Here is a 288,358-nt window from a genome sequence, read left to right as displayed (position 1 = left end):
CTCTGCCGACGCTGCGGATTGGAGGGACATAAGGCACAATGCTGCACGTACCCTTCCAATTGTTCGATTTGTTTCAGCAAAGTTGTGAACAGCAAGCACCTCATGGGGGTGTTCGTTGTGCCCGGCGTTTTAGCGTGCTGTAAAATCACATTCCAGGTAACGAGTGTTTGGTGTGCGAGGCTTAGAGGAAACGGCGGAACACGTGTTGTTCGTGTGCCCACGTTTTCGCGCAATGCGTAACCACATGCTTGCCACATGTGGTCTGGACACTACCCCGGACAACCTAGTTCGGAGGATGTGTAAAGATGAAGTTGGCTGGAACGCCGTTTTATCGGCTATCGCCCAAATCGTCTCAGAGCTACACAGAAGGTGGCGCGTGGACTAAATGATGGCTAGTTCAGGCGCAAATAAGAGGTGGTTTAAGGGATCGGAGTCGGCTTCACGGGTCATACCAGTGGTCATGCTCTGTGGTCGAACTCGATCCTTTTATCGAACAAGTGGCCGCGCGAAGAACAACATGGTATCGTCGCTTTCGCGGCGTCGGTCAACCGGGCGTCAGTCAACCGCGAAGTCGACTCTTCCCACATTCCGAGGACATAGGGCGTGGTAAGGCCACCTGGAAAGCCAGCAATGCGCTGGCACGATACCATGGTGTTCTTCTAAAAAAGCGAGTCACGATGTTCGGTGCTGAAAGGACCTTAAGCTAACCTCGAGGGTGCGTTGTGCACTGACCCCCCTTTGAAGCATTACTTTCTGGTTGTACCGAAGGAACTATGGGCTTGGCGGCAATGGAAACGGTTTAGCGGGTCGGGGATGTAGTCCTGCCTCCCTCGTTTGCTGTTGCAGGTGGTCCCTAAACCCGCACTTCCTGGACAACCAAGGATGTCTGTTGAGCAGATTCCCCCTCCATTGCTTAGGAAGAAAAAAAAAGATGAATAAGCATATTTATGGCATTGTGCTGTGAAAAACGATATCATTTGATCATTGTTATGAAAAGTTGTTCAAATTTTGCGTGGCCAATATAAAAATCTTTAGGAAGATCAAAACATACAAACCGCCCTGCAGAATAAATAAGGTTTTCAAAATAACTCACCACGTAAGAGTCATTTGTCTAGAGGATCTATACTAAAAAACTACTTTAGTTCTCGATAAAACAGTCTCGTTCTTAAGAATGTTTTGTTTATCGAGCACTTTCCACGACTGAAGCGGGAATCGAACTCTCAACTCATAGTACACATCATATAAGTACAAAATATGCCCAGACGACAGACGCCGCACAGCCTCGAGGTCTATATTGTAAGTCTATTCTTATTTCAAATATATTTAAAAAAAACCCAATGATTTCAGGGAAGTTGTTTCTTTGAATTGGGAGATTAGCATAATACTGGATGTTGTAGGTTGTTAGGAGGAAAATCTCATTGACGATTTGATATGCTTTCAAAATATATAATGCACAAGGTATTGGCCTAAGAAAAATCTGGTCACTTTACTAGTCCTAAATATTTATCTTCGCTAGATCAATTCGGCCTCGTTTGCCCTCTCTTTAAGAAAGGGCGCAGACTGGAGCGCGCTAATTACCGAGGAATAACCCTCCTTAATTCGGCGTACAAAATTATGCCCCGGATTCTGTTCAACAGATTGAGACCGCTTGAAGAGTCCTTCGTCGGCGAATACCAAGCAGGTTTTCGTGAGGGCCGATCAACAACGGATCAAATGTTTACCCTAGACAAATCCTTGATAAATTCTAGGAGTACAACTTGCAGACACATCATCTGTTTATTAATTTCAAGGCAGCGTACGATTATGGCAAATTATGCTTCAACATGGTTTTCCGGCGAAACTGATACGGCTGATTCGTATAACGTTGGACGGATCGAAATCAAGTGTAAGGGTTGCGGATGAAATATCGACGTCATTTGTTACCTTAGATGGATTAAAGCATCACCCTGCACTCTCGAATCTACTGTTCAATATAGCGCTCGAGGGAGCGATTAGGAGTGCTGGTGTGGAAAGAAGCGGTACCATCGATATTATCGGGAGTAATCGCCGTGCCGTGGAAGAGGCTTTAGCGCCTTTTAAAAGGAAGACAGCGAGGATTGGACTCACGATCAATAGCAGCAAAACGAAGTACATGGTCGCTGGCAATCAACGTGGGTTCATTAGTGGTGGTGGTAGTGAAATGGTGTTGGATGGTGAAAATTTTGAAGTGGTGGAAGAATTTGTGTATCTTGGAACATTAGTGACGTGCGATAAAGATATGACCCGCGAGGTGAAAAGGCGTATTGCAGCTGCAAATAGGGCTTATTACAGACTTCGTAACCAGATTAAGTCCCGTAGTCTGCAAACGAAAACAAAACTGGCGCTGTATACTACTCTGATTCTTCCGGTGGCTTTATACGGCCATGAAACATGGACGTTAAAGGAGGCTGATCGGAGAGCTTTCGGAGTGTTTGAGCGTAAGGTGCTGCGGACAATACTCGGCGGTAAACAAGAGAACGGTATCTGGCGGCGTCGCATGAATCACGAATTGTACCAGGTATATAAAGGGCTGGATATTATTAAGCTTATACAACACGGCAGACTATGGTGGGCTGATCACGTTGTTCGTATGCCAGAAGAACGTCAAGCGAAGATAATATTTAGTAGAGAACCCAGAAGAGGCCGCAGGCTTCGTGGAAGGCCGCGTACACGATGGCTTTTTGCAGTTGAAGAGGACCTGAGGGCGCTCAATGTTCAGGGCGACTGGAAGCGATTGGCCCAGGATCGAGTCCAGTGGAGAAGGATACTCCATTCGGCGTAGGTTTATCGAAGAGCTGTAGCCCATCAAGTATCAAGTAAGTAAGATCAATTAATTTGAACCCCATTCATAGTGTCTGCTAGAAGGTTTCAAATAAGAAGCTCACGGCTTATGTGGGGAAATTATAAGCTGAGTTTTAGAAGCATTCGGGGAAATTTTCCATTTTCGCAAGTAAGTGGAGAAAATGTCCAAAATGTCCAGAAGTAAAAATGTTATACAATATGGGCTCTGGGCTCTATACAATATACTGCCTTGAGGAACACCACCTCTTACAGGTAATCTATCAGATTTAGAATTCTGATGATTAGAATCCTGCAGTGAGCGATCTGATAAATAAATAATTTTGGATCAGTTTAATAATATACAGAGGAAAATAAAAATTCATCAATTTTGCAATCAAACCTTTGTGCCAAATACTGTCAAATGCTTTCTCTATTCGCGACTACGAAGGTAAATGCTTCACGCACAGTTTGTTGGGAATTTGAAGGAATCTGAAAAATAAAAACTATGTTAAACTTAATTCGGCAAATAGTAATGCCGCCAGAGATTTTTGTTTCCAAGTACCAACATTCCAATTTCAACAGAAAAATGTCTATTATAGTTGGCTATTGAATTTTATGTGCGAGTATTAATAATTACCAACTATCGACCATTGCACATAAAATTCATCAGCAGGTCCAGTGGCAAACGTCAAATGATCCTGGCAAAACGCTTGATCCCCTGAAGGCTACTCAAAATCTCATTCCGAAAGCCATGAAAACTCGGTAACAGTATATGTCTTCTTCTTCTTCTTATTGTTGTTCTTGTTGGCCTTACATCCCCCACTGGGACATTGCCGCCTCGCAGCTTAGTGTTCATTCAGCTCTTCCACAGTTATTAACTTCGAGGTTTCTAAGCTATGGTACCATTTTTGCATTCGTAAGTATATCATGAGGAAAACACGTTGAAACTGGACTGGACTTCATTTTCGAACGACCCCTTACCTCTATTACAATTAGCAATTAAAACAGGTCACGTTTGGAATAATTTCATAGGCTTTATTAGTAATCACTTTCTTCGAGTATTCACAATCCGTCGGTAAAGGTTGAAAAAATAGTTGCTGCAGTAGGCACCGATTCCGTAGCTACCGTGGGGGCAGTTGGAATGACGACACACATTTTAAGCTTGTTGTTCCATCGCTGGCCCTCGTTGACATCGCAGACAAGCCTCATCAGTAGTCCATGCAGATGTTCAAAATGCGGTTTGTCGCCAGTCTCAACGTCGTCTTCCGCCTGAACAACGGTCTGAACAGCTTGAATGAACACGAAGGTTGCTAGTATTAGCAGGAGTACAGATAATCTTGCCATTATTTTGGTCAGCACGTGTAGTTTTTGCTGTCAGTATGAAAACGAATGAGCATTTTGAACCTTGACAGGTCTGGTTTTAGCTATCTAAATAGGAGCGGAAGCAAGATTGATATCAGTAATTTATTGTAACTTAAATAACAGCCCAATAAACACAGCATGGTCAATAATCGGGGAATATCTCAGTGCTAGGCTTTTTCTTTTTAAGTCGTAAACACAGATTACACCCGCGATGATGATACATCATGCCGATTTTGAAACATGCTAGAGTAATGATTACACATAACTAAGCAAACCAGGAAAACTACATATTGCCTTAAATCAGCGGTTCTCAACCTTTTTCATTGGAGGTACCCCTTCGAACTTTTGCATTAATTGAGGTACCCCCAATTTTTTGGTGTGAATGAAAATAAGCGTAAGGGGCTGTCCACAAACCACGTAGACCGAAATTTCACCTTTTCAAACCCCCCGTCCCACCTAGTAGACTTTCGTAGACTTTTCTGAAACCCCTCCCCCTCCCCTTGAAGTCTACGTAGACTTTCCAAATTTTACAAAACATCATATGTGATTGGAAAAATATGGAAATAAACCACATTTCAAGTAATTCAGCTATTCAGATCCATTTCCATGTGAACATTACAATAAAACTCGAATTTCAAACAAAACTAAATCAAACTGAAAAAAATCCAACAAAACAAAAATCATTTTGAAAGGAAATCAAATTTAATCCTCTGTCCATAGCTCCGGAAATCAAATTTCAAAGCCAAGTAATTTAATTTCTGTTGCATTCGATTTCTCCTAGAAGTGTGCGCCACCATCGCCGACACTTTTGCATCGGCGCGCCACTGCTTAAAATCTGTCACGCATCTGTCCTATAATTTTGAACGCTGGTTCAAATTTGTAAAAACCGAAGAATTTTCAGAATTTCGAGAAATTTAGAGTTGAAATTCCGAGAATGTCAAATTTACATTCCAATAATTTTTGCGTGGAAATTTCGTAAAAGTTTCCCAATTGCTAACCTTGAAAGCTTCCAGGTAATACTCCAAATAGCTCTCCGTGATAATTCCGATGCTTTTCTTGAAAATTTCATGCAATATTCCGCTGAATAATCGTCTGTTGAAATCCCAAGAATATTCTTCTAAATTTCAAAAGTTTCCCCGTTAAAAAACCGAGTATTTCTCCGTCAAATTGTAGAATTATTTCCCGAAGTAATTTTAAGTTTAAACGGACATTCCGATATATTTCCTGTTGAAATTTAGGAATTGTTTTCCTACTCTATTTTTTAAATTCATCTCGCAATTTTTTTCTTGCAAAGAATTTTCTGAATAATATTCGGTGGAAATTATGGAGAATTTTTAGTTAAAATTTTTGCTAATTTCTCGTAAAAAATCGAATAAATTTTCATGAAAATTACAAAGTTTTTTTTACAAAAACTGCAAACAATTTTTAGTTGTGGAAACTCAAACAGATTTTGGTGGGGAATTCAAATAATTTCTCGTGGAAGTTTTCAACAATTTATTTAGAAATTCCGGAGATTTTCCACCGATAATTCCAAAGAATTTGCATTAGAACTGCCGAAAAAATTTACGAAGTATTATCCATGGGAATTTCGAAGAATTTCCAAAATTAAGAAAAATTTCCGGGGACTTCCCAGAAAATCTCCAGTGGATATGTTAAAGGTTTTCTCACGGGAATTTCGGAGAATCCCCTTTACAAGTTCTAAAGAATATCTTTTGGGTATTCCAAAGACTTTTTCTTGGATGTTCCAAAATGTTTTTTTTTTGTAAATTCAAAAAAAATCCGTTGAAGTACGACATAATTTAATTTCCATTGTTTCCAAAGAAGTGTCTGCCGACAATAAGAAAAATCTAGTAGAATCTTTGGAGAATTTTCCTGCTCAATACAGAAGAATTTCCTGGTGAAATCCATGACTTTTACTTCAGTGAAATTAATTACATTTTTATGGAGAAAAAAAAAACTGAAAATCCTAAACAAAATCAAACGAGTGAACTTCGCACAAAGCTGCTGTATAATTTGTTTAAAAAAATAAAAAGTCTACGTAGACTTTTAGTAAACCCCCCCGTCCCCCTTCGTAGACTATCGTAGACTTTTTCAGAACCCCTCCCCCCCTCAAGAGTCTACGAGGTTTATGGACAGCCCCTAACTGAAAATGGACCTGAAAACTAACGGCATATATCCCATAGTTCACTAACGGCATATATCCCTAATGGCTCTCCATAAAGTTGTAATTTTTATTATTCCGTGCAACTTTCCAATTCACATTAAGTTATATCATCAAGCTTCCTACAGAACTATTGGAGACTTCTGAGTCCCGAACCACTTGAAAGTAGGCTTCCGAGCCTCTTGAAATGAGGCTTCCGATCCATTTAAAAAAATGTTTCCGAGTCCTTGAAAGGAAGTTTCTGAGCCTCTTAAAAGGACCTTCCGGAGCCTCTTGAAAAGAGCCTTTTGAGCTTTTTGTAAGAAGGTTTTCGACCTCTTAAACCAACCTCCAACCGACCAAGCCTTTTGAAAAAAGGCGGCCAGGCCACTTAAAATGAGGTTTCTGGGCCTTTTGAAAGTAGGTTTTCTGGCCTCTTGAAAGGAGGCCTCCATGCCTCTTGAAAGAAGACCTCTTGAAAGGAGGCTTTCAAGCCTCTTGATAGGAGGCTTCCAAGTCTTGTGATAGGAGGCGTCCGGGCCCCTTAAAACGAGGCTTCCGGGCCTTTTGAAAGGAGGCTTTCGGGCTTCTTGAAAGGAAGCATCCGGACCCCTTAAAACCAGGCTACTGGGTCTCTTGAAAGGAGGCTTTCGGGCTTCTTAAAAGGAAAATTTCGGGCTTCTTAAAAGGAAACTTTCGAGCCTCTTGAGAGGAGGCTTTCGGGCCTCTTGAAAGGAGGCTCTCAGAAGTAGGCTCACGAGCCTCTAAAGGGAGCCCTTCTAGAAAGGAACCCTTTGAAAGGAACCTTCCGAGGCTCTTGAAATGAGGCCCCCAGGCCTCTTAAAACGATGCTTCCAGACCTCTTGAAAGGAGTCCTCTAGACATCTTGAAAGGAGCCGTCCAAGCCTCTTGAAAGGCGGCCTTCGAGTAGCTTGGAAGAACGCTTCCGAGAGCGTAGAAAGATGCTGCTAATCCTCTTGCAGTGAAAAAAACCTTCATGCCCCTCAAACAAAGGCTTAAATTCCCTTTAATTCTAGATTTTAGTTAAGAAGCATATTCTTAAAATATTCTACAACATTTAGTTTCGATTTCGAAGTAGACTGCATAGAAGATTTTTTTTTAATTTGTGCATTCGTTCAAGCTTTTGTAACCGTAGCCCTTGGTTATGGAGGTCAGGATTCAATCGGCTTCGCTATGCATATTATGTACAAGACAAAGTTTTGAAATAAAAAAATACACAATGAGGGACCAACTGTTTACTTCGATGACATTTACTTCCAGGGTGCAGCAGTCGTAAAAAGTGTAGACAACAACCTTTCGTGCACCATGTTTACGGTACTCGTCACTGAGTAGCGATATCGGCGTTTCTATCTGTGTTGTTAAGCCTGCTTCTCTATGTTCTGAGATTTTCACAATTTTCACCATGAGCTCATGGAAGAATGGTAGTTGGAAATCGATAAAATGTATGGGAAAATCAAGTATTTTGCAAATTTATGGAAAATGGTGGTGTTTTAGAAGAAAGTAGTGGTAAGGAATGAAGTACGAGGTGGAAAGATTATCTCCTGCACTTAGTTTGCACTGTTTAGTAGTCTAATAGTGATGAAATTTCGATTTTACTACCATTGAAAAAACGCCATCTCTTGCATTAATCGTTTTGACTGGTACCTTATTATCAGAACATTATCAATATTTTTGATTGGAATTGTACTAAGTCCGCCATTACGCATTTTTGTCCGAGGTACCCCCTGGGGCTAGCAAAGGTACCCCCAGGGGTACATGTACCCCAGGTTGAGAACCGCTGCCTTAAATAGATTATGTTCTTATAGCATTTTCATACTTTCCGGTAAATTTTACTAGGGTGTGATTCTGTAAGTTAACTCCTATAAATGTTTATTGGAAGCTTCCACCGTCTCTTAACATAATAAAACCATAGACATGTTTTACATGTTTGACAAAATCTGCAAACCGTTAACTGCACTAGGAGAAGGAGAGGAGGAGGGGTAAGCCCTGCCTCTGAAGCATTTGGTTCATTTAAACAAGGTCAAATTTATGCCACCTGCCTAAAGAATCTTTCTTTAGCTCCACCCAACCAGTGGATGTCAGATTTTCTTACAATTCTGTTCAAGAATCTGCCAAAATCAGTATAAAGACTGGGCATATGTGGGCAATTGTTAGATTCTTATACAAAACCATTAACTGAATAATTTTTGGGGCAGTGAAGTAAAAGTACACAGGAACGGGTGCGGCAGGAGTACGCATGGGAACCTTCTAGTTCTGATGTCAAACCCGCATCTCCAGCCGAAATAAGACTAATTTCGAAGCGCAAAGATCTACAATAAAGAAAAAAGGGTCTTAAATCGAAAATTATCACGAATTCTCCTTTTAAGTCCTTTGGTGTGTAACTGCCGGTTGCTCAGCGGGGAGCCTTCCTGAAACTCCCTGACTACAATATACCTCAGGGTCGGCATGCTTAACGGGAAGATTCGAGATACAAGGAATGACCGCACGGGAGCACAGAAAAACTCACATTTATGGTATTGCTGACAAGATTTATTCGGACTTTTCCGACTCACTTCCACACCGTCCCACCTTCTTAGCCTAGTAGTTAGTAATCGCTTCTTTCCCGCCAAGCAGCGGTTGGCTTTCCTCCACGCTACGGCTTGGTGTGACTTCGGTGCAATGATGGTGGGGCTTTCTTCCCGCATATTTGCGGTTGACACTTCTTCCCGTAACGACTTGGTGATGGGATGCAATGGCGTCCTCTGCAGACTCATACACCATCCTGGAGACTCCCTGTGGGTCGTGGGCCTGTATCTCCGGAACTCTCCCCAAGTGAAAGGGTTGGGGTGGGGGGTTCATCGACTTGGTTTTGTACCACCGAATGGCGACGCACTCTACAGTTCCGGAATTTACTATTTCGTTCGGTAGATTAAGGAGGACGATCTTCTACCTTTCGCCATCACCGTGTTACTCTTTTTTCTTCTCTTCTCCCATTTCCCCACCTGCCAAGCGTGGATAATCATGGCGTATTCCTTGCCATCCTTTTGCTACCAATATGGAGTCCTTAGCGAACTCTGGTGGTGGGATTTTAAAACCCATAAGGGTCTGTTCTTCTATCTCCATTTTTCGTGGTATTTATTGGCCCAGGATCGAGTCCAGTGGAGAAGGATAATCCATTCGGGCGGCGTAGGTTCATCGAAGAGCTGTAGCCCATCAAGTATCAAGTAAGTAAGTAGGTAACGAAGGCTGCGTACTACACAGTGGGTGGACAAAATACCAAAATACGGAGAAAACTGTACTACATATGCGGACACTACTTGTTCGGCTTAGACATTTCACGACGTAAAGTTCACAAAGTATCAAAAACACTCAACACTGAACTACGAACACTTACAGGTGTTAGAAAGATCGTAAAACAATTAGCCAGGTTGTAATAACAATCTTTCATCATGTAGTGTGGTGCTAAATCTTGCAGCATAACGATCGTTATTTGTGGAAGTGCGGAGTACTGCAATAAACGATTCCATGCAGCATGTATCGGAGTTCAACGACATCGGGGGAACACATCACTGCGTTTGTGGCTCCTTTATGTGCGGACTGTCAGGAAATTCTACGGAAAGAGGCCGAGGAACGCATAATGCTACATCAACAGGAAAAGCTTATAAAGGCAATTCGTACCCAGACGGACGCGGTCCATCGTATTATTGCCGAACTAAAAAACTGTTCTTCAGTATCATTGCTGTTTGAAAACATTGAGCACCTGCTCAATGGACTCCACCCCAGTACCCCGAATCCCAGTACCCCGAATGTCATTGTCCCGAAGGCCACTACCCCGAATGGGACAGTACCCCGAAAGTCATTACCCCGAATGGGACACTACCCCGAAATCCATTACCCCGAAAGGCCATTACCCCGAATACATTCCGAATCTGTAGTTTTTTCCAGCATTAGTTTTAACACCCACAGATACTGATGAATCGTAAAATGACAATTTTTGAAAACAATAAAAGTATATATGTACTAATTAGAGTTACCTCGAGAAAGGCAATAAAGGTTCTATTTAACCAACATTTTACTTCAACTATCATTCTACGCCATTATTGTGAGAAGATGAGGAGTGAGGAGTGAGGATATAACGCCTTCTTTCAATTAACATAAGGCGAACAGTGAAAATAGTGCCTTCGTTAAATGAACGTGTTTGCCTGATATAAAGCAGAAAAAAAGAGATTTGACTGCTTAACATGAACGTGCTTGCTCATTTTGAGGCGAACAGAGAAGATGATGCCTTTAAATGAATGTTTTTGCCCGGTATAAGGCGAACATAGGAAATAAAGCCTTTTTTCAATGAACGCATTTGCCCAGCTGAAATAGGACAGAGTAGATAATGCATTCTTCAAGGCGATCAGGGTTGATGATGCTTTCTTTGGATAAACGAATTTGTCCGGGATAAGGCGAACAGAGAAGATAATCCCTTTTTTTAAATTAACGCATTTGCGTAATACGATGCGAACATAGGAGATAATGCCTTCTTTTAATGAACGCGTTTACCCGGTTTAAGGCGAACATAGCTGATAATGCCCTTTAATGAACGCATCTCCCCGGGATAAGGTGAACAGAGTAGATGAGTAGATGATTATTTTAATGAATGCAACTGACCGGTTCTTTAAATGAACGCATTTGACCGGTATAAGGCGAACCGAGTTAAAAACGCATTCTTTAAAGGAACGCATTTGCCCGGTATATAGTGAAGAGAGTAGATGATGCCTTCTTTAAATGAATGCATTTGCCTGCCGTGCCGAGTTGATAACACGTTCTTAAAATCAAAAAATTTTCCCGGTTTAAGGCAAACTCAGGAGATGTTGCCTTCTATAAATAAACGCGTTAGTCCGGTTTGAGGGGAACAGAGTTGATAATGCCTTCTTTTAATGAACGAATTTGCCCGGTATAAGGCGAACAGTGGAAATAATGCCTGCTTTAAGTGAACGCGATTGCCCGGTATAAAGCAGGAATAAGAGATAATGCCTTCTAAAAATGAACGCGTTCGCCAGGTTCAACGCATCACCTACTCGGTTTCTTCGTGCCGCATGCCTACCACGAAGATGGTCGTGCAACCAAAAGTCATGATGATTTCCGTAATCACTTCTTCACATATTTGATTGCAAGTCACTATGGATAGACTAGATCAAACGAGAATAGCTTCTCAAATAAACAAATAGTAGGAACTCGGGTAACATGAAGGTATCAAAAACCCCTTTATATGTTAGTTCAAATTGATTAATAAAAAGGTTTTAAAACACTTTCCGAGTGGCAGCTGCTGCTTGAAGAACAATAGTATGAAGTCTTCGTTCTTTGGTGTCGTCATGCCGATTTGGTTGCCGGAAAGTTATTGTCGTGTGCGTCAATGACGACGATGCAACGAGTAACAGAGGCGATACTACAACTCGTCGCTACTGTGACATTTCGGGCTGCGATGATGACTATTATCAGACCTGCATTTATTACAGGATAATAAATTAATGATTTCGTGTGTGTTAATTCTACGTGAAGTTAAACGATTTACAATGATATGGAAATGCTAATATCATCTTCCAAACTTGGACGTACATGTTCATGATAGCATTAGAGGCGAAAGTATAGAATTGATAGTTCCGTTAGGATACGGCAGGCGACTTCTATAAAAACATTCTTCATGCCTGCCGTATCCTAACGGAACTATCAATTCTATACTTTCGCCTCTAATGCTATCATGAACATGTACGTCCAAGTTTGGAAGATGATATTAGCATTTCCATATCATTACAGGATAATAGTTTCAAGCGGACAATAGATTCAAATAGTATCAGTTCAATGAAACGAATCGCACCGTTGAGTACCGAGTCTGACACGGTGAACCTTGTCAAAGGTATGGAAATGCTTATATCATCTTCTAAACTTAGACGTACATGTTCATGGTAGAATTCGCATTTCCATATCATTGTAAATCGTTTATCTTCACGTAGAAATAATATACTCATATCATTAATAGTGTGCTTGTCAAAGAACTATCGGCTCGAAAAATAAGTACGGATATACGATCAAAATCCTCGTGAAAAATAGGTAATTTGCTCGACTGAAGTTGCTTTACTGTTGTATAATTCGTAAAACAAGTAATTGTTATTCACTATAAACTTGAAATCATGACTGATTCGGGGAACTGGCTTATTCGGGGTAGTATCCCATTCGGGGTGATGGCATTCGGGGTAGTGACACATTATGGGTAATGGGGTTCGGGGTAGTGGCCTTCGGGGTTACAGCATTATGGGTAATGGAATTATGGGTAGTGTCGTAGAGTCGCTCAATGATGTAAAAGACTCTACGACACTACCCATAATTCCATTACCCCGAAGGCCACTACCCCGAATGCCACAACCCCGAATGCCACAACCCCGAATGAGTCACTACCCCGAATGCCATTACCCCTAATGGGACACTACCCCGAATGAGCCAGTACCCCGAATTAGTCATTATTTCAAGTTAATACTTCATTTCAATGAAAAAAATGTTACTCAATAAAAGTTTATTCAAATTTCATAAGAATGAACAATAATTAGAACTTATACTGTTTTTATGCAGTTTGGAACTTCGTATGGCACTCTTCAAGATTCCTGAATGGCAGGGGGAGATTATGCAGCACGTTTTCATGCACAATGCAGAGAGTTGGACGCAATTGCGGTCCACGTCAGCATGGCTACTAGGGCAACAAGGTAGAAGTTGTTCCTTGGTCACTTTAGTAAAAGCAATGGATTCTGGATGAAGCGTGGTCTAAATCTCAATATCGACGAGGGGTGAATGGGTGAGTAAGAGTGAGTGAGTAAGAGTGAGTGTGTGAGTGAGCGAGTAAGAGTTAGTGAGTGAGCGAGTAAGAGTAAACGAGTAAGAGTGAGTGAGTAAGAGTGAGCGAGAAAGAGAAAACGAATGATTGAAAGTAAATGAATGAGTAAAAGTGGATGAGTGAGTAAGAGTGGTTAAGTGAGTAAAAGTGGGTGAATGAATGAGAGTGGGTGAATGAGTAATAATTAGTGAGACAGAGGAAGTGAGTGAGTGAGAGTTTGTGTATGAGAGTGAGAGAGAGAGAGAGATCTTGTTCGTCTTCGGGAAGTTGCGTTGGCTTAAAGAAGGCATCATCTCGTTTCCCCTTCTATCGAGCAGACGTTCCTTTTAAAAAGACAGTATTTCCTCTGTGTGCCTTATCGAGGTATAAGCACGTTCATTAAAAGGTGGTACCATCTCCTCTGTCTGCCTTATACCGGGCAAACACGTCCATTTAAAGAAGGCATCATCTCCTCTGTCTGCCTTATACCAGGCAAGCGCGTCTATTTAAAGAAGGCATCATCTCTTCTGTCTGCCTTATGCCGGGCAAACGTGTTCATTTAAACATGCCATTATTTCCTCGGTGTGCCTTATACCGGGCAAACGCGTCCATTTAAAGAAGGCATCATCTCCTCTGTCTGCCTTATACCGGGCAAACGCTTTCATTTAAACGAGGAATACTTTCCTCTGTATGCCTTATACCGAGCAAACCCGTCCATTTAAAGAAGGCGTCATCTCCTCTGTCTGTCTTATACCAGGATAACGCGTTCATTTATACAAGGAATTATTTCCTCGGTGTGCCTTATACCGGGCAAACCCGTCCATTTAATGAAGGCATCATCTCCCCTCTCTGCCTTATACCGGGCAAACGCGTTTATTAAAACAAAAAAAGATCCTATTTATCCTGTATGCCTTATACCGGGCAAACTCGTTCATTAAAACAAGGCATCATCTCCTCTGTTCCCCTTATACCGGGAAAACGCGTTCTGTTGGAAAAAAGGATCTTTTACTCCATTTCGTAGAACAGTACTTTTCCATGTCATGATGACAGGAATGACAGTTAAAGCCAATAAGAAGAAAAATCAAAACCGTTGGTTAAACTGGTAGGTTAAAAACTTTGCGATTCATCGATATCTGTTGGTGTTAAACATAATAATAGAATACTATAGATTCTAAATGTTTTCGGGGTAATTGCCTTTCGGGGTAATGGATTTCGGGGTAGTGTCCCATTCGGGGTAATGACTTTCGGGGCACTGTCCCATTCGGGGTAGTGGCCTTCGGGGTAATGGCATTCGGGGTACTGGAATTCGGGGTACTGGGGTGGAGCCGATGTAAAAACGTGCTGGCGACGACCAACAGAAATAATGAAAGCTTATGCATTTCGCTAAATGAATATGGGAAGTCTTGTGACTCACGTGCGACCTCGACAATTGCCGACCTCGTTGCCGACATCTGCAAATCGAATACGGTATTGTCGCAAAAAAATATCAACTTTTTGACGAGAGGCTGATTTGCCTACAAAATGACGTGGTTCTTTTAACAAAAAGTAACGAAACACTGGCATCTTCGAGCCAAGGAGACGACGAAATCAAATTTGTTTCTGCGAATATATCCACTCCAAAATTAAATGCAGCGGGAACCGGTCAGTCGAAATCTCTGGAGGAAGAATTATCCGAAAATAGTAGTAGATATACATGAGAAGCGTCAGCAAAAGCAGAAACAATGTCCAAATATTCAATTGCTTTACCACCCCGCTTCAACAGCCCCTACAACAGCGCTGCAACCAGACTCCCGCGTAATGTCGTTGCTGAACATTTTGCTGAGCGTCGTGCAAAAAGGCTAAGTGCCGATGCTCAAGTCAAAGGAACTTGCTTTACGCATATCAACGAACCCGGCTGGAAATGCTTTCCTGGTGGGGAAATGAAATGTAGGTGGAGTCCAGACTGGAAAAAATTGGACCAAGAACGGAGTCAGCAGAAACAAACAAAACAAAACAAACGTCTCATCAACACCACTAATGCCAATGCCAACAATATCAAAAACAACATCACTAGCAAGACGAATCTCAAACGACGCAGTAAAAGCAACAACAAACCTAATGACAAACAACTGCTGCTTATGGCAAAAAGTCAATTTTCCGGTCCTCCAATAACAATCGAACACCCAATTGCAGCTCTTTCAGCTCCTGCTGCAAAATCTTTCATCAACTTTAAGAAGGGTGAAACCATCAATCCAACTAAAAAATCACAAATGGAATTACAACCGCCTAACGCTAATACTGAGCAGAATCAACAGCAACGGCAGCCGCAACAACAACAGCACCAGCTGCAGCCGCAGCAGCAGCAGCAGCAACTACAGCAACAAGAACAACCACCAAATCCTGACGGCCAATTCGAACTAGACCCAATAATACCATCCATCGTTCGTCTGACGCAGCAATCTACGGAAGGTGATTAGCGCGGTACAGTTGCTCCGTCTCTTCACGGTCTCGATCTTCCTGCTGGCGATTTTTCCTCCGAAAAATCAAGTTTTGTCTGTTCCGCACCCGTTTGTATCGTGCCTCGTTCACCCTCGTGCAATCTCGCTCATGCTGCATTCTCAACTCTTCAGCTAACTGCTCACATTCGCCGTCATACCAGTAGTTTCTCTGATCCGGGTGCACTGTGCCTAGTGCAGCGGTTGCGGTGCTTCCAATGGCGGATCGAATATCTCTCCAGCCATCTTCAAGAGACGTTGCGCCTAGCTGCTCTTCCGTTGGGAGTGCCACTTCCAGCTGCTGCGTGTATCCTTGGGCTAGTCTACCGCCCAATCGCACGTTGGCGCATCGTGCCCAGTACTATGAAGCCGATTCCCAGCTCGTTGGTGGTGCGGTGCCACGCCTTTGGTAGAAGGGAACCTCCTGAGCAGATTTCCTGCAGCGCTACGACGCACGCTATGTTTAAAGGCAACTATTATGCAAAGTGAATACACCTCGGATGTTAAGCCGTTAGATCATAGTTTTTGACGTCTAGCTTAAGGATCTGCATCGATTAAAATATTTCATCGGTGAAATTTTGACTTTTTTACTATTTAAGGTAATATTTTTAACCTACAAAACTTTTCCGATTTTTTAAATTTTTTTGAAACAAGTTATATAAAATCCAAACGCTACTTTTTTTCCTGATGCTTAAGGCAACATTTTCATATAACAACCTTCTTCATATGATGAAAATAGTAGAAGTTGTATTAAAATTACTGCAAGTCTTAAATGTTCTTACGGTATATTATGAATAGATCTGTAGCCTTCCTTAGCCCTGCGGTGAGATGCACTGCAACACTGCAAGACCATGCTAAAAGTGGCTGGGTTCGATTCCTGGCCTTGTCTAGGAAATATTCTCACCTTCCCTGGGCATAAAGTATCATCGTAGGCGTAGCCTCATGATATACGAATGCGAAAATGGTAGCTTGTACTAGAAATTTCGCAGTTAATAACTATGGAAGTGCTAAATGAACACTAAGCTCCGAGGCGGCATATGTCAGAGTGGTTGATGTAATGCCAATAAGAAGAAGTATTATTAAATTTAAGAACATAATATCACTCTTTAACATTTCAAATCAACAAAAAATTCAAACTACGAACTAGTTCAAAGTAGTATTTATGTTTGTCCTGTATTTAAAACTTGATTGAACCTCAATGGACGCCTGCATTATGTGACCACTGTTATATGCTCCCACCGTGGATAATAATTTGCTTGCATACTGTTCGTGGTTATCTGGCATTTTGTAGTTTTGGTAGATAGTATAGAAATTTCTGTGGATGGCTTCCGTTGTTTGCTCCGTATACTTTGTAAGGCCTCCCTGTGATGCGCTCTATTCAAGAACATGGAATTTCAAAATAAGAAATTTTTCGGTGATTGGTAGCCCGGCTGCTATCCAACTGTAAAAAAAAGCTCGAACGCCGTCTGAATAGAAGTCCAACAATGTTATTGTACTAAAACAGCAATCAACTACCTGTGGTAGACTCTCCAATACATTGTAATAACCATTGCATTATTTTCCTTTCAAAACACCCCGTTTAACTAAAATACTTCGACAACAGCAGTAATGCCCAGTGAAACCAAGTTGAGCGTGATGAATTGCGTTGACCTCTGATGTCCAGAAAATGATTATGAACACAATTGAAATATAATTCCTTGACCTGTCCAGCGTTAAATTATGTTTATATGGTAACAAGTGGTGCAGGGTTGCTGTTTTTTTAATAAACACGTATGAGATATGCAGTTACACAAGAATTCGCTATCAAAAAATGAAACATATGTTCGGTGTCAACAGTATTTTTAGTATAACTTCTGCTACTTTCATCATATGAAAATTGTTTTTATATGAAAATTTTACTTGAAATGAAAAAAAATGTGGTGCCTGTATTTTATGTAACTTGCTTCAAACAATTTTAAAGAATCAGAATATATTTTTAGGTTAAAAATATCCCCTTAAATGGTAAAAAAGTCAAATTTTCACCGATGATATATTTCAATCGACACGGATCCTTAAACTAGAGGTCAAAAACTATGACCTAACGACTTAACATCCGAGGTGCATTCACTTTGCATAATAGTTGCCTTTAAACATAGCGTGTGACGTCGAAGTTGCGGGGATGTAATTCATCGTAGATCATCCTGTCGCAACCTGCGAAGCCTAGCGACTTGCAGTTCCATGTTCCAAGCTTCCAATCGTGATCCTTTATTCGTCGCCTTGGTCGTTGGCAATTGTATCGAGTCTTATTATCTTCTGTGTCGTTCCTAATGGTTGTTTTTATATGCGACTTTTTGTTCCTGCGCAAACCTCCTGTCTCGTCGGAGGGCCGTCGTGCCAGGTTTGTTTAGCGTCCCACCTAACACCAGGACTTGGGCTTGTGCGCTTTGAGCGGAACACGGTCGCTTTGGCGGAGCCTACTTGCGGATACATGCAGCTTTTTATAGAAGTTTACCAGGGCCCACTGTCAAACCCCACCACATCCTAGGCAGGCACCACAACTCGCAGATGGCCTGGGAAGGGATCGTCAAGCCCTTGGACATAGCCCCTGCTGCCCTTAAATGGAACGAATATAATTTGCTTTTAGATGACCCAACTTTTGCACCTTTTGGATGGAGTCAATGGGGTAAATTATAAAAACGTAACTCAATCTTGGGCTGGCTGGTTTCTAAGCCGACGCTGATTAATTAGGAAAGAAGCGGATACGAATTTGGTGGATCTGCTGAACCCTCTGACTGATTAGAGCTCTGTGTAAAGGTGAGATTCCGAAATGCCAAACGCAATGAAATCAGATCTCTGTACAAAAACGAACTCATAATAAGAAGAAAAATATGTTTGAAATTCAGTACCGATGCAAAGTCCCACTTATTGTTAATGCCGAAACTGATTGAGGGGCACGCCTTTGAGAGTTGGTATAATCCACTTTTCGCAGGTTATAAATAGAAGTACATACCTCAATCTAAAAAGGCCTAACATTAAGTTTAAGAAATATCTGAATAAAAAACGACTACTTCATTTCTTTTCAATAGAAATGGAGCAAAAAGACATGCACTAAACAAATGACACGAGTATAGTACAAAAGTTCAATGAAATGGACGCAGTGGTTTAAGAAAGAACCCAGATTAATCGACATAGCGTTGGTGGTGCCTTTCTCGCGCATTACAAAAATGAGGAAAATATATGAGAGGTGTAATTTACACTTCAGTGGGATGGATTTGACTTTTATGTCTATTTGCGGTCACTTGAGTGCATTGCAGTGGCTTCCGTAAAAAAATTCGATTTTGATTTTTTTCCAAGGGGGGACCCTTGGCAAAAAACAATGTTTTTTGAATAACTCTAGAACGCAATGGCCGATCGAGCTAATTTTCAATAGGAAACAACTAGACCGCAATCCGCGTCGATTGCAAGCAATTTGCGAGCAAATCGGATAATGCTAAATTCCAAAACGTGTGTCTCACATTTTTGTACACATACACACACATACAGACATCACCTCAATTCGTCGAGCTGAGTCGATTGGTATATAACACTATGGGTCTCCGAGCCTTCTATCAAAAGTTCGGTTTTGGAGTGATTCTATAGCCTTTACGTATACTTAATATTCGCGAAAGGCAAAAAAGGGGGATTAATGCTACTTTTTAGAGGATTAATACAAAAAAATGTAAGATTGGGAGGAGGGGCGATGAAATGGACAAATTTCGCATTACGTTATTATTGAACTTACTTAAACGAAATTCCTTCGTTTACGCCAAGCGAATTCAGATATATTTTTACCTCTGCAGTTATGAAAAAAAAAACTATGTTCACATTGATTGTATGAAAGTTCAATGTCTACGATTCGTATACTCTTCCTTTATGGTTATCAGCGGAATAATATTGAAATTATTGAAATTCGTTCTAGTAGAACCCTTATTGCAAGACACCTGAAAAACGCAATCTTACCCCACCGGTGGGGTAAGAGCGCGTCGGGAGAAGCTTGTTTCATAAGGGCTACATGTTCGATTGAAAACTAAGTGCGTACTCTTGCCCCTATCGTACTCTCTGTAGCTCAAGAAGATTCGAATGGTATTTTATGTACTAGGCGCATTTCGATGATAAAGTTGAATCGCATGCAATAAATTCTGCACGAGAACGCTTTTCATGACATCGGATCACAGGAGAACATTACATTCATATTGAGTATGTCAATGAGAACTGAACTAGATTGTAGCTTGTTGTGACGAATATTGATACAGATAGACTCGTATCTTTACGGGATGATGATAAGATATTGGATTAATGCTATAAAAGTGGTTCTAAAGTTCAATAGCGAGCAGTCAAATTGTGCTATACTGAATCAAGAAGTGGACACGGAGTTGCGTGCATAAAAAATGAAGAGTGTCATATTGTTATTAGCAAGTGCTATTGCTATCGTCAGTGCATCCAATCCAATATGGGTTCCGGAGAGATGTCCAACAAATGAAAATCCGAATTTCCCCACCCACCTTGCACATGAAACCGATTGTTGTTTATTCTATAAATGCAACGTGGGCTGGGCTTTTCTGATGTCATGCCCGGTCAATCAGCATTTCTCCGCGTCGCTTCAGCGTTGTGATTTTCCCGGATTTGCTCAATGTACTTTGCCTGTGTCGTCCTGTACAGCGAGTGCTGCAACTTCAACCACATCTACAACCACAACTACAACCACAACTACAACTCCAGCTACAACCACACCGGTTGCAACTACACTGGCACCAACTTCGGAGCTAACAACTACTCCGACAACGGTCGTAACTGCAGCACCGACTCCATCAACTACCGTGATAATTCCAGAGGCACCAACTCCTTCACCCAGCATTCCTACAGCACCAACTCCAGGTTCGACATCGACAACAGCAGCAACCACCGTAACAGTGCCCAGCATTCCAACAGCGGAAACAGTGGGGCCGCCAACGGCTGCAACCGTAGCATATTGATCTGTAGCGATGGACACAGAATTATTCCAACCTGGTATACTGAATCAATAGAGGTAGCAACTATCACTATTATTGGGACGATATATTGATTTGCACTCGGTACATGCAAACAAAAATTCTAAATTGATTCTTTCAGTTAGGTCACTTGAGTCAGTTCATAGCAATGGCGCATATTGATAGCTCAAATAAACCCACAATACCATAAATAGTACAATGGGCATCCTGCAATCAATTGGTATTGCCAATTACACCGATAAGATAGTAGATATAAGTTATCAACTTAATTTATTGCCTCTCAATTTCAGCGTTAAATTTACTAAGTCAATGTATACATACGTAGGATCAATAAAGCATTGAAAGAATATTTATGTGGTTCGTCAATTCTCAGAAACAGCAATAGTGGTAGTAAGAGTCAGATATGTTATCACAACCCATCAATTCGCTTTTAATTCTTCGTTCCCCAAACTGTTCGGAACTCTAAACCCTCGTTTTTGAAGGCACTCCATTCAGTTGATCATCAATCAACGAACTGGATATTTCTATTTCGTGCCTATAGCTTATTTTGTTTAGTTGGTGCCTCCAAAAACGCTAAATGTTTATCGGCCTCGATTTATTTGGGCTTTTGGTAATAAATTCTAACAATGAGAACTTGGAGCACTCGGAACTAATAAGAACCAAACTTATTGTGCGCAAATTCGACGTTAGTCTTTATTGGGAAATATGAATGGTAGTTTGTGCTCTTTCAGTATCTGTTCTAGCACGTCGTAGCCTTCTATTAGCTCTAAGACATGTTCAACGGAGATCTGCGATCGTGTTCGACCACCAGTACGCTGGCTGCCGATTTCCGGAAAGTTTGGTCTTTCTTGGGATCGTAATATCGCAGGCACGTGTTAATTCATCGCCGCTTAGTCCTGTTGTCCGACTTACCCATCGTAGTGCCTTCTCTAACAGTTCCGGGTTAAACTGTGAGGTGCACCATCCTGGATCAGTAACACCGACCCGCCTTGTGATTCCTTTGGAGGTATAACCGATCATAAAACGTCACTAGAAGTATGCCCCTCATGAATCTTCCAGTATGGCTCCACCGACCATCCCGCGTTGCAGAAGGTCACATCGATACACTATCGAATCACCACTAAACGTTCTTTAAACGTTGGCACTTGGACTTCGTTCAGCAGCACTACGTTTAATACCGTTAGAGACTCTAGCAGGATATGACCTCTAGCGTTAGTGACCCAGGAACCCCAGTCCACTGCCCACGCATTGAAAACACCTGCTACCACTACTGGGTTTAAACCAGTCTCGCCGCAAGAATATCGACTACCCTAGTGTACTGCTCTATACTCAATCTAGGAGGACAGTAGCAGCTACAAAAGTTAACTCCGTTTACCTTTGCTGCGACAAAACCCTCATCGTCAGGAGATGATATTATCTCCTGGATGGGGTATCGCCCACAACTCCAGATTCCCACCATAGCGGACTTGTTCGCTATTCATCTGCTGTTTCCAGCTGTGATGCGGTATGGGTCGGACAGCAAAACAACATCAGCTTTGCCCTAAATAACCGACTGTTGTATCAGCAGTTGAGCTGATTTGCAGTGGCTTAAGTTTAGATGTGTTACTTGCATGTATGGACCCTTCTAGAGGCCGGACAGGGGGGGGACAAATCAGATATCTTGGTGCAGCCTGACAGGTGCGAGCTTTGTGGTTTTCAGCTCCACACCTACATCATAGCTCACTGCGGTCAGGCCCCTTGCAGTCATATGATTTATGACCGTGGCCAAGGCACTTGTAGCAGGCCTGAATTGGTTGGTTTGTGCTCAACGAGCATACCGACCAGCCCGCTTTCAGTTTTGCCTTATCCAGCACCTTCTTGGACTCAGCCACAGGTATTCGGAAGAAGGTCTTTGCGTAACCGAATCGTGGATTCCTGGATCTCAACATCAGTTCGTCTACCAGGTCTCCGGGCCTTGCACTGGATGTTCTAAACTGGGCATAGGGTTCTAACTCAAACCTAATTTTCCAGGACCTCCTCTGTCAACTTTTTATACTTAGATCTCTTCTGAGCAGCATCCCACTTCAAGACGAGAATCATCTCGCCTTTCCGCGTTCGACGGATGCAGTTAACATCTCCTCCTAAACTAGAAAGCTTTTCGTTGCATCTCATAGTCTTCAAAACGTCGGCGCAGCTTTTATCATCACATCAGTCTTGACGATAATCGCCTGGCCTCTGTCTTTTCGCTTGCCACTGCCATTAGAAGGCGAACCTTTTTTTCTCACGGGCCCTACCCTCCTCTCACTAAGGAGATGCGTCTCCGATTCGGCCTTCTTCCTGGCTTTCACCGCCTGGCTCACCGCCGACTCCTTTTCCTCAGTAGGAATGCGGATCATGTGCTCCGCCTTCGTACTGGCCTCTAGCAAAGTCTTCCACTCCGACTTCGCATCCACCCCAGCCAACACAAAATCGCATATGCTAGCGAATAAGTGTACAAGGTGGAGGCGATATAGGCGCATTCCTGCATTTGACTGCGTGCAAAATGCACGTATATGGCCTCCACTTTATACACTTATTCGATATGATATACGATCTTGTGTTTGCTGGGCACGACTAGAACGCAGGTCAGTATGGCCTGTTCAGCCTGTGGGGTGACCGATTAAGGCCACTTCACCTAGCGAAAGGGTCCTCTTTACCGCCAGACACCGCACCTTCGTCTACTTTTTTGAATTAGTTGAAAGAATCATTGCTGTTGGGTCCCCCTTGCGGTTGCTTGTGAATTCTGCTGGCGTAGTCGCCTTATTGATCCCATTGTAAACTATGCATACCTTGCGCCATGCAGGGAGGCCATGCGAGGGTTGACACTCTCGTGTTCAGAGCACTAGTCAGGAAAGAGCAGTTCCTGCAAAGGTTCGGGTTCGCTGATTTTGCGGAATGCCTGGAATGTGTAGGTGAGGTAGAATCGGCAATGCATGTGGTGTTTGCATGCATGCGATTTGATGTTGAACGCAATGCCATTCTGCTCGTCAGTCTTGAACAAAACCAGCAGCTGCAGTAATGACTACTGTGATGCAGTGAACACCATGCTCACTCCGACAACAAAACCGCGGCGGGTGGGCTGCGGTGATCTCCGTATGTAGATATAGAGGTCATTGCGGACCGAGGGATACGGACTGGCGAAAGGGTTTTGGTTTTAATGGGTCGGGTGAACCCATCCCCACACTACCTGAGTCAACCTCCTCAGGTGTCTGTTTGCAGACTTCCGTTTACCCTTGCTCAAGAAAAAAAAATGCTCGAATTCGTCGGGCTCAGTCGATTGGTATATTACACTATGAGCCTCCGAGCATTTTATAAACAGTATGTTTACGGAGTGATCATATAGCATATTTGTATACCTTGTATACTGCCGTCATACGCATATCTGTCCCATGTTTGCTGGTATTCCCTATATAAATGGGACAGTTATGCGTATAACGGCAGTGTACGATTAAGGCAAAAATGTATCTTGGCCATAACTTCTTATCCAATAGTCCGATCTGGGCAATTTGCAATAGAAAGCAATGGGACAGGATTATCTGTCGAATGCAACTTGTTGCTAACAAGTTGGTTAACGATAAGGGCCTAAAAGTTGGTGAGACCTTTTTACGCGTTTTTGGTATAAAATAAAAGTATTTTAGTCATTGCTTCTGATCCCATTGTCTGATTTTGCCAATTTCTAATAGGAAACAATGGGATAGGATTCCTCGCCAAACGCAACTTATTGCGAGCAATCCGGTTAATTGTAAGTAGCTGAAAAGTTGGCGAGACTTGCTCGCACATATACATACACACTTACATTTGAGACTGCAGGGACTATGTCCAAGGGCATTACGAACCCTTCCCACGACCTCTGCGAGTTAGGGGGCCTACCCAGGATGTGGTGGGGTTTGGCAGTGGGCTTTGTTAAACCTCTACAAAATGCTCCATGTGTCCGCAAGCACGCCTTATCAAAGCGACCGTGTGCCGCTGAATGCGCACAGGAGCCCATGGAGGGCCAATTGGCATGGAGAGTGTCCCCACTTGGGTAGGGTTGTGCGTGTGCTGCTTCAGCAGAGATCGAGTGCGACGTTGCGTCACCATTACTGGTTGTTTCTCAGTGAGTAACAACAACCGTGGTATGTCTTACTACTACTACTACTTACTACTATTTGGAACTCGTTTGTGATACAAAAATTGCAAGTGGTGGCGGCGGCGCTCTTTGGAAACCTTGAAGAAATTTTTTTTGAATCTCAGCAGGAATATCGTCGGAATTCACATGAGAAGTTCTTCAGAATTATCACGAGAGATTGTTCATAATTTCTACATGATAACGTTCGGAATATCCACGGAAAGTTCCTGTTGAATATTTTTTTTAAATACATACAAACAATTCTTCTTAGTTGTAGAAGAATACGGCTGGTAAAATATGTATTTTAAAGTTAGCTTTCTCAGTCTAGAATAAAAAGGTCGACTAGTTTATCATGGCAATCGTTGAAACAGGAAATTCTTCAGAATATCTGCGGCAGACTCTGAGAAGTTTTCAAGGGAAAAATAAGAGAAATTCTCTGGAATTTCAACGTAAAGTTCTTAAGAATTTTCGCGGAAGAGTGTTCAAAATGTAGATTTCAATAAAAAATATCTTTGGATTGCAACGCAAAATTGGTGATTTGGCCGAAAAAGTCTTTTTTTAACAGTTCGTTTGACCGAAATGGTCGTTTGGCCGGAAAGGTCATCAGTCAAAAAAGGTCGTTTGGCCGAAATGGTCGTTTGACAGAATTGGTCATTTGTCCGAAAATGTTGTTTGGCCCAACGGGTCATACAGCCAAATGTCAATTACTGAACACGGATACTATGGTCAAAAATGTCCATCCGTTTGGCCAAATGACATTTATGGCGAATGGCTTTTTTTTACGAAAGTTCGTAACCTCTCTACTTTACTGGCCTCTACGATACTGGCCTTTGAACCAAAAGTCATCTAACTAGATCCAATTAAGCCGAATTGAACGTACATCCGGAACTGTTATCAGGTCGAAAACAGTTTGACTAGAAAAGGTAGTTTGGCCGAAAGTGACATAGAGCTAAAAGAGACATTCGGCCGAAAAAATCGTTAGACCGAATAGATCATTTGATCGAAAATCACGTTCTGACGCCCCAATTAGCGAGCCCCCAACTAAAAAGCGCCCCAACTGCAAAAAACCCAATTAGCAATCGCTCACTGTAATGGTCATTTGGCAGAAAGAGCCTTTTGGCCCAAAAATGGCGTTTCTGCAAAACATCCCTCTTGGCCAAATGGCATTTTCTACCAACCTATTCTGCCAAATAACCTATTCAAATAAACGAGTTTCTGACAAAATGATCAATTCAGCCGCACGACTCTTTTCGCAAAAAATGCCATTTGGCCGAAACGGCTGTGTTGTATTATGGACGAGAACAGCTTCCCTGGGAAGCTTACCAGACTGATCAAAGCAACGGTGGATGGTGTGCAAAACTGTGTGAAGATTTCGGGTGAACACTCCAGTTCGTTCGAATCACGCCGGGGACTAAGACAAGGTGATAGACTTTCGTGCCTGTTGGTCAACATTGCGCTAGAAGGTGTCATGCGGAGAGCCGGGTGTAACAGCCGGGGTACGATTTTCAACAGATCCAGTCAATTTTTTTGTTTCGCGGATGACATGGACATTGTCGGCTGAACATTTGTAAAGGTGGCAGAACTGTACACCCGCCTGAAGCGTGAAGCAACAAAAATTGGACTGGTGGTGAATGCGTCAAAGGCAAAGCACATGCTTGTGGGCGGAACCAAGCGTACCAGGGCCCGCATGGGAAGCAGTGTTACGATAGACGGGGATACCTTCGAGGTGGTCGAGGAATTAGTCTACCTCGGATCCTTGCTAACAGCTGAAAACAATGGTAGTCGTGAAATACGAAGGCGCATCATCTGTGGAAGTCGGGCCTACTACGGGCTCCAGAAGAAACTGTGGTCAAAAAAGATTCGCCACCGCACCAAATGTGTCATGTACAAGACGTTAATAAGACCGGTAGTCCTCTACGGACATGAAACATGGCAATGCTCGAGGAGGACTTGCAAGCACTCGGAGTATTCGAGAGACGGGTGCTTAGGACCATCTTTGGCGGTGTGCAAGAAGACGGTTTGTGGCGGCGAAGAATGAACCACGAGCTCGCCCAACTCTACGGTGAACCCAGTATCGAGAAGGTAGCTAAAGCCGGAAGGGTACGATAGGCAGGACATATTGCAAGAATGCCGGACAGCAACCCTGCAAAGATGGTGTTCGCTTCCGATCCGGCAGGTAAGAGACGACGTGGAGCGCAGCGAGGATGGAGAGACGCGGCCACGAACCGTGTATTGTGGCGTCAAATTTTTGATTCAGTGTTATCTGTTTAGATGTATGTAGACTAAATAAATGAAATGAAATGGCTTTCTCTGCCAAATAACCATCCTTACCAAATTGCATTTTTGGTCAAATGATCTATTCGGTCAAACGACTTTTTCAGCTGAACGACATTTTCAGTCAAACGACCTGTTGGGGCAAACAACTGTTTCGGTCAAATTACCAGTTCGACCGAATGTTTCTTTCGGCCAAACTACATTTGCGGTCAAACCATTATCGACCTGATAATACTTTCAGATAAACGTTCAGTTTGGCTCGACTTAATGGAGTTTGGCTAGATGAATTATGGTTTGAAGACCAGTATCAGCCTAAAAAGTAGAGAGGTTACGGAATTTTGTTCAATGGCCATTTGATAAAAAGGCCATTTCGCCAAACGGATGACCAGTTTTGACCATGTTATCCGGACTAAAAATAAAACTTCCACTGAAAATTTTTAAATTTTTCAAAAAAATAGGAGACTGTCAATGAAGAAATCAGGATATGAACAATAAAAAAATACAATTTTTTCCTGAATAATGCAAAATTACCATAAAATATTGAGAATTTTTCACAAAACATAATTAAATTAGCACTTCTTTAAAAGCGTTTAATGCTTATTGAAAATTTTATCAGTTGTATTGCTTTTTTGTTTTTTAATGGAAATTTTCATTATTTTTGTTTTCTATCGGAACTTGATATATTGATAATATTGATTTATTAATGGAAATGTTTTCTCAATACAATATTATGATCTCTTTTTAAAAAATTCTTCTTTTATAATTGCAATTTTTGCTTTAAAAGTGTTAATATATTTGTGTTTTGTGGAAAATTCTTAATTGTTCATGTCAATTTTGCATTATTTATGGAAATTTTATTTTGCTGCTTATCATCCGTTCAGTATTTGACATTTCTCGCGTGATTTTTGAAATTGTAAGTCCAAAAGAGAGGCTCGCTTTGTTTACTTTCTCTTTCGATTATTACGAAGTCATACTAACATTTATATCGAATTTTTTTACAGAGATCTGAAGAAAATAGCTTTGTCTAGCGTGTTCAGGTGTAAATATTGCAATAAATGCAAAACTAGTTTCTATATTAGTGAAAGAGAGCGTAACGAATGAAAGTCTTTCATTTGGACATACGACGTTTTCAAAAATCATGCTAGATTTGACCGTATGGCAAATGAACTTTTAGGCCAAATGGCCAAACGGCATTTTTGGTCTGAAATGACTTCTTCGGACGAACGATCGTTTCGGCCAGACGACCTGTTAGGGCAAAAGGCTTTTATGACCCGTTTTAAATGATTTAATCTTATAGCTTATAGCTTCATAGTTTTCTGAAAGGATATCGAATATCCATTCTTCATTTTTGGAAGCAATTAATCTAGATTGAGAAAATCAAAGTTGAAGCATCAATGCTCAACAGATACTGAACAGGAACATTGATCGAATATTCCGAATATTTTTCTGTAGAAATTTGGAACAACTTCCTGTGAAAATTTTGAAGAGATTCTCATGTAAAATCCGACGAATATTCCGCTGAAATTCAAAACAACTGGGAAATCCAAATCCTCTGGGTAATTCCAAAGAATTATCGAAACTTCAAAGTAGTTCTAGTGGAAAATCTGAAAATAATTTTCAAATGAATATACTCTAGAAAAGCTTAGAATTATCTGTGGAAGTTGGTCAGACTTTTCAAGCGAAATTCGAAAGATTTTTTCCGTTGATGTCATAAAAATATTCCAAATGACCGATTCTACCGAACGACACTTTCGGCTGAATATCCATTTAGGGCAAATGGCGCTTTTTGAAAACGACCGTTTCGGCCAAAGGGCATATTCGGCCAATTGAGCTATTTGGTCAACCGTTCTTTTTAGCCAAAGCAACTGTTCGACCAAATGACATTTACGGCCAAATAACTTTAGGCTACATTTTTGGTCTTCTATCATATGGTTTGTTCGGTTTATCGACATATTCGGTCAAACAACTTTTAGCCTTGTGGTTTTTGACGGAATAGTTTCCTGCAGAACGACTTTTTTCCGTTCAAAAATTTCATTTCAACGAAAAATTCTCTGAATTTCAACGAGATATTCTTCGCAATTCCCACAGGATTATTTTTCTTATGGTTCATTCAAAGGTAATTGCCTATGTGTGAGCTTGACGACCGACTGGCAAATGCTTACACAACCTCACTTGATCAGTACAGTTGCTGATGAAGAATGTGTACAGCCGCCAGACATTCTAAATACTCACGCTCCTCTAATGTGAACGTGTACTATACACATGTGGTAGTGTTGGCTTGAGAAATGGATTGCGAGTGATTTGACTATGCGTCCAATTTGGGAATCTCGAGCTCGTTCAGTAGCCGCTAGGTTGCGAAGGCCGACGGAGGTCCTTCGTAGCTTAGTTGGTTAAAAGCACCAGTCTAGCGTACTGTAGGGTCATGGGTTCGAGTCCCATCGAAGGGAAAGTGGTTACCTCCAATACATTTTTCAAATCAATATCTTCCACATAACGTACATATTCACATATGAGTTTCCATATTTTTCTTAGTTTTTACGGAGAGTTTTTTTTTCGAAATTTCAACAAGAAATTGCTTGGAATTTTCATGAAAAATGAGTTGCAACGTAATGTTGTAGGGATCAATCAGAAAATTCTACGGAAATTCCACCGAGTCTTTGGAATTTCCACTGAAAATTCTGCGGACTTCTTTGAATCGGCGCACATAGGAGTACGTAGTGTAAAAGCGTGGCCAAAACTATGTCAATCATTTGTCCTCTTTAAATGCATACAATAAGCAGTGAAGCGTATTACTTTTGTCTTTGTGCTTGATGTAGCAGTGATATATGACCACTGACGGGGTCAGTTGTTGTTATTTGATAGAGCACCACACAGACCGCATCGTGCTTTCGTGCTGTGCGGTTCTTTCTCTCTTTGCGGAAGGAAGTTTTTAATACTACCCGAAGCTATTTTAATTTCAACGGTGCTTCTTAGCGCTATTTGTACCCACTGATCCCGTTACGATCTTTGCAAGGACCCGTGCCTTCGTTTTACGTTGGACCCGTTTGCGGAAGTAAAATTCCGACAAGCGGTGGTAATCCTGCAGGGACACCGTTCTGGGAAAAAACCTCTTAGAAGGTCACGTCTCCACGCTCAGCAATGAGTATTAACAAAAACAAGAGGAAGGGGGAGTCTCTGAATTCTCCACTTCCTTCAAAGAAACAAGGTTTCAAGACCGTCCTGCCCAAGCGCGGAAAAATAGAAGGAAGCTGGAGAATTCAGATATTCCTTCTAACTCTAATATCGGAAATAATTCTTCTCCAATCGAACTGAGCAATCAGTTCGATTTGATTAATGATGAAATTGAGCAAATCGAATCTACCTCTAGCCCAGGTGATTCGATTCATGCGAAAAAGCAAAGGATTCCGCCAATTGTGGTATCTGTTGCCGAGTTTTCTGGCTTCCGGAATGAGATTTTGAGTAACCTTCAGGGGATCAAGGTTTCATTTCAGATTGCTAGGAAGGGTGACTGCCGCGTTTTGCCGGGATCCTTTGACGATCGCAAACGTCTTCTTCACTATTTAACTGAGAAGCGCCATAAATTCTTCACATACGACGACAAAACTGAGCGATTGTTCAAAGTCGTCTTGAAAGGTCTCCCCAGTGATGACAAATCACTGGATGAGATTAAAATTGAAATTTCTCAATTACTTGGATTTTCACCAGTCCAAGTAATTAAGATGAAAAAGAAATCCCATTCTGGTACTTCCCAGAGGGCATTTCTCAAGAATTTTATTTAGTTCATTTTAACAAAGAGAACTAAATAATATGAAAAGTTGGAAAAGGCCTGTATTATGTCTCATGTCCGTGTTACATGGGAACATTTCCGCAGGCCTGGGGAAACTTCCAAAACCCCACCCAGTGCCGTAAGTGCCAAAAGTGGGGTCATGGAACCAAACATTGTCACATGGATGCTAAATGCATGATTTGTGGTGGAACCTCTCACGCCAAGGACGCATGTCCTGTGAGAGAAGATTCCAATAAATTTAAATGTGCAAATTGTGGGGCAATCATAAATCCAATTTCTGGGAATGCCCTTCACGCAAAAAGTTTTGAATTCCCGTGCAAAATTGATGACGGAAATTCCAATCGGATCCCAGATTCGACGGGTAGAAATTTTTCAAACGCTCAAATTTCGAAACCGGTTACCGGTCGAGCAATTCATACCCACCACAATTCACAAACAAATTTTGCCGCTCGTCAACGGGTAGCAAGCACTTCAGTAAATTCCAATTTTTCCAATGTACCTACGTATGCAAACATCGCTGCTGGTAGACCAAATTTCTCTTCTCAAAATGAGGTTTATACCCATGTCCCAACGGAAAATAACGGTCATGTTGCCGATTCAGGTAGCATGACTGCTTCCGATTTCGATTTTTTAACTGAACAATTGCATCACATGATTGATGCAATGTTCAAAGCAAATACCATTCCTGAAGCTGTTCAGGTTGGTATAAAGTACACACAAAAAATTGTTATCGGACTCCGTTTCAATGGATCCAAATAATTGTGTGAAAGTTCTAAATTGGAATGCCCGCTCTCTAAAGGGTAAGGAAGATGAATTATTCAACTTCCTTTCAGTTCATAATGTGCATATTGCCATTATAACTGAAACGTATTTAAAACCAGGACTCTCCATTAAAAGAGATCCAAACTATTTTATCTACAGAAATGATCGTCTTGACAGCGCCTGTGGTGGGGTCGCCATTGTCATTAATAGACGTATCAAACATAAATTATTTTCTTCGTTTGAAACCAAAGTTTTTGAAACCTTGGGAGTTTCTGTTGAAACAAATTTTGGACAATTTTCCTTCATTGCAGCCTACTTGCCTTTTCAATGCAATGGGCAGCAAAAGAATTTGTTGAAAGCTGATCTTCAAATTCTGACTCGCAACAAATCAAAATTCTTCGTAATTGGTGACTTCAATGCCAAACACCGTTCATGGAATAATGCTCAAAGCAATTCCAATGGTAAAATTTTATTTGAAGATTGTTCTGCGGGATATTATACTATTCAATATCCCAATGGACCAACTTGTTTTTCTTCCAGTCGAAATCCTTCTACAATTGATTTAGTTTTAACGGATTCAAGTCAGCTGTGTGGCCAATTGGTAACTCATGCTGACTTTGACTCTGATCATCTTCGTGTGACATTTGAAATCTCACAAGAAGCCATTTATAATCCAATCAGCTCTTCTTTTAATTATCATAGAGCTGATTGGGATTTATATAAAACGTATATCGATAGGAATTTTGATGTTGATATTCCTCTCGATACCAAAAGTGATATTGATAATGCTCTCGTATCTTTGACAAATTTAATTGTCGAAGCCAGAGGCATTGCAATTCCGAAATGTGAAGTTAAATTTAACTCCATTATTATTGACGACGATCTTCAGCTACTGATCCGTCTTAAAAATGTGAGAAGAAGGCAATACCAAAGAACTCGCGATCCCGCGTTGAAAGTTATTTGGCGAGATTTGCAAAATGAAATTAAAAAACGTTTCGCTATTCTGAGAAATACCAACTTTGAGAATAATGTCTCGAAGTTGGATCCCAGTTCGAAACCCTTTTGGAAATTAACAAAAATTCTTAAAAACCTCAAAAGCCAATTCCAGCGCTTAAAGAGGGAAATAAAATTTTATTAACAAATGGCGAAAAGGCTCAAAAACTTGCTCAGCAGTTCGAGAGTGCCCATAATTTTAGTCTAGGTCTCACTAGTCCAATTGAGGATCAGGTTACACGGAGCTTCGAAGACATTCTCAATCAAGAGAATGTTTTTGACCCTTCGTTGGGAACCAATTTGGATGAAGTGAGATCTATTACTAGAAAATTTAAAAATATGAAAGCCCCGGTGATGATGGTATTTTCTACATACTTATCAAAAAACTTCCTGAGAGCTCTTTATCCTTTTTGGTTAATTTATTTAACAAATGTTTTCAATTGGCATACTTTCCAGATAAATGGAAAAACGCCAAAGTTGTTCCAATTTTGAAGCCGGACAAAAATCCAGCTGAGACTTCTAGTTATCGCCCAATCAGTTTGCTTTCTTCAATAAGCAAACTGTTTGAAAAGATTATTTTAAATAGAATGATGGTTCATATTAATGACAATTCTATTTTTGCTGATGAGCAATTTGGTTTTCGCCATGGGCATTCAACCACTCATCAGTTATTAAGAGTTACGAACTTAATTCGGCTCAACAAATCTGAAGGATATTCGACTGGAGTTGCTCTTCTTGATATAGAGAAAGCATTTGACAGTGTTTGGCATGAAGGTTTGATTGTAAAATTGATGAATTTTAATTTTCCTCTGTACATCATTAAACTGATCCAAAATTATTTATCAGATCGCTCGCTGCAGGTAAACTATCAGAATACTAAATCTGATAGATTACCTGTAAGGGCTGGTGTCCCCAAGGCAGCATACTGGGGCCCATATTGTATAACATTTTACTTCTGACTTACCTGATTTACCACCAGGGTGTCAAAAATCTTTGTTTGCAGATGACACGGGCCTTTCAGCCAAAGGGCGAAGCCTTCGTGTCATTTGTAGTAGATTGCAAAAAGTTTGGATATTTTCTCCACTTACTTGCAAAAATGGAAAATTTCCCCGAATGCTTCCAAAACTCAGCTTATAATTTTCCCACATAAGCCGAGAGCTTCTTATTTGAAACCTTCTAGCAGACATATTGTCACTATGAATGGGGTTCCAATTAATTGGTCTAGCGAAGCTAAATATTTAGGACTTCTGCTAGATCAAAAATTAACTTTTAAAAATCACATTGAAGGCCTTCAAGCCAAATGTAACAAATATATTAAGTGCCTATATCCACTTATAAACAGAAAATCAAAACTTTGTCTTAAGAACAAACTTTTGATTTACAAACAAATTTTAGACCTGCCATGTTGTATGCTGTGCCAATATGGACTAGTTGCTGCAATACCAGAAAGAAGGCACTCCAGAGGATTCAAAATAAAATTTTGAAAATGATTCTGAAGTTGCCTCCGTGGTATAGTACCAATGAACTTCATAGAATTTCTTATATTGAGACATTGCAACAAATGTCCAACAAAATAATTTCAATTTTAGACAAAAATCGTTGCAATCTTCTATTGCAACGATTAACTCCTTGTACCCTTAGTATAAAATAGGTTAAGTTTAGTTTAAGTTGAAAACATTGTAATTCCTACATGGTTCAATTCAACCAGAGGAAAAAATTCTAACTGCCAGAGGCAATTGAAATGTATTAATAATAACTAAAAGCGTAACATAGCAAATAAGGATGATAGTGTTAAGAAAACACGGAACACCTAGTCTAAGAGATGAATGCATGTATTAGATAATTAGCAAATAAAAAAAAAAAAAAAAAAAAAAAAGATAGAGCACCACTTGGCACAAGTACGCTGCCTTTGAGAACTACAGCGTGCTTGCGACGAGTGGTGCCTACCTCTGAGTATGTTTTTTTTATGATAATCTTCATTCTTCATTTATTACTTACTAAATTTTCCGAAAAGATGTACTTTGTTTATTCACTTCGACTATGTAAATTTATTATCGGATAATGTTAAAGTCCCTGGATAATGCATCGATATTACACTGGAGTAGATCAAATAAATTTTAGGTGCAAATCAACCGCTTAATAACCTTTTACATCCGAAAAATGCGTATACTTTTTATTGATCGTTCATCAAAGTCTAACTCTTCTGGAAGCAATCATTTATGTGAACTTAGTCGCTCAAAATCATAAATACTTAAATTAAATATTTAGAAAAATCTAACTTTTTCTAGCAAGTTTCACTAAATTCAAATCAAAACACGATTGCTGAGGATGCGTGAAATGTTTTTCGTGGAGCTTATTAAAAACTTCAACCTTTCCGACGCCGACAATTTTGTTGCTTGATCAGGTTTGGAACCCAATCAAAAGTTTCATTTTGTAAATCATATTTTTGTAAAAAAAGTAGAAAAAAGCTACCAATTAATATCATCATTAAGGATCACCTGAAAACAATTTCAGATCGAATCATGCTTGAAAACGTTTTACATACCCTCATTATTAGTACCTATATTGATTTTCGTCTTGAAAATCATTAAAAATCCAGAAAAACACGATAAAACGTGAACATTTTTTATGGACAATTGCGATTAAACTGGCATGTAAATTATGGTGAAGTTTTGGCAGCCAGCATTGCTTACAATTAACCAAGATTGTTCCAAAGTTCCCATGGCAAGTTAGTATTACTATTTGAGAGACAAAAAATAAAAATAATATGGGAATATCTAAAAAAATGTTTTTGACTTTTGGCCAGGATTTGGGCTGAAATACTCCTCAGTGCGGCGTGGAAAATTATAGATCAGCGGCGTGACCGTACTGTCACGCTCCGTATCATTCAACCTTTACGAAAGGGTGGAGCAAATCCTGCAAGCAAACGCTGAATTGGAATCCAGCGGGACATCGCAGCAGAGGTAGACTCAGAAACTCGTGGCGACGAAGCCTCATAAATAAATAAAAGAAAGTCGAAAGGCTCGGATCAAGACCAAAAAGAACAGCCGCCCAGGAGTTCATGTTCGATGGGAATTTCATCAGTGTTACGTCTGGTCTGTGATTTACATACATATGTTTTTCGGATTTTGGTTCTATATGATGACTAAGTTTAACTAAATACATATCTGAATATTTCGGATAATATCATACCATACTATTAAAAACAGTTCAGCAATAGAATAGAATATTAAACACTATTATAATTTATTCACGATTCAATGATTTGATGGATAAAAAATAAAGCTGTTTGCGATGCCCTTCCGTTTTATTACTAATTAGTATACTGCACATAAATACAAACACCACACCTTAAACATCTCGGTACCGTCAGTGTAAGCCATTTGGCTTCTCACTCTACGGACGAATTGTGCACTTGGCTACCTTTGGATAATCGCAGCGATCGTATCGCACGCTCCAATGTTGCCCCAAGGGACACTGAATCAGAAACGCACGACCATCGTAGCACTTGTAGAACTTTCCGCAATCTTTCGGATGAGTCAGATGAATAGGATTGGTCTCGTCATCAGTTGATGGACAGCGACTATCAAGTACGCCCACGATCATCTCCCGCTGCTCATCTGTCCACTCCGATGATTCCATTGGAAATTCTTCATCGCTGTAATAATAGTAGTCATCGTCGAATGCCGCTGCCTTGCTGAGCCTCTTTGCCAGATTTTTACGCTTCGGTAGTGAGCACTGTGCGTATTGGGGATAATCGCAACGATTTATCTTCGCTCCAAACTCTTGACCAGAGGGACAGCTCAAAACATAAGCTCGACCATCAAAGCATTTCTGGAATTTTCCGCACTCAGTTGCGTGTGGCAAATGAATCGGTCGGAAGGGATCATCTGTCCTTGGGCAACGAATGTCTGGGATGCCAGAATTATAGACGAATTCAGCCTTCATTGGGATCGCCACAAAATCTGATTCTGGCTGAACATCTTCCTCCAAGTTATTTTGAGTTTCTTCGATATCGTCAATGATTTCAGTGTCCTTGACTTCCTCAACTTCATCTACTTTAAAAGTGGCAGTACCTATATTGCACTTAGCGATGGAAGGGAAATCGCAGCGATTAAGGTGGGCTGCCCATTGTTGACCAGGGGGACAATCTAGCTCAAACCTCAATCCGCTAAAGCATTTCAAAAACTTTTGGCAGCTCGTCGGGTGTGGCAAATGCAAAGGATTCATGGGGTCATCATTTTGAGAACATCTAACATCACTGACACCATCTTCAAAACGAAAATTTGCTGGTTCAGGTTGAGCGAGCACTGAGCGACACTGGGCATATTGGGGATAGTCACAACGTTGGATCTGTGGACCAAACTCCTGACCTGCAGGACAATCGATCGTGAACGCACGACCGCTAAAGCATTTAAGAAATTTTCCACAATCTCGAGCGTGCGGCAAATGGACTGGATTCATCGGATTGTCGTATGCTGGGCATCTCGAATCAAGGACCCCATCGTCGAATCGGAAGGCGTTTACGAGCGACCCAACTGACATCAACAAAGAAATGATGGCTATGAAAACTGGGAAAACTTATTAATTCATTTGTAGATGCTTTTCAGAACATCAAATTACCCTTCATTTTGAATTCAATTCAGTTATAATTCGAAAATGAACTGCTCACTAGTATTATTCGTTTCGTTCGTGGCGCTTATTTCAACACTGACTTCCTAACCCGGTCGACACAACACTTTTATATGTTTGACAAGGATATCAAATACCGCGCCGGAGATCAAAAACTTACCCCGACAAAACCGATGGCATCATTTCAGCGCAATTCATAAGGGTGACTAATGGTAAATTTCGAGATGATGGTCGCTTTTCAGCCACACGAACTCGTGCCAGATCATTCACAGAAGGTACTTCCTGTGTCCAACAACTAGCGTCGCTGATTATGATGAACAATAAAGAACCATGCTATTGAATATAGTACATCGAATCATCATTAAAATTGAAGATGATCAGCATCGATATAGAACCGTTTTATTAGAGAACCATGTTAAACAACTTGTAGGCAGCCAAATATGCAACAGTACATCATAGAACGTATAAGTAGTACACATGGTACTTGGAGCTCACTTGACTCAGCCACTGGAATTCCAGAAACAAAATCGGTATAGTGAAACATGGAACGTAGCTTATTAATACCAATTTTCAGTGGAAAAGATATGACGTGATATGAAGCTCAACTCAGAAAGGAGTCCTATACCTACTAATCATGGAGGGTGGAGAATTTGCCATTTCCTAACGATCCATATAGGCTAGATGTTCCAGTTGTGGCTATAGCACCAGTTGTCGCACTAGTGATGTATATGCCAAATGGCCAATCAAATCACCGCAAACCAAGTTCATATCGATAAAGCATATTCATATGATACGATAAAACCTTTGATCTCCTCCAAAACAAGCAAAGCATAATTGTAAAAATTGATTTTGCTTAATTTTTGACGTTCTTTGCACCAGTTGTCGCACTAGTGGTCCCTATTTGGCCAGTCCCATAAGAAAACAATGGGATTTGCCAAATAAGGAATCAAAATTAAGAATAGTGCCAAAACTGGTGCATGCGTTCCTATTATAGATTAATCAATTTAGATGATTATAACAAATTTTATTGTGGTTTTCACAGCTGTTCTAAGGAGCAGGAAGTAAAACCTTTTGCTTTATATATAAAGTCCACCCACACGCCTTTTACTTATTTAAAAAAAAAAAGTTGTTCTTATGTATGGCGACAATTGGTACACCCACCCTAGATAAAAGATTACACAGGATTTTGTTTTTACACGATTATTTTTCGCTCGTGTTTTTGATCGTGTGACTTCAATTGAACACCAAACTCTTCGCAACATGTTTCAAAAAATCCAGGATAAATCCAAGAAAAATCACATGATAATTGATATGCGGTAAACATTTAGGATGAGTGCAAAATTGAGAAAATATAAATCGTGTAAAAACAAAGTCCAGTGTATTTGTTTGAGAATAATCCTGCATCAACAATCTATTACATAAGTAATTTACTGCCTCTAAATCTAAGCAATTTATTCTGAATCTCAAGATGTAGCTACGAAGTCAATGTAAATTGTGGCGAATAACATGAATAAAGGCTCCCCCAGACCTAAGCGATTTCATCGCCGCGACGGCGACAACTAGTCGCCGCGATCCTATCGTTGGGTCGCTGCAGGCAATGTTCTATTTACGCTTCCATACCAACGGCGACAAAATCGCAGTCGCCAAGCGATAGAATCGCGACGCGACTGTCGCGTCGCGTGTGTTTGGGGGAACCTTAAAAGCTCTCCCAAACTTAAGCGATTTCATCGCCGCGACTCTATTGCTGAGTCGCTGCATTTACGTTTCCATATACCAACGCTTGGCTACACTATTTAAACACTCACTCAAGCGAATTGAGCAAAATGTGGTCATGTAGTACTGTTCTAATGTTGGTTTTCCTTCATAGCACGCATATGAGTGCTATGATAGATTTTTTGCCATTCCTGATCTTAATACCTGTTTTACAGTTCGTGAGTTTGAGTGATAAAACGGCCTACTTTCCATACCAATGGAAACGGGTGTTTAAATGATCATTATGCAACTGAAATGGGTTGCATAAAATTCTATAATTCAATAAAAAAACAACATCATAACCGCAGTTACATGACTAGATTGATATTGTATTCTCTGCGGTATATGTGGCCCACTGATAAGCATTAGATGTCACGAAAAGCTTTTCATCGTGTCCAGTTTTTTGTTATACTCAGGGAATCTGTCAACATCACATCATTACGATGTTTAAGCATCATCATGATTAAAGTACACAGGACAAGTTGAAACGGTTTTATCAATTAAACTTCATTCAACTGCTGTAAAAAATCACCCTCTGACAAATGTTGAAACCGTTTGCTGTGTTCGGGCCAACAATTACCCATAAAAATAAGAAACCTTACCAAAATAATGTTTATATATTTTTGCCTTTCTCGTACAACAAAGTTGTACCGAAAGGCTATCATTTCACTCCGAAAACGAACTTTTTATAGAAGCCTCGGAGACCCATAGTGTTATATACCAATCGACTCAGCTCGAGCAAATGTCTGTCTGTCCGTGTGTATGTGTGTGTGTGTGCACACGAAAACCGAAAAACATTAGCCAACTTTTCGTATAGTAATTTTTAACCGATTTCCTTGCAACAAGTTGCATTCGACGGACGACAAACTCTAGTTGATCACTATTGAATTTCATAACGATCGACCGTTGCGCTTAAAAGTTATAAAGAAAATGGTACATCGTCCCATATTAGCACCATATAAGGTTGGTGTCTCGGCTAAATGCGAGAAAGGCAGTATCACTTCTCGGTGAATTAAGTTGGGTTTTTTTCTATGCACCAGTTTGCTCCTCATATTGGGGCAAGTTGAAACACTGTCTCTGTCTCTATGTTCCGTAGATCTCCGTTACACAGGCCATCCGGTAGACGCTCCCAGTCTCCCAGTCTCTGTCTCTATGTTCCGTAGATCTCCGTTACACAGGCGCTCCGGTAGACGCTTCGCTGGCCCTAGGGGGTACCTCGGACAAAAATGCGTAATGGCGGACGTATTACAATTCCAATCAAAACTCATTGATATAGTTTTAATAATTGTGTATTTTTATTTTAAAAATTTATATTGTACATAATATGCAATGCGATCAATAAATCCCAATTGAATTCTGCCTTCCACAACCAGCACAATGTATAAAGGGCTGCGGAACAAAAGATCGAACGAGCAAAACGTCGAATGAACAAAATGATTTTTTTTTCACTAATGCTCGGTTGCTTCGTTGCAAGAGGATGAGAAGCATCCTTCTACGCATCTCGGAAGCCTTCTTCCAAGCAGCTTGAAGGCCTTCTTACAAGATGCTCGGAAGCCTCCTGGGCACTTCAGAAGCCTCCTTTCAAGTAATTAGGTTGCCTCCTTTCAAGAGGCTCGTAAGCCTTCTTTTAAGAGGCTCGGAAGCCTTCTTTTAAGAGGCATGGAAACCTCCTTTCAAGAGATGTAGTAGCCTCTTTTAAGGAAGCTCGGAAGTCTTTTTCAAAAGGCTCCGAAGCCTCCTTTCAAGTGGCTGAAAAGCATCTTTCCAAGAAGTTCGGAAGCCTATTTTCAAGAGGATCGGAAGCTTCCTTTCAATAGGCTCAAAAATCTCTTTTAAGAGGCCCAAAAGCCTCCTTTCAAGAGGCTCGGAATCCTCCTTTTCAAGAAGCTCAAGAGACTTCTTTTCTAGAGGCTTAAAAGCCTCCTTTTCTAGAGGTTCAAAAGCCTCCTTTTCTAGAGGCTCAAAAGCCTCCTTTCAATATCTTTTCAAGAGGCTTGGAAGCCTCCTTTCAATATCTTTTCAAGAGGCTCGGAAGTCTCTTTTGAAGAGGCTCAGAAGCCTACTTTCAAGAGGCTCAGAAGTCTTCTTTCAAGAGGCTCAAAAACCTCCTTCCAGACTAAGAACCTCCTTCCAAGAGGCTCGGAAGGCTCCTTTCAAGAGGCTCGGAAGCCTCAATTCAAGAGGCTCAAATCCTTTCAAGAGGCATCCTTTCAAGAGGCTCAAAAGCCTCCTTCTAAGAGGCTCGGAAGCGTCATTTCAAGAGGCTCGGAAGACTCCTTTCAAGAGGCTCGGAAGCCTTCTTTCAAGAGGCTCGGAAGCCTTACAAGAGGCTCGGAAATCTCCTTTCAAGAGGCTCAAAATCCCCTTTTTCTAGAGGCTCGGAAGCCTCCTTTCAAGAGGCTCAAAAATCCCTTTCGGGAGACTCAAAACCATCCTTTCAAGAGGCTCAAAAGCCTCCCTCTAAAAGGCTCTGAAGTGTTCTTTCAAGAGGGTCAAAATCCTCTTTTCAAGAGGCTCTTATCAAGAGGCTCGGAAAACTCCTTTAAACATCCTTTTAAGAGGCTGTGAAGCCTTCTTCCAAAAGGCTCGGAATCCTTCCTCCAAAAGCCTCGGAAGCGTTCCTCCAAAAGGCTTGAAGCCTTTTTCTAAAAGGCTCGGAAGCCTTCTTTCAAAGGCTCAAGCCTTCTTTCAAAGGCTCAGAAGCCTTCTTTCAAAGGCTCTCAAGCCTTCTTTCAAAAGGCTCGGAAGCCTTCTTTCAAAAGGCTCAAGCCTTCTTTCAAAAGGCCTGGAAGCCTTCTTTCAAAAGGCTCAGAAGCCTTCTTTCAAGAGGCTCAGAAGCCTCTTTTCAAGAGGTTTGAAGTCTCCTTTCAAGATCCTTTCAAGAGGCTCAAAACCTCCTTCCAGGCTCAGAAGCCTCATTTCAATAGGCTCAAAAGCCTCCTTACAAAAGGCCTGGAGGGCTTTTTCAAGAGGGTAGGAAGCCACATTTCAAGAGGCTTAAAGCATCCTTTCAAGAGGCTCAAAAGCCTCCTTCTTTCAAAGGCCTGGAAGCCTTCTTTCAAAGGCTCAGAAGCCTTCTTTCAAAGGCTCAGAAGCCTTCTTTCAAAAGGCTCAGAAGCCTTCTTTCAAAAGGCTCAAGCCTTCTTTCAAAGGCTCTCAAGCCTTCTTTCAAAGGCTCAAGCCTTCTTTCAAAAGGCTCGGAAGCCTTCTTTCAAAAGGCTCGGAAGCCTTCTTTCAAGAGGCTCGGAAGCCTCTTTTCAAGAGGTTTGGAAGTCTCCTTTCAAGATCCTTTCAAGAGGCTCAAAAACCTCCTTCCAGGCTCATAAGCCTCATTTCAATAGGCTCAAAAGCCTCCTTACAAAAGGCTCGGAGGGCTTTTTTCGAGAGGGTAGGAAGCCACATTTCAAGAGGCTTAAAAGCATCCTTTCAAGAGGCTCAAAAGCCTCCTTCTTTCAAAAGGCTCGGAAGCCTTCTTTCAAAAGGCTCGGAAGCCTTCTTTCAAAAGGCTCGGAAGCCTTCTTTCAAAAGGCTCGGAAGCCTTCTTTCAAAAGGCTCGGAAGCCTTCTTTCAAAAGGCTCGGAAGCCTTCTTTCAAAAGGCTCGGAAGCCTTCTTTAAAAAGGCTCGGAAGCCTCCTTTCAAGAGGCTCGGAAGCCTTCTTTCAAAAGGCTCGGAAGCCTTCTTTCAAAAGGCTCGGAAGCCTTCTTTCAAAAGGCTCGGAAGCCTTCTTTCAAGAGGCTCGGAAGCCTCTTTTCAAGAGGTTTGGAAGTCTCCTTTCAAGATCCTTTCAAGAGGCTCAAAAACCTCCTTCCAGGCTCAGAAGCCTCATTTCAATAGGCTCAAAAGCCTCTTTACAAAAGGCTCGGAGGGCTTTTTTCAAGAGGGTAGGAAGCCACATTTCAAGAGGCTTAAAAGCATCCTTTCAAGAGGCTCAAAAGCCTCCTTCTAAGAGGCTCAGAAGCCTCCTCCTTTCAAGAGGCTGGGAAGGCTCCTTTCGAGAGGCACGGAAGCATTTTTTCAAGAGGCACGGAAGCCCCCATTCAAGAGGCTCAGAATCCTTCTTTCAAAAGGCTCGGAAGCCTTCTTTCAAAAGGCTCGGAAGCCTTCTTTCAAAAGGCTCGGAAGCCTTCTTTCAAAAGGCTCGGAAGCCTTCTTTCAAAAGGCTCGGAAGCCTCTTTTCAAGAGGTTTAGAAGTCTCCTTTCAAGATCCTTTCAAAAGGCTCAAAAACCTCCTTCCAGGCTCAGAAGCCTCATTTCAATAGGTTAAAAAGCCTCCTTACAAAAGGCTCGGAAGGCTTTTTTCAAGAGGGTAGGAAGCCACATTTCAAGAGACTTAAAAGCATCCTTTCACGAGGCTCAAAAGCCTCCTTCTAAGAGGCTCAGAAGCCTCCTCCTTTCAAGAGGCTGGGAAGGCACCTTTCGAGAGGTTCGAAAACCTTCTTTCAAGAGGCTTGGAAGCGTCGTTTCAAGCTGCAAAGGAAGCCTCCTTTTCAGTGGCTCAAAAACCGCCTTCAAGAGGCTCGGAAGCCTCTCTACAAGAGGCTCAGAAGCCTCTAATGAAGAGGCGAGGAAATCTACTTCAAAGGGATTCAAAAGCTTAAAGGAGCTTCCCTTCAAAGGGCTCGGTATTATTTTTTCAAAGGGATTGGAAGCCTAATTTGGAGAGGGGGTACCTCAATTAATGCAAAAGTTCCAAGGGGTACCTCTCAAGAAAAAGGTTGAGAACCGCTGCTCTAGCACGATGGCACGCCCCATCGTCCCTTACGCCAAATGCCCGGATGAGCAGCCGAAATTCCCTGATCCCGAATCCTAAGCCCTGTCCATCCTTAAATAAGGCCGATACAAATATTAAAATTTATTTTACGTCCGACAGCTCTTGGAATGTACGAGGGGGGGGGGGATGTATAAAAAAACCAAAATGCAATTATTCCATGGATTTTTTTTAAATTTTAACGGAAAATGATAACAAAGAATGTTTAGAAAAAGCTAATAATATGAATATTTGTAAAATATTTATCCAGTAGTGAATCTAGCAAAAAACTTTATGTAATTAAAAAAAATACTTGACCTTATTTTTGAAGAAATCTCCGGTACTTATTTTTTAATTACTTTTAATTTCTGTTTTTCTTTTTGGAAAAGGGCTGGTTTTGCTGATGAACTCTAAGTAAACTTTTGAATCCATAACACCACAATTTTCCATAATCCATAACACCAAAGTACTGCTAGAATTATGTATAAGCTTTTGTTTAGGTCAAATATGAAACTCAAACTGGTTGAATCAATAGGGGCAATGGTCGGATGTACTTCTGAAATCACAGATGTGTTGCCCCTGCTGCGATGTCCTGTCGTCTGCTCTCTTACGTGGTGTATGGCAGGTAGAGGTGTGCGCCGGTCCGAAATTTGGCGGCGGCAGCGTTTGTCAAAATTTTGGTCGGCGGCGGCGGCGTGAATCGGCGTGGCGATTTTTTAAAACTACGTTTCTTTAAGTTTTTCATTTGCTTTTTTTAGATGTGTAGCTGGCACTGGCGATCTTATGTAAATGTGCGGCTTAAGCGCCACTCCAATAAAGGAGACCGCACACCAAGTTTGTTTGCCCGGATGAGACTCAATCAAGGCGAGTCCAAGTACAATCTTCAAAGAAGAAAGAGATCGATCCAGTGCGACTACTTTCCCAAAATGGGACAGGTAGAAACCCCTATTGACGCATCAGCATAACTCTCGCAACATCAATCAAATCTCAAAAATCAACGGTAAGAGGTCACGCATACTTATGACGACGCAACAAGACGTCATTTCATCATCATCGGGAGTTTACGCTATCCTCCACCAGAGTCGCGATGGTAGCTAAAGGGTCGCGCAACATAAATTCAAATTCAAGACAAAATAAATTAAACTACAAACGAATCCGAAGCAACGTAGAAACACTCAAAACATGTATTCAATAAATAGGATAGTATAAATAACAATAATCACATCATTGGGTTTATTCGACATTTAATATTAAGATTTTATTTCATTAAGCATGCTTATAATGGTGTCGAGTTCTTTCCTCTTTCTCTCCTCTTTACTCTATCCTACTTGTGTGCGTATTCAAATTCTACTATCTGTGCTATTGTGTGTTGTTTCTTCATCACTAACGATGCGACGACGATGCAGCAACGTAAAGGCTATTGCTGTTGCACCCGGGTGTCTAATCTGATTGGGTTGGGTGGGCGGCCATAAATTACGGTACGTGCGCACGTTTTAGTTTCTCGCCGACACCCAACCTCAATTCATCCAAAGTTCGAACTTTTTAGCAAGTCATGCTCTTCAACTTACGGTTGGCACAGAAAACTTCTCCGTGGCGTCCTCAGCGGACGCCACACTTCACTCAGAATAATTGGTCCGGACTCACCAGATGGTTACTGCTGCTGTATCCTGCGCTGCTGTTACCGCCGCTGGCGGTTGACGATTGAGGGCCACCACGTGGGCCAATGAATGGCGGTTGGCGACTTCCACGTGTCTCGAATGGCGGCTTGGTCGATGGTGGCAATGGACAACCACACTCCCCACTGAAGCGATATAGGGACGAATCGCTTCCCACCGGACAAGATGACGGTTGCCGGGGTCTTTCGTCCGGGGGATTCCGCTGACCTGGCGCGTGGAAGGAAATATAGCCGTCGGCTATTCGAAACAATTACAACAATGCACATATTTCTACACATAGCACAAATTAACCAATTACCTGGCCTAGATCGATTTTAAGCACACAAATCTAGCCTACGACGCACACTATATTGACTTGCACAATTCAACTAGAACTAAACGAGGAGAATATAATTAAATACAAGTAATTAAGTTTAACCACGTTACTTTCAAAGCTTACAAATTGAAAAACGACACACGAACAAAGCAAGACACTTCCACTGTTATCTGCGGTTCGGACGAAAGTGAGCGAAACCGTGATCCTCAGATTAAGGAACGTGACCTCGCCGAATTCAATTCGGATTTCCCGCGAATCTTTTCGACCGATTGGACAATTGCGAGATATTAATTTGACCGCTGGCTCTTCGTGCAATTTCGGGTGCAGCCACGACTCTCTCTTTCCCAATCTTCCCGAAAACTTCCTTGGACCCGACCTTGATCTCGCGAAATCGAACGCGGCGGAAATCGCGACCTATCGTTTTATGGTAATCGATCAGTGTCGTTTCACTTTTGCTGGCCTACCATTTGGCGTACGTGAAACAAATTAGCGTATGGAGAAAGCTATGTGTTATAATTATGTTCTATCCTAATCCTCTATCCTATTTTCGCAGATTGTAGCAAACGCTACAGATGTTCTCAAGACATTCACGGAAGAATCTTTAGAATTTCGCTTGAAAATCTGATGAACTTCTCGAAAAAATTCTTCAAGTTTTCCAAATTATTCTGATTTTTCACGAGACCTTTACTTTGATGTTACCAGGAAATTCGTCGAAATTTACATGAGAAATTCTTCAGAATTTCCACGAGAAATTTTCCACGAAACAATCCACGGAAGTTCCTGTTAAGTATGTTGCACTTATCTAACGACTAGAGGGTGTCAGGCCATTAGGTCGAAGGTCATTTGGCCGAAGGTCGTTAGGCCGAATGGCCATTAGGCCGAATAAGAAAAAAGAGGCAAAAAATGAGAAATCAGCAGTTCTTCCTTCATTTCAACATTTCCTCCTTCTCTCTTGTTGCTTCCATCTGCTTTTTTTCTCTCTTCTTCCTTCTTTCTTCTTGTCCTTTCTGTCTTTCTTCTTCCTTTTTCCTGCTTTTTTCTCCCTTCTTCTTCCTTTTTTCTTCTTCTTTCTTCCTTCTTCCTCATTCTTTCTTATTTCTTCCTGTTTCTTTTTTATTTTCTTCTTTTTTCCTCCTTACTGCGTTCTTCTTGCTTTTTCCTTCTTTTTTGTTATTCCTTTTTCCTTCCTCCTGCTTCGTTTTTCCGTCCTTCTTTCTTTCTCCTTTTCCCTTTTCCTTCTGCCGTCCTCCTTTTTCCTTATTATCCTTTCTTCTTTCTTATTTCTTTTTCCTTCTTCCTTCTTTTTTCTTCTTCCTACTTCCTTATTCGTTCTTTTTTCTACGTGCTTCCTCCTTCCTTCTTTCTTCTTTCTTTCTTTTTCTTCTTCTTTTTTTTTTCTTTTTTCCTGATTCTATATTTCTTCTTTATATTTTTTATCTTCTTCTTTTTTTTCTTTTTCCTCGTTCCTTATTTTTTTCTTCTTTCTACTCCCTTCTTCCTTCTCCCTTCTTCCTTTTTCTTTCTTTCTTTTTTCTTTCTTCTTTCTTTCTTCTTCCTTAATTCTTCTTTCTCCTTACTTCTTCCTTAATTCTTCTTTCTTCTTCCTTCATTATTGTTTCTTCTTCATTTTTAATTCCTTCTTCTTCATTCTTCGTACTTGCTTATTGGTTCTTCCTTTTTCCTTCTTCCTTCTTCCTTCTTTCGTCTTCCTTCTTTCTTCTTTTTTCTTCCCTCTTCTTTCTTCCATCTTCCTCTTTCTTCTTCTTCTTCCTTCTTCCTTCTTCCTTTTTCCTTCTTCCTTTTTCCACCTTCTTTCTTCTTCCTTATTCCATCCTACTTTTTTCTTCTTCCTTCTTTCTTTTCCTGAAACTGTTATCAGGTCGAAAATGGTTTGTCCGAATATGTAGTTTGACCAAAAGCAACATAAAGCCGAAAGGGACATTCGGCCGAACTGGTAATTTGGTTGTTTCAAATCGATAGATCGAAAAGATCATTTGACTGAAATTGTTGTTTGGTAGGAATGGCCATTTGACAGAAAGAACCACTTGGCCCTTTCTGCTAAACTACATTTTCGGCCAAACCATTGTTGAACTGATAATATTTTCATATAAACAATCAGTCCGGCTCGGCTAAATGGAATTTTGGCTTAAAGACCAGTATCAACTTAAAAAGTAGAGGTTACGGAATTTTGCTTAATAGTTATTTGTCGAAAAGGCCATTTGAACAAACGAGTGGCCAGTTATGACCACATGGTCCGTTCAGTAATTGACATTTGACCGAATGCCAAATGACATTTTCGGCCAAACGGCATTTTTGGCCGAATGACTTCTTCGGCTGAACGATCGATTCGACCAGACGACTTGTTAGGGTCTTTGACAAATTACCAGCTCGACCGTCTGTCGCTTTCGGCCAATGGAATTTCCCAAGAATTTCTTATGGACAATACAAATAATTTCCTGTAAAAATCTAAAATTTTGTTTTTAAAATTCAATGCATTTTTCCGTTAAAAACCAAAGATTTTTTTATTGAAATCTACATTTTGAACAATCTTCCGCTGAAACTTTGAAGAATATTTCGTCGTGAAAATTCCAAAGAGTCTCCCGTGGATTTCTGTTTTAACGTTGGCTCTAGTCTAGTCGTCTAATTTATTTTGATTAAGAAAGTCAACGTGGAAGCATCTCTTTTACCAGTCACAAGCTCCTACAATTATAAAGAATTTTCTGTGCAAATTTCGAACAACATCTTCCTGTATAAAATTGGAACAACTTTCCGTGAAAACTTTGAAGAGACTCTCATGTAAAATCCGACAAATTTTCCGCAAAAATTCCAAACAATTTTCCCTAGAAAATCCAAAAAGTTCCTCTTGGTAATTTCAAAGAATTCTCAACACTTCAAAGTTGTTCCCGTGGAAAATGTGAAAATAATTGTCAAATGAATATTCTGGAAAAAAAATATAGAGTTTTCTGGGGGAAGTTGATCCGGATTTTCCGGCGAAATTAAAAATACTCTTACGTTAATGTCTTGAAAATAACCAATATGAGCTGAAGCCTACTGAAGACTACTGGCGAAATTGGCCGATTGAGCTATTCGGCCAACCGATTTTTTCAGCCAAATGAACTGTTCGACCGAATGACAAAGGCAGAATAACTTTATGCTAGATAGTCTTTTACCAAATGGTCTACTCGGTCAAGCGACAAATTCGACCAAACAAATATCAGCCTTGTGGTCTTCGGCCAAATGGTTTTCTGCCGAATGGTTTTTTCCGTACAATTCTTTGGATTACAACGGGAAATCCTTCGCAATTTTCGCACGAGGTTTTTCTTAGTTTTTACGGAGAGTTTTTCAAAATATCAACAAGAAATTGTACGGAATTTTCAAGAAAATCATTGGTATCTTCACGAAAAATTCTCTGGAGCTTCAACGTGATACTGTAGAGATCAATAAAAAAATTCTACGGAAATTTCACTGAATCTCCGGAATTTCCACTGAAAATTCTCCTGACTTCTTCAAATTTGAATCGGCGTGGAAAACTATAGATCAGCGGCATGACAAATTTTAAACGGCGACGCGCCGATGCAAAAATGTCGGTGGCGGCGGCGTGCCAAAAACTGTCGGTGGCGGGGGCGTGGCGCGGCGGCGCACACCTCTAATGGCAGGCCTACACCACACTGTGGAGTTGCTGTTGATATCGGATTTCGATGGCATCGTCGATGGGACTTAAGATTCAGAATCCAGTTGTGAGGCCACCAGGTCCGAGTTGTAAAACGTTGACATCGGTTGATGAATACTTGCAAATCTATGTGATCGGCAGCCCTTACTTTGCACCGTTGAATGTGGAAAAACGATCCATAAAAAAATGAAAAATGATCCATAAATAACATCTGAATGTTCCATAAAACGCTACCATAAATCCATAAAATAGTTCGATAGATTCCATAAAGAATATTTTTATGATCCATTTGAAAAATGATCCATAAAAACTTATATTGATGATGATGATGATGAAACTACCATCTATTGTAGCAAGGCACCTGCCAATAGCACTGGCCATATCTGGAAAACGATTTGATCGAGATTATACTACTGTTTGTATTTCATCAAACTCCTGTATGAAGGGCCAAAATGGGTGGAGTGGTTCCATAAGCAAAAACACTTATGCGAATCCACGGGATGAATCTCCTTCCAGAAGAAAGTTCGTACACACAATAATATAATCTAGCCCTCGTTTCCCAGATTGACCCAATAGATGGGGAGAAGAGCCCGCCCTTTATCCACGAGATGTTAACAATAGGAAGTTGGCGATTCCACTCTTCCTATCCAAATCGCTTCAATCGGGTGCCCTGATGGTTTTTTTGTATGGTATTTAATCATATAGTTTCAATATAATTAGGTAAGTATATAATGGAATTCTCTCACCAAGTTCCAATTCGCATGTCCTGTATGAGGGAGGACCTTTCCTCAACACCAGCTATTTTAGATTTATGCTGTCTTCCGAGTTGGAAAACCAATAGTTCGTCAAAAAATGTCCTGGTTCAAATCGGGAAATATTCTTGTTCAAAGATCGAAAAATAGGGTTCTTGATTTCTGAAAAGATGAAATGAAAAGACGGATGGCAGCATCATACGTGAACATAACATGAACGTTTTGATTAAAATTAATATGTATTCTGTTTTTTGTAATGTCCGAATATTGGAAGAGTTGGCTAAGAGTTTGGTAAAAAAAACCTGAGAAAATCGGTTGAAAAACAGGCAGGCCTACACCTACACCACACTGTGGAGTTGCTGTTGATATCGGATTTCGATGGCATCGTCGATGGGACTTAAGATTCAGAATCCAGTTGTGAGGCCACCAGGTCCGAGTTGTAAAACGTTGACATCGGTTGATGAATACTTGCAAATCTATGTGATCGGCAGCCCTTACTTTGCACCGTTGAATGTGGAAAAACGATCCATAAAAATGAAAAACGATCCATAAATAACATCTGAATGTTCCATAAAATGCTACCATAAATCCATAAAATAGTTCGAGAGATTCCATAAAGAATATTTTTATGATCCATAAATCTTTGGAAAATGATCCATAAAAACTTGTATTGATTGATAAAAGCGCAAATTTGAAGTTTTATGGATCAAAATATAGTTTTTTATGGATCATTTTCCAAAGATTTATGAATCGTTTGTCATATTTTCATGGGAAAATAGCAAGAATTGTATTGTTTTTCTTGACCATGTTAATGGAACATATTTCCCAATTAATTGCCAAATTTTAGCTTAGTTATGGATCAAAAAAATATTCTTTATGGAATCTCATTAAATATTTTATGGATTTATGGTACCATTTTAAGGAACATTCAGATGTTATTTATGGATCGTTTTTCAGTTTTTTATGGATCCGTCTTTATCGTTTATATGCAAAAGTATGTTTTGCCTATGTGATCTCTGCTTATACGCACCAAGTATCACTGGCGTATAACATCACAAATTTCACGTTAGAGTTGAGTATTCGGCGTTTGGTGCATTGCCTAGACCACCGCCCAACGTTGACAGGCTTTGGTTTTCGACCTACTCCACTCCACTGTTTGCCCGGGTACCGTGGAGTTGGAGTTGTTCACATCCAATGATTCGGTGTTGTTGAAGTTGATGAGGGGACCGTTCAACCAGGTAATTCAGTTTACTCCATTGTTGCGTTAGTAAGTACTGCAGTATCGTCATCTAGGTAGTACGATTGCTCTCTGGTGGTGGGCTGCTAGAGCGACCCATGATTTTGTCGATTACTATGGGCAACAACACTTAAGCGATTATATTGTGCTGGGCTCTGGATTTTGTTTAGGCCTCCCTTGCTTCTAAGGACGCCTTCGAAGGCTTTTCCGTGGGTAATCAGTACCAAATGGAGGGACTCTTGAAATTCATTGACCTGCTCCAGGATGATGCAAAACATGACAGTATGGTTCTCACATGATCATCCGGGCCGAATCTTGCCTGTTGCCGTCGTAGAATTGTCAACCTTTCCCTATATCTGAATTAGGATAAGTCGTCAAAACTCGATGAATTTGTTCTAAGTGGTCGAGCCAGCGTTTCAGCTGATCAGTTGGATCGGTGAGTCATTGATATGTCGCGTCTTTCTCTGGCATCCACGGATTTGTCCTTACTCCAATCAGGCATCGTTAAAAATCGTAGAGGAGTCGATTATCGCCGGCTTTCCTACCATCATTGACTGGGGAGTCCACTAGCCCCGCTTCTCCCGTCTGCAGCCAACAACTTCTGTAGAGCCGCACTCTGTAGCGCACTCAGCGAATAGAATGGATTACAGATGTAACCCGACTGCAGATTGAGAAGCGTATAGAATCAAAGGCTGAGGAACAGGAAAAATCAGAGGGGTAAAGTACGAGTCCCGTCTACGGTATGTATCGCTGTAAGTGGGAGTCGGGCGTTACTGCAGACAGGACAGGCTGGCGTGGGTGGACATCCTGGCCGATGAAGAAAACATGGCTGCAACAACCGAAGATTATCGCCTCAATAACTCACTGACTTGGAAAGCTGGAATGTTGGTTCGATCACTTCGAACAGCATATTCAAGTCTCAGCCAGCATTCTGCAAAAAGCAGCCATCCGAAGCAGGAAATCTAAAGCGGCCCCGAAGGTCGATCGGCAGTCGGCGAAGGTGGCCCTATGTTGTTTGTTTTGTCTGTCTGAATCAGGGATGCAATGTATTTTCAAATAGGGTCAGAGCTTTGTCTTACCTCATTTGGGTAGTCGCTGATGTGAGGCAAGGAAGCATTTCTCGCGTAACATATGATTACGGCCTAAAAACTAAAACCATGATTTTTTTATTTTCTAGCATAAGCGTTTTTTTTTGTAAATGATTCTTCATGCTAGGTAAAACTCCGTTTTTGATATCTCTTAAGAAACACATTTATTGCTATTTTGAGTAAACGTCTCATAAGCTATTTGCACCATAGTGGGGGCCTTCCTTAGACGTGCGTTAAGACGCGCGGCTACAAAGCAAGACCATGCTGAGGGTGGCTGGGTTCGATTCCCGGTGCCGGTCTAGGCAATTTTCAGATTGGAAATTGTCTCGACTTCCCTGGGCATAAAAGTATCATCGTGTTAGCCTTATGTTAGCCACGCACTACGCTGAATAGTTACGGGATTTGATACCTCCTGCAGGTGACTGCTTATGTCTCCGAGTATTTGTCTTTCGCTTGCGTCTCAAATGGAGGCATATGAGCTGTTCTAAGATCTCCAAGTTGGCCTAGAGTTTGAATCAAATGGTCTACTGAATCAACCAAGGCTTCTATGATGTCAACGGCCGTGGTAGCTTCTTGTTATACAACATCTTGGGGTCCTTTGCATCTACATCTTGGGGTCATTTTCAACACAGCAAGCCCCGCATAAATACACTCAGATATCAAATGGATAAACGCAGTGTACTTATATTAAAATGTATATTAATGATTTACATCAATGATATCTCGCTCAACGTTTCAAAAGGACCTAAGTAACATTTTATTCATGAATTAATTTGAATATGTATTGCAATCAACTGCCCAATATGAAAGCTTTTGATTGCAGTACTCAAATTATTTCATGAAAACATTTTTTTGTTAAATATCTTGGCTGTGCATATGCACAGCATATGTTTCGAAATGGACAAATTGATATGAAATTTGCGAAAAAGAATCCACGTGTCTTGGAGGGACTCGAACCCTCAACCTCCTACTCTCTAGATAGGCGTGATAACCCGTACACAACAAGACCACTTAAAGGTCACGTTTGCGGAAAACCATCAGAATCCAAGTACCAACCTCCACCGCGGTTAGCTCTCATTTTTGCAAATTGAATATCTTTCGGATGCTTGATTTGCCCAATCTCCACATGTGCTTTACTGTTGTATATCCACAGCCAAGCGAGTGCACATTGTTTATTAAACGAGAGGATCGCACTCCATGCCCCCAGTAACGGACTGGGCGGGACGGTATAGAATGGGCGTTACTGGGGCACAGCAGAGTGTGATTGATTCGCACTCTATACAAATCCGCCCAGCCCGTTGTTGGGGGCATAGAGTGCGATTTTCTCGTTTAAACAATGTGCACTCGCTTGGCTGTGGATATTAGAGTGGGGCGCAGTTGTATGGTGAATTGCAAACTTCGTCTGATCAAGTGAGATCAAGGTTTTTCTGAATCGTTTTGGGACCCCAATCAACTGTGCAAAATATGGGCTCGATTGGTTGCGACCTCGCATGCCGCATCGCGTTTTAAATTTACATGGAGATTAGTATGGGAAAACTTACTTTTTTACATTTTTGCTATTGGGGGCTTCAACTTATCATCAATCACGTGACTCAATACGTTAGCATATAGTCTGGAAGATGCCGAAAGACTTTGCCGAAGAAGGTACATAGCTGGAAGGTTTACAAAAAATGCTATTACGTTTCGAAAATTGATTGTTCAAACCATATACAAGAAATCAATGTTTCTGCCAGCACTACCGGACGCCCTATGGTTATTGAAGGGCAAAACCCATCTTTCTTCTTGTCGGATTTTTTTCTTTGTGAGATGATTCCGGATAGCTCCCATTAGCTCTAAAGCCCTGTAAGATCAATTATTTTGAAATAACACTAAGTTAAATTATTGGTCTACGTAGTTCGGCAGTGCTGGCAGAATAAACGATTTTCTGCATATGGTTTGAACATTCAATCTTCGAAGCGTTATAACTTTTTTCGTAGACGTTCCAGGAACGTGAGTTCTTCATCAGAGTTTTTCGGCATCCTTTGGGTTATACTTTAACGCAATGTGCCACTTGGTTTACGATGAACTGAAACCTGTAGTAGTAGAAATGCAAAAATATACGTTCTCCCATACTAATTTCCATACAAACTTCAAATGCGATGCGGAAAGCGAGGAAGCAACCAATCGGTCCCAAATTCTGCACAGTTGTTCAGGACCCAGAATGGCTTCGAAAAACCATTGATTTGAAAAAATGACCATGACGCCCCACTCTAGTGGATATACAACAGTAAAGCACATGTGGAGATTGGACAAATCAAGCATCCGAAAGATATTCAATTTGCAAAAAAAGGATAACCGCGGTGGAGGTTGGTACTCGGATTCTGATGGCTTTTCCGCAAACGTGACCTTTAAGTGGTCTTACTGTGTAGGGGTTATCACGCCTATCTAGAGAGGTTGAGGGTTCGAGTCCTTCCAAGTAGAGGTGTGCGCCGGTCCGATATTCGTCGGCGGCGGCTTTTGTCAGAATTTTGGTCGGCGGCGGCGGCGTAATCGGCGTCACGCCGAAAGCCATTTTAGCCGGCGGCGGCGGCGGCGGCGTAAATCGGCGTGGCGATTTTTTCATTACGTTCTTCTAAGATTTTTATTTTTTTTTCGGGATATTTTCAAGACATTAGAAGAAGTATCTTTTGAATTTCGCATGAAAAATCTAATGATTTTTTACCGGAAAATCTATAAGTTTTTCCAAAATTTGGAAAATATTTTCGGATTGTTTGAAGTTCCGAGAAATCTTCGGAATTCCCAAATAAAATTGTTTGGAATTTCAGCAGAAAATTTGTCGCAATTTACATGAGAAACTTCAGATTTTTCACAAAAAAATGTTCTTAACTTCTACAGGAAAAACTTCGGAAATTTATTAAAAGTTCTTGTTGAGTTTCTTTTATGTTGAGTATTCTTCCAAATAGTAGAGTGCGGCTGGTTGAATGGGTGTTTTACCGTTGGCCTTCTCAGTCTAGAATAATAAAGACAGGCATGGCCAACGATAAAACAGTTAATTCTTAAGAATTTCCGCTGGAGACTCTAAGGAGTTTTCGAGAAAAATTCTCTGGAATGCTCAGCAGAAATTCTCTGTAAGTTTAACGGAAACTTTTTTGGAATTGCTCAAAATATTTCAACGAATAATTGTTTGAAATTATTAGAATTCTACGGGAAATTCTTTGTACAGTAGACGTTCTGATGCTTTGCAATGCTTTTAACTGCATTTCAGTTTTGCAGTTATCGGACAGCTGAGCTTCAAAACTATGTCAAAGTCGATGATAAATAGCTGCATAGCGGTGAACAATCAGATGCACTTCTATTTTTTCGACGTCTAGAATGCTTCGCAGTTATCGAACGCCATTCGCTAACTGAAACGAAAACATGTTGCATTTATCGAACGACTAGTGTATTGTCCTTAAGAAATTCTTGGGAAATTCCATTGACCGAAAGCCGTGTGTCCGAATTGGTAATTTGGCCGAAAAAGTTGTTTTCTCTTACAGGTCGTTTGGCCGAATAAGACAATAGGCCAATAACTGAATGGGTAATTTATTCCAAAATATCTATCCGTTTGGCCTAATGACATTTACGTTGAAAAGGCCTATCGTCAAACCACTGTTGAACGAAATTTCGTAAACTCTCTTTTTTTAAAGTCGATACTGGCATACAAAAGCCCTCTAACCAAATCCTATTAAGCCGAATTAAACGTTTATCCGGAACTGTTATCAGGTCAAAAATGGTTTGACCAAAAATGTAGTTTTACCGAAAATGATATACAGCCGAATTGGACATTGAGTCGAACTGGTAATTTGGCCGAAAAAAAAGGTTAACCGAATAGATCATTTGACCGAAAATGCCGTTTGGTACCAATGGTAATTTGGCCCGAAAATGTCATTTCTGCAAAACAACCCTTCTGGCTGAACGGCATTTTCTGTCAAAAGACCTATTCGGATAAACGTCTTTTTTGGCAAAATGATCAATTCAGCCGAACGAAACTGTTCAAAAATGGTTGCAGAGAGGACATTTAAGGGCCAAATGGCTCTTTCTGCCAAATGCCCGTTTTTACCAAAAGGCATTTTTGGTCAAATGATGTATATTCGGCCAAACGACTTTTTCACCCGAACGGCATTTTCAGTCAAATGACCTGTTAGGGTAAACAACTTTTTCAAGTCCGTCCAAATTTTCCTTTTGGCTGTACATCGCTACATTTTACACATCTGATAGCAGTTTCCGCGAAACGTTTTTCTAAATGGTACCTGGCTAGATGTCTTTTGGCCTAAAGTCCAGTATCGACTTAAAAATAGAGAGACCATGGAATGTTGTTTAATGGTTAATTTTCAAAAAGACCATTTCACCAAACAAGTGGCCCTTTCTAATCATAATACCCGTTCAGTACGAGGTTCAGTCATTGAAATTTGGCCGTATGACCCCGTTGGACCAAATGACATTTTTGGCCAAATGGCCCATTGGCCGAAAAACTGTTTCTGCCAAATGGCATTTTTGGGCAACGATCGTTTCGGCCAGACAACCTGTTAGGCTTTTTCGGCCAAATTATCAGCTCGGCCGTCTGTCACTTTCGGTCTTACTGGAATGGATTGGAACTTACCAAGAATTTTTTTTCGACAATACAGTCAAACCTCCATGAGTCGATATTGAAGGGACCATCGACTCATAGAAATATCGAGATGTAGAATAGAAAATCCTTGAAAAGCTCTTTGGAGGGACCATCACAGTAATCCAGAAAATATTTTTTAGTATGGAATAATTTGCTTCCATGAGTCGATATTGAGTCATAGAACATCGACTCATGGAGGTTTAACTGTAGAAAGAATTTTCTGAAGAAATCCAAAAACAAGCATTTTTCCGATGTTTTAAAGTTGGCTATGCCAAACTAGCCGTTAAATGATAAACTTCTCCCTGCGAAAAAAAACACTAAAAGGATAAAAAACTAACCGTGCTAATTAATCTAGCTTGGGGAAAAAGATGCTTTAATCTTAATAAATATTTTCGAGCGTCTTAGGGGAAAATGTTACACGGTTTTAAAAAAATTATCTTCCTTTTACTTCCACTAGTTTGTTTCGTGTCTACCCAAATACGTATTTTGTCCACTACTTGTGGACAACTTCAGTGTGTTGTTTATGCTTTATGCTTTAATCTCTTTTAATAGTCACAATTTTCTGTGTGAATTTTCGAATTTCCGTGAATATTCCGAATATTTTTCTATAGAAATTTGGAACAACTTCCCGTAAAAACTTTGAAGAGATTCTCATGTAGATCCCAAACCATTTTCCTTTGTAATCCCAGAGAGTTCTTGAATCTTGAAAGTAGTTCCCGTGGAAAATCTGAAACTAATTTTCAAATGAATATTCTGGAAAACTTGAAGAATTTCTGGGGAAATTAACATCAAACAACAAAATGTGTACTTTTTTGACGTAGGACTTACGTCTTTCTTTACTATACTGGGTGTCATTTAGATTTTTGGAAATCGAGAGCGTTACGCTGGAAGGGAAGATTTCAAACGATACTAGCGCCTTTATCTTTCGATGGATTTTAATTATTTATATATCTATCGACTCGGACACTTTCCAGCAATTTGCCTATTTCATTGAAACTTAAGATTCTTAACGATAGACTATTGAAAATTTCAATTCTTGTCAAAGCCTGCAACAATTTCATATGTAATCAATCCCGTGCATTCCTAACACGGACATCAGAATGCGGTATGTCACGGGCCTTCGGGTCTAGCGGAAGATTTTCTTCGTGTATAAAAGAAGCAGTGCCTGCCGTGTGCGAGCCATTACAATTTGTGACAGCAACGCGTACTGACGTGCTGTTTGCTCGCGGATTGTTCGTTTCGTTCGTTCGTTCGCTGTGTTTGTTTACGTACACAGCATGCAGTCGCCAGTAGTAGAACTGACGGTGGGTCTGCGAATATGCATGAAAGAAGTGGGCGCATTTTTTCGTCATTCTGGTGTCGGTTGCGATGGATGCAATCGCCCATCGCATCGCTCGGAGTTCATGGCTAGTGGCCGATGGCTGAGGCAGCGAGGGCAGCGGTCGTGGATAAAGAAGAATAAAATTAGAGGGATTTGGTCTACTCATCCACGAAAAGTGATTGGTTTCATAATCCACATGATCCCGGGATGGGTACGAGTCATGGCATATGACGGACCATATGTTAAGTTGTACTTGGTACTAAACGACACGTACATTAAAACATGGTTATACTATAACAGTTCTGATTTTCCAGCAAAAAAAAATCAACTACAATGATGAGAATAAAAATTGAATTAAAATAATTACTTTCATTTATTCGCAGAAGGCATTAGCAATTAAAGATGCACAATCAGCAAAGGTGTTAATATCCATTCTAGGTTAGAAAATTTCGCTGTATTACATGTAAATGCTTTGAAAAGGTCCGCAAAAAATAATTTCCAGAAGAATAGTTAAATAAATATAATCTTATTCTTTGTTTTTCATTTTCTGAGAAATTATATTATTAAACTTGACGTAGAATTGAAGTTTGGAATCAAAACATTAAATAATTTTTCGTTGACGTATTAGCAGTACCTCCTCTATTTTAGTAGGGTTACTTGTTTCTTATTGTTGTGATTTTTATCAGCAGTAAGCACGCATGTTAGCAAAAAGAAGCAACGAAATTTGTGATGTATTTCTTTGTTTGGTAAACGGGTTCCCCTAAAATAGCACATTTTGCCCAAGTCTGAAAATTTTAATAATAGAATTTTTAAACTTCAAATATTATCATCATTAAGAAATCTATAAATGCCCTACATTTGCTTAAGTGAATAAGGACTTAATAGTTAGAAACAAAGCAATTCTAATTATGTATTTATTCATTAGTTTTATTTTCAGAAGCTTTGAATAAACATATTGCTAATAATTCTACACAGCATGGAAGTTGTCGTTTCCAAAATCAATACCTATAATCAAACTCCATAGATCCAAAAATTAGAAGTCAAATGTAAATACGTTGCGTTTAAATGGTTTAGGGTCATTTGGCCGAATGCCGTTTGGCCGAATGTCGTTTGGCCGAATGCCATTTGGCCGAAAGGGTCATTTGGCCGAACGCCGTCTGGCCGAATGCCGTTTGGCCGAATAGTTGAAATTCTCTGAATGAAGAATAAAAAGAGAAGAAGGAAAGAGAAAGAAGAAAGAATTAAAGAAGAAGAAAGAATCAAGGAAGAAAAACGAAAAACAGGTGAAGTAGGAAGAATAAAAAAGAAAGAAAGAAGGAAGAAGGGTAAGGAAGAAGAAGGAAGAAGGAGAAGGAAGAAGGAGAAGGAAGAAGGAGAAGGAAGAAGGAGAAGGAAGAAGGAGAAGGAAGAAGGAGAAGGAAGAAGGAGAAGGAAGAAGGAGAAGGAAGAAGGAGAAGGAAGAATGTAGAAAGAAGATGGTAGAAGGAAGAAAGAAGATGGAAGAAGGAAGAAGGAAAAAAGTATAAGGAAGAAGGAAGAAGGAAGAAGAAAGAAGGAAGAAAGAAGGAAGAAAGAAGTAGAAAGAAGGAAGAAGAAAGAAGGAAGAAGAAAGAAGGAAGAAGAAAGAAGGAAGAAGGAAGAAGAAAGAAGGAAGAAGGAAGAAGAAAGAAGGAAGAAGGAAGAAGGAAGAAGGAAGAAGGAAAATGGAAGAAGGAAGAAGGAAGAAGGAAGAAGGAAAAAGGAATAAGGAAGAAGGAAGAAGGAAGAAAAAAGAAGGAATAAGGAAGAAGGAAGAAGAAAGAAGTAAAAAGGAAAAAGGAAGAAGAAAGAAGGAAGAAAGGAGAAAGAAGATGGAAGAAGGAAGAAGGAAGAAGGAAGAAAGAAGATGGAAGAAAGAAGAAAGATGAAGGAAGAAAGAAGAAGGATGAAAGAATAAGGGAGAAGGAAGAAGGAAGAAGAAAGAAGGAAGAAGAAATAATGAAGAAGGAAGAAGGAAGAAGGAAGAAGGAAGAAGGAAGAAGGAAGAAGGAAGAAGGAAGAAGGAAGAAGGAAGAAGGAAGAAGGAAGAAGGAAGAAGGAATAAGGACGAAGGAAGAAGGAAGAAAGAAGAAGGAAGAAGGAAGAAGGATGAAGGAAGAATAAAGAAGAAAGAAGGAAGAAGGAAGAAGTAAGAAGGAAGAAGGATGAAGGAATAAGGGAGAAGGATGAAGGAAGCTGGAAGAAGGAAGAAGGATGAACGAATAAGGAATAAGGAAGAAGGAAGAAGAAAGAAGGAAGAAGGAAGAAGGAAGAAGGAAGAAGGAAGAAGTTAGAAGGAAGAAGGAAGAAGGAAGAAGGAAGAAGGAAGAAGGAAGCAGGAAGAAGGAAGAAGGAATAAGGAAGAAGGAATAAGGAATAAGGAAGAAGGAAGAATAAAGAAGGAAGAAGAATTAATGAAGAAGGAAGAAGGAATAAGAAAAAAGGAAGAAGGAAGAAGAAATAATGAAGAAGGGAGAAGGAAGAAGAAAAAAGGAAGAAGAAAAAAAAGGAAGAAGGAAGAAGGATGAAGAAAAAAGGAAGAAGAGAAAACGGAAGAAGGAATTAGAGAGAAGGAAGAAGAAAAATGAAAGACGTAAGAAAGAAGAAGGAAGAAGGAGAAAAAAGAAGAAGGAAGAAGTTCTCTGTTCACTTTTCTCTTCCCATTTTTCACGTCTCACTTCTCACTTCTTAATTCACATTATTCACGTTTTTTTTAATCTTCGCAACTCGTAATTTGAGGTCAATTTTTTTAACTATTCGGCCAAACGGCATTCGGCCAAATGACCCGTTCGGCCAAACGGCATTCGGCCAAATGGCGTTCGGCCAAACGGCATTCGGCCAGACGGCATTCGGCCAAATGGCCTGACACCGTTTAAATAAGTCCTACGTCTACTCGCGGTTATGTTGAAAACATTACCCATTGCTAGTTTTTTGCTATCGGAAACCAATATCTAATTTAGTTTTCGATTTGCTCTTATCGACAGCAGAAATAGTTTTTCATATGATGTCACAGTAAGATAATTCTATACGTTTTGTTATTTCAACCTTTAAAACGACCAAAAAGATATCAAATTAAGTAATCATAATCGATGATTTCGCAACATTAAAACAAGTTATCGGTTTGCTCTTAAGCTTTGCTCGGGTAGGCTTCTACCAAATAGTCTTTTCGGTTAAACGATTCGGCCTAACAACTTTCAGCCTTCTGACTTCCTGCCGAACATCTCTTTTCTGTTCAAAAATTCAATTTCAATAATATTGTTTTTGGATTTCAACGAGAACTCGCAATTTTCACGCTTAGTTTTTACGGAGAGCTCTTAGAAATTTTAACAAGATATTGTATGTAATTTCCATGGAAATAATTGGTATCTTCTCTGGAGATTCAAAGTGATGTTGTAGAAATCTATTGGGAAATTATACGGAAAATGCACTGAATCTTCGGAGTTTCTACTGAAAATTTGAATTGGCGTGGAAAATTATAGATCAGCGGCGTGAAATATTTGAAACGGCAACGCGCCGATGCAAAAATGTCGGCGGCGGCGGCGGCGTGCCAAAAACTGTCGGCGGCGGCGGCGTGGCGCGGCGGCGCACACCTCTACTTCCAAGACACGTGGATTCTTTTTCGCAAATTTCATATCAATTTGTCTATTTCGAAACATGTGCTGTGCATATACACACCCAAGATATTTAACAAAAAAAAATGGTTTTCGTACGGCCGAGATGCCGAATAATATGCAATTAATTGTAATCAAAGAGGTTTTAAATTCAAAATTAACGGCTACTTTTTAATTGGATTATATTCCAACCTAATTTGCGAATCCCCAACTAAACCAAACCAACCAAAATTAGCCAATGCCCACTGTATTTGACCCAGTTCTTGTATGAATTGATAGTGTGATGACAAACAGCAGCACGAAAAGTTCATTACTTGCTGTGTGACGCACATTCGGAAGTGTTTCACTGGATTGAAATTGATTTCCACAAACGAGAAGTTTGGCAGAAGTTTATCGCTTTTCTTTTAAGTTATGGTGCTCCAATGCTAGAGGCAAAAGCAAGTTCTGTTTGAACTGGACGAACGATAGATAATTACTTTGAAAGATATATTCCATCTTGACCAGAACTTGTAGCCGAGGGGGTCTCGTAGCGTAGTTGGCTACACGTTCGCCTTATAAGCGGATGGTCATGGGTTCGATTCCCAGCCCCTCCACCAAATCCTCGTCAGTCGCCGGATGCGCAGCCCATGCGGTAGCGTATTGGGGAACGCGCCTTATCGTCACGGCTGCCTGATGACGACTGACAACTTGTTCTTCTCGGAGGCACTCCTCCAACGTACCCGGATAAATGGCAACCGAACAATGCAACGATCATTGAGATGCACGACATGGACAAACGGACACAATGGACCTACGACGAGATGGACTGGCAACGACAACAATAATGAGTAATGAAAAATCTAAAAATAGATTCTGTGTGGATTCTGTACAGCAGAATATCACAGTAGATCTCGGCACAGTAGCGGTTAAGTAACACAGAGTGCCTATCAAATAAAGAAAGGAATAAAAAAAAAAAAAAACTTGTAGCCGTACACTATTGATGTGAACTATGTACATATGTCATTTCACTACATACAAAAATAGACTGATATTGCTACATAGTGATTGAAAATTAGCATCCATCCACTATTTTTTTTTTATATTTCCTATGTTTAAATCAGTGTTGGTAAAATCATTCATAATTTTTAATCATTGAGCACTCCCGCGTGAACTAACTCGTTTGCAAGTTTAAAGAAATTCATCACGTCTTTTTCATGCTAAAACGGATCATTTCACTCATTTCCCAAAAAAAATCATTTCGCTCCAAACAAGGGATTCTTTTTTGAGAAGTCGGTTACGTCGGAAAGATGGTGTAGCCGATGCCGGTTTTGTCGACATACAGACGATAATAACTCTCTTCGTCCGACGAAATGGTGACAAGCTTCCTGTCTCTGGACACATCCAGGAGAGTTCCCGGAAAGTCGTCAACCGTCGCTTTTGCTTCTTTCTGACCGTGATGCGCCGACTATGAGTTGGAGATTTGACCCTTTTTGGACCACACGTATACGTATAGAGCTTCACTGCCGAATAAAAGAAAAAGTCCCACTTTCCGAGCCTTTTTCTTGTAGCTAGTACTAGGAATGCTCTGTCCACTTTTAGGTTTGTCGCAGTGACTATAACATCATTTCATCATTGAGGATCGAATACTTCTAGTTTTTTTATTTAGTCACTAGTAAAGACGGTAGAGTCCTTTATTTTTGTTAGGAAGATTCTGATCCAGGAGCTCCAAAGCGAAGCCCAGTCCTGACCGACAACACTCTTTGTCCAGTTTTTCACGTCGGCCAGCGCCAGCGGGATTCGCAAATCAGAAGTGGTGTTCCCCCTGACGCCACAATGGCCGGGGATCCGAGCGAACGTGGTACCGGGAATCATGCCGGCAAGAATTCCTTGGATCCACGCACGGGTGCTTGGAATGCTCACTCTGGAGGGCGGCGACAACACTTTGCAGATTCGGTGAAGATGACGATCGGCCTGTCAGTGGGTGTGTTTTTTTTTTTCTTGAGCAAGGGTAAACGGAAATCTGCAACCAGACACCTGAGGAGGTACTCAGGTAGTGTGGGGATGGGTATGTCATGTAACCCTTACCCGACCCACTAAAACCAAAACCCTTTCGCCAGTCCGTACCCCCGGCCCGCAATTAAGCAATACATCAGGGGGGGACTATTGAGAACGCTCACGCCTATGCTAACGCACTTGACGTCAATACACACAACATCGACTTCAAGGGTGGCTACCTCACCACCCGTCGATCGCAAGCTATGATAGTAACCTAACGGTCCGTATCATAATCTCACGTTGGAGACGAGCACCCCGACAACAACCACCGCGCGTGAACCGCAATGACCTCTATATCTCCGCAGCCCACCCGCGACATGTTGGTTGTCGGGGTGAGCAAAGTGTTCACTGCCTCACAGGTGCCCTTACTGCACTCGTTGGTTTTGTTCGGTTTTGTGGGTGTGTGTGGAAGCAACAAAAAAGGCAGCGGCTTCGGCTGAAAAGACATTACACTGGCGGGCTAAGCTCTCTGATTTTGTTAGGTTGGATCCGGAAACTCCAAAACTAACACATTGAGTTCAAAAAATGGTTATAGGTACATGAGATATGTTATGTTGACCCATTTACTCTGGACTTTTATAATTACACTTTTAATTAAACTGACACCAACACCATTAAGTGAAAAATTCTGGATACTCTATTACAGTGTCAATAGTGGGCGTTGCGCTTGTTAAATTGTTGGAATTCTTTGCATACATGAAATTTTATGCCTATATAGTATTAATATGTTTCGTTTCAATCTACAACTTTACCTGAATCGTAGGCAGCCTACCGGTAATTATCACAGCGCTGTTTTGTAGAGAATAGCATGGATTGCAGTGCAGCGAATGGATTAGATGGCAGGTCATATTCTCGTGCGATGTTAATTAGAAAATGATGCTGCTACCTCTGGGATTTGGATGCTTGCTCCAAACCAAATGAAGCTTCCCCTCGGCAACACGAGCCGTTGCAATTACGCTACACGGACAAACTTTTCACGCAAGAAACATAATGCTCCACCGTTATTTTCATGTTTTATTTTTCAATTGCATTTTGTAGGTATTCCTTGCACAATATAACTTCTCTGCGATTTAATTATGTATAGTACAGTGCTTTGGTTTGATATCTACTCGCTAATAAGGTCAATTTCAATAAATTCTAATAAATCAATTTCAATCCAGTGAAACACTTCCGAATGTGCGTCACACAGCAAGTAATGAACTTTTCGTGCTGCTGTTTGTCATCACACTATCAATTCATACAAGAACTGGGTCAAATACAGTGGGCATTGGCTTATTTTGGTTGGTTTGGTTTAGTTGGGGATTCGCAAATTAGGTTGGAATATAATCCAATTAAAAAGTAGCCGTTAATTTTGAATTAAAAACCTCTTTGATTACACAGTAAAAAATAAAAAGTAATATCACATCAGATTTGATGCACATCATCGCCGTCGTAAATATAATGTTTTATTACATCTGAATGACGTAATAAAAAGTTGACGTACTAGATATTTCATTCTCAAATTGAACCAATGTAATTAATTTTCAACGTAATATGTTCGATGTAACTGAAAAAACGACGTAAAAACCGGTCAGGATGTATCCCGCTTTCAGAAGCGGGGTTGGGGGTATTCGGATTTTCTTCTTTCATGCTTGAAAATACATTTTCAGAAACAACAATTCAAATTTTATTTAAGGTACCCCGTGGCAAGTGAAAATACGGGGTAAGTGGGTACTATGGCTGCTGATTAATCGGTGAACGTTTTTAATGTTAACAATGTTCTAGAAAGATGAAGCAGAATTATAAAAAATTGGAATCAAAACCATTTGCGGCACCATACTAATGGTATTGTTTAATCATGACTTTAAACTGCCGGCAAAATCTATTACTTTTATTTTAATTCAATAGATTTCCAAAAAAATAGTCGTTTCTAAATTCATCATTGATGTGGAAATTGAATATTTTGAGCAATTAAATAATTGTGTGACATCAAAAACTATTTAAAAGTTTTGATTAAAGCCAAATTCTGCAATTTTCACTTTCCCTTGATTTTTAACATAGTGGGCAAGTGGGACATATTTGAACAACATTTTCGATAGAGCCATTTTACCTGTTTTTAGATTGTTGTCTAGTGAAGAATAACTTCGACACTCATATTTCATATAGATCTGAATCAAATGCAGTTGATATCGTTGGTTTAGTTGTTAAGAAGTAATGTACAGTTGATTTACCAAATGCGTATTTTACTTTTTGAAAATTTTTCTCCCTCATGGAAAAGAGCAATGGTTATAACTATGCATTTTTTTTCCGTTTACAGTGCAAACAATCTATTTATCCTACAATAGATCAACAGGTTTTGTCTTGTGTTTTCTGATTTTTAAACTTCGCATCAGATTAACAGATTTTCAGATAAATAAAGTGCTTAAGACATAAATTGGCCATTTCGTTCTATTACAAATTTACAACACCGCCTGAATAAAAACGTTCCTTTTGAAGTTCTAATTTATGTAATAATTTATGTTAAACAGATAAACATTCATTCGAAAAGTGAACAAAGATTTGCTTATCTCTTCCATCTAGCACATTTGGTTAGAAAGTAAGCCAATGTAAAACCAGACAACAGACAATTAAACAGTAAACTGGCTGTTGTCTTGTTTTTATATCTGCTAACATTGAAATCCCTTTTTTTTGCCAAAAACAAAAGTCTGAAAAGCAATAAAACTCCATCCATGATATGAAAAACTACGACTCAGAAATTACATGAACATTATATCTACATTTTTCAAATTAGTTCGTTCGACAGTATAGAGCAGAACAGGTCCCACTTGCCCCGTTTGAAGGGGTAAGTGGGTCCCACAGGTAAATTTATTTATGTCACTATCAATATTTTTGTAATTGAATAAATGGCTTACAACACGTCTACACTTCAACAACGGAAGCATATAAAGATGTATCCGTGGTTAATGTCCTGAAATACCCTGTTTTCTAAGTATGCGTTAGCAATTTTGCTGAACTAGCGTTTTTTTATGTCCCACTTGCCCCGGGGTACCTTATTCAAGACGCATTTTATTGTATCCACAAATACTTATACAATATACACGCAATTATGTCTACTGATTTTAACACGTCCCGATCATGATGAATACAAACAGGTGTTTCAATATGTCAATTTTATCATTCAGTCATCTGGGATTTTAGTATGACAGAACCAGCCAGTTTGTTAACATTTTGCACTGAAGATGAATTGTTTACCCCCTCGATCACCTCTCCCGTCTATTGATGAAGTGGTTGAAACTTGGCGTAAGAACCTTGGTCCCGATTTAATCATGTTCTCGACCCGATTTTGTCACCTCAAGGAAAATTTAAAATTTTAATCCGTTCTTTTCATTTTTGTTAATAAAACCGTTCCTCTAGGAATTCCCCCAAGTTCCTTTACGGATTCCTCCAGGAATTCCTCTGGAAGTTCCTCCAGGAATTCCTGTGGAAGTTCCTCCAGGAATTCCTCTGGAAGTTCCTCCAGGATTTCCTCCGGAAGTTTCTTCAGGAATTCCTCCGGAAGTTCCTCCAGGAATTCCTCCGGAAGTTCCTCCAGGAATTCATCCGGAAGTTACTCCAGGAATTCCTCCGGAAGTTCCTCCAGGAATTCCTCCGGAAGTTCCTCCAGGAATTCCTCCGGAAGTTCCTCCAGGAATTCCTCCGGAAGTTCCTCCAGGAATTCCTCCGGAAGTTCCTCCGGAAGTTCCTCCAGTAATTCCTCCGGAAGTTCCTCCAGGAATTCCTCCGGAAGTTCCTCCAGGAATTCCTCCGGAGATTCCTCCAGGAATTCTTCCAGGAATTCCTCCGGAAGTTCCTCCAGGAATTCCTCCGGAAGTTCCTCCAGGATTTCCTCCGGAAGTTCGGAATTCCTCCCCTTCTTGGAGGAATATCCTGAGGAATTCCTGGAGGAATATTCGGAAGAATTTCTGGAGAAAAATCCAGAGGAATTCCCGAAAGAATATCAACAGGAACTCTTGGATGAATATTCAAAGGAGTTCTTGAACGAATTCCAGAAGAAGGATCCGGGGGAATATTGGGAGGAATAATCGGAGGAATTCCTGGAGGAATATCTGGACGAATTCCCGGAAGAAATCTAGTGGAATTCCTGGAGGAATACCCGGAAGAATTCGTGGAGGAATATCTGATAGAATATCTAGAAGTACTAATGGAGAAATATCCGGAAGACTTCATAAAGAAATTTCCTGATGCATTTTTGTAGGAAAGGAAAGGAAATTTAAGGTGGAATATCCGTAGAAGTTCTTGGAGGAATACTTGAAGGAATATCTGGAGGAATATTGGAAGGAATTCTTGTAAGAATATCTTTTAAAATTGCCGGAGGAATATCTTGACGAACTACTGGAAGAATTCCAGGGAGAAAATCAATCCAGTTTTCCGCGAGCGGCAATGGCCGCCAGCTTCCTGCGGGTTAGTCTCTGATTAGACATTTGTGGAGGTCAACTGCACCCACCGCTCCGAGCATTCTGACCAATGTTGAATATAAGAGGATGCTGATCAAGTGAATTCAAGCCTTCTTATGTACCATATTAATCAAAATTCTTGAACGGTGGGTGCAGTTGACCTCCACAAACGTCAAATCAAAGACCAACCCGCAGGCAAGCTGGCGGCCATTTCCGCTCGCGGAAAACTGGATAGGAACTCCTTGAAAAATATCCCAAGGAATTCTTGGGATATTATTCAAGGAATGTAAACGAATTCGTGGTGTACTATCCAGTGGACTTCCTAGAGAAATATTCGGAGGAATTTCTGGAAAAATATCCGGAGAAGATTCTCGAGAAATATCCTAAGGAGTTCTTGGACGAATTCCAGAATAAATATTCCTGGATGAATAACTGGTAGAATATCCGGAGGCTCTTATGGAGGAATATCTGGACGAACACCTGGTGGAATATACGGAGATGCTCCTGGAGGAATATTCGAAGGAAAATCTGGAGGAATAATAGAAGGAATTCTTGGAAGTATATCTGGAAGAATTGCCAGAGGAATATCCGGAGGAGCTTCGGGAGGAGTTCCTGGAGGAACTTCCTGAGGAATTCCTGGAGGAGCTTCCGGAGGAACCTTCTGAAGAATTACTGGAGGAGCTTCCTGAGGAATTCCCGAAGGAACGTCCGAAGAAGTTCACGAAATAATATCCTGAGAAATTCGCCAAGGAACTTCCGGACGAATTCTCGGAGGAACCTAACGAGTAAATCCTGGTGGAACTTCCGGAGGAATTCCTGGTAGAATTTCCGGATGAATTCCCGAAGGAACTATCGGAGGAATTCCTGGAGGAACTTACTGAGGAATTACTTCAGATGGTACTTCAGGAGGAATTCCCGGAAGAAATTCAGGAGGAACTTCCGAAAGAACAGGAACTTCTCCGCATATTCTACCAGGAATTCCTCCGGATATTCCTCCATATGTGTATCCGGGTATTATACCAGATATTCCTTCAGGAATTCTTTCGGATTTCCTCCGAATATTTCTCCAGGATTTCGTCCGAACATTTGTCCTAGTATTCCTTCGGATATTCCCTCAGAAATTCTCCTGTATCTTCCTCCAGGTATTCCACTGGATTTCCGTCCAAGAATTTATCCAGATAATCCTCCAGGAATTCCTGTGCATATTCCCCCCAATATTTCTTCTGGAATTCGTCCAAGAACTCCTTCGGATATTCCTCCAGGAAATCGTCAAGATATTTCTCTGGATATTCTTTCGATTATTCTTCCAGGTATTCTTCCAAGAATTCCTTTCAATATTCCTCCAAATTTTCTTCCAGGATTTGTTCCGGATATTCATCCGTGAGGAATATTTCCGTGAAAAAATTTCCGTGAGGAATATTTTGAGGAACTCCTGAAAGAGCATCTAAACTAATTCTTGGACGAATACCCAAACGAATTGTTCAATTAATATCCGTTGAAATTTCTGGAGAAATATACGGAGAAATTCCTAGAGGAATATTCCGACGAATACCTGAAGGAATATCCGGAGAATTTTCTTGAGAAATATCCACAGGAATATATATTAGGAAGAATTCTTAGAGGAACTTTAGGAAGAATTCCTGGAGGAATAATCGGAGAAGTTCTTATAAGAAAATCTGATGTGATGTTTAGAGGAATCCCTGGTGGAATATTCGGAAGAACTCCTGTAAGAATATTCTGCGGAAATTCTGGAGGATTATCCGAAGGAATTACTAGAGGAATTTCCAGAGGATTTTCCGGAGGAATATCCAGAGAAACTTCTGGAGAAATGCCCAGAAGAATTCTTGGAGGAATATTCGGAGGATTTCCGAGAAAAATATCTAGAGGAATTCCCGGAGGAATATCAAAAGGAATTCCTAGTGGAAATTTTAAAATTATGAAATTTTGAATTTTTGAAATCTTAAAATTTTAAAATCTTGAAATTTTAAAATTTTGAAATTTTGAAATTTTAAAATTTTGAAATTTTGAAATTTTGAAATTTTGAAATTTTGAAATTTTGAAATTTTGAAATCGTGAAATTTTGAAATTTTGAAATTGAAAAACCTTACTAATAAAGATTAAAAAAATAATAATTTTGAAATCACTGAATCCGAAATAAATATATTTTGCGAACAGCCCTGCAATAATGATTTAATATTAGGCATACAGCCCTGGATAAACATTTATTTACCTCTACCAAATAACAATCGATCCTGTTTGGCCCAATCTTCAACTGCTAAATCAAGACTCACGATGGATCATCACCTCCCGGAAACGGCAGTTCGTTCCCGTACCCCAGGTACACTTTCTATTGGCAATCGAAGGTGGCACCATTTCCCCATCGTTTTGCTTCGCTGCAAAATCAACCAACAACCAGGGGTGGCATTGTGCATCTATGTATGCTCGAGGAGGTACAAGAATAACGAGATGTTTTGGCATTATGGAAACTCGTTAGCACACTGAAAATCGACTCAAGTCGAATGAAAAACACTCGTCACCTTTATAGCTTTCGAATGTTGTTCGAGAGTTATTTCTTGCTGAAAGTTTTTAATTATATTTGTTATTATTTCTCTACGGGAAGAGACAATATGCAATCTCTAATTAGAGAAGATCCATTAATAACGTAACGCAAAAATTGGAATTTTTCAACCCCCTCCCTCCACCCTATGTCACACATTTTGTATGAAGCTTCTGAAAATTTTGTATGGATCGTCACACTTCACTCTAAGCGTTACGTAATTTGTGGACGTTCCCTTATCCCGAAATCTGCGTAAAAACGACTTCATCTAAAAAAGTTTTTTTTGCAGTATTTTTTTACGTATTTTTTTACGAATTCGTGTATATTCCAAAATCTACGTAAAAATATATGAGTTAAATAAAAAAAAAACGCGCATGAGATGACCATTTAACTAAAATACATGAAAACAACAAAGTAATTTATTATCGAATCCTTCTTTAGCTTTAAATTATTTAGCTCAAATTTGGATCTATGGCATACACTCGAATAAACATAAAACTTATAATTTGTGTCGTTACAATATCTCAATTTACAAAACATGTCGTATCGGTATAATGTTTTAATCGGTTGCAACTTCTCAATGAATAATATTGCTTTTTAAAATCATTGAGCACAATTTGCTTGTTTATAAATTAACTGCCAATTCATGCCCTGAAGGATGCCTTTCCAATAGGCAATATGCTACCTTCATATGAAATTACTCTTATTCTCTCTGTTTACTCACATTCGCCATGCGCTGAAGGTTGTCTCTCCAGCGGGCGGCATACTAAACACGGAGACAGCTATCTCTATTCTCTCTGTTTACATTTCGTTTGACAGAACATACTCGATTGAACTAGTACAGCACCATTCGAAATCTTGTACTGCGACTGAATGAAGTCGAACGAAATAGATAATGCCGCAAGTTTTTCGAAACGAATCCAAAAACTTACGAATCGAGTGATTCGATTCGAGATGCGCAATGTCACCCCAGGAAAGCCATTCCTGAATTGTTTTTTATGGCGCTGAGAAGATTTTTATTAGTGATTAAATTCCTATAATAAGGATTGCAATAAAAATCGATTGTAGGCACAAAACGATAATTAAATGGCCGCCATGAAAACTTACCTCCGAAACAATCGAATCAAAACATTGCTGTGCCCGCTCCTCGATTTTCATTTAAAAAACTACATCTGCGACTACGGGTGGTCGCACCAGTTCACTATAACTGTGTTTTTCTTTACTTCTCACACAACTCACTATTTTTTCACTGAATTTGCAAAAAAAAACAAGGTCAAATAATGTTTTCACCGAACACCCAAAAATTAAATATGGCTGGCTGTCAGTTTGTTCCAGACTGGGCTTGAGCGCAATCGCAGCATCGTTAAGTAATTTTACATCGTTTTTACGTAATATACCACATGAATAGGTAATATAGTGTTTCATTTACAACCAGCACGATGTGCATCATTTTATGTGTAATAAAATAACGATTTACGAAGGTAACTTTACGTACTTAAAGCGTAACAAGAAAAATATTTTGTCTGTCACATACTACGTTCAATTTGTGTAATAAAGCATCGATTTGATTTGAAAATACATTAAATTGACTTTTACATAGATTTGTTGAGTACGTTTAACAAAGTTGCGTCACGGCATATTAATATTTTTTTTTGCTGTGTAGAGTCCTTTATTTTTGTTAGTAGAAATACTAGAATAAGAGATCGGCGAAGACGCCATCTTGTTTCCAATCGAACCGTCAAAAGCGGTTCCATTTCGACTTGTTTACTTTTTGCACCCATAAGAAGCAAGCAAAAAGTTCAAGTGCTGCCAGTATCATTTTCACGATTTCATGCATTTTCATACGTTGCCATTTCGACAGTTTTTCACTCCGCCGGTCTCTGGTTATAGGGTTGCTATTTGTTAGGAAGATTCTGTTCCTGGAGCTCCAAAGCGAAGCCCAGTCCTGACCGACAACACTCTTTGTCCAGTTTTTCACGTCGGCCAGCGCCAGCGGGATTCGCAAATCAGAAGTGGTGTTCCCCCTGACGCCACAATGGCCGGGGATCCGAGCGAACGTGGTACCGGGAATCATGCCGGCAAGAATTCCTTGGATCCACGCTCGGGTGCTTGGAATGCTCACTCTGGAGGGCGGCGACAACACTTTGCAGATTCGGTGAAGATGACGATCGGCTTGTCAGCCGGGTGTGTGGAAGCAACAAAAACGGCAGTGGCTTCGGCTGAAAAGACATTACACTGGCGGGCTAAGCTCTCTGATTTTGTTAGGCTGGGTCCGGGAACTCCAAAACTAACACCTTGAGTTCAAAAAATGTTAATAGGTACATGAAATGAATTTCAAAGTGTTATGTTGACCCATTTACTCTGGACTTTTATAATTATACTTTTGATTAAACATACACCAACCAACACCATTAAGTGGAAAGCTCTGGATACTCTATTACAGTGTCAATATAGTTGGCGTTGCGCTTGTTAAATTGTTGGAATTCTTTGCATGCATGAAATTATATGCCTATATAGTATTAATATGTTTCGTTTCAATCTACAACTTTACCTAAATCGTAGGCAGCCTCCCGGTAATTATCGCAGCGCTGTTTTGTAGAGAATAGCATGGATTGCAGTGCAGCGAATGGATTAGATGGCAGGTCATATTCTCGTGCGATGTTAATTAGAAAATGATGCTGCTACCACTGGGATTTGGATGCTTGCTCCAAACCAAATGAAGCTTCCCCTCGGCAACACGAGCCGTTGCAATTACGCTACACGGACAAACTTTTCACGCAAGAAACATAATGCTCCACCGTTATTTTCATGTTTTATTTTTCAATTGCATTTTGTAGGTATTCCTTGCACAATATAACTTCTCTGCGATTTAATTATGTATAGTACAGTGCTTTGGTTTGATATCTACTCGCTAATAAGGTAGCATTCTCTCCTTTGTCACAAATATCAAGAACTATTAATGTTCAATAAACATGCTTATAAGATAATGTTCTTTCAACCTAGTGATAGCTGACCGCCTTGACCATTCCACGTCCTGATTGAATGGAATCTTGAAAACAACACAACATCCAGCCTTCATTGGTTATTTCCAAGTTTCCATTCCGTCAAAGCCTAATCATGATAAACGTACTTTCTATTGTTTAGCTGCACTTTATGAATGAACCATAACTCATAAACAAAATTCTTATGCCTACTTATGAACTTATCTACATCACAAATCAACGTTTTTTGCTAATGCTTTAGAACCATAGCACCTCACGAATTAACCATAGAACCAATCTGCAAAGAGAAAGAGCTAACATTCAGGTTCAAATTGTAATATACAAGACTTCCTCTCTGACTTCATTGATTAACGCTCAACAAATACTCAGCGACGTCGAAAGAGTTTTGGGTAAATTTGAGTAAAATTTCGGTGAAAATCTATTCCAGATACATCATCGGTGGGATGAGGGGCTCACGATCAGGGACTTCAACAGTTGATGCGCAGTTGATGCACACGCTTAGAACAGGTCGTTACTATCGCTAGCGCCAGAGCTCAGCAACTCGGTCGTGGTCAACAGACCGTCCTTGTTGCTGTCCACGAAGCGTTGCAGGATTGTCCTCGCCAGAGCAGGATTTGATGACATCTCGCCAACGAACCAGTCCAAGGGGAAACTGCAATTTATAATTGAAAATATGTTTTAAAAATAGGCATAGAACGGTTGGGCAAATTTTCTTCGCCAAAACTCAAGAGTAGAAAATTACTATTTCATAAAACAAAACAAATTATTGCGATAATATATTCCAAAACTGCCGATAAAGAATACGGGATGATAGTAATTTCATGACATGAAATTTTCATAAAATAATCGATTTTTTCCTAATGTCACAATTATTGACCATTCCGTAACAAACATAATCCCTCAACAGATTAATTAATTGAATGCAAGGTTTCCCAAAGAACTAATATTTTTGACGCCTTTAACTATTAAAAAACCCAGATTAATCCACCTAGCGGTGATGGTGCCTTTCTCGACCTTCGTATAATGTGTTTGCTTGAAAGTAGATGAGCTAGTAGCTAAGAGTAAAAAAGAAAAACTTCTTGGCCGTTCTATGAAAATCGGATTATTTCAAGCAAAGATATTGTAGATCCAGTTGAAAACGCGAGATCTCGGTTCGGTTTTCAACTTGATCAACAATATGCTAATAAGAATTTCGACATTTTTTTTCCTTTTCCAATCTTTTTGATGTACATACCCCTGTTTTATTTTACCCAGTTATATATTTTAAGGATATCACATTTGTATGTTTGTTAAACTGAAGCTCTGACTACACAAAAAGAAAACGAAAATGTCGTTCTCATCAAGCGAGCGGAGGGCAATGTTTGTTATGATATAAATCTCATGACTGTCCGTCTGCCAAACTCCCGTATGAAGAGGGAGGGAAGTGTATCAGTGTGGAAGCATCCGATAGTTCGTTTTCGGAGAGAAATTATAGCCTTTCGGTACAACTTTGTAGCACAAGAAAGACAAAAAGTATTTTGGCCATAATTTCTAAGGTAATAGTCCAAGCTGGCCAATTTTCAATAGAAAATAATAGAATAAGATTCCGCGTCCAATGCAATATGTTGCGAGTAAATCGATTGAGGGTTTGGCCATAATTTTTGAGCCCATAGTCCGATCTTCCAAATTTTCAATAGAAAACAATACGACAGGATCCCGCGTCGAATGGAATTTGTTGCAAGTAAATCGGTTGAGGATAAGTACCAAAAAAGTGAGCTAAACTTTTCGCATTTTTGGTGCGCGCACACACATACATACACACACAGAGACATCATCTCAGTTCATCGAGCTGAGTCGATTGGTATATAACACTATGGGTCTCCAGGTCTTCTGTAAAAGTTTGGTTTTGGAGCGAACATATAGCCTTTTTGTATACTTTGTAGACAAAAGGCAAAAATGGTGTTTCGGCCATAACTTCCGATCCCATATTTCGATCTGGCCAATTTTCAATAGGAAACAATGGGACAGGAATCTGCGTCGAATGCAACTTGTTGCGTGTAAATCGATCAAGGTTAGGTGTCCGAAAAATAGGTGACATTTTTCTTTTCTGATTTTTCTATTAAAAAAAAGGTGGTTTGGCCATAACTTTCGATCCCATAGTCCGATCTGGTCAATTTTCAATAGGAAACAATGGGAAAGGATTCTGCCGTGAATGCAATTTGTTGCGAGCAAATCGGTTGAGGATAAGTGCCCGAAAAATGAGTGACATTTTTTACGCGATTTTTACGTATAAATTTGTATTTTGGCCATAACTTCCGATCCCATAGTCCGACCTGGCCAATTTTCAATAGGAAACAATGGGAAAGGATTCTGCCGTGAATGCAATTTGTTGCGAGCAAATCGGTTGAGGATAAGTGCCCGAAAAATGAGTGACATTTTTTACGCGATTTTTACGTATAAATTTTTATTTTGGCCACAACTTCCGATCCCATAGTCCTGCCTGGCCAATTTTCAATAGGAAATAATGGGACAGGATTCTGCGTCGAATGCAACTTGTTGCGAGCAAATCGGTTGAGGATAAGTGCCTAAAAAATGAGTGACATTTTTTGCGTCGTTTTGTGCGCACACACACACACACATACACACACACACACACACACAGACATCACCTCAATTCGTCGAACTGAGTCGATTGGTATATAACACTATGGGTCTCCGGGCCTTCTATAAAAAGTTTGTTTTTGGAGCGATCATATAGCCTTTACCGTATACATAGTATACGAGAAAGGCAAAAATGGTATAATTTTCGATCCCATAGTTCGATCTGGCCAATTTCAAATAGGGAACAATGGGACAGGATTCTGCGTAGAATGCAATTTGTTGCGAACAAATCGGTTGAGGATAAGTGCCCGAAAAATGAGTGACATTTTTTACGCGATTTTTTTTGTATGAATTTGTATTTTGGCCATAACTTTCGATCCCATAGTTCGATCTGGCCAATTTCAAATAGGAAACGATGGGACAGGATTCTGCGTCGAATGCAACTTGTTGCGAGCAAATCGGTTGAGGATAAGTGCCCGAAAAATGAGTATCATTTTTTTAGCGATTTTTTTCGTATGAATTTGTATTTTGGCCATAACTTTCGATCCCATAGTTCGATCTGGCCAATTTCAAATTAGAAACAATGGGACAGGATTCTGCGTCGAATGCAATTTGTTGCGAGCAAATCGGTTGAGGATAAGTGCCCGAAAAATGAGTGACATTTTTTACGCGATTTTTTTCGTATGAATTTGTATTTTGGCCAAAACTTTCGATCCCATAGTTCGATCTGGCCAATTTCAAATAGGAAACAATGGGACAGGATTCTGGGTCGAATGCAACTTGTTGCGAGCAAATCGATTGAGGATAAGTGCCCGAAAAATGAGTGACATTTTTTACGCGATTTTTTCGTATGAATTGGTATTTTGACCATAACTTCTGATCCCATAGTTCGTTCTGGCCAATTCCAAATAGGAAACAATGGGACAGGATTCTGCGTTGAATGCAACTTGTTGCAAGCAAATCGGTTGAGGATAAGTGCCCGTAAAACGAGTGACATTTTTTACGCGATTTTTTTGGTATGAATTTGTATTTTGGCCATAACTCCTGATCCCATAGTCCGATCTGGCCAATTTCAAATAGGAAACAATGGGACAGGATTCTGCGTCGAATGCAACTTGTTGCGAGCAAATCGGTTGAGGATAAGTGCCCGAAAAATGAGTGACATTTTTTGAGTAGTTTTGCGCATACACACACACATACACACACATACACACACACACACACACACAGACATCACCTCAATTCGTCGAACTGAGTCGATTGGTATATAACACTATGGGTCTCCGGGCCTTCTATAAAAAGTTTGTTTTTGGAGCGATCATATAGCCTTTACCGTATACTTAGTATACGAGAAAGACAAAAATAAAACAAAAGTCGAAGAAGTGGAGTTATGCCTAACATTCGCCAGATTTTGAGCAAATATCAGGCCAATTGTTCAGGCCGGTTCACACGTGCAGCATTTTTTCAGATTTTGTTTTCGATTTTAAAAACTTCAAGCAAATATTAGGCCAAATTTAAAAATCAGTACCTTTACGATTTTTTTGTTTTAAATTATCAGAATAGTGAGAGAACAGATATTTTAGTTACAAGATAAAGATTGTCGCTTCCGCTCCCTTTGTTCTGCTGTCCGAAACGGTGTCAGGCCATTAGGCAGAAGGCCATTTGGCCGAAGGTCATTAGGCCGAACGGTCATTAGGCCGAATTAGCAAAAAGAAGCAAGAGGTGAAAAATGAGAAGTGCTTTCTTCACCTTACCCCTTTTTCCTTCTACCTTCTTGTATATTTCTTCTTCCTTCTTCCTTCTTCCTTATTCCTTCTTCCTTCAACCTTTTTCCTTCTTCCTTCTTCTTTTTTCTTCCTTCCTTCTGTCCTCTTCCTTCCTTCTTTCCTCTTCCTTCTTCCTTCTGAATTCTTTCTTCTTCTTTCTTCCTTCTTTCTTCTTCCTTCTTCCTTCTTCCTTCTTTCTTCTTACTTCTTTCTTCTTCCTTCTTTCTTCTTCCTTCTTCCTTCTTCCCTCTTCTTTCTTCTTTCTTCTTCCTTTCCTCTTTCTTCTTCCTTCCCTCTTCCTTCTTCCTTCTTCCTTCTTCTTTCTTCCTTTTCCCTTCTTCTTTCTTCCTTCTTTCTTCTTCTTTCTTCTTTCTTCCTTATTTCTTTTTCCTTCTTCCTTCTTCTTACCTCTTTCTTCCTACTTCTTTCTTCCTTCTTCATTCTTTCTTCTTTCTTCTTTCTTCTTTCTTCTTTCTTCTTTCTTCTTTCTTCTTTCTTCTTTCTTCTTTCTTCTTTCTTCTTTCTTCTTTCTTCTTTCTTCTTTCTTCTTTTTTCTTTCTTCTTTCTTTCTTCTTCTTTCTTCTTTTTTATTTCTTCTTTCTTCTTTCTTCTTTCTTCTTTCTTCTTTCTTCTTTCTTATTTCTTCTTTCTTCTTTCTTCTTTCTTCTTTCTTCTTTCTTCTTTCTTCTTTCTTCTTTCTTCTTTCTTCTTTCTTCTTTCTTCTTTCTTCTTTCTTCTTTCTTATTTCTTTCTTCTTTTTTCTTTCTTCTTTCTACTTTCTTCTATCTTCTTTCTTCTGCCTTCTTCATTCTTCCTTCTTCCTTCTTCCTTCTTCCTTCTTCCTTCTTCCTTCTTCCTTCTTCCTTCTTCCTTCTTCCTTCTTCCTTCTTCCTTCTTCCTTCTTCCTTCTTCCTTCTTCCTTCTTCCATCTTCCTTCTTCCTTCTTCCTTCTTCCTTCTTCCTTCTTCCTTCTTCCTTCTTCCTTCTTCCTTCTTCTTCCTTCTTCCTTCTTCCTTCTTCCTTCTTCCTTCTTCCTTCTTCCTTCTTCCTTCTTCCTTCTTCCTGCTTCCTGCTTCCTTCTTCCTTCTTCCTTCTTCCTTCTTCCTTCTTCCTTCTTCCTTCTTCCTTCTTCCTTCTTTCTTCTTTCTTCTTTCTTCTTCTTTCTTCCTTCTTCCTTCTTCCTTCTTCCTTCTTCCTTCTTCTTTCTTCCTTCTAGCTTCTTCCTTCTTCCTTCATCCTCCTTCCTTCATCCTCCTTCCTTCATCCTCCTTCCTTGTTCCTTTTTCCTTTTTCTTTCTTCCTTTTTCTTTCTTCCTTGTTCCTTCTTCCTTCTTTTTGCCTTTCTCGTATACTAAGTATACGGTAAAGGCTATATGATCGCTCCAAAAACAAACTTTTTATAGAAGGCCCGGAGACCCATAGTGTTATATACCAATCGACTCAGTTCGACGAATCGAGGTGATGTCTGTGTGTGTGTGTGTGTGTGTGTGTGTGTGTGTGTGTGTGTGTGTGTGTGTGTGTGTGTGTGCGCAAAACTAATAAAAAAAATGTCACTCATTTTTCGGGCACTTATCCTCAACCGATTTGCTCACAACAAGTTGCATTCGACGCAGAATCCTGTCCCATTGTTTCCTATTTGAAATTGGCCAGATCGAACTATGGGATCAGAAGTTATGGCTAAAATACAAATTCATACGAAAAAATCGCGTAAAAAATGTCACTCATTTTTCGGGCACTTATTCTCAACCGATTTGCTCGCAACAAGTTGCATTCGACGCAGAATCATGTCCCATTGTTTCCTATTTGAAATTGGGGAGATCGGACTATGGTATCAGAAGTTATGGCCAAAATACAAATTCATACGAAAAAATCGCGTAAAAAATGTCACTCATTTTTCGAGCACTTATTCTCAACCGATTTGCTCGCAACAAGTTGCATTCGACGCAGAATCCTGTCCCATTGTTTCCTATTTAAAATTGGCCAGATCGGACTATGGGATCAGAAGTTATGGCCAAAATATAAATTCAAACGAAAAAATCGCGTAAAAAATGTCACTCATTTTTCGGGCACTTATTCTCAACCGATTTGCTCGCAACAAGTTGCATTCGACGCAGAATCCTGTCCCATTGTTTCCTATTTGAAATTGGTCAGATCGGACTATGGGATCAGAAGTTATGGTCAAAATACAAATTCATACGAAAAAATCGCGTAAAAAATGTCACTCATTTTTCGAGCACTTATCCTCAACCGATTTGCTCGCAACAAGTTGCATTCGACGCAGAATCCTGTCCCATTGTTTCCTATTTGAAATCGGTCAGATCGGACTATAGGATCTGAAGTTATGGCCAAAATACAAATTCATACAAAAAAATCGCGTAAAAAATGTCACTCATTTTCCGGGCACTTATCCTCAATCGATTTGCTCGCATTTGCATTCGACGCAGAATCCTGTCCCATTGTTTCCTATTTAAAATTGGCCAGATCGGACTATGGGATCAGAAGTTATGGCCAAAATATAAATTCAAACGAAAAAATCGCGTAAAAAATGTCACTCATTTTTCGGGCACTTATTCTCAACCGATTTGCTCGCAACAAGTTGCATTCGACGCAGAATCCTGTCCCTTTGTTTCCTATTTGAAATTGGTCAGATCGGACTATGGGATCAGAAGTTATGGTCAAAATACAAATTCATACGAAAAAATCGCGTAAAAAATGTCACTCATTTTTCGAGCACTTATGCTCAACCGATTTGCTCGCAACAAGTTGCATTCGACGCGAATCCTGTCCCATTGTTTCTTATTTGAAATTGGTCAGATCGGACTATGGGATCATAAGTTATGGTCAAAATACAAATTCATACGAAAAAATCGCGTAAAAAATGTCACTCATTTTTCGAGCACTTATCCTCAACCGATTTGCTCGCAACAAGTTGCATTCGACGCAGAATCCTGTCCCATTGTTTCCTATTTGAAATCGGTCAGATCGGACTATAGGATCAGAAGTTATGGCCAAAATACAAATTCATACGAAAAAATCGCGTAAAAAATGTCACTCATTTTCCGGGCACTTATCCTCAATCGATTTGCTCGCATTTGCATTCGAAGCAGAATGTCTCATATTTTCTTATTGGAAATTAGCCAGATCGGACTATGGGCTTAGATGTTATGGTCAAATTACTATTTATTGTGCAAAAGAGTTCAAAAAAGTCTAGCTCACTTTCTTAGCACTTATACTTCATCTATTCCCCAAGCAACACAATTTCAACAAATCTGGTTGCAGTAACCATATTGTGACTGAATCCGGTCATATATAAGTTACTGTGATTGATGTGCAATATGTGTGCTTTTCAGGTCACTCGCAACAGATTGCATTCGACGCAGAATCTTGTCCCATTGTTTCCTATAGAAACTAGGCCGGATCGTACAATTGGGTCAAAAGTTATGGAGAAAATACTAATTTTAAAACTACACAATAAAATGCCATTTTTTGCTCTTATGCTCAACCGATTTGTTTGCAACAAATTGCGTTTAGCGAGAATTTTTTTATGCATATAAACAAATATGAAAAATAAGACCAATCCACATATTGGTGTTATTTTAGATTTTTCCAAACCTTTTGAACGAACGAGAAAGGCATCATCACCGCTAGGTGGATTAATCTGGGTTTTTTTCCTTCGTCCTTCTTTCTTCTTCCTTTTTCCTTTTTCCAGCGACAATCTTTATCTTGTAACTAAAATATCTTTTAGTGAGAGGTCTCTAAGAATATGAGTTCTCCCGCTGAGAATCATAAGGGCGTAATTGACTGAGCGAATACAAATTTTTGACGCGTGTGGTCAATTGTACATAGATTTCAATTTTTCGGTTGTCGTAGAAAATGTTCAAAAAACACCTTGCTGCAAAGTTCTTTTCATGGATGATTTTATCTAAAATTGATTTATTTTATTATCGCTCAAGCTGTGCCAAAGGCTCTTATATTTATATTAAATGTTTTCCACAAGCAGGATTTATGGATGTAAGAACGAAAATATAATGCCCAAAAACTAGTTATTCAGAAATCGAATACCCAACCAACGTTCCAATAAATCATGCCATATTTCACCGGACATTTCACCCATTACTATCTATATTCACCTTTCCTGTTCGCCAATTATCTGCTGCACCTGATCTGCATTGTCTGCGGTGAACTCTTCGATAAATTTTCCCGTTTCGCGCTTGTCGTAGTTCCAGGGAGTTGCTTCTTCAATCATGTGCTTGACGCCAGCGCTGCCACTGCTGCCACCCACATTGACCCCGATGGGAGCGCGACGTTTTCCGAATCCTCTGGCCGTCATCATTTCCGAGTTTCGGAATGGAGCCCGTATCGAGCGGGGAATCTTCGAGGCACGCGCCGCCAAGCTGGCCAGCTGGCGAGCCGGGCCCGCGCTGGTCGTGTGACAGCAAAGCAGGACCGAGCACAAAACCACGAAGAACAGCAATTTACAGACGGACATCCTTGCAGCCTGTGAGGTAAGTGAGAGACAAAAAGCGGAGAATCGTTAATTTTAATTGTAAATTAAGTGGAATAAAAGCACACTTAGCCGAACAAGTGGTTGTGGTGTAATTTGTGACTGTCTTCAGGTGAAAATCATAAGATACGACTTAACGCTTCATGTCTAATCACATTGGGGATCTTTTAACGCCATTCGATCCCTACTCAATCTTGGAAACTTTGCCCACCTTCTTATTGAATTCTGCAACGATACGTTCGTAGGGAAAAGTTTCTAATAGTGAGACAATGAGATTATTATTTCCATATTTCTTTCCAGTAGGTACCTCATATCTTGAGAAAACATCAACCTGCTTTAATCCCTAAGTTTTTATAATGAGACAGGTTTTAAATTTTCTACTCCGAAATAACGTATGAAACTGAAGAACATATGAGGTAAAATACATAGATAAAATACCCGAGGTGTGATACATTTGCTTAAAGAGGAATTTCAAATAAACATAAAAACTCACAATTTTTACGTTGAAACTTTTTAAAATTGACATTCAATAAAAGGAAGAGTGTGTAAAAGTATAGAGTCATACCAAAGAACGATAGTCCTCAAATCACTATTCGCGTTGTCTCTATATTGGCTGCATCACCTTGGATGGTCTTTGGATTCAATTTTCGCTATTGAAATTATATTGCCAATTCGTTTTTGAAATTTCTTCCCTTTCTGGTTTGCATTCGTGCTGCTCCAGTACGTAAAAGTGCTCTCTTGCGAAAGATATGGTGCCCGAGCACTACCATGAATGCCGTTTAAGCATGGCATATATAGCACCGAACGACTTACTTATATGGAACACAAGCATCTAATCCTAGTTCTATCGTGCATTCACTTCGTAAAACCGTTCACTTTCTTGGCTCCGAACTACTAACAAATTTCGAAGAAAAAAGACATTTTCGCTGACCATTTTCAATTTTTAATTTCAATTTTAAATTAAATACTACGAATGATTAAAAAATCGAGTTTTGCAACGAGTTGCTCTCGCTTATTTATTTGCAATGACAAAAATGGGGTTTAATATGAAAAATTTGTATGAAAATTGTACAGTCTAATTTGCTTCATATTCTTGCCAATTAATTATTTTGCCGAACTTAACCAAGATAATTTAGCAAGCGACGCGACGCGACTCACGCAAAGCAATAACAATAATTATCAATCAGGGTGTCTACTATCTGGAAATCTTGGAATTATCCTGGAATCATCAGATAATTCCTGACACAATCAGATAAATTTCAAATATTAGGAAATCCAAAGACATGAGTAGCAATGTCTAGAGCAGACCACAAACAAAAATCAGTAGTAAATACTTCATTTATCATAGGATTTATCAATAGGATTAAGGAGTCCCAGAATCGCATCGTTATAAAAAGTACAACACATTGAGTAAAAATGAGATATCTTTTTAGTCAGTTAACCAATTTGCAACAAACCACCATGTATTTCACAAAAAAATAGTTCTTCATCAATTGATAAGATAATAAAAGTGATTCGATAGAAGGCTTGGGTAAATATAGCTAAATAATAGGTTCAGATGAACTGGGGAAAGTGACCAGTAATGATTTATTTATTTATTTCATTAACCTTTTGTCTGTGCTCTGGGGTCAAATTGAGCCCAAATTGAAATTATTATAACTTTTTTATTGTTTGGCAAATTTAGGATTTTTAGGGCTGTTTCGAAAGATAATTTATGATTTTTCAAGTTTACTTCACTTATATCGGAAAATCCTACCCATTTTGAGCTGCACTTTTTCAAAATGGTTATGCAGGAAGGCGTGTGCTTTGGCATGATGCATTGATTAGTTTAAAACTTGGCCGCTAGGTGGTGGTATATTTGAATTCATTATTTGTCCCAAACTGCAACAGAATAGGACAATGATCGCCTGCCACGCATTTTGAGATTTAGTCGGTTTCCGATGATGTTTTTGGTTAAATTATTATCAGTTATCATAGATTAGACATAAACTCAACCATCTGTTGACATTATTTGCGTTTTACTTCTGAAATATACAAGTTATCGTAGTTTGAAAAGTTCACAACAATTACCTCTCCATGTTTGTTGCAAATAAAATGGAACGCAACAATGTCTTTATCCTCTGCAGATGGGGACAAAGAGTTATCGCTATTCTCTTTTGTCGCTTGTTTTTTTGCATTTTTCAGCGACAATTACATTCCTTGTACACAATACAATAATTTCTTACAACTATTTACAATGATTAACATAGTCTAGATCTAGTATCAACAATTTAAACTAACCTTTCTAAAAGTGCGATAGGGTGAGGAAAAACCTTTTCCGAAGAGTGTTACGACTCAATTAAAATTCGAATTCATTTGAGCAGCGGTTGAAAATTCTGCACATGCTCAAAAATGGTTCGTTGTGCCCGTAATTCGTTCGGGCACCGCGGAGGAAAACGAATTGTCTAGAACAAAGGTTTTGTTGGCTGACGTTGAAATTCAGCTGGGACAAAAGAGGAGGCGAGTCAATGCTCAGATTGTAGTCAAATTGAAGGTACAGGATTGAAATGGAAACGCTACGGAAATCCATTTCCTGTTCTGGCGATTGCTGTAACATGAGAAATATATAAAAAAAGATCCTCGAACAGCTATGAAGAAGACAGCCACTTTCTAATATCACAGATCCGGGGTTACATAACCAAACTGGTAGTCTCAGTACTATCACCAGTCTACGGATGAATTTTATACTTCACAATATTTCAACATATTGGTTTCCAGTCCTCGAACAATTTTATTGAAGACGACACCCAGTCAACACAAAATCGTATATGATGCAACGCAAGATTCTAAAGTGGATGCTATCCAGCTTTTTACGCTAGCCATAATTCAACTATGGTAATTCAAATTTGACACATGGTGTGTACAGATTTTATAGGACAGTCATAGTAGCCTTAGAGGCGTGCTAAAAAAGTAATATGTCAAAAAAATTGCATTGTTTTGGAATCCAAACAGATTCAGTATAATCGTTTTCATTTTCTTTCAGATGTGTTGACGAATATTTAATACGTTTTTATTTTTAGGTGGTTATTAATTCGAAGCTTTTTCTGCAGTTGAGCACTGAATATAATTCATTAGAAAAACATAACCTTTAGATTTGATATTTGAATATGAATTGATGAAGCCTATCTCGAGAATACGAAATGGAATCCAAAAGTGACCCAAAATTATGACATAATTATTCGAGGCCTTATCTCAGAAATAAACAATACGATTGAAAGAAGCATAGATATTCATAGATACGCAGTACTGTACACGTTGTTCTGGTTAACAATTAGCCATTTCTCTTCTCACACATAAGTCTCGCTTACAGCTTTTCAATCGCTACAGTATTTGATGGCAGATTGTCAATTGAAGGCCGTTTAGCTTGTAGATTTTCATATTTCCTCTGTTGGAAAAACGTTCACGCTCACAAAATTCTTCAAATTCTGAATAATTGCTGTTTCTCGACAGGTTCTTAAAATCCCGTTCGAATTACACAATTTGAGTTAGAAAAGGTGGAACATATAGGATTCTCTATGCCCTGAACATTCTGTAAATTGAACATACTTCATAAGCCAATAATTTGTCCACATAAGGGGCAATTCGTTGACATCAGAACTCGGCAGTACATTGGGAAGCTGGGATGGGAAAACTGACTTCTCGTCAAAAAAATCCCAAACATTTGAAACTTCGTGATTCCCTACATGAATAGAATGAAGCTCCACATTGGCGGTCGACAAAGTGCACATGGGTTCATATTTAGTATCCAATAAGATATTAGAGGACTGTTCTTGTCCTGTTTTGTATTTCCATCTAAAATATAAAAAGCATTAAACACAAAGTAAATTATGTTGAAGAAATAATAAATGGCTAATTGCATATCAAAACAATGCGAAAATTTTGACGTCTCAATTGTTCAGCAAGTATTCTAGGTTGCTGGGATGGCAAGTACCATAAAATCTGTACACGGCATGTGTCAAAATCAACTATGGTTATAATACGTGGCTATAATAAAAAGCTGGATACGTACATGTTGTATGGGAAGTATCTAAATCACCTCCACTTTAGCATCTTATGTTACATCATATACGATCTTGTAATGACTGGGCCATTTTCTAAATTCCACAGATCCCGAAATAACGAACTAAACTGATCTCTCATATACACTAGCGTCGCCTTGTAGCTCAATTCTGAACTAAACAGTTTCTCAACATATTGGTTTCGAATGCTCGAACAACTTTATAGAAGATAGCAACTTTCCAAAACCAATAGATCCCGAAATATCAAACCAAACTGATCTCTCATATAAAGTAGCGCTACCTTTGCGGATGAATTCTAAACTAATTAGCTTCTAAACATATTGAATTCCAATCCTCGAACATCTTTGTAGAAGACGGCAACTCATATACACTAGCCCCGCCTTACGGCTGAATTCTAAACTAAACAGTTTCTCAACATATTGGTTTCCAATCCTTGAACAACTTTGTAGAAGACGTAAATTACCTAAATCCCACTAAATCCCATAGATCCCGAGATATCGAGCCAAACTGGTATTTACATGTACACTAGCGCCGCTCAATGGGAGAATTCTAAATCAATTTCTTTTTTACTCATAGGGCCGCATGGGATTATAGATGGATTTAGATGTTATTCAGATTTTTTTTAGAGTTTTAAGAATTCTTATAAGAAACATTGCGCCATTTATTGAGAAGATGGACTATTTGCGGAGGACCAGCAGAAGATCCATTGGACTTAGAAAATGTCCTCTATGAGAGTATATATCCCTTTTATTATTTTCCCGAAAAAATCACGTTGATATCATTTGAATTGGCTTCATTATAACGGATTTTAGGACTGTTGTACCTTTTACAACACGCGAGTTCTCGTGTTATGAAAGTTGAAGCGAATTGCGGAATGTTAATAACTTGTGAGGGAAGTCAGATTTTTTTTTTAAAGGAAGTTCAATTTTGATGGGCTTCCGCAACGACAATAGAGGCTCGTTTGCCACCGTGCGTCCAACCAGATATCAACGTTTCTCTTTTTCTTGATCAATGACTTGTGAGGGAAGTCAGATTTTTGTTTTGAAAATATTCCTACTATGTCTGAAAATCGATATGTGCAATTGCACAGCATGTGAAAGATTTAGTTAGAAAAATGTATTGGAGGGTAACCACTTCCTTCCGTGGGGTTTGATCCCACGAAACCAGTACGCTCTAGGCTATACTATAGGCCTACTATATGCAATTAACTTTGATTGTATTTTAAAATATGTTCAATTTGGATACACACAGTTAAGTTTGCCATATTAAGGAATTTTTATGAAATATTGCTAAAAAAAAGATTCGGCCTGTTCTTTTATCTCTTATATCAATCAAGTCCATATCAAGTTTTGTTATTCTGTTCATGGCTTCTGCCCAGGATGTATTGAACAGTCTAAGACGAGTTAAGTATTATCCATTTAATTTCACCAATTATTTCGATATCTTTGCAGATACGTATTTCGACCACAACTGTGTGGTCGTCTTCAGTGTCTCATACTTGACTCGACTTGAAGAACTTGATTTTTTTTGGAAAAAACCCAGATTAATCCACCTAGCGGTGATGGTGCCTTTCTCGACCTTCGTAAAATGTGTTTGCTTGAAAGTAGATGAGCTAGTAGCTAGGAGTAAAAAAGAAAAACTTCTTTGTCTGTTCTATGAAAATCGGATTATTTCAAGCAAAGATATTGTAGATCCAGTTGAAAACGCGAGATCTCGGTTCGATTTTCAACTTGATCAACAATATGCTAATAAGAATTTCTACATTTTTTTTTTCAATCTTTTTGATGTACATACCCCTGTTTTATGTTACCCAGTTATATATTTTAAGGATGTTTGGATGTTTGTTAAACTGAAGCTCTGACTACACAAAAAGAATACGAAAATGTCATTCCCATCAAGCGAGCGGAGGGCAATATTTGTTATGATATAAATTATCTGCCAAACTCCCGTATGAAGAGGGAGGGAAGTGTATCAGTGTGGAAGCATCCGATAGTTCGTTTTCGGAGAGAAATTATAGCCTTTCGGTACAACTTTGTAGCACAAGAAAGGCAAAAAGTATTTTGGCCATAATTTCTAAGGTAATAGTACAAGCTGGCCAATTTTCAATATAAAATAATAGAATAGGATTCCGCGTCCATCAATCGATTGAGAGTAAGTGCATTAAAAATGATCTAGACTTTTTTACGCGCTTTTTTATAACATAAAGCATTTTGGCCATAATTTTTGTGCCCATAGTCCGATCTTCCAAATTTTCAATTGAAAACAATACGACAGGATCCCGCGTCGAATGGAATTTGTTGCAAGTAAATCAGTTGAGGATAAGTACCAACAAAGTGAGCTAAACTTTTCGCACTTTTGGTGCGCGCACCGCAAACACATGCATACACACACAGAGACATCATCTCAGTTCATCGAGCTGAGTCGATTGGTATATAACACTATGAGTCTCCAGGCCTTCTGTAAAAGTTTGGTTTTGGAGCGAACATATAGCCTTTTCGTATACTTTGTAGACAAAAGGCAAAAATGGTGTTTCGGCCATAACTTCCGATCTCATATTTCGATCTGGCCAATGTTCAATAGGATTGGGACATTGGGACAGGATTATGCGTCGAATGCAACTTGTTGCGAGCAAATAATCTGAAGATAAATGCCTAGAAATGAGTGACATTCTTTACGTGATTTTTTCGTAAAAGTTTGCCTTTTTGCCATAACTGGCCAATTTTCAATAGGAAGCAATGGGACAGGAATCTGCGTCGAATGCTACTTGTTGCGTGTAAATCGATCAAGGTTAGGTGTCCGAAAAATAGGTGACATTTTTTTGTGATTTTTCTATTAAAAAAAGGTAGTTTGGCCATAACTTCCGATCCCATAGTCCGACCTGGTCAATTTTCAATAAGAAACAATGGGAAAGGATTCTGCGTCGAATGCAACTTGTTGCAAGCAAATCGGTTGAGGATAAGTGCTCGAAAATGAGTGACATTTTTTACGCGATTTTTACGTATAAATTTGTATTTTAGCCATAACTTCCGATCCCATAGTCCGACCTGGCCAATTTTCAATAGGAAACAATGGGAAAGGATTCTGCGTCGATTGTAATTTGTTGCGAGCAAATCGGTTGAGGATAAGTGCCCGAAAATGAGTGACATTTTTTACGCGATTTTTATGTATAAATTTGTATTTTAGCCATAACTTCCGATCCCATAGTCCGACCTGGCCAATTTTCAATAGGAAACAATGGGAAAGGATTCTGCGTCGAATGCAACTTGTTGCAAGCAAATCGGTTGAGGATAAGTGCTCGAAAAATTAGTGACATTTTTTACGCGATTTTTACGTATAAATTTGTATTTTGGCCATAATTTCCGATCCCATAGTCCGATCTGGCCAATTTTCAATAGGAAACAATGGGAAAGGATTCTGCGTCGAATGCAATTTGTTGCAAGCAAATCGGTTGAAGATAAGTGCCCGAAAAATGAGTGACATTTTTACGCGATTTTTACGTATAAATTTGTATTTTGGCCATAATTTCCGATCCCATAGTCCGATCTGGCCAATTTTCAATAGGAAACAATGGGAAAGGATTCTGCGTCGATTGTAATTTGTTGCGAGCAAATCGGTTGAGGATAAGTGCCCGAAAATGAGTGACATTTTTTACGCGATTTTTATGTATAAATTTGTATTTTAGCCATAACTTCCGATCCCATAGTCCGACCTGGCCAATTTTCAATAGGAAACAATATGAAAGGATTCTGTGTCGAATGCAATTTGTTGCAAGCAAATCGGTTGAAGATAAGTGCCCGAAAAATGAGTGACATTTTTACGCGATTTTTACGTATAAATTTGTATTTTGGCCATAATTTCCGATCCCATAGTCCGATCTGGCCAATTTTCAATAGGAAACAATGGGAAAGGATTCTGCGTCGATTGTAATTTGTTGCGAGCAAATCGGTTGAAGATAAGTGCCCGAAAAATGAGTGACATTTTTTACGCGATTTTTACGTATAAATTTGTATTTTGGCCATAATTTCCTATCTCATAGTCCGATCTGGCCAATTTTCAATAGGAAACAATGGGAAAGGATTCTGCGTCGAATGCAATTTGTTGCAAGCAAATCGGTTGAGGATAAGTGCTCGAAAAATTAGTGACATTTTTTACGCGATTTTTACGTATAAATTTGTATTTTGGCCATAATTTCCGATCCCATAGTCCGATCTGTCCAATTTTCAATAGGAAACAATGGGAAAGGATTCTGCGTCGAATGCAATTTGTTGCAAGCAAATCGGTTGAAGATAAGTGCCCGAAAAATGAGTGACATTTTTACGCGATTTTTACGTATAAATTTGTATTTTAGCCATAACTTCCGATCCCATAGTCCGACCTGGCCAATTTTCAATAGGAAAGAATGGGAAAGGATTCTGCGTCGATTGTAATTTGTTGCGAGCAAATCGGTTGAGGATAAGTGCCCGAAAATGAGTGACATTTTTTACGCGATTTTTATGTATAAATTTGTATTTTAGCCATAACTTCCGCTCCCATAGTCCGACCTGGCCAATTTTCAATAGGAAACAATGGGAAAGGATTCTGTGTCGAATGCAATTTGTTGCAAGCAAATCGGTTGAAGATAAGTGCCCGAAAAATGAGTGACATTTTTACGCGATTTTTACGTATAAATTTGTATTTTGGCCATAATTTCCGATCCCATAGTCCGATCTGGCCAATTTTCAATAGGAAACAATGGGAAAGGATTCTGCGTCGATTGTAATTAATTTGTTGCGAGCAAATCGGTTGAAGATAAGTGCCCGAAAAATGAGTGACATTTTTTACGCGATTTTTACGTATAAATTTGTATTTTGGCCATAATTTCCTATCTCATAGTCCGATCTGGCCAATTTTCAATAGGAAACAATGGGAAAGGATTCTGCGTCGAATGCAATTTGTTGCAAGCAAATCGGTTGAGGATAAGTGCTCGAAAAATTAGTGACATTTTTTACGCGATTTTTACGTATAAATTTGTATTTTAGCCATAATTTCCGATCCCATAGTCCGATATGGCCAATTTTCAATAGGAAACAATGGGACAGGAATCTGCGTCGATTGGAATTTGTTGCGAGCAAATCGGTTGAAGATATGTGCCCGAAAAATGAGTGACATTTTTTACGCGATTTTTCCGTATAAATTTGTATTTTAGCCATAACTTTCGATCCCATAGTCCGACCTGGCCAATTTTCAATAGGAAACAATGGGAAAGGATTCTGCATCGAATGCAATTTGTTGCAAGCAAATCGGTTGAGGATAAGTGCCCGAAAAATGAGTGACATTTTTTGCGTCGTTTTGTGCGCACACACACACACACACACACACACACACACACACACACACACACACACACACACACACACACACACACACACACACACACACACACACACACACACACACACACACACACACACACACACACAGACATCACCTCAATTCGTCGAACTGAGTCGATTGGTATATAACACTATGGGTCTCCGGGCTTTCTATAAAAAGTTTGTTTTTGGAGCGATCATATAGCCTTTACCGTATACTTAGTATACGAGAAAGGCAAAAAAGGATTTCCGAAGAAAATTCGAAAGTTTCTTCTTCTTCTTCTTTTTCTTCCTCTTCTTCAATGGCTTTACATTCCAAATGGAGCTTGGCCTGCTCTTCAACTTAGTGTTCTATTAGCATTTTCTCAGTTATTATTTGAAAGCTTTTTATGCCCGCCATTGCATGAGTATGTTTCTTGTGTGGCAAGTACAATGGATACACTATCAAATTTCGTCAAATTTCAAAAGCACTCTATGCACATTTTAAACGAATTTGCGAAGAAATGCCTAGAAAAATTTCTGAATGTGTTGCTAAACATAATTTCTAAGAACATCCGAATGAATTTCTGAAGGAATAACTGAAAAAAATTGCAAGGAAATGCCTGGATCAATTTCCTCTAAAAATTCCAGAATTAATTTAGAAAGAAATTCATGAAGGAACATATTGAAATTACCAAAGAAATTCTTTAAGGAATTTTCGAAAGAACATATAAAGGAATTTTCGTAGGAATATCCGGAACAATTCCTTAAGATGTTTTCGAAAGTTATACTAAAGAAATTTCCAGAAGAAGTCCAAAAAAATCTCAAGGAATTAAAAAAAACTTAAACATTTCCCTCAAATAGAACGCTAGTGGCACTGTAACTATTTGATGGGCTACATCTCTTCGATGAACCAACGCCGAATGGATTATCCTCCACTGGACTCGATCTTAGGGAGGGGGCAATCGTTTCCAGTCGCCTGAACGTTAAGCGCTCTCAGCTGCAAACAGTAATTGTGTACACGACTTTGCACAAAACCTACGGTCTCTTCCGGCTTCTCTACTAAATATTATCTTCACTTGACGTTCTTCTAGCATACGAGAAACGTGTCCAGCTCACCGTAGTCTGCCGTGTTGTATAAGCTTAACAGGCTCCACCCCAGTACCCCGAATCCCAGTACCCCGCATGCCATTACCCCGAAGGCCACTACCCCGAATGGGACAGTGCCCCGAAACTCATAACCCTGAATGGGACACTACCCCGAAATCCATTACCCCGAAAACATTTAGAATCTATAGTATTCTATTATTATGTTTAACACCAACAGATATCGATGAATCGCAACAGTTTTTAACCAACCAGTTTAACTAACGGTTTTGATTTTTCTTCTAATTAGCTTTAACTGTCATTATGACCTGGAAAAGTACTATTCCACGAAATGGAGTAAGAGATTATTTTTTCCAACAGAACGCGTTTTCCCGGTATAAGGCGAACAGAGGAGATGATACCTTGTTTTAATAAACGAGTTTTCCCGGTATAAGGCATACAGGGTAAATATGATTTTTTTTAATACACGCGTTTGCCCGGTATAAGGCGAAAAGGGGAGATAATGACTTCTTTAAATGGACGTGTTTGCCCGGTATAAGGCAGACAGAGGAGGTGATGCCTTCTTTAAATGGACGGGTTTGCCCGAGAAAAAAATGCATTGTTTAAATGAACGCGTTTGCCTGGTATAAAACAGACAGAGGAGATGACGCCTTCTTTAAATGGACGGGTTAGCCCGGTATAAGTCATACAGAGGAAATTATTCCTCGTTTAAATGAACGCGTTTGCCCGGTATAAGGCAGCCAGAGGAGATGATGCCTTCTTTAAATGGACGAGTTTGCCGGTATAAGGCACACAGTGGAAATTATGCCTTGTTTAAATGAACGCGTTTGCCCGGTATAAGGCAGACAGATGATGCCTTCTTTAAACGGACGCGTTTGCCCGGTATAAAGGAACAAAGAGGAAATTATTCCTTGTTTAAATGAACGCGTTTGTCCGGTATAAGGCAGACAGAGCAGATGATGCCTTCTATAAATGGACGCGTTTGCCCGGTATAAGGCAGACAGAGGAGATGATGCCTTCTTTCAATCGACGCGTTTGCCCGGTATAAGGAAGACAGAGGAGATGATGCCTTCGTTAAATGGATGGGTTTGCCGGTATAAGGCACACAGAGGAAATTATGCCTTGTTTAAATGAACGCGTTTGCCCGGTATAAGGCAGACAGAGGAGATGATGACTTCTTTAAATGGACGGGTTTGCCCGGTATAAAGCAGACAGAGGAGATACCACCTTTTAATGAACGTGCTTATACTTCGATAAGGCACACAGAGGAAATACTGCCTTTTTAAAAGGAACGTCTGCTCGATAGAAAGGGAAACGAGATGATGCCTTCTTTAAGTCAACGCAGCTTCCCGAAGACGAACAAGATCTCCCTTTCTCTCACTCTCATACACAAACTCTCACTCACTCACTTCCTCTGTCTCACTAATTATTACTCATTCACCCACTCTCATTCATTCACCCACTTTTACTTACTTAACCACTCTTACTCACTAATCCACTTTTACTCATTCTTTTACTTTCAATCATTCGCTCTCTCTTTCTCGCTCATTGTTACTCACTCACTCTTACTCGTTTACTCTTACTCGCTTACTCACTAACTCTTACTCGCTCACTCACACACTCACTCTTACTCACTCACTAAATCACTCACTCTTACTCACCCATTCATCCCCTCGTCGATTTTGAGATTTAGACCACGCTTCATCCAGAATCCGTTGCTTTTACTACAGCGACCAAGGAACAACTTCTACCTTGTTGCCCTAGTAGCCATGCTGATGCACTCTCTGCATTGTGCATGGAAACGTGCTGCATAATCTCCCCCTGCCATTCAGGAATCTTGAAGAGTGCCATACGAAGTGGAAAGGGTTCTTACGGAGTAAGAATACTTAGTTCCATACTGCATTAAAACAGTTTCAGTTCCAATTATTATTCATTCATTTGAAATTTGAATAAATTTTTATTGAGTATTAACTTCAAATAATGACTAATTCGGGGTACTGGCTCATTCGGGGTAGTATCCCATTAGGGGTAATGGCATTCGGGGTAGTGACTCATTCGGGGTTGTAGCGTTCGGGGTAGTGGCCTTCGGGGTAATGGCATTATGGGCAATGGAATTATGGGTAGTGTCGTAGAGTCGCTTAACAATATTCAGCCCTTTATACACCTGGTACAACTCGTGGTTCATGCGACGCCTCCAGATACCGCTCTCCCGTTTACCGTCGAGTATTGTCCGCAGCACCTTACGCTCAAACACTCCGAAAGCTCTCCGATCAGCCTCCTTTAACGTCCATGTTTCATGGCCGTATAAAGCCATCGTAAGAATCAGAGTAGTAAACAACGCGAATTTTTTCTTCTTTTGCAGACTACGGATCTTTTTCAACTCGCGGGTAACATCATTATCGCATGTCACTAATGTTCCAAGTTACACAAATTCTTCTACCACTTCTTCACGATCCAGCACCATTTCACTACCACCACCACTCACGTTGGTTGCCAGCGACCATGTACTTCTTTGCACACCAGCTCTTCTAATTGCTCCCTCGAACGCTATATTAAACAGTAGATTCGAGAGTGCATCACCCTGCTTCAATCGATCTAACGTAACAATTGATGTCAACGCAACCTTACACTTGATTTCGATCCGTTCAACGTTACACGAATCAGTTTCACCGGAAAACCATGTTCTAGCATATAGCATAATTTGCCATAATTCGCTGAATCGAACGCCGCCTTGAAATAAACAGATGATGTGTCTACGAGTTGTAGTCTCGGAATTTATCAAGTATTTGTCTCAGGGTAAGCATTTGATCCGTCGTTGATTGGCTTTCATGGAAACCTGTCTGGTATTCGCCGACGAAGGACTCTCCAAGCGGTCTCAATCTATTGAACAGCTACGGGATAAATTTTGTACGGCGAATTAAGGAGGATTATTCCTCGGTAATTGGCGCACTCCAGTCTGTGGCCTTTCTTAAAGAGAGGGCAAATGAGGCCGTTCAACCAGTTAGCAGGCAATTCCTCGTTTTCCGACATAATATGGTGCAGGTCTATCGACATAATATAAAGCAGAATTCCATACACTCAGGAAAATCGACACATACTTTATGGCAAAAATCCATGTATTTTGAAATATGCATATCATGTGTCGGCACATACCAAATTGCATACAAATTCACACATGGATACAATGACCCACATAGATAGTATGTATGAACGCTCATGTAATTCATGCGGGCGCATGAAATATATGTGTCAAAAATATGGAATGCATTTGGCAACCCCCATTGCAAAAATCCATGTGTAAACTCATGAATATAATGCGGAGTTTTTTGTGAGTGTAAACCTGCTCATCTTTAAGAAGTTCTGCCGAGAGTTGGCCCTTCCCCGCAGCCTTATTGTTTAATAGCTTTTCTAACCTCGTCTAGTGTGGGCGACTCCACAGATTGCCTCTCGTCGCTAGTATTTATTTTGTGCACCGATGAACCGTCACTTCCACTATTTCACAAAATCTCGAAGTGTTGCTTCCACTTGGCAGCTGCTTCGGTTTTATCTGTCAGCAAATTCATTTCTTGGTCGATGCACATGACGTGAGATGGTGCTGTCTTTCTCCGCACGCCATTGACAGTCTCATAAAATCTCCGCATATCATTCTGCTCCATTCTTTCCTGCGCTTCACTAATCACTTGCTCTCCATACTATTTTGTCTTCATACGGTGGGCTCGTTTTTTGGCTGCTCTTGCTTCCTTATACCGATCTCTTTTCGATCGGGTACCCGTCACTAGCATCCGGCTTCTGACAACGTTCTTCTCGTCTGTCACTGTCTGACACTCCACATCGAACCAACCCGTCCTTTGTGCAGTGCCTACCACTTCTCGTGATGTTGTGCTCACCGCTCCATGGATCGACTCCCATAGATCGTTGATGTTGTCGCTAATGTTGTTGTGTACGTTTTTCGCTTAATCAGCTCAGTCAAGCTGAATAAAAGAAAAACGTACTTTTAAAGGATCTTTTGGTTACTTGGGTTGACAACCTTGATCGAATTTCACTGACAACGAGGATGTGATCAGAGTCAATGTTCGGGCCTCTGAATGGCCACACATCGATAACATCCGAGAAATGGCGCCCATCCACCAGAACATGGTCTATCTGGTTGCAAGTTTCACCATTTGGGTGTCTCCAGGTGTGCTTTCGAATATTCTTTCGTACAAAGTAGGTGCTACTGATGGCCATCCCTCTGGCAGCAGCGAAATTTACTAGCCGTATGACATTGTCATTGGTAGCGGAGTGATTGCGTTTCCGATAACAATTTTCACGTTATGCGTTAAGCACTCTCCATAGGCTTTATCAAGAACGAAAGAAACGACGAAATTCGTGCTGTATTTATTTGGTGCGCGATTAGATGAACATATGTTCAGTGAGATGGAAAACGGCACAGTTCCATAACATAGCTCATTGTCAAAGTAACTTATTGCAATGAGTAAACTTCTTGCGGTTTTGAACCTAGTGTTTTTTTTTTTTCAAAAATATATATATTTTTGGATCGACTACTCTAACTCAACAATAAGGGTTAATTGTTTTCGGAAAATAAACTCTCATTTGTCATAGAATGCATGGATATGATGAAGAGGATGTATAGGCCTATATAAAGAATCAATCTTCTTCAATCGTCAAATGCCAGTTGTTTTCTTAAGGAAATTGGAAACCGTTGGCATTTGTTTACGCTTGCCTCTGGGATGATACCAATCCGTTATTATGCAGTTAAATGTACCGAATGATATGTATCCAAGAAGTAGGTACACTTTTTTCAAGTTAACCACACACAAAATTCATGGTTCTTTAAGCAGCGCCGACAACAGAAGGTCTTCTCACCCATGCAAACATCTGGGATTTTACATCAGTTGGAAGAGGGGCGGTTTAGCCGCTCCGGTTGGGAAGCGACTAATGCTGTTTTGTTCGTCTCCTTCATCGTGACAAGTGCTGAATTGATTGACTAATAAATATTTATCGATGAATTGAATTTATTGCATTATTGTAAAACACCGGATCACATACTGTGAGGAATGAAGGGGAAATACGAGCACAATTTAATAGCTAACGTGCTTTAAGGGAACTGTATATTTGCTTTGGAAAACGTAATTTTCAGATTAGTTAGACCAACGCAGATTAATTGAACACCAAAAAGGGGAACAAATCCTTTGAAGCCCTCTCACCTTGCCTAATAATCGTGCAAAAATACACCAACGCCATGAAACGTTTAAACTATGGGAAGCAAAGTGCATCCTACATTGTTGTCAACATAATTAACTCTGCACCATTATCACCCACAATGGCCATTTAGTTGGGTGTATCCTGCCACGGGAAGTGGTTTTTGGTGTTGACAAATTTTAGACTGCCACTATGGTTTATTTAGCGTGGAAAAGTTGTGCAGCACTTTCGAAAAGAGCGCTCTGTTCAACTATGCAGGTCTAGGTTACCTGATACCTATACGATGGAACGAAAAAAAAAGTTTTAATAATTCAATTAAAAAGCATTTCATCCCAGTTTATGGCAATTAACTCTGAGAGGAATAGTTAAACGGTAATTTTGGATGCATAATGCTTCTCAGGGTAAAAATATTTCAATGTCAATGTAGTGAAAAGCATGGGTCGCAGTATAAAATTTAAAATGACAGTCACATTCATCGCCGCCGTGGGGTGTTTTAGCGTATAGAAATAATCATAGCCGACACCAATAACCATTCAATTCCGAACACACAAAGTTCGTTCCGAAAGGCTACTTATAGTTCATGCCCTACCAATTTACGACCAACCACACGCTAAAAATGAACTACTCAAAATTTAGTCGAATCCGACACATTTTCATTAAAAACCATACAACTCAAAATTTTAGTAAAAAATACTACTTCAATCAAATAAAGCCAGCTGTTTGCCAATCACTTTGAATCCTTATTCTCGACTAATCCCGCCTCAAGGAGTGACATCGAAGATGCCGTCCGTGATGTCCCAATGAACTGCGTAGAGCTTGGGATATTTGCCGTCAGCCCACAAATGGTTACATTTGCTGCCAAAAAAATTGAAACGGTCTTTTGCACCTGGTACTGATGGTTTGCCAGCAGCAGTGATTTTTAGTGATATTGACGCTTAAGCAGTTCCATTATGTATAGTAATAAATTATGTATAGTATAGTTCCATTATGTATAGTACAGCAAGCAAAATTTTCTTGGATCTGGAAACAATCGTTCGTTACTCCGGATTTCAAGCGTGGCGATAAGAACAATGTCGCGAACTATCGAGCAATTACGAGTCTTTCCGCTCTGTCAAAATTGTTTGTGGAGTTGTTCTTGATGCAAAGAAAAATTACGTATCGATTGACCAACACGGTTTCATGCCTGGGAGATTAGTTGCAAAAAACTTTCTGAGCTTTACGTCGAAGTGCATAACGAGTATAGAAGAGAAAGCTCAAGTTGATATTATTTACACCGACCTAAAGGTAGCTTTCGACAAAATTGACCATGGAATTATATTGCATAAGCTTGTCTTGGCTGGAATCTTACCTAACGGATCGTGAACTTCGGGTGAAGGTTAATGTTTGTGAATCTGCTGTATTTTCGAGCAAGTCTGGTATCTTGCAAGGAAGCAATCTCGGACCCTTGCTTTAGTTCTGGATGAAGGTTTCAAGGTAGTTTACGTAGATGATTTGAAGATGTATATTGTGGTGCGCACGGAAGAAGATTGTCTAACTTTACAACGATCGATTACCTTATTCACTGAGCCACAGCTGTAGCCACGATTCCACAGAACAATTTTTGGGAACAACGAGCCGATTGCAGCATGTATTCGTGCATTCACAGCTGTGGAATATTCATTTTAGTTTAATGAACCAGGTAATTTTTGCAAATCAATTCAAAAGAAGAACGTAGTGTCTAGATATGTCTTTATTAATTAAGACTAATTGTCAGATGAATTGTTTCAAATACAAATACAAATGACCATGGAAGGATAAGACTACACCCAAAAAACAAATCTGACAATTATTGTATAAAATCTGGGCATATACAATTCTGTAAGCTTTTTATACAAATATTGTATTAAAATAATACAAATCTGTATTATTTCAATACAATTATTGTATTGAAATAATACAGATTTTGTATATGCCCAATTATTATACAGTTTCTGCAAGGTTCTTATGCAGAACTGTATTAAAATCTGCCATCCGCTGGTTGGGTGTATGAATTGGATCATTCGGCCAACGAAACATGAAAATTCGATTGAATTGGGAGTGTCTCAAATGTATACATTTGGGCTTCTCAGAAGGTTGCAATTTTGGGACATTAATCACTGATGCTTTTTTCATATTACCTTTTTATAAATAAAATTTCCATTCATGGTATAATGTGATTTCCGTTTGCTTCAAACTTTAGCACTTTATCTAAGGGTCTAATATCGACAGTTACGCCTAATATGTCTTTTTGGATTTTCATAGCTTCTCACGCTTAAACTTTCACCTTATTTGTATGCATTAGAAAATTCTTCTGATTGTACCAAGTCCAGAAACATAATTGTTTAATGATATAAACATTCCCTCTATTCTATTAGACTAGCTTCGATCTGCTTCAAAAAAGACATTTTCAAAAAGACAAAAGAAGCATTTTAGAACTATATCAAAATGAGAACAGCCAATGAAATTTCGTGAAACGATTATTCTTTCGAAAATCTTCGAATCAATCGTAAGGTATGTAGCAAAACAGTTGATCAAATTCCTAAGAAGCTTTTTGTTTTAGCTACTCAATATAATTCTGCCACACAGATATAAATAAAGCTGTTGATTAAGAAAGAACAGAACTTACCCCTTTTGAAAACTCATAACTTTATGCACATATACTCTCACTAGTATGCAGAATTTAGGGGCCCTTTTTAGCCGTGCGGTAAGACGCACGGCTACAAAGCAAGACCATGCTGAGGGTGGCTGGGTTCGATTCCCGGTTCCGGTCTAGGCAATTTTCGGTTTGGAAATTGTCTCGACTTCCCTGGGCATAAAAGTATCATCGTAGTAGCCTCATGATATACGAATGCAAAAATGGTAACCTGGCTTAGAAACCTCGCAGTTAATAACTGTAGAAATGCTTAATGAACACTAAGCTGTGAGGCGGCTCTGTCCCAGTGTGGGGATGTAATGCCAATAAGAAGAAGAAGAAGTATGCAGAATATTATAAACCTTTAATTTCTGCTTAAAAAGTTTGGTCCCAATAAGTTGATGAAACAATTCACCATGCGTCTCCATATGCATGTATGCTTATATGATGGAAATGTTTAAAACTTGTAGGCATAAAGAGTAATATATCACCAAAAGTAATGAAATTACGAACTTGGCATTTTCTACAAAGTTTTTCAGAAGAAGTTTTGCTACAACTTTTGTGAAGACACAGACATCGTATGTTGTATAGTGAAAAAAAAAATTGTTCACCTCACTTTTAGGACAATCGATCATTAAGCTGAATACCTCCTAAGGAGCGCATTAGCTTACTGTTGAAATATTTGGAAGACACCAGGGTTTGAATCCAAAGGAGAATGAGAAAATCTCTTACATATCATGTCTGTATACATTCTCGATATGGTAGCAACATGAAATGAGCGAGAACAAAGCATTTTATCAAACCCCATCGGTGGAGGCCGCCTATCCGAATCAATTTTTTCCAACTTGTATATTGTACGTGGATTTCCCTATTGGACCTGACCGTTCGAAATAGTCGCTCCTTGAACGGTCGTTAAAATCGCCGTTTTCACCTTCACACCCGTCTTCATAAGGACTGTTCATTAAAGAAAGTGGACACATTTTTTTAAAGGAACATGTTTATTTTGAAACAAATTCATAAGGTTGCTTGATATAAATGACAATCAACATACATATGAATGAATACACGTGATATTTACTTCTCTTTTCTGAAGAATGCTCGGACTTTTCTCTTGACAGTTCCCATTAGATTCTGCACAACTTCTTCCGTAACTTTTCATTGTGCCGCAGACCAAATTTTCTTGAAGCAGTCAACAGAGCTTGTTTCTCTCCCATCTACCTTATGATGCCGCGTAACTATTGCCCAGTATTTTTCGATAGGATGCAGTTCAGGGCAGTTTGGTGGAACTGGGCATTTTTCGACAAAATCGACTTTTTTCTTCTTCAGCATCTCCAACGTAGCAGAAACATAGTGAGCCGATGCCAGATCCGGCCAAAACAATAGAGGATCCGCATGCTTTCGGTAGATGGTTATAGCCTATTCAGATTACGCCATTAATGACATAATAATTGGCGTTTCAGGGTAAATACGCTTTATGATGTCATTATTTACGTAATATTCCATACATTTTGCGCTGTCAAAAGATACCCACTAAAAAGAGTCATAAAGAATTCTCGCTTAACTTTTCAAAAGGACCTAAGTAACATTTTTTCATGAATTGATTTGAATAGCGCAATCAACAGAACAACATGAAAGCTATTGATTGCTGTATTCAAATTAATCCATGAAAAAATGTTACTTAGGTCCTTTTGAAAAGTTAAGCGAGAATTTATTACGAACAATTATTACGAGAGAGCTTTCGTTCTAACTGGGATGCAGGGAGAAATTCAACAAAACAAAACTGACAAGCGTCACGTTCTCTTTGCCAGAGAGAAAATTCTCTCTATTTTCATTTCGTTTCGTAGTTGACAGTCATGCTCTTTCTGTCGCAGCAGGGTCGAATGCATGTTAGATGGAAATCTTCTGAGCGCTGAAGAATAACTCGGATTGTGATGGTTTTGTGGAAAGCATTTTATATGATAAAAAATAATGATGATAATTATGTATTCTCCACTTATTCAACATGAATTGTTTAAAAAACAGATGCTCTCTAGAATTAACATGAAGTATTTAACTTAAACCTAGATTTAATAGAACAAATCGAATAAATTTTCAAAGTTCAAGGGCCAATGCGGAAGACAATTTAAAACGTAGGAATGGTTGTAAAACGAATATATTTGATGAATAAACATGATTTCATAAATTGTTTCAATTCTGCTCCTTGAATGGCTTAATATACTTTGGATTTCATCATTTTTTACGTGGGACAACTGTACGATTTGAATGGGATGTATATATAAAGTAGAATAACCTTAAATAAAACATGGATTGGTAATGCATTAATTCATCCAAAATCCAGTTTAAATTATATCACATTCAAACAATTCGATTTTGTTAGAAGCTGTATCATTGATTGTCGAGTAGAACGCAATGGTTCAGTTTCCATTTTTGAAAAAAAATTAAATTGCTGAGTTGCCCTTCAATCCAATCGTCCTTTTTTTATTTATTTGTGAGAATTCCCAAAAGTATCTAAATTTTTCTATCAAATCTCCGTTCGATCATAGTACACAATCAAAATACTTTTTAAACTTAAAAATAAATTGAGGAATAGTTTGATTCCCCGAAGAACGGCGCACCCAACTAATGAATGTAGCTTCGCTCATTATCCTTAATGAGAGCTTCAAATATTCTTCGAAAATACCTTTTCATATTTTTTTTTATATTTTTTTTTTCGTAGAAACTTTGTTCAGAAAAAAATGTTCGATTGTCGCCACACAAATGCTTGATTTCGCAATTTAAATTTTGAAACTCTCCTTGAATTCAACCCTGTATTAGCGTGCAAATGAGGAAACATGGAAACGTCAAGATATATTATCTTGCTGCAGTCTGAACACCTCGTAATAATTGGATACCCTCTCATTTAACAAAGTCATAAATAGCCCAATCTGAATTGGCTATTAGAAGTCGTTTTTTGATACATTATTTTCTTCAATTTTCACCATTGTTTGTGAAATACGGAGTCACAGGAGCAAATTGCTTGCCATACCAAAATATTTTCCCCATTTTTTTCGGTTCGGATATATCGCACGTCATCAGGCACATCTGTCCTCTGTTCAGCGTTGAAAAAAATGTGACCCTGGAAGTGTACCGGTGTCCAATTTGACGTATATCTCGTCGTCCATCAAAATGCACTATACCATTTGTGCAGAATTAATCTGCGAGTTGATAAACTGATCCGATCTATCGTGCGGAATTTCTAAGGTTTTTCCAAATTTTTCAGGTGTACTGCAAAAGTAAACAATTTCTTTACAAACAGAGCGAAAATTACGAATTTTTCGTTAAGTTTTAACCTTAAACCATTCATAAAAAGGTGTCCACTTACTTTAATGAACAGTCCTTAGTAAAATCTGTCAAAACTGACAAATCTGCCACGTGCTTTTTGCTGTTTCCCTCGGACTTCTCTTTCTTTTTCTGATGATTTGACAACTCAAGAATCTGCTCCGCTCTACACTCCGGAGCAGCTGATGCCGATCTTTGCACAGCTCGCAACTCGCTCAAGAGCAAAAGCATCGAACTGACTGATTTCCTCGAGGAGGAGATCGACGTGGCGTTCATCACTGAAACGCACCTTAAATCTGACAAGACCAGCCGTCCAGGGGAGGTGGAGTGGCCATCGCACTTCGATATAACATCAACTGTCGCCTGCTACCAAGCTTCCAGCTGAGTATGATCGAGGCCATCGGTGTCGAAGTCCCGTCGGCACAATCGAGCTCATCGCGGCGTACTGTCCAACGCAAGCCAAAGCCGGCGATGGATCATCGGCTGCCGTTCGGAGGGACATTGTCAAGCTTACGCGGAGGCAAGCCCAGTATATCATTGCCAGCGACCTGAATGCCAAACATCAAGTCTGGGGCAACAGTCGCGGCAATCGAAACGGCACCATCTGGAGCAACGACATGGAGGAAGGCACGATCCTGAGCCCGGATTTTCCCACTCGGCTGTTTAGGTCCAGTGTTCACGCAACCCTTGACCTATACATAACCAACATGAACGACCACGTCTCGCAGCCGGTCGTCTACCAGGAGCTCAGTTCGGATCACCATTCGGTAGTGGCCGAAGTGGACTCCTCGGTCAATCGGCATCAGAAGTACCGGCGAAACTACCACCGAGTCGACTGCGGCCGGTTCCAAAGGTGCGTGGACAACAACGTCGACTACAAGGCGCGGCTGGTAACGCCTGAAGCAATCGATCGGCAGCTGCGTTCCATCGAGGAGGCGATCTCGGTGGCCCGAGAGCAACATGTACCGACGGCTCGGCAGGTAAGCAACTCCCTAAACATCGATACACTCACCAAAGATTTGATTCGATTGCGGAATGTCACTCGCAGGCAGTTTCAGCGTACTGGACTGCCTGAGCTTAAGGCACGCTGCAATCGAATCACAAAAATTATCAAGGCCAGAATGGTGGACCTAAAAAATAACGACTTCTCGAATAAGATCCGAACTCTCCCAGATTATGCTAAGCCGTTCTGGAAAATGACCAAAATACAAAATCCAAGCCTCGGCCCATTCCACCTTTGATCCCACTAGACAATAATGGCTCTAAGGATCGCTTGATAACTCCTGTAGAGAAGGTCGCTCAAATAGGTTGTCACTTCGTCAGCTCACATAATTTTGGGCAGAGCATCGTCAGTCCACATGAAGCAGCCGTCAACGAGCATGCTAACAACATCCATTTGATTCCCAACGACTTCTCGGATGAGTTGGAGATCTCAGCTGGCGAATTGACGGCCTATATAAAATCATCGAAGAGCGAGTGCACATTGTTTATTAAACGAGAGGATCGCACTCTATGCCCCCAACAACGGGCTGGGTGGATTTGTATAGAGTGCGAATCAATCACACTCTGCTGTGCCAAAGGCTTGCTTGGTTAAAGCATTTGAAGACCGTCAACCATCATTGTCCCTGAAAAATAAGCTTGCTGTCCTTGCAAATCATCTTCCCTGTGATCGAATACGGCATGTCAGTCTGGGAGAGCTGCGCTAAAACCCACTACCTCAAACTTCAACGGGTCCAAAATAAATTCCTAAGGATGATCCTCAACACCCCTCCCAGGAGAAGAACATCTGAGGTCCACCGTCTGACCGGGATAAAAACCTTACATGAACGCTTTGGTGAGTTTAAGGAAAAGTTTAGGGTCCGTTGCTTGCATTCAAATCAGGCTCCAATTAGGGCGCTAGTTCCAATCTAGGTTATCAGTTTTTTAATGTAAATATTAGTGTACGTAGTAGTTTGTAGTAGTAGTAGTAGAACATAGTAGTTCAAAATGAACTAATGCCTGCAATAGGCTCTCATGTTATATTAGAAATATTTTCAAATTACTTCATTTTCAAAATTAACCTTAAAATTAATTTAAAAAGAACAACGAAGATGAAGGGCCGTGTGGCCAAACGCTTATAATGTATAATAGATATAAAATCAAACCAAATAAATAAACATACATTTATTGTTTAAAAAATTGAGTTGGTGAAACAATGCACCATGCGTCTCCACATGCCTGCGTGCTTATAGTATGATGAACATGTTGGCATAAAAAGTAATAAATCTGCAAAGGTATTGAAATTAAGACAACTTTTTGTTTCCTGGGCCAGTCTAAGGATCAATCATTAAGCTGAATACCTCCAAAGAAGTGCATTAACTTACTCAAGAAATGTCTGGAAGTCACCATTACGCTAAACCACATAATAACGATACTATTTAATAAAAGAGCTAAAAAAGATTTTAAACACAGCGCTGGTGCTGTTTTATGCTCTTTGTTTAGTGAGGTTTGCCTCCCACTAGTAGGCTGGTGTTTTAAAATCAAGGATCGTAATTTCAATGCAAAATTCAATTGATTTTTTAGGAGAAAACCTGAATTTCCCTAGAAAATTCTTTTGGTTTTCCAAAGCAACTAAAAATAACTTTTGATTTCCGCAAGAAATTCTTCTGAATTTTTACACACAATTGCTTAGCGGCAAAATCTACTGGTCTTCACAGAAAATTCGACAGAATTTCCATGCTGACATCTTTCAAATTTCCAAGGGAAGTCTTTCGAATTTCACATGAGAAATTTTATTGATTTCCTACGGAAAATTGTTCTAATTATCCACGATAAACGTTCCATTTTTTTTCTATTGAATTTGCACGGAAATTCTTTTCATTTTTAACGGGAGATACTTTTAAACCAGTCAAAGTTGCGGTGTGCGTATTGGTCAATGTAATTTTTTTACTAACCTTTGTTTTATTTGGTTTTGATCATGGTTAATATTATTACAAAAACAATATACACTGGGTTTTGTCAACACATGATTATTTTGGGTAAAGATATGCTAATTTGAAATTCTAAAAACACGCCTATCCCAACAAAAAGGTCTATCAAAATATATTTATCTCATCAAAAGCAAAGGATTAGAAAATAATTTGATTTAACAAACCGACGAAACCGTTTTCTTTCTCACTTTAAAGATAAAAATAATCTTTTAACTTTATGACCCAGTCCCACTTCCGCTCCTGCATCTACTACGGAGATATGGAGAATGAAAAGGTTCACCAATTTATAGCATTTTATTTCCTGTTTTTGATTTATAAATTTTTTTTGTGGCATTATTTTATTTTTTTAAATTTCTATTTTTTATAGGGAATTAATGTCACTGCATGTTCAACATTTTGAGCTTTCCAGAAGGACAGGAATATTTTACACAGAACTATTTGTGTTGACCTACACCCAACCGGCGGTTCTTAGATTTTCTAACAATTCTGTATAACAATCAAACCAAAACATGTATAAGAACTGGGCACATACGAAATTTTAGATTCTTCTACAAAAAAATGTTAGAAAAGCTTACAAAATTGTTAGATTCTTATACAATATTTGTATAAGAATCTAGCAATTTCGCATATGCTCAGTTCTTATACAGGTTTTGGTAGATTCTTATACAGGAAAATCTAACAACCGTCGGTTGGGTGTACATATGCAACAGACGGATCAGACATCAGAGATCATATTTCGGTCAAGCAAATTACAAGTCAACGAAACCACTCAGCCCTTCATCGGCCAATGAGTTTAAAAGTTATGTCCAAAATACTAGTTTCAAATCGTGTAAAGAAAATATTTCACTTTATCTTTTATACTTATCCTATTTTGTTGAACCAAATTGATTTCGACTGCGATTCTTATTTCGATTCGAAACATCTTAATTGGAAACAATTTGGAAACTATACTAAACATTATTCTATTCACCTACAGCTTGCTGCTCATTAATCATCTCATAACAAAATGATTCTGAATCTCAACGCATAATTTTCCTCAGAGATTAATTAAACACATCATAAGCGATCAAACACGAGCACGTGACACGACTGCCAAATGTACACGTAGAGACATTATATCTCACCTTGCCGACAAGCAGTGTGCAGTCGTCAAAGCATTATTTGTGTTCTGAGTAGGTGTTGTAAAAAAAGCAATACAATCACGTTTTTGCCCGTTTCGTTTTTATTTGAGCAACAATCTAATTTCGCAACAGCTTCTAACGGAATGAATTGTTTGCAAAACTGATGAGAATTTGTTTGCCGTGGAAATTTTTAAACTCGTCGATACAAGAGCAGATACTGATAAATCAGCCATTATCCATTACTAACAGTCAGTCATTGATTAGTAGATAAATTGTGTTCTGGGTCCTTTCTTTAAGGATGCAAATTACTTCGGCACTACATTTCCAGTCAGTGGTATGCTTTCATAATTGTCAAAGAACAGCACAAACATACTGAGCACTAAATACCAACAGCTCTTCTGAATACGTATTCACTTCCTTCTGTGCCATAGAAAATAGCTACGAAGGAAATGATACAAAATTTATGACCGTATTTACCGGTCTGATTAGCTTGGTCAACATTTACTGTCGACACCGATTCATTTGATACACCATACCGCTACATCATATATACTACTACAGTACACATGCAGGTTTAAGAATTGTTAATTTCTATGCTACATTTCTATGAACCCTTTAATTTACTTGCAATTGTTATTTGTTTGTTCTCTACTAATAATATATTTATTTTTTTTCTTTTTTAATTTATTTAGGGTAACTTTTCGCTGCCACACTTCATAGCAACCATATTCAGGTTTTCAAAGGAAAGCAATGGAAAGAGAACTGAACTTGTTTCTCAGTTAGGGTAAGACGGTATAATGCTCCCCACCTGGACAAAACGCCCCCCTCTGATTTCTAGAAAACTATAACTAACTAAGGGTAAAAATCAGTTGGTACCTTTAAATATTTGTAAAACCATCATACTATGTGAATGTGGAAGTATTTTTTTATTACATAATGAAAATAATAGCAAAATACAAAAAGTTACAGTTTTGATGTAACTTTTCATGTTTGTTTGCTCAACATTCTGGTGCGACGCTAGCATATTGTCCGCAAAACTAGCACTGGAACACTCAGTTGGGCAACAAAATAACTTTTCTCAGTGGTTAATCTATCTATATAATAAAAATGAAATGGTCTGTGTTCGTATCCGCATAAGTCGAAAACGGCTGGATGGATTTTCTTCATCCTTTCGGCAAATATGTTCGTAATCGTTTCCGACGGGTTTATATGATATTTGCTCATGCAAAAATCACGAATAAGGTTAACCAAATCACTATTGATCACTAATGAAAAACTAAAATTAAGAACCGTATGGAAATTTCGCATGGGTAGTACACAACGCGAATTTTCGCCTACTATGCAGGACAACGTCTGCCGGGTCGACTAGTTTATATAATAAAAATGAAATGGTCTGTGTTCGTATCCGCATAAATCGAAAACGGCTGAACGGATTTTATTCATTACTTCAGCAATTATGTTCATTATCGTTTCCGACGGGTTTATATGATATTTCCTAATGTGAAAAATCACGAATAAGGTTGAGTAAATTGTGAAATGCTAGAATTTAGATTTGTATGCAAACTTTCCATGGGCAGTTCACAACACGCTTTTTCGTCTACTATGCAGGACAACGTCTGCCGGGTCAACTAGTATGATATAAAATTGATTCCATCTTGAAAAATGTAAAATATGTTTTACTGGTCAAAACTAGCCACCCTATAACCAGAGACCGGCGGAGTGAAAAACTGTCGAAATGGCAACGTATGAAAATGCATGAAATCGTGAAAATAATACCAGCATCACTTGAACTTTTTGCTTGCTTCTTATGGATGCAAAAAGTAAACAAGTCGAATTGGAACCGCTTTTGACAGTTCGATTGGAAACAAGATGGCGTCTTCGCCGATCTCTTATTGTAGTATTTCTAGTCAAAACGCCCCACTGTCGGCAGGACGGTATGCCTTTACCAAATGGACACAAGCGCAGCGAGCCTGAAGCAGTATCTTCCAAATGATATGGAAAATATTGAAATGTAATTCTAATGTAATTGCTTAAATGGACTTATTTTGGTTTTTAATGCCATGCACATAAGGATTTGTAACCTTTTTATAATGGGATAGATAAAATACTAATGAAGGGCTATGATACGTCTGTGGTTACGGTGGGGCGTATTGCCCAGGCACTTTTTGAAATCCATTTTTCACGAATTTTAACAAAAGATTTATTACGTGTTCGCAATTATATTTGTATATGACTACTCACACACTGAAAACCAAAACTACCCAAAAGTGGGTTGTTTGCACTCAAAACCGTAGTTTGGGCCAATAACCCAAATTTGAGAAAAATGACTTTTTTGGCACTAGGTAGTTTGCCTTTAACCCATGTAAACAATTTACCCAAAGCTGAGTTTAATTTATCCAAAGCGGACCTTGATCAACCCAAAATAGAGAATATTGAATTAACTCAAATTTGGGTTATTGGGCTGAGCAACCTCGATGAGGTGTTTGCATCTTGCTCTAGTTTTGATAGCAATCATGGGAAAGAAAGGAAAAACTACCCAAATTTGGGTAATTTTTTTGTGTGATATACTCATTATTGCGTATATTGAACTCAAAGTTTGGGTTAATTTATCTGTCCGTGCAGGCAATGCATTTACGACTTATTGGTTTACCAAATAACACAAAGTTTGCATAAATTGCGCTGAAAAATAAAAAGCTTTCATATGTATTGCCTTAGGGGGACATATTATACTAAAATCTTGTTGCTTACAAATACATCATACTTCTTGTTATTGACTATAGGAATGATACGCCAACCTGGGAGAGTTGTGCTAAAAGTTAGAGCCTAAGCCACAATAAGGCAATCCATAAGACAGCTGCGATCAGCTGACGATTTTTGTTTACATTGTTTTTTTTTACAGATTCTGACCGTGATTTCGATTGTCAGTCCCATCGCTGAATGTCCTCATGGATAGCCTAATATGACCAGGCTCCAGTAAACATCCCGTGCAATACAAGCAGATCCAAAGTCCATCACCGGACTTGAAAGAAAACCATTGAAGATCGCTTTTTTATGGGCCGCTAGCAATGATGGTTCGCTGTAGTTGCATGTCCGAAAGATTGTGAAACTATTGAGAACTTGAGCTACAGGTCCTAAGCCCTGGTAAAGGAGGAAGGTTGCGATGGCTGTTATCCATGGCCATCGTGTAAAGCAAAAATGGATAAACCCCAATGCCAAGGTGTCATGCGACCCGTGCCGAGGGCTGAATGGTTGAGGGGGTTCTAAACATGCTCAACCGCGAACGGAGCCGGGTGCACCAGGGCGAACACCCCAGTAAGCAGCCCTTACTGCACTACGGCGGGGCACTGGTGCAGCGGACATTTATTTCCCTAGCTACTCGTGGGACCAAAAATGAGTACAAATTCTACAAACAACCCTCAAGGTGACGACTGCCTCTCTCAGTCGTGTGAGAGCGAAGTGGAGAATACTCTGAGTCAGCTTGGCCTTACCGAAGACCAGCTACTCAGTAGTTCGCAGGAGAAGATGGAAATATCCTGCCCCTCAACGCCTATCTCCCGGAGCAGCACATGTTTCGACAAAGCTGATCCAGATCTACAACCCCTCATCGACCGACTCCAACCTGTTGGACATGGAAGATAACGAAGATGATGGTATAAGGATCATCATCAACCCCAAAAATCTTTAGCAAGTAGCAAAGGATCCGAAGATAACAAGGGTTCTACGGAAGTCAAGGGTGCTCCGAGAAAGAAAATCCCCACGCTCACACGCTCGCAGAGGAAGCAGCTTAGAACTCTCCGGGAGAAGGAAAAGACCGGAATGAGGCCTTGTCCATAATCCTGAATAAGGAGAGCGAGCCCACTTCCTCAAAACGCTCGAGAAACGACCTAGACAAATCCGCCACAGAGGACCCCAAACAAAAAAGGGTGAAGCACCATCTGGATCCGAGAGAGCGCGCCCAACAGTCCTCAAACCGCGCGCCTCAGAACGTGTCTGGACAACAAAACCCACCCATGAGGAAAACAGCTGGTATCAGCTACAGTGATATGGCCAAAAGCGTGAAGGTCGGGATAATACCCAAAGACTTTCCCACCGTCCAACTCACTACAGCCCAGCTAGACCTTCTACAAGAAGCACTCCTGCTCAGAGTAGTTCAACAGCGAAACGAGCCAATAAAACCCAAATTCAACAACCTCATCTACAAGTCCGGTTACATGGTTCTAATCTGTAAGGATCAAGAGACTGCTGAGTGGTTAAAGAGAATATCCCCATCCATGAAACCCTGGGAAAGTGCAGAGCTGATGGCAATGGACGAAGTGGCGATTCCACGTCCAGAGATGATCCGAGCATTCTTCCCACAAAGCTCCAGCTATGATGACGACCGAATAAAGGCTCTCATAGAAAGCCAAAATGACATCACAACAACTAATTGGCGTATTGTGAAACGATCCATTCTGAAAGATATTCATGTTGAATGGATCTTCACAGTAGAGGGTGCGTCGATGGAAAAGTTGAAGAAGTCCAAATACACCCTCAACTACCGATTTGGTGAAATCCAACTAAGGAAGATTACAGATCAACCGACTGCCGCTACCGCCAATCCGACTGGAAGGCCGACCCAAGAGCAATCTGAGGAGGCCTCCTGTTCAAGCGAGGTTCGGCTAACTGGAAGGCCGACCCAAGAGAAATCTGAGGAAGCCTCCGGTTCGGGCGAGGTTATTAAATCTCACCCCAAAAGCACCATAAAGGCTAGTCTGTCCGCCTCTAAAGGAAAAGCTCGAAGCTTACATGCGACCCCCTGCTCTAGTGGTACCAAACCAAAGGTATCTACAGGGCAAAGGGGTGCAAAAAGCGACAGTTTGACCACAGAGGCGAAACTGGCGGGCCAGGTTTGTACAGGAAGAGAGAAACCCAGACTGTAATACCAAACGACATCCTGATGATCCGCAACATCCAAAGCCGGACAGTTGTCGTCCGGAAAAAGCAGGAACCCCGGAAATGGCGACTAAAGTTCTGCAAGTGAACCTCCACCATGCTGAGAGCGCCACGGGTGTGCTCTGTCGGAGGTTCACCAAAGAGAATTTAACCGTGGCCCTCATTCAAGAGCCATGGGTCAATAAATCCAGAATACAAGGTATTCCACAACACTCATGTAAGTTGGTATATGATGACAGCCAGCTTTCTCCTAGAGCGGCTATTTTATTACATAACAACTGTAAATACTTTCCAATTTCAGAATTCATAAAAGGGACATCGTAGCGGTCAGGATGGAGGTACCTTCCGCCAGAGGGAGTAGAGAGATCTTGGTGGTCTCGGCATACTTCCCAGGTGACGTGGACGAAATCCTCCTCCAGAAATAGCTGCGCTCGTAGCCTACAGCCACCGACACAACATCCCCTTCGTCAAAGGGTGCGACGCAAATGCACATCACACCGTATGGGGAAGTACCAATATAAACACCAGAGGTGAGTACCTGTTACAGTTTCTCTTCCAAGAACATTGACATTTGTAATGTTGGTGACAAGCCCACGTTTGAAAACTCCATTCGTCAGGAAGTTTTGGACTTGACTCTATGTAGTCGGTCTATCTCTGATAAAATAAAAAACTGGCATGTTTCTGAAGAAATATCAATGTCAGACCATAAACACATCATCTTCGAATGGGAAGGGGGTCTAACGATGGAAAAAACGTTTAAAGATCCTAAGAAAACTGATTGGGAATCCTACTCAGCTATCCTACGATCCGAAGAGTACACCATAGAAAGTCACATCAAGTCCATAACACAATTGGAAGATGCGTCCAAATCCATTAAAAATAAAATCCTTAACGCCTACCAAGAGAGCTGTCCAACTAAATCAACTAGTTCGAGTAGAGACGTTCCATGGTGGAATAAAACTCTTGAGAAGCTTAGGAAAACTGCGCGTAGGGAGTTCAATCGTGCTAAGCGAACCGGCGATTGGAGCCTATACAGAAAGGCCCTGACGAACTACAACAAAGAAATAAGGTCAGCCAAACGGAAATCGTGGATTCTAATGTGTGAAAGCATAGAGAATACACCCGTAGTGGCCAGACTCCAAAAACTCTTTCAAAAGACCACTCCAATGGTGTGGGTAGCCTCCGAAAGACGGATGGTTCGCTCACTGTAGAGCCTAGCGATACACTGAGCGAATTGTTAAAGATCCACTTCCTGATTCAATCCCTGAGTCGAGCATCGGCGACCAAGGCACTGGAATTGCTGTCTCAGATCCACAAGAGATCCAATCATGGGTTTCTGGGTCTAAAAAGACGCAATAAAGGTTGCAAAGGAAGCTTTCACTCGGGCCAGGGTTGAGAGGGCTGTGAGATCTTTCGAGCCATTTAAGTCTCCTGGCATGGATGGAATATTTCCAGCGTTGATCCAAAAGAGGAGAAAACACTGGTTCCACCCTTGGTTGAGATTTTAAGGCGAGTCTGATTTTGGGGCACATACCTAACGATTGGCGTCAAATCCGGGCTGTCTTCATTCCGAAGGCAGGCAAGAGAGATAAAACCAACCCCAAAGCATTCAGGCCGATAAGTTTATCCTCTGTAATGCTCAAAATTATGGAAAAGGTACTATGCGAGTACATAAATCACAAATTTATGAAAGCAATGCCTTTGTCAAAAACCAATTCGCTTATCAAAGTGGAAAATCTACGATCTCGGCACTACATACGGTAGTTCAAAAATCGAAAAACACTTAATGCAAAAGAAATTGCTCTTGTAGCATTTCTTGATATTGAGGGCGCATTCGATAACGCTTCTTATTCGTCTATAGGGTCAGCAATGTTGAGGAGAAAATTCGACCCATGCATTGTTACCTGGGTACATGCTATGCTAGCTAATCGGAAAATCTCCTCTGAGCTTAGCGGTTCATACATCACTGTTAAAGCAACAAGGGGTGTCCGCAAGGCGGAGTGCTTTCTCCTTTGTTGTGGTCACTGGTGGTGGATGAGCTTCTAGACAGCTTAGAGAGAAGAGGCTTCGAAGTGGTTGGATATGCTGATGACGTTGTCATTATTGTACGAGGCAAATTCGAAAGTGTTATCGTGGAAAGAATGCAATCTGCCCTAAATCACACTTTTTCCTGGTGTCAAAAGTATCAACTAGGCATAAATCCTACAAAAACTTCCATTATCCCTTTCACCAAACGGAGAAAGGTACAACTGAAACCCCTTTTCTTGAATCAAACACAATTAGTTTATTCAAGTGAAGTAAAATATCTAGGTGTCATACTCGACGCAAAGCTTAATTGGAACTCTCATCTCCAATCAGTTGTGCAGAAAGGTCTCAATACACTTTGGGTTTGTTCAAAAACCCTTGGTAAAAGATGGGGCCTAAAACCAAGTATGATCATGTGGATATATAAAACCATTGTCCGTCCCAGGACAACTTACGCTTCCCTTGTCTGGTGGCCTAAAACTAATGAGGCTGCTGCAAGGGCTAAGCTCAACAAAATCCAACGCACCGCTTGCATAGCCATCACTGGTGCAGTTCGTAGTACACCCACTTTGGCCCTAGACGCAATGCTTCACCTGCCCCGGTTAGATCAATTCATAAAGCTGGAAGCGGAAAAAGTGCTCTAAGGTTAAAGAGAACAAAACCACTGCTGTCGGGAGACCTTACGGGTCACCCCAGCATATTAAATGAATTTGCCATAAATCCCGCAATAGGAATGTGTAGTGACTGGATGGAAACGGTAGTCAATTATGACTTACCTTACGATGTGTTCATTCCTTCCCGCCAGGAGTGGGAAGGAGGTGGACCAGCGTTCCAACAGGCTCTATAAATTTCTTCACAGATGGTTCGAAAATGAATAATCTGACAGGATCCGGAATCTATGGCCCTACAACAAAAATTTCTGTCCACTTAGGACAGTGGCCCATAGTATTTCAGGCGGAAATATATGCAATATTAGAATGCGTGTTATTATGCCTGAGGAGAAAGTATAGATTTGCAAAAATATGTATTTTCTCTGACAGCCAAGCGGCACTTAAGTCGCTTAATAACTACACTTGTAACTCAAAGCTAGTGTGGGAATGCATTCTGGCTTTGAAAAACTTATCCATACGCAATCGAGTCTACCTATATTGGATCCCAGGACATACGGGTCTAGAGGGAAACGAGATTGCTGATGAGCTAGCCAGGAATGGATCTAATGAAAGGTTCATTGGCCCTGAGCCCTTCTGCGGGATCTCAGACTGCTCTGTAAAAATGGAACTGAACAAATATATGGTCAGTCAAATCACATCAAACTGGAATGCACTTCCCCATACGAGCCAATCCAAAAGGCTCGTAACGATTAACCCCAAGAAAACCCAACAACTATTAGGTCTCAACAAAAGGGATCTCAACATCTACACCGGTCTAATAACTGGACACTGCCCCTGCAGATACCATCTACAAAAGATCGGAGCAATCCAAACCTCAAATTGCCGCTTCTGTGACGAGGAGAGAGAAACATCAGAACACATCCTCTGCTATTGCAGTGCACTCACCCAACGTAGGTTCAAAGTTCTCAGCAAGCCTTTTTTAGGGCCTGCTGACATATGGATATTATCCCCCAAGGACGTGGTTGGCTTCATAAAGCTAGTCTCGCCAGAATGGGGGAGTCACATACTGTAACTCAGGATCTCTATTCATCAATAATAGATGGTCTTGAGTTCAGTCGATACCAAGGTATCTCAGTGACAAACATGTTACTGAGATAACTTGCGTATTTCACAGTAAAAGGGTATATCACAATAGTCCTAAAATCTGGACGCAGTGATCTTCACCCGACAAACGAGGAAAAAAAAAAAAAATGGGCCACTACCGACCGGCGCACTATCTACATCTTATTAGTACTTTTTAATAGAGGTGTGTGCCGCTGCGCCACGCCACCGTCGGTATTTTTGCATCGGCGCGCCACCGTTTGAAATTCGACACGCCGTTGGTCTTTAATTTTCTACGCCGATTCAAAATTAAAGAAGTCCGCAGAATTTTCCGTTAAAATTGGGACGATTTATTGAAATTTCTGTAGATTTTTCCGCATGGGCGTAACTAGCCTCGATGTATCTATTTTCTCTGGCTTGAGCTTCTTTTAAAAAATTCTCGAACATTTTACCTCCTCAATAAGCTATCTTATTGATAATGTGATAAATACGGTCCAACTACCTTAGGTAATTACGGATCAATCACACTCATCCATATTCTTTTTTCTGAAGTATGTGCTTTCTGCTGTAGCCCATAGTATCGAAGTATGTTTGTTTACCAGTCGATGATTGCTACAACGGCTCAAGTTGGTAGCGTACGGCTTTTCATCTAAGTGTAGTAGCGCTCGATTTGTTCCGCACACTGAAAGGACAATATATGTCACACCGGTAGGCAGTGGAATCGGAATCCCTGGTGGATTGACTTCAGAATCCTTCGAAATCCTTCAGAAGCAAATGTTGATTACTGAACGGGTAATATGGTCAAAAATAACCACCGGTTTGGCCAAATATCATTTTCGGCCAAATGGCCTTTCTGAAAAACGACAATTTCGGCCAAACAACTTTTTGATTAAACGACTTTGCGTCCAAACGGCCAGTCGGTTGAACGACATTTTCGGCCGTATGTAAATTGTCGGCCAAATGAGGTTTGGCCTAATGGTTTGTTCGGCCAAATGACATAGGCTTACCCTTTCCTAAAAAAAATAGCTTCCCTCCCTAGGATAATGAAATGAGTGGAAGACAAATTAGACTTTTTCATTTCTGAGAAAGATTCCTGTGTGGTAGTGAAATTGCACTTGTGGATAATTATGAAAAGGCAATATCTAATTAATTTGAAAGCATCAAAGTAAGCTTGATATGAATAACAACGGAATTCGAAGAATTCGTGTACTTGGGCTCACTGGTGACCGCCTATAACGATACCAGCAGAGAAATTCGGAGGCGCATAATGGCTGGAAATCGTACGTACTTTGGACTCCGTAAGACGCTCCGATCGAATAGAGTTCGCCGCCGTACCAAACTGACTATCTACAAAACGCTTATAAGACCGGTAGTTCTCTACGGACACGAGACCTGGACGATGCTCGTGGAGGACCAACGCGCACTGGGAGTTTTTGAAAGGAAAGTGTTGCGTACCATCTATGGTGGGGTGCAGATGGCGGACGGTACGTGGAGGAGGCGAATGAACCACGAGTTGCATCAGCTGTTGGGAGAACCATCCATCGTTCACACCGCGAAAATCGGAAGACTGCGGTGAGCCGGGCACCGGACAGTAATCCGGTGAAAATGGTTCTTGACAACGATCCGACGGGAACAAGAGGGCGAGGTGCACAGCGGGCAAGGTGAATCGATCAGGTGGAGGACGATTTGCGGACCCTCCGCAGACTACGTGGTTGGCGAAGTGCAGCCATGGACCGAGCTGAATGGAGAAGAATTTTATGTGCAGCACAGGCCACTCCGGCCTTAGTCTGATAAATAAATAAATAAATGAACAACAACGGAGAGCTACTAAAATATCAATCAAAGCAAACGTTATACTATGCCAGCAGTATCACGGGAATCTGTGGGAGATACCCTTCATAATCTATGGAGGATTTGTTTCAGATTCTCTCGTTAATTTGCTTTGGAATTCCTACGGAGTCTTTCGAAAATCTATTTCGAAATCTTTCAGAATACTTCAACGATTTGCTTCAGAATCCCTTGAATGAATGATTTGTTTCGAAATCCCTCTGACGATTTGATTCGGTATCCCTCGACGAATTGCTTCTGAATCATTCGACAATTCGCTTCGGAATACTTCGACGTTTGCATCGGAATTTAATCTTCTAAGACTCCCTCGACGATTTACTTCAAAATCCCTTGAAGATTTGCTTCGGAATCCTTCAACGATTTGCTTAAACATACATGGAGGATTCCCTTCGAAATCGCTGAAGAATTCTTTACGGAGTCTCTGGAGGAATGATTCGGAGTTCCTCCACGATTTTCTTCGGGATCCCTCTACAAACTGCTTTGGAATCATTCGACGATTTGCTTCTTCATCCCTGAAACATTGCCTACGAAATCCCTGAATATTCTCGTTTTAATACCTGGAGGATTCTATTCGGAATCTCTAGAAGATTCTCATTGGAATCCCTGAAACATTTCCGTCGGATTCATTAGATCATTCCCGTTCAAATTCCTGGATCATTCCTGGAAGTCGAAATTTCTAGATGGTGGAGGATGTTCATAAGATTTTCATTGGATGCATTTCTGGATGGGACATTTCTGTCGGAATCTCTGGTGGATTGACTTCAGAATCCCTGGAGGTTCTCTTCAGTCATCGAAATCCTTGGAGCAAATGTTGATTACTGAACGGGTAATATGGTCAAAAATAACCACCGGTTTGGCCAAATATCATTTTCGGCCAAATGGCCTTTCTGAAAAACGACAATTTCGGCCAAACAACTTTTTGATTAAACGACTTTGCGGCCAAACGGTTCAACAAATGACCCTTTCTGTCAAACAACCATTTTGACCGAACGACATTTTCGGCCAAACGACCGTTTCAGCCGAACGACGTGTTAGAGAAGAGTATTTTTTCGGCTAAATTACCAATTCGCCAGTATGTCGCTTTGGCCAAATGTTTTCCGTTGTATAACCGTTTCCGAAGATTTTTTCATAGAAAACTTAAAACATCCCATGCAAATTCCAATGATTTTCTTATTAAAATTTCGACCAATTTGCCGTTAAAATCCAATTTTTATGTTAATGTCCACATTTTGGTCAACCTCCCGCGGAAAATTTGAGGAATTATCTGTGTAAATTTTGAAGAAACTTAACAGAAACTTTCCGTGGATTTTCCGAACATTTCCCTGTGGAAACTTGAAACAATTTCCCTTAGAAATTCCAAAGTGCTTCCTTGGAAATTCCAAAGAATTCTCAAAACTTCAAAGTAGTAGCCATGGAAAATAATTTTCAAAAGAATATTTTGGAGAAGCTCAAAGAATTTCCGGGAGAAGTTCATCACATTTTTCTGTCGAAATTCGGAAGATTCGAAATTTGTTTTCAAGAAACGGGCATAAAAAAACCACTTTAAGGTCATTGCGTTCCGGATATATTAACAAAAACCCTGATTAATCCACCTAGCGGTGATGATGCCTTTCTCGTGCATTATAATGATACTATTTTGGCCGTCACTCTTAAGCCCATAGTCCGATCTGGCCAATTTTCAATAGGAAACAATGAAACAGGATTCTGTGTTGAATGCAACTTGTTGCAAGCAAGTCGGTTAATGATAAGTACCTGAAAAATTAGTGACACTTTTGCTTCATTTTTTTAGGTGGGTGCACACATACATGTCCCCCAGACAGAAAACTGTTAGTATTGAACCAAAAAATACTATTGTTACTTTTAAATAGTCACATTTTATTAATAATAAATCAAAATTTTAGTTGAGATAACTTCAATGACGAAGTATGTATTATTATTTCGACAATACTAAGTACAAGTCTTGTTGAAATGAGCTTTTGGAAAAAGGCTTGAATAAAATCGTTTATACATTTGAAAAGAACTTTAGTGAGATATTATGGACAAAATTTTATTTAAACAACGGTTTGGTGGATATGAAATTACGCTTGCAGTTCATTGAACAACAACAAGTCTACGTTTCATTTTAGCGAATGTCGTGTAATAACTGCCATGCATTTTACGGCTGTTACACGCACAGCAATAAGTCTGTATTGAATCTGAAATCATGCTTGTTTTTGTACGACCTAGTTTCATTGATTCTACGTTTATTTTTTTTATGGTTTTTAAGTTTCAACACATAACGTGACATAACTATTGTTGTTATAGCAATCCTAAATTATTCGCCTTTAAAATAATTATTATAATGCAATCAGACTAATAGAAACATGTATTTAAAGACATTACATTACATTACATTACATTACGGATAAGGCAAAGGACATAAAACAAAAAGGAGCGATATCAAATCGTTCTGGAAACCAATCCTCCGTGACTATGATTAGTTTGTTTTCAATTCAGGGTGGCCACTGAACCGGGAAAACCGGGAGAACCGGGAATTCGTTAGAACCGGGAAATAACCGGGAATTCAATAATCTAAAATTATTAATTAAATTCAAAATGTTTAACGTGCTAATTTAAATATTTGCATAAAATAGCAAAATTAGAAATGAGAAAATCCCTTTCATTTTCTGATAGTTTTTAAAGATTCTCGATTGTTCTCTTTGTTGATTTTGTACGTCTGTAAGAATATGAGAAATCTATGTATGTTTGATTATTATGAAATAAAGTTATAAACAATCCTTCAAATCCCAACAAATCTTTTGATGGGCTTACGAATGTTTGGAGGTTCCACCAAAAATGGAAAGTGATTTGTTGAACGATATGATTGAAATCCGCTGTAAATCGGTAATTTTTGGCTCTGGGAAAAATATTGGCAAGGACAAGGACGTGTTTTCCAAAATATAACGTACAGTGAAAATTTAAAAGAGTTTTGATTCAGGCATATGCAGCAGATATTGCAAATTACAGATTATATATTCTAGACAGTATTATTGTCGCGCTTATCTTTTTCTAGACTTTCGCGGCGGACTTACTCTCGCAGGCTCGACTGCGATGGTAGACGTCAAGATACCCGCCGTGTTAAAAGATAGGGAAAATTTTCCCTCTCAAAAAAAACCACGTGCTTTTCGCCAAATGACAGCAGTACTCGATTGTATTAGTGAGAGGCAACCGGAGTCACTGAGTACATGGAGAGTGTTTATCACTTGGTTTATCATGACAAGTGCATACGGTGGGTAAGATTTTTATTGACTCTGTCGTGTTTAGTGACTGTTGCGATTACCTGAGAAGCAGCCAGCAGGACGCTGCAGTATTCTATATTTTCTCGAGATGCATAATATGCAGTGATATGAATACCAATGGAAAGTTAGAGACCTTAGCCAACTTTTCTCCGAAGTAACTAAATTGCTTTACCTTAACGTAAACATTTTGTAGCTACTTATATGAAGTGTTCATTTTTGACCAAACAAAATTTTGTACCCTTGAGTTAATGAAGAAAGAAACTTCATTTGTTTTACAAGCCTACAGTGACACAAAATTAAAAATGATTTTCATACCAACGCACTGCAAATGCAGTGGACGATCACAAGTACTATCAGCCTAGTCGCTCCTGGGTAGGCGTTAGGTGAAATTCACTTCAATTTCGTGTTGTGTCCTTCAATGGCCCTCTGCTTACTTCTATTTTAGAATAATATTGCTTCAAGGAAATGGCTGTCTGTCTCTGGGTTGATCAAAACGGGTATATTTTTTGTATTGTCCGACTTTTCGGCAGGATGTACATATTGCCTTTCTCAAGAGAGAATTATCAATTATACCGTTTTTGGTTTTGTAAAATATGTGTACAAAACGAAAAACAACTGTTAATTATCCCCTGAAAAGGCAGAATAAATCCTGCCGAAACGTCGAGTAATTCAAAATATAGCTGATTTGATCAACCCAGAGACTGAAAAATCCATATCCTTGCTGCAATATTTGTCAAAACGATTACCGTCGTGCGGGGATTCTTTTCACAAATCGAAGGCTGCTTTGGACATTTTGGAACAAGAACAATGACCTAAATTAATATCCAATTGCCATAATCACCATTCGGCTGTCTTGTTGATAGTTGAAGCAACTTTCTGTTTCTGTTTATATTTTTTTAGACAATCAAAAATCCAAAATCCTCCCAGAGTCAGAAGAACGCACGACGGTAGTTATGTTTTTTTTACGTTTGGACCTTTATATTTGCTCCTTCAAAGGGTAAAGGCTACCTTACACCTCGGGAAAATTTTCCGCCGGATTTTGGTCCCCGTGCATTTTAAATGGGGCCGGGATTTTGATTTTCCGTGCCCAAATCCCGAAAACATCGCATATACAAAAACACATGGGGAAAAAATCCGCGATCCAAATTCCCGAGGTGTGAGGCTACCTTAAACCCGTCTTTCTTTTTCTGTTTCTCGATTTGTCATTTTTCAAGAATAGACTCCTTTGTAACCAATTCAATCAAAGTGGACATCAGGGGAAAATATGCTATTGGACACAGTGGCGTCGCGTAACCTCACTTTTTGCCTGTGGGCTGATACAAAAAATGATTCTTGCACAAGACTTGCACTACACTAATTAATAGCTGTTAAATCCCAAACCATGTTTTTATAGAACACAGCTTTTACAGTATTTTTACCAAATTATTTTTACTTAAAACTAGCAGCTGTGGCGACAGGCTGCAAAATTCAAGAATGTAAGCTCAAGTGGATGTGGATGTATACACGCTGGGGTTTGTTTTTACGCGGATAACGTGATTACGAGCTTTGGAAATAGTTTTGTGTTAAACAATTATCGTCTTGTCTTGGTCTTTCCAAGTTTTTGGCACTCTGGAATTGAATCTAAAACGAAGAGCTATCTCATCTACAGGGCATCATTAGGGCATTATTTTATAAACGCCATCATGTAAATATTGAGATTAATATTTTATGGCAGCTTTGTTTCTGCTATATTTTTCCACAGTGTTGGATTTTTTGAATAAATCCTAACATGCACCATATTTTTGCACCATCAAAATTTGAACCGGGAAAACCGGGAAAAAACCGGGAATTTGAATTTGAGTGGCCACCCTGTCAATTGTTCTCAAATTTTGAATAAGATATTCGTTACTGCTTGACTCGATTATGGTAAACAAATCGAATCATCATCAGAATCGAAAAAAAAACAGGATGACATTATACCTGGAAGCGGACACAAAATTGGTCTTGGCCGAGGCCCCGGCTGAGAATCCGAGAGGTACGTTGTTTTGTACATATCTACAACCGTCTATCAGTTATTATCTTTGGATTTCTCGCTTAACTTTTCAAAAGGACCTAAGTAACATTTTTTTCATGAAACAGGGCAATCAACAGAAAAACATGAAAGCTTTTGATTGCAGTACTCAAATTAATTCATGAAAAAAATGTTACTTAGGTCCTTTTGAAAAGTTAAGCGAGATTTTTTCTCATTCATCAGTGTTGAGCAACGAGTGCTTCCGGTATAGACAGCGCACGAAAACATATATGGAGCTGGATGACCGGCAACAAGGACAAATTTTACCCGAAGGAACCTGATGGAACAATGTGTATCGAACGTCCAGATATCCACATTAACAAAAATGCAGATTCGTTTAAATGAAGGTAAGAATCTAAGTAACATAACTAAGTAAGGGCCTGTTCAAATATTACGTAACGCGAAAAACGTTGTTTTTAAGAACCCCCACCCCCTCGTAACAATCTGTAATAAAATTTAGAACTACCCCCAGGCGTAACGCGTAACAAATACATTTTTTTTGGAAAAATCTTGTTTTTGGTAGAATTTAAACCACGATACAATAAATTATAATTTTTGTGTATTTTATGCTGTTTTGAAGACAATAACTATTTTTTGAAAAATATAAAAAAAAATTTAATTGTTACGCGTAACAATTTCTCGAAGTACCCCACCCTCTATATTTTGCGTAACAAATCGTAACAAAAATAAAACAACCCCCCACCCGCTATTGCGTTACGTAATATTTGAACAGACCCTAACTAAGTAACAAATAATAGCAAAGTATTTTTTTTCCAGATTACGGCATTGTCGCCTCGATTTTTTTTTTTTTCGGGATATGAATTTAGGAGGAAGCCTCAACATACAGAAGGAAGAATTTATGCTAAGAGTAACTCGAATTAAAACTACATTAAACATTACAAACAATAATACATTTGGTTTTATTTCAAAAAGAAATAATTATTAGAACAAACATACTTCTCTATTAAGAACAAATGTTAATCTCTTTTGAAAACAACAAGAATATTTTTATTGATCAGTCCCGCATAAAAGCTTCGTTAAAATAGAGCCTATGAAGCTCTGAAAGTCTCGATAATAAAGACAAAAAATGCCTATGAACCTCTCGTTCAATCAACAATACTGGATTGTTGAAATAATAATATTTATTGTTACCGCCAAAACAATGTGAAGATCTTTTTGAATTCACATCAAATCTTATTGTTTTTACAATACTTTTTTCTGCGTGTAGTATACGAGAAAGGCAAAAATTAAATCGATATAAAATGTGTAAAAACAGTAACAGTTTTCAGCCGTGAAAAATAAATAAATAAGTGCATCGAATTTAAATGAATATGGATAATAACAATTATCCATGAAGAAAAGATCAACCAAAAGGCAAATATTTCTGGAACAACTTTGTTTTGAAATGAAATGTTTAGAAATGGACAAATTGATATGAAATTTAATTTTGAAAAAGAATCCACGTGTCTTGGAGGGACTCGAACCCTTAACCTCCTACTCTCCAGATAGGCGTGATAACCCCTACACAAGAAGACCACTTAAAGACACGTTTGCGAAAAAGCCATCAGAATCCGAGTACCGACCTCCACCGCGGTTTTTTCGTACGGCCGCGTTGCCGAATAATATCCAATTAAAATGAAATTTCAGTAAAACCAACTTTCGGGTGCTGAAGTACGGAAAATATTGAGAAACAGTCAAAAATGACATTTTGCTTCCAACTTATCAACCTAAGGCGAAATTAGGTTTAGTTTACTAAGTGTTATATATTTTTTTCTTTTCACATACACACGGACACGTTAGACTTCGTCAGGTGGAATGATTGAGTTTTACTCTAAATAGTAATACACACAAACCTCTCGAGTTAACATTTCGTATATGTTATCTGCATTTATAAAAATGAAATCGTCTGTGTTCGTTTCCGCATAACTCGAAAACGCCTGGATGGATTTTCTTCATACCTCCAGTAGATACGTTCGTTGTTGTTTCCGACGGATTTATACGATATGTCCTCAAGGGGAATTCGCGAATAAAGTAAATCGAGAAAAATTAAAATTAAGAAACTAATTGATATTTCATTCACAATGCGCATTTTTGCCTTCTATGTAGGACAACGTCTGCTGGGTCGACTAGTACAATATATTAATCATGGTATTTTTTTGGAACTCTACCTACTATAATTTACAGTTCAAGTGATTTGGTTTATAGATGTGTATAAAATACAGACAGCGGTCCATTTTTTCATCATTTTGTGAACTTTGACTTTGTCCAATCTAGCAAAGGTACCTACTTAAACACATTACATCTTCGACACAGTTCTTACCTACATTCAAACATCAATGCGATCGAGATAAAAGTGGAAATCTATCATCAGATATATAGGACAAATATCACATATCATGCCCCGTGTCGTACACATTGCGATTGAAATCACCCAAGAATGCTTCAAACGAATCGACTGGAATCCATTTCAATCGGGTAGAAGTAGTAAATCTCTGTCTGTACACACCCCACCTATTTGCGATGTGGTTTCTGCATTAACACTTGTGAAATTTGAAACCGCCCTCACCAATCATTCTAGATGCAGTTTGGAAGGCATACATCATTAATAACAATTTCTGAAGTGTTTCATGAAATATTCGTATGCAAGAAAGAAATATTTCCTCCTAATAGACACGATTCAAACTTAAATTTGTTGTGATAACACACAAAGCACATGAGATGAAGAATATCTTCTTGGAAGATATCGATTTGAAAAATGTATTGGAGGTAACCACTTTCACTTCGATGGGACTCGAACCCACAACTGAGGCCATCAGTCGCGGGATCGAGTTCCATCGAAGGGAAAGTAGTTACCTCCAATACATTTTTCAAATCAATATCTTCCACATAATGTACATATTCACATATGAGTTTTCACAACATTGAAAATTAATGTCCAAGTCGGGTGGTTTAACCCCCGGAATATAGGCAATCAACTTTGATTGAACTGAATATCTTCTTACTGGAATCCATTTAAGTCTAAATGTTGCTTCACGGTAGAAACAAATACGAGGATTACTTCATGTTAATATTCGATCATGTAAACTGCAATGATAATCCTGAAACGTTTCATCGAATGATGATAATTTAATTGATAAACAATGCTAATATTGTTGATATATGAGAGAATGTTCTAAGATGCACACAAGGGAATAATTAGTCCAATAAAATGGTTTACACTGCATTTCGGATTGAATGTTTCCATTAACAATTGTCTTGGACGTGTGGGCCGGTCCGAAAATCATCGGTGGTGGCGGCCATATATCAAAATCCCGGTAATCTAACGAACATAGTCCTAAATATTCAAGTCAATTTATTTTAAGACCTTGATTATTCCACATATTAGGTGGAGATGCAATTGGTACTGGTAGAAAAATGGAACTGCAGTGGAGTGTAGAAAGGGCACTCTAGTATTTGTGACCAACAGGTTATGGGCCCAGGAACGATTCCCCTTCTCCATCTTAGTGGGATGTTATGGCCGTCGACGTTATCGCAGTGGGATCATGGATCGGCCGCATAAGTCGCGAGTCGCAGTGGGATCATGGATCAGCCACGTAAGTCTTGGGTAGCGCCGGATGGAATTCATCAGGAGGTTGGAACGATCGGTAGGATGCTGGCTGGTCAGCAGGAGTCCAGGAGGAACTTTGGATCGGAACATTCAGGAGCTGGCCGGCAGATCATCGAGAGGCGCTGCGCAAGCTTCGGAGTCGGGCCACTTGTGCATGCGCATGTGCTGGAGAGGTTGTCGTACAAACATCGGAGTGGAGGCCATTTGTACGGGCAACGGATTTGGACCAGGAGGAATTGTTCGGCGAGGAGGAGCTCAGGACTAGAGGCTCAGTGTTAGGTGGAGCCAGGACAGTAGCGACGCGTGCACTCTAAGGAGGAGTGTTGGAATATCAGGTAGTGTGCGCCGCTTCGCTGTAGATCGAAGATGGTTAGGAAGCAGACGCCAGTTGGTTGTAAAGCTATGTTCATTTAGAATCCGGAATCATTTATTATATTGCAGCGGCACGGAAAGTGACCGTTGCAAGAATTCTTTTACAGCGGTTGGTCTACCTAGGCGCCTACTTGCTGTGGTATAAATTTCACGAAGTTTTGTGCAGCGTGTCAAAAATTATTCCAGATGGAAGCCGAAAGGAGAGAAAAAAATCTGCACACCCACGTTGATAATCCTGCTCATCGACGATGGAACCTTAGTCAAAATGGATTTCGGACAGCTTCCTAGCCAAAAATTCTACATGGTGACGGCACGAGGAGTAGTTCCTGCGAAGTTTAAGTTTGCTTTTCGGAGAAACTTGCAAAACAAAAACGGATGATTTTGGCAAGGGATATGCAGCTGTGGAGCAAAGACCTAAGTGTTTGTGACGAATAAGACGATGGACTCGAAGCTGCACAAGGCGGGAATGTCTCAAAAACCGCGGTCGACCTTCCATAAAGCCCATAAAGGTCCCGTGAAGTTTTGGCCAGATTTGGCGAGTTGCCACTACAGCCGGGAAGTCATCCAGTGGTACCGCAATAATAATGAAGATTTCATCGATAAAAACATAAATCCACGCAACTACCCACAGCTCCGGGCTATCGAGACATTTTGGGCAGTAATGAAGCGGAAGCTTAAGAAAAGTGGAAAAGGTGGAAAAACAGCTCGGGACGCGACTCAGATGACCAAAATGTGGAACAAATGTGCCAAGGAAGTAACTTCGCCGGGCCCAGGGGGTACCTCGGACAAAAATGCATAATGGCGGATTGTAATTATTGATAAAGTTTTGATAATTGTATATTTTTTTGGTTCTAAGATTTTGTCTTGTATAATATGCATGGCGATCAGTAACTCAAAGACTGCCCTTCACAGCGAATACAGTAGATGCAGGACTATGAGACTAAAGACCACCAGAACGATGAATGAACAAATTTTGAAAATATTTTATGCTTTCTACAAAATGTTAAATAATATGATAAGAATATCCCTAGCAACCATTAGCACTATATTACGCCAACATCGACATTTAGCGCCAATATCTTCTTCTTCTTCTTCTTATTGGCATTACATCCCCACACTAGGACAGAGCCGCCTCGCAGCTTAGTATTCATTAAGCATTACCACAGTTATAAACTGCGAGGTTTCTAAGCCAAGTTACCATTACTGCATTCGTATATCATGAGGCCAATACGATGATACTTTTATGCCCAGAGAAGTCGAGACAATTTCCAATCCGAAAATTGCCTGGACCGGCACCGGGAATCGAACCCAGCCACCCTCAGCATGGTCTTGCTTTGTAGCCGCGCGTCTTACCACACGGCCAAGAAGGCCCCCGAAGAACCTCCTAATGCATACATATAAGGTGAAAGTTAAGCATTAAAGTAGCACTATTTGGCCGATTTGGCAAAATATACGACTTATTGGTTAATTGGGATTACTTACTTACTTATGGATCCTGTACACCTCCGGTGGTGCAAAGGGCCGACTTGAAAGATCTCCATCCTGAGCGTTGCTCGGCTATCGCTTTAACCTGTTGCCAGGTTAGATTTCGGTCGACTTCTTTTATTTGTTTATTGAGGCTTCGCCGCCATGAGCCTCTGGGTCTGCCTCTGCTGCGATGTCCCGCTGGGTTCCAGTCTAATGATTGTTTACAGATTTCGTTTCCGCCCCTACGTAGAGTGTGGCCGACCCAGCCCCACTTCCGATCCCGAATTTCTGTTGCTATCGGCCTTTGGTGACAACGACGATGGAGATCGTTGTTTGAGATCCAGTTGTGAGGCCACCAGGTCCGAATTATATACCGCAGGCATCTGTTAATGAACACCTGCAGCCGTTGAGTGTTCTCCACTGATACACACCATGTTTCGCTAGCGTATAACAGCACAGATTTCGCGTTAGAGTTGAAAATTCGAATTTTGGTGCGTTCACTTATCTGCCTGGTTTTCCAGATATTTTATAAACTAGCAAAGGCAGCCCTTGCTTTCTTGATCCGTGCGCCTATGTCGATCTTGGTACCGCCGTCTGACGCCATTTGGCTACCAAGATATTGGAAGCTTTCAACATTCTCCACTGGTTCCCCGGCTACTGTGAAACTGGAAGGAGTCACCGTGTCATCCAACGATTTGGTTTTGTTGACGTTGATGACTAAACCTGCCGAAGAGGAGCGCTCGGCAAGGTCGTTGAGCTTACTCTACATATCATACGTTGTCGTTGAGCTTACTCTACATATCAGAGCGCCGTTGCGCGAGGAGTGCAACGCCAATTTTTCAGGATTAACAATTCGAAGTCATTTAGGTGCTCCATGGTTATAGGCTGCCATAACAGCCCGCGGTTTGGTTCACGGTCAATCGCATCTACCAGAATCTCGTCGATTACGATGAGGAACAGTAACGGTGATAGAATACATCCTTGCCTCACACCAGCTACGACCCGGATAGGGTCGGACAAGACCCCATTGTGCAGCACTCTACACGAGAAGGCCTCGATGAGGCCGATGATTTTCTCAGGAACTCGCTTGCGTCTCAGGGCGCCCCACATATTCTCGTGATTGAGACGGTCGAAAGCTTTTTCGTAGTCAATGAATACCAAGTAAAGGGACTCTTGGAATTCGTTGACCTGCTCCAGAATGATGCGGAGCGTGACAATATGGTCCACACAGGATCTTCCGGCACGGAATCCGGCTTGCTGCCGCCGGAGAGTCGCATCGATCTTCTCCTGAATCCGGGCTATGATAATTTTGCACAGAACTTTGAGAACGGTACACAGCAACATAATGCCTCGCCAGTTATCGCATACAGTCAGGTCACCCTTTTTGGGCACCTTCACTAAGATACCTTGCATCCAGTCGACCGGAAAAGTTGCGGTGTCCCAGATATTACGAAATAAACGATGCAGTAGTTGAGCGGATGTCATGGGGTCAGCTTTGAGCATCTTGGCTGATATGCGGTCGACCCCTGGGGCTTTATTCGATTTCATGCTTTGGATGGCTGTTTGAATCTCTAGCAGTGATGGAGCTTCGGTATTGACACGTGTTATACGTCGGATCCTAGACAGATCATGCCGAGGTGGTGATGGCCTGGCTGGCACTTGAAAAAGTTGTTCGAAGTGCTCGAACCAGCGTTTCAGCTGGTCAGTTGGGTCGGTCAATAACTGATCATTCTCGTCTTTCACAGGCATCGTTGCATTCATCTTCGCCCCGCTTAAGCGTCGTAAGATATCGTAGAGGAGGCGAATGTCCCCGGTTGCGGCGGCTCTCTCTCCTTCGTCGGCAAGAGAGTCTGCCCACGCTCGCTTGTCCCGTCGACATGAGCGTTTTACTTCCTTCTCAAGAGCCGCGTATCGTTGACGGGCTAAGACTTTGGCTCCTCTGGTTTTCGATCGCTCTATCGCGGCTTTGGCTTCTCTTCGCTCCTCTATCTTTCTCCAGGTCTCATCGGTGATCCATTGTTTTCTCTGGGTGCGTAGTTCGCCCAGATTATTCTCGCTGGTTTTGATGAAGGCATTCTTGATGGCGGTCCATTGGTCTTCCATGCTGCCACCTTCCGGAAAATCTGCAGCACGCGTCTCCAGTTCTTCAACGAAGGACCGTTTCACCGTGGTATCTTCCAGTCGGCGTGTGTTATCCTTTCACTTATAGGTTCCCACTTCATAAGCGCAGAGTGTGCCTGAGCGCTTAGTAGGAAGCCAACTCCGCGATTCCGGGGAGCGTGTTCACCTCGTAAACCAGAGTATAGCAGAACTTGTCCCGACGGCGTTCTGTGTTCTCCAAAGTTTGGCCAACGGACTTCACTCAGTCCCAGGATCTCAAGCTTCATGCGGCGTGCCTCATTGGCAAGTTGTGCCAATTTACCCTGCTGGGCTAGGGTTAAAACGTTCCATGTTCCTATTCGTGTCCGTTGTTTCGCGCTAAGAGTCGTCGCCGTAAAATCAGTCCGTATTCTTTCATTATCGGATTCTCGACCAAATTGATGTTTCGGGAACAGTGGGTTGTTGGCCCAAGGTTTCCTATCCACCGGGATGGGGCTGCCATCTTAGGTATAGCTTCCGGGGAATAGCATTTCATACTCAGCCGCTGGATGCCAGAACAGACGCTGTTGGAGCCGCACCTCCATATGCGACCCAATTCGATTGCATATGAGTTACAGATTCTGATTTATGTGTAACTCGGGTCCTCTCGACAGTAAGCTTCGTTTTACTGAGCATGCCGTAGATACCATCCCTGAGGACAACGAAATGCTCTGAATCTTACGGCGTAACAGAACAGCTCGGTAATGTTCATGCTCTCAAATCGCTGTATTGTGCTTTGGGTGGTAGCATACTCGAACGTGAAGTACAAATATACAATAAGTACAATAGCGCCCAGCAGGGACTATGTCCAAGGGCTTGACGATCCCTCCCCAGGCCATCTGCGAGTTGTGGGGCTTGCCTAGGATGTGGTGGGGTTTGACAGTGGGCCCTGTTAAACCTCTATAAAAAGCTGCATGTATCCGCAAGTAGGCCCCACCAAAGCGACCGTGTGCCGCTCAAAGCGCACAAGCCCAAGTCCTGGTGTTAGGTGGGACGCTAAACAGCCCTGACACGACGGCCCTCTGACGAGACAGGAGGTTTGCGCAGGCCCAATAAGCCGCCTAGAAAACCAATCATTACGAACAATATAAGAGATAATGCGACTCGATATAATCGGCAAAGACCTGAGCGACGAATACAGGATCACGATTGGAAGCTTGGAACATGGAATTGCAAGTCGCTAGGTTTCGCAGGTTGCGACAGGATGATCTACGATGAATTACATCCCCGCAACTTCGACGTCGTGGCGCTGCAGGAGATTTGCTGGACAGGACAGAAAGTGTGGAAAAGCGGGCATCGAGCGGCTACCTTCTACCAAAGCTGTGGCACCACCAACGAGCTGGGAACCGGCTTCATAGTGCTGGGTAAGATGCGCCAACGCGTGATTGGGTGGCAGCCAATCAACGCAAGGATGTGCAAGCTGAGGATTAAAGGCCGTTTCTTCAACTATAGCATCATCAACGTGCACTACCCACACGAAGGGAGACCCGACGACGAGAAAGAAGCGTTCTACGCACAGCTGGAGCAGACATACGATGGATGCCCACTGCGGGACGTTAAAATCGTCATCGGTGACATGAACGCACAGGTAGGAAGGGAGGAAATGTACAGACCGGTCATCGGACCGAATAGTCTGCACACCGTATCGAATGACAACGGCCAACGATGCATAAACTTCGCAGCCTCCCGCGGAATGGTAGTCCGAAGCACCTTCTTTCCCCGTAAAAATATCCACAAGGCCACATGGAGATCACCTAACCAAGAAACGGAAAACCAAATCGACCACGTTCTAATCGACGGTAAATGCTTCTCCGACATCACGAACGTCCGCACTTACCGCAGTGCGAATATTGAATCCGACCACTACCTCGTTGCAGTATGCCTGCGCTCAAAACTCTCGACGGTGTACAACACGCGTCGAAGTCGGACGCCGCGGCTTAACATTGGGCGGCTACAAGACGGTAGACTAGCCCAAGAATACGCGCAGCAGCTGGAAGTGGCACTCCCAACGGAAGAGCAGCTAGGCGCAGCGTCTCTTGAAGATGGCTGGAGAGATATTCGATCCGCCATTGGAAGCACCGCAACCGCTGCACTTGGCACGGTGCCCCGGATCAGAGAAACGACTGGTATGACGGCGAATGTGAGCAGTTAGTGGAAGAGAAGAATGCAGCATGGGCGAGATTTCTGCAACACCGCACGAGGGCGAACGAGGCACGATATAAACAGGCGCGGAACAGACAAAACTCGATTTTCCGGAGGAAAAAGCGCCAGCAGGAAGATCGAGACCGTGAAGAAACGGAGCAACTGTACAACGCTAATAACACACGAAAGTTCTATGAGAAGTTAAACCGTTCACGTAAGGGCCACGTGCCACAGCCTGATATGTGTAAGGACATAAACGGGAACCTTCTTACGAACGAGCGTGAGGTGATCCAAAGGTGGCGGCAGCACTACGAAGAACACCTGAATGGCGATGTGGCAGACGAAGATGGCGGTATGGTGATGGACCTGGGAGAACGCGCGCAGGACATAATTCTACCAGCTCCGGTTCTCCAGAAAATTCAGGAGGAGATTAACCGGCTGAAGAACAACAAAGCCCCTGGGGTTGACCAACTACCAGGAGAGCTATTTAAACACGGTGGTGAGGCACTGGCTAGAGCGCTGCACTGGGTCATTACCAAGATTTGGGAGGAGGAAGTTTTGCCGCAGGAGTGGATGGAAGGTGTCGTGTGTCCCATCTACAAAAAGGGCGATAGGCTGGATTGTAGCAACTACCGCGCAATCACATTGCTGAACGCCGCCTACAAGGTACTCTCCCAAATTTTATGCCGTCGACTAGCACCAACTGCAAGGGAGTTCGTGGGGCAGTACCAGGCGGGTTTTATGGGCGAACGCTCCACCACGGACCAGGTGTTCGCCATTCGCCAAGTACTGCAGAAATGCCGCGAATACAACGTGCCCACACATCATCTATTCATCGACTTCAAAGCCGCATATGATACAATCGATCGGGACCAGCTATGGCAGCTAATGCACGAACACGGTTTTCCGGATAAACTGACACGGTTGATCAAAGCGACGATGGATCGGGTGATGTACGTAGTTCGAGTTTCAGGGGCATTCTCGAGTCCCTTCGAAACCCGCAGAGGGTTACGGCAAGGTGATGGTCTTTCGTGTTTGCTATTCAACATCGCTTTGGAAGGGGTAATACGAAGAGCAGGGATTAACACGAGTGGTACAATTTTCAAAAAGTCCGTCCAGCTATTTGGTTTCGCCGACGACATAGATATTATGGCACGTAACTTTGAGAAGATGGAGGAAGCCTACATCAGACTGAAGAGGGAAGCTTAGCGGATCGGACTAGTCATCAACACGTCGAAGACGAAGTACATGATAGGAAGAGGTTCAAGAGAAGACAATGTGAGCCACCCACCGCGAGTTTGCATCGGTGGTGACGAAATCGAGGTGGTAGAAGAATTTGTGTACTTGGGCTCACTGGTGACTGCCGAAAATGACACCAGCAGAGAAATTCGGAGACGCATAGTGGCTGGAAATCGTGCGTACTTTGGACTCCGAAAGACGCTCCGATCGAATAGAGTTCGCCGCCGTACCAAACTGACAATGTACAAAACGCTAATTAGACCGGTAGTCCTCTACGGACACGAGACCTGGACGATGCTCGAGGAGGACCAACGCGCACTTGGAGTTTTCGAAAGGAAAGTGCTGCGTACCATCTATGGTGGTGTGCAGATGGCGGACGGTACGTGGAGGAGGCGAATGAACCACGAATTGCATCAGCTGTTGGGAGAACCATCCATCGTTCACACCGCGAAAATCGGACGACTGCGATGGGCCGGGCACGTAGTCAGAATGTCGGACAGTAACCCGGTGAAAATGGTTCTCGACAACGATCCGACGGGCACAAGAAGGCGAGGTACGCAGCGGGCAAGGTGGATCGATCAGGTGGAAGATGACTTGCGGACCCTCCGTAGACTGCGTGGTTGGCGACGTGTAGCCATGGACCGAGCCGAATGGAGAAGACTCTTATATACCGCACAGGCCACTTCGGCCTTAGTCTGAATAAATAATAATATAACATATCAGATCAACTTTATATTAAATCAAGGTATATAAATAACTTTATAAAAGCTTCACTTTAATAAACAAAACAAAAATGCAGAAGTACAAAACCGCCTTCTGGACACTAAATTTTATTGGAATTCATCCTTCTGTTGAATATGTACAGTAAACTATATGAAAGAAAGAATTAGTTCTCGAGCACAATATCAGTACTGATAATTTCAATATTACTTTCGTAAGAAAGTGCTCTGAATAAAACTTAAGTGGTCAAAGGCATGAAAGAAATTGGAATGCACGCCTAATAGAACAAAAGCCTCCGTTCCAGTCAATTGGTGACCAGGTATTATGGTGATAGGTTATTTGGTATAAAGGTCGTTTGACATAATGAATGTACATTCATCAATATCATGTTATATTCTATTCCATAAAGCTGCTTCATACCTTCTGTTTTTTCGGACGGCCTGTCAACTGCGGACTGTCAACTGAGTCCGTATCCTTAAAGAGATGTACGTACCTTTAATGAAAAATCATGCATGAGTTGACTAATGGCAGTATTTTTTTGCCTTTCTCGTATACAAAGTATACGTAAAGGCTATAGGATCACTCCAAAACCGAACTTTTGATAGAAGGCTCGGAGACCCATAGTGTTATATACCAATCGACTCAGCTCGACGAATTGAGGTGATGTCTGTATGTGTGTGTGTACAAAAAGGTGAGACACACTTTTTGGTACTTAACATTATTCGATTTGCTCGCAACAAGTTGCAGTCGACGCGGATTGCGGTCTAGTTGTTTCCTATTAAAAATTGAGCCGATTGGTCATTGCGTTCCAAAGTTAATGAAAAAACATTGTTTTTCTGCCAAGGGTCCCCCCTTGGGATTTTTTTTTCAAAAACGAAGAAAAATTTTTTTTTTCAAAAATTGCAGCAATGCATTCAAATGACTGCAAATGCATATGAATTCATGGAAAAAGTAAAATCTATCCCCCTAAAGTGCTATTTCGACCTCTCTTATATATTTTTCTTATTTTTTGAATGCGCGAGAAAGGCACCACCAACGCTTGGTGGATTAATCTGGGTTTTAAATTATCAGTGTTAGAAGCAGTGAACTAAAGTTCTTTGCCAAGAACAATGGATACACTTGCGTGTTTGAACAACGAATTGCGCACCTGTTGATTTGGCTGATGTTGATGGTTTTTCGGCAAGTGGGTGAAACTATGCAATTTGCATGAATAACATAGGCGCGATGCATTCCTTTGAAATCGTTTGGTCGCGCGTAAGGACGACGATAAAAATTTGGTAAAGATTTTACCAACCCTGTTAACCGATATTCCAAACGACATTATGTGAATGCTATACGGCATTGCTCCAAATTACTTTATGCCAAACGGGGTACAATCACATATGATTACTACAAAGAGAACCCACTACCGACAATGCTCACATATCATGTTCCGTGCGAAGGATGCACGATTACGACTGGTGTTTATCTTACGATAGCCAATATTTGACTCCATACGATACGGAACATATTTGACATACATATATATGCAGCAGGTATGCAAAAGTGGCAACAGCCTTTTTTCCAAAGGTAGGTCAGAAGGATAAAAGTTGATTTCAATTTACCTTCGAACTAGAAATGTTTGAGGGGGATATTGAGACGAGCTCCGGGCTGCCATCGTTTGTACGCATCATGGTTCAGATCTCTGGTTTACGGTGGCAGAGAAAACCGGAAGATGTTTTACATACGGATATTCGAGATACAATACGAAGATGAAATGAGATGGGTAATTCATCGAACAATTTGGAGAATTTATTGTCACATATGATTATTGAGAGAATTCATCCAACCTGAAATGGCAAATTGAAATTGGAAGAGGTGTACCTTTAATTTGGCAAACAAACAAAAAAACAAGATATTCGCCCTTACGACACAACTTCAGAATGAGAACAAATTTCGCACAGTCACCACCTGATAAAATGGATCCATAAATTAGGCCTGATTTAACATTGATAAAAGAGAAGAATATTTCCGGATTTGCCGATTGATTGTGAATGTTCTGTGACTGAATTACTGAGCAATTTTGAAAACAATATTTTGTCATTTTTGCATTCAATGTTGCTGCATTAAAGCAATTGACAATTGTTTGGCACATATATGTATATAATAATAACAATAATGAAATACAATATCAAGATAATTCATATATAATTGTCCACACCTAATAATAAAAACATTTGGGGGACTGGTTTAGATGTGGGTACCTCTAAGTAACTTTTAATAAAAATCAGATGCTATCATTCTGACCATATGTTATCATTTCTTTGCTGTAGCAACAAGATGTTTTTGATCCTATTATTACGTTTTTGTGCGTTCAATTTCTAAAAATGATTAAATCACAAAATTTATTAAAATGGTCAAATTACAAAGTTTAAGATGACATTATTCAACTCGACGATATCTAGTTATTTTTTACCAGTTGAAAGCTTATTCGTCTAGTTTTTCATGGATTGGATATACATATGGATCATGCCAAATAGGGCCAAAGTTATGAGCCAAAATCAAATGAATGCCCACAACCGATCCAGTCCTCTTAGAATTCGGTATTGAACACCAGGTCAATATTTCAATCAGATATCAGACATACAAGATATATTGTCTTCTTGTTGTTAATACTAAACATTCATTTATTAACTCCAAGCTATGATACCATAATCAGGTATGCTTAAGATATTGCTTGCTACTCGGGATGGACCACCAAATCATGATTTTCATACTTACTACGTTTTACATTTTTTACCATCTATCCTACTATATTGGCCAACCACCCCCACAAGATTATCGTGAATATCAATCTCCTAAGAAAATATTTACCGAATGGTTAGTTATACGTCGTAATCTTCGAACGACGTGATAAAAACATGGCATGATTAAGCCAATCTCTGTCGAACATCACACTTCAAGCGGACGTCAACAATCCAACATTAGGACGGTTATCTCACGACCACCTGACGACAACGACTCGCATACATATGCTTTGCCTTATCGTCCGAGCAGGAAGTTTCGCTTCCCCGACTCGTGTCGTATTCGTCAAAATAACGATCAAATACGTCAATCTCTGTTTGCTGGCGATTTTTACTGTGGAAAACAACTTTCATGTTGGCATTGGGGCCTTCATAATTGCATCGCAAAGCAACCGAAAAACTGAAAACAGATGAAAAGAATAAAACAAAATGATGGTGGGCCGAGCAACAAAAGCCCCCGGAACTGATGCCGCCGATATAGACGATAACATATTTCTACAGGAAGTATTTACACAATTTATCAATTTACTCCACCACTTCGAACAGCGAACTGCGGAACAAACCATTGCGTCTTATCGAACATCGCCAGCGTGACAAACGGTGCCCATAAAAGAAGGGATGGATGGTACTCTGGTGGCTTCTCAAAATCAATCGCGCCAGACACTGCTTCGAATCAGTTAGTATCGATATTTAGGACGCTTCTCATAGAAATTTAAATCAATATCGTTCTAATCAACATTCAAATATCGTAAAGAAAAGTTGGTATACCTATTATACGCATTTCCTTGTGAATGTAGAATAAAGCATAATAATTATGCATTTGAATTTTAACACATGGTCTTAAATGTTTCTGGATATTTTTCGTTCCCTTGGTGATCTATTTACATGCAGTTTTTAGTTTAAACCCTTGTTTAAACCTGTATTCGAATCCCTACATTCAATCAACCAAGAAAAAAAAACTTTGGTTCGGTGTGGACGGATTGCTATGGAATCAAAAAAAAAAAAAAATTAAATCTTCGGTGAATCTGGAAGAAGTCATAACGTATGTGTACGTGTACTGCACTTAGCTGCAATTAAAGATAAAGACCTCATCAGATACCCCTTTATTTGTTACATTAAGGTTCCCCCAAACACACGCGACGCGACAGTCGCGACGCGATTCTATCGCTTGGCGACAGCGATACAGTCGCCGTTGGTATGGAAGTGTAAATAGAACATTGTCTGCAGCGACCCAACGATAGAATCGCGGCGACTAGTTGTCGTCGTCGTGGCGATGAAATCGCTTAGATCTGGGGGAGCCTTTATGTATTTATTTTTACAAAAAAAAAACCGATAGGAGTGCTATATAAAACAAAACGTGACACCCGACCAAAGCTTGGAACACATCGATAACTTGTTTTGATGTTGCGGAATCAACGATTTTGATTGACAGTTTGACTAAGCACTAGCAGTTTGAAGTTTGTATGGAAATTACTATAGAAATCACCGCTTCTGTGAAAACCCGTTTCGTGAGGCGCCCATTGACTATTTTAAAACAATCAACCCATTGGCCTTATAGAATACTTCCTATGCTAGAAGACAGTGTTGTTGTTGCAAAGCGATCTGGCTTTTGTAAGCAAAGTTATAAATAAAACACAAATGCTCATTATGGATATTGATTTTTTTCCTCTATCATGATAAATTGAATTTCTTACGATTCATATTTTCTTGCAAGCATTTCTTTTCTAGCAAGCATCAAATTGTTTCGCAACAAAGATGATCTGTTCAATTGCAAAATTTTCTATGTTGCCAACCCACTCATATATTTTTAAAACTTGATTAGCAACGTTGCGGAATGGTTTTCCACAATAATTACTGTTTTCATAGCAATTATTAAGGATTATTAAAACAGAAAATATTATCATTTAACATAGAGGAGCGAAAAAGTCAAAATTTGAATCACTGTACTCTCCATATTCATCATTGATAGGACCCGCAGAATTTGTTAACAATAAACCAAAACTTGGGTTGAATGCAAAACATTGCATATCCAGACACCTATAAATATGGGCACAACATAATTCCAACACCACATTCTGCAAAAATGCATGAAAGAAAGTGATACATTTATATTCATTCCATGCTTGATGATGGTGGAAGCAATAATGGTGTCAGTTGCGATCGCCCATCGCATCGCTTACAATTTGCGGCTAGAGGTCGATGATGCAAGAGACTTCAGATATTGCTTCTAACTCTAACATTGAAAATAATTCTTCTCCTATCGAACTGAGCAATCCGTTCGATTTGATTCATGACGAAATTGAGCAAATCGAATCTACCTCCAGCCCAGGGGATTCGATCCATGCGAAAAAGCAAAGGATTCCGCCAATAGGATCTGGTATCTGGCTTTAGTAATGAGATTTTGAGTAACCTTCAGGCGATCAATGTTTCATTTCAGATTGCCAGGAAGAGTGACTGCCGCGTTTTGCCGGGATCCTTTGACGATCGCAAACGTTCTCTTCAGTATTTAACTGAGAAGCGCCATAAATTTTTCACATACGACGACAAAACTGAGCGATTGTTCAAAGTCGTCTTGAAAGGTCTTCCCAGTGATGATAAATCACTGGATGAGATTAAAATTGAAATTTCTCAATTACTTGGATTTTCACCAGTGCAAGTACTTAAGATGAAAAAGAAAACCTCGCTCTCGTACGTCCCAGAGGGGTATTTCTCAAGAATTTTATTTAGTTCACTTTAGCAAAAGTGAACTAAATAATATGAAAAGTTTAGAAAAGGCCTGTATCATGTCCCATGTCCGTGTTACATGGGACCATTTCCACAGGTCTGGGGGAAATTCCCAAAACCCCCCTCAGTGCCGTAAGTGCCACAAGTGGGGTCACGGAACTAAACATTGCCACATGGATGCTAAATGCATGATTTGTGGTGGAACCTCTCACGCCAAGGACGCCTGTCCTGTGAGAGAAGATTCCAATAAATTTAAGTGTGCCAATTGTGGGGGCAATCATAAATCCAATTTCTGGGAATGCCCTTCACGCAAAAAACGTTTTTAATTCCTGTGCAAAATTAATGACGGGAAATTCCAATAGGATCCCAGATTCGCCGGGTGAACATATTTCAAACGCTAAAAATCCGCAATCATTTGCCCGGTCGAGCAATTCACACCCACCATAATCAACGAACAAATTTTGCTCCTACCTCTCACCGGGTAACGAACAGCATCACTGCAGGCAAGCAAAATGTAATAATATTCATTAGTTTTCATACCCTGACCTTAAGTATGCACTGCCGTATAGGATGGTAGAACAAACACACACACATATGTATAGCTAGCATAGAACTGCGTCACTCTATTTCATAAATCAGTTCAAATTGTACTATCCTGCTGTACGCACGTCGAAAATAAAGTTGACTCATACTTAAAACACAAACTTTCATTTCTGAAAATTTACCGACGATGAATGATTTTCATACCCATTCTTCAACGGAAAATAACGTTCGTTCTGACGACTCAGGTAGCATGTCTGCTACCGACTTTTATTTTCTAAATGAACAATTGCATCACATGATTGATGCAATGTTCAAAGCAAATACCAAAACTGAAGCTGAATGTTGATATCAAATTTACTTAAATAAATTGTTATTGGACTTCGTTTAAATGGACCCAAATAATTCTTTGAAAATTTTAAATTGGAATGCCCGCTCTTTAAAGGGTAAGAAAGATGAATTATTCAACTTCCTATAAGTTGATAGTGTGCACATTGCCATTATAACTGAAACATATTTAAAATCTGGTCTTTTTACTAAAAGAGATCCAAATTACTTTATTTACCGAAATGATCGTCTTTACAGCGCCTGTGGTGGGGTCGCCATTGTCATTAATAGACGTATCAAATATAAATTATATTCTTCGTTTGAAACCAAAGTTCTCGAAACCTTGGGAGTTTCTGTTGAAACAAATTTTTGACAATTATCTTTTATTGCTGCCTACTTGCCTTTCCAGTGCAATGGCCAGCAAAGGAATTTGTTGAGAGCTGATCTTCAAATTCTAACTCGAAACAAATCCAAATTTTTCATAATCGGTGACTTCAATGCCAAACACAATTTAAACGGATTCAAGTCAGCTGTGTGGCCAATTGGTAACTCATACTGACTTTGACTCTGATCACCTTCCTGTGACGTTTGAAATCTCACAAGAAGCCATGAACATTCAGCTCTACTTTTAATTATCATAGAGCTGATTGGGAATTATAAAAAACGTATATCAATAGGAAATGCAAAATGAAAAATGCTCTCGTATATTTGACAAATTTAATTGTCGAAGCCAGAGGCATTGCAATTCCTAAATATGAAATTAAATTCAACTCCATTATTATTGACGACGATCTTCAGCTACTGATTCGTCTTAAAAATGTGAGGCGAAGGCAATACCAAAGAACTCGCGATCCCGTGTTGAAAGTTATTTGGCGAGATTTGCAAAATGAAATTAAAAAACATTTCGCTATTCTGAGAAATACCAACTTTGTAAATAATGTCTCGAAGTTGGATCCCAGATCGAAAAAACCTCAAAAGCCTATTCCAGCGCTCAAAGCGGGAAATAAAATTTTATCAACAAATGGCGAAAAGGTTCTAAAACTTGCTCAGCAGTTCGAGAGTGCCCATAATTTTAGTCTAGGTCTCACTAGTCCAATTGAGGATCAGGTTACACGTAGCTCCGAAGACATTCTCAATCAAGAGAATGTTTTTGACCCTTCGTTGGGAACTAATTTGGATGAAGTGAGATTTATTACTAGAAAATTTAAAAATATGATTATCCTTTTTGGTTGATTTTGAAGTTGCCTCCGTGGTATAGTACCAATGAACTTCATAGAATTTCTGAGACATTGCAACAAATGTCCAACAAAATAATTTCCAATTTTAGACAAAAATCGTAGCAATCTTCTATTGCAACAATTAGCTCCTTGTACCCTTGGTATAAATTAGGTTAAGTTTAAGTTTAAAACATTGTAATTCCTACATGGTTGAATTCAACCAGAGGAAAAATCTTAACTGCCAGAGGCAATTGAAATGTATAAATGTGCTAAGAAAACACGGAACACCTATTCTAAGAGATGAATGCATGTATTAGATAGCTCAAATCAAACTTCAGCATAAAAGAACAGCAACGATTAATCTTTGTAGACTTATGCAAAATGGCAAATCCCAAGTGGCTTTGGGGCAGGAACCCTATTTTCGCCAGGGTAGCTTCTACTTAGGTAACCTAGTGAACCCGGTTTTTGCTGCTTTCAGTAAAGAAATGGCAAACTCTCGATCAATGCCGCGTGCATGTGTGCTTGGTAACAATGCTATTGTTGCTACACTTATCTCTGAACTAACAACCAGAGATGTATGTGCTGTCACAATCGATGCAACTGGCGGAACCCCCGTCAGGAAATACGTCTATTATTCGGTTTATTTACCACATGATGAACCTTCCCCTACGGATGCTTTCAAACGAGTTGTCATATATTGCACTTCAAAAGGCCTTCCGCTAATTGTCGGCAGTGATGCTAATGCTCATCACATTATCTGGGGTAGCTCGGATATCAATCTGAGAGGCTCCAGCTTGATGGAATACTTAAGTAGTACCGAACTTAGTTTACTTAACATAGGCAATCGCCCAACCTTTAAGGTATCTAATAGAGCAGAGGTGTTAGACATAACCCTTTGCTCCAACAGAATCAGTCACGAGTTGACGAATTGGCATGTGTCAGATGAGGAATCGATATTTGACCATCGCTACATCTACTTTGATCATTTGAATGTTACTTCGCAGACCTTGCGTTTTAGAAATCCTCGTTCAACAAACTGGGATCTTTACACAGAGTTGCTCTCTACCAAATTTCATGGATATCTACCTTCTATAGAAACTCCTACCGACTTGGATTGATACTACAGTTGATACTACAACGTTGCACATCGTGGAAGCTTTCGAAGAAGCTTGCCCTTTACGTTCTGTAAAAATCTCAAGAGGAACCCCTTGGTGGAATTCCGATTTGGCTAAGCTAAGGAAGCAATGCAGAAGGAGTTGGAACAGACGCCATTCAGCAGGGACGGATTCTTTCAAGCTGGCTCGCAAAACTTACAAGAAGGCTCTACGATCTGCTGAACGATCCGGCTGGAAAAACCTTTGTGCAAATGTTTCCAATTTGAGTGAAGCCAGTCGATTGAATAAAATTCTTGCGAGATCCAAGGATTTCCAAGTTGGCGAAATTCGAAATGGCGACTACACTTCTTCTGATGAAGAATCGTTAGAGCACTTATTTGATACGCACTTCCCTGGATGTGTCGATATAACAACTTCGAATGATCCTGATGTCTTTTCATGTAGCTATGGGTCTTGAGCTCAAGCACGCTCAAGAATCATAACTACTGAATCGATTCAATGGGCACTTAACAGTTTTGCTCCCTACAAATCTCCAGGGGAGGATGGGATTTATCCCGTTCTACTTCAGAGAGGTTTTGAGCATATCAAACATGTTTTGAAAAAGCTTTTAGTATGCAGTTTTGCTACTGGGTATATTCCCGTATTCTGGCGGGATGTCACTGTAAAGTTTATCCCAAAAGAAGGACGTGCTTCGTATGAAGAAGCAAAGAGTTTTAGACCCATCAGTCTGACCTTATTTCTTCTGAAATGCTTAGAACGTATTATCGATCATCACATTCGTGATGACTGTTTGGCAAACATGCCTCTTCATGTTAATCAACATGCTTACCAATCTGGAAAGTCCACCGTGACTCTTCTACACAAGGTTGTCTACGACATCGAAAAAGCATTTGCTCAAAAGCAATCATGCTTGGGTGCGTTCTTAGATATTGAGGGTGCTTTTGACAACGTGTCTTTCGATGCAATATTGGAAGCCGCACGTTTTCATGGGCTACCTAATATAATTACCAAATGGATTCACCAGATGCTTAAAAACCGACATATCTACTCGACATTACGTCAAGCAGCGATTAGGAAATTAAGTGTCTGCGGATGCTCTCAAGGGGGAGTATTATCTCCACTTTTGTGGAATCTCGTTGCAGATACGCTATTGAGGTTACTCAATAATGGCGGTTTTCCTACCTATGGATTTGCCGACGACTATCTAACATTAATAGTGGGTTTGTGCATTACTACCTTATTCGACCTGATGCAAAATGCTCTTCAGGTAGTTGAAAGTTGGTGTCGCCAATATGGCCTTTCGGTCAATCCGAATAAAACATCTATTGTTCAATGATATGGAAATGCTAATATCATCTTCCAAACTTGGACGTACATGTTCATGATAGAATTAGAGGCGAAAGTATAGAATTGATAGTTCCGTTCGGATACGGCAGGCATAAAGAATGTTTTTATAGAAGTCGATTTGAAAGCGAGCGGAGGGCAATATTTGTGATGGCACATATCACACGACCTTCCTTCTGCCAAGCTCCCGTATGAAGGGGGGCTCCCCCTTCATCATACATATCATTGTAAATCGTTTAACTTCAAGTAGAAGTAACACACACGAAATCATTAATTTAGAGAATATATTGTTCTTTTCACGGAAAAACGTAATCGTAATGGTATTCGTCCATAACATCTTTTTGGTTCTGAAATCAATGTAACTGATCAAGTAAAGTATGTGGGTCTAATTTTGGATTCAAAGCTTTCCTGGACTCCTGACATTGAGCTCAGAATCAAAAAGGCGTGTATGGCTTTCGGCCAATGCCGACGAACCTTTGGTAAAACTTGGGGTCTTAAACCCAAATATATCAAATGGATTTACATAACAGTTGTACGACCAATTTTGGCTATGGATGTCTTGTGTGGTGGCAAAAAGGGGAAGTGAGGACAATTCAGTCTAAATTAGGCCATCTTCAAAGGATGTGCCTAATGGCAATGACTGGTGCGTTCTCTTCAACTCCCCATTACACATACATCTCAAACAAGAAGCATTTTCTTGTACTTACCGACTATGGGTACTCGGTTTTATGGAAGAGAATCCTGTAAACCGCAGTTCTACACACACTTCGTTGTTACCGCTTATGGTTAATTGGGACAAAATTTTCCTTGCTCCAAGTGATCTCACACACGTTAGTAGTTTTCCTTATAGGACATTTTCAACACAATTCCCCTGGCGGGATGAGTGGACATCTGGCTATTTGGAGAGAAGTATGTCGGACAGCATTGTTTGTTACACTGACGGCTCTCTTCTCGAAGGTAGAGCAGGTGCAGGCGTCTATTCGCGTGAGCTGAGATTGGAACAGTCACACTCACTGGGTACACACTGCACTGTCTTTGTCATCATGTGAGGAGTGCAATCTGCACTGCAGCAACGCATTATGGGCAAAGTAATATACTTCTGTTCAGATAGCCAAGCAGCTATTAAAGCTCTTGCCTCGGCCAACTCAAGGTCGAAGTTAGTAATCGCATGTCGAACTCAAATTGAGGAACTGAATTCAGTTAATACTTTATATCTTATATGGGTACCTGGCCATTCTTCCATAGCTGAAAACGAATTGGCCGATGAGTTAGCTCGTAATGGAGCATCGCATGACTTTATTGGTCCTGAACCAGCTATTCCAATATCCATGTGTTGGGTGAAGCTTTTGATCAACTCTTGGGCTGTCACTCAGCACAAATGGCATTGGAGTAGTCTGGATTCATGTCATCAAACAAAATTATACATCCGGGAGCCATCTTCGGTAGTAGCAAGCTATTTAGCTAATCTGTCTAAATAAACAGAATTGCAGTTTCTTAGTCAAGGCCTTGACAGGTCACTGTCGACTGAATTATCACATGGCAAATATTCAACGCGTTGAATCATCTGTTTGTGATAGTTGTGAATCCGATTATGGAACTTCTTATCATCTAATATGTAACTGCCCAGTCTATGCACAATTGCGCTTACAAATATTTGGTAAACACTTACTTAGTGAAATTGACTTCAGAAACCTGAACCTTCAGAGTATTTTGTTGTTCATAACCCGTTGTGGTAAGGAGTCATAAGCTCTTGCACGCTTATGCGTTGTATGCCCTCTTCAAGGGCCCTTTTCCAAACATTCCTTTCCTTTTTGTTCACTTCCTTTTCCGTCAGGTGTGTGATGAAAAAGGCTGTGAAGGCGATGGCACAAATCTCCCAAATTGAGGTGAACGTGCCCCTGGAGCCTGTTACGAAATTTAGAGATTATGCCGACAAAATTGTAAAATATTTTATTCGGGCGCACACCAGACAGCAAAATATACGTTAATCATCATACATCACAGCATCTATCATCCCTCGCACACACCGTAAGATAAATCAATCTCCCCGACTTGTACACGCTCTCGCATCGCATGCATATTGTAATGTGCGGACTGGTCGACTCGCAGCTAGACAATAGAGGAGTCAGAGTGATTTTAGCTGACTTGGCAAATGGTTGGCTTCGGCAAAGTGCATCAAAGTGTTCGATAATATTGCTTTCCGATAATGAAAAATTGTGCCCGGTAGTAATTGCAGAACCGTGGCGTATTTAGAATCTGCATAGAAAACAGATTTCTAAGTACAGAAGGTAACTGAGGACGAAATGCACATCATTTGCACCATTAACCTTACATCTATTGCACAGACGAAAGCATCACATGACAACCACGTGTTGATTGGGCTCAAGAACAGACGCAGGCCGTACCATCAGGTAACAAAAATCCGCAAACGAATATTATTTCATGCTAAGTGATTTCACTACTCTTTCACACGGTGATCCAGACACGAAATAAACTCGGATTGAATTTTCTGAATGTGACCCAAAGCCTTCCATTATCAGGCAACTCATCCATCATCAGGTGCCGCATATGCGCAATGATAGTAAGAGCCATACAAACGGAACAATAGGTAATATTCCTCCTACTGAAGCTCACGATTGGCAGCTATAGCTCTACTTTTAGTTCTAGCCATCAAGCATGGACAGTATCGTCTGATCCCGAATAGAGGACAAACCGGCCTTCAGAAGGTAAATCCCCGGTTATAGGCTATCGAACGAAGATCTAATGTTGCGTGGTGGTCCTTCAGAAGAAAGCCTTTTATTTGCAGCCTGGAACTATTTAATGCACGAAAAGGTGGTCATTTTCCCGAGTACACTTGGGTACACAAGGAACATCAGCAGCGACTATATTGCATGGGATTGCATTGAATGCAGACGAGAGACAAGTGTGCGACAGCTCGTCAGTGGATCATCGTGTGGTTGCGACAAACTGACCGTGCGACTTGCATGTGTGACACCTCGATGGTGCGACATCTCTGCTAGCGACCATTAGTCATCGCATGACATTTTGTGTGGTGTGAGGGTGCAGCATCGCAACAGAGCCATCGATGCCCTTGCTCAAGGGCATTTCATCAGCAGCAGCGACATCGAGCATGCAGTGAGTGCAGCACGGGGCCCCCATCGATCGTCGTCGGTAGTAAGCGGCAACATAAGGTGAAGAGACGCATGTAAACGAATGTATGTATGTAGCAATAGACATAGGATGATCATGAGCAAGTAGTTATTAATTAAGCAGCAAGATTTCCCTTCTCAAGTATTGAGCACCTTTCTCTGTTAATTCGCTTGTCCTTTGGACCGTATGGTGGCAACGCACCTTAGTCAATTTGCGTAGCTAGCCGGAGCAGGGAACACGCGATTCGACAGGTGTGAAGGCACCTAATCGCTTTATTAGGTATATGTGCTCACGATTAGCACTCTCGTTGTATTGAAGCGTTGTGATTGAATCATTATAAAAGATTCCCAGGGAGATAAACAGAAAACGCAACAAGCCTACGTTCTGATACCTGATACCTGTATGCTGTGCCATATTGGCTAGTTGCTGCAATACCAGAAAGAAGCTACTTCAGAGGATTCAAAATAAAATTTTGAAAATGATTCTGAAGTTGCCTCCGTGGTATATAACCAATGAACTTCATAGAATTTCTAATATTGAGACATTGCAACAAATGTCCAACAAAATAATTTCCAATTTTAGACAAAAATCGTAGCAATCTTCTATTGCAACAATTAGCTCCTTGTACCCTTGGTATAAATTAGGTTAAGTTTAGTTTAAGTTTAAAACATTGTAATTCCTACATGGTTGAATTCAACCAGAGGAAAAATCCTAACTGCCAGAGGCAATTGAAATGTATAAATGTGCTAAGAAAACACGGAACACCTATTCTAAGAGATGAATGCATGTATTAGATAATTAGCAAATAAAATTAGTCAAAAAGAAAAAAAAGATTGCTAATCCCAAATGGGATGAAAACGCATCTACCTGGGGGCCTAGTTTGGAAAAAAATTACAATCTATATACATAAAAATTAATTTCTGTCTGTATGAAACTTATAGACTCGGAGGCTAGGTGAAGGTTCTTAAGATGGTTTGAAAACCTTCCCCGCTTTGTAATGAATGAAACAAAAATTACTGCATAAATAGAGAACTAATCAGAGAATGAATAAATTTTAGGCGAAACGATGTGGTTAAATAAGAGATTGTGAACCATTTTCGTAATAACAAAAAGTAAGCGTGGTGGCATAATTTCGGTTAGAACTTCAATATTTGAAGATATTCAACAATAAATATGCTAAACCGCAGCTAATTATGCTAAGGTTTGAGCCATTATAGCCTATCTAATTTTTAATACCAGTAAAAAAAGGCCTGTCAAATATAACATTTATTTCGGTGTGGTACAGCAAACCAACCATAGATTAGTGTCATAATTGGTGAAACGACTAGCCCATATGTCTATGGGATATTTATTTCAATTTGTCAACGCGTCCGCTGAACTGAATTTATCACCGTGTTTATTCAAACATGTTCCAACCCCTCCCGAGCTATAGTCCATTGCCACGTGGCTTGTTTGTTCAAGATTTTCCTCCTTCCAGTTCCTCTGAAATCGATCTCGGTTGAAAAAAGAAAGTGAAAAGTCGTTACTAGTTACTTAGTTTCGAAGAGCTCCAAAACAATGCGTCAAAATTGATTTCCCAAATGCGGATAGTCTACGATTATTTATGGCTCCATTTCACGTAGAGTCGAATGAAGTCGTTTTGTCGATATATAAACCTTTTTAAAATATAAGCATATTTTAAAACAATGATAAGAGGAAAAACTGGTCCAGAAACGGATTCACAGTTCTAAAGAGTAAATAGTATCTATAAAATAATAATTATAATTTGTGTACGAGCAAACAAGCAAAATATATACACAAACATATCATCATAATTCAATACGATTCCTGGTTTATTAATGAAGGTCAGCACATGCCGTTATTTTGTCGATCGATTAGAAAAACTTCATCTTTTGCACAGTAGTTAATTTTATGACATCCGTCTATCAGTTGCTTCGGTAAAGCCTAGCTCCGAAAACTTGTGGTCACGGCTGTCAGTATAGGCTCTCACATAGGCCAATCAATTTAGGACAAGTTCTTGGTGTCGACAGTTGTGTTTGACTGGTCGCAAAGTTCGGCTTTCGGTAAACATGCAACAGGTTGGCACTTAATTGCGTATGGACTCGTGCGGTCCGGGCGGACCGTACAGCAAGAATCAAACATATATGGTGTAGATAAACGACATGGCAGAAGAATAAGGATTTACGCTGATGGGAAGTTCATGACAACTTTATTGAAATGATAGCATTATGTGCTATTACTATATAGGTACGTGTAATGCGATTTTTCCTAGATGTTGTCAAATAACACTTCTTTTTGCTGAGCAGTCAGTATGGAGGTTGTAACAATAGAAATTATTACAATTATATTACCCATTTATTTTTACAAATCATAATGAGCTGGTATTAGATCAGTGGTGCTCAGCACTTCGGGCGTTTTTTCCTCAATTTGCTTCTCACTCAATAAAAATGAACTTCGACCATACAAATTAGCACTTGGTCGAAAGCTTTCAAATACCTATATATCTATCTGCAAAGGGTAATAAAACGGATATTGGTGAGGTTAAAAAAGCTGTCAAAGAGCTGAAAAACAATAAGGCTGCGGGGAAGGACCAGCTCCCGGCTGTACTTCTCAAACATGGCAGTGAGCAGCTTTATGAAGTTCTGCACCATATTATCTCGAAAATATGGGAAGACGAGGAAATGCCTGCTAGCTGGTTGGACGGCCTCATTTGCCCTCTCTTTAAGAAAGGGCACAGACTGGAGTGCGCCAATTACCGAGGAATAACCCTTCTTAATTCGGCGTACAAAATTATGTCCCGTATTCTGTTCAACAGATTGAGACCGCTTGAAGAGTCCTTCGTCGGCGAATACCAAGCAGGTTTTCGTGAGGGCCGATCAACGACGGATCAAATGTTTACACTGAGACAAATCCTTGATAAATTCCGGGAGTACAACTTGCAGACACATCATCTGTTTATTGATTTCAAGGCGACGTGCGATTCAGTGCAACGGAATGATTTATGGCAAATTAAGCTTGAACATGGTTTTCCGGCGAAACTGATACGGCTGATTCGTATAACGTTGGACGGATCGAAATCAAGTGTAAGGGTTGCGGATGAAATATCGACGTCATTTGTTACCTTAGATGGATTAAAGCAGGGTGATGCACTCTCGAACCTACTGTTCAATTTAGCGCTCGAGGGAGCGATTAGGAGAGCTGGTGTGCAAAGAAGCGGTACCATTATCACAAAATCGCATATGCTCCTGGGATTTGCGGACTATATCGATATTATCGGAACTGATCGCCGTGCCGTGGAAGAGGCTTTTGCGCCTTTTAAGAGGGAGACAGCGAGGATTGGACTCACGATCAATACCAGCAAAACGAAGTACATGGTCGCTGGCAATCAACGTGGGTTCATTAGTGGTGGTGGTAGCGAAATAGTGCTGGATGGTGAAAAATTTGAAGTGGTAGAAGAATTTGTGTATCTTGGAACATTAGTGACGTGCGATAATGATGTTACCCGCGAGGTGAAAAGGCGTATTGCAGCTGCAAATAGGGCTTATTACGGACTTCGTAACCAGCTTAAGTCCCGTAGTCTGCAAACGAAAACAAAACTCGCGCTGTATACTACTCTGATTCTTCCGGTGGCTTTATACGGCCATGAGACATGGACGTTAAAGGAGGCTGATCGGAGAGCTCTCGGAGTGTTTGAGCGTAAGGTGCTGCGAACAATACTCGGCGGTAAACAGGAGAACGGTATCTGGCGGCGTCGCATGAATCACGAATTGTACCAGGTGTATAAAGGGCTGGATATTATTAAGCTTATACAACACGGCAGACTACGGTGGGCTGGTCACGTTGTTCGTATGCCGGAAGAACGTCAAGCGAAGATAATATTTAGTAGAGAACCCGGAAGAGGCCGCAGGCTTCGTGGAAGGCCGCGTACACGATGGCTTTTTGCAGTTGAAGAGGACCTGAGGGCGCTCAATGTTCAGGGCGACTGGAAGCGATTGGCCCAGGATCGAGTCCAGTGGAGAAGGATACTCCATTCGGCGTAGGTTCATCGAAGAGCTGTAGCCCATCAAGTATCAAGTATTGGTGATAAATTCACTCCGTACGAAACGATCAAAGCAAAACAAAGGTGTGGCCAGCGGGCCGCAGTGTAATTTTACTTTGATCAAGTCGTACGGAGTGATTTCGACACCAATATTCGTGTTAATACCCTCTGCTGATAGATATATTTGAAAGCTTTAGTCCAAGCACTAACTTGTTAGAAGAAAGCTCTTTTTCATTGTGTGACAAGCAAATTATTGGAAAAAACGCCCAAAATGCTGAGCACCACTGTATTAAATGAATACAAATATAAAATAACTATTGAAAACAATTACTTTCCTTAATAAAATTGACTCCCTTGTACCGGTGATTGTTAGATTTTCTAACAATTCTGTATAAGATCCTACCAAAACCTGTATAAGAACTGGGCATATGCGAAAATGCTTGATTCATATACAAATATTGTATGAGACCTTACAATATTTTAAGCTTCTCTTACAATTTTTGTTTGTAAGCTTACATTTTTGTATAAAAATCTAACAATTTCGCATATGCCCAGTTTCTATACATGTTTTGGTAGGTTCGTATACAAAACTTTTAGAAAATCTAACAGTCGCGGTTGCGTGTATCAATAGTGGCGAGTCCCATTAGAAATTAATTTATAGCACAACTATGGGAACCAAAGTTATTTTTTTCCACTGCGCAATTTTTGGTAGTTTTTGATGTAACATAGTCACAATCTCATTTGTGTTAGCAATTTTATTAGTTTATATATTATCTGAGGTATTAAAGCTGTAAGGTTCGCTTCATTATCGATTTATAAAACCTACTTTGGGTCCACTAACACCTCCACTCAGGGTTGTGCTGAATCATTCTCGTACGATAATGATTGGAATTATCAATTGATAACTTCTCAGATGTGAAAAGTAGGTGGGTTGTCGTTTGCAATAACTTTTCAAATTTTGGAATCAATTGATAATGAACACAAAATTATCATCTTGATGTAAACCTTACCAAAAACCATTTAATGTCAACAATAAAGTTCAATATGATGTTTGGCATTGTGTTTTGATGTTATGTGTAGAAAAAAGCTCAAAAAGTAACGGTTAATGCTTTAAATTCAGATAATTATCGAACGATTCTCACTCGCTAAGAAGTTCTTATCAATTGATTATTTGGATATGTTATCGCATGATAGTGCTGTTCATCCTCGATTATTTGAAAATTTGATTTTTCCCATCCCTCCACTATTGATGCCGTTACCCTAACAGCAATGCAAAATTTTCCAAAAATTAATATTTTTCACCACAAAAAATGAAAATTTTCTACAAAAAGATCAATAAATAACATTGAAAAAAAGAAACTTTTCATGGGGTCATTCAAAAATGACGCCACAGGTTGTCACTAGTTTTGTTTTTTGCATCTGATAGTAAAAATGAATTGAAGTGTCAAATATTTTATTTTTGTGTGAATTTACCCGCGTGCTGCGTCTGGTTGGCTAGTCACCGGACAGACAAACAGGGCTATTATATATAGTATTCATTATTGAGCTGCAATGGACAAAATTTTTCGTTTAAATTGAACGATTGAACGATTTATCACCTCACCCATAAGATAATCGTTCAATCTTTTAAACTTATTTTAAGTTCTTGAGAAAGTCATAAAAACCTAGTTGTTGTGAGTAGTTCATTGTGGAATGTAGCTAGTTTTGTAAATTTTGCATCTACACATTGAAATGGCTTGATATCCTTTTCCGTATTGCTGAATACATCGAAAAAGCTTAAGGGGTGCATTCTTAAGGGGTGGATGGGGCGGGGGGAGGATTGTGTTTGTTGGGTTTATCCGACCTCCTCGGCCCAAGCTTGTCTGAAGAACCGGGTGCGGCGTGGTCAATGGACTTCGATGATTTCCGAAATGGTGACGTCCCTTGGCTCGTGTGTGGGGTAGCAACAATCAGATTTTGGGCTTTCCGTAAGCAGGGGTCATCCCACCGGACCTCACAGAAGCCCTCACCTCCAAAGCGTCAGTAGCCACACTCCAACCACGTGTGGCGCGACAAAATGGCGAGGGAGCTTGCCGGCTACCGGCTAATGAGCTCGCCACCGTCCGCTCTTTCTGGTGCGAAATAGGGTTATCCGCCTGCACTGCACCTTATCAATGGCTTAACATTCCACTTTTCGAGTAGATGTCCGAGTCCGTGTCTCGACGATCAGCACAGTCGCGATACCGGAGCCCTCACAACGAACGATTTTCATGCACACTTGAGTTACGGTTCAATTGTCTCCACCATCCAACAAGTTCTTCCTAGCCGTTTCACATGCGTTCCGATGTCCAACTCTTTGTCCCGCGGTCTCGCAACCAAAACCTTCTCGTTTTTCTTTTCTCCCCCGTTTTCTCTCCATTCCTCCTTTCCACCCCTCTCTCCCCTTTCAACTTTCTTTATCCCTTTTGATCTGCTTGTTGGTCTGAGATACCAACCTCTAGGAATTGGTTTAGGTGAGTAGTGAGATAGGAACGAGGGACATATCGTAGGACAGACGAATGAAAATTTAAATTTTTGAGCTCGATTACTAGCTAGAATATTCACTTTATTTTCGTCAGACGTCCATTATGACTGTAGCAAATCTCCTGTATTGTACCTGTTGATGACGGTAACAAGTGCGCTATTCGTCATGAAGAGAACAAAAAATATCTCTTTGGTATTCGGCGGATCATGCGCTTGTATTGCGCTTTGCTCTGGTCGAGACAAGTGCAATCTTCTATAGTGTGCATTAGCCATCGGTCAAGTAAGCACAGTGCCTACCGACTAACTGAAAATTCTTCCTGTGGTTTTTGTGAAGACGCAAAGGTAAACGCGGTCTTCAAATAGCAAAAATCACCTACTAATACAGTCGGGATTCGCTGGTTGGGATTTTAATACTTGGGTCACTTTTTAGTTGGGCCTCCGCTGGTTGGGCCATGGCCCAACTAAAAACCAACGTACGACAAAATTCAATGTAAACACGGAAAACGGGATTGGGCGTCACTGGACATCATTTGGGATGTTCAAGTCGAAATACACGTGTTCAAATGACTGTCAGTTGGCCCAACTAAAAAATTTACTTTATCAATTACTCTGGTCAATTACGGAGTAGCAACCATAGATATGTGTGGTCAGTCAAAGATAAGCTAAGCTAAGCTAACGACGATCCGAAAAAGATCCTTCATTTTTCATTAATGCGCATTTTCAAACACTGAATTAGCTAAACGAAATTTTCCATTAAGGTGGCTGTGGTAGTAGCGGATTGTGTTAAAATAAAAATCGGAGATACGAAATGAAAGCATGCATTATTTGAATGAGATTTGAATTTCTAAATCGAAGCAATCGGCGTTCGAATAGTAGGCGCCCATTAGCATATGAATATGAACTCGATTGACAGAACGAGACGATACTAATTCGAAAAATGGGTACATCTTCTATGTATCACTAGAGCTATTCGTACTGTCAGAGCATACTTGTGAGTACACAGCCCATGATAATTCAGATATTCGACGGATGTCCTAAGGATATTCGCTCGGCCCCGACATGGCGCGGTTTGTAGCTGGCCATGATTCGGGGTATTTTTTGTGTAAAAGAGAGAAAGTAGGAGGAGTAAGAAAAAGAGATAAGAAATGCTCTCCGGTGGAAATAGACGGAGGAGCAAAGGTACAAGATGATATAAAAAAAGAAGAAAATGTAAACAGAAAAATGCGATGAAAGTATGAAAGGAATTGAAAAATGCTCTCCGGTGGAAATAGACGGAGGAGCAAAGGTACAAGGATATTCGCTCGGCCCCGACAGTGGCGTCTTCATCGATTTGACTATCGTCAGCGGGAAGTGAAATTTTCTGGCAAAATTCTTTGGTTTTGTTTCTGTTAGTTATTGGAAATGAAATCGATTTTATCCGGTGCAAAACATAATCTTTCGGCGATGACAGGAGTTGCCCATCGGAGGGAGATGATGTAATAAGATTGTTCGAATGGACGGTGTCAGTAGCAGCTGAATGTAATTTCCTCAAGATTTTGTGTATGTTTTGTTGCTATAGGTTGCTATTAGGGATTGAAAGGTTGGACCATTATTTCACACAAGGGATGGTTGATCCGAGATCAATATATCAAGATATTCTGAACTTTTTACCAATTATCGATAATAAATAAAAATGAAATAGTTTTGAAAACTGTCATATTTTTTTTTTGGTCTCCTGAGCAGCATTGTATACATGGTGAAACAGGATTAGAAGCAGCATCCAGAAAATCTATGTGGTTACCGTCTAGCAAGTATTTATACTAAGCCGCATGGCAGACTACGTGCCACAATATGGCAATAATTTTTAATTTACGTTTGAAGACTAAGGTTAACTCTTCATATAGCCTATGATTTCGATCTGGGCACGCCAGCTAGTCCGAGAGAAAGCTAAGTAAAAAAAAAATCTGCGTCGAAGAGCAGGAACCGATAATGTTGGGGCTGGACACGCCAGCTAGTCCGGGAGAACGCAAAGTGAAAGTTCTGCATCAAAGAACAGACAATTTATCAGTGCGGGATCGGTCGTATTGTAAAAGCTTATTAACGAAGCATATTAATTTCGCGTTGGATTGACTCATAACACCAAGGTGACTTCCGATGAATTACCTTCTCATCTAACCAACTATCTCTTTCCCGTGGCGCTCATGGAGATGCAGAAGATTCCTATATATTCCTATATTATAGCAATGAGTGTTATGTTATTAATGTTGTTATTTTCCTCTCCTTATCCCAAATTGACTGTGAGGGTGTGGCCGGCATCGTTGGTGGTGTTGAATAAATGAAACTGTAGGACGTACAGTGAGAATACTTTCCGAATCCCAAGAAGGCTATTCAATTTGTGAGTTGTGCATAATTGTTGTTTCTTGGCCAATCATAACTAGCAACTACGATGTGTACAGTCAATCAAGCTAAGCTAAGGTTAACTCTTTATATAGCATCAGATTAAGATGTACTTCAATTAAGTTTTGATATTGATATTGATTTGGGACTTATCACCATCTCTTAGTTGGAAGCAATGCACATGTTGCACATGTTGGATAAATACCACTTCAGAAACATGCAGAGAACTCTACGACCTCTCATAGGTGCCACGGAAGGTTTTGGAACAGTTAGTGTGGAAGGTAATAACAGTAGGAATCGTTTTTGGTATATTTATTTATTTATTTATTGATGTTGTTATATGTTCTGGCAGGAAAAACAAGCAGAGCTTGTTAAAAAAACCTGCATCTTTTAAACAAAAATTACAACAATGTACATTCAACGAACACTTATCTGTCTAATTGAACATGAAAACTAACGCTAACTATCATTATTCCTAACACTATCAATTCTTCTTTTGAACGAACCACTATTACATGTAAAATCAAAACAATGGGAAAACTTATTGAACGCGACACAAACTAATGTAACGTGAAATACAGGAAGAACCAAGATAGAAATACAAAATAAAAAAAAGGGACGAGCCTGGAATTGAACCCACGACCTCCTGCTTATAAGGCAGAAGCCATAAACAGCTCGTTACCCGTTTTATTTCAAACTTTGGGAATAAAATGATCACACAATAGGAAAACAGTGAATTTCATTACCAATATAAATTAAAACTAATTGCTATGGTGGAATTTTTGCGTGCGTGTTCTTCGGTGGTGCTAAGTTGCTATGCGGTTCCTGTGCGCCATTATGGTCAGAACGAGAAGTAAACCCTCGGCACTCTGGAGCTGTACTGATTTGAGAAAGCACCCGAGGCCCTATCTTTCCATCATCTACTCTTCTCTGCACCTTAAACATCTCGGGTTATATTCGGTCGATGAGAAGCGCACATTCATACTGATGCATCTAAATTCACTCTAATTGTGCTATCAGGAAGAAATATAAATGTTTACTTCCACCCTTACCTTATTATTTACGGCTCTTGTTGGACATTGCTTCATACAGACAGTTGCACACACAAACTCGCAGCGGTTTTTAAGTATTGTCAAGCGCTTCTTCCGGCAAGGAAAAGCAACTTACACAGTTTTGTCTCACATCTTCTGAAAGATAAATTCCCTACCTCATTCGCGACAAACTACCTTCATTGGATGATGTTCTACCACGGCGACCAGACTTACGGGAGAATGTCAGCATACAAAAGTTTTCAATGGGCTTCAAGGCAGCGAACTGAAGCATATAGTCACTCGCAAAATTGAGTGCACACCGTGGATGAGATGAATGTTAAAAAAAAAATCAAAGACAACCAGTTTGTTCTCTAGGGTAAGAAGCCTTAATGCATTTCATTAGAATTTTAAATTCTGTTATCACAACAGAGACAAACAATTTGAAAATCTTTTCCAATGTGTATTTATTTTTATTATTGTTTTGAAATTTTAACTAGTACTGATTGAGTTTTGATTAAAAAGATGTACAATTAATGGGATAGAACATTGCTTTGTAACAAAACAATGCAGCTTGACAAAAAGTTGCAATACATTGTAATTATCTTCGGAATACTGTCTTACATATGTTAGAATCGGAAATAAGTTGAAAACAGAGCTTAAAATATTCATCTTCATGAAGCAACTTCAGTCCGAATTTTGACAAACATCGCATGAATATTCAAAACATAGAATGACATAGTCAGACGACTATTCCACGAACTCATTCATTCAACTGTCACTGAATGTGTTTACTATGTGCAGAAAAAAACATAATTATCATTGTTTATGTTGGTGTTTACCGCTGAAAGTGCCTCGCGGATGAAAATCGGATTCAGTCCTGTGTAATAAATCACTTTACTTATTTGAAACGTGTTCAGATTTCAGATAATTTATCAATTTGTAAAATGTGCATAAATATTCAATGACTAATATTCAACTGAATATTGACTGTTCAGAGCCGACTATGAATGTGTCGGAAGTGAACTGACAAATGAAGGAAAATGGACTTCACTACAAATTTTCGATTTTATTTTACACTCTGGTTGAAAATATGAAGAATTTGAAGAAAACCCAGCCGGTAGCTAATGGAAATAGATAAAAATACACAAAGAAAACGGCAGATGTTAGAGAACAGACTGGTTGTCTTTGAAAATTTCATTACATTTATCTAATCCACGGTGTGCACTCAATTTTGCGAGTAACTGTATACCTTCAGCAATGTAAATGAGTCACCTGTCGAGCTGTGTCCGGCCTCTTACTTTCTTACGTTGATAGTAAATTTGTACATACTTGAATATTGCTGGAAAAGTTCTGTTTACATCCGTTCTGATTCCTCTGGGCAATTTCGCCATGATGGAGTCAAAACTTGTTGCAGAATGCGCGTTACAATGGTCCAATGGATGTAAACTATAGAATAATGCATAATTTAAGTTTTACATAATGCAAATAACGATTGTAATAATTTTAACTACTAGAGACTAAAGGGGCCCTCCTTAGCCGTGCGGTAAGATGCGCGGCTACAAAGCAAGACCATGCTGAGGGTGGCTGGGTTCGATTCCCGGTGCCGGTCTAGGCAATTTTCGGTTTGGAAATTGTCTCGACTTCCCTGGGCATAATGGCCCGTTTACATATGAGCTAGTTCTAGCGGACAATGCACTATCCGACAATACTAGCACGAAATTAGCGTAATGTAAACGCTTATTAGCGAGGACAATTCCTGTTTACATTGTGCTAATATCGCGCTAGTATTGTCGGATAGTGCATTGTCCGCTAGAATTAGCTCATATGTAAACGGGCCATAAAAGTATCATCGTGTTAGCCTCATGATATACGAATGCAAAAATGGTAGCTTGGCTTAGAAACCTCGCAGTTAATAACTGTGGAAGTGCTTAATGAACACTAAGCTGCGAGGCGGCTCTGTCCCGGTGTGGGGATGTAATGCCAATAAGAAGAGAAGAAGAGAAGAGACTAAAGATGGAGAAGGAAAACTTGAATAACCTTAAATGAGCTACCTACATCTGGTCACATTATTAGCACTTTTTTGTAATTGAAACTATTGATCGCATTCGACGTTGCACATAGAGAGATAAAGGATGAGAATGTACATATATAAAATCTCAAGGATAACCCCAGATTAATCCACCTAGCTGGGATGATGCCTTTCTCAATTCAATCGTATGGTTTCGCCTTAGTGTGATTCACATAAAAAATAATTGCCCCCTCCCCCCTTACGACTTTTGCAAACGCACACCATTTTCTTTAAAATTTCGAACGCAATGACCGATCGTGATTATTTTCAACAGTGATCAACTAGGGTTTGTTCCCCGTCGTGGTACAACTTGTTGCGAGAAAATCGGTTATGTCCCGTTTACATATGCGCTAGTTCTAGCGGACAATGCACTATTCGACAATACTAGCGCCACAGATAAACAGACGTCTCACTTAACACATATTCCATCGTTCACCTTTTTTAACGGTAGATTCAATTTTTTGTAGGTGGTCGATCGGCCACCGATGGCGCTTCCATCAATTTTGCTTGTGTTTGACGTTTGCTCACTACCGCCATCTGGTTGCCGATTGTCCAATCACAGTGTATTTAGCATTGGGCGATAATGTTTCCGTGACGGTGATTTTGATTGCTTTTTGTTCTAAGTGAGACGTCTGTTTCTCTGTGCTAGCGCCATATTAGCATAATGTAAACACTATTAGCAGATGACAATTCCTGTTTACATTATGCTAATATCGCGCTAGTATTGTCGGATAGTACATTGTCCGCTAGAACTAGCCAATATGTAAACGGGCCATTAGGGATTACCATATGAAAAGGTGACTAATGTTTTTCGGTTTTTCGGTAGTTCCGTTCGATAAAAAGTTCGATTTTGGAGTGAAATGATAGCCTTTCGATACAACTTTCAAGAATTGTTTGGATGGTATATTGCCCAGGAATTGTCGTAGCTAATAAGCGTTTACATTATGCTAATTTCGTGCTAGTATTGTCGGATAGTGCATTGTCCGCTAGAACTAGCTCATATGTAAACGGGCCATTATGGCCCGTTTACATATGAGCTAGTTCTAGCGGACAATGCACTATCCGACAATACTAGCTCCATATTAGCATAATGTAAACAGGAATTGTAATTGTAAACGCTTATTAGCGAAGACAGTTCCTGTTTACATTGTGCTAATATCGCGCTAGTACTCTCGGACAGTGCATTGTCCGCTAGAGCTAGCGTATATGTAAACGGGCCAATAATGTATGCATATCTTGTAAGGTACACTGGGGGAAGCGGAAAAAGGGGGTAAGTGTTAAAATCGACTCGAAAAATTTCAATTGTGCAGACATTACAGTTTTTAGCACACCATAACATTGTGCAAAAATATAGTTTAATGGTCACACTAATACTATATTGGGCTGCAAAATGGTGGGTTGACATCAAGGAAGGAGCGCCCAACAGAGCTCTGGTCCCCACAAGTCCCTATATCACGCTTCCACGGGTCGTCCGATGACAAAAGACCGCCCGCTAAGGGTTGTGTACTTAGCTGGTAGTGCAGCCTGGGCACTGTTGTCCTTCTGACATCAGCTAGAGTGAGAAGGTACGCCTCGAGCGTCTGTTCACCAGGAGGTGCGGCTCAAACAGCGTCTGCCTGGTACCCAGCGGCTGATTAACGAAATGCGACCCCGGTAAGGTAGCTTACTGAAGCCTCTCAAATACCACGAAAAATGGAGATAGAGGCAAAAGAGAACGTTATTTTTGGCAACCGACCCGGCAACGAAATAAGGACTATGATTGGAAACTCGGTACCTGGAATGTCAGGACCCTAAATGAACCTGGACGAGTGAGCCTTCTGGCTCGTGAACTGCAGAAGGTTTGAGTGAACGTGGCCGCTATTCAAGAAGTCCGATGGCCTAGATCCGGAGAACGTGAATTCCGAGCCGTGGACCCCACGACCAACACTGCATTCAAGTATAACATCTATCACAGCGGCGGTGAAAAAACAGAGCATGGAGTTGGTTTCGTAGTGATGGGCAAGCAGATGAAGCGAGTGATGCGGTGGAAACCCATTAGCGAACGAGTCTGTGTGTTGAGGATACGGGGCAAATTCTTCAATTACAGCCTAATCAACGTTTACGCACCGACAAACGATAAATCCGACGACGTGAAGGACACGTTTTATGAATGTCTTGATAAAGCCTATGGAGAGTGCCCAAAGCATGACGTGAAAATTGTTATCGGAGACGCTAACGCTCAGGTCGGTAGAGAGGACTTTTTCCGTCCCATAATCGGTAGGGAGAGCCTTCACTCCGCTACCAATGACAACGGCCTACGGCTAGTAAATTTTGCTGCTGCCAGAGGGATGGCCATCAGTAGCACCTACTTTGCACGAAAGAACATCCGAAAGCACACCTAGAGACACCCAAATGGTGAAACTTGCAACCAGATTGACCATGTTCTGGTGGATGGGCACCATTTCTCGGATGTTATCGATGTGCGGACATTCAGAGGTCCGAACATTGACTCTGATCACTACCTCGTTGTCAGTAAAATTCGATCACGGTTGTCAACTGTATCGAACGAAAGATCACAGCGAACGATGCGTTACAATATCCAGCGATTGTCGGCGGAAGGAGTATCGGCTGAGTACCGCCAGAAGCTCGACGAACGGATAAGTGCAATCAACGTTAGCGACAACGATCAACGATCTATGGGAGTCGATCCATGGAGCGGTGAGCACAACAGCACGAGAAGTGGTAGGCACTGCACAGAGGCGACCCAGGACGGGTTTGTTCGATGTGGAGTGTCAGAGAGTGACAGACGAGAAGAACGTTGCCAGAAGCCGGATGTTGGTGTCGGGTACCCGATCGATGTGATCGGTACCAGGAAGCAAGAGCAGCCGAAAAACGAACCCACCGCAGGAAGAAAAAAGAGTACGAAGAACAAGTTATTAGTGAGGCGCAGGAAAAAATGGAGCAGAACGATATGCGGAGGTTTTATGAGTCTGTCAATGGCGTGCGGAGAAAGACAGCGCCATCTCCCGTCATGTGCAACGACGAACAAGGGAATTTGCTGACAGATAAAACTGAAGCGGCTGCCAGGTGGAAGCAACACTTCGAGACTTTGTTGAATGGAGGAAGTGACGGTGCACCGATGAACAGAATAAATATTAGCGACGATGGACAAGCTGTGGAATCACCTACAATAGATGAGGTTGAAAAAGCTGCTAAAGAGCTGAAAAACAATAAGGCTGCGGGGAAGGACCAGCTCCCGGCTGAACTTCTCAAACATGGCAGTGAGCAGCTTTATGAAGCTCTGCACCATATTATGTCGAAAATATGGGAAGACGAGGAAATGCCTGCTAGATGGTTGGACGGCCTCATTTGCTCTCTCTTTAAGAAAGGGCACAGACTGGAGTGCGCCAATTACCGAGGAATAACCCTCCTTAATTCGGCGTACAAAATTATGTCCCGTATTCTGTTCAACAGATTGAGACCGCTTGAAGAGTCCTTTGTCGGCGAATACCAAGCAGGTTTTCGTGAGGGCCGATCAACGACGGATCAAATGTTTACCCTGAGACAAATCCTTGATAAATTCCGGGAGGCGGCGTACGATTCAGTGAAACGGAATGAATTATGGCAAATTATGCTGGAACATGGTTTTCCGGCGAAACTGATACGGCTGATTCGTATAACGTTGGACGGATCGAAATCAAGTGTAAGGGTTGCGGATGAAATATCGACGTCATTTGTTACCTTAGATGGATTAAAGCAGGGTGATGCACTCTCGAACCTACTGTTCAATATAGCGCTCGAGGGAGCGATTAGGAGAGCTGGTGTGCAAAGAAGCGGTACCATTATCACAAAATCGCATATGCTTCTGGGATTTGCGGACGATATCGATATTATCGGAATTGATCGCCGTGCCGTGGAAGAGACTTTTGTGCCTTTCAAGAGGGAGACAGCGAGGATTGGACTCACGATCAATACCAGCAAAACGAAGTACATGGTCGCTGGCAATCAACGTGGGTTCATTAGTGGTGGTGGTAGTGAAATGGTGCTGGATGGTGAAAAATTTGAAGTGGTAGAAGAATTTGTGTATCTTGGAACATTAGTGACGTGCGATAATGATGTTACCCGCGAGGTGAAAAGGCGTATTGTAGCTGCAAATAGGGCTTATTACGGACTTCGTAACCAGCATAAGTCCCGTAGTCTGCAAACGAAAACAAAACTCGCGCTGTATACTACTCTGATTCTTCCGGTGGCTTTATACGGCCATGAGACATGGACGTTAAAGGAAGCTGATCGGAGAGCTCTCGGAGTGTAAGGTGCTGCGGACAATACTCGGCGGTAAACAGGAGAACGGTATCTGGCGGCGTCGCATGAATCACGAATTGTACCAGGTGTATAAAGGACTAGATATTATTAAGCTTATATAACACGGCAGACTACGGTGGGCTGGTCACATTGTTCGTATGCCGGAAGAACGTCCAGCGAAGATCATATTTAGTAGAGAACCCGGAAGAGGCCGCAGGCTTCGTGGAAGGCAGCGTACACGATGGCTTTTTGCAGTTGAAGAGAACCTGAGGGCGCTCAATGTTCAGGGCGACTGGAAGCGATTGACCCAGGATCGAGTCCAGTGGAGAAGGATACTCCATTCGGCGTAGGTTCATCAAAGAGCTGTAGGCCATAAAGTAAGTAATACTATATTAAAATCTGTGTTATACTTACACTAACATAGTTTACGCTGGAGCTGTCATTTTAGGTTTCGCGAGAAGTTAATTTTTGCATTCATAAAATCTATTCTTACTTGCATAAATTGTTCAGTTTCCAGTGATTTTGCACCACAGGTGACCATTATAAAACAATTAAACTAAGAACATTCAATTTATAGTGGTTTGTACCATGAAAGCAAATAATTTAGATTAGTATCGAACACTGCGGGGGAAGTGGATAATATTCTGATCACGCAATGTTTTCCTTTCCTTCATAGTTTATTTCGATCAAGGATGTTAACGATCATTCAGTAATTTGCGTTCGATCATTTAGTAGTTTGTCAATAACACATTCCAGAAGCTGAATTTCAAAATATGTTGTATGGTGGACTTCTAGTACGAAGGTTTTTCTACAACTTTGCCTAATGGTTCGTTGTTTGAATTCCACTAGTAACGGAGTTATAGCTAACTTAGACTAAATGATAACAAAATTCAAATAATTTAGTTTGAGTTACTGCAACTAGCGCTCTAACTCCGTTATTAGTTGAATTCTAATAACGAACCATTGGGCAAAGTTGTAGAAAAACCTTCGCACTAGAAGTCCATCATACAACATATTTTGAAATTCAGCTTCTGGAATGTGTTATTGACAAACTACTAAATGATTGAACGCAAATTACTGAATGATCGTTAACATCCTTGATTTCGATAGCTATGAATCTTTATATGTTCCTTCTTCGATATCATTGTGATTTCAGTGATGATTGGACTAATATACATAAGAAAACGCCAGAATCATCTACCTATCGGTATGGATGCCTTTCACATGTTTTACATATGAAAAAAAAATGTACAAGTTAAAAATGTACATGTAACATATGAAAGACAAAAATAACACTGATAGGTAAATATATTCCATAATACATATTCATTTATATTCATAACAAGTTTCGCCATTGAATGCAATTTGATGCAAACAAATCGGGTAGGGACAAGTGCATGAAACTAAGTGATAATTTTGTACGTGTATTGCGTACACCTACATACAAACACGCACACACAGCCATCATATCAATTCGTTAAACTGAGTCGATATGTTTATAACACGGTAAGTCTCATTCTCCCTCAGTAAAGTTTATCTTTGGGGTAAACATACAGATTGTACGTACACTTAGTGTTCGAGAAGGCACAACCAGCCCTCCCCTAGCTATTCAAGAATTCATTGGGGACCTAGTCCTTTAATCCAATGAAATTATTCCACAAAAGATACTCAGAGCAATTATCGTCATGATTTTAATCATATATCACTACTCATCAGAATTGAAGGTCAAGATAACTTGGGGTTTCCACTTACCCCATTCCACTAGGGTAAGTGGAAAAATAACTCCTAAATTTCAAACATATTTTTATAAACTTCAAGCGGCTAAAATGGTATGAATTACCGCACAGTTGGTGCAAAATGGACTGTTTTCGGGGGCCCATAATTATTGAATTCATTTAGATCATTTAAATTGGTTTTACAATAATTTGAACATGAACTATCGATTTTTCCTTTTCCACTTCCCACAGAACCAAGAACCTACTATTGAAAAGGAGTTAGATTAGTTAGCTCGAAGCAACTTGTAGTTGCTCCAACTTGCTCCAGTTTTTGCCAACACAAAACTGCAAAGTTTTTTCAAGCCACATCAAGTTCAAATTGATGTTTTCAATGAACGCCCACGTTTTTGTTTTCCCTTTCCAACAGGCAGCTGAGGATAAAACCACCGATCTATTTCGAGCGACTAGAAATGAATTGAAACAATAGGGTTAATTGAAATCTCATTTTAATTAAGTTAAGTTAAAAATAATGTAAAATAATGAATAATAAAATAATAGCTTCATTATTTCCATGATATCAGATATTTTTAATATATTTCTAGAACAATGTCATATCATAAAAAAATAATCGTTCGATTACAGCCATAGTTTTCCCTAATTGCTTTTGTTGCCTTGGAGTACCTTAACCAGATAAAATTTGCTGAGCTCCACTCAATTCGTTACATCTATTAACAGAAATAAGGTTAGCAGTTTATCTGCAATCATCCGAATTCGATTACTACTCTTTGATCCATCTAGCATGTGAACCTTCATAGGTAGGTACATGATTAGTTCCGCAGTAAACAATGTTCTGATTCCGACCATAGCCCGATGCATTGAATCTAACGCCTCGAACAGACAGTTGGTGGGCTAGGATGTTGCTTTCCTGCTGATAAGCGTACATATGATTCGTAATTTATCGGGCTTTCTAAAAATCTGAACGGGAAATCCAAAATGCTGATGAAGCACTCTTCAAGTGGGTTTAGCTGGTTGAAAATTTTCTGTATCCAACATCCAACAGCGGAGGCGAATGAACCCATGGTAAGTACATGCTAGTTTTCATTTTCGCATATGCTTCGGAAAACTAATGCTTCTGTAGGGCTGAAGTAGAAATAAAGTATTCTCAATACATACGAAATGCTCGTTGGGTGGCAAATAAACACTAGGGATGAAAGAAATTTATTTTCAAAAAAATGAGTAAAAAACCCAACTGAACCATTTGCTTCATATGTTTTAAACGCAACGGTCGATCGTTATCAAATTCAATAGTGATTAACTATAGGCTGTAGAATGGAACTTATTGCGAGAAAATCGGGAGAAAGTTCCAAAGAATTCCACCCTGAAACATCAACAGAATCGTTGTTTTCGGTCATATCATTCTACACGGAACTTTCAGTTGAGAACGCTTTGTCCGGATGTGTACAGGATTCATAAGTAAGTAAAAAAATCGTCTGAGGGCACAACGTACGAAACTGCGTTGAACCCTGTCTATTCGCATCATCTGGATTTCGTGATAAGGCGCCCACACCTGCACAGCATATTCGAGTATACTTCGCACGAGGCAGCAGTACAGGTTTTTCAAGCAGTAAACGTCATCAAAATCTGCAGCGCTCCGGCGTATGAAGCCAAAACTAGTACAGTTACCTTTGATTTTTTTTAAAATTTGGCCGCCACGTGGTGGATTCTGACGATGAATGCTTTGATAACAGGTGCTATTTGTACTGCGGATAAATTTTACAGATCTATGAGAGCCTTGGAAAATGATCACGAAAGTTGTCATTTTGTTACAAGGCACAATATATTTGTACGTATATTAAAATATCCAGTAATTCAACTCAGTTTTGATTGATCCTTCAGAACACCTAGATTCTCAAAATTATTCAAACCTTCAGTCTCCGTGTTCAGTATTTCTAAACTTCTCAATTTCCCAAGTTCTTCTGATTATTCGGATCTGTTTCATATTTTCCAGACATCTCATTTCCTGAGGATCTAAAGATAGATTCCCAGGACTTTAAAGATTGATTGCGGAATGCGGGATGTTTTCCGGGACGCCTAGCAATGCGGTACAAGTAGGCTAAATCCGTGACTGTCCCGCGTAATCCGGGACGTCTGGTCACTTTAAGGTCACTCCTGACAGAATCCAAGTTTCAAAGTGCTCACGTTTTCGGGGGCACACCACTCGATACGGAGGCGGCGGACATCTGTCATTTTTGTTGATTCAGCTTTGCTGCGGCATGCGTGAAAAAATAAAAATGACTGTTTTGCGTTGCTTCCGTATTGAGTGGTGTGCCCCCGAAAACGCGAGCACTTTTTAAACTTGGATTCTGTCAGGAGAGGAATTCCACGGAGGCATGCCAGTCAATCCTGAGCGACCATTTCGAAAATATCTGAAACTTTGCACAGTTTTTCAATTCCATCTAAATCGTCATTTTTCGATATCAAATCTTCATATTGAGTCACGGCTAACTTTTCAAAAGGGTGTATATGAAAATGGTTCAAAAATATTTAAAAAGCTGCACAGCAAAAACGGAATGTTCGATTGTTATGATTTTTTCAGCAAAGTTAGACAACTAAATGATAGTTCTAAGAAAATGTGCACAGTAAAAAAAAAAATTTTTACCTTTAAAAATCTCATTTTTGTCACAAAAACTCAAATATCTCAAAACCCTATCTTTTTACGAACGTAATTTTTTTAGGGAAAACGGTACATTATATTAGCTATCTACCATAAAAATTTGGTGATGGTAAACTAATGACATTTCACAATTTTCACATTTAGTAAAAAAAAAATTTTTTCCGTGTGAGTTATTTCGAGAATTGCAGTTTGATGCAGATTTTATTGTTAAGGGCTTTGCGTGATTTAAACAAGTTGTTTTCATGATATTTTGATTTAATTATTCATAGCATCTATAAGAAACTTAGACACGATGCAGTGTTGTGATCAAAAGTATTGATAATGTCATAATTTTCATTGTACGTGACTGACGAAAAATTCTTTTAATAGTTTTGAAACCTGTTGATAATAAGAAACATATCAGAAATGTTATTTTTAAGACAAAAGCTGCAAAATCAAAGATTTATATACACGTATACGTCTATAGTTTACCTGCAAAAAATAAACCTCTTAGAGAATAGACTTTATGAGGGAGAAAACGGGTATAAATTGCACGTCCTGTCGTCTAAACGTTGACAAAAGAGCAATATGTATATCATCGGTTGAGCAGAGCGCAGGAAGTTCGAAAACGCCAAAGAACGTGAGCATCCAATTAAAACTGCGAAAGAACTTTTTGATTGGGCGAATCGTAGAAAAGAAAAAGATTTAACCAAATTATCATTTTGTTTTACTACTACTGAAGAGTACGAAATAAAGGCTTCAGAGCTCAGCGAGCAATATAATAATGCAAAAACGATCCAAGGAACCCAAAAATTTCACTGTTTCATTCCATTGTCGGAAAATAAAATTAAAGCAAAACTATACTCAAACTGTGCTGATAATAATTCAAAAGTGTTCGATATTGTAAAAAATTTGAATAAAAATAAATAAAAAATAAGTATTAATAAACTGTTTTCATGATATCATAACCCATACCGAAATTCAAACCCAAAACTCTTAGAGTTTCTATAACAACATTGTGTAACTGCCACATTTAATTTAATAATTAGGATAATATGATAGATCGACTCATCGATCATTCCCTGCAAAAAAATATTCTGGTGCTGATATTAAATGTCAAATCTAAGATTATTTTTGTGATCTGTTAATTCATTTTTATTTATTTATACATATAATATTTATACATATAATATACATAATATCGATGAATACATAAATATGGAATATCATAAAAACAACTTGTTTAACTCACGCAAGGCCCCTAACAATAAAATCAGCATCAAACTGCGATTATTGAAAAAAATAATAAACGGGATTTTTTTTTTGTTTACTATGTGTGAAAATTGTGAAATGTTTGAAATGTCATAACTTTTTTGTTTATTAGTTTACCATCACCAATTTTTTATGGTAGATAGTTAATATAATGGACCGTTTTCCCTAAAAAAAATACGTTCGTAAAAAGATAGGGTTTTGAGATATTTGAGTTTTTGTGACAAAAATGATAGTTTCCAAAGCAAAAAAAAAAAAATTTACGGTGTACATTTTTTCAAGAATCACCATTTAGTTGTCTAACTTTGCTGAAAAAATCATAACAATCGAACATTCCGTTTTTGCTGTGCAGCTCTTTGAATATTTTTGAACCATTTTCACATACACCCTTTTGAAAAGTTAGTCGTGACTCAATAAAAAGATTTGATATCGAAAAATGACGATTTAGATGAAATTAAAAACTGTGAAAAGTTTCAACTCAATAGAAAATCATGAATTAAAAATTTTGTTAATTTTTTATGCAGTTGCTTGGAATCGCTCAGGAGTGACCTTAACGTATATAAATCGTGCCTAAAGTTATATTGGTTAGCTGTAAAAAGTATTCACATAACAGACATGAAGGTGTGAAAAACGGATATTTTCCACAGTTGGATGAAACATCTGAAGATTTCGTGAGACGAACACCTTGCCTAAGATATACCACGCGTCTCCATGTTTGAAGCGATGTTCTCAATTTCTTCAGGACTCAATATATTGTACCTAGTATGAAATATCTACGAATTTTGCGAAAAACAGTAAGAAAATTTGAAATTTGCTTGATCTTTCTCTACTACCTTTTTAGTGCTGTTGAGCGTATTTTGATGACATAGACCACACTTCCGACAAAAAAATGGTTACTCGCTAAATGTCTTTGTGATTGCGTACTGCATGCCAAATGATGAATCCAAAGATATCGATTAAACTAACGTAATTTTCCTCATTGAAATCGTGCTACGTTTCTCGTGTTACAGTTCTATATAGGCTAAACTAGAAATTCTTGAGGTACATATAAGGTTTAAATAGCACATTTCGGAAGAAGGGAATGATATTGGAAAATTGATGAATGCATTTAGCAATGTAAATTTAAATATTTTATTGAAATAGAAATCGCCAACAATCAAATATGTTGTTATGAACATTTGAATTTGTTACAATCTATTATCTTTCATGTTCTAGATGTTTGAAGATTTTTGAACAACATAACGTGTCTCTGTTGCGCGTTTTTGATAGAATGATATGTCATTTAAAAAATACAAACAGCCATCTGTTAGTTGCACTTTACGGAATTAAAATTTTATAATCGTTTGATGTTGCAAAATCAAGAAGTATTTTTTGCAAAAAGTGTCGGACAACAAAGACCATAGCGGGCTTGGTAGTCATATGGCTACTGCTTCTGCCTCATACGCAGGAGGTCGTGGGTTCAATCCCAGGTCCGTTCCATTCTCCTACTTTGTATCTTTCTCTATATTTCTCATGTCCTAGCAATCGCTAGAACTGGAAATGGACTTCCATACCGTTTCCATTTCAATTCCTATACATTCAACTTGAATATTCTAACAGTAATCTGCTAGAATTGGAAATGAACTTTAGAGCGCGTTTGCAAACATCCAATTAGAAATTCCATCAGTTGCTTTCTCCTATCTATCACATTGGCAGCTCGTTAACCAAGACGGACCTCTGCCTCTCGAACCTAACCCAAAAATTCCAACAAATTCCGCATGAACTCGTGGCAAGTGCAGAGGTATATTCGGCTTGCAGTGGGCGAGTGATTGCATCATCATTTCCTCCCCTTCCCTACATTGACTTGCATTCTGACGTGGCAGGCGCCAGTATGACCTAACAAATGAGACCACCAGTACTTGTACATTGAAGATGTGAGCTAGTCCCAAGCAAACATCTGTTGGTTCCCTGTGCAAGAACAGCTGATCTGGTCATAATGGAGTAGCAACTACGAGCAGTCAATCAAGCTCAAGCTCAAAGTGTCGGACAACAAAGACCACCATTAACTTACCATGACCATTTCTCCAACAAAAGTTTAACTTCATAAATAAAGTGCCTTAAATCCCCACTTCCCCACTGCAATATCTTCCAACCTTGACCAAAACCACAAGGCTTTCGGTTTCCCAAAAACAAGCATTGTTGTGTAAGAATCAAAATATATAAAAATATAAAATATGTTTATGAAGTCATATGAGCCTTCCAAGTAAATGATTTTCCTACACAAAGCTTTATTCGGAGGATCCGTTTTCCATTGTAAAAATGATTTAAAACAATTCACTATATTGTATTGTCCTTCCTAATTATTCATTTGAAATAATAATTAGGAAAAAATATGGGCCCTATAGACATTTTACTGAATCCGTGATTATCCTAATGCTCTGTTTTGCCGAGTCAGTCAACGGAGGCTTTCACTGGTTTTGGCTTCAGTTGGGGAGAACAGCAATAATCTACAATATCGTCGAAACAGTGTTTTTACGGAACCAATCGTGCCTACGTAAGATACGTATGTACGAGGGCGAAAAGGGGCTGATTAAATGAGGCATGTTCGTTTCAGACTGGCTGAAGTGCAAGTACACACACAATTTACATCGGCTCAATATTGCTTAGTGGTACGTGTAATTGCAAACGAACGGTTCGCTATGCAAATGTAGACACATAATCTGTTTTATTAGGGCTGCTGACTGTTTGTTTATATGGATAAATAAAAAATCTTTGGTTAATTAACTTATGACATGTGTGCCAGAGCAACGATTAATAAGGCCATTACAGATATTGAGAAAAGCTAATCATCAATAATTAAAAAAACTTAAGCCACCTAACGGCTATTATGCATTTCAAAATGTGATAAGAAAGTACATTAAACAGTTAAAAATAGAACTTAAGGAAGATAGATTTTATTACTTTCGCCAATTAACATTTATTGCATTGCAGCAATTTCTGAAAAGAAAATGTCTCGATTTTGAAAACACAATGACCGACCGGCGAATTTTCAATAGGAATTTTCCGTCGAATGCAACTTGTTGCGAGTAAATCGATTTATGATAAGTGCTTTAAAAGTGTGTGAATATTTTGCTTGATCACACACACAGACATCATCTCAGTTCATCAAGTTAAATATGTCATTCGACTAAACAAAACAATAGGGCGAAACCCTTCTGATTGAAAGTTATTTGGCCGTGCGTCCGTACGGCCGAAAATGTCGTTTGCCCAACAGGTAATTTGGTCAAAAAGTCATTTGGCAGAATAGGTCATTTGGCCGAAATTGTGGTTTGGCAAACATATTCATTTATGTCATTTGGCTGGACTGGTTACCCCAGCAGGACATATGTTTCACGGTGTCAGGCCGTGTTCGGCATAATGACCATTCGGCCTAGTGAACTTCGGCCTAATGACCCAGCATCATGTTTCACATAGGCTACTGCAACTCATATGTACCAAATTTAGTCACAACCAAGCTGCAACCATTTTTGTCTTACTTGTGCTGCTCGGGTATACCGTCGCCTCTCCACATCTCGATATTGAAGGGACCATCGAGATAAGGAGAGATCGAAGAATAGAAGAAAACTTTACAGATATCGAGATAGGGAGATTATTGAGATGTAGAAAGCATAAATGCATATGGATTGAAGGACCAAGAAACCATCGAAAAAGGGAGAGATATCGAGCTGTAAAACATTAAGATGTAGAGAGTCGACTGTATAACCCGTTCAGCAAGTTACATTTTCGGACGTATGACTTCTTCGGCCAAATGGCCCTTTCTGCCAAACGACCAATTAAGCCGTATGTCTTCTACGGCCTTATATCGCTTTCGGCCAAACGACATTCTCAAACAAACCATTTTCGACCTAATAACCGTTTTGACCAACCGGTCAATTCGGCCAAATGGATTTCGGCTAGACGACTTTCGCCTTAACGTGTTATTGTTCGAACGAATGACCGAAAGTTATTTGGCCGAATATATCATTTTGTCGGACAAACCATTAGACCGAAACCCATCTGGGCAAATATGTCATTCGGCCGAAATAGTCATTTGGCCGAAAAACTCGTTCGACCAAAAATGCCGAGTCACTAGCCTGAATATGTAATTTGATCGAAATGGTAGAAATGTCATCCAGTCAAACTGGTCCTTTGACAGAAAAAGTTGTTCGACATAATAGCTCGTTTAGCTAAAAGGGCCATTTTGCCGGAAATGGCATCTGGTCGACATATTTGATCACATTACCAGAGCAGCAAATAATATTTTTGGCTGTATGACCCTGTATGTTCGGCGACCATTTCAGCCAAACAACATTTCTGGTCAAATACCATATTCGGCCAAACGGCATGTTAGGAAAAACGGCTTTCGTAGCCAAATAACCAGTTTGGTCGTATGTCCTTTGAGCCGTATGGACAAACCGTCTTCGACCTAATAACCGTTTCAGCCAGACGTTAAATTCGGCCAAAAATTCGAAAGAACTCCTAGTTAAAATTAACATTTTTTCATTCTTAATTTATGTTCATATTATTTCGTTTTGTTAAAACTCATTTTAATATTGAAAGTTATTGTTATTTCTCTAAGCATTCTTCATTATTTAACAATTCTTACATAATTTCACCTCTTGACTTTTAAGACCCCAATGACTATTGTTACAAATGCATTGATGCACATTCGAGGAATCAGGAAAAGAGCTAATGGCGATGAATGATTTACCGCTGCTGGGGTTTCCTGTTGCTTCTTTGTTTTCGCCAGCGTCATTGGCATAGATGTCGCATGGGCGCGGGCGGAAAGTGACGACGTTACCGACAATGACGAGGATGCTAAAGCCAATGATGCCGGCACGGTACGGCACGACAAACGGCGACGAGTAATTAATATCTGGCAATTCTACTGGTTGTACCTATACAAAGTGGAGCTGGCTGCAGCCGACCCAGCCATAAGAATGCTGCGAAAGCTCAAAACGAAAAGAGGCCGAATGAAAAGAGAAATCTGTTGCATAATGATTTGTTCTTTGACCATGTTTATTGGGTAGCAATGTTGATGAATGAGTTTTTTTTTGTGATTCATCACGGCAAGGCGAACCAGACCAGTTATGCACACCGAGCATTTGTTGTGATCGGTAATTGACTTTTTATTGGCGATCAATTGCGGTGAAACTTTATATAAGCCGTTAGCGCGATTCGTGTGACATTTGTAGAATTAATGAAAAATGTAAATTGAATGCCTTGGAAAACTATAATAGCTTTTTAACACTAGGATTCATTCGTCGTCGTTGTCGTTGTAACTAAATTTTCAAATGACTATATCTCTGTGGTTTTTCAACCGATTTTCTCAGTTTTTTCACCAACCTCTTAGCCATCTTTTCTAGTTTCTGGGTATTACAAAATAATTGTATCTAGGGGAGTTCAATTTTTTGCTAGAGCTGTAGGAGTAAAGCAACGGATTCAGAAAAATGCGATTTTGGAGGTATACTTATACAGTCCCATCCCGATTTTGGCAACATCCGTTTTTGTCTACCCCCGATTTTGGCAACACCCGTTTTTGGCAACATTTTCTTCCCGATTTTGGCAACAACCTCGAAAATATTTTTTTTATTACTTTTTAGAGCTAAAACCTTTCTATTAATATCTAATAGGATAAACAAAACCAAAAATGGATGTCATTAGGGTTTATATGCGTATCATGGGCTCTGTACGAATAGTGGGCACTTCCACTGAATTAATGAACCACCACTCGTATTACCGCTCATTACAAACAATGTCTATTGAAACTTTTCTGCTCTTTTTATTCACGTTTTCCATGTCCCTATTCACACTACCCTAATCTAACCAGCCCACCGTAGAATGTCGTATTTTTGGCTTCTCACTGATTTTGTCGTCGATAAGCTTACTCACACCGTTGTACATAGTACAACATCTATTAAGCGAAGCCCGCTGTTTACATCACAATGCAACCGATACTGCATGAGTGATCCAGGAACAAGCAATCCCAGTAGGTTTAATTGCTAGTGATTGGCACATTCGATTTTCTAAGTGCGCTGTTTAGCCATCAAGCCCTTTTGCTCATTACGCGCCGAGAAACTGTCATTTTATCATTTTATCCGTCTTTCTGCTGAATTTCCATATAGAAAATAAGCAACAATTTTATTTCAAAGAATTTTATTGTTTAAAATTTACACAAACTTATCTAGCGGTTAATATCAGAACACTGTTGGCTTATCAATTTTCCTAATGTGTCAATTGCATAACGAGCCTTTTGATTCCAGCATGCTTGCCAACAGTTCAACAGTAATTGTAAGAGTTTGGTAACATGTAATCGTAAGGCTCTCAAGCAGGCATTGAAAAAAATCAGATCATGAGAAAAGATCGGGTTAATCTAAGCCAACTTGATGCTCTGACGCGGGGCAAGTTATGAGCTTCCTAAAATCTTTGAAATTGGACGTTCGATGATTTACCGTTTAATGGTCTTTAACACTCACCAATGGAGCCAACGATTGCTCCTACTCGTTTTGGCATCCATCTGAGTGAGGCAGTTCACTCATTGGCTATAACTGTAGCATAGATTGCAATAGATCAATGCTCACAATGCACACTCACACTTCCAATATCTGCGCTCGAGTGTTCTGTTTTTGATGGCGAAGTATCAGAAGTGGCTCCTGTGAAATTCCCATGAGATCGCTGGTGTAATTCTAGCTGCTTCGATAGGCTAGTGATGCGTCACATTTGGTTTTATTATTATTTACTCAGCCTAAGGCCGGAGTGGCCTCTACGGTACATAACAGTCGTCTCCGTCCACTGCTGTACGTTAGCGGTCACGCAGTCTACGGAGGGTCCGTAAATCGTCTTCCACCTGATCGATCAACCTTGATCGCTGCATACCTCGCTTTCTTGTGCCTGTCGGATCGTTGTAGAGAACCATTTTTATTCCAAGTGCGCGTTGGTCCTTCACAAGCATAGTACAGATCTCGTACTTACGCTTTCCTGACACGTTGTGTCTTCGAATTTGTCTGCTGATATCGTTATCGGAGATCAAGTGAGCCCAAGTACACGAATGAAGAATTCCACCTTGAAGAACCACCTTGATTTTGTCGAATAGCCGTTGTCTTCTCTTGAGCCTACTTCGTCTTCAACGTATTAATCACTAGTCCGATCTACTTTGCTTCCCTCCTCGGTCTGATGTAGGATTCTTCCATCTTTTAAAAGTTATAATAATGAAAGTAGTGCATGGAGAACTGGAGTGCGATGACCTGCAGCGAGCACCAGTAGGTTGACTGCTATCGAGTGTCAGAGGTGGCATGCCGCAAATGGTCCTCCAGCTTCCACTTGGCCACACTATCACTCGTAGTGCGAGGTGCACATAGTGCTCATGGATCAATCATTGCCGCCTGAAATATTCCTGGTTTGAGTGCTAGGAGACCGATTTGTGCAAAGGGATTTGGTTTTAATGAGTCGAGTGTAGTTAACCCATACTCGCACTACGCTTTAGCAATGTCCAGAATGCAGATTTCCGTTACCATTTTCTACAACAATGGGACGCCTTATGCCTTGCGTTTTTTTTTCCATAACGACAGCAAAAATTGTGCACAGAACTTTACTCTCAATCACACCGACCACAAGAAAATTTGCCTCTATCAAAATCCATTCTATATGAATCCGAAATTTGTAGCACATTTAGTCATCTTGTATCCGTCGGATGGCTATTTGATTCATATAGTGAATTATGATAAAAACAAACATTTTCGGTGGACTAAAATTTATATGAGATGTCAGATTGAAGTCAGCACTTCAATGGACTACTATATAAACGTTTTTTTATCACTACATTTTTGACGTAAACTACGTCTAAGGGGAAGACTCAGATACAGGGTGTAAAACAGAAATTTCCAAATTCGAGACCGTCACGAAATTAGGATAGATTTCAAACGCTAATAGCGTCTTTATCTTTCGATGGATTTTCGACATTTGCTTATCAATCGATTCAGAAACTCTCCAGCAATTTGCCAATTATATTGATACTATTGATTATCAACGTTAAACTATTGAAAATGTTGTTTCTTTCCAAACCGGGTGAAAAATTCAATTCCGTTCATAAATCCCCAACACGGACATCAGATTGCAGTAAGGTACGGGCCTTTTGATCCACTGCTTCGTTTTCCCTGTGTATAAAAAGCCCCATGTTTCGCGTGCGCGCGTCATTTTCATTCTGGATGTCACGGCGAGCGGACCAGGGCGTCCAGAAGCGGTCCCAGTGACAACGGCTGTCTGAGCGGTGTGGTGGTGCGGATGAAATTTTTTCGGTCGGTGGTGGTGGCGGTCGTGGAAGCAGCAGCACATCATTTTCATCCGTGTCCCATCTTCGGCGGATCTGGCAATTGACGGCGTTCGTTGAGCCGAATCATCGGATGGCGGTCGCGCAGCTCAGTGGCTGCTGATATGGCACATAAGTGGCAATTAATCGGTTCTTTTCAGGACCATCATTATATATGGGAGGAAGGTTAAGTTGAAATAATTTTCCTAAAGTGCAACCGTTAGGAACTGGAAAATTCTTCGGCGAAATTTTCTAGCGTAATTCGGAGTTATATGATTTTAGTGATTAAGAATGTTGATATTAGACGAACTTTCTTCATAGAACAAAGCATAATTGTTTGGCATCGGTAGCGGAATCATAGAATTAGTGCCGGTCTGAGCATAGGCTGTCATCGGAAGATTGCTACAGCAATTTATTCACTAATGTAATGTTTGCAATGATTTGGATGTTGTCGGTACAACATGAAACTTTCCCGCGAGACTCTAATTTTTTATTTTTCCTGTTGATGATTGAAAAAGAAATCGGTTCCGAGATGAACTTTATTCAAAGCGCAACGCTAACGTCGGTAGTTGAATCCCAAGTAAGTATTGGAAGGAGACCATGCAAACAATTGATTCGCATTATGACCGAAGAAAATTGTATGGCGTCAGTATTGATGTTTGCTACAGATTTTTGACGTAAACTTCGTCTAAGGGAAGACTTAGATACAGGGTTTAAAACGGAAATTTCCAAATTCGAGACTGTCACAAAATCAGGATAGATTTCAAACGCTAATAGCGTCTTTATCTTTCGATGGATTTTCGACATTTGCTTATCAATCGATTCGGAAACCCTTCAGCAGTTTGCCAATTCTATTGATACTATAGAATATACGAATATGATTTTGAAAAAGTATCACCGGCGCGTGCTTACTCGAAATCTACATGCTGATACATTTACAGTTACCTACATCAAACAACTGAAAACCGAAATACGCCACTCCAAAATTACGAGGTGACAATGTTAGAAAAAGACAAAAGATAGGAAAAATAACACGGTGTGTAGTGCCTCCCCGAGTCAAAGATCCTTTAATTACGGAACGCAAAAATAAGGCATTTTCAACCCTCCCTCCCCCCTATGTCACACTTTTTGTATGAAGCATCTAAAAATTATGTATGGGTCGTCACACTTCGCCCAACCCCCCTCCCCCTTTAAACGTTCCGTAATTTGTGGACGCTCCCAAGAGCCACTTCCATTGATGGTAGTCGATCGTTAGTACTTCATATCAAATATCATATCATATCTAGACCAACATTTGAAAAGGGCATAACAGCCAAAATTTATTCCTTCCGATTTTTTGTCTACATATACAGCTTTATATGTAGATGAAGAATCAGAAGGAATACATTTTGGCTGTTACGCCCTTTTCAAATGTTGGTCTTGATATCATAGCATATCAAAGAATATTGTGGCCAAATTTCATAAAATTTGGTCAACAAAAACCCCTGCCAATAATAGTACAAAACCTGCCAAAGCCGTCATTCCCCTATTTCAGACAAGAAAAGTTAATCTGAGCGCTGCTAATGTTGATGACGACGACCACGGTCTGCTCTCCGCGACATCTCGAACGAAATGGCTCGCGCGCGGAAGAGCTGCTTCCTTGTAATCAATAAAGTTGAACCTGTAGCCACGCCCCTTTGGGGGGTGTGTGACGGATACACAATATTTGCTGTCATACCGGAGAACAAAGAGGCGGGACTAATGAGCCATCTTTATTGATTATAAGAAAACTGCTCTCCCGCGCGTGCGTGGCATTTCAGCACCTAAAAGCTCATGGATGAGTTGAATCATCGTATGTTTTCTGTATGTATGTAGAATCACTGTATGTATGTAGAATCACTGTATGTATGTAGAATCACGAGCGCGCGTCAAACGGAGAAGCTGCAAAAATGTTTTCGCATGGATGACTATCTACCAAAATTATAAGTCTTTCTCTGAATCGTGCTCTCGTGATTCTACTACCGACGGAAAACAATCTGCTATCACCAAGCAATTAAGTTTCACTTTGATCAAAATTCATCTCGCCTCAAGTTGTGACTTAAGAGCTACTTTCATTGATGGTAGCCAATCGTTAGTAGGGGAAATTACGGCTTTGGCAGGTTTTGTTCTATTATTGTCAGGGGGTTTTCTGTAACTAATTATGCTCAAATTTGGCCAAAACATTATTTGCATATCAAAAAATATTGTGGCCAAATTTCATAAAATTTGGCCAACAAAAACCCCCTGACAATAGAACAAAACCTGCCAAAGCCGTCATTCCCCCTTTTTCAAACAATAAAATTTAATCTGAGCGCTGCTAATGTTAATGACGACGACCGCGCGACCCACACCATCGCCGGGAATAAAATTTCCGGTAGGTGCTCCGCCGATGCCAAAGGTGGTACCACGGTCTGCTCTTCGCGACATCTCAAACGAAATGGCTCGCGCGCGCGAAAGAGCTGCTTTCTTGTAATCAATAAAGTTGAATCTGTAGCCACGCCCCTTTGGTGAGTGTGTGACGGTTGCACAATATTTGCATTCATACCGGACAACAAAGAGGCGGGACTAATGAGCCATCTTTATTGATTATAAGAAAACTGCTCTCCCGCGCGCGCGAGGCATTTCATTTGAAATGTCGTGGAGAGTGGTTCCAGCATCGGCGGAGTTGCTGAGAGAATGAATCGGTTCTTCTCAGGGCCACCATTCTATACAAAGGAAGAGGCGAGGCGAATATTATTCAAAGAGCAAATTAGCCACTTGGCGACGCCATAATGTTGCCGTCCGTAGCAGAATCACGAGTGCGCCCCGGGGGGAGATTCTATATAATATGAATTCGTATGAATGGCATCAGTGGCAGCCAAGTGAAAAATGTCGGGAGTGAATCACAAGCGTGCGTCGGAGGGAGTTGCTGGAGTAAATATATTCATATGAATGGTAAATTGGTAATGTGACTGCATTTTGACGTGAACTACGTTTAAGGGGGAGACTCTGATACAGGGTAAAAGATGAAAATTTCAAAATTGGGGACCGTCACGTAGTCATGTAAGATTTTAAAAGATAATCTTTATCTTTTGATGGATTTTGAGATTTATATATCAAATGAATCAGAAACTCTCCACCAATTTGCAAATGGTATTGAATTTTTGATTATCAACGTTAAACTAGTGGAAATTTCAATTCCTTCCAAACCCTGTAAAAATTCAGACCCAATCAATAATCCTGCAACCCCAACACGGACATCAGGTTGTCATAAGTTACGGTCCTTTTCGCCCATCGCTCCATTTCTCTATGCATAAAGACTCGTGTCTCGTGTCTTTCGTTCGAGCATTCTCAGAGAGCGGACACGATACTTCATTTGTAGCCTTGAGCCAGCATTGGAGGCGATTGTCGGGTGGAGACAAAGGCATCCCACAGCGATAGGCGGCAGTCAACGATGGTGGAGCGACGGTCGGGACGGCAGCCTCACTGGAGTGAAAATTTTGCCCGCTTGCGGTCCAAGCGACAACGGCTGCCGCGTTGATGTTGGTCGCGTCGTCAATGGTGGAGCTGCGGTAATTGCTGATAGTGAATGGAGTCATTTAAAGTAAATCAATTCTTTGGAATACCATCATTACCTTGGAAAAATGGTGTTAAGCTGAGAGGATTTTCCAAAGTGCAACAACTTGTGACAGGCACATTCTTGGCGTTCAGTAAAATCTTCTAGCAAGATTCTGAATTTGGTTATGTGCTGTCAGTGATTTCCAATGCGTACCATTGAGGAAAATAACAATATAAAATTGGTCAATTGGAGACAAACTTCGGTTAGTTACGCAGAACTTCGGTTAGTTAGGAAATTTAAATGCAAGTATGATATCAGTAGCAGTCAACTAAAATTTTCATTTTTGCTATTAGGGATTGGAATTGCACATTATCGAAGGTTAATCGGTTCTTTTTAGAACCAAAATTTTATAATAATAATTAAGTTAAGTTAAGCTCATTTAGAAGATTTTTCGAAAAATAATAAAAAACAACAATGAAATTGATTTTTTCAAGTGAAAACTCTAACAAATTAAACAAACAAAACTAAACTTCTCATATTATATAAAACTCGAGAATTAAAAAATTTTGACTTAGTTACATGAATAACAGCTACTTCCAAAATGTAAATTTTTAATTGTCGTATCCAACAAATTTTATGTTTTGAATATTGCTCGACACCAGTGTTGTCTCAAAAGTAATCAAAAGAACAATTTTGTAATATTCATGAATTATGGGTCTTGCTAGGTTCTTCATTTCACCAAACGGTTTTACGTAGTTTACGTCGGGCGGTCGTGTCTTGTACACAACCCTTATGATTTTTGTAAGGGCATGGCCGACGCTATTATTAATTTCAAATATTATTCATTATTAAATTTGTAGTATAAAATTGGCTAATTATTTACATTATCGTTTGATTAACATGCTTGAGTTTGTTTCAATTTTGTTTGAGCAACAATTTTCGAGTTATGAATATTATCGCAAAATTGACAATTATGATGCACGTGTATCACTTAAACACACTCCGCATACTTTGTAGTACATATTCTAAGTATTTAGCTTCAATCATGCAAACAAAAAAAAAATGGAATTTTGTATGAAATTTTGTCCCGTTTTTGAAAACATCCCCATTTAGGCAACATTAAAATCCGGTCGTGTTGCCAAAATCGGAAGGGACTGTATTTCATTACCAAAAATGATCTTTTCATATAGTGATAATGGAAATGATAAAATAACACATAAAAGACATCACCTGGAACATAAGAACACATTTTGAGCATCCCTACTATCCATACGATGATAATTCGGTGCCTTTAGGAATCACTTTATACTACAGGATGTATGAAGCTTCAGAAAATGTTTTCAAGCATGTTGTCTACTATGAACTTGTTAAAATAGATGTAAACTATATACGAAACATGTGTGATAATAAATTATGATGTTATAGGATCTCCGAACTGTACTGGAATTTGAATCAAATGGTCTACCGAATCAAGGCTTCCATGATGCCCCCAGCCGCAGTATCCACCCAATTATGTCCTCCGAGTGTTTGTCTATCACTTGCGTCTTAAATCCAAACATATGAGGTGTTGTAAGATCTCCAAATTGTCCTGGAATTTGAATCAAATGGTCTACCGAATCAACCAAGGCTTCCATGATGTCAAGAACGTCCCCGGAAATTACTTCGAGAATTGGATTCTTACATGTGAAACAAATTAGACTGTACAATTTTGGTACAAATTAATCATATTAAAGCTTATTAAAACCCCATTGCAACCCAACGAGGGTTTCAATCAAAGTTAATTGCCTATATTCCGGGTATTAAACCACCCAACTTGGACATTAATTCATATTGTTCTGAAAACTCATATGTGAATATGTACCTACATTATGTCTAGTACCCACTGAGGGTCGTGGGTTCGAGTCCCATCAAAGGGAAAGTGGTTACCTCCAATATATTTTTCAAATCAATATCTTCCACATAATGTACATATTCACATATGATAACAATAAATCATGTTTCTATAGAGAACAATCAGATTTCATGTTATCATGTCACATTGCATAGCTCGACATACCATGAAGCGATAAATGAACCTGTCTTTAGAGATATTTGATGTCATGTCCATCAAACTATTTCATATATTATGCGACGCAGACACTATTTGAACACTTACCCGAGTTAAATCAGCAAAATGTGTTCATTTAACTACTGTTCTGATGTTGGTTTTTCATTATAGCATTTTCCATTAAATTCTACTACTTTATTGTTCCTTTGACAGATACGTATTTCGACCTCAACAGTAAGGCCGTCTTCAGTGTCTCGTACTTGACTCGAGTAGATGGAATGGAATAGTACAAACTCGTCTTATGACAAGTAAATACATCCCACTAAAATCTTAAAGTAATTTTTTCACCCAAATGAATGTTATAATGGATTTTATGCAACCCATCTGAGTTGCATAATGGTCATTTAGGCACCCACATCATTGGTATGAAAAGTAGGCCGTTTTATCACTCAAAGACGATCTGTAGATCAGGTATTATGATCAAGAATTGCAAAAAAAAAGGTTTCATTAACTCAATTAAGTGCTATAATAGTAGTTTGTGCAACAAGTTGCAAAAAGATGATTTTTTCAGCACAAGTTGTACGTTTATCCAACGAGACTTGCCGAGTTGGATAAATACTACAAGTGCTGAAAAAATCGAGTTTTGCAACGAGTTGCACACGCTGTTTTTTGCTATGACGAAAAATGGACTTAAATATTATAAATCTGTACCAAAATTGTATACTCTACTTTACTCCACATGATCATTCTTGCCAATAAATTATGTTGCTGCAGAGAACAATCAGATTCCATGTTACCGTGCCACATTACATAGTTCGATAAGCCGTGAAGCGATAGATGTACCCGCAATTTGGAATTTTTTGATGTCATGTCCATCAAACTATTTAATTTATTACGCGACGCAAAAGAAGCAATTTATTACGCGACGTAACTACTGTTCTGATGTTGGGTTTTTATTATAGCACCAAAATGAGTGCTATAATGAATATTATGCAACCCATTTGAGTTGCATAATATTCATTAAAGCACCCATTTCTTTAGTATGGAAAAGTAGGCCGTTTTATCACTCAAAGGCGAACTGTAAACCAGGTATTATGATCAGGAATTGCAAAATACCTATTATAACAATCATGAATCAGATATTTTAAAAAAAACTGGATGTGCCATCACTCAAACTTTACAGATACCAGGGATTATTATCCGGATTATCAAAAAAAATCTCTCAGATTCAAAATTATTATTCAATGTTAAATATTGATACATTATATTCAGTCCTTACACCATTGCACTCCAATTGCTCTATTCATAAATCACTGTACCACTCACCTCCATAACTCCCGCGGTAGATCACTAAATTCGTCAGAGGTTTATCACGATGCGCTTGGGAGTTGGTAAGAAAATTTATTACTGCTCTAGCTGCATCCGCAACACTATGCTACCGTGTTTTTTATGAAGCACTTATTCTTTTGGCTGTCCACCTTGGTGAGGCAAAACCCGACGGTTTCACTTGCAACAAGTTGCACGGATACTGAGCACCACCGATTACGACAAATCTTGCAGATTTACAAATTTATTCATAGACCTTCCACGTCATAAATTCATTCGCCAGTGACGTGCTTTCCCGGATTTTTTTTCAATTTCGCACTTTTTTCAACGTACGTTCTATCCGAGTACTTGTATCAGAATGGGACCACCAAGTGGCAGCTTGTAAGTGGATATGAGATGTGCTTATGTTAAACCTTTGGAAGGGTAGGTTTTTGTTAATATAGCTTGGCAGAAAAAAACGCTCAACGCCTCGTCGTGTCTATTGTTTAAAGTAAAACTGCAAGTATTTGAATGGGGAACAGGACAAACAATAGCACCACTCGCTAGTTGAAATTGTATACAGTTCGTCACTTTCCTACACTCATGTGATAATTCATATGAAAAAGTACCGGACCGGGCTCTAATTCTCCTGACACGCTTTCTTCTAGTTTCCGTTCGCTGAAATTATTCACAAGTCGTTGGCTTCCGTTGAATGTTCAAATCCTTTTCTCTACGGCACAACACACACAACTCACAGAACCGTCTACTCAGATAGAATATTTTTTTGTGCCTACACGGTCCCTGAAGATCACCTGTTGTTCCGGTTTTGTCAACTCTCCTAGCGTGTTGCCATCCGTATCCTCGGGGTCACCAGAAAGAAGTGCTTACTGCTTCACAAGATCAGTTCCTTTTATTTCCTCCCCCAATTCATCATAGTCAGGCATTTCCATCATCGGCGACGCTCGCTGCCTTCGTCGGCGTCGTTGTCGCTGTCGCTCCGGTCGGGTGTCCTTTCGTCGTCATCTTGGATGATGACGTCCCCCCATCTGAAGCGCATCAGGATAGTCGTGCGATGTCTTATTCATTCTCATGGCGACGCTATTACTTTTATGCTGCTGTACCGTAGCAGAGGGTAAAATCTTCGATATATTATGATGTGTGTAACATCATACTTGAGGTCACATTTTATGATTTTATGATCTAAGTTAGGAATAACAGATGAATCTTCTTCTGCTCTCTAAAGAAAAATGACTTTACATTTCCATTTTGCTGAGAAAGTTGAACAAATGTTAAAAACAAATAGCCATTAATTTGTGTAAAAAATGTTGCTTCGTAAAACGTTGCATTGAATACTTTGGAAAGCCCATAAAGAATCATTCTAAGATCCATATCAAAGCTAAATATTAGGGAATTTGTTCCGTTAAACATGGCAAGAAAACAATAACATTCCATGATCCAAGAAAAACTTTTTTTTTTTTTGGACCCATAAAAAATCAAATTTCGCAAAATCATTATCGTGATGATGATCCACACATTTGGTCATATGATCCATAATTTTTAAAATTTGATCCATAATTTCGTTCATATGATCCATAATTTTGGAGATAATTTAGTAGTCGATTTGAAAGCGAGTGGAGGGCAATAATTGTGATGGTATAAATATTGCGACCTTCCTTATGCCAAACTCCCGTATGAAGGGGGAGGGAAGAATATCAGCGTGAAAGCTGACATATCTCCACTGGCTACATTTGTACACATACACACACAGACATACATACATACATACATCAACTCAGTTCGTCAATCACACTTAAAAGCGAAATTTTATTTCGGTAAAACAAAACAACGAACACGGTAGGCAAACTTTGCTTTGACTGAAATCTCGTTGAATTTTGACGAAATTTGGTACTTCATGTTGGTTGCAATCACTCGGTAATCCATTTTGCAGTCATGATCGGCAAACTTTAAATCTCACCGGGTTTCGGTAAAGCTCATCTGTCAAAAAATAAACTTAGACATCCCACGTGTTGGAACGAAAAGGCGAAAAAAATTATTTGAGATTATTTTATTGTAAACACACATAGATGCTTATGAAAACTGCTATTGGTAAGCAAAACATTGAAAAAAACACAGAACAAATTAATAACTATTAGTTTATTTATTAAAGCAAATTCATAAATCTCGATGAGACCGAGGATGATACTCCAAAACGAGCCGCCACAAAGAGTACCCAAGGAACATATTCGTATCAGACAGAGGCAGCTACGGATTGTGCCGAATGCGAGATTGGATGAATCATTCCAAACTATATACCTCAAGACGTGATGTGCATTTTTGTCGGAATCCCGAAAGGATTTCCTTTGATATATAATTTTCCCATCTAGATGAAAACTATGGAATTATTTTTAAAAGTGACGACGCGATTTTTATTTAGCGAACCTACACTGCGCATCAGACAAGTTTTATGTAATATTGAACTCCTTATAACTCCCTAGCCGTTTTTTTCTGTTTTCAAGTGGATTAAGATTTTTTATCAAGCGTATTCCTGAACATTCATAGTAAATTGGTATACTAATTACGTATACTTCGGATAATTTGCTTCATTTTCATAAATCCAGTGAAAATTTGGGAGAAATATGTGAGTGTTAACGATATCTGAAAATGAATCGAAATATACTTATGATCACATGTGTACATTATTTGTGTTTGCATTTCAATTGATTTACTTCAAAGAGACAAACTAATCATTTACTGAATTTCAGCAAAAGATTGTACTGAGATGTTCGGTAAAAAAATACCGTTAGATCGGTGAAGCATTTACGAACAGATCGGTAAATTTTGACAGTTGGGAGATTCGCACAATTTACGACCAGTCGGTAATTTGAACTTTCACCGAGATTTTTGCCGAGATCTCAGCTGTTGGATTCTCGGCGATTTGTTTTGCCGGCTTCGGCGAAATAATTTAAGTGTGAAGCTGAGTCGATCGGGTCACTATGGGTCTCCAGGCTTTCTATCAAAAGTTCTTTTTTGGAGCAATCATATAGCCTTTCGGTACAACTTTGTATATTAAGCACCAAACATATATTGCACCAAACATATATAGCATACCGATCCATCGGGCTGAAAGTCATTTGACCAGAAATGTCATTTCGCCGAAATATACATACGACGGAAAATGTCATTCGAACGAACAGGTCATTTGGCCAAAGATGCTCTTTTGGCAGAAAGGACAATTCGTTCAAAAGGGTTGACATTTTTGTCCTTATGATGTTTTCAGCCGAGTGACCTGTTCGTTCAAACGACATTCGTCAAACAACCATCTCATCCAAATGGCAGGCCAAATGATCTGTCAGAGCAAACGTCTTTTTCGACCAAACTTCCAGCCGTATGTTCATTTTGGCCGTATGTCGACCTCAGCCAAATGACATGTTCGGGCAAACTAGCTTCAACCTAATAACTCTTTTCGCCAAACGATGGCTTATCGCCAACTGAAGTCATTCGACTGAAAGTTATCCAGCTGAGTAGATCATTAGGCCGAACAAACCATTAGACCGAAACCCATCTGACCGAATATGCCATTCGGCCGAAATGAACGACATCCTTTGGTTGAAATGGTCTTTCGGCAGAAAAAGTCGTTTGGTCGAAGTCGGTTTGGTTTGGTTGAAATGGCCATTTCGCCGACCGATATTTTTGGCAATATTACTCGTTCAGCCCTTTCTACCAACTCGAATAGCACACATGTTGCAAGTTAGTTGCCGTAACTTATATGTGACCGTATTCAGTCACATTTAAGTTGCTGTGACTAATTATTATTATCAGACTAGGGCCGGAGTGGCCTGTGCTGCACATAAAAGTCTTCTCCATTCAGCTCGGTCCATGGCTGCACTTCGCCAACCACGCAGTCTGCGGAGGGTCCGCAAATCGTCCTCCACCTGATCGATCCACCTTGCCCGCTGTGCACCTCGCCTTCTTGTTCCCGTCGGATCGTGTCGAGAACCATTTTCTCCGGATTACTGTCCGACATTCTGGCTACGTGCCCGGCCCACCGCAGTCTTCCGATTTTCGCGGTGTGAACGATGGATGGTTCTCCCAACAGCTGATGCAACTCGTGGTTCATTCGCCTCCTCCACGTACCGTCTGCCATCTGCACCCCACCATAGATGGTACGCAACACTTTCCTTTCAAAAACTCCCAGTGCGCGTTGGTCCTCCACGAGCATCGTCCAGGTCTCGTGTCCATCGAGAACTACCGGTCTTATTAGCGTTTTGTAGATAGTCAGTTTGGTACGGCGGCGAACTCTATTCGATCGGAGCGTCTTACAGAGTCCAAAGTACGTACGATTTCCAGCCACTATGCGCCTCCGAATTTCTCTGCTGGTATCGTTATCGGCGGTCACCAGTGAGCCCAAGTACACGAATTCTACAACCACCTCGATTTCGTCCCCACCGATAGAAACTCGTGGTGGGTGACTCACATTGACCTCTCTTGAGCCTCTTCCTATCATGTACTTCGTCTTCGACGTGTTGATGACTGGTCCAATCCGTTTAGCTTCGCTTTTCAGTCTGATGTAGGCTTCCTCCATCCTCTCAAAGTTACGTGCCATGATATCAATGTCGTCGGCGAAACTAAATAACTGGACGGACTTCGTGAAAATCGTACCACTCGTGTCAATCCCTGCCCTTCGTATTACTCCCTCCAAAGCGATGTTGAATAGCAGACACGAAAGACCATCACCTTGCCGTAACCCTCTACGGGTTTCGAAGGGACTCGAGAATGCCCTTGAAACTCGAACTACGCACATCACTCGATCCATCGTCGCCTTGATCAACCGTATCAGTTTATCCGGAAATCCGTTTTCGTGCATTAGCTGCCATAGCTGGTCCCGATCGATTGTATCATGCGGCTTTGAAGTCGATAAATAGATGATGTGTGGGCGTTGTATTCGCGGCATTTCTGCAATACCTGACGTATGGAGAACACCTGATCTGTGGTAGAGCGTTCACCCATAAATCCCGCATGGTACTGCCCCACGAACTCTCTTGGAATTGATGATAGTCAGCGGCATAAAATTTGGGAGAGTACCTTCAGCTTATCGCCCTTTCTGTAGATGGGACACACGACACCTTTCATACACTCCTGCGGCAGAACCTCATCCTCCCAAATCTTGGTAATTACCCAGTGCAGCGCTCTAGCCAATGCCTCACCACCGTGTTTAAACAGCTCTCCTGGTAGTTGGTCAACTCCAGGGGCTTTGTTGTTTTTCAGCCGGCCGATCTCCTCCTGGATTTCCTAGAGATTCGGAGCCGGAAGTCGCTCCTAGGTTCATTACCATACCGCCACCATTGTATGCCACATCGCTATTCAGGTGCTCTTCGTAGTGCTGCCGCCACCTTTGGATCACCTCACGCTCGTTTGTAAGAAGGTTCCCGTCTATGTTCTTACATATATCGGGCTGTGGCACGTGGCCCTTACGTGAACGGTTCAACTTCTCATAGAACTTTCGTGCGTTATAAGCGCGGTACAGTTCCGTCTCTCCACGGTCTCGATCTTCCTGCTGGCGTTTATTCCTCCGGAAAATCGAGTTTTGTCTGTTCTCTCCCGTTTGAATCGTGCCTTGTTCGCCCTCGTGCGGTGTTGCAGCAATCTCGCCCATACCGCATTCTTCTCCTCAACTAACTGCTCACATTCGCCGTCATACCAGTCGTTTCTCTGATCCGGAGCCACCGTGCCTAGTGCAGCGGTTGCGGTGCTTCCAATGGCGGATCGAATATCTCTCCAGCCATCTTCAAGAGATGCTGCGCCTAGCTGCTCTTCCGTTGGGAGTGCCACTTCCAGCTGCTGCGCGTAGTCTCGGGCTGTCTACCGTCTTGTAGCAGCCCAATTTTTAGCCGCGGTGGACGACTCTGACGCGTGTTGATCACCGTCGAGAGTTTTGAGCGCAGACATACTGCATCGAGGTAGTGGTCGGATTCAATATTCGCACTGCGGTAAGTGCGGACGTTCGTGATGTCGGAGAAGAATTTTCCATCGATTAGAACGTGGTCGATTTGGTTTTCCGTTTCTTGGTTAGGTGATTTCCATGTGGCCTTGTGGATTTTCTTGCGGGGCAAGTAAGTGCTTCGGACTACCATTCCGCGGGAGGCTGCAAAGTTTATACATCGTAGGCCGTTGTAGTTCTATACGGTATCCAAACTATCCGATCCGATGACCGGTCTATACATTTTTCCTCTCTTCCCACCTGTGCGTGCATGTCGCCGATGACGATTTTACCGTCCCGCAGTGGGCATCCATCGTATGTCTGCTTCAGCTGTGCTTGGAACGCTTCTTTCTCGTCGTCGGGTCTCCCTTCGTGTGGGCAGTGCACGTTGATGATGCTATAGTTGAAGAAACGGCCTTTTATCCTCAGCTTGCACATCCTTGCGTTGATTGGCTGCCACCCAACCACGCGTTGGCACATCTTTCCCAGCACTATGAAGCCGGTTCCCAGCTCGTTGGTGGTACCACAGCTTTGGTAGAAGGTAGCCGCTCGATGCCCGCTTTTCCACACTTTCTGTCCTGTCCAGCAGATTTCCTGCAGCGCTACGACATTGAAGTTGCGGGGATGTAATTCATCGTAGATTATCCTGTCGCAGCCTAGCCTAGCGACTTGCAGTTCCATGTTCCAAGCTTCCAATCGTGATCCTTTATTCGTCGCCTAGGTCGTTACCGATTGTATCGACTCGTATTATCTTTTATGTCGTTCGTTCGTAATAGTTGTTTTAAAAGGCGGCTTATTGGGCCTGAGCAAACCTCCTGTCTCGTCGGAGGGCCGTCGTGTCAGGGCTGTTTAGCGTCCCACCTAACACCAGGACTTGGGCTTGTGCGCTTTGAGCGGCACACGGTCGCTTTGGCGGAGCCTACTTGCGGATTCATGCAGCTTTTTATAGAGGTTTAACAGGGCCCACTGTCAAACCCCACCACATCCTAGGCAGGCACCACAACTCGCAGATGGCCTGGGGAGGGATCGTCAAGCCCTTGGACATAGTCCCTGCTGCCCCCGAAGTTGCTGTGACTAAATCAGTTCTAAATGTGCCACTTGGGAAACAACCATTTCGGCCACATGACCTATTCGGCCAAACGACCATTTCGATCAAACATCCTGTTAGCGCAAACGGCTTTTTTTGCCAAATTAAATGAAATAAAAAAGTCCGTTTGTACCTAATTAATTCCCTATGAAACACACGAAAAAAATCTCTGAAACTCTGAGTAATTTCCAGTTGAAATCCAATCCAACGTGAAATTTCCGTAGAATTGTTCTAAGTAATCCCAAGACTTTCCCGCGGATACTCCAAAGAATGTCCTGTGGAAATTTCGAAGGATATCTGTCACCTCACTGAACTGGTGAGGTGACGGGCTTTCGGCGCACTTGCCACAAATCTATGAATTACACTGCTACACTTTTACCACACATCAAAAGCACATTGTATAGCACATGACTTACCCTTTCGTATCTCAACACTCACAAACTTCTATTGCTAGCATGTTTATTTGTCCCGTAGGATCTCAAGAAAAACTGACTTTATTTAGCTAAGAGATATGCTTGTTTTAGTAACATTAAGAGGCCGCCATGTCACTACTGTTCTACCTTTAGAATCACATCACCAAGCGAAAGTTAATCGGAAAACTCCTGCCTCTTCCACAATCCAGATCAAAGTGATCGAGTCACAGATTGTCCTAATTCTTGGTCTTTGGTTCCCGAATCGAATTTCCCCCTCCTTACGATCGAAGTGCAGGAAGCAATTAATCCATTCGGATTGCAGCCCGCTTCGCCTGTCGATCCGTCCCGAGAATCATTAATGAGGCTTCGTTAAGATTTTCCCCCGGTCGATGGTCATCACCCAAATCGGTGACGTAGTCACACGCGCTCGCCACTTGGTCTGCACGTTGATCTAGAACATTCTTGGCGTTCTGCGAGCGCGAAAGTATTTCAAAGTAAAAAGAGCTTTTTCAACGCGGTGTTACGAAATGCTAATACTTACAAACTCCATAATATTTACAAAAATTATTAATTAACTTCTGTCCATGTTATACCAATTCATATTATTATATTTACAAGAATTGTAACGGACCGAATGACCGTTACACCCTGCGAAACTTCAAGTTGGCTTTAACCTCAGATCAGTTGTTGTTTTCAATCATAACTTGATGTAAATATGCTCTTGATGCAAAAATGATATGCTATATACCATAGAATATTATATACCTTTAATTTTTGCACAAAAAGTTTAGTCACAAGGAGTTGATGAAACAATCCACCATGCGTTTCCATATGCCTATATGATAAACAATGTATGCTTATATGATAATCATGTTTAAAATTTGTTGACATAAATAATGAAATTTCGGCGTCTTCGTTCTTCGTGAGGTTGTGCCAGTTTGCCGTCAGATCCTAACCTGACCGTAGCCATGCACCATACATATAATTTGATCAGATCACATGCTCCTTAATGATACCCTTTTTATTATGAACACTAGTGCTGTAAAAAGAAATCCCTTCTGAAGCAAGAACTATGTCATCAGGAAGTGTAGGCGATGGAGATGTAATGGATGTCCGTAACAGGTACAGCAAAACACCGCAAGGACGCCCTTATTCGTACTGTCTACTCACGGAACAGAAGGTCAAGAATAGCCACCGTTGCCAACTATAGCGTATACCGGATACCTGAGATTCCCGCAATATCCGTGGCAATAGCAGCAAACGATGTCCTGTATGCATTTAATTTTCAAATTTTATGATATTTGCACGTTTTTTATTGAAGTTCTGTAGAAAACATTCAATTATTTTATTAGTGCGAAAATAATATAAAATGTGTATAGTAGGGAGTTTTGCTTTCGGAATGTCTGTACTCATTCTGGCTAGACTTTTCGAAAAACGGGTTTCACTGTCATAAACACATTTGAGCACATTTTTTCATTGACGAAAAAAATCAGGAAGAAAGTTTTGATTAAACATATGCGGCAGGAAAACGGACCAACCAACCCTAGGGCTGGGGAAGGTTGCCCGAGTTTATTAAAATAAGTGAAAATATTTATAAGTGGGAAAATGATAGTGTATATAATTGTGTAATATGTCGGAACAAAAAAAACAGAATTTACCATACATACCTTAAAGTACAAAGTAGCACCAATCCACAAAAAAATTATCATAACTCACGAGAAATCATACCACCCACGCTACGGACTGTCTTTATCTATCTTCCAATTCATAGCCAACACCTAGTAAAGCCATTTATGCTAACTCCTACAACCTACATAGATTCATATGAACAAAAACATCGCATCGTTTCCCTGCTGTTGCACCATCGTTCATTTCTTTCAAACCGAAAGAGGGGAAATGAAAATCCCCGCCATTAGTTCCTGCTACGTAATACGCATCTGCAAGAGCACGTGCTGTTATATTCATCCGATGTATTTGAATGGCGCGAAACAGCTGTACCTATTCGTTCATAGGTTGTGATTAAAATTTAACGGAATTATAATCAATACAATTGAAGAAAACCTTTGAATCCCATGACCTTTCAATACAGAAAAGAAATATATATCATTTATCGTTTCCCATTTCACCTAATTCTACACCAAATGCATTGCAACACAGAGCATAAAAGGGATATTTAAATTTCAATGTTCGGTGACATTCATTTCATCTACCAACTTGGTATCACATTACACTCTCAATTCGATTGATATCGAGAACCTTCGAGTTGGGCGCGTTTTGAAGTATAAACAATACAAATTCAGTAGAATTGGAACACTGACCTTCAAAGGGAGAACATGTTCAAAGCAAATTGGTTCTGTTCAGTTATGTTTATGATTCTGGTACACAAGAAGAAATCAAAGATGTTCTATTTTATGCTTTTATTTTATGCTATTTTATGACCCTGGATTATAGACTGAAATAAACTTATTATTATCGATTAATCCCGTTATATACCGAACACCACGTTATCAAGTGGTCTTCACTTATACCTACCCAGAATTGTTGATTGTTATCAGTTGATACATTCCTTCAGTAAGTTCATAAAGTTTGCTCGAACTAGCAATTCGTTAAAATTTCCACCAGTGCAAACTTACGATGACTACCCAGCCAACACTAAATCGCATATGCTAGCGAATAAGTGTATGTATAAGGTGGAGGCGATATAGGCGCATTCCTCCATTTGACTGCGTGCAAAATGCACGTATATGGCCTCCACGTTGTACACTTATTTGCTATGATATACGATCTTGTGTTTGCTGGGTAATTATTTGCTCGATTTTATAAACGAGCATCACTCATTATTGAAATATATTTTTCCACAAGTAGGCTTCGTAACTTGCTAATCATAAAAAAGGAGAAAAATTCCCCTACACTCTGTTCGAGCTGTTCGACGATTGGTGCTTAGGAAAACATAGCAAGCATGAATTTTACTAACGAGGGCATCACGGTTCATCTTTCTAAACGCGACAGACACGTCCCACTCTCCCCGTACCGCATTTCAATATAATTCTTCGTCGATACTTCAACGCATCTCGGATATCGTAATCGACTCCTACCTTGGCGCCTTCCTAAACTGTTCCCAAGGATGGCAGGTATCGCGAATATTAATTTACGTTGATGAGACTAATCCCCTCTGACTGACGAATCTTAGTTGAAAAATCAAACGGTACGTTTATTAAATACATTAAGCCTATCAATCGATGATGACACGTTGTTGGTCGGACTTTATCTTTCTAATAAAATTTTTCGTATCATGGTAGTTGAGAAGCTCTGTTTTATAGTGGACAGGTTTTGGTCAGTTTTAGATACCCCCTCCCCCAGTGTGAAAATTGGTTCAAAAAAATTTCAAAAATTTGTTTGGACCGAGGACATTTGCCGTTTCCCCCTCCCCCTAAACTGCCCTCGTGATATATGGACAACCCCTTAGTATGTGATGGCACCAAAGTTTATGATATTAAAGTTACGCAAAGAGGATCTGCTTACACTGATTCTAAATGATGCTCATTTTATTATGTCGGCAACTTGTATTTTTCTTGTTCACTTCTAAAGCTTTCAAATTCGATAAACAAGCTACTTACAGAGTGCAAAAGAAATCAGTAGTTGCTTGTTGCTTTTTTATTTGGGGGTGTATTGAAGTGTCTTTACGCTGTTTCTAAAACAAATCAACACATTTTAGTTCTAGTGTTTTAATTTGCCAAAATAATCATTATCAAAGCACGTAACTTTGACAGGATGGAGGAAGCCTACAACAAACTAAAAAGCGAGGCTAAACGGATTGGACTAGTCATTAACACGTCGAAGACAAAGTACATGATAGGAAGAGGCTTTTTTATAGAGGGATGAAGGCAAATCTGCATAAAGACACCTGAAATTATCACTCAGGGAGTGGGGTTGGCGCGGAAGGCAGAAGGCCAGCCCGTCGGACCCACTAAACCCACCCAAGCAACAAAAGGTTACTTGAGTTACCCTCTCTACTAATATCCCGACTAGAAGGTCATATCAAAATTATATCAACATATGTTATTAGTAAGTAAGTATGTTATTATGTTATACTAAATTTTTATAGCAAAATGTGTTAGGAACATGGTGCAAGATATTGTTAAAATATCTAAATTTCTATCAAACATTACACTACTGGAAACAAAAAACTATCAAATTTTATTGCAATTTTATGATAAAACTAACATATTTTAATTGCATATTATTCGGCAACTCGGCCGTACGAAAACCATTTTTTGTTAAATTTCTTGGATAACCTCCTACTCTCTAGATAGGCGTGATAACCCCTACACAACAAGACCACTTAAAGGTCACGTTTGCGGAAAAGCCATCAGAATCCGAGTACCAACCTCCACCGCGGTTAGCTCTCTTTTTTGTAAATTGAATATCTTTCGGATGCTTGATTTGTCCAATCTCCACATGTGCTTTACTGTTGTATATCCACAGTCAAGCGAGTAAAGCACATGTGGAGATTGGACAAATCAAGCATCCGAAAGATATTCAATTTGCAATAAAGAGAGCTAACCGCGGTGGAGGTTGGTACTCGGATTCTGATGGCTTTTCCGCAAACGTGACCTTTAAGTGGTCTTGTTGTGTAGGGGTTATCACGCCTATCTAGAGAGTAGGAGGTTGAGGGTTCGAGTCCCTCCAAGACACGTGGATTCTTTTTCGCAAATTTCATATCAATTTGTCCATTTCGAAACATGTGCTATGCATATGCACAGCCAAGATATTTAACAAAAAAATAACATATTTTGTTAGAAATTTATAACATAATAAGATTCAAAATATATTGCTTCTGTGCAGTTGGATTTTGTTACAGGTCGTGATAAATCTTCAGATTGTGGTCAACAATCCACAATTTTTATTTTTGTCTGAACAAGAATATTTTTCAAGAACATGAAACTAACAACATTACAAATTAGGCAACTTTTTCAAATTATATCAGCGTTGTGGTATCTGACTGGGAGACTTTACTGCATTCATTTTAATTGTCTACTGTTGGGCTATTCGGTGTTCAGATTTTTTTAAATCGTGTTATGTTAAAATCTTGTTACAATATTTGAAAGATAATGGCTACTAAGAACAAAATTGTATCAAAATAAGTTATAAATATCACAATATGTTAAAATTGTGTTAAGTTTCTGTTATGCTCTTCTAGTCGGGTACCCTGGTTCCCCCAGGAACTGGCTTCCAGCATTACTTCTGGGGGAGAGGCAGTACTTAATGTACTCGCTCATTCACGCTCACACAGGTACTCATCCCGTATGAGTCTTACTTGGGTGCTCTCTGTAACACACCCTCTGACACACCGTGACACTCTTTCTGACACACCATATGAGTCTGGGGGCAGCAGGGACTTTGTCCAAGGGCTTGACAACCCCACCCCATGGCCACTGCGAGTTAGACCGGGACCATCGTCCCTAACCCCTAATCCCAAGGCGTCAAGCGACCCGTGCCGAGGGGATGCATGGCCAGGGGGGTGAAATAATAAGCAGGCCTTTTACGGAGCCTGTGGGGTACCTGGGCACCCTCCACAGTAATTGTCCCTTACCGCGTCATGCTGGGCTCTGGCGTGGTGGACCTCTTTTCCCGAGCAACTCGTGGGACCAAAATGGAAAACCAAGTCAATTCTTCAATTAGTGGTAGTAGTGTAGGCGACAACCCCTTCGCAAGAGGTGGGTTGTTCAGGTCTCCGCCTAGGAGGCCAGAGGCAATAGTCGGCAGCTCAGTGCGCAGCGCCAGCGTGGGTCACTCAACCTTCCTCTCAGCTAAAAAAAAACGCCGGTAGGGGTTATTGACGGCCCATGGCTTGTAGAGGTGATGAACCGCAAACGCGATGGGCTTTCGGCCTTCGAGGTGGCGACGGAACAGCTGGACGCCATCATCGACTTTGCGTCATCGAAGCATAATATCAGCAAGGACCTCAAGAGGAGCTTGCAGAAACTTCGAAAGTCGATGCTGGACGCCAAGCTGGAGAGGGCGGTCGGGACGGCCAAGTGTAAACCCGTGAAATCGGTGAAGTCGAGGTCTACCCAGACTGAGGCCCAAAGATTCGCGGACTCGGGCAAGGTCGAATCGACCGAAGGCGTGCCAGCGAAGACGGTGGTACCAAACTCTACCCAGACTGAGGCTCAAGTATTTGCGGGTACGTCGGAGATGACTGCCCCAACGGAGCAGACACAAAAACGGGGGAGACATCTCCAGGGGATGAGCTCTCTGGGGGCCGCTCCAAAACGCGGAGGGTTACTACCCCGAACAAGGGTAGTGGGGCAGGGAAGCTGAACCCCGGCCAGGTACCTCCAAAACCGGGGGGAAGGACCTGGAAAGGTCCGTCCACTCAGGAATGACGGCTGAAAGGCTGAAAGTTCTCAGCCGCACCAGACCAGGGAAATAGAGGGGGATGACGCCTCCTGGACCCTGGTCAAGAACAAGAGGAAACCGAAGACGTCAAGTGCCGAAAAGAAGGCCCAGGCGAATGAGGGTAGCAAGAAGTCTAGGGTAGGCGTCAATCACTCCAGGGGCGATGCCCTAGTCATCACAGCGGACGAGGCTAAGTACTCGGACGTTTTGAAGGCGGTGAGGAGTGACGTCAAGCTCGGTGAACTCGGCGCTGACGTACGTCGAATAAGACGTACCCGAATGGGCGAGATGATCCTCGAGCTGAAGCGGGGCGTCTCGCAAAAGGGCGCCGCCTACAAGAAGTTGGCGGAGGAAGTTCTAGGCGAGACGGTTAAGGTGAAGAGGTGAATCTAAGTGTTTAGGACCTGGACGAGATCACCGAAGTCGAAGAGCTCGTCACGGCACTGCGGCGACAGTGTGAAGTGGAGACGCCCACCGCAGCCGTTCGGCTACGGAAAGATCCGGCAGGGACGCAGGTAGCATTGATTCGGCTATCTGCAGCGGATGCCTCCAAGGTAGTCAAGTTAGGGAGCGTCAAGGTGGGATGGTCGGTATGCCCTGTGGGCATATACGAGCAACCCGAAGTTTGCTTCAAGTGCCTGGAACCAGGGCACAAGCAATGGGACTGCAAAGGCCCTGACGGAGGCAAGCTCTGCCGACGCTGCGGATTGAAGGGACATAAGGCACAATGCTGCACGAACCCTCCCAATTGTTTGATTTGTTCCAGCAAAGCTGTGAACAGCAAGCACCCCATGGGGGGTTCGATGTGCCCGGCGATTAAGCGTGCTGCAAAATCAAAGTGCAGGTAACGCAGCTGGCTTGCTCGGCCTCGCCCGAGTGTTTGGTGTGCGCAGGTTTAGAGGAAACGGCGGAACACGTGTTGTTCGTGTGCTCACGTTTTAGCGCAATGCGTGACCACATGCTTGCCACATGTGGTCTGGACACTACCCCGGACAACCTAGTTCGGAGGATGTGTAAAGATGAAGTTGGCTGGAACGCCGTTTTATCGGGTATCGCCCAAATCGTCTCGGAGCTACACAGAAGGTGGCGCGTGGACTCAAGGATGGCTAGTTCAGGCACAAATAAGAGGTGGTACAAGGGATCGGAGTCAGCTTCATGGGTCATACCGGTGGGCATGCTCTGTGGTCGAACTCGATCCTTTTACCGAACAAGTGGCCGCGCGAAAAACAACATGGTATCGTCGCTTTCGCGGCGTCGGTCAACCGGGCGGGTTCCTAGCCCGAGGACGGAAAGGGGTCCTCGTCAAGGCTGGGGCAGGCGTAGGCAAGTCCCTCTGTGTGCTGGCGAATAGGCCCTATCGCTGAAAGGTCAATTTGGGGTGCACGCGGCATCATCATTCTTGATACCAATCGTGCAGAGGGAAGCAGGCGCGAAGTCGATCCTTCCCACCTTCCGAGGACATAGGGCGTGGTAAGGCCACCTGGAAAGCCGGCAACGCGCTGGCACGATACCATGGTGTTCTTCTAAAAAAGCGAGTTACGATGTTCGATGCTGCAAGAACACGCAGCTAACCTCGAGGGTGCGTTGTGCACTGCACTGTCGATAGTGATAGGTACCAACAGTTCTATGCTACGACCCTCCTACCTCGGCATATGCAGTCCATACTAACACCTATGCGGTCACTCTTCTGCCATGCCTCGTGGTGGGTAAAGACACTATAAACAAAGACAGGAAATGTTCTAATTGGAATTCCAAATTTACTGTCAGCGTCATTCCAATCGAGCAAGAGACCTGTCATTCCAAAAAATCGCGCGTAACATTTGGTAAGGGCTATTTCAATTATCATAAATACACATGTTTCAATTATTATTTTGTTATTTTTTGATCATTTTGAGCTAATCAACCCCAACAAATGGCTGGAAATAAAGTTTACTTGTTTATCGTGAATTTACAACCCGATTTGGTTTGGTGAACACGTTCCAGATTCAATATTGTTGATTCTTGAAAATCTTATAGACCAATTTGAAAAGTTTATGCGGCATCAGCAGTGTTGCGCATTCGAGGTTGCCGGTTGATTTGTTTGTTCAGGGATCAGATTTCGCGTCTTTGTATATAGTGTCTTTGTGGTGGCGACTGGGGTTGCTACCCGCTGCGACACTCTTACCTCGACATGTGCAAACCTCTCATTCACTTCCTCTCTCTCAGCCTGTTTTCGCTCTAACTAACCAATCACAAATTACTCATGCTTGTCGACTGCTGCTCTGCGCGCCAGATTTTCTGGAAGCTGCAGGCAATATGAGTGGTTGCAGTCGAAACTGCGTTCCACTTCTCCACCGCTTGGCACATCCTCTGGATAATGGTATACGGGGTTTTGTCCCAACCGCAAACGTCTAGCATTGCTCTTCTTTCGACGTCGAAATGAGGACATACGAACAGTATGTAGCGATTTAGTCAGCAAAATATTAATTTTTCGATTTAATTTTGTGTCAAATTTTGTACACTTTGACACACTGTGTATTGCCATCGGAAACAATGCATACGCTGATTCAAGCCTTCAAACATACTGAAATGCGGATAATTCGTATCTAGCGCAGGTATAAAAGCAGCCTCCATGCATCAAATCGAGATTCAGTTCACTACAGTCGATGGGCGAAAGTCGACTCTGAATAAGCATCCCGGGGCAAACAGCCAAACTTGGCTTTGAAAGAAGCCGTCGCCGGGAGAGCAGCCAGTATCGTTAAATTGCTGGTGCGGCAAGCAGTCGACGCGGGCCATAGGTAGAAGTCTACCCATCGCTGGTGCCGTGTGAAGCGTTCAACGAGTGAACATGACCAGACGTGCAGTGCAGCAGTTCCGCAACACCCTCCCACCCACCACCAACGTGTAGACATGCTCGCAATCACGCAAGCTGCATCGTGTGATATCGTGCGGTAGGCAGATATCACTCTGAGACACATTATGCGGTACGTGCTCTCCACACCTTGGAACTGTTGGACATCATCCTCGATAATGCCGCAACAGCAGTCGAAGCCCTCTTGCACGCGTAGTCGACATGGCTGGCGAAGGTCAGCTTGTCGTCTATTACGACCCCAAGGAGCTTCAAACTCCGCTTTTATGCGATCGCGACTTCACCCACATGAATCACTGCATGTTGAACCGACTTATGGTTGTTGACGATAACCACCTCCGTCTTATGTTGAGCGAGCTCCAGGCCTCTAGCGCTATCCAATCCTCCACCGTGCTGAGGTCAGTTCTACCTCGGGAATTGACTCCCCGTAGACCTCCAAGGTTACGTCATCTGCGAAACCGACTATCTTAACACCAGGAGGGAACTGTAGCTTCAGAACCCCGTCATACATAAGGTTCCATAGTACCGGGCCCAGTATTGATCCTTGCGGAACTCCTGCGGTGACAGGAACGGTTCTCTGACCGGCATCGGTATCGTATAATAGTACACGGTTCTGGAAATAACTTCCCAAAATCCGGTACATTCCCACCGGCAGGCTAACCCGGTATAACGAGAGCGCGTTTGCATTCCAGCTTGCGCTGTTGAATGCGTTCTTCACATCAAGTGTCACTAACGCATTGCTGCCTTGAGAGCGCTGTTCGGATCTCCATCAGGCCCTGAAACTTTGTTCGTTACCAGGGTGCAGGAGGCCAGGGACTTGTGGCTCGAGACGGGAATAGTACCTCGATAATCCACGCCAACCTATCCGGGGACCGTTCAGGGGGTGAAGAGCTCCCTTTGGTCTTGGCCATCACTATCCTGTAGGCGTCACCCACGGATTCGCGTTGGCTCCTTCGCATATGTTGTCGAAACACGCTCTCTTACTGCTCTTAATGGCCTTGTTAAAGGTCAGTTTCGCAGCTCGAAACACTTCACGGCGGTCCGCTCTTTCATCCTCGGTGCGGTGTTGCAGGTTTGTTCCGCGAGTCATGTAATAATCATGGAGAAGGACTTTTCTTTTAGTTCAGTATCCCTACTATGGTGAGCTACGAAAATAGTCACCAGTAGGGACTGAAGAGACACAGTTAGTTGCTGGTCGATAATTGAATTTCATATATTCTCGATCACGTCTTAAATAGCTTACACAATCTACATGCTGTATTTGGTAGAAAAGAGACAACTGGACTGACACTTGTAAAAATCACGTTGCATCCTTCGTTTAGCCTTGAGGCAGGTTGATCGAAGGGCCGCAATCTCGGGACTCCACCAGTATACCGGCCGTCTGTGATTTTTCGGCAGGGCTATCCTCGGCATGGTGGCGTCACACGCGCGTGATAGGACAGCTACCAACGCATCCCCGCTTAGACCTTCGGTGTTGGCTTCCAGTCCCAGGAACGCGGTGAAAACTTCGCTATCGAAATGATTGGTTCTCCACCCCCGGACCTGACAGGGATCCCCGGACATCGGATGTTGCACGCCATAGTTGATCTTAAAGCGAATTGCTAGACGATCACTATGGGTGTAACTCTCGTCCACCCTCCAGTCCAAGTCTGGTGCCAGACCAGGACTGACAAACATTACGTCAATTCATGACTCGAGCCCGTTTCTTCAAAACGTGCTAGCGGAACCATCATTGACTAGCAATGCGTCGAGCTTCGCTAGCGCCTCTAGTAACGCTTGACCCCTTCGATTGGTGCAGCGGCTGCTACACTCCACTGCCCAAGCGTTAAATTCTCCTGCTATGTCGACCGACTTACGACCCACTAGGTCAGACGATAGCCTATCTATCATCTGATTGAACTGTTCTAATGGCCACCTTGGTGGGGCATAGCAGCTACAATAGAACACACCATTGATCTTAGCTATCGCAACACCCTCAGCAGAGGAGTGTACCAACTCTTGGATCGGGTACCGTCCCGTGCAAATAGCCGCCATCCTAGACCCGTCCGCCACCCAATTGCCGTTAACGACAGGGCCGTTGTACGGGTCGGACAGGAGTGTTGGAAAGGGGTCCTCGTCAAGGCTGGGGCAGGCGTAGGCAAGTCCCTCTGTGTGCTGGCGAATAGGCCCTATCGCTGAAAGGTCAATTTGGGGTGCACGCGGCATCATCATTCTTGATACCAATCGTGCAGAGGGAAGCAGGCGCGAAGTCGATCCTTCCCACCTTCCGAGGACATAGGGCGTGGTAAGGCCACCTGGAAAGCCGGCAACGCGCTGGCACGATACCATGGTGTTCTTCTAAAAAAGCGAGTTACGATGTTCGATGCTGCAAGAACACGCAGCTAACCTCGAGGGTGCGTTGTGCACTGCACTGTCGATAGTGATAGGTACCAACAGTTCTATGCTACGACCCTCCTACCTCGGCATATGCAGTCCATACTAACACCTATGCGGTCACTCTTCTGCCATGCCTCGTGGTGGGTAAAGATACTATAAACAAAGACAGGAAATGTTCCAATTGAACTTTCAAATTTACTGTCAGTGTCATTCCAATTGAGCAAGAAACTTGTCATTCCAAAAATTGCGCGTAACATTTGGTAAGGGCTATTTAAATTATCACAAATACACATGTTTTAATTAATTATTTTGTTATTTTTTTGAGCTAATCAAACCCAACAAATTAGAAATGAACTTTACTTGTTTATCGTGAATTCACAACCCGATTTGGTTTGGTGAACGCGTTACTAATTCAATATTGTTGATTCATGAAAATCTTATAGACCAATTTGAAAAGTTTATGCGGCATCAGCAGTGTTGCGCATTCGAGGTTGCCGGTTGATTTGTTTGTTCAGGGATCAGATTTCGCGTCTTTGTATATAGTGTCTTTGTGGTGGGGACTGCGGTTGCCACCCGCTGCGACACTCTTACCTCAACATGCGCGAACCTCTCATTCACTTCCTCTCGCTCAGCCTGTTTTCTCTCTAACTAACCAATCACAAATTAGTCATGCTTGTCGACTGCTGCTCGGCGCGCCAGATTCTCTGCAAGCTGCAGGCAATATGAGTGGTTGCAGTCGAAACTGCGTTCCACTTCTCCACCGCTTGGCACATCCTCTGGATAAGGGTATACGGGGTTGTGTCCCGACCACAAACGTCTAGCATAGCTTTTCTTTCGACGTCGAAACGAGGACATACGAACAGTTGTAACGATGTAGTCAGCAAAATATAAATTTTTCGATTTAATTTTGTGTCAAAATTTGTACACTTTGACACACTGTGTATTGCCATCGGAAACAATGCATACGCTGATTCAAGCCTTCTCACATACTGCAAAGCGGATAATTCATACCTAGCGCGGGTATAAAAGAAGCCTCCATGCATCAAATCGGGACTCAGTTCACTACAGTCGATGGGCGAAAGTCGACTCTAAATAAGCATTCCGGGACAAACCAGCTAGCCAGCCTTGGCTTTGGAGGAAGCCGTCGCCGGGAGAGCAGCCAGTATCGTTAAATTGCTGGTGCGGCAAGCAGTCGACGCGGGCCATAGGTAGAAGTCTACCCATCGCTGGTGCCGTGTGAAGCGTTCAACGAGTGAACATGACCAGACGTGCAGTGCAGCAGTTCCGCAACACCCTCCCACCCACCACCAACGTGTAGACATGCTCGCAATCACGCAAGCTGCATCGTGTGATATCGTGCGGTAGGCAGATATCACTCTGAGACACATTATGCGGTACGTGCTCTCCACACCTTGGAACTGTTGGACATCATCCTCGATAATGCCGCAACAGCAGTCGAAGCCCTCTTGCACGCGTAGTCGACATGGCTGTCGAAGGTCAGCTTGTCGTCTATTACGACCCCAAGGAGCTTCAAACTCCGCTTTTAAGCGATCGCGACGTCACCCACGTGAATCACTGCATGTTGAACCGACTTACGGTTGTTGACGATAACCACCTCCGTCTTATGTTGAGCGAGCTCCAGGCCTCTAGCGCTTATCCAATCCTCCACCGTGCTGAGGTCAGTTCTACCTCGGGAATTGACTCCCCGTAGACCTCCAAGGTTACGTCATCTGCGAAACCGACTATCTTAACACCAGGAGGGAACTGTAGCTTCAGAACCCCGTCATACATAAGGTTCCATAGTACCGGGCCCAGTATTGATCCTTGCGGAACTCCTGCGGTGACAGGAACGCTTCTCTGACCGGCATCGGTATCGTATAATAGTACACGGTTCTGGAAATAACTTTCCAAAATCCGGTACAGGCCCACCGGCAGGCTAAGCCGGTGTAACGAGAGCGCGATGGCATTCCAGCTTGCGCTGTTGAATGCGTTCTTCACATCAAGTGTCACTAACGCATTGCTGCCTTGAGAGCGCTGTTCGGATCTCCATCAGGCCCTGAAACTTTGTTCGTTACCAGGGTGCAGGAGGCCAGGGACTTGTGGCTCGAGACGGGAATAGTACCTCGATAATCCACGCCAACCTATCCGGGGACCGTTCAGGGGGTGAAGAGCTCCCTTTGGTCTTGGCCATCACTATCCTGTAGGCGTCACCCCACGGATTCGCGTTGGCTCCTTCGCATATGTTGTCGAAACACGCTCTCTTACTGCTCTTAATGGCCTTGTTAAAGGCCAGTTTCGCAGCTCGAAACACTTCACGGCGGTCCGCTCTTTCATCCTCGGTGCGGTGTTGCAGGTTTGTTCCGCGAGTCATGTAATAATCATGGAGAAGGACTTTTCTTTTAGTTCAGTATCCCTACTATGGTGAGCTACGAAAATAGTCACCAGTAGGGACTGAAGAGACACAGTTAGTTGCTGGTCGATAATTGAATTTCATATATTCTCGATCACGTCTTAAATAGCTTACACAATCTACATGCTGTATTTGGTAGAAAAGAGACAACTGGACTGACACTTGTAAAAATCACGTTGCATCCTTCGTTTAGCCTTGAGGCAGGTTGATCGAAGGGCCGCAATCTCGGGACTCCACCAGTATACCGGCCGTCTGTGATTTTTCGGCAGGGCTATCCTCGGCATGGTGGCGTCACACGCGCGTGATAGGACAGCTACCAACGCATCCCCGCTTAGACCTTCGGTGTTGGCTTCCAGTCCCAGGAACGCGGTGAAAACTTCGCTATCGAAATGATTGGTTCTCCACCCCCGGACCTGACAGGGATCCCCGGACATCGGATGTTGCACGCCATAGTTGATCTTAAAGCGAATTGCTAGACGATCACTATGGGTGTAACTCTCGTCCACCCTCCAGTCCAAGTCTGGTGCCAGACCAGGACTGACAAACATTACGTCAATCCATGACTCGAGCCCGTTCCTTCTGAACGTGCTAGCGGAACCATCATTGACTAGCAATGCGTCGAGCTTCGCTAGCGCCTCTAGTAACGCTTGACCCCTTCGATTGGTGCAGCGGCTGCTACACTCCACTGCCCAAGCGTTAAAATCTCCTGCTATGTCGACCGACTTACGACCCACTAGGTCAGACGATAGCCTATCTATCATCTGATTGAACTGTTCTAATGGCCACCTTGGTGGGGCATAGCAGCTACAATAGAACACACCATTGATCTTAGCTATCGCAACACCCTCAGCAGAGGAGTGTACCACCTCTTGGATCGGGTACCGTCCCGTCGTGCAAATAGCCGCCATCCTAGACCCGTCCGCCACCCAATTGCCGTTAACGACAGGGACGTTGTACGGGTCGGACAGGAGGGCGACATCAGTCCTCGACTCCGAGACCGACTGCCACAACAGCTGCTGGGCAGTTGCACAGTGATTAAGATTCAGCTGTGTTACTTGCACGACTTATTCTTATTTTTCTCTCCGATGGGACACGAAGACCCACCCATAACGTGGTTACAGGCTTGCTTTTTGCTGGCGCAGATACGGCACTTTGGTGCCTTATCACATTCTTGCGCCTTGTGCCCATCATCACCACAACGACAACACATGTTGCTACGGTCTGGGCCATTACAGTTGTAGGACTTGTATCCCAACTCCAAGCACCGATAGCACCTGTCCACTGAAGGCGGCTGGAGTTTGCTCACTGGGTATACTGACCACCCAATCTTCAACTTCCCTCGCACCATTACCTTTTTGGCTTCCGCAACCGGTAACCTAAGGTAGGCTACCTGCGTGCCAAAGGGACCACCTCTTAGGCGTACAGAGGTCTTGTCGACCTCTGTACCGCACTGGTCACTGACGGCAGAGACGACGTCGACCGTGTTCGTGACCTCGTCCAGTTGCTTGCACTGGAGGGTCACTTCCGCCCTCAACGACCTCACCTCGGCGTCTTCACCCAAGACCTCTTGGGCCAGCTTCCTGTAGTCAGTCCCACTAGCCAGCGCTTCGCGTTTCAGAACCAAGATTATTTCACCGATCTTGGTGCGTCTGACGCTTCGCACGTCCTGACCCAGCACCGAGAGCTTTTCGGCCGCCCGCATCGATTTTACGACTTCAGCGTACTTTGTCTTATCAGTTTTCACCAACAAGGTCTCGCATCTGTCCTTTGCTTTTTTGCGACTTCCGCTTTGACCTACTGACCCGCTGCCAGGGATTTTCGGTCCCTTGTGCCGATGGCACAGGCTGGCTGGTACCCTCTTACGGCCCGATGACTTGCACCTGGTTGATGCCTTTCGCCTTTCTGGGCCGAAAAGTCACCTTCTCGGTTCGACGCCCTTCGGGCTTCTCTGCAACCCGATCAGCTCCACCCAGACGACGTTTGGCCTTTACGGTTGCACGTCGTTTGGCTTTGCTCTTCGCTGGATTGATGCCTGAGCCGTTTCGGGTTGGGCGCAGTCTTTTCTTCATTAGCCGTCAAGGGGAAATCAATCGCCTCTCGGGCCATGGTTGCTCCTCCAAGGAAGAATAAGGCATCGGTTTGAGCACCTTTATCGGCCTTCTCTCTTCCCTCTCTCTCTGGGGCTAAGCTACTTCGAAATACACTGGATTCTGTTTTTACACGATTTACATAAGAAAATTATTTTGAGCTTTTTAGTGGAATGTTTTCACCTGTCATAAGACGAGTTTATACAATCCCATTGAATTCCACCACTTAATTATTTACGATTTACATTTTCTCCATTTTGTACCCATTCTAAATGTTTAACACATAATTCTTCTTCTTATTGGCATTACATCCCCACACTGGGACAGAGCCGCCTCGCAGCTTGTTCATTAAGCACTTCCACAGTTATTAACTGCGAGGTTTCTAGGCCAGGTTACCATTTTTGCATTCGTATATCATGAGGCTAGCACGATGATACTTTTATGCCCAGGGAAGTCGAGACAATTTCCAATCCGAAAATTGGGTAGACCGGCACCGGGAATCGAACCCAGCCACCCGCAGCATGGTTTTGCTTTGTAGCTGCGCGTCTTACCGCACGGCTAAGGAGGGCCCCTTAACGCATAATTACCGTGTGATTTTTCTTTGAATTATTTAGGAATTTTTGTAACATGTTACAAAGATTTTGGTGGCAAATTGAAGACACACGATCAAAAATACGAGCGAAAAAAAAATCTTGTATAGGTACCGTCGTCGGGGGGTGACAATGGGGTCAAATAGGGGTGAGAATGGGTCCCTGTTTCAACTACTTTGAATGCTTGTAGGATAGATTGAATTAGGGCAAGGAGACTACTACATAAGAGATCTTTTTAAACGATTTTGCTATCCAACCTCCAGACTGCCAGTGAGAGCGATGACCCATTCTCACCCCCCCCCCCCATTGTCACCTCCGATGGCAGTAAGTTAAGCTTTGTATTTCGAGACGAGCCAGCCTCGGGATGAAAGTCTCAGTAATAAATAATAATAAAAAAATCTTTGTATTAAATATATATTTATCAGCTTTTAGCTTCAGCTAGACAAGCTCAATACGACAAGTCCGCATTGATCATATGCATCGTTTGCCAGCTTTAACGATATTTATCATGCAGATTACTCGGTTTATTACGATAAATTCACACACATTAGTCCCCTTCACCTCCGTCGGAGGATCGATCCATCGTATCATTACAAGTAAAGCAAATGTTTTTCTTCATCCCAGCGTCGACGGTGGAAGATTTTCCCTGCGTACATCCTACGTAATGTGGGTATATGTCTTACCCACGTCTAGGCTCACCGCAGCCACACGATAGCAACAAGTGCGAGAATCCATGCTTTAGAGGGTTAACGTTCAAAGGGGTAAATACTCGCAATTAATAAACGATTATTAAATGCATGAAAATTTGATTCAACATTGTAATCAGAAGGTATGCGACAGAAATTATATAAGATGTTTAAGAAAATATAATACAATCATTAAAACTCAACAAAGAAATAATTTTTGAGATGGGATACTGTAAAACCACTTGCACACAATACTGAACACGAGATCTGATACAAAACGCTAAATGCAAAGAATGTCACAAAATTTTGTTTTGGGAGTACTAATATTTTAGAAACTGCTAGCCTTGTTAGATAAACAATGTTTATGAAACATACAGCAGGTCATTCTTTTTGCAACTCGTTGCGTAAATGGATAATTTCTCCAAAAGGAAATGTCACTTCTACTAGTCACTTTTCCAACTACAAAAATTGGAAATAGAATATAAGAGTAGTGTGAAACATCCCACTATTCTAAAATTTAAGATATCTTCTAGCTTACAAATGAATATCTATGTCTAAAAATTTCACAGGCGAAATTGTGAGGGGCAAACAAATTTATGGTGCTATGTGGCGACTTTTGAATTTTTAGAAATAAGTTATTCATAAAAGGAACTAGAGGTTTCTGATTTTGGCTGATTATGAAGCTACGGAATTGATTTTAAAAAAATGCATCATTATAAAAATACCTATTGAATATGAGAAGAAATCTACTAAAAACGGATGCAAAAATACATTTATTAAACAATGAAAATGGATATAGACACACTGATTCATCCAGAAAAAATACGATACGAGACAAAAAGTGCCATATGAGTAGACAAATACCAAATCACCGAGAAATGCTTGAACTTCAACCCTGTTAAAAACAAGCACGGTGCTGCAAAACTGTTGGTTTTCTTTTCTTGTTGGTGCCGGAAAATATAGATTTGCTTTGCATTACTTACTCTGATTACCATGGATTTTAGCAGCACTTTAGCAACGCACAGAGAATCGCATTTTCACCTTTTAGATTGTTGTTCCGAAATGGTTGCAGCATGCAATGTTGGTGCAATGATGCACGCCGTGGATAAAGACTGCATTGCAGTTCGGAGAAAATCTGCTTAATGAAATTAGTCAACCCCCAAAGTAGATGTCTTTACTGATTTTCGCAAATAAATTTAAGCAATTTCCTGAGAATGTATAACTTTTTCAAATGACTTGGGAAAGACTGACTATGCCAGTTGGATACATATTTTTCCATCATAACGAAATGCAGATGGATAAACTGCTATTTATGTTCATAGCAACTTTGCCTAGACGCGAACGAACAATTTTGGTGCTTTCACATGGCATAGGATATGGCACGCATGAACCCCAGAAGAAATTTAGAAAGAAAAACTGTTAGGTGAGATGAATATAAAACAGTGCCAATTTGCTTTACTCACAATGCGACATTCAAATTTCATGTAAAACACAACACTTTCTCTGTCATAGATTATGTGTGCAATGTCGTGGAAGATTGAATATGATTAGCATCAGAATTATTATGTCATAGTGATTTCTTCGTCATCTACAAATCATGTGAAATCAAGTGAGGCCTTGGGTGGAAGGAGGCTGTAGATATTTCTAAAAGCGCGATGAATAATAGAAATTCTGACGAATTCTACATTTTTTTAATTCAGCTGGTAGCGATCGTTTTTCCGAAACACAATTCTCTATAAATTGATACATAAATATTGTCTTTGGATCACTTCACAAATTACATAACGTTGAAGAGGGATGAAGTAATCAGCTAATTTGTTACGATTGATTGAAACAATGTCCAGCTTGCAATGTAGAGCCATTGAAGACAACTGGAGAAAGACAGATAACAAAAAACTGCTCATTTTGGATTTACACTGAAGTTTTTTTTACGCGGTACCGACGTAAAAAAACGCGTTTTTAAAAAAAAATCGCGCTGTTTAAAAAAAACGGCGTAAAAAAACCTATTGGGGGAAAATTTTGGTGGCTACTGGGGACTTAGCACATTTTTTATGTCCCAAATGTAAGGCCTTTACATCCCAAATGTAAGGCCAAAAAAATCCCAATGTAAGGCCTTTACATCTACATGCGTGATCAAAGATCTATAGGCTTGTTCTATATATGGTACATGCTCTTTGTGGCTTATGGAATAGCTTGTAATCAATTAAGCCGAGCACCAGCAAACATGTTTTTCGCCGATATATCTGTCAAAGTTGCTGAGAATCAGCAAATAATTTGCCGGAGCCCAGCTAACAAACTTCATTTTTGACGGAATATCAGATTTTTATTTTGCTGGGCAAACGGCTGTGCGGATTTTGTCGAGCTACAGAAACAAAAACTGAATGTGTACAGTTCACGGTGGGTCGGCTAATAACCTTCAACTGATCGATTTATCTTGCTCGTTGCGTACCTCGCCTCCTTGTCCCCATAGTGATGGGCGATATTCAAAGGCGCGCGATTTGGTGGTGACCAATCAATGAGATAATGTGATCTAAAGATCTAAAGGCCTTACTTCGTAAATTTGCTGGATGACCAAGAACTTATGATTTGAACACAATCTATTATATGAGTCACACCATATTTGAAACTGGTGAGCATGTACCATACCTGAGAGCATGTACCATATTTGAAACAGGCAGATAGATCTTTGGTTACGCGTGTAGATCTAAAGGCCTTGCTTCGTAAATTTGCTGGATGACCAAGAACATAGGCTTTGAACACAATCTATTCTATGAGTCACACAGAGCATGTACCATGTTTGAAACAGCCGGGTAGATCTTTGGTTACGCGTGTAGATCTAAAGGCCTTACTTCGGAAATTTGCCGGATGACCAAGAACTTATGATTTGAACACAATCTATTCTATGAGTCACACAGAGCATGTACCATATTTGCAACAGACATATAGATCTTTGGTTACGCGTGTAGATCTAAAGGCCTTGCTTCGTAAATTTGCTGGATGACCAAGAACTTATGATTTGAACACAATCTATTCTATGAGTCACACAGAGCATGTACCATGTTTGAAACAGTCGGATAAATCTTTGGTTACGCGTGTAGATCTAAAGGCCTTACTTGTGAAATTTGCTTTGGATGACCAAGAACTTGGGCTTTGAACACAATCTATTCTATGAGTCACACAGAGCATGTACCATATTTGAAACAGGCGGACAGCTCTTTAGTTACGCGTGTAGATCTCAAGGCCTTATTTCAGGAAATTCTTAGATGGGTTTGAGCATAGATCGGAACACATTCCTGGTTTCATATCACAAAAACCTAGTACCATATCACGATCCATACTAGCTTACTATGACCTGCGAACAACACCTAGCGATCAAATAGGTAGAAGCCCCGTCCATTATAAGTACCTATTTAAAAATTTCTAAGTCTCCAGTTGGCACCGACATAAAAAAGTGCTAAGTCCTTAGTAGGCACCAACATATAAAATTTTCCAAGTCCCCCAATAGTTTTTTTTACGTCGTTTTTTTATAATAGCGTGTTTTTACGTCGTTTTTTTTAAATAACGCGGTTTTTTTACGCAGTTTTTTTTACGCGGTACATGGAGCGACGTATAAAAAACCTTAGTGTACCTGATTGATAAAACAATACTCTTATAATACAACATATTTAAAAAACAAAAAATCAGAAGGGTTATATACAAGATACGACCGCCCGACGTAAACTACGTAAAGCAGATCATAAGATAATAATTAATTTGCTTAGAGTGACTGAAATTTTGACTTTTTCGCTCCCCTATGCTTGAACGATAACATTTGCTGTTTTGATGAACCTCCTAAATTTTCAACTGAATTGGTTGTAATTTAACTGAGTACGAGCGGTTTGTATGGAAACACCCCCCGTATGTGAAAGATCGTTTCGTGAGGCGGCTCATTAACTATTTAGGGGGAGATCCCCAGCGCAGGACACCTCCCAATACCGGACACTTCTTAAAACGATACTTGCAGAGCTCCATCCTTCAACTTATTAAGTACAAAAGGAAGCTATTGAAAAGACTTTTAACGTCATGGGATATCAGATCTTCATGTGGTAAGCTTTGTAAAAAATTTTAAATTGAATGAAAATGCTTAAAATTTTCATGTTTCGCGTTATTTTAGAAGGTTTGAACCAACAATATTAAAATCAATCTAATGATTAATTATTTTAGAGCGTCTTAGGGGAAATGCTACAAGGTTAAAAGACTATTATTCTTCCATTTACTTCCACTATTAACTTTTTTATGTATCAACAATCAGATACGCATTTCGTTTCCTACTTGGAAACTTCTTCAGTGTTTGTTATCGAGCAGTCGATAACAAACACTGAAGAAGTTTCCAAGTAGGAAACGAAATGCGTATCTGATTGTTGATACATAAAAAAGTTAATAGTGGAAGTAAATGGAAGAATAATAGTCTTTTAACCTCATCAATCTAATGTATTCTGATTATGTGAAGATGGTCCATATTAGCCATATTTTAAATAATGATGACGATTTTTTAGATGTACCATGTAATTGTGGTGTTCGGACATTGAGATTTTTCATAGTCATTTTTTACACCTGTTTTGCTACACTTACTTCAATTCAATTGCTTCTTCTTCCTAAGAAAGCCACAGAAATTAGCAGAAACAAAAATTGAAGAGGACATTCAAAAAGGTGAGAATTTGGATTAGGATGTAAAAAATTTAGCTGAAGAGTCAAATAAGCTCTACTAACAATTTTTAATATTTACAGCTTGAAGCACGTGAAAAATATGATTATTCTTAATGATGTCTTTACTCATGTAACAGGAACTTAGTCACATTTGAACAATATTTGAACATTTGATGCAATAGTGTCCGGTACTAGGAGACATTTTTCTGAACCGTGAAATTTTTCTCCAAAGTTCATTGTCGTAAAACTTGTTCAAATGATCAAATATAGCTTGTATGAATCATCAATGGCCATATTTTATGTATAAAGTTTAAAAAGAAACATAATACAAATATTATTAATTGTCGACTGGAATTGAAGTTGCTTATGGATGTGGCTTTCTCAGTCTGAGGATAATCAAAACGACTAGATTTTGAAATTACCCGACGTTTCGGCCGAATATATTTGGCCTTTTTCAAGGGAAATTATTTGTCAACCGTTTTTCGTTCGCGAATTAATGCCTGTTTCATGTTTTGGGCTTCTTGTATGCTACAATTATACACATTAAAAACATTAATTATGATAATATACGAAAAAACACTACAACACTGTACGATACTAAACGGCTATTTCAAAGATGGTCAAAGTGACCAAGACATTAATTATGATAATATACGAAAAAACACTACAACACTGTACGATACTAAACGGCTATTTCAAAGATCACCATCTTTGAAATAGCCGTTTAGTATCGTACAGTGTTGTAGTGTTTTTTCGTATATTATCATAATTAATGTTTTTTAATGTGTATAATTGTAGCATACAAGAAGCCCAAAACATGAAACAGGCATTAATTCGCGAACGAAAACGGTTGACAAATAATTTCCCTTGAAAAAGGCCAAATACATTCGGCCGAAACGTCGGGTATTTTCAAAATCTAGCCGTTTTGATTATCCTCAGACTGAGAAAGCCACATCCATAAGCATAATCCGGATAGTTAGAGTTTTTTTTTTGTCAAATGGCTTATGTGTCTTATGTGTTATATGTAGCACTGGAGGATCTCCCCCTAAATATAATCAACCCGAAGACTTCGAAGAATATTTCCTAATCTGTAAGACGGTTGTGGTTGCGAACCGATCGATTTCGTAAGCAAAGTTATAATGAAGGCAAAAATGCTCATTATTGATATGTTATTCTTTTACGTGCTCAATTGAATTTACCACGATTTAGTACTTCCTTAAAAAAATTTCTTGCAAGCAGAAAATTGTTTCGCAACAAAAACGATTTATTCGCTCATTAAATTTCCTATGCTGCCAACGTACTCATATATTTTTATATATTAATGAGCAACATTGCAAAACGGTTTTCCAAAAAAGTTACTGTTTTCATAGTAATTCTCAAACTTCAAATCGCGCGTGCTAAGTCAAATTACAACCAATTCTGCTAAAAATTAGGGAAGTTCTAGAAAGACAACTGATGCCACCGTTTAAGCATAGGGGAGCGAAAAAGTCAAAATTTGAACCACTCTTATGAGCAGGGGCGGATTTAGCCGGAAGGGGGCCGACAGTATGTGGGGGCCCCGGGGCCAACAGTATGTGGGGGCCCCAAAATGTACAAAAAAGGTTGGTTTTGATACATAAGATATGTGGTGGCCCGGGGCCACGGCCCCCCGGATCCCCCCTACATCCGGCCCTGCTTATGAGCATGATTGACTGCCACGGTTGTTACTCTGTTTCTGCCAGGCCAGATGTAATTACAAAGAGAACCAACATGATATTTGACGTGATACTTTTATTAATAGAGGCCGACGAGTCATCTGCACTTCCACGAGTAACCATTGGGATATTGGATATATGGGGTCGGGAGGTGGCGAGGTTCGTTTTGGTAAACGTTTTGCCGCGTGTAATGTGTAGTTTTTCCGCAAATCATGTTCGATCTCACACCAATTCATTTGTGTTTCGAACAAAATTAGCGTAACTCAATATATGAAAATGGTTGGATATGACAATTTAAAATTTTCATTTAAAAACCCCAAATTTATTATTCCGCAGTGGTGATGATGCCTTTACTTTCTCCGACTGTTGTGTGACTTTTGAAGTGTTATTATAAAGGGGTGCTGCCTAAATAGTAGAAAAAAATTGTTTATAGTTGATAATCAATTTTAATGATCACCTCTTGCTTACATCAACATGTCCAGCATCTGTAGCACTTTTTCATAAACACTACTTTTTTGCTCCGACCGACCGTGGTCATTGCTCATTGTTCTATTGTTGTACCTTTTGTGCGAATCACCGCACAAAAGTAGAGCGCAAGAACCAACGACACCAGACGGCGGTCGTAACGAAACTCTGACATTTTACTGGGTTGGTAAAGAATTGGCATTTTCAATGTTTTTACATTGACAATCAATAGTTCCAATGGACTTAAAATGCTGAAGAGTTTCCGATTCGATTGATAATAAAATCTCGAAAATCCATTGGAAAATAAAGGAGATATTAACGTTTGAAATCTTACATGATTTCTCGCTTAACTTTTCAAAAGGTCCTAAGTAACATTTTTTCATGATTTAATCTGAATAATGCAATCAATATATTTCATGTTAATCTGTTGATTGCAATACTCAAATTAAATCATGAAAAAAATGTTACTTAGGACCTTTTGAAAAGTTAAGCGAGATTTCGTGACGGTCTCGAATTTGGAAATTTTCATTTGTCACCCTGTATCCGAGTCTTCTCCTTAGACGTAGTTTACGTCAAAATGGGGAAGCGGTAAGATCTTGTTTAGGGGGGTGGCAAAGGGGAGGAGGCTGGGCTTCCACCTGTACCTCTCCTATTTAACCTTATGCAGAGCAAACCTTATTCTAGTTTTGATTTGCTTTTTAACTGCCCCTTAAATTAAAAACAATCGTTCAAGTTTATTGTTCAAGAGTACGTAGCTCGTTACTGTGTTGAATACTAGTTACACCTTCCGGATGCAATGAACATACGAAAGTATGATTAATCTTATGCCATCTTACTAGAATACTATGAAATATGCAGAAACAACACAAAAAATATTATTGGCCACCACTTTGCTTGGAGCCGCCCCGCGAAAGGCCCGTTCTTTGTAAAACCAAACTGTGTTAATCTTTTTAAGCGCATTTTCTTGAAAGTTGGAGGTGTCTGGTAAAAACTAAACATTTTCCACTGGAGTCTTCCGGTAAAATTGACGAAGCAGATTAAAAAAAATGTTTGTTCAAAATGAACCCTGCTTGTGGAAAAAGTTTCGAACAAAAACTGAGACCCTTCGACCCAAGTGTACATAAATTACAAAAAATCCTCATTTGCATCACAAAGACAGTGCAAAACCAATCGACCCTGTTAATGTTTATTGGAAAATCTATTTCCAGTGATAAATATCGGGTTTGTCTTGATTTTGTCTATAAAGTTCGCTGTGCATTACTTCCAGAAACAGCTTCCAGCTTCCAACAGCAACAAATTCAATTACTGATCGATTTATTGCAACCGCTAGAAACCAATCGGTTTAATAGGTGGATAAAATGGTAAAAGTTTTTGCACCCTTTCAAACATCACAGATTTTATCTTAATTTAATTTATTTCGATTGTGATTTCCAAGACAGCTATGCTGTAGTGATTATAAACAAGAGAAAGTTAGCTTTGATTTGGTAAAGTAAGGTATTATAAGAATACATTAAATTAAATTACAACTGAAAAGCCATCTTAAACAGACGTAGTTGTATTTGTTGGTGATGCAGATCTAGTTGGCGACAACGAATCAAAGCAACCATAGATTAGTATTTTAAATTTGAATAAAATTCATTCCTAGTTTGTCTCTCTTCAAGTTCAGACGTTTTCCTTTTCACGAAAGAAGTAGTGTTCCGGTCTACGGCCATTTACCATCCAAGAGGTTTTGGGCCCAGGAGAAGTCAAAATGGAAAGATCTGGAATCGCGAAGCTGACCAACGAAAACTACGAAACCTGAAAGCTAGTGGAGTTCCTATTGGTGCGAGAAGGCCTTTGGAAGTACATCGTGCCCGGCGTGAAGCCAGCAGCTACGGACGACGGTGCGAACGCGGCGGCGCTGGAAGCCTGGGACGAAGGTGATCAAAAAGCACGTGCGACCATCGGGTTGCTTCTAACCAGGAGTCAACATGGCCATATTCGAGGAACGCAGACCGCCAAAGAAGTATGGGATAACCTACGGAAGCAACACGAGAAAAAGTCGCTGACGTCGAAGGTTCATATTCTAAAGCGGATTTGCGATCTCAAGTTCCAGGGCGGAGACGACATCGAGGACCACCTGGCCGAGTTCGAAAGCTTGTTCGAGAAATTGGCCAACGCAGGTACGAAGCTCGACGATGATTTGCAGGTTATTCTTGTCTTTCGCAGTTTGCCAAGCACATTCGACGCACTAACCACCACGCTCGAAAACCGGTCGGAAGACGAGTTGACGCTGGCACTCGTGAAAGATAAAATTATCAACGAGGTGCAGAAGCGCAGCGAGCCGGTTCCGGCGGATTCAGCGGTGCTGAAGGTGGACGGAAAAGTGAAGTCGATCGTGTGCCACCATTGTCAAAAGGTTGGCCACAAGAAGCGAGATTGTGCATTGTGGTAGAAGCAAAACCGTGGAGAAAATTTTCGAGGGCGACAAACGGTTGCCACGGAAACCAAACACGTTGCTAGGCAACAAGCGAAGGCAAGAAAAGCATTGTCGACTGAAGAAAATTTCGTGTTCAGCGCACGAGAAGGACCAGTGACGAAGTGGATTGTGGATTCCCCTGTGAGCTCGCACATGTGCGCCAATCGGGAGATTTTCGTGTCAGTGGAAAGCCCCCACGGAGGTACCCCAAAATTTGTCACGGTTGCTGATGGAAAGAGAGCTGCAGTGAAAGGTGTAGGTAACTGCCAGATCCACTGTTACGGACGTGACGGTGAAGAGAAGCAGATTGTGCTGACCGGCGTGCTCTACGCTCCGGAGCTGGACATGAACCTTGTCTCTGTTGGAAAGCTCGTCCAAAAAGGTGCAACCGTGATTTTCAACCAGGTTGGATGTACGATTTCCAGTGGGGAACGGATTGCCGCTGTGGCGACACGTAGCAACGGTCTCTATCATCTACGAATGGAGGAGCGCGTGGGTGCTGTGAAGGAGCATTGCGATGCGAAAAGCTGTTTGCATGACTGGCACCGCAAACTCGGTCATCGAGACGTGACGGCCATACAGGAGTTGGAACAGCGACAATTGGCCACGTGTATCAACATCAAGCGATGCGGTTTGGTTTTGCCATGCGAAACTTGCCTGCAGGGTAAGATGGCAAGACTGCCATTTCCAATGCCGGTGGACGAAGAGCGAGCGGTTGGTACACCGCGACGGTCGACTAGGGTGACCAAAGGTATCCCACCTAATCATTACGGTGCTGATGGAAAACTTGCATGCTGTCATAATGATGAGCCACGCAGTTATCAAGAAGCTGTGGCAAGTCCAGAAGCAGATTTGTGGAGGCAGACCATGCAGGAAGAGTTGAAGTCGCTGTACGAGAACAACGTGTGGGAGCCAGCCAAGCTCCCGACCGGCAAGAAAACCATCGGGTACCGCTGGATCTTCAAAAAGAAGGTGGACGAGAATGGCAGGATCGTTCGGCACAAAGCGCGTCTAGTCGCGCAGGGCTTTACGCAGAAGTATGGAGTCGATTACGACGAAGTTTTTGCTCCAGTCGTGAAGCAAACGACGTTTCGGGCTCTATTCTCCGTCTTCAAGAAACGGTCTACATGCGGCTGCCTCCAGGATGTGTAGCGGAAGATGAAATGGACGTATGCCGTTTACGGAAGGGATTGTATGGGCTGAAACAAGCCGCCCGTATTTGGAACCACAAATTGGACGACACGCTCAAACAAATGGGTTTCAAGCCGTCGAAGAATTGTTATAGTGTGCTTGATTGGTGGGTTGTTGTACGTGGCCATGTGCACTCGTCCTGATGTCGTAGCAGCAGTTTCGATTCTGGGAAGAAAACTAGTTGCCCATCACAGGCCGATTGGGTAGAGGCAAAGTGTGTCCTGCGGTACCTCAAAAGGTACTATCGATCATGAACTGATCCTGGGAGCCGATTCCACGCAACTGGAGGTGTTCGTAGACGCGGACTGGGCTGGCGACACCAAAGATCGCAAGTCAACCACCGGTTTTATGATTCGGTATGCAGGAGGAATGTTTGGATGGTGTTCCAGGAAACAGAAGTGCGTCACGCTGAGCAGTTCGGAAGCCCAGTACGTTGCATTAACGGAAAGCTGCAAGGAATTATCCTGGTTGTTACGCCTTTTCGACGATCTGGGGATCAACACGCAGCTTCCAGTGACTCTTCACGAGGACAACCATAGCGCCATCAAACAACTGGAATGCAACTCCAGCGAGCGGCGTTCGAAGCACGTAGATACCAGATTCCATTATGCTCGTCAGTTGAAGCAGCAGGGAATCATCAATCCACAATATCTATCATCAAACGAAATGATTGCAGATATGACGACGAAGCCTCTTCCACGTGTCAAGCAGTCAAGATTCCGAGCTGCAGCTATGATTCTTCCGTCGAGGAGGAGTGTTGGTGATGCAGATCTAGTTGGCGACAACGAATCAAAGCAACCATAGATTTAGTATTTTTTTAAGTTTGAATAAAGTTAATTCCTAGTTTGTCTCTCTTCAAGTTCAGACGTTTTCCTTTTCACGAAAGAAGTGGTGTTCCGGTCTACGGGCATTTACCATCCAAGAGTATTATTTTGTACAGTTTTGATCAAAAAATTATAACAGGGAGCAGCCCCTATTTTGAGCTTCTTTTCAAAAATATAAAATAATAATAAACAAGAGTGGTAAGATGACTCTTATTTTATTAAACGAATTAAATGAAAATATATGATACTTTTAAGCCCAGGGAAGTTGAGACAATTTCCAAACCGAAAAGTGTCTAGATCCGCACCGAGAATCGAACCCAACCATCCTCAGCATGCTCTTGCTTAATAGCCGCGTATCTTACCGCTAGGCTAAAGAGGGCCCCGTATTCATATGTCCCATTTAATTCTACCACTGTTTTGCGCCTTTGACAGATACGTATTTCGATCTCAACAGTAAGCCAGTCTTCAATGTCTCGTACTTGACTTGATTGGCACGAGATACTGAAAGCAGCCTTACTTGAGAGGCGGCTTCCCTGGGCATAAAAGTATCATTGTGTTTGCCTCATGATATACGGATGCAAAAATGGTAGCTTGGCTTAGAAACCTCGCGGTTAATAACTGTGGAAGTGCTTAGTGAACACTAAGCAGCGAGGCGGCAATGTCCCAGTGGGGGATGTAATGCAAATAAGAAGAAGAATAAGAAGAAGATAAATACGTTCCCCCCAAAGCTCAAAATAATTTTCTTATTAAATGAATCTATTATAAATTCAAGCCAAGTAGAAATTTTATGTAACGATTTTATTCACCAAGCTCATGTGCTATAATCTATAACGGAGCCTAATTTCCTTACTTTTTTCCGTTGTTCGTTAGTCTTTTTTGCATCTGACGTCGACTGACTACCGTTTGATGTCTAAAATGCGTTGCAGTTATCGAACGACTAGTGTATATATCAAACTTGCTTTCGTTTTGTCGAAAACATATCAACGTAGAACAAGAATGACTCATGGTAATTCATAGCAACACCATTCAAAAACAAGTGTCGTTTGTTGAGGCATGAGTGGCTACAAGGTGATTATGGCGTCTGGGAGGAACTTGACTCCTTCCTAGATGCAGTGATTGAACTTATCATTTCATTACTCAACAAGGTCCAATGGCATATCTAGCCATCGACCAACCCACTCCAGAGTTTGATTTTATTGACCGAACTAGTTCCGATGGCAAGGGCGTAGCCAAGGGGGGGCACGGGGTTCCGTCGCCCCCCTAAATTGTGGAAAGATTGAACGGGTACTGAAATGAATTTCCTCAAACATGTGCACTTTACGATCCAATCATATACAGAGATAGGTGGTTGAAATTCAAAAGATTCCCAAAACTTATTAGGGCATCCAGGATCCATAATATATGAAATTCAAAACAACTCGAAACATTTCGGGCTCAAAAATTCTCCTTAAAATCCTTTTAGAAGCTCCCCTGGGAACTTATGAATTCCTCCGGAAAGTTATCCACAAATACCTCTGAAAATCGTTCGAAAATCCTTCTCATGTAATTGTAATTCCTCCTTATCTAGAAACCCCCCCCCCCCCTATTTTTTTTTTAGAAAATTCACGAGGAAATTCCTTGAAGATTTTTTTTCTTCTCTCCAAGATTTACTTCTAGATATATCTTCGGCTATTCTCTCTTCAGGAAGAATCCGGCATTTCCTTCAGGCATGCATTCGAGAGTTCCGTCAAGAATACATACGGAATTTCTTCCCAAAATTCTACCAGCAGTTTCTTCAAAAATTTATGACGGAAATCCTCCGATTTAGCTCCATAAATTCACTTGTAAATCTTTAAGAAATTCCTTATGAAATTCTTCTAGGAACTTCTCCGGGCATTCCTCTCGGAACTCTTCCTTTAATTCCTCCGGGATTACTTCCAGGAATTTTTCCGGGAATACCTCCAAACATTCAATAGCGAAATCATCTAGCATTCCAATCTGGAATTCTTTTCGCAATTACTTCAGAATATCCTTCAAGAAATCCTCTAGAAATATCTTCATGAATTCCTCCATCTGGGAATATTTTCAGGATATCATCTGGGAATTTCTGCATTAATTCCTCCTGGTATTTTTCTGGGAATTCCTTCAGATATTTTTTCGGAAATTCCTTTAGGAACTTCTCTTAGAATTATTTCAGGACTTCCATGTGGGAATTCCTCTGGAAGTGCTTGTGGGAGTTCCTCCGGGAGATCTTCAGGAACTTTACAGGAAATTCCTGGACGATATTTGGCAGGAATTTCACGGGAATTTCAAAGTTCCTTCAAAAATATTTTTTCTCTTCCTCTAGGATATTCCACCGGATGTTCCTTTGAAGTTCCACCAGTAGTTCCTTCGGGAATTCAATCAGGCTTTCTTCCAGCAATTCATTTAGCATTTCTTTAGGCATTTATCTACAAATTCCTCCGGGAGGTTCTTTTAAGAATTCTCCCAGGAGTTCCTCCTGGAATTCTTACGGAAGTTCTTTTGGGAGTTCATCCTAGAATTCTTACGAGAGTTCCCCCAGGATTTCCACGGGTAATTCTTCCTGTAGTTCATCAATAAATTCCTCCAGAAGTTCCACCGGCAGTTCCTCCGAGAATTGCTCTGATAATTTTTCCGGAAATTCCTATAGAAAATCGTAGGAAAATTTATATAAATTCCTGAAGAAGCCCAAATAAATTCCAATTCTGCCGAAATTCCCGGAAGAATTTTCAGAGGAACTGCCGGTAGAACTACCGGAATAATTCTCGAAGGAAATCCTAGAGAAATTCTTGGTGGAAATGCCGGTGGAACTCCTGGAAGAATTCCAGAAGGAATTTTCGGAGAAACTCCTGGAGGATCTCCCAGTGGAAATCTTGAAGTTTCCACCGGAATTCTTTCAGGATTTCATTGCGAATTAATCTAGGAATTCCTCCGAAAATTCCATTGTTGATTTCATTTTCGGTAATATTTCTGTATAAATGTCCGGTGGAATTCCTGGAGAAATTCTTTGAAATTTTGACAAGAAATTATTCGAAACAATTCACGGAAAATTTTATGGAATTTACACAAGAAATTCGAAGATTTTTCGTGAAATTCTCAGGAATGTTTACCGGCAATTCTGCGGAATTTCCACGGAATATTCTTATTCTTAAAAATTATGGGAAACAGCACGAAATTATTTGAATTATTGCAGGGAATTCTGCAGAACTTATAAAGAAGTTCGTGAGGATTTTCTTGGAGTAAATAATGGTGGAACTTTCGGATCAATTCCCGGCAAAATTTATGGTGGAATTTCTGAAGACACTGCCGAAGAAGTTGCTTGAGGCATTCCTAAAGAATCCCTGATAGAATTTCGGATAGAATGTCAGGAGCAATTGTGGAAGGAATTCCTGGAGAAAACTTGCATATTGAATTTTCTGTCTACATATTTTATAATCTATATTATTTCAGAGAGGATTTGTTTAGAAATTCAGATGTATGGTTCTAGTTTTCTTAAACTTATGAAAGAATGCAGGATTTTTATAATAATTGTTATAGCCGATTTTAAATTCTTTCTGAATACTAAGTTCGTTAATATTTTTCTTACTTTATTTAAAAATATCAGATGAGCAATCAATCACGCTGTTCGATCACGAACTGCGCTCACCGTCGTAGCTGCTGTTGAAGCCCAACAGTGCAGCGTGTGAGCTGCTATTCATGTCTATTTTTCGTTGTTCTCTGTTATCGCGCCAATTGCTAGCGTTATGTGCGTAGCAGTTGGCGCGCTGTAAGTCCAATTAGATTTTAAATTTGAATGTTTGTGCACACGTTCCCAGTAATTGTGATATATAAAATTAATTGTTTTGCCGTACTAAGAGTCGCCTATAAAAGGCGACTCCACACTCCATGTAATGTACAGTATCGTTAACGTAACCTCCGAGCTGGCACGCTGCCTCTCGGAGGTAATAAATCAACAGTTGAAGTTTATAGTCTGCAGTCGTTTTTACTTGATCGCCGCCCGGAATCCCAATAGAAGTGAAATACAAGGTAGGGTCGTCCCACCCTGGACGAAACACACGCATTTTAAAATCCATTATTGTTTTACATATTATTGTTTTGATTCGATTTGGATTTGGTTTCATGTGTTAATATTCATGTACTAACTCAGTGATCCCCAAAGTGCGGCCCGCGGGCCGCATGCGGCCCTCGAAGCGTTTTCCTGCGGCCCGCGAAGGTTTTCAGAATATACACTACATGTGGCCCATTGACAAATATCACATCCAGGAAAAGCTTTCATAGTGTCCAGTTTTTCGTTGTACTCGGGCTGGGCATACACACTTAATTTTTTTACCGGGATCTCAGCAATTTGTTCAACTTTTACTTGGATTCACACAGCCGAGCCCCAGCAAATATGTTTTTCGCCGAGATATCGGTCAAAGTTGCTTTAAATCAGCAAATAATTTGCCGAAACCCAGCGAACAAACCTCATTTTCGACGAGAGATCTGTTTTTTTATTTTGCTGGGTACACGGCTGTGCGGATTTTGCCGAGCTACGGAAATAAAAACTGAGTGTGTATGTCTAGTTCACATTATTTTGATGTTCAAGAAACATATTAAACCAAGAATCTTTTTATCATCAATATTAGATAAATTTTTCACTTCATATGCTATGTAGGCTAACGGCTACATACTTTGATGGTATTTTTTGGCGCTTTAACCAAGCTGAATATATAACGTTCTTAGGTAAACATAATGTTGTCATACATTGCACCCTAATTTGAATTCTTTCATTCTTCAAAATAAGTTAAGTTGTGGTAAAATTCGATTGAAAATTTCTTGATTTATAATTCCTGAAAATGCGTTATGTTAAGGTACTTCACACTAAGAATAATTGTTCTTATTTTCTGAATTTGTTAGTTTGAGATATTCATACGGGTTTACATTTGCAGTGTCCGACGTTTCAGCACGTTATTGAGTCTTTTTCCTGATGAGCATTTTCCGTGATAAAAGATCAAATAAACGAGTCGACACGTCGGGCAATGCAGGTTTAATCCCGTTTGAATATCTCAGATCGAAAAAGTCAGAAAATAAGTACTGCTGGTAAGTTCACCTGGCTTCAAAAACACGATTCAGACATGCTGTCGTTATTTGCAACGACTTTCATTGAACAATAATCTTCGAGGATAAAAAAACTCTTAGAATCGGTCGACAGATGTTTATTTGGTAAAGTAGTTTTGCCAACTAAGCCGAGTAGATGTTGTTGCGAAAGAAAAATTTCACGTCCGCTATCGCAGAAGTGTGTAACAATATGAACTAAAACTCGTAGTATGTAATGCCCTTACAAGTATGTTTTTTAAACAGATTTTTTGATTACTTTGTATTATACTTCAAAATTCAATTCGAAATGATAAACAAATATTGCAAATATACCGCGGCCCGCTCCAACTGTTTAAAATTGCTATGTGGCCCTCGATAGTAAGCAGGCTGGGGACCACTGTACTAACTACTATAAAACTACGATTTAGAAGACCAAAAAAGTTGCCCCCCCCCCTTCTCGAAATTCTGGCTACGCCCATGTCCGATGGCATATGCAGCCATCGACCAACCAACTCCAGAGTTGGATTTTGTTGACCCAACTAGGTCCGATGGCATATCCAGCCATCGACCAACCAACTCCAGAGTTGGATTTTGTTGACCCAACTAGGTCCGATGGCATATCCAGCCATGAAGAATCAAACCTTATATGTTGGGAAGAGGTAAAAATGAATTTTTCATCTCACTTTTAGGGGGATCGATCAGTAAGCTGAATACCTCCAATAAAGCACTGATTGAATGTCTCGAAGACACCATTACGCTAAATTGCATAATAAAGGTACTATTAAATAAACTCGCTCAAAACACGATTTTAGCCACTGTGCGGTGGCGGATTGGATGAGCGCTAGAGGCCTGGAGCTCGCTCAACATAAGACGGAGTTGGTTATCGTCAACAACCGCAAGTCGGTTCAACATGCAGTGATTCATGTGGGTGAAGTCTTGGGGTCATAATAGACGACAAGCTGACCTTCGGCATGTGGACTATGCGTGCAAAAGGGCTTCGACTGCTGTGACGGCATTATCGAGGATGATGTCCAACAGTTCCAAGGTGTGTTCCAGTAGACGTAGGTAGGCGTTACCGTATCTATTCTGCGGCCCGTCCTGGGCGAGAGCTCCGAGGGAAACCAGTCACCTGCGGAAGCTGGAGAACACCTACCGCACGATATCACACGATGCAGCCTGCATGATAGCGAGCATGATGCCAGTCGGGCTGGTCATCTGGGAAGACGACAAGTGTTTCGAGCTACGTGGCACTAGAGAAGCCCGCGAACGCATCAGGGTGACTTCGGTCGCCAGATGGGAGCGCGAATGGTATAACTCTTCCAAAGGTAGGTGGACCCACCGGCTGATACCGAACATATCGAGCTGGGTGGGGAGGCCCCATGGAGAAGTCCACTTCCATCTGACACAATTTCTGACAGACCATGGCTGCTTCCGGCAGTACCACCATAGGTTTGGGAACGCGGAGGGCCCCGTCTGCCCTGACTGTCCAGGTGTTGATGAAACTGCAGAGCGCATACTGTTCGTATGTCCTCGTTTCGACGTCGAAAGAAGAGCTATGCTAGACGTTTGCGGTTGGGACACCACCCCGGATACCCTTATCCAGAGTCTAGTCCAAGGGCTTGACGATCCCTCCCCATGGCCACTGCGAGTTAGACCGGGACCATCGTCCCTAACCCCTAATCCCAAGGCGTCAAGCGACCCGTGCCGAGGGGATGCATGGCCAGTGAAATAATAAGCTAGGCCTTTAACGGAGCCTGTGGGGTACCTGGGCACCCTCCACAGTAATTGTCCCTTACCGCGTTATGCTGGGCTCTGGCGTGGTGGACCTCTTTTCCCGAGCAACTCGTGGGACCAAAATGGAAAACCAAGTCAATTCTTCAATTAGTGGTACACTACTAAAAATCCACACATATTTATTGACAAAAATCCATAGATTTAACTTATGATCTATATCAGCGCACACATAACCATTCTCCACGCGAACTACTAATAAAATATATATCCAAATACATTTTATGTGTGGTCTCGAATTAGCAATTATTTAATTTATGTGTGGCTCTATATCGATTATATTAGGGTGGAGCTATTGCAAAAATTTATAACGGCGACACATATATCTTATATAGATATTTTTGGCAGTGTAGTAATGTAGGCGACAACCCCTTCGCAAGAGGTGGGTTGTTCAGGTCTCCGCCTAGGAGGCCAGAGGCAATAGTCGGCAGCTCAGTGCGCAGCGCCAGCGTGGGTCACTCAACCTTCCTCTCGGCTATAAAAACGCCGGAAGGGGTTATTGACGGCCCATGGCTTGTGAAGGCGATGAACCGCAAACGCGATGGGCTTTCGGCCTTCGAGGTGGCGACGGAACAGCTGGACGCCATCATCGACTTTGCGTCATCGAAGCATAATATCAGCAAGGACCTCAAGAGGAGCTTGCAGAAACTTCGAAAGTCGATGCTGGACGCCAAGCTGGAGAGGGCGGTCGGGACGGCCAAGTGTAAACCCGTGAAATCGGTGGAGTCGAGGTCTACCCAGACTGAGGCCCAAGGATTCGCGGACTCGGGCAAGGTCGAGTCGACCGAAGGCGTGCCAGCTAAGACGGTGGTGCCAAAGTCTACCCAGAATGAGGCTCAAGTATTTGCGGGTACGTCGGGGGTGACTACTCCAACTACACACTCCAACTACACTACACACAAAAACGGGGGAGACAGTCTCCAGGGGATGAGCTCCCTGGGGGCCGCTCCAAATCGCGGAGGGTTACTACCCCGAACAAGGGTAGTGGGGCTGGGAAGCTGAACCCCGGTCAGGCACCTCCAAAACCGGGGGAGGAAGGACCTGGAAAGGTCCGTCCACTCAGGCAAGACGGTGGTAAGGGGTTACGGCAGGCTGAAAGTTCTCAGCCGCACCAGACCAGGGAAATAGAGGGGAATGACGCCTCCTGGACCCTGGTCAAAAACAAGAGGAAACCGAAGACGTCAAGGGCCGAAAAGAAGGCCCAGGCGAATGAGAGTAGCAAGAAGTCTAGGGTAGGCGCCAATCGCTCCAGATGCGATGCCCTAGTCATCACGGCGGACGAGGCTAAGTACTCGGATGTTTTGAGTGCGATGAGGAGTGACGTCAAGCTCGGTGAACTCGGCGCCGACGTACGTCGAATAAGACGTACCCGGATGGGCGAGATGATACTCGAGCTGAAGCGGGGCGTCTCGCAAAAGGGCGCCGCCTACAAGAAGTTGGCGGAGGAGGTCCTAGGCGAGACGGTCAAGGTGAGGGCACTCACGACGAAGGTGAATCTAAGGGTTAAAGACCTGGACGAGATCACTGAAGTCGAAGAGCTCGTCACGGCACTGCGGCGACAGTGTGAAGTGGAGACGCCCACCGCAGCCGTTCGGCTACGGAAAGGTCCGGCAGGGACGCAGGTAGCATTGGTTCGGCTATCTGCAGCGGACGCCTCCAAGGTAGTCAAGTTAAGGAGCGTCAAGGTGGGATGGTCGGTATGCCCTGTGCGCATATACGAGCAACCCGAAGTTTGCTTCAAGTGCCTGGAACCGGGGCACAAGCAATGGGACTGCAAAGGCCCTGACAGAAGCAATCTCTGCCGACGCTGCGGATTGGAGGGACATAAGGCACAATGCTGCACGAACCCTCCCAATTGTTTGATTTGTTCCAGCAAAGCTGTGAACAGCAAGCACCCCATGGGGGCTCGATGTGCCCGGCGTTTAAGCGTGCTGCAAAATCAAAGTGCAGGTAAAGCAGCTGGCTTGCTCGGCTTCGCCCGAGTGTTTGGTGTGCGCAGGTTTAGAGGAAACGGCGGAACACGTGTTGTTCGTGTGCTCACGTTTTCGCGCAATGCGTGACCACATGCTTGCCACATGTGGTCTGGACACTACCCCGGACAACCTAGTTCGGAGGATGTGTAAAGACGAAGTTGGCTGGAACGCCGTTTTATCGGCTATCGCCCAAATCGTCTCGGAGCTACACAGAAGGTGGCGCGTGGACTCAAGGATGGCTAGTTCAGGCGCAAATAAGAGGTGGTCCAAGGGATCGGAGTCGGCTTCATGGGTCATACCGGTGGTCATGCTCTGTGGTCGAACTCGATCCTTTTATCGAACAAGTGGCCGCGCGAAGAACAACATGGTATCGTCGCTTTCGCGGCGTCGGTCAACCAGGCGGGTTCCGAGCCCGAGGACGGAAAGGGGTCCTCGTCAAGGCTGGGGCAGGCGTAGGCACCGCGTCGGCAAGTCCCTCTGTGTGCTGGCGAATAGGCCCTATCGCAGAAAGGTCAATTTGGGGTGCACGCGGCATCATCATTCTTGATACCAGTCGTGCAGAGGGAAGCAGGCGCGAAGTCGACCCTGCCCACCTTCCGAGGACATAGGGCGTGGTAAGGCCACCTGGAAAGCCGGCAATGCGCTGGCACGATACCATGGTGTTCTTCTAAAAAAGCGAGTCACGATTTTCGATGCTGCAAGGACACGCAGCTAACCTCGAGGGTCCCAAGCAGCACAAATTGTTTCACTACTGAATATTTCACTTTGTTGCAACTATTCGGAAAGAAACAATCTTTGCGTATGTGCCATCAAATATAACTCTCTTGCAATCTAAAAAGCGCAAGAGGTGGAGCCTACGGAAACATCCTTCTATTGCAGTAAAATTGCAATAATGATGCAAAATACTATAGCAAAAAATTAAAATATAAAACTGGATTCGATTTATGGATCTTGTGATTGATAGTCCTTCACTCTACCACAGCACCATTCAACACTTCGAAGGGACTGCATGTTGACTCACCATAAAAACCATACGATTATGAAGTTTTGTACTCGGGTTTCCTGTTACTTGATTGCACCATCACAGGAAAAAATGTGAGTTGTCAAAACGTTGAACGATGCTAAATTAAACATGAAGACACATTCAACTTATCTGCAACTTAATTTAAACAAACAATTCAATTTTCAAAGACGCATTAGAGTTACATGGTGAAAAATATGCAACTTAATGATTTTGTTTCGTATTTGCAACATGAAGTGCAGTATTCTTTGTTTGTTTGTTTCCAAATGACAAACACGTACTGCATTGCAATTTTAATGAAACATTGATCACAATTCGAACGTTTTTGACATCTTGATGCAACTTTTTCGTGCTTTGATGTTTTTCCAATGCCTTTAATTAAACTGAATAGAAACAAGGTGCTTTTATGAAGATGTTGCGTGTGCTACTTGGGGTGCGTCATGCACTGGCCCCCCTTTGAAGCATTACTTTCTGGTTGTACCGAAGGGACGATGGGCTTGGCGGCAATTGAAACGGTTTAGCTGGTCGGGGATGCAGCCCTGCCTCCCTCATTGGAGGTGGCCCCTAACCCAGCACTTCCTGGTCAACCCAGGATGTCTGTTGAGCAGATTCCCCCTCCATTGTTTAGGAAGAAAAAAAAGAAGATGTGCTAAGCGGTGGAGAAGTGGAACGCTGTTCTGAGTGCAACCACTCAGATTGCCTGCAGTTTGCAGAGAATCTGGCGCTGGTTAGTTAGAACAAAAACAGGCTGAGCGTGGGGAAGTGAATAAGAGGTCTGAACATGCCGAGGTAAGAGTGTCGCAGCGGGTGGCAACCTCAGCCGCCACCACGCGGTAGAAGTGTATGTTAAGGGTGAGCATCCAAGTCAGCCTCGCATGGCATGTCAGAAGTGAGAACCTAAGTAAGTCCCACATGGTGTGTATCAGAGCGTGTGTCAGGAGGAGTGGCAGGGTGTGCTAGACTGAGCACCCAAATAAGTCTCAAATTGGTGCGCTAGAGCGTGGATCAGGTGGCAGAAGGTGAGCATCAAAGTAAGTCTCACATGGTGCGTGAAGGGTGAGCACCCAAGCTAGACTCACATAGTATGTTTGTGGTTAGCATCCAAGTAAGACTCATATGGAGAAAGCGAAAGTTTGTCTCTTGTCCAGTCGTGTTTCTCCAGTAAGCGGATCGGCCGGTCGTCGAAATTTAGTTTTGCTTCGTGCGGAAAGCAAAACAATCGGCCGGTCGCCGTAATTTTGTTCTGCTTTGTGCGACCGAATCATGGTTAGTTAAAATCATTGTGTAAAAAGAATGGCACGGTCGTATCGCTAATCAGAGTGAATCCAGATCCAACGATGCCTACCGACTAACTGATAATCCTTCCTGTGTTTTTTTGTGGAGACGCAGAGGTAAATACGGTCTTCGAATAGCAGAAATCACCAGCGCCGTTATTGATCTTTTGAATATTCGAGTCACTGAAACTTGCACACTGAGAATACTTGAACAATCCCAGTCTATCATTCAGTTGATTCTTTGTGCAATTTCACTGATTCTGGTCAATCACGGAGTAGCAACCATAGATATGTGTAGTCAGTCAACGCTTAGCTAAAGCTATGCCAAGCTAAGCATCCAAGTAAGAATCATATGGTGCGTCAGAGAGTGTCAGGGTGTGTCAGAGGGTGTGTTAGAGAGAGTATCCAAGTAAGCCTCATACGGGATGAGTGTCTGTGTCAGCGTGAATGAGCGAGTACAGTTAATATTGCCTATCCCCCAGAAGTAATGCTGCGAGATAGTTTCTGCGGGAAATGGTCGGAGTGTATTCAGTCGGCGTTACCTTCACTGATCGAGTCCGACACTCCAGTACACTTCCGTGTGGTAGCTTTGCAACTACTAAGCACGTGTGCTGGGTCGTGCGTCAATGCATTCTGCCTTGTAAAAAAAATGCTCCTGTCGAAGGAGAGTTTACAGGAAGTGACAGGTACGGAGGTTATCAATCCAACAATTGTTTCCTCTTTTAGCAGCGGTGTAGCTAGCAAGAATGTCCTTCTTTTGCTTCTATGGCTTTACATTCCAACTGGAACTTGGCCTGCTTTTCAGCTTAGTATTCTATAAGCCCTCCTTAGCCCGGTAAGACGCGCGGCTACAAAGCAAGACCATGCTGAGGGTGGCTGGGTTCGATTCCCGGTGCCGGTCTAAGCAATTTTCGGATTGGAAATTGTCTCGACTTCATTGGGCATAAAAGTATCATCGTGCTAGCCTCATGATATACGAATGCAAAAATGGTAACCTGGCTTAGAAACCTCGCAGTTAATAACTGTGGAAGTGCTAAATGAACACTAAGCTGCGAGGCGGCTCTGTCCTAGTGTGGGGATGTAATGCTAAGAAGAAGAAGAAGATTCTATAAGCCCTCCTTAGCCATGCGGTAAGTCGCGCGGCTAGACAGTAAGACCATGCTGAGGGTGGCTGGGTTCGATTCCCGGTGCCGGTCTAGGCAATTTCCGGATAGGACGCTGTCTTTGTTCTAGATCCTAGGGCATGGGCTTGCGAAAGCCCTTGGATAACATAAATATGTCGGATAACCATTTTAACCTCAAAATGAATTCAACGTTTCAAAATTACTCTGTGGTGAAGTTTTGAACGCAATCTTAGGTTTTGTCCTGGATTTGTATGAGGGCCCGTCACTGTGCATCGTGTTAGCCTCATGATATACGAATTATGGCTGTATTCATTCTCTTTTACAATACCTCACAATCGTATAGGGCAGAGGTTCCCAAACTTTTGGATATGCGACCCACCTAGCAGAATCCCATATTGTTTGCGACCCACCAAGTACCAAATGCATTGATTTTGTGAAATTAGATAAAAATGAGTTCGCGTTAGATTACACAAATTATAATAAATTGCTTTATATCGTATTTGTCAAAATACGTTATTTTTGGATTGGATGTGGATTTGGATGGAATTTGAATTGAATTTGGGTTGGATTTGTATTGGATTTGAAATTTATTCAGATTGGATTTCGATTTGATTAGGATTGAACTTATATTGGATTTGAATTAGATTTGGATTGGATTTTGAATAGATTTTGATTTGATTTAGATCGGATTCGAATTGGATTAGGATGGGTTTTGGATTGGGTTGGCTAGCAAGTCCAATATATGAAAACTACAAGTCCTACAGAATAGATGCCTAAAAATTATCATCTGCCGCAATTATATCCCACCAGTCAACTCTATACAAACGGTTATCGTAGTATCCTTCCATTTCGCGGATTATGCAAGTTACAAACTTGTTTATTTGTGTATGACATGCTAAAAGATCAGGCACGGCAAATGCTGGGTAAAGCGTACCATTGGTACTTCGCGTACCTGAAGGAATAAAATAGACCCCATCTCGCGGTAATTAGCCTCTTACCCAGCAACTCCTATCCCTACCACCTCGTAGTGCTGGCCGGGATACGAGCAACCTTAGGGAAGATCGGGTAACCAACCCCGGTGGGAACTATGGCCGTATAATGACAGGGAAGGGGGGTTTGTTCCTCTCCGGAGGTGCAAATCTTACTGAGCGTCTGTTCTCCATGTTAGGGGCGGCTGATCATCGTCCGAGTGCCAGCGAGAGACTCTAAGTGAAACTGTGCACCATGGTCCACCGGGAATAAGGAGGAATGGTCCTCCGGAAATTTAGGGGGTTTGGTGTCAGGCCCTGCAAGCCAGCCTTTAAAAAATATACGCAACGAACAATCAACAAGAGAGTACGGACCGGAACCATCGGCGAAGACCACTGCGACGAAAAGGGACCAGCGATTGGAAACTCGGTTCGTAGAACTGCGAATCTTCCAACTTTATCGGGAGCACACGCATACTCGCCGATGTGCTCAAGGACCGTGGACCGTAGGACCGTAGCGCTGCAGGAGGTTTGTTGGAAGGGATCAATGGTGCGAACGTTTAGGATCTGTCTCAATTGGATAATTAAACTGAAATTAAACTTAAAAGTGACATTTCAATAATTATCAAATAACCCTGCTCGCAGAGCAGGATTACTTTTGACAGATATCGAATCATTTTCCATCGATGTCCTATTGGAATTGCTGGGTAGCACCAGCCATTCTTATAACGGGGTGATTCTTTAATTTTCGAACTGTCACTTTTAAGTTTAATTCTCCAATTGAGACAGATCCTTAGAGGTAATCATACCATCTATCAGAGTTGCGGCAACACACGAGAGGGGAACAGCTTTAATAGTGATGGGCGATATACAAAGGCGCGTGATCGGGTGGTGGCCGATCAATGAGAGAATGTGGGTTGAGGATCAAAGGCCGGTTCTTCAGCATAATCAACGTCCATAGCCCACACTCCGGAAGCACTGATGATGATAAGGACGCATTCTACGCGCGGCTGGAACGTGAGTACGACAGCTGCCCAAGCCACGACGTTAAAATCATCATAGGAGATTTGAACGCTCAGGTTGGCCAAGAGAAGGAGTTTAGACCGACTATTGGGAAGGTCAGCGCTCACCGGCTGACGAATGAAAATGGCCTACGACTAATTGATTTCGCCGCCTCCAAGAATATGGCCATTCGCAGCACCTACTTCCAACACAGCCTCCCGTATCGGTACACCTGGAGATCACCACTGCAGACAGAATCACAAATCGACCATCATCAACCGTCATCAACAATGTTCGGTAACGACGACCGCCGCGGTATGCATACGCGCAGCATCTCGAGGCAGCGTTGCCGGAAGAGGGTGAGCTCGATGGGGCCCCTCTTGAGGACTGCTGGAATACAGTCAAAGCAGCCATTACCGACGCAGCGGAGAACAACGTCGGGTATATGGGTCGAAGTCGACGGAACGATTGGTTCGACGAAGAGTGCAGACAGATTCTGGAGGAGAAGGACGCAGCGCGGGCGGTCGCGCTGCATCAAGGTACCCGGCAGAACGTGGAACGTTATAGACGGAAGCGGAGACAGCAGACCCGCCTTTTTCAGGAGAAGAAACGCCGCCTGGAAGAAGCGGAGTGCGAGGAGATGGAACAGCTGTGCCGTTCTCAAGAAACACGCAAGTTCTATCAGAAGCTCAACGCATCCCGCAAAGGCTTCTGGGCCAAACACAATTGGTACGTTTGCGTGCGTTTTGACAGTATCCCATGGGAAAACTGTCAAAACGCACGCAAACGTATCCATTGTGTTTGGCCCATTCGTGCCGCGAGCCGAAATGTGCAGGGATAAGGATGGGAGCATCTTGACGGACGAACGTGTGGTGATCGAAAAGTGGAAGCAGCACTACGAGGAACATTTGAATGGCGCTGAGAATACGGGTAGTGAAAGTCAAGGCAGCATAGGAGATGACTACGTCAGTTCAGCGGACGATGGAAGCCAACCAGCCCCCACCTTGAGAGAAGTTAAGGATGCCATGCATCCATGCATCCACGGCAAGGATGGTATCGGAGCTGAGATGGGCCCGGAAAAGCTAGCCGCTTGCCTGCACAAATTGATAGTCAGAATCTGGTATCCCAGATCATCTTCCGTCGTCTGTCACCATTAGTGAATGAGTTCGTGTGAAGTTATCAAGCCGGCTTCGCTGACGGCCGATCGACAACGGACCAGATCTTTACTGTACGGCAGCGGTTCTCAACCTGGGGTACATGTACCCCTGGGGGTACCTTCGCTGGCCCTAGGGGGTACCTCGGACAAAAATGCGTAATGGCGGACATATTACAATTTCAATCAAAATTCATTAAGTTTTTATAATTGTGTATTTTCTATTTCAAAAATTTATATTGTACATAATATGTAATGCGATCAATAAATCCCAATTGACACAACCAGCACAATGTATGAAGGGCTGCGGAACAAAAGATCAAACGAACAAAACGTCGAATGAACAAAATGATTTTTTTTTTCACTAAACCTCGGTTGCTTCGTTGCACGAGGATACTTTTACTCCTCTCGGAAGCCTTCTTCCAAGCAGCTCGAAGGCTTCTTTTTAAGAGGCTCGGAAGCCTCCTTTCAAGTGGTTAGGCTGCCTTCTTTCAAGAGGCTCGGAAGCCTCCTTTCAAGAGGCTCGGAAGCCTCCTTTCAAGAGGTTCGTAAGCCTCCTTTCAAGAGGTGCGGAAGCCTCCTTTCAAGAGGCTCGGAAGCCTCATTTCAAGAGGCTCGGAAGCCGCCTTTCAAGAGGTTCGGAAGCCTCTTTCAAGAGGCTCGAAAGCCTCCTTTCAAGAGGCTTGGAAGCCTCCTCTCAAGAGGCTCGGAAGCCTCCTTTCAAGAGGCTCGGAAGCCTCCTCTCAAGAGGCTCGGAAGCCTCCTCTCAAGAGGCTCGGAAGCCTCCTCTCAAGAGGCTCGGAAGCCTCCTCTCAAGAGGCTCGGAAGCCTCCTATCAAGAGGTTCGGAAGCCTCCTCTCATGAGGCTCGGAAGCCTCCTCTCAAGAGGCTCGGAAGCCTCCTCCAAGCCTTTACCAGAGGATCGGAAGCCACTTTTCAAGAGGTTCGGAAGCCTTTTTTCAAGAGGTTAGGTTGCCTTCTTTCAAGAGGCTCGTAAGCCTGCTTTCAAGAGGCTCGGAAGTCTACTTTCAAGTGGCTCGGAAGCTTTCTTTCATGAGGCTCGGCAGCCTCCTTTCAAGAGGCTCGGAAACGTCAATTTAAGAATCTCAGAGAATTCTTCTTTCAATAGGCTTGGAAGCATACTATCAAGAGGCTCAGAAGCGTTCTTTCAAGATGCAACGGAAGCTTCCTTTTGAGTGGCTCGAAAATCGCTTTCAAGGGGCTCGGAAGCTTCTCTACAAGAGGCTCAGATGCCTCTTATAAAGAGGCGCAGAAGCCTACTCTAAAGGGACTCAAAAGCTTAAAGGAGGTAAAGGGCTCTAAAGGGCTCGGAATTATGTTTTCAAGAGGATTGGAAGCCTACTTTTGAGAGGGGGTACCTCAAATCATGCAAAAGTTCGAAGGGATACCTCTCAATAAAAAGGTTGAGAACCGCTGCTGTACGGCAAATCCTTCAAAAATGCCATGAATACCAGGTCCCAACGCATCATCTGTTCATTGATTTCAAGGCGGCATACGACAGTATAGACCGCGTAGAGCGATGGAAAATTATGGACGAGAACAGCTTCCCTGGGAAGCTTACCAGATCGATCGGAAGCAGCGGTGGATGGTGTGCAAAATTGTGTGAAGATTTCGGGAGAACACTGCAGTTCGTTCGAATCGCGCCGGGGACTAAGACCGAGACTAAGACAGGGTGATGGAATTTCGTTCCTGTTGTTCAACATAGCGCTAGGAGGTGTCATGCGGAGAGCCGGGTGTAACAGCCAAAAGTTGGACTGGTGGTGAATGCGTCAAAGATAAAGTACATGCTTGTGGGCGGAACCGAGCGCGACAGGGTCCGCCTGGGAAGCAGTGTGGTCGAGGTGGTCGAGGAATTCGTCTACCTCGGATCCTTGCTAACGGCTGACAACAATGTTAGTCGTGAAATACGAAGGCGCATCATCTGTGGAAGTCGGGCCTACTACGGGCTCCAGAAAAAACTGCGGTCGAAAAAGATTCGGCACCGCACCAAATGTGTCATGTACAAGACGTTAATAAGACCGGTAGTCCTCTACGGACATGAAATATGGACAATGCTCGAGGAGGACTTACAAGCACTCGGAGTATTTGAGAGACGGGTGCTTAGGACCATCTTTGGCGGTGTGCAAGAAGACGGTGTGTGGCGGCGAAGAATAAACCATGAGCTCGCCCAACTCTACGGCGAACCCAGTATCCAGAAGGTAGCTAAAGCCGGAAGGGTACGATGGGCAGGACATGTTGCAAGAATGCCGGATAGCAACCCTGCAAAGATGGTGTTCGCTTCCGATCCGACAGGTACAAAACGGCGTGGAGCGCAGCGAGCGAGATGGGCCGACCAGGTGCAGAACGACTTGGCGAGCGTGGAGCGTATTCGAGGATGGAGAGATGCGGCCTCGAACCGTGTATTGTGGCGTCAAATTGTTGATTCAGTGTTATCTGTTTAGATGTAGACTAAATAAATGAAATGAATGATGAACAGTAGATTATAAACCTTCCACACAATCCCAATCCCAAAAACCTCCCGTGGCACCTATGAGAGGTCGTAGAGTTCTCTGCATCTTTCTTAAGTAGGTGTCCAACTAACCATCCTTCCCCTTCCTCAGCATTCGCAAGGACGTGGCCAGGACAGATCTCGACTATTGTAACCGGAAGGAAAACTAGATTGTAAGTTGGTTTGTCTGTAGTTTGTAAAGTTAATTGCAATAATGTAAATATATTTCTAGTTGAGTATTTGTTTGGAGCAAGGGCGTGGAGAAATATGGATGAAAGTTGCTGGGCAAAAGGCTAAGAACCTCAAATTAGGCGCTATTTTATTCCTCCAGGGTCGCGAAGTGCCAACGCTACGTATTACCCAGCATTTACCGAGCAAGATCAAGTTATCTAAACTGTAAAAATGATTTCGATAGAAAAATGGAAGATTGGCTCGTATTCACTGTTTATTACTAAAACAAGCATATATTTGAAGGAATTCCTATACATCTACATTTACATGTTTCCGTGCCCTATAATTGTAATCCTTTATCTCGGGATTTTTCTGAATTAACTGGTCGTAAGCTTCCGCGATTCTTAAACATTCCTGAGTCGATAACTGAAACGATCTCGCAAGCGGATCCACATCGGCCATCTTAAAGGTCAGCTCTGTCAGTTCATCTCGTACATCTGGTGGATAAAGATTGGCTATACCCCTTCGGCAGTATTTCTGCCGCATCGAGAAGATGTGACGCATAACTTTTTCCACTACATCGAAATGAACTTTTGTAAGAGGTGTCTTGAGGGGGATGATGGTCACAACTCCCACATCTACGTCGGGCTTGGGAACGAAGGCTTTTCCTGGAATGACAAACTTCAGCTCTGGTTTGCTCCAAACTTGATTCATCACCGATAGGCGGCATCGATATTCTGAAAGAATTGGGGCAACTATCCTTTCTGCAACTTCCTTTTGAAATGTTAAAGTGAGACTACTGCGCCCATAGGCCCAAGCTCCGGTTTGCAGGCTCATTTCCCGAAGCCAATTGATGAGCAACCTCGTAGAAATGGCAAAAGGTAAGTTACCAATAATGTGCACAGGGGCTCGTTTGTCATTCCATTCGGTTTTGGGACAATCAGGGAAAGCTATTCCGGTCCGATACTGCAATATATCGCCACGAACAATGTCCATTTGCAGGAAATCCTTTGACGCTTCCGACAGCAGTTCCAAAGTTGGTAGAAATCGTCTGTCCTTCTCTACAACAACTAACTGGCGGGGGAAATTTCTAATAATTGATCGAGTGATGCCACCCGGGCCCGGACCAACTTCCAGGACGTAATTATCCTTAATGTTGCCCGCTGCCCGAACGATTTTGTTGGTCAACCTCTCATCCATCAGAAAGTTCTGGGAAAGCTGTTTGATGGCTCTCAGTTTGTAGATTCGAACCAAATCCCGAATGGTCGGAAGTGGTGGTAGACGGGCACCGGATTTCAACAGGGTGTTAACAGCGGTAGATGAAGACATGACTTAGCCTGGAAAATAATTATTCATATTCGCAGGAAAGGCGGTTCGGAAAATAGAGAAACAATACCCTGCCGCATGGCAATCTTACCTAATAGTTGTTCACTTATGTATACGATATTGAATCTATTGTTTCTCGGTGACTTCCACTTTCAGCGGTTCTTCGAAATCGTCCAGGAATCTCTCCTGCTTCACCGAGTACATAGAGTACAGGTAAATTCCGAGAACAGTTCCACCTATGGTAAGGGCGGTGATCTTGTTATTCCTTTTCTGGCGCTGCAACTTCTGGACCCGTTGCAGATTCTGCTTCTCGATCAAACGCATGAAATCGATCTCGGTTTTTTTCAGCTTCCGGTCGGAGTCGTCGATTTTAAAACCGTGCTCTTTCTGTTCGGAACCCGAAGACATTGTATGATGCTTATTTAAGTGAAGTTTTGATGCTTCTTGAATCGAATTTCGCGATTTTTCACCTTTTTACATCGGATTTGTTCCGGTCAGGTACACCACACGCACTGAATGACATAACCGCAGTCGCAGAAAGAATGGTTTTGTCAAATTTTGTTTTTTTGTGTTTTTTGACATTCTACCTTTTTCTCGTTAAGTTAAGCACGCAGCCATAACAAATCATTCGAAACCTTTGCATTAAATTCTTGACATAAATGTTTGTACACAAAATCATCTGATGAAGTTAACGGAAGCAACAGTCCGAAAGCAAGAGAAACGGAATAAACTGAACTTCGGGAACTGTATCTGCTCGTTCATAGTTGTATTTACTGTGTATGAAAGTGTCGATTCGCAGATCCAGCAGAAGAGTCGTCGTCATTCAGTTCAGTTGTCGGGAGCAGCTGAGAGCGTGCAGTTTACCTTTCGAATCCGTTCCGTGGTCGTTTCAGCAAAGTGAAGTGCATTGTCTGTAGCCACCAGGAAGACAAGGGGCCAGCAGCAGCGACTCGAAATAAATAGCGTGTGGAACATTTTGCGTCGTCAAATTTTATTTTTCATTCGCGCTGGATCGAAAATACGAGGAAAACTAGATTTCAGTCATTGACCGTCGTGAATTGTGTGTTGCGTTGGACTGTGAAGTTGGTGTGTTTTGCCTACATTGCCACAGGGCCGTCGATGAAAATTCCTATAGCCCAAGACTGCCAGCCAGTGCATCTCACGTCTTAGAAGCCATTTTTAGAACCAGTGAAAAACGGCCAGCAAAAAAAAACTTCCTAAAGAAAGTCAGTGCATCTGCAGTCGTGTATTGGGAGCATAAAAGAAAATCAGGTGAGGTACCGTGGAAAGTGCGGACGATGACAAGAATATCTTTCTGTGTTGCAATTGAACAGAAAATCATTAGATACAGTTTTGCTTGAACGCTCGCTTGGAAATATTGACGATAGAGATAGGGTTCACAATACGGATAAGCGATCTACATGCATTGTTGACGCCACCGTTCGCCTAAAGCCTTGGATTCCGTTTCTCCGGGGATGACAAGGCCTATCGAAGCTCCTTGGTTTCCAAAGATGAACTTTCGCTACTGGACAACCTTTGAATTGCTTTTAGCTACTTTTTTCTCCAGTCAAGGAGATAAGTTTTCCCTTAAGCAATTATCACTGAACTATATTTACCTTCACGATGTCGGGAGTTGTTCGGATTCATTTACGAGAACCCTGGAATGAGTTTTTAACTTGATTTATTTCGAGGCAATATGCACAATATGGGTCTTAATCCTACATGGTGTAACATCGATATGAGTGATTAATCGGTAGTTGCTGCAATCCAGCTTATCGGCCTTTTTTGTAGATGGGACACACGACATCGTCCATCCACTCCTGCGGCAGAATCTCATCCTCCCAAACCTTGGTAATTACCCAGTGCAGCGCTCTAGCCAGTACCTCACCACCAGCTCTCCTGGCAGTTGGTCAACTCCAGGGGCTTTATTGGTTTTCAGCCGACCGATCTCCCCCTGGATTTCCTGGAGATTCGAAGCCGGAAGTCGTATGTCCTCCGCGCGTGTTCCCAGGTTCATTACCCAGGGTGGCCACTCACCCGGGAATCCGGGAAAACCGGGAAAAATACGGGAATTTGAAATCACCGGGAGAAAGCCGGGAAAAACCCGGGAATTTGAACATGTTATCGGGAATTTCTTCAAATTTACATTCTTTCAAATTTATATTAAATTTATGAGCATGAGCAGGATAACCGTACAATTCATAGTTGCTACTCCGGGATTGATTAGAACTTGCGAAAATTGCACAGGGAACCAATGTGCAAATTTCGGAAATTCAATGCATTTTACTAAGTCAATTACGGCGCCGGCCACGTCCTTACGGTCATCAAGGGAAGGAAGGATTATTAGTTCAGCTCTCGTTGCTACTAGAGACCGAGTATACCTCTGCATCTCCACGATAGTCTTAGGATAGGATATTGTGTTAGTATGAAGGGATATATTATCCGGATTCACTTTGGTAAGTGATGCGATCTATGGGATAGGAATATATGAATGAGAATTAGAAGTACTAGAGTAATGAGAAAGTATTAAAGTGAATTCTAATGGGATTCATTTTTTACAATTAGAATTTGAATGCTATTTGATTCTAATACCACGCACACGTCTACCACACAATCGCTACCCGCCCATCAACCTCACACATTCTTACTTGTATGAGGCATGCACGAGCATAGCGACCGTATATAGCATTCGTATGCGGGTACAAATGAATACCAATCTATTTATCATACTTGCTAGCAATGAGAATTTGATTTGCAAAGAGATTGAATTATATGATTAACGAAATTATCTAATAGGAAATTGGAAAGGGCCAGGGATCAAACCCTTAATCTCCTGCTTATGAGGCAGAAGCAGTGATACAAGGCCACCAAGCACCCTTTTTTTCAAATTTATATTAAATTTATATTCCAAAAGTATATGTTACTTCTTGTGGACCCTCTGTCTTTGTCGTGCGCTCCTCGAGTATGATAACGGACTCGAGGCCTCAGCAGTCCGTATACGTGCTGGAAAATCCTGGGTTTTTGGAGCACTCGGTCGACACACATCACTAAAGCAGGTATCGGGTTGTGTAACGGCTTTCCCAGAATGGCGTTTATGGGAAACCACAAGGGGGTTTTTAAAACAAAAACCGCGAGGTCCTAGATATCCAGTCTTTTACACTAACTCCTTTTAACTTTCTCTTCTACCAACTTCTTCAATTTTCCAACTTCTATAACTTTTCTCTGCTAGCTTAATAACTTTTTCAGCCTCTCAATTCAACCTTTCCTTTCGACAATCACCAGACTAATGATTTGTCGTTCTTGTGACCGTTGACCCCAAGCCTCTGACCGTTGACCCGTTGTCGCCCATGAATTCCGCCACATGCTGACCACCCAATTCGCCACCCCCATGGCCGCCCATTCGATGTCTTTCTAGGCGTCCCTGGTGGTGAGTAGCGGTATCACTGTCGTCCTTTCGTGGGACAGTGTAGTGTTGGCTGCGTTCGTAAGGTTCGTGGGAGCAGGGACCAGGGTTGCCACATATACAGATTATTCTGTATTTTACAGATTTTTGGGGTACAGCGATGACCAAGAATCTGTATATACAGATATACAGATTTTTAGCAAAATTACAGGTTTTACAGATTTCTTGAAGAGTACAGTTTCAGTACTGTATTATAATAAAAATTATATGAATAATTTGCTATCAGTAAATACATGTTTTCATTAATATTTGAGGTTTATAAAATTAAATTTCTCGCCAAACTGATCTTATTACAGACCATTATCATATTAGCAAAATCTCAATTTGAAAAGACAGAATATATTGGCTCTGGCAGGTTTTATTACCAGTTTATGAAAATCAACGATGAATGAAACCAGATTATGCTCCCGTCGTCGGGGGTGAGAATGGGTCACTGTTTCAACTACATATAATGCTTGTAGAATATATTAAATGTACCTGAACGATTTTGCTCTACGACCTCCAGAATGCCGGTGATATCGATGACCCCATTGTCACCCGCAGACCCATTGTCACCCCCGATGGTGGTCCGTAAAATGTTCAGACTATATTTGAATAAAGTGGTCTCAGAAAAAGCTCAAGCAATAATAAAAGAGAATCAGATCTAGCCTTTATTCACATATCCAGAAACAGTAGTTCTGCTCAGTAGGTTTAGTTTGACTAAAGGGGGAAACGCAATGGAGTGCGGCAACGGAACGGCAACGGCAAGCGGTTTGTCGACGGTTTGTACTAAAAAAATCCGCATCATTGCCGCAGTTGCAAAACGCAATGCATGCGGATTTGCCGGACAGATTTCATATGACGTTTCACGTTTTGAAGAAATTCTTATTTTTTTAAAAGATGATTTTGATTATTTCTAGAGAGGATTTAATTTCAATTATTTAAATAAACTTTTTAATTAATTCTAGTTGATTCAGTGACTGCTTTAAATACATCAGAGCCTTGATCAGAACAGTAGGAATACTATTTTTTGATGTCTTGAACCGCCGGAAGTTCCTACAGGAAATGCAGAGGCTCAGAAGTGTTGTACATAATTCCAGGAAGCTCCATCACCAATTTCTCCAGAAGATCCACCACAAATCCCTTCAAAAGTTCCTTCAGGAATTGCACCGGAAGTTCGTCAAGAAATTGTTTTGGAAGTTTTTGCTGTTTTGAATCCTTCAGGAATTCCTTCGGAAGTTCCTACATGAAGATTCTCCAGAAATTTCTTCGGAAGTTCCCACATGAAGATTCTCCAGAAATTTCTTCGGAAGTTCCTTTAAGAATTCCCCAGGAAGTTTGCCTAGGAATTCCGGAAAATCCTCCAAAAAGTTCTCAGGAAGCTCCGTTTTGTTGTACTTAATTGTGGTGAAAAAAAAACACTAATTAAAGTACTCCGGAAGGTCCTCCATATTCTACAGAAAGGTACTCCAGGAATAATTTGAAAGTTTCTTCAGCAATTCCTTCGAAAGTTCCTTCACAAATTCCTTCGGGGTTCCTCCAGCGCTGCTTTCGGAAGTTTCTTCGAAAGTGGCTCCAGACATTGTTCCAGGAATTCCTGCGGAAGCTCCTCCAGAAATTCCTCCATAAGTTCTACCAAAACTTCCTCTGGAAGTTCCTCCATAAATTTCTCCGGAAGCTCCTCCAGGAATTCCTCTAGTTGTTCTTCAAGATTTCTTCGGAAGTTTCTTCAGTAATTCCTTCGGAAAATCCTCCAGGAGTTCCTTAAGAAGTTCTTTCGCGAATTCCTTTAGAATGCAAGAAGCTCCTCCAAGAATTCCTCCAGGAATTCCACCGGATGTTCCTCAAGATTCTTTCGAAAGTTTCTCCAGTAATTCCTTCGGAAATTCCTCCAAGAGTTCCTACAGAAGTTCTTCCGGAAGTTCCTCCAGGAGTTCCTCCGGAAGTTCCTTCAGCAGTTCATCCGGATATTCATTCAGGAATTTCTCCGGAAGTTCCTGCAAAAATTCCTTCGGAAGTTCCGTAAGTTCTTCCAAGAGTTCCTTCGAAAGTTCCTCCAAAAGATCCTCCGTAAGTTCCTCTAACAATTCCTCCCAATGATTCTCCACTAATTCCTCCGCAAGCTCCTCAAGATTCCTTCGGAAGTTCCTCCAGTAATTCCATCGGACATTCCTTCGAAAATTCCTCTAGTAATTTTTTCTGAAGCTGCTCCAGTAATTTCTTCAGAAGTTCCTTCAGGATTTCCTTAAGAAGTTCCTTCAGAAGTTCCTGTGAAAATTCATTCGGAAGTTCCTACGTAAGTTTCTCCAAGAGTTCCTTCGAAAGTTCCTTCGTGAGTTTCTCCGAGAGTTCCTTCGAAAGTTCCTTCGTAAGTTTCTCCAAGAGTTCCTTCGAAAGTTCCTTCGAAAGTTCCTTCGTAAGTTTCTCCAAGAGTTCCTTCGAAAGTTCCCCCAAGAGTTCCTCTGAATGTTCCTCTAAGAGTTCTTCAGGAAATTCCTCCAAAAGTTCTTCAGGAAATTCCTCCAAAAGTTCCTCAAGAAATTCCTAATAGAGTTCCTCCAGGAATTCCCCCGGAAGTTACTCCGGGAATTCCTCTAGAAGTACCAGTACCTCCAGGATTTCCCCTGGAAGGACCTCCCGGGATTCCCCCTGAAGTTCCTCCCGTAATTCCTCCTGAATTTCCTCCAGGAACTCTTGGAGGAACTTTCGAAGGAAGTTCCTCCAGGAATTCCTCCGGAAGTTCCTCCAGGAATTCCTCCGGAAGTTCCTCCAGGAATTCCTCCGGAAGTTCCTCCAGGAATTCCTCCGGAAGTTCCTCCAGGAATTCCTACGGAAGTTCCTCCAGGAATTCCTCCGGAAGTTCGTCCAGGAATTCCTACGGAAGTTCCTCCAGGAATTCCTACGGAAGTTCCTCCAGGAATTCCTACGGAAGTTCCTCCAGGAATTCCTACGGAAGTTCCTCCAGGAATTCCTACGGAAGTTCCTCCAGGAATTCTTTGAAACGGAAGTTCTCCTTGGAATTACTGGAGACTTCCGGAGGGCATCGAGAAGAATTCCTGGAGGAACTTCAGAAGGAACTTTCGGGGGAAATCCTTGAGAAACTGCCGGATGAATTCCTGGAGGAACTTCCGGAGTAATTCGTGAATTCCTGGAGGAACTTCCGGAGGAATTCCTGGAGGAACTTCCGGAGGAATTTCTGGAGGAACATTCGGAGGAATTCTTGGAGGAACTTCCGTAGGAATTCCTGGAGGAACTTCCGGAGGAATTCTTGGAAAAACTTCCGGAGGAATTCCTGGAGGAACTTCCGGAGGAATTTCTGGAGGAACTTCCGGAGGAATTCCTGGAGGAACTTCCGGAGGAATTCCTGGAGGAACTTCCGGAGGAATTCCTGGAGGAACTTCCGGAGGAATTCCTGGAGGAACTTCCGGAGGAATTTCTAGAGGAACTTCCGGAGGAATTTCTGGAGGAACTTCCGGAGGAATTTCTGGAGGAACTTCCGGAGGAATTTCTGCAGGAACTTCCGGAGGAATTCCTGGAGGAACTTCCATAAGAATTCCTGGAGGAACTTCCGAAGGAATTCCTGGAGGAACTTCAGAAGGAATTTCTGGAGGAACTTCCGGAGGAATTCCTGGAGGAACATTCCGAAGGAATTCTTGGAAAAACTTCCGGAGGAATTCCTGGAGGAACTTCCGGAGGAATTTCTGGAGGAACTCCCGGAGGAATTCCTGGAGGAACTTCCGGAGGAATTTCTGGAGGAACTTTCGGAGGAACTTCCGGAGGAATTTCTGCAGTAACTTCCGAAGGAATTCCTGGAGGAATTTCCGAAGGAATTCCTGGAGGAACTTCAGAAGGAATTTCTGGAGGAACTTCCGAAGGAATTCCTGGAGGAACTTCCGAAAGAATTCCTGGAGGAACTTCCGAAGGAATTCCTGGGGGAACTTTCGAAGGAATTTTTGTAGGAATTTCCGAAGGAATTCCTGGAGGAGCTCTCGAAGGAAGTGGGAATTCTTAGTGGAACTACCTAATTTATTAGAAACTTTTTTTTTCGTTATTATTTTTTTAAATTTTGGATTTTCATTTCCATTCAGAGGAATTTCCTTCGGAGTTTCAGGAGGTTTTCTCTTGATATTTGAGAGGAATTCTCTTGGTATTTTGTTTGGAATTTCATATGAACTTTTCATTAAAAACGAGTGGAATTCCCTTGCAAATTCAGAATAATTATCTAACAAAACTCAAGTTAATTTTCATGGTAAATTTAGAGAAAATTTTACATGGAATTTTTCTCGGAAATACAAGGGATCTGGGACCTCAATGTTTATTTTTATTCTGGAAATTCAGATGAATTTCCCTTTCAAATTCTTGGAATTGTGCTTTGAAAATTCAGTCGATTTTCCCTTGGAAATTCAAGAAATTTTACTTCAAAATTCTAGGGATTTAATTTGGATGAACAGTGGATGTTCTCTTGAAATTGGATTTACTTGTTGGACAAAGACAAGTAGAACGACGATTTTATGATTAATAATATAATCATTATTCATTGATGTTTCTTCGAAGTTTTCTCGATTTCCATAAATAATTTTATTCGTTTTCAGCAACCCAGTTTAATCAAGTGATCCTAATTATGCTTTCTTTTTGCTTTCTCTGCAGTTCTCTGCGACTGAAAATAATACAAATTTGAATAAAATCACTTCATGCTAAAAGTAAACAAACCTTTCCGCAATACCGCTGCCGCATTTTTTAAAAAAATTCAAAAACTGTGCGGTTTTAGTACATTCCGCATCTGCCGTTCCGCACCATTGCGTGCCGTTCCATATACTGCCGTGTATTCAAAAGTGACAGCTGCCGCATCGTGCCGTTGCCGTTCCGTTGCCGCACTCCATTGCGTTTCCCCCTTAGTGGTTGGTCCACTAAAGTGGCTACAATAGTTAAGGCCGGATTCTCGACAGATTTTATTCACAAATTATCAAATTTACATATTTTTCAAAATAAAGTTTGTTCAAAAACCATTTTAATTGGGTTTAGATGGATACAGATTTTGAATACAGATTTTTTGACTTGAGATACAGATATGAAGATTTACTGAAGAAAAAATACAGATTTAAATATGGCAACCCTGGCAGGGACATTTTACACTTGACTACTTACCACGATTATTTTCCTTTTTTTGCAATTACCAATCTTGGACAACACACTAGCACTTTTATACAATCGCTAGAACAGGAAATGGACTTCCATACCGTTTCCATTTCTATCCTACATCTTCAAATTGACTATTTTAGCAGTAACTGCTAGAATTGAAAATGATCGGAATGCTAGCTTCCTATATCCAATTAGAATTCCATCAATAGCTTTCTCCTACCACACTGGCAACTCGTGAACCAAGACGAACCTCTGCCCGCCAACCTCACCCAAAAAAATCTATAAAATTCCGCATGAACTAGTGGCAATTGCAGAGGTATATTCGGTTTGCAGTGGGCCAGTGAATGCAACATCAATTCCTCCCCTTCCCTAGCAAAACATCTGTTGTTCTCTGTGCAAGAATAGCTGATCTGATCATGATCAGTCATGGTCAGTCAATAAAGCTCAAAAAGCTCAAGCTCAAGGTTGGTTGAAAATGAAGTCCTATCTTGCCTTTTTACATCAAAATACTGGTAGAGCAAACAGGCTGTTGGTACTGTTTGACTATCAATGCGAGAAGGCAGAGGCAATTAGGCATATGAAAATTATTTAGATAAAAATGGATAAATGACTCATCAATAAACCATGTTGAAATATTTTTATATTTTTTCCTACATGTGCGGTTTTCATTATTTTCATAGAGCATGGCCAGAGATGGATAAAGGCTACCTCAGAGCTAGCCACATAGGTTCTAGACCACAATCAATATCTCAAAAAGCTTTTTTGACGAAGCAGCAGTCTTTTGCAGCAGTCTGTTAGAATGTTAGAGCGCAATGCTTATTATAAAATAACTTAATCGATACTTAATCGATAATTACAAAAGATGCTGAACATTGTATATGCATACCAAGAAACTATTCTCTTCGTTCAAATAAAATACATTTTTTACGTAACATGGACTAAAATGCTCAAAACGTTATCAGGTTTTTCCGGGAAATTTTTGGAAAACCTACCGGGAAAACCGGGAAAAACCCGGGAATTTATTTTGTCGGCAAGAGTGGTCACCCTGATTACCATACCATCACCGTTGACTGCCACATCGTCATTCAGGTGCTCTTCGTAGTGCTGCCGCCACTTTTGGATCACCTCACGCTCGTTCGTAAGAAGATTCCCGTGTATGTCCTTACACATATCGGGCTGTGTCACGTGGCCCTTACGTAGAGTAGAGTGGGGCAAGAGTGCGCGTGGGGTAAGAGTACGTTTTCGATTTTTTGAAGTAATAAAAAAAGATAAACTAGCAGCACTGCATCAGTTTGACAGGTATTCTGGCCAACTATTATCACGTGTAATTGTAAACGATTTGAATAAACAACAAGGGAGATATGGAGTTAGATAACTTTTTGGTCATTTTGCTAAAAATAATTGGATTTCCGCAACTAGTATTTCATTACCATATATACGTTCAATCAGGTGAACATTATACCATTTCGATAACCTATTGTATAGAGTACTTTATGGTACAGAACACCAATCCGGTTGGTTTTCCAAGAAGTCAAAACCATTACTTGAATATTTTTTAGGAATGTGGGGTAAAAGTACGCAGGAACCAGTGGGGCAAGAGTACGCATATGAATCTTCAAGTAATGATGTCAAACCGTTATCTCCGGCCGAAATAAGACTTCTTTCAAAGCGTAAAGATTCACAACTAAGAAAAAAGGGAGAGAATTTGAAATTATCACAAGTTTTTAGGATAAGTTGAAGTAATTCGGTGTTAGAAAGGACTTAGCGAACAAAGCACTGAAGCGAAATAATGAAATTGTATTAGGACTTGATGTACACCTAAACATAGTACGAAAACACAATTTCATCTAAATGATAATTTCATTTAATCAAAAGAAACATTCATAAATTACGCAACGTTTAGCTGGGAGGGGTTGAGAGATGTGTGACGATCCATATAATTTTTAGAGGATGCATACAAATAGTGTAAAATAGGGGGGAGGGTTGATGAAATAGCCAAACTTTACGTTACGTGATTGGTGGACTTTCTTTAAGGAAAATGCCTTTGTATACGCCACGCGAAACCTGATATACATTTTTACCACTGTAGTTTTTTGTATAAATAAAAAACAATGGTTTTTCGTATGGAAGTGCACATTTTTAGGACCCCCTCTCCCTTTAAGAGTTACGTAATCTTTAAACATTCCCTAATATATGCTCATTAAACATCAATTAAATGTTATTAACTCTTATTTGTGTTAATATATACTTAAAGCACATGATTGGATAAATGCGTACTCTTACCCCACCCGATGCGCACTTTTACCCCACCGGTGGGGTAAGAGTGCGTTTTTCACTTGTCTTGCAATAAGGGTTCCACTAAAACGAATCTCAATAATTTCAATATTTTTTCCACTGGGTAACATAAAAGAAGAGTATATGAATCATCGACACTGATTTGATATGCAGAAGCTTGCTTCATAAGGGCCACATGATCGATTGAAAACTAAGTGCGTACTCTTGCCCCACTCTACTCTAAATGGTTTAACTTCTCATAGAACTTTCGTGCGTTATAAGCGCGGTACAGTAGCTCCGTCTCTTCACGGTGTCGATCTTCCTGCTGGCGCTTTTTCCTCCGAAAAATAGATTTTCGTCTATTCCGCGCCCGTTTGTATCGTGCCTCGTTCGCCCTCATGCGGTGTTGCAGCAATCCCGTCCATGCTGCATTCTCCTCCTCAATTAACTGCTCACATTCGCCGTCATACCAGTCGTTTCTCTGATCCGGGGGTACCGTGCCTAGTGCAGCGGTTACGGTGCTTCCAATAGCGGATCGAATATCTTTCCAGCCATCTTCAAGAGACTATGCGCCTAGCTGCTCTTCCGTTGGGAGTGCCACTTCCAGCTGCTGCGCGTAGTCTAGGGCTAGTCTACCGTCTTGTAGCCGCCCAATGTTAAGCCGCGGCGTTCGACTTCGACGCGAGATGTACACCGTCGGGAGTTTTGAGCTCAGACATACTGCAACGAGGTAGTGGTCGGATTCTAGATTCGCACTTCGGTAAGTGCGGACGTTCATGATGTCGGAGAAGAATTTACCGTCGATTAGAACGTGGTCGATTTGGTTTTCCGTTACTTGATTAGGTGATTTCCATGTGGCCTTGTGGATATTCTTACGGGGGAAGAAAGTGCTTCGGACTACCATTCCGCGGGAGGCTGCAAAGTTTATGCATCGTTGGCCGTTGTCGTTCGATACGGTATGCAGACTATCCGGTCAGATGACCGGTCTATACATTTCCTCCCTTCCTACCTGAGCGTTCATGTCACCGATGACGATTTTGACGTCCCGCAGTGGGCATCCATCGTATGTCTGCTCCAGCTGCGCATAGAACGCTTCTTTCTCATCGTCGGATCTCCCTTCGTGTGGGCAGTGCACGTTGATGATGCTATAGTTGAAGAAACGACCTTTTATCCTCAGCTTGCACATCCTTGCGTTGATTGGCTGCCACCCAATCACGCGTTGGCGCATCTTTCCCAGCACTATGAAGCCGGTTCCCAGCTCGTTGGTGATGCCACAGCTTTGGTAGAAGGTAGCCGCTCGATGCCCGCTTTTCCACACTTTCTGTCCTGTCCAGCAGATTTCCTGCAGCGCTACGACATCGAAGTTGCGGGGATGTAATTCATCGTAGATTATCCTGTCGCAACCTGCGAAGCCTAGCGACTTGCAGTTCCATGTTCCAAGCTTCCAATCGTGATCCTTTATTCGTCGCCTAGGTCGTTGCCGATTGTATCGAGTCGTATTATCTTCTATGTTGTTCGTAATGGTTGATTTTAAAGGCGGCTTATTGGGCCTGCGCAAACCTCCTGTCTCGTCGGAGGGCCGTCGTGTCCTGTGCGCTTTGAGCGGCACACGGTCGCTTTGGCGGAGCCTACTTGCGGATTCATGCAGCTTTTTATAGAGGTTTAACAGGGCCCACTGTCAAACCCCACCACATCCTAGGCAGGCGCCACAACTCGCAGATGGCCTGGGGAGGGATCGTCAAGCCCTTGGACATAGTCCCTGCTGCCCCCGTCTATCACCATACGCGATGGTATTTGGACTTCCATCCTCACCCGTATCACTCTGACACCGTTCGGTACCCCAGGAAAGAAATTCTTCCAAACTTCGTTTTGCATGGAAATTACTTTTCCATACTGCTCCATGACCCAACATTCATGGTTGTATTAGACATACATGGTGGCAGGTCATGTAGCCCCACGGTGGTAGTGGAGCATTCTACATATATAGGGATATAATACTTTACACCCTGGCATCGGAATGTGTATCGCAGATGGTGCTCTTTTTGCAGCCGCAATACCAACCCTGCATCGTTCAATTCGATGAGCACACAGTTTCGCAAGTTGTGTAATTGTATATTTCTAACATCCGCCATGTTGAGCTTAAAATCGACGTCGATAACTTACTTCACTTGTTCCAGCGTAGGTCGTGTCGGGAGAACACTGAAATCGACGACTAGCGTGTTTCGCCTGTTCGAAGACATTTTGCGATGAATGCAAAAAATGTTTTGCGACAGGATTCACAAAAAAATGCTATAAACTGTAAGAACGTAGCGAGCTATCCGAAAACACGGCTATCGCGCACGAGAAGCGGTTGCTAACTGAGCATGTATTCGTGCATTCACAGCTGTGGAAGAACTATTCGAGTTTAATGAACCAACCAGAAGTTTTGCAAATCGAATCAAAAGAAGAATGTAGTGTCCAAATATGTTTTTATTTATTAAGACTAATTTGTCAGATGGATTATTTTAAATACAAATACAAATATTCATACTTTCGGAAAAAAGGAAATTCATCTGGAAATAAAGAAATGCTTTATTTCTTTATTTCGAGATGAATTTGTTAGTGAGATGGAAATGGGAATAGTGTTATGAGTTTCCCGTTATGGTAGAGCAAGGCGAAGAAGCTACCTAGGTGAATCACTCACGAACACTGAGGGCTAAGGGCACCAACCAAATAAAAACACAAATCTCATAGTTTAACACATTATATTGGGAAACCCTTCCATCGTTTCCTACTCTGCATCCCTACATCTCCTACTCTCTTCGATTTTAGCTTAATCTATTCGCACAGACTCACGATTGTCGCCGGTCCAATGTCGCATGAATGGGCTGCATGTTCTCTTCTCAGCCACCGATGCGTTCACGTCCAAGCAGACGACGAGAAGCCGTGAGCTCACACAGCCAGCCAAACCCGTTATGCTGCTGTCGATTTGAGCCACTCGCCTAATGTTCACTCGCTGATAGCTACACGGTTCCGGTGTGGAACCAGATGTGCGTCCGGTCGCCGTCGCTTCGTCGTTGTCCGTACCTAGGCCTTGCCTCCGACCCGAAGCACGAATCCGAAATCTGCAAATAAAGCCCTGCAGGCGGTTGTGCATTAGTTGGCTATTCGCCGTCCTAATCACGACTGGCTTACCCTTGAGAGGGGCTCCTTTTCCTTGCTGACGGTGCAGTAATTCCAACTGGCTTGTTCCGTAGGGTATACCGTTCTTGATTCCGTACGCGCCCTTGAGTCTCGCCGTCGTGTACCGGCTACACCACTAATCGTCACCACGAGTGCTGTGTTTGAATAGACGCGATTGTAGTGGAACATGGTCAAAATCCTCATTGAACCGCTCACCTGTTTGGGACCTTCCGGCGCGAATGTCGTTCTCACTCAGTGTCGGTGACCTAGCTGAACCGTCTCCTGGCTTTTAAAATGGAGACTATTGCCAAAGCCTCGTGTGTGGGTGCTTTCTCCGACGACGGGCTGAATGGCCTGAGTTTGAAAGGTGGGTGCTTAGAACGGCTAATACGTCAATCGGTTGTGTTTGCTCACCTGTGGGCCCCGTGTCCAACGTTCAGACTATTTTGCGTAACAATTTATGACCTTCTTTGCCGTTCGCTTTAAGCCACGCTCCAATCGTAGTGTTCCCTGGAACAAAATGGCCGACAATTAGTCCCTAGTCGCGGACACTATGCTTGAAGCTCACCTGCTCAACCAGACGTCTTAGCTTGGCCGCACGATCGTTGTCACGGTACCGTCTACCGAGACACCCGGCACTTTTACACGACTCGATTGTGACTTTGTGCAGCTGCAATTCTTGTTATTTGCTCCGCTGAATTTATTGCACAATCGCTTTCTGGCGATACAGGGACGCACGAGCGTACCTTTCCTTGCGAGGCCTACAGCGAACTGATTTCCTCGCTCTTCATACGCTTCTACTCACACGCAATCGATCTTGGTTGTAATGGTGCTCAGCTCGATCTGCCGGCTCAACAGGAAACGCGCTCTCTTGGACGACGACGGCGGCTGAATATGGCAACAACGCAATTGACTCTCACGAATGTGTGTTTGTCTCGTTGCCGTCCCAGTGATAGACGGTTTCTCGTATATTGCTTATATACTTTCGGCGAGCGCTATTCGCGAATACGAAAGTAATGCCTCTACTCACTCCTATGGCAAAATCTCATTGCTATCTGACAGACTGTGCGTGAAACATGGCCGCCAATCACCCCTTCTTGTCCCTCCACAGTAAAATCCCATAAGGAATTGTCAGACTGTGCGTGAAGAATTTACCTTCGTAGTCGCGAATGCTGTGCGAGCTCGTGTGTTTGTATTGCATATGCAAGTCGCACTCTGGCGAAACGATGAAATATCTGTGGCTGGCCGGCGGAGGAGTGCAGTAAGATGTACAGCAGGGGTGTTCAAACTATAGTTCACCGGTCAGTGCGTATTTTGGTTTCACTTTTATGTTCATTAATTGTGTTAAATGAGACTGCATACTGGCAAGTTATATGTTTCCACATTCAAATAAACTAAACGTAACACAGCATTACCAAAGCGGCAGAGTTTTTCATGAGTCGATGAATAAGAGACTCATGAAAAACTCTTAACAACTTCCCTTCAGAAGTCGGTCAGAGACGGATCCAGTCACGAAAACTCTAGAGTCGAGCTCTAGCAATCTAAGGCTATACCTTTTTTCCGACGCACCAAACACAAATCCACAAATCTAAAAATAATTATACCAGCTATTTCTGGCAAATTTGACCGCCTACCAACTGATTTTTGGCAAAATTGTCTCTGACCTGATTCTTGATCCCATTTCTCTTGACTTTCCCGCCGCCGTGGCAGACATTCAACTTAATCCTACTTAGTTGTTGACTAAACTAATGGATTAAACATAAAACATAAATTTGCTTAGGACAGTTTGGTTGGTTATATCGTGTCGTCTGGCCTAGGGTCAAGAGGCATTTCCTCCCCTAGAATCGTCATGAGCCCAAGTATGGAGCTTTACCGCGCCCCGGGTCGCGTTACTTTTAGGGGATGATTTTCATGACGACCCCCTAAAGACAACTGATGTGGATGGATTTTTTGGATTTTAAGTTAACTCTGGACACTGCTTGCTACTGTCGTACGTTTGCTTGACACCAATCCAGGCTCGCAATGTTTGCTTCCGCCTTGCGTGTTTTTCTTCCGGGTTTGTTTAGTGGCTGGTGCTGCCCATAGCTTGCGATCGTGTGGAAGTCTCCCTAGCCTTCCTTCTGTCTCCTTCATCACACTCCCAGAACTGTCCAAATGATATCCCACTGCGCCTAGTAGTGGCCGTAAACTTCAACTCCGCGTCGCCACGATTTTTGGTCGCCGATCTCCGGGTCTCCGTTCCTCCTACCAAGGAAAACATCTGGTGCTCTGAAGAGTTCCCTGCGCCCCGTTTCCAGTGCCACAGGGTGCGATTTCTCCCGTATCGCGAACGGCGTGCGGCACGTACACCTCCTGGCGCGATGGAAGCGTTGGCTACCGCCTGATTCTCCTACTTGCTACGGATATTGTTGACTTCTCTGAAGAATTCCCTGCGCCCCGTTTCCAGTGCTGCAGGGTGCGATTTCTCCCGTATCGCGAACGGCTCGCGGCGCGCCACTGGCTCGATTGACTACCACTTGTTGCTCCTACTTGCTCGGGATATTATTGACTTTAAAGATTCTGACTGCGTGGCGTTTTTTTTTCTTCCCTCCTTCGGTGAAAAGTGGTCTGCAAGGGTATTGTTTACATAGCTTGTTCTCTTGTCGAGGTGGAGAGGTAGTTTTTCGAAGTTTTTGCTCATCACACCTGACGTTTGCCATTTGTCCCGATTGGCGACGGATTTTTTTTTTTTTGAGCTTTGCGCTCTTGGTCAACAGATTTAGTCTGTGTACATAGCTTTCTAATCTAATCCGTTTTTATGTCCTTGGCATGATACTGACCCCTTTTCCCGGTGACGACATCCTCCAGTTCGAAAAGGTTTACTCCCAGGATCTTTCTGACGACTGCTGGCGTAAATTTAGGTTTCAACTTCTGGTTAATGTTATCCACTTTCGAAGAAAGCTCAAATGTACGCCGCCAAACAACGTCTCCTTCTTTGTATATCACCGTTCGCTTCCGTAGGTCATACCGGTTTTTAGATTTATCGTGATTTTCCTTGATTCGCTGCACAATGAACTCCTGGATTCTCCGTATGCCTGCCAATCGCCTATCTTGAACTTTCTTAACCTCTTGTTCTGTGTTCATGTCCTGTATTTGATATTGTTCCGAGTGCAGCACCAACTCTCGGCCAAAGTTCGCCAAATGTGGGCTCACTCCAGTGACATCGTGTTTTGCGCTGTTGATCGCTGCCGCTATGGATTGCAGATGTAGATCCCAGTTTCGATGGTCGTCGTCGATCAGCGAACGAATACATGTGATCAAAACTCGGTTGACACGTTCTGCGTTGTTGACCATTGGGCAATAATACGCTGTTTTCATATGTTCTATGTTATGGCGTGCTAGCATAGAGCGAAAGACCACCGATTGGAACTGTTTCCCATTGTCGGACAGAATTATGCGCGGATACGAGAATTTGAGGAACACTTCATTCTCGAGGAACTCTACAGTTTTCGTCGAATCTGCTGTACGCATCGGGTGGATCACGACATACTTGGTCACCCAGTCCACGACCACTAACATTGATGTGTTGCCTTGCTTTGAACGTGTGAATGGACCGACGTAGTCTATCGACACTAGCTCCCAGGGTAGTTTGGCTGGCTTTGCTGCGCCCATTTGCGGCATCAGCCTCCCGTTTGCTGCCTTGCTGGCCTTGCAAGCGTCACAGCTGCGTACGTGGTGATAAACGTCCTCGTGCATCTTCGGCCAGTAAAAGTGCGATTGTACTTTCTGCAGCGTCTTGTGAATTCCCATATGCGCCGCCGCTGGTGTGTCATGGTAGCGTTGCATTATCTCCTTACGCTGTTCCTGTGGGATGACTTTACGCCAACGGTGTATAACGACTCCGGTTTCATCCTTCCCTCGACAGTTCTTATACAGCTCCTTGTTCACCACACGAAACTCTGGAAAACAGTCCGGTTTCTTGCTCACCCGCTCCATCATTTGCTTATACCATACGTCCGTCGCGCTGTCGACTGTGAATGCTGCTACATGCCTATTGATGCAGATTCTGGACAGAGCGTCTGGTACTACATTGATTATCCCTTTACGGTATTTGATCTCAAAATCAAAGGCGTTCAAACGAAGCAACCAGCGGCTCATTAGAGCTGTCGGGTTCTTTAATGATTTCAGGTAGCTTAAAGCGGCGTGGTCACAGTAGACCGTAAACTTCACTCCTTCGATATATCCCCGGAATTTTTCGATGGCCCTTATCACTGCCAAGCATTCTCTTTCAGTCACCGAGTACTTCCGCTCTGACGAAGATAGTTTCTGCGAGAAGTAACATACGGGATGTTCTTCCCCGTCGACCTCTTGTGTGAGCACCGCTCCGATGGCTACGTCGCTTGCGTCGCATGCTACGCTAAATGGTTTCTTGTAATCCGGCATGACTAGCACCGGGGCCGAGACTAATGCTGATTTCAATTTTAAAAACGCCTCGTTCGCCTGATCTGTCCAGCGGAATCTTATTTTTGTTTTCGTCAATTCTGTGAGCGGTGTTGCGATTTCCGCGAAATCCGAGATAAACCGACGATACCAATTACACAACCCTATGAAGCGTTGAACATCTTTGCGGGATTCGGGAACCGGAAACTGTACGATGCAATTGATTTTATCATGGTCTACTTGCCAACCTTTCTCGTTAAGCACATAGCCAAGGTACTTGATTTCCCTCCTGCAAAATATTGACTTGTCTGCTGATATCGTGAGCTTTGCTGTACGCAATCTACGGGCTACTTCATCCAGCACCTCCAAGTGCTCCTCAAAAGTCCTAGAGCATATCACTATGTCATCTAGATAGTGGAAGACGAATGGTTCCATGTCTGCAAATAAGTGCGTCATTACTCGTGCGAGTGCTTGGCTGGCGGTGCACAACCCAAACGGAACCACTTTGAATTGGAAGTGCCCCCTGGACGGCACTGTAAACGCCGTGAGCGGTCTAGATGATGGATGTAATGGTAGCTGCCAGAAGGCGTCTTTCAGGTCAATCGTGGAAATGTATGCACAGCCTCCCAGGTTCCCCAGAATCGCTGAGATTTGCGGAATCGGATATCCTTCGTTTACCATAATTGAGTTTAGATGTCGAGCATCGAGGCAGACCCTGTACTGTCCCGTCTTTTTCTTTACTGCCACTAGTGGATTGTTCCATGGGGAGAACACAGCTTCTTCGATTACGTCTAACGCAATCATTCTATCAATTTCACGGTTCACTTCCTGCAACACGTATTGTGACATCGGGTAATATTTTTGCTTTCTAGGCACCGCGTTTCCTATGTCTATCCGGTGTTCATAGATGTTCGTCCTACCCAGCGTGCCATCGCCTGCCGTCGGAAACCGCGCTACCACCTCATTCAATAGTCTGCGCTCTTCTGCAGAAAGTTCCTTCATTGGCTCTTCTGTTGATCGGTTTTCTTCCTCATTCGTCGTGCCATGCATCATGCAGCAGATTGGCATAACTCCGAATTTATTCCAAAAGTCCATGCCTAGGACGATGCAATCTGGAATCGATGGAATAAGCAGAGTAGGCAGCGTTTCGTGTTTATTGTTGTAAGCTATTGGAATCCTCGCGTAACTGCTAACAGGGTGGTGCGTCCCATCCGCTGTCTTTATTCCGCCTGTAACTGCTTCTGTACGCAAACCGAGTTCTTCCACCAACTTTGTGTGATTTCCTCCGAGTAATGAACAATTCGCACCACTATCGAGCAATGCCGTGAGCTCTCGTCCCAAAACGTTGATGATAGCATGAGGCCTGTTGTCATTTCCGGGATTAATTATTATAGTATCTATGTGTTGTGCGTCCATGTCTTCTGAGGGTTGTGCTGATCGGAGCGGAGAATCCCTCCCCTCTTCTATTGATTCCCCGCTTGCAGGTTTCCCGCGTCCGTACGGCACGTGAAGCAGCTTCGCAAAGAGTACCCCTTCCTTCCGCAACGGTAACAAAATAGCACCGCTTGCGGTTTCGAACAGTCCATGAAGCGATGGCCTTCTTCGTCGCAGTTCCAACAGGTCATAGTTTGACGAACAACGCTCTCCCTAGCTTGTTGGACTCCATTTTGGTTTGTGTGGGACTGTCTTTGCTGCAGCCATGCTGGCTGTTGATGTTCTGCCATCCATGTTTGTTGGCGCTGCGGAGCCTGAAGTTGCTGTGTCGCTTGCGCCGATTGACTGGGGTGTGTCTGATCTTCCTCTTGTCGCCCAGCGTCCTGTTGTTGCTTTACACTAGATTGTTGGCTTGAACGCCACCGTTGTTGCTGGCCCGTTTGGATTTGATTTTGTGCATTGAACGCTGTTGACTGTCGCGCTGGGAGGTATTGCCCCTGGTTCTGGGATAAACCCCCTGATGTTTTGGAAGGTCTTCGGTCGAATTGGCCCTTCAATGCATTAACTTGCTGTACAAGATGGTCCATCTTCGTTTGCAATTCCTCTTCTTCTTCGTAATCTGCGCCTTCTTCAAAATTTGTAGCGTATGACATCGTGGATTGGTCTTCATTTCTCTCGGTGCGTTCCAATACATTCACTCTTGAATATCTTGGAGGTTGCGATTGGACGAAGGTCCTTGCTGAATTTCCGGGCGTTGCGAAGTTTGGTTCTAGCAGGGAGGTATGTGGGACTGGAATTCTTCGTTGTCGGTGCAACAGCATCCTGGTTTCGTCATAGCTCGTGCATACTTCGACCATGTCTTGCAGATCTCTCGGCCGTGCTGCCGTGACTATCGCAGCGTAATCAGCGTTCATGTTTTTCTTCACGGTGAAGAACTTCTCCTCCTCGGTCATTGGTGGTGATATGAAGCGAAAGAGCGCAGCAATATCCCGGTAGTACTTGGCAAAAGATTCACTCTGTCCTTGGAAGCGGAAGCTGGCCTCTAGTCGAAGTATTTGAGCGTATCCGCTTGGTAGAAATTCCCTCCGGATTTCCTCGTAATTGATGTACTGCTTCCGCCATTCTGGAGTTATATGCGCCCCACGACCGTAACAATAGTTCACATTATACCTGAACAATCAAGACTCAACTGTATTTTTAAACATTTGCATAAAAACTTGTCCTTTATCCATCACCATCGTATTAGGAACCCTATCCATCGATCATTACTCTCGTGTCTCGTGTCTCGAGTGAACGTTCTATTGCCAACAACTGGTTATATTCCATTCCAACACGGACCAGCGAACGGGCAAGCAAGCGTACGTACTTTTGCAAGCGGGGGTCACCTATTTACACTTCGGTCGGAATTACGTACCTCAGTTTGCATAGAGAAACCGCTGAAAGAAGAGTGCTTGGCATGGCGCAAGGTTTGCCGAAGCCACAGACGTGAAGAACCAAAATGAATCAAAGTCAGAAGAAAAAGGCATTCAAATCAATCAGGAAGCAATCTGAGTGCGCGAAGTGAAGCAAGAAAATCAGACATTCCCTAGTCTCATAGTTCGTTTTACCTTCTTTTCTAGCGTTTGTGGCAATTTTCGCATCACAATTGAAGAAAATAGTCATAGTGAGTGAGTTCGCAGTTTTCGGTGGGCTGGTGCGGTTGGTCTGTCCAATTCGCTCAATCGACACAAACACCAAATTGTGAAAGTCGCAGTTGTTCAACGAAATTTGTGCCCAATCACGGAACGGTAGGCTGAGCATTAACGCAGATTGCAGAAGCAGTTTCGATATGCCATTCATCTCTAAGGACTGGAGGTCACCCGGCGAGGCTTGGGTCAAGACGGAGGAAGGCTGGGAAAAATTGAAGGTGCTGGAATGCGTCAAGCGGAAAAGGTAAGAATAATAACGTATCATATGATTCAATTCAATTAATTTCAAACTGCAACAGACTAAATAGCAATCATTTCTTATAAGTTGATGAAACTCCGTCCATACTACATATAGCACTGATGGAGTATTGGATGATTTGTATAGTACCTACCGAGGAACTGCTGAAGGAAAGTTCTTTGTTCATCGTTACTCCAATCGGCCGCCGCTCTTCAACATCATCGGTCCGAGAGTGAGAAAATTCGCTTACACGCTAAGAATGCTACACACAAGTTTTCACAAGTTCAAATAGCTCAAAAATTACTCATTTGGTTGTTATAATACCAAACCAATAGCAACATGTTTGCTAAAAAGAAAATATCAAAATCAATTTTTATTAATATTAGTTTAATCAAAGTTAATTGTCTATTTTTGCGGGTGGACCTGGACATGAATTTACAATGTTCTGAAAACTCAGATGTGAATAATGATGTGGAATATTTTGATTTGAAAAAAATGTATTTGTGGTAAAAACTTTCCTTCGATGGGACTCGAACCCACGTCCCTCAGTACGCTAAATTGGTGTTTTTTACCAACAAAGCTACGAAGGACCTCCGTCGGCCTTCGCGACTTAACGGCTACTGAATGAGCCCGAGATTCCCAAATCGGACGCATAGTCGAAGTACTCACAATCCATTTCCATCACGCAACTCGAGTTCAGTTCAATCAAAGTCAATTGCCTATTTTTCGGGTATTGGACTACCCGACATGGACATTGATTTACAACGTTCTGAAACACAGACACAACCTCTACTTGATCTACTTGATCTGAGTTGTCAGAACATTGTAAATTAATGTCCATGACAGGTGGCTCAATACCCGAAAAATAGGCAAATAACTTTGATTGAACCACTTGAAATATCAAATCAGCGCATCAATGATTTCCTTGAAAATTCCATACAATCTCCCGTAATTTTGACAAATTTTGACAATTTTTTGACAATTTTGGCCAAACGGCATTTTCGGCCAAATGATCTGTTAGGGCAAACGAATTTTTCGCCAAAATTACCAGTTCATTCAAATGACATTTCCGGCCAAAGCATTTTCAAACTAATAACCATTTCGGCCAAATAGAATTCGACTAGATGAATTTCGGCTTAGTGTGTTATTCGGCCAAGTAGCATTCGAACAAATGGATTTCCGCCGAATGACTTTCGATCAAGCAGATGACTGGTTTTTTGGCCAAACGTTTCGACATTTTTTACCTGTTCAAAAAAATTGATGTGGTAAGCTTCTCAAAGGCAACCTTTATAGTTCATATGTTTGATCAAACCTAAGCGTGTGCGAAAATAAACGTCAACAGGAGAGATGCAAATGTGAGATGCAATATTCCAGAGTGAAAAACCAATTTTCTACCGAATAGAGGGTCATCAGCTGACTCGACAATAAAAAAAAACATTTGAGCCACCTAGCGTTGTTGAAGTCTTTCTCGTTGCTGTTAGGTATTATAATTATATTGAGTGCCACATTTTAGAGATCGAAGTAGCACAAAGTGCTTTAAAGGGTAGATTTCATTATTACCTTCACCGATTTATTTTGGTTTACATGCATTTATACCATTATACCGAAGTTTCAACAAAAATTCCAATCATTTTTAAATTTTTTTTTTCGTCGAACGGTTCATTTGAAAAAATAACGTTTTGTCAATCACTCCAATACTCCGATCATTTGTTGGATTCATTTGTCTACGAGCAAAGTAAAACATATTCATGAAAGGCGAGGATGTCTGGGCTTTACAAAAGTGTTCGATATTCAACTTTATTATTTTGTCTAGCGTGCTTATGAAACATACATGCTCTTCGCTTTCAAAAATCACCTCAATTTGCTTGACAAAATCGTTTGGAAATATGACACAATTTTTAATTTTTTTTGTATGAATAAAAAGCTTTTCCACTTATTGTACGAGAAAGATAAACAGATTGGTCGAACTGGGGGAAGCCCATATGGCATAATGCCATTTGGCATAAGGCCGTTTGGCATAATGCCATTTGGCATAACGATTTAAATGTCTAAAGGCCATTTGGCATAAAGACCATTTGGCATAACGACCATTTGGCATAATTTGTTGGGTACCTCGAGGCCATTTGGCATAACGACCGTTTGGCATAATGGCCATTTGGCATAATCCTCGAAAATGAATTAAATACAACGGGCCGTTTGACAAAACGTGCATTCGGCACGAAAAAGGTTAATCGTAGGAATATATCGACATTGTTGTTTCATAAGGGCGAAAGTCGCAAACGTAAACATTGACTTCTTCTGCTGATTTCAGGAAGATTAAAGACTTTTGGCGATATTTTCCACTTCTGTTTGATAGAAGGCGCGGAGCGCCACCAGTTCCAAGTGATTGTTAGCTGGGAGCGGTCCTAGTTGTTGAGAAATTTGCAGGAAAAGGCATTGTTTACGATTGCGAGTATGCATTTGCCCGGGATAAAGCAAAAAAGAAGATAACTCCTTCTTTAAAAGTACGCATTTGCCCGGAATAATGCAAAAGAGTAGATGACTCCTTCTTTAAAAGTATGCATTTGCCTGGAATGAAGCAAAAGGGTAGATGACTCCTTCTTTAAAAGTACGCATTTGCCCGGGATGAACCAAAGGGTAGATGACTCCTTCTTTAAAAGTACGCATTTGCCCGGGATGAAGCAAAAGGATAGATGACTCCTTCTTTAAAAGTACGCATTTGCCCGGAATGAAGCAAAAAAGATGACTCCTTCTTTAAAAGTACGCATTTGCCCGGAATAATGCAAAAGAGTAGATGACTCCTTTAAAAGTATGCATTTGCCCGGGATGAAGCAAAAGGGTAGATGACTCCTTCTTTAAAAGTATGCATTTGCCCGGGATGAAGCAAAAAAGAAGATGACTCCTTCTTCAAAAGTACTCATTTGCCCGAAATTAGGCAAATGAGTAGATGACTCATTTTTTTCAAAGTACGCATTTGCCCGGGATGAAGAAAAAGAGTAGATGACTCTTTCTTTCAAAGTACGCATTTACCCGAAATAAGGCAAAAGAAATATGACTTTAAAGAATTGTCACACACACACTTTCACTCCAACACAGGTCACAACATGCCGTAGAAACAAAAAATACTGCGGCGCGCTTTGTAAATTTTTCAAGCAAACAAAGATCATGGGAAAAGTACACGGTCGAACATTTTAAACGTGAAAATGTTGTGAAAACTGCCAAAGCATTATTCGGTCTACTCAGCTCTATTGTATACAAAGGTGATTGTAATGCCAAAGCTACGAAGCAACTCATAAGCAGGATCAGAAGCAGCACGGCGAACCACGGAACATATGCCAATTTTCATTAGTCTAAGTTTTTATAATTCTTTTAATTTTTATGCCAAATGGTCATTATGCCAAATGGTCGTTATGCCAAATGGCCCTAAAATCATTACGACTATTTTTCTTTATTATGCCAAACGGTCGTTATGCCAAATGGTCTTTATGCCAAATGGCCCGTGGCTATTCAACTCGTTATGCCAAATGGCATTATGCCAAACGGACTTATGCCAAACGGCATTATGCCAAATGGAATTATGCCATTTGGGGTAGCCCCGGTCGAACTTACGAATATAATGAAATAAAAACATAAAGTTTGTTGCTGAAGCTTTCTAAAATCATTCATCATCAAACAATATTTTTTCAATCGTTTAATGTTATGCAAGTAGGTTTATAAGCATGCAAAATCAAACAAGCTCAATTATTTAATGCGGGTCATTGGCGTGGTTTGTCATAAAATTACAGAATATACTTATTCCACTACAATTGAAAAAATGAATTTCGGCATTATTATTTGTAACAGATGTTCTGTAATTGAAGGCTTTATTATATATTCGTTAAAGCTTGTCAATCTGAACAACTTGTAACCAAATGTTTGAAAACTGGCATGCCAATACAGTAATATCCCGATTTTATCACTTCCTGGTGAATTTTGGGATGATAACATAGAGTAGCGGTTCTCAACCTGGGGTACATGTACCCCTGGGGATACCTTCGCTGGTTCCAGGGGGTACCAGGAGCAAAAAAGGGTAATGGCGGATGTATTACAATTCCAATAAAGGATCAATATGCATGGCGATCAGTAAATCAAAGACTTTTGAATCCTATCCACCCTAAGCAGTACAGTGTATAAAGGGTTGCGAGACAAAAGATCAAAAGGACAAAACGTCGAATGAACAAATTTTACAAATCTTCAATGTAATCTCTCTGATCGAGGCAAAATATTGAATAATATGCTTCCAGTTAAGTGACTTGAAGGCCTTTTGCCGAAGCTCAGTAGCTTCGTGGCAAAAATCTTGGAAGCCTGCTTCCAAGAGGGGTTTTTTTTTCGAAGCAACTAGTAAGCCTCCTGCAAATATGCTCGGAATCATCCTGCCAAAAGCCTTGAAAAAATCCTGTCAATAGTTTCGGAAGCCTCCTGCCCTTATGCCAATAGGCTTGAAAGCTTGCTGACAAGAGGCTTGAAGGGAAGCGTCTTTCCAAGAGGTTCGGAAACCACATTTTAAGAGGCTTGAAAGCCTTTTTTCCAGGAGATCCGGAATCCTTTATTTAAGATGCTCGTAAGCCTCCTTTCATGAAGCTCGTAAGCTTCTTTTCAAGTGACTCGAAAGCCTCATTTCAAGTGGCTCGGAAGCCTCCTTTCAAGAGGCTTGGAAGCCTCTCTTCAAGAGGATCGGATTTTTTTTCGAGAGGCTTGGAATCCTTCTTGCAAGACGCTGATAAGCGTCGATTCAAGGTGATCAGAAGCCTCTTTAAATGCTCGGAATCCTCCTTTCAAGAGGCTCGTAAGCATTCATTCAATGGGCTCGAAAGCATTCTTTCAAAAGGTTCGAAAGCCTCTTTTCAAGAGGCTCGGAAGCTTTCTTTCAAGAGACTTGGAAGCCTCATTTCAAGAGGCTCGTAAGTCTCCTTTCAAGAGGCTAGGAAGCATTCTTTCAAGAGGTTCGAAAGCCTCCTTTCAAGAGGATCGGAAGCCTCCTTTCAAGAGGCTCGGAAGCCTTTTTTGAAGAGGTTCGGAAGCCTCCTTTCAAGAGGATCGGAAGTCTCCTTTCAAGAGGCTCGAAAATCTCCTTTGAAAAGGCTTGAAAGCCTTGAAACTTGAAAGACTTCTTTCAAGAGGCTGGGAAGCTTCCTTCTTGCAAGTGGCTCGGAAGCCTCATTTCAAGAGCCTCAGAAGTTTCTCTTCAAGATGCTTGGAATTTTTTCAAGAGGCTTTCGAAAAGGCTGGAAAAATCATTGACAGGGACTAAGGAATGATTCATAATAAACCACCAGGTGGTGAAAGTTATTTCATAAAAATCATTGTGGTTACGGTATTCTTCTTCTTATCGACACTGGGACAGAGTCGCCTCGTAGCTTAGTGTTCATCAATCACTTCCACAGTTTTTAACTGCGAGGTTTCTAAGCCAAGTTACCATTTTTGCAATCGTATATCATGAGGCTAACACGATGATACTTTTATGCAGGGAAGTCGAGACAATTTCCAACCCAAAAATTGCCTAGACCGGCACCGGGAATCGAACCCAGCCACCCTCAGCATGGTCTTGCTTTGTAGCCGCGCGTCTTACCGCACGACTAAGTGAGGCCTCGTTACGGTATTGACACATTCCAGCGTAACGCGACACCATGAGGAGCCGACTTTCAGCGAGAAATTAGGTCTGCATTCGAAAATTAGCCTCGGGGACATATGATTAAACAGGTGTAAAATTATCCTCACTAAATTTCCTTTCTGATAGAATATTCATTTTGAGATTTTTCGCTATGAATATGATAAATATAACGCGCTGTATTTCGTAACGCGACACCATCGCTGAATTGCACTTTTTCGCATTTTGAAATGCAAGTGCGTTTTTCAGCTCTGGTATACGGTTTGGAGTCTCGATTTATTCTAAGTATTTCTTGTATACATTAACAGAAATGAGGCTGTGAATTTAAATCGCAGGAAAAAACGGAAATTATAATGAAAATAACTGAATTGATATGAACACCGCCGCGTTACGCTGATCGACAAACAGTCTCCTGCAAATGGTGTCGCGTTACGCAAACCTGTTTATCGTTGATAGAATACGTAATTTCAGCCGATTTCGATGCGACAAGTTATATTCGATACAGAATATTATCACATTATCTATCGTTGAATGTAGTTCGAGTTGGTGATTACGATCTGGAGTTTCAGTTATTAAAGTTTGAGGGACTAACCGGCACAAATATAGAACTGAACCAATTCCATTCGTATCACATATTCAGTTTTAGAAACAAATTAAATGGTAATGGGTTTTCCTATGTTTATATTAGTCACACCCAAGTATGACCCGGATCGGTTTTTAAATACGTGGTCAGACGATCGATCCCCCTAGAAGTGAGTTTTTTTAGAATGAAAAGTTCTATAATGCCTTTTTTCTACGTTAACCATTTTGAAAGGTAATGATGGCCCTAGAAGCTCAGCAATATTGAAGAGGAATATTTCTGTCGTTTTTTATTTTACGTTTCTATTGGAACGTTGTCTGTTTTCAACTTTTTATTTATTTCTGAAAAGATTGGTTTACGTTTCATGTCTCAACCAATATTTATCACAAAAACATATGCGTCCTTACACTCAGTGCACTACTTTTAATTACATTTTCAATCTTTACGCTATCATCAACACTACTCAGAAAATAAATACACCTGATTCTTTTTTACACGGGGATGCGTGCAGTGTGAAAAAATCCGTGTAAAAATAATCCGTGTTATTTCGAGAAACCGTGTAAAAATAATCCGTGCTATTTCGAGAATCCGTGCAAAAAAAAATCCGTGTTGTTTCGAGAAGGGATGTAAAAAAGGCCGCGCAAAAAGTAGTCGCGTAAAAAAAGTCACTGGCTCTTTGTTAATATGGGGGATGCGTTCCGTGTAAAAATAAATCCGTGTAAAAATAATCCGTGTTATTTCGAGAAACCGTGTAAAAAAAATCCGTGTTATTTTGAGAAACCGTGCAAAAAAAATCCGTGTTATTTCGAGAATCCGTGTAAAAAAAGCCGTGTAAAAAAAATCCGTTTGAAAATAATCCGTGTAAAAAAAGAATCGGGTGTACTCAATTTTGAAAATAGTGTTTATATCCTGGTAATAATTGTCTTATTATTGTATATTCATTCAGGTCAAAGCGAAGTTCATTAGGATGCCTGATATAATATGTCTGTATTAACGAACCAGCCCAAAGCTGGTTCATCTCGATTAACATAAAATGAAAATTTTTTTTTTCAATTTATCACTCAGCAACTCTCTGTTAACCTTTTTCGATAGGCCCTTATCTTGCATTGGTTTAGTGAAGTTTTTTGCCTGACGCTATTCATTATATTTTCGACTACCGGTGACCAACACTCTTAAATTATTTCACCGATATTGACTGTGAAAATCTCTGCTAAAGTTCTTAAGATGAAATATCGACTAAATTGACGTATGTTCACGGCATCTTCTTTGAGCGCTGACGTACTCGGCTGTGACGATCTTGGTCAAAGAATAAAAAATGCCGAGCTAGTGAGAGCGAACGAAAGGAAAATTAACTAAAATATTAAAAATCATCAAATTAAATAGAGAAAAGAAAACACGAGTCTTTCGGTTCCTCAAAGCTAAACATATTAGCATTAGCATTAGCATTTAGCATTTCGCTCAAATTCGTAGGTGGTACAAACCAAGACTATTGTATGAGAGAAGCATCACTTTCATCCGTTACCACAGATATTGATTTGGGACTAATCACTAACTCTTAGATGGAAGCAATGCAGTCTCCAATAGTCGAGATCTGTCCTGGCCACGACCTTGCGAATGCTGAGGAAGGGGAAGGATGGTTTGTTGGACACCTACTTAAGAAAGATGCAGAGAACTCTACGACCTCTCATAGGTGCCACGGGAGGTTTTTGGATTGTTAGTGTTGAAGGTTATAACAGTAGGAATCGTTTTGGTAGAATGTGAAACACAGAAAGAACTAAGATAGAAATACAAAGTAGGAAAGGGACGAGCCTGGGATTAAACCCACGACCTCCTGCTTATAAGGCAGAAGCGGTAGCCACTAGACAACCGAGCTCGGTTCCTCAAAGCTAAACATATGTTTAAAAATCAAGCTAAAACTTGTATTAGAAAACATAACTGCGGCTCCGTAACGCTCCACGTCAGACGAGCCTTTCAAATAAACGAATCATTGAAAAAAACATAATCATAATTGGCATCCACAAACAAGTTTGACGGTTCGTGACAAACTCCGTAACATTTTTGTGTGATAACCTATTTTTTGTAGTATGGAGAGTCACCAAATGACACACCCCGTTACACCCCCAATTTTGTTACGCTATTCATGTACATGATGATGAAGATGATGATGATACTACCATCTATTATAGCAAGGCACCTGCCGATAGCACTGGCCATATCTGACAAACGATTTGATCATGATTATACTATTGTATGTATTTCGTCAAACTCCTGTATGAAGGGCCAAAATGGGTGGGTGGTTCCATAAGCAAAGACACTTATGCGAATCCACGGGATGAAGAAGATCCTCTTCCTTCCAGAAGAAAGTTCGTACACATATATTATATATATACATATATTCATTTACAAGCCCTAAATTACTTGAAAGAAACCATTGTGATACTGTATCAATAAACCGAAAGCATTTTATCCCTTATTACAGAAACACATTCAATTCGCGTAACGCGACACCATATTTTTGTACCTAGTGTAACTTCATGGAAAATGGTCCGATTTTGGATCTTAATACACGAAAAGAAAGCTCTTGACGAGTACTAAGAGAATTCGAAATATTACTTTTCCAATGTTTGTACCTTTTGTCTAGTATCAATTATACGACTATTTTCGTAACGCGACACCATTTCAATGTCACTGTTTTTAAAGTACAAATATTTCACGTAAACTAAAATTTTCGAAGCAATACAATGTGCACACAAAAAGATCATTTTAAACTGTATTTAATTACGTATTCATCAATACATTTTTACCCAAATAGGCGCAATAAAGCACATTTGTAAAAAAAATGATAAGGGAGTCTTTTTTTATACTAAAAGTCTGCCATTTTGCTTGGCTATTAAAAATTGTTCCGAAAACATTTTTCAGTGGAAGAAATGTTTTTCTTGTAATTCAATATGTATGTTTTCCTGTCCTACAGATATTGGATCCTAATTTTTAGTTTGAAATTTTGGTCCCTTGGTGTAGAAGTGCGTGGATTGTGTCTATTACATATTTGCAAAAATTAAAAGAACTTTTCATTTTTTTGAATGATGAAATCGGGTCAAAAACGTGATGAAAATCTGGACGTGATCAAATCGGGTCGAAAAGGAAATAAAATCGGGACGAAAACGAAATAACATTGAGCGGGGCGGGGAGGTTGGATAGACAAAATCGGGGAGTGACAAAATCGAGTCAACACTGTAACAGCAATTTAAGTTGCATCTTATGCTAGTTTACTTAACGATTTTCAAACAAGTTTCAAAATAAAAAACAATTTTTTTGTCAGCATCATATTAATGATTGAAACCTAGATTCAACATTTCTGTGATGGTGCTTTGCTGATGCATTATAAAATGTAATAAGGAAACGCATACAAGAAAGACTGGCCATCGAACCGGGGAAAACGGGAAAATCAGGAAAAAGACGGAAAATTAAAGTCACCGGAAAAAAATGGGAAAAACCGAGAATTCAGGACATGTACCGGCAAATTTTCGTAAAGTTTCATTCAAAATTCTTTAAAAATTTTCATGAACTTGATATAAGGAAAAGGTTTATTCTTTAATGTTTATTACTCAGTCGAAATCTAATTGATAGCTTTGAGACGTGCTACTTATTTTTTTCGAATTTTCAATTGCAAAAAGTTTTAACCGATTCAATACGGAAGGGACATATATGACCCAAGACGAAAATCAGCTGTGAAAAATCAGTTTTAAGAGATATAACCTTCAGCAAAAATTTTCAAAATGAACTTATCCATCCAGGAAAACTATTGCACAGGTTAGGTTACGGGCACTAGATCTAGAGCATCCAAACTATCCTTGAGTTGTAATTTTGATGTTCTAAGGAATCAACTCCATACTTTACCATATTCTGGCTGTATAATGTGAAATGCTCTATGATAAAATCCTGTGCCTGTCCAGGGGTACAATTTTTTTTTAATATTTACCATAACTGTCCTTGAGCTCAGATCTTAATATTCAAATCGATCAACATAAAGATCTTCGATGTCTGAACTATTTTTATGAGTTGGAATAGCTCCACGGGACTTCGTTACACCATTACAGATAAACTACAGAATTCGTTCGACGACTACGACACTCCAAACTATCCTTGAGTACAGATCTGAATATTCAAATATATCAACATGAAGATGTTCGATGTCTCAAATATGAGCTTAGATCCTTATTTTCAAATCCATCAGCAAGAAGATCTTTGATGTCCACACTAGTTTCATGAGTTGGAATAGCTCCACGGTACCTCGTAACACCATTACAGACATACTACAGAACTTGCTGGACATTTACGACATGCCAAACCATCATTGAGTACAGATCCTCATAATCAAATCGATCAACATGAAGATCTTCGATGTCCCCACTAGTTTTATGAGTTGGAATAGATGCACGATACGTCATTACAACATTACAAACACACTACAGAATTCGTTCGACATCTACGACACTCCAAACTGTTCTTGAGCACAGATCTTAATATTCAAATCGATCAACATGAAGATCTTCGATGTCCCCACTTGTTTTATCAGTTGAAATAGCTCCACGGGCGTTATGGGCCCTCTTTAGCCTAGCGGTAAGATGCGCGGCTATAAAGCAAGACTATGCTAAGGGTGGCTGGGTTCGATCCCCGGTGCCGGTCTAGGCAATCTCCGCCTAGGAGGCCAGAGGCAATAATCGGCAGCTCAGTGCGCAGCGCCAGCGTGGGTCACTCAACCTTCCTCTCGGCTAGAAAAACGCCGGTAGGGGTTATTGACTTCGAAACTAGACTAGAAACTTCGAAAGTCGATGCTGGACGCCAAGCTGGAGAGGGCGGTCGGGACGGGCGGTTACACTTGGCAAACCCGTGAAATCGGTGGAGTCGAGGTCTACCCAGACTGAGGCCCAAGGATTCGCGGACTCGGGCAAGGTCGAATCGACCGAAGGCGTGCCAGCAAAGACGGTGGTGCCAAAGTCTATCCAGACTGAGGCTCAAGTATTTGCGGGTACGTCGGGGGTGACTGCTCCAACGGAGCAGACACAAAAACGGGGGAGACAGTCTCCAGGGGATGAGCTCCCTGGGGCCGCTCCAAAACGCGGAGGGTTACTACCCCGAACAAGGGTAGTGGGGCTGGGAAGCTGAACCCCGGCCAGGTACCTCCAAAACCGGGGGAGGAAGGACCTGGAAAGGTCCGTCCACTCAGGAAAGACGGTGGCAAGGGGTTACGGCAGGCTGAAAGTTCTCAGCCGCACCAGACCAGGGAAATAGAGGGGGATGACGCCTCCTGGATCTGGTCAAGAACAAGAGGAAGCCGAAGACGTCAAGGGCCGAAAAGAAGGCCCAGGCGAATGAGGGTAGCAAGAAGTCTAGGGTAGGTGCCAATCGCTCCAGGCTAAGGCGTACGAGGCTAAGTACTCGGATGTTTTGAAGGCGATGAGGAGTGACGTCAAGCTCGGTGAACTCGGCGCCGACGTACGTCGAATAAGACGTACCCGGATGGGCGAGATGATCCTCGAGCTGAAGCGGGGCGTCTCGCAAAAGGGCGCCGCCTACAAGAAGTTGGCGGAGGAAGTCCTAGGCGAGACGGTCAAGGTGAGGACACTCACGACGGAGGTGAATCTAAGGGTTAAAGACCTGGACGAGATCACCGAAGTCGAAGAGCTCGTCACGGCACTGCGGCGACAGTGTGAAGTGGAGACGTCCACCGCAGCCGTTCGGCTACGGAAAGGTCCGGCAGGGACGCAGGTAGCATTGGTTCGGCTATCTGCAGCGGACGCCTACAAGATAGTCAAGTTAGGGAGCGTCAAAGTGGGATGGTCGGTATGCCCTGTGCGCATATACGAGCAACCCGAAGTTTGCAAGCAAGTAAAAGCAAGTAAAAAATAAGCGAAGTTTGCTTCAAGTGCCTGGAACCGGGGCACAAACAAGCAATGGGACTGCAAAGGCCCTGACAGAAGCAATCTCTGCCGACGCTGCGGATTGGAGGTACATAAGGCACAATGCTGCACGAACCCTGCCAATTGTTTGAGTTGTTCCAGCAAAGCTGTGAACAGCAAGCACCCCATAGGGGGTTCGATGTGCCCAGCGTTTAAGCGTGCTACAAAATCAAAGTGCAGGTAACGCAGCTGGCTTGCTCGGCCTCGCCCGAGTGTTTGGTGTGCGCAGGTTTAGAGGAAACGGCGGAACACGTGTTGTTCGTGTGCTCACATTTTCGCGCAATGCGTGACCACATGCTTGCCACATGGGGTCTGGACACTACCCCGGACAACCTAGTTCGGAGGATGTGTAAAGATGAAGTTGGCTGGAACGCCGTTTTATCGGCTATCGCCCAAATCGTCTCGGAGCTACATAGAAGGTGACGCGTGGACTCAAGGATGGCTAGTTCAGGCGCAAATAAGAGGTGGTCCAAGGGATCGGAGTCGGCTTCATGGGTCATACCGGTGGTCATGCTCTGTGGTCGAACTCGATCCTTTTACCGAACAAGTGGCCGCGCGAAGAACAACATGGTATCGTCGCTTTCGCGGCGTCGGTCAACTGGGCGGGTTCCGAGCCCGAGGACGGAAAGGGGTCCTCGTCAAGGCTGGGGCAGGCGTAGGCACCGCGTCGGCAAGTCCCTCTGTGTGCTGGCGAATAGGCCCTATCGCAGAAAGGTCAATTTGGGGTGCACGCGGCATCATCATTTTTGATACCAGTCGTGCAGAGGGAAGCAGGCACGAAGTCGACCCTTCCCACCTTCCGAGGACATAGGGCGTGGTAAGGCCACCTGGAAAGCCGGCAACGCGCTGGCACGATACCATGGTGTTCTTCTAAAAAAGCGAGTTACGATGTTCGGTGCTGCAAGGACACGCAGCTCGAGGGTGCGTTGTGCACTGACCCCCCTTTGAAGCATTACTTTCTGGTTGTACCGAAGGGACTATGGGCTTGGCGGCAATGGAAACGGTTTAACGGGTCGGGGATGTAGTCCTGCCTCCCTCGGTGATCCCTAACCCCGCACTTCCTGGTCAACCCAGGATGTCTGTTGAGCAGATTCCCCCTCCATTGCTTAGGAAGAAAAAAAAAACTTACACAAATTTCATCAAAATTAGGAGCGTTTCTTGAAAAAACAATCATCAGTTCACTTGTCATAAGACGAGTTTGTATAACGACAAGTGAAGACTTTCCACTAAAAAGCTCAAAAGAATTTTCTTTGAGAAACGTAATTATTGATACACTGCTTCCAAAAAGTTTACTCCTAGTGTGCTGCATGTTTTCAGCAGTGTACCAGAGCTTGAACGTGTCGATTCGAATTTGATTGTTTTTGATGATTTCAGAACTAAAATGAAAGTTTTAATTGAAATGATTCTTTCCAGTTACAATCTGTAGAATATCTGGATTTCGTAAGTGACTACAGATTATAAATCCGTACATTGGCCGCTGAGAACCAGCCGGAATGTTCCGTTTTACGCTTTTTGCAACACTTACAAGTCGCAATATGTTGCTTGCAAGACGTACCGCACTGTTTGTATGAAAGCCGTTTGAATTGAAACCATCAAACATTTTATGCCAAATGAAAATTAACATTATGTTTCATCAATAGTTAGTTTTATCTCTGTTTCTAAAAATCCAGTTTGTGAAAAATGAGCAAGAAAAATAAATAATTGTCTTAAACCGAGAAAACGGTTTATTCAGAATTCCCCCAGGAATTCATTTTGAATTACCCCAGGAATTCATTCTGAATTACCCCAGGAATTCATTCTGATTTCCCCCCAGAAATTTATTCTGAACTCCCCCAGAAATTCATTCAGAATTCCCCCAGAAATTCATTCAGAATTCCCCCAGAAGTTTATCTTGAATTCCTTCAGGAATTCATTCTGAATTCCTCCAGGAGTTCATTCTGAACTCCTCTAAGAATTAATTTTGAACTCCTCTAAGAATTCTGAACTCCTCCAGGAATTCATTCTGAATTCCCCCAGGAATTCATTCTGAATTCCCCCAAAAATTCATTCTGATTTCCCCCAGAAATTCATTCTGAACTCCCTCAGGAATTCATTATGAATTCCCCCAGGAATTAATTTTGCTCCCCGCCCGGAATTGATTCTGAATTTTTCCAGGAATTCATTCTGATTTCCCCCAGGAATTCATTCTGATTTCTCCCAGGAATTCATTTTGAATTCCTCCAGGAAATCATTCTGAATTCCGAAATTCTGAGAGTATATAAATAAAAAGGATAAATAGCTTGCATATAGAACACATCACCTCACATTTCCCTCAAGAGTTATTTACCTCGGGCCACAATAGTATGTAATAGATCCTTTCAGGGGACATCATTCTATGAGCAGAACCAATCTTTGTAATCAATGTCTTCGTAATTAGAATTTAGGAATTTAAATTTGAGGTTTTTTTAGGGATTTATATTGATTAATTTATGAGGGATAATCGATAAACAAAAGTTATTTGAAAATCAACAGATTGAAAGTCGTTTGCTAGGGTACGAACTTGTATGAAGCGACAAAATATGAATGAGAGGCACAGATACCATTCATTGAAAAGCACACAATCGAGGCGTGAATCTTCTTGCCTAACGTCATGGTTGTGGGCGGCGACGAATTTGGGAACTTAGAAATTTAAGAATTTAGGGATTCATGAATCTAGAAACTTCGGAATTCACGATTTTAGAAATTTAAAAATTTGGGAATTTAGCAATTTATGAAATTAGGGATTAAGGAATTTATGAATTTAGGAATTCAGGAATTTGTGAGTTTAGGAATTTGGGAATTCAGGAATCCTTGTAGCATACTTTCTATAATTCTTCCCGACAAGGATGTTAACGATCATTCAATAATTTGCATTTGATCATTTAGTAGTTTGTCGATAACACATTCCAGAAGCTGAATTTCAAAATATGTTGTATGGTGGACTTCTAGTACGAAGCTTTTTCTACAACTCTGCCTAATGGTTCGTTGTTTGAATTCCACTAGTAACGGAGTTATAGCTATAGTTTCAGTAACTTAGACTAAATGATAACAAAATTCCAATCATTTAGTTTGAGTTACTGCAACTAGCGCTCTAACTCCGTTGTTAGTGGGATTCTAATAACGAACCATTAGGCAATGTTTTAGAAAAACCTTCGCACTAGAAGTCTACCACACAACATATTTTGAAATTGACGAAACGAAAATTGCTTACAAACATAACCAACAAGGTTTTGAGAAGATTCAAATAATGAAATAAACATGTGGACTCGTAAGAAAACTGTACAAAAAATCTTTATTAAAAAAAGCGTTAGAAATGTTACGGCCTCCGCGGCGTAAATAAAAGTGATTAATCGTCATATTACTTTTTTGGCTGATAAGAATATGCAGCTACTACTTACGTTTTTGTTTTCGCTACTAACGACATTCTCTCACATACATTTGCGTAAATAAATCAAGTCTGTTCTACCAGATCTCTAAAGTGCGGCATCTCACCCGGATTTACCCTATACATTTTTAATCTACACCCTCATTAGATTTGCTTGCAAAAAAACTGCAGCCAAGAAAGATGTCTTTATCATATTGTTATGTTATATAACACATTAAAACCAAACATTTCTACTTTCTTGAACTGTTTACATTCTACAGTACTTTCTAATTCCTTTAGCAATGGTTCAAGTACCGATATGTAGGTTTCAGTATAATAAAATGCATAAAACTATCAAACTTACAAATTTATAATCATTATTTGCAACTTTTGCGCATGAACCGCACCTTTTTATAGGTCAATGTCAATCAGAAGAATGATGATCCCTTGCGACCTAGTTGCGCTTCGAAAGTTCCAACATATAATTCCATCCTTGACAGCATTCGCTTCCACATAGAAAAAAGTTACTCTCAAATCGAACAGTTTCCTGGAAAACATGGGTCAAGGCCCTCCATCTGTCCTAAAGCAAGGAGGTATACAAGCTTCGAGAGTTCCAATTTTGTTTGTGCTGGCAAGGCGTTGTCTCGGTCCAGTGCAAAAGCATTTCCATGTGTTTACGGGTCTTTGGCGTGTAAACTTGTTAAACAAACCCATTTTCTACCAACAAATAACAATATTCAACATTGGTCTACACGTAAACGCATTTCGATGCCGATGACGGACAATAAAATTATTGGCCGCCCCATAGTTATCTAAAGACAGGTTGTAACATATTTGCGCAACCACCACCTTCAAGTTCATTTTTGTTGTTATTTTGCCACGAGTCATTGAAATTTGAGAGGTTCATACCCTATTCCGCAAGCGCCGCGCTGTGAATGGTGGTGGCTTGTCCGTACCTCACACTATATGCTGCACGGTCGGAAATTGAAGCAAATACTTTAAAGTCGTGGAGGAAATGCAATAAATCAATAACAAATTCAACATACGTTGCAAGTCGGACCCCCGTTTGACCGCATGCAATGGAAGAAAGCCTGCAATTAATTACTGAATAAATGCTAATTTTGAATAACATCCTTCAAGTTTTAGTTTGAAGAATACGATGGACAAAAACCAACGATTTTCATTGATTATGCAAAGGTATTTGATAGAGAACCTCACAATTTGCTGGTTGCGGTGCAAGGCCCTCCTTAGCCTAGCGGGACGATGCGCGGCTATAAAGCAAGACTATGCTGAGGGTGGCTGGGTTCGATTCCCGGTGCCGGTCTAGACAATTTTCTGTTTGGAAATTGCCTCGACCTCCCTGGGCATAAAAGTATCATCGTGTTAGCCTTCTGATATACGAATGCAAAAATGGTAACTTGGCTTAGAAACCTAGCGGTTAATAACTGAAGCTGCGGAAAATGGGTTTCTCGTCTTGGAAACCTGTTGTTACGGTTGGTTTTATCTTGTTTGAATAGTTGTTAATGATTGATTGAGTTTGTATCATTTGTGTTAGATAGTGTCTGTTTTATTTGTTGATTCTGTGTCTGGACTCAGGAGGAAAGCCTGAAAGTAGGCAATAAAATGTTTAGTTGTGATTTGTCCCAAGTTTGTTCCAGACACAGACATCGAATCAAAAGCTCAGCTATGAATGCACCAAACAAATTGCTGTAGCAGGGTGTCGACTACCTGGAAAAACCTGGAAAGTCAGGGAAAGTCAGGGAATTTCAATTTGGACCTGGAATGTCAGGGAAAGTCTGGGAATTTCGAAAGAGGTCAGGGAAAAAATGCAACCCAAACACTGATTTTGTTTTCAGTCTGGAGATTAAAATTCTACTCCGGACCCATTCCATTTTCCCCACGGTAATCAAATTGGCTCCCATTAGTCTCCATTTTAGATCAATATAAGACGTTCCTAAGCCACGTTTCTCAAATGACCAATGTTAGGGCCAAGAACCGTTTGGCCCTCTAATAATTGGAAGTATTTTGTTTTAGTGTGTAGTTTTATGTTGGAGTCATGTTGTCAGATCATGCGATATAATCTCTACGTATTATTTAGCATGGAGGTGATGTACCAAGTGTTTAATTATATTTTCTGTAATTTGGCAAATAATATCTGACGCGTTTTTGTGCGTTTGGGTCAAAAAATAAAGAATTGATATTCAATTTTCTTTCAGGGAACGATGAACTTAATCATCCTGAACGGATCAGTTTTTCTCTCGACTCAAAAGTCGAAAGAAACATTATTTAATTTGAAAATTAAAAATAGATGTAAAATGCTTCCTCGAAATTTTCGGTCTTGTTTGACGCACGAAATAATATGATTCAAGCGTACTAGCAAAACACTGCAGGGCACTTGACTCAACCTTTGACAGGTAATATAGATTGAAATTTCCAGGCTATTGACATCCTATTGTTTAGCCCATCGCCAGATCGTGGCCAGGATGTCCCGGGCTATAATTTTTTTTCATACTGCGTTTCAATGATGACAGCGGTCTATGTCTATTGATGATGATGACACCGCGCTTGTCACCGGGTCGGAAATTTCTATAAATAAACAATTCTGGAATTACAAGTCGATTGATTCACTTTTGAATTTATTGGCATACAATTAAAAATCGGTAAAAGAAATAGGGATGTAGCTTCCCCTAGCAGTTGAGGATAGTTATGCTACTTTCTTACAAACATGACCTATTGTAGGTACTTTTCTGTTGGGTCATTGTTCCATTTAAACCGAGCCAAATCGAATTCGACAAAAAAAACTGCCTGACCAAAATATTCGAATAATCGCAGTGGTTAGAATGTTGTCCTGGGCCTACTGTAAGTGCTGAATGGATTTATCGGAGCTTGTAGGTACTGAGTTCTTGAATATCTGGAGGATTGCTAGCAGTTCGTGACTATTTTTAAAAGCCCATAAACCCCACAGAGAGTGAACAAGAATTCTTACTCCATAAGTATACTTGAGAGCCAATGGAGGTTTCTTAACGTCCACGATACTACCTGCAAATCTTTAACAATTTTAAGGGTTAATAATTAATTTTGATTAATAATTAATTTTGAGCGTCTTAAGGGAATTCAAAGGATTTCTAGAAGCTCCTTCGATTGTTTGGAAAGAGTTCAAAAGTCTTGTCAAATTATGCAAGATTTCACACAAGTTTCCAAAATGATCATGAAAACGTCAACGATTTGAAGAAGTCCGTCAGTAGTCTTGGAGGTCTATTGCGACTCGAGGGACTTGAGAATTTTGGAAGTTGGATGAAGGCTCCAGAAGTCTATAACATGATGGAGTTCTGTGCACATTCTTGAGTCTTTGTGAACGACCAGATTTACCTACGATTTCCTATAAATTCTTAAGGTACTGCTTCTAGGAGTGATTAGGCTTCTAGTAACTCGGAAACTCGTATGGACTTCAGGAATTCAAACTTGCAGATATTTTCATATACTGTTAGGAATTGAAAAAACATTTTTCACAACTGGAATTTTTCGAGAAATGGTCTGGAAAGTCAGGGAATTTTTTTTCTCAAATTTGAGTCGACACCCTGTGTAGACAAAATGCGCAATACGCAATAAAAATATATTTGCGGGATTTGGCTGATGGACCAAAATCTCATATGAAACCTCGTCATATCCCGTAGTGGGCACCAGCTAGCCGTTTCTCTCAAGGCACCAAGAGAGAACGTGCATTATTTTAATTTGTTTCTTGTTGATTGAGTATCTTTATGTTGTTAAAAAAAATTGTAGCGTAGGGTCTGTTACACTGGCGCCCAGCTTAATAACCCACAATGATAATAATGGCGATTTGATATTACGGCAAAAATCGATTTGATTGTTTAGTATGTGATTCATTCACTTTTGGTATGATTCGCTACCGTTTATGAAGTTTTAGAATAGATTTAGTTTTTTGAGATTTGTGGTTTAGATTAAGTACAATTATGTGGTGGAAATAAATAGGATTGTACAAACTAGTCTTATGAAAGGTGAAGACATTCCACTAAAAAGCTCAAAATAATTTTCTCATGATTTAACTGATTTAAATTTTTTATCACAGTTCTCTATGAATCTTCATAAAACAGAATCATATTTGCAAGCTACTATATTGTTCATTTAAAATATGTATATAATTAAAAAGTACATCCGCATGTTTCGATCTCACTCTACAGATGCATCTCTGAGTGCAGTAGTTCCAGTGATACGGAAAACGACAACGAAAACGGGTATAATCCTAATAATTATGTTTGCATCAAACGCCCTCCATTACGATTCTGTCCTTTTTTCTTACTTCCAGGGATGTCGAAATTCCACCGCATTGTCATATAACGCTGAAATGTACCCGCGAGATTGCCGGCTTCAACGGACTAGGAGAGGCAGTGCGAAGACTGGACTTCCGCAGTTCCGTACGTGACGGTCGTCGGTTCAATTATGTTTGTGCTCTGCTGCGACTGCTCGTCTCCGGTAAAGGTATCACAAGTCTTCCCGGTGGAGCTCAGAGGCTGCTGCTACAGATGTTGGAGGAGGTTGCAACCTACGTTAGCGATTCCCAGCAGAACATCAACGTCCTGAGGGGTTTGGTACACCAGCTACGTCTACTAGTCAATCAGGAGAATCAGAAGTGCTGGGGAAAACCACTCGGGAGTCAAAGCTTATGGGAGGGGCACGTGCAAACTATTCAAAGGATTCAGAACATTGCTAGTCAAATTCAAATCAGAGAGGTTGGTTTGTAGCTCTACTATATACAGAGCCAAGAATGATCTTGACGATTCTCCATTTTCAGCCCGGTCCAAATATACGCCCAAAGCTACACGATCTGCCAGAAGAATGTGTTCGTGAAATTATTTTAAGGATTACCGATTACAAGGATTTAGACGCTTCCGCATCGGCTTGGTCGCTGATGGCTGCGTTGATTTCGGAGCAACGCGTTTGGCGAGAGCTTTCTCACTACCATTTCAACAAACAGCAAATCGACTTCATCTTAGATAAAATGTGTCTCCATGATACCAAGGAACGCCATCGCAATTGGCAGGCAATCTATCACGCCCTTCGGAAGTAGGTCATCAAGGTTCGGTGAAACTAAATCAGCTTATTAATAAATGTCTTTGTTCTAGAACTTACGGTGTACCTGAGGAACTGCAATACGCCGAGATATTGGCCTTCTGTCGTCTCTGCCGCTGTCTGTTTTGGCCGTCCGCCGGTCATCCCTGTATTGCCGATCAGTGTCCGGATATACGGCAGCGCATCCGTGAGGCAGGTAACAGTGATAATACCGAAACTCAACCGGTACCACCGGCACAATTCCTCAAATATTTCTCGTTGTAATTTCCGATGCCATTAGAAAGAAACAAACGAATTTGAATGCAATTTACTTTATTTGCGGATTTAGAACGGATTGCTAAGTTGTAGTAAAATTTGTTGTATTATCAAAATTTACGCAGAAATCACTGCAATATCAGGTACAGTACACGGAATTGAAACGATGCAAAATAGTACATATATTCTTTTTAGCATGTTGTTGATATTATGTGTGTACACAAAATATTATTTAAAAAAATGCATTTATGTTTTTTCTACCATATATAGTTATTTTTGCTGTTAAATTATATAAGCAAATCCTAATGTCTGAAACAAAAAAAAAATTATAAGTATGTTCTCTACAGACGATAAAAAAATCACATGACTCACACGATGAGTTGCTTCAAATTCTTCAAACTTTGCAACAGCAATTATCTTAATCAATTTTGGTTGTAAGTACGTAAAGGCTTTATGTTCGCTTAAAAAAAAAACTTTTTGTAAAATGCAGTTGGACTAAGAGTTCAAAAGTTAATTTTGAATCGTGTATAGTAAAAGTTATCCGATTCGATATTTATATAGTCAAATTTTAATAATGGGACATATCTACCTACCAGCTCTATTTTAGACTTTGGTGTTACCGGTTACCCAAGGACGTTATAACCCATGTACTACCACATTTGACGCAGTGATTCTACGCCCAAAAATACTACACTACTACTACAAATGCATTGCCGAGGAAGACTTGGTTATACAGGGAGTTCCGCGTTCAAAGGCACACCCTATCGCTTCAGATTGATGGATAATATCTTAGCAACAATAATAAATCAGCAGTAAAAGAGTCTGATTCGTCATCTAAAGCAGTAGCTATCTAACTTCCACTTCACTGTACAGACTACTTTACATGTGGCTTACCATAGTCATCTCTAAAAGCTGAAATGCAACTGCTACAATAATGCGCGAATTTTAGGTAATAATCAACTGATCGGGGTTGTGCCAAATCGCACCAAGCGCCAGTTGAAAATCGTCCCTTTTTTTTATTTTTCGTGCAGCAGTTTTAGTTTATTACAAATTGTATCGTAGCTAAGGATTCTTTTATTTCATTAGCTTATCCCTAACATTTTATAAATTTGATCAGTGCTTTGAAAGGTAACGTTATGTCTCTCAAGTATTTCTCTAATAACGCTAAGTTCTGATGTATCTAAAATGTTCCTAGTAAAACTGTAATATTCTTTCTAAAGACATTTAAAACTGTAACACTATCTGGAACTATCTTCCATGACACTTTCTGGAAGATCTGAAATACAGGGAAACACGAGGGAACGCGGCGGACTTATGTCTCTATTACTACGATAGCCACACTAGAGTGTCTAGCATGGGTCGCAAGAGAAGAACCGCACTTCTTGATTAGGTCGATAGGCTAACGGGTTGCACCCGATCGCGTCGACGTCAAGATTTGAATTCTGTATTCAACCAAATTGATCCGGGTTTTATACCCTTTGATTTACAATCAATCCATTCATTACAAAAAAACTTAAATTTGCTGATGAGACACCTGAAGCGACGAAGTGACCAAAATGCATAGTTGTAAATTAACTGGTCCGAGTGTTGTGATTGAGGGTCTTGCCCCGTCGTGTAATTTGATCCCTTCGCTGTATCGTTCTACCGGGCTTGACTCTCGCGGTCATGGATTAGCTAGAACGATGCGGCTCAGTGGTAGCGTACATCCAGATGGGTTGTGCCATTGCATAATATGCCCTTAGTGCCAGGCTATCGACTTTGCGTTACGATGGTTTCAAATAGAAGTTTAATGCCTTGGTTTGTTTCAGTGGCGTCGCGTAACCTCACTTTTTACCTGTGCACTGACACAAAAAATTAAAATTTTGATATTTTGACGGCCCAAATTAAAAATAAAATTATCAGAGTCGTTTTAACTTATCAAAATCTAGTTGTTCTATGCACTTCCGCACAAAAAATCCTTAAATTTAAAGCCAGTGCACAGGTAGATTGAGGTTAGGGAAACGCCACTGGTTTGTTTACTACTTTTTGTGGTATTGTAATGAGAGTAGTTGATGTGTGGATTTATAAATGAGTAGATTAATTGCTTTGCTAAGATTTTGGTCGAAGTGGTATACTACACCATCCCCCTTTAGGAGAATGATTTTATGAAATAAAATTATTCTGAAAAATATTGAATGTCTCTCATAATTTTATTAATGTTACATTTTTTTTCAATTTGTTTTCAAATGTATAGTTTTTATAGAATAAACCGAATTTCACACTTCTTAGTACAAGTACCAGGAATATTCACCTACATCCATTTGATTTTCTTTTTTTTTTGTTCATAATTATAAATTGGTTCGTTTCGGCATTCTTGTATGTTTTGAAAGAGTTCTGCTGGTTTTCCAAAAACTAGTTCAAATGGTGTATAATTATGATCTGTATGAACAAAATTCGTAATATTTTATCCAATCGTCCCAATCTGATTGATGTTCATTGGTGAAACTTCGTAGGTGTTCGTTCAAACACCTTTGATTTCTCTCCAATGATCCAGATTGTGGATGATATGGCGTGGAAAATGTTTGTTTTATTTTGAGAATTTTACATATGTGTTCTAGTACTTCGTTGTTATACTCAGTACCTTGATCGGATCTCATTTCCATAAAGTGTCCATAGGTCAATATAAAATGTTCTACTAGAGCTCTTGCTATAGTGTTTGCTTCTTTATTTTGAATAGGTATGATTTTTATGTATTTAGTCAAATCAAAATGTATAGTAATGCAATAACGATTGTTGTTTTCAGTCCTTGGTAGTGGACCAACTGTGTCTATAGAAATTACTTCAAATGCTTTTGACGGTGTTGTTGTTATTACCATCGGTTCTTTTGTATGTTTGATAATTTTGTTTCTTTTGCATAATTCGCAGGCCTTAACGAATTGTGCAATAGACCCTTTCATATCTTTCCATTCTTTCGTTTCACGAAGTTTGAGGTACAAACGATGTTGTCCTATGTGTCCACCTGTGGGAATACTATGGTGGTTATGTAAAATATTTTGTATTTCATTCGAACTAGAGATAAATTTTGGTTCTTTAAAAAACGTCGAGTTTATTCCGAATAGTGCTGATGTTGTAGGTATCTTCATCTTTCTACCGTTGATAGGTACTGGCTCTAAGAGTAGTTGGTTGAAGCTCGAAGGTTCTAGTTGGGGTATGAGTATGATGAAATATAATGTTTTGTCTTTGAAGACTGATATGATATCTAAAAGCTCGTAAACCTGGTCGATATTAATGAACTCTACGTGTTGATCTTCTAATTTGTCCTTGATAAGTTTATGCTCGATCTTATCCAGAAAGTTTTTGGGAATGATTTTTAGTTTACTAAGTTGAATAGTTTCAAATACTAATTCTAAGAAGTCCTCAATTTGATCTAAATGGTATGAAATTTTGAAAATTTGCATGAGAAGGGTTACATTGTGGTTCTCTAATCTCTTATTTTTTAGCTATTACAAGTTCTTTTACAATTGCATTTTGGTGTTTGTTA

The 288,358-nt window shown here is 41.2% G+C and overlaps 6 protein-coding genes and 2 long non-coding RNA genes across 12 annotated transcripts; 2 read left to right on the top strand and 6 right to left on the bottom strand.

Annotated features, from left to right (window-relative positions):
* The first annotated feature begins 19,867 nt into the window (after positions 1–19,867).
* On the top strand, positions 19,868–20,980 carry LOC134226183 (integumentary mucin C.1-like). The gene has a single exon (XM_062706785.1). The coding sequence runs from the start codon at positions 20,032–20,034 to the stop codon at positions 20,614–20,616; it is 585 nt and encodes a 194-aa protein (XP_062562769.1). The 5' UTR covers positions 19,868–20,031; the 3' UTR covers positions 20,617–20,980.
* Positions 20,981–35,782: 14,802 nt separating this feature from the next.
* Positions 35,783–37,372, bottom strand: LOC134226177 (uncharacterized). Its single transcript, XM_062706774.1, has 2 exons — positions 37,197–37,372; positions 35,783–37,144 (listed from the first exon to the last, which is right to left on the bottom strand). The coding sequence occupies exons 1-2, from the start codon at positions 37,201–37,203 to the stop codon at positions 35,970–35,972; spliced, it is 1,182 nt and encodes a 393-aa protein (XP_062562758.1). The 5' UTR covers positions 37,204–37,372; the 3' UTR covers positions 35,783–35,969.
* A 7,507-nt stretch (positions 37,373–44,879) lies between these two features.
* Positions 44,880–46,101, bottom strand: LOC134226176 (uncharacterized). The gene is made up of 3 exons (XR_009983411.1): positions 45,821–46,101; positions 45,680–45,755; positions 44,880–45,618 (listed from the first exon to the last, which is right to left on the bottom strand). It is a non-coding gene; the product is annotated as an uncharacterized LOC134226176 (long non-coding RNA).
* Positions 46,102–73,840: 27,739 nt separating this feature from the next.
* LOC134226173 (allatotropins-like) lies at positions 73,841–187,416 on the bottom strand. 3 transcript variants are annotated; one of them, XM_062706769.1, is made up of 3 exons: positions 155,432–155,560; positions 82,524–82,891; positions 73,841–74,699 (listed from the first exon to the last, which is right to left on the bottom strand). In XM_062706769.1, the coding sequence occupies exons 2-3, from the start codon at positions 82,880–82,882 to the stop codon at positions 74,546–74,548; spliced, it is 513 nt and encodes a 170-aa protein (XP_062562753.1). In that variant the 5' UTR covers positions 82,883–82,891; positions 155,432–155,560; the 3' UTR covers positions 73,841–74,545. The 3 variants fall into 3 exon arrangements, with proteins under 3 accessions (XP_062562753.1, XP_062562751.1, XP_062562752.1); XM_062706767.1 differs by lacking the exon at positions 155,432–155,560 and adding an exon at positions 186,570–187,416 and having other exon boundaries at positions 73,842–74,699; XM_062706768.1 differs by lacking the exon at positions 155,432–155,560 and adding an exon at positions 155,569–155,764 and having other exon boundaries at positions 73,842–74,699.
* Positions 187,417–241,065: 53,649 nt separating this feature from the next.
* Positions 241,066–242,133, bottom strand: LOC134220400 (dimethyladenosine transferase 1, mitochondrial). Its single transcript, XM_062699458.1, has one exon. The coding sequence runs from the start codon at positions 242,131–242,133 to the stop codon at positions 241,114–241,116; it is 1,020 nt and encodes a 339-aa protein (XP_062555442.1). The 3' UTR covers positions 241,066–241,113.
* Positions 241,921–242,667, bottom strand: LOC134220401 (cytochrome c oxidase assembly factor 3, mitochondrial). Its single transcript, XM_062699459.1, has 2 exons — positions 242,222–242,667; positions 241,921–242,141 (listed from the first exon to the last, which is right to left on the bottom strand). The coding sequence occupies exon 1, from the start codon at positions 242,536–242,538 to the stop codon at positions 242,257–242,259; it is 282 nt and encodes a 93-aa protein (XP_062555443.1). The 5' UTR covers positions 242,539–242,667; the 3' UTR covers positions 241,921–242,141; positions 242,222–242,256.
* A 137-nt stretch (positions 242,668–242,804) lies between these two features.
* Positions 242,805–284,874, top strand: LOC134220399 (F-box only protein 25). Of its 3 annotated transcripts, none has more exons than XM_062699454.1 (6): positions 242,805–243,402; positions 263,620–263,932; positions 283,695–283,748; positions 283,820–284,243; positions 284,306–284,577; positions 284,637–284,874. In XM_062699454.1, the coding sequence occupies exons 2-6, from the start codon at positions 263,829–263,831 to the stop codon at positions 284,845–284,847; spliced, it is 1,065 nt and encodes a 354-aa protein (XP_062555438.1). In that variant the 5' UTR covers positions 242,805–243,402; positions 263,620–263,828; the 3' UTR covers positions 284,848–284,874. The 3 variants fall into 3 exon arrangements, with proteins under 3 accessions (XP_062555438.1, XP_062555440.1, XP_062555439.1); XM_062699456.1 differs by lacking the exon at positions 242,805–243,402 and adding an exon at positions 263,278–263,358; XM_062699455.1 differs by lacking the exon at positions 242,805–243,402 and adding an exon at positions 263,370–263,551.
* Positions 255,722–256,989, bottom strand: LOC134226153 (uncharacterized). The gene is made up of 5 exons (XR_009983409.1): positions 256,716–256,989; positions 256,562–256,657; positions 256,364–256,501; positions 256,160–256,302; positions 255,722–256,103 (listed from the first exon to the last, which is right to left on the bottom strand). It is a non-coding gene; the product is annotated as an uncharacterized LOC134226153 (long non-coding RNA).
* Positions 284,875–288,358: the final 3,484 nt, after the last annotated feature.

Source organism: Armigeres subalbatus, chromosome 3, assembly GCF_024139115.2.
Source record: "Armigeres subalbatus isolate Guangzhou_Male chromosome 3, GZ_Asu_2, whole genome shotgun sequence".
Taxonomy (NCBI): domain Eukaryota; kingdom Metazoa; phylum Arthropoda; class Insecta; order Diptera; family Culicidae; genus Armigeres; species Armigeres subalbatus.
The sequence above is the reverse complement of the archived record's forward strand: the minus strand, read 5'-3'. Positions and strand labels throughout refer to the sequence as shown.

Bases quoted from the DNA above. Each gene is read 5' to 3' on its own strand.
- LOC134220401 (XM_062699459.1), bottom strand. From the start codon at position 242,538: ATGTCTTCGGGTTCCGAACAGAAAGAGCACGGTTTTAAAATCGACGAC.
- LOC134220399 (XM_062699454.1), top strand. From the start codon at position 263,829: ATGCCATTCATCTCTAAGGACTGGAGGTCACCCGGCGAGGCTTGGGTC. The intron at 263,933-283,694 runs GTAAGAATAATA...CTCACTCTACAG, and splicing joins GAATGCGTCAAGCGGAAAAG to ATGCATCTCTGAGTGCAGTA. The intron at 284,244-284,305 runs GTTGGTTTGTAG...CTCCATTTTCAG, and splicing joins GTCAAATTCAAATCAGAGAG to CCCGGTCCAAATATACGCCC.
- LOC134226173 (XM_062706767.1), bottom strand. The intron at 74,700-82,523 runs GTGAATATAGAT...TATAAATTGCAG, and splicing joins ATAATTGGCGAACAGGAAAG to TTTCCCCTTGGACTGGTTCG.
- LOC134226183 (XM_062706785.1), top strand. From the start codon at position 20,032: ATGAAGAGTGTCATATTGTTATTAGCAAGTGCTATTGCTATCGTCAGT.
- LOC134220400 (XM_062699458.1), bottom strand. From the start codon at position 242,133: ATGTCTTCATCTACCGCTGTTAACACCCTGTTGAAATCCGGTGCCCGT.